The sequence below is a fragment of the Callionymus lyra genome, chromosome 18 (genome assembly GCF_982586985.1).
Source record: "Callionymus lyra chromosome 18, fCalLyr1.hap1.1, whole genome shotgun sequence".
Lineage (NCBI taxonomy): Eukaryota > Metazoa > Chordata > Actinopteri > Syngnathiformes > Callionymidae > Callionymus > Callionymus lyra.
The window spans coordinates 22761342-23049699 of record NC_141835.1 but is presented as its reverse complement, the minus strand read 5'-3'; the positions used below and the strand labels follow the sequence as shown (position 1 = coordinate 23049699).

Genomic DNA, 288358 nt, shown 5'->3' with positions numbered 1-288358 from the left:
TATAAGTGTTCAGACAGCGGGAAGTCTGGACCACTGACGGATGTTTTATCTATACATGTGAACAAAAATAAACTAATCATTAACACATTTTCTTTTTTTTATATCTCGATGATCTTCCAACTCAAGAAGACTGAAATTAAATTCACAGGAAAAACTCTTACAGTACAAGTAGAAACATGTCAAGTAGTTTTCAGGAAGCAAACGTTATCACTTCTTTTTAAGAAGGGATTTTCACAAGCTCTATTCCTTCAACACATGCTTACAATTAGAAAATTGACTTTGAAATGTAACCAGACCTTGGCACCTCATGTCGCAGAAACATTAAAACAGTTACCAAGTACTGTTTCTCCCATGACTCACTGCTGTGGACTGATTGTTTTACACTGTGTGCAAAGAATTGTATGCTTAACTGAGAAGGTAAGACCAGGTCCAAGTAATAGAAAATATGCCAAGCAGTGAAATAAAGTAGAGCATTATCTCTTCCTTTCTTTTCCATTACTGTCTCGAATGGGTGCCTATGGAGTCTTTAAATTGCCAAACGTAAACATGTAGGAATTCATCGCAAAAGCAGTCTTTGAACAAAGAAAGCAGCTCCCCTGGACTGTGCAGTCAGCCAAAACACTAGAAATCAATGTCTTGTGACTGCTGGACATGTGACCCTTGACACTGAACGGCTTGTTGTCCGCATTTGTACATTTTTGAGTTTGATAAATGTTGACGCCTCCAAGTGATGAAGATCACAGTAGAGTGACCAAAAATGAAAAGCAGTTGTAAGTGTCACTTTTAAAAAAAAGTGGATATATATAGTTTGAAGCTCAAGCTTAATGCTATGGAGTTTTCCTTCTTCCTTTTCAAGGATGAATTAGACCTTTTCCATGATTGAAAAATGGTCTCAGGATTGGAGATACTCATTTTGACTTCAATTCAGGAGTAAATCTAGTGAATAAATATTTGTGAACAGTGAGACAACTAAACATAAACATGTATTCTTTTGCTTTTAGAAGAATGTAAGATTTGTTATACATAAACTATGCATTTGTAAGTAAGAGGTCAGAAAAATGACTGACTTTAGTCTGTGTAGTCCAAACCTTTTATTCATTTTTTTTTTGTGGTCTTTACGTGTTAGTAGCTACGTTTCAGGTGAGATTCAGGTAAATTCTCTGGTTACAATCAGATTAAGAACAAACTACCACTTCACGTCATCAATATACATACTCACAGGCATTTGGTACAATAATTAAAAATGGCTGCCCAATTGGACTGAATGATTTAAATAAACTGAATGATTTATGGGAAACCATCCAGTTCCCTCTCCTGCCAAGTCCTAATGGCCTATGTTTCACTGCGCTGACGTCTGCCGGCATCACGACGAGCAGCCTCTCTCGTCTCGGCCCATGTCTGCGTTTAAAAGCTTGGCTCCATGAAGACTCATAAGGTAGAGTGGCAGGCTTGTGGCTTTGCGGGTTCAATCCCAGCTAAGGATATGATTGTGTCCATGAGCAGGAGTGCGTAACTGGGTAACTTGGTGGGATTGGAATGGAATGCAATTTAATCAGTAAAATATTAAATGTGATTTATTTTTTTTATTATTGAATGAAACATTGTTGAGACTTATAATCCATGTTACACCCTTGAGAGTTTGGGTCTTAAGATAACTGTTTTTATTTATAATGCTCTCATTGTTTTGTTTGTGACATATGCTGCCATTGCAGTAGGTTTATTCTTCATTAGTCTAGGTCTCAATGCATGAAGTGGACTTAATCATAGGGCAAAAGGTAACAAAGATCATCTACAGGTACTTAAATAGATGGATCTTTTGCTCTGATCATCATTTAACATAGTAGACATATTATTTACTCAGGCTTTATTACTTTAGACATGGCTTTGTCAACATGACTGAGGTCATTCTGTAAGTTCGGCATAAATATCTGGGGTCGTAAGAGGAAAGAACAATGAATGGTAGTAAATTAAGGAAACGATACAGATTGGATAGTGCAGGATTCATGTCTGTAGTTGATCTCAAGAGATGCACAAACTGCCAAAATGCAATACTAGGGATGAATATACAATCTGACATGATATATGATGGAATGATAATATAATTTTTAACCAGGTCTTGAGGACTTTTCAACTTGTATTTTCACATAAATCGTAACTGTATTGTTTGTTGTAAATTCAGATATGTTTTTTTTTTCTTCTACCCGTATATACGTATATTTATGTTGATGGCAGCCTACTATCCTTTGTTGAGCCCGGTCCAACAACAATGGAGGTAAATTAGGATATTAAAAACTTTTTTCTTTAAAGTTATTAATTACATTCTTATTGTCATACCCTATGAAGGTAAGTAAGTAATCTTTATTTTTACACAAACCATGTGTTTCCGCACATAAATAGGATTTCTAATTTAATAACCTAACCACGTAACATTTTGTATTTATGTCAGTAATTAAGTAAGTAATAGTTAGTTTTAAAGGGCGATTCTAGACCAGGGTCACAAAGCGCTTGTAAAAGCAACAAGTAATTTAAATTTACAATAATCTGAGGTGTGTGATAATTTCGCTGTGAGCCATCATAATTATTATTTGGTATTTTTTATATTTAGACACATAACAATTTAAAGACGGGGTGTTTTTCCAAATAAGGAGGAACACAGCGCCAAAGTATATATTTGCCCATTCTGCAAATATAAAGGACCAAGTCACATGGTTGACAACCATGTGCAGGGACATTCAGCAGTAAGGCACAATCCAGTGAACCACTTATGTTGGTATTGTTTTCAACTGCTGACAAGTAATTTTACTTTGAATAATTATAATCCTGTAATTATTTATTGGGAGCTCTGATATAGTTTATTTCAGGGATTTTCTCCCGGACAATCGGAATGGGAACAGAGACGTGTGAATAACAAACAGAGTCAGAATCCAGATTAACCACCAGCAAGGAGTGGAGGCGCTTCTCACGGCTCGTCCCAAACTACTGATGTACCTTGCTCCATGCTGGCTTTTTATTGCATAGCTCAGCTGATTCCAAACTTCAGACAGAAACAGTTTGTTCTTTTTGCTGCTGGACACAGCCAGCAAGAACCGATTTTCTGTATGAGTCAGTGAACGCAGTTATATCAGTTTGCATGGAGATAAGCTTCTTGTGAGCTGCAGTAGTCATAATTATATGTTTATTGTGAGAATATAAAAAGAAACATAAATGCTTTAACATTTTTAAAGTAATGTAATGTATTACACTCTTGGACATTTAACTTGAGCGGGTACTTAAATAAAAACTTTAGTAAAAGTTTAAAATAAATTCCAGGGTACATTGTTGTCATCAACAACCATTTCTTTACTTGCAGTATGACCTGTACCTTACATTGGAGGCAAGGTTAGACTTGGACGAAGTAAGTGTCTTGTGCATATTTTCTTTATATTTAAACATTCATTTCTTACGTGACTTAAATATCAAGGGGAATGTAACTATTTCATGGAATTAAACAAGCTCTGAAGAATTTCGGCTACTAGAAAGAAAGAGGCGACGGTAACAAAGCAAGAAAGTGTCAAAAGCAAGTTGAATGATCTGAAATCAAAGTTACACCCACATAAAACTTCTATAAATGTAGCACAGGAAGCAGAAGAGGGTCTTAGTAAAAAGGCATGGCAGTTGGAAGACGAAAATGGAACCAAAAAGCCGGTATGTAGTTTGGTCTGTAACAAACTGAAATGCTAAATGTGTACTTGTCGTTACTTATTTTACAACATAAAACTTGTGATGGATCTATTTTATTGATACAGTATTTTATTTAGGATGTCTTGTGGTATTCTGAACCGGTGTCATCATTGTCTAGGGTAGTTATAATTATTATATTTCTTTCTTCAAGTTCAAACATGTTCTTCCGAGGGATTTTGAGGAGGCAGTCACCTGGTGTAAGACCCAAACTTTTAAAAACAAAGCTTTTCATTTCCACTGTGTTTTGGATGGACGCCAAATACCTTGGACACCCTCAAGTCTGACGATTGTCAGGATGAGGACAGAACACATCAACTACATGAACCTTTCATGTTTTCATTTGAATCCAAGAGGGATTATGACATCTTCTGGGAAGAGATAATTGAAAAAAAGCAATGTTAAAGTCTTTGCTTCCTTTGAGCAAACCTTTCATTTTGTTGCTAATTAGTATTATATTTTGTCTGTTTTTATTTATTTATTTCGCTTGAATAGAATTTGATAATATTCTTTGTGTTTTGTTGAAAACACCAATTACATTACACAACTATCATTTGTATGTCTATTGTAACTGCATTATAGCGGGCTTCTTATGTAATAACCACCTGATTGGTGACAAACGAATTAAAGTTAATTTCAATATTCCTTCGAAAACTTTTTTTCTATACCTTCTTGTCTTTAAGCGCAGAGTTGTGGTCACGTGGTCATCGCACTTTAAAACCTCTAGAAGGTCGGGAAAGTACGCGGTACGGTTTCTACGTACTATATAGTTAGTTTTGTTGTTCATCTAGTTTTAAATAACATCTTTATTGAAACGTGATTATTGTTGTAATTGTGTTCCCCTTCTAGTTTACCCAGGGTATAGTTATTTTTAGCCTGGCAATTTGGTGGGACAAATTATTTTTTGTCAATGAGCTGTCTAATAATTGCGTTAAAATCATTACATGCTTTAAAATCACTAACTGTAGGCTATATAAGGCTACATAATGGCCACTTATCATGTCAACATGTCGAACTTGTAACGTGCAAACCTCGCTCCTGTATTCAAAAAAACAGAAACAAAAAAACAATAGCAAAAAAACAAACAACATAAAACACAGTTTAGCTGAAACATGAAACAGCTAGCTAACTATTTTAACTAGTGGATGATATGTATCTCAAGTCTAATCTTCATTGATGTATCGATGTATCCAGAAACTATTTTTATTCCATCTTCTTTTTCAGTACACATGTTGATATGAAAGAATATTATATCTGTTTCAGCAACATGGCAGTCTACACTCTGCGTGCAATAAGAGCCTCACCCGGGGCACAACTTTGATCTCCACCCCCTTATCTCTGCAGGCTGCTGCGGCTACATCATTACCAGCAACGGCAACAGTTTTAAACTCACTACATTACAAGAATTCGTTTTTAAACTCAATTCTGCACTTTGCCCTTTGGTGAGGTTCACATACACGTTTAAAGAGAGAGTAGGTGAGTCAATATATTGTCTCTCCACCTGAATGAATGTTGGGGCACAATGTTCCTAAAAATGGGAATAAAACAACAACATCTGGAACATCAGCAACATGTCAACTTTGATAACAACCACTAGTGATAAGCAGAGCATCAACACTGTTGGCAATGATAAGTTCCCTTGATCAGGCCAGAGACTCCTGCTGTGTGTCTTCGAATGTGTTGGTATGTTTGCTTAAATTGGCTCAACATGGTCATGAAGATTTTATCCCACACGTCACTGTTAATAACTCTACCTTATGTGAGTTTCTGCAGTGCTGCCACGTCATCTCAACTCACATCTTAAAGCTTGGGTTGACTGAACCTTTTATCAGATTGAACATTTACAGCACTAGACAATCTTATAAAGATGATAAAAACACATTCCCTAGATGCCCACTGATGTTTAAAAGGCTTGCTGAATTATAATTCCAAGGGCCACCTATTGATTATGATGAAAAAAACAATGAGTCTATCCAGAGACAAATACAATATACAAATACAAACTCCATCAATCAATCAATGGCAAACTTTAGTGTACTGCCTTGCTATCTCACCATTTAAATCTTATTTCAGGACTGACATTTGACAATTTTGCTAAGCTACACCATCAAGACATAGATCCGTTCTGTTACCACCTGATTCATGTAGATTAAATTAATTTCAGTAAAAAATAGACTTGAGTTTTCTAACCTTCAACTAATTCAACATTTTTCAAGCTACTTCAGGAGTGCTCCACAATTTCACTTTTGTTCCTCAAAAGACTGAACATATTATTTTAACGGCCAACATCATTAGCTTGATTCAGATGTTATTGACATGGAATGGCTGGTTTGAAAATGTGTTTTTTTTCATTAAAATCAAGGATGTTTATTGACTTGGACTTTTTTTATGCCATCATGAGTTGTAGAAAGAAAGTAGACTTACAGGGGTCGATATTCACTGCGACCTGAAGAGCATGACAAGAAATGTAATAAAATATAATTTCATGAAATCAAATAACGCACTTAGAGGGCTGTAATGAAACTCAAGACTCCTCTGAGCAGAGTGTACCGGTAATATGAAAAGTCAAAACAACTTATGTGATCACTGACCCAAATCAAAAGGTCAGATCTATCATAGATGCGTCCTCAAGTTATAAGTAAGTAAGTAAGTAAGTAAATTATATTTGTAGAGCGCTAAGGATGCGTTATAATGAAATAGCTGATCTTTTATAGTATAGACGTGTAGACCGTGTGTACTATTGAACAGCAACTCTAGACAATTGAATAGGAGGTGCCATCAGTTTTTAAAACGATGTTATGTTTTATTTAAAAAATTATTCAAAACAAAAGAAAAATTGTGCAGAGACCATCCTCTAGCGGGCTCTGAAAATAGTGACACTGCTTCATGAAGCTTGATCAGACGATCACCGTGAAAAGTTAAAAATAATACATCTTCCAGAGAGAATCTTTCCAATAGAGCTCATCACCAGACGAACGCACATCCATGAAGAGATTACCGGTCCAGAAGTACAGCTGAGCACATGAATTTAAGTAACAATTACTTAATTGTTGTTTTTTTAAGTGATTATTTAGAATGACTGCTTAATCCAGGTGTTTTATTACAGTTGAATTGTCTCTTAAATCTAAAGTCATCATTTGTTTAGAAGACAGTTCAATTTTAGTTAAAATAAATTTAAAAAAAAAAATCCCGATATTTTCTCCTCGAGTGCACTATTCATCACTTAATTTGACCTTATAATCATTATTTACCTCTGACATTTATTCAAATAAAAGTACATTTATGCAGATTTAAAGATATACATGTTGATTTAATGGCAAGAATGATGATTAGTAACAGACTCTAGTCTTTGATTTATGCAAACCATGTGCACGACAATGTGCAATACAATACAATTACAAATACACCAAATCAAATGATCGTATCATAAGACATCTAGAAATTCAAAAACATAAAATTCAGCAGTGAACGTGTCATACTTGATACCTTATATGTGATTGTTTAGGTTGTGTAAGCATTGTGGTCAGGTAGTATACACAATTGTGTTGTTATTTTATGTGTTCAAAAGGACAAAATAGGTGTCTAATAGTGTAAATATTCTTTCAGATATTTAATGGTTGATTCAAATGTAATATAATTTCTTGATACAAACAACCTTTATTGTCAAATATTTGTTCCAATTAACTCAACAGAAACTGTTTTGGAAATTCTTTAGGGGCCAATTGCAAATAATCCTCTTGAAATCGATACTTTGCATCTTTTTGATTGCTTATTGTAACAGATGATTCCTTTTATCACCAGAAACGTAAGTATTTATGAATGTTCAAATGTGTTTTCGGTTGAAGTAGATTTTTGTTTTGTATTGGATCATCAGTCTATTTAAATCTGAACCTGTTTAGTCACTTTACATCTTAATTATGTCCGATTTGTTTTCATTTAGTTTGCAATGACCAGAGATGGAAATGGTTGAAACAATGTTTAAAACTAGTTCTGTTTTATTCAAAACACAGTAAGGTTCCACTGTTGAATAGCTAAAGCAACATAAACATTGATTTTGAGCGTGGAGGGTAAATCAGACACACATTTTTACATTTTTATTTGAACAAAACAGCCTCAGTGTTTCCTGACATCAGTCGCAGCTCTCAGTTGGGGCTAAGTCTCGTAGATTCTGCTGCAGTGTGAACGAATGTAAATCAAATGTCTTGAGTGAGCCTCTTATAGTTATGACTCATGTGCTCGTGAGTTTCTCAACAACAGTCTTTCCAGCAACGCAAGGAAAAAGCATTAAAGAAATGAAAGTCTTACCCATTAAGATGAAGTGGCAAAGAAAAGTGTGTTTCTTTTTTAAAACATCCATCATGACTCTCCTCTGGCAGATCCACGAGTGGCTGGATTCTGGCTGCTGCTGCTCATTTAGAAGTCCATCTGACTGAAGCGTAGTTTGGGTCTATCCTCTGGATAGTTGTTTAACCAAGTTGCGCACTGTTACTCTTTCTACTGATGCTGATGCTGCTGCGGCTCTGACGACAGCATCCCTCCCTCCTCCTCTGTTACACTTCTTCCTCCTCCTCCTCCTCCTCCTCTTCCTCCTCTTACTCCACCCCTCCAGTTGATTAGTCCAGTCAGCAGTCGTGCAGGCGTTCTTTGAAAACAATGTTTTCTCAGGTTTCTCCCTGCGCTGGATTGAGCTTTTATTACTACACATACTGGCTAGAGGAGCTTCTGATTTTCAATAAGCAAACTGAGACATTAGGAGGAAAATGTTTTATATTTATATGATGTAATACAAAACATATGCTTGTGAAACATTTGAATGGTTAACGTGATTGAAATATACCTTTTTTTTTAATCACTCCAAAAAAGAAAAAAAGAAAACACAATTATGTTGGAAAAATTAACCACAAAAAGAACCATTCATTATGTTTTTTTTGTTTTTTAAAGACTCTTTTTTTTTTTTCTTATTCATTCACAAATTTCGATTCTTATTTTATGAAATTGTTTTATTTTACCTAAAAATTCTACAATTTATAAAAAAAATTGTGTATGATTCAAGGTGTTCAAATGTGTAATATCCTGGAAACCCATCGAAGGAAAAGATGAGACTAAAATGAGTTAATTTTAAATCGTTCAAAATTACAAAGTGTAACCTCAGTATGTTGACTTGTATCCTTGATCTTTTTTTAACGGCTCAGATCAAAGGCTATTGAGGCTGCAGTTAACAGTGTGCTAAAATGTAATCCCTGAAATAAACTTTTTTTTGTGAATGGACAGTTACCAAGATGGACTACTTCCTCTTATGTTGCATCATTATGTTCTGCTTAGTTAATAGTTTAATTAAGCCCAGAAGGAAGAACACCAGTGTAATCACAGCACATCTCATTTGTCCTGCTGCGTTTAATATCCAACTCGATAATCACTCTCAGAGCAACACCAGCCAGACTAGAGACTCTGTGGCTTTATTTAGGAAACATTTTCCAAAAAAGTTAGTACTGGTAGTTAAATATTGTCTGGGAGTTATTTTTGTATTGCCGCTGAGCTGAAAATATGCTATCAACTGACTTCACAAAGGGTTAACTTGTCTGATCTATCTGTAACTGTCTGTTCCAAATCAGCTTCTCCTCACTTCTGCTCTCTTCTGCTCCAGAGAAATAACTTCAGGCATCTTGCAACCATATTGGGAGTCAAAACAAAGCAGGAAACCCCTTCACAGTGATTATGGTTTACAAACAATACTACAAATTAACAAATGTCTCCTGATTACTAGTTTGTCATCCTTTTAGCTCATCTTCTTATCTCATATTGCAATCAAGTCATGATGATTTTCTTTAGGCAGTATTTTAGTCAGTGTCAGAGTAGTCACTTCCCCCACCATATCGCGGTACACCTTCTGCGACAACGAAGATGGTTTTACCATCTGAAGATTCTGGAATCATTAGAACTACATTTTTTACATCACAAAATCCTCTAAAACTCTTATAATAACTGACAAAAGTAATGTGTTCTGCTTGTTGCCTCTCTCTTTCTCAACCACACCGTCATTCCTTCTCAAGATATCCTAACCCAGATATTCCGGAAAGATCCAACCTCTAAAACATCTGAGCCATCCACATGTCAGCTTGACAGCATCTGGTGTGCCACTCTGAAACTGTGTAGAAGACAGAGGCAAAACAGAAAAAAAAAAAAAAAAAAAAACACAGAAAGGCCTACCCCTATAGAATTTACAATAACAACTAAATAGACCTAATACCTAGACCTAGAATACTTCCTGATGAGACTGAACATAGTTCTATACTCCCAAACCATAACATTCCTGATAATCAAAAGCCAAACCATAGATTTTTTTTTATGGTTAGTACCAAATCATTACTTTGCAAAACTGACCTCTTCCCTTTCACTATTGACACTTTCTTGCAGATGTCAGTAGGTGTGTATTTTTTTAAGCTGTAATGCTCAACAGGCGTAACGTTTAAATGTGTCTAGAGGTTGCCTTAAACGCTTTCATTTTGGACTACATTGCAGAAGTAGGTGAAGATGTAAAATGATTGTAACTGATCTTCCTGTCTCAAGCTTTTGCTAACACCTACTAACATACTCAATAAGCCTGATATGTTGAACCGAGAAATTGGCTGTTTGCCATACATGAGAGATTTAATGAAGTTGCATTGTAATGTTCCTTCTTTTTTTTTGACGTTACACGGCCTAATATTTTTGACTAGCTCAGCTAGCAAGTGAACAGTTTAAACCTTTTCACTTCAGTAAACACTCACATATCCACAACAGACACAAACAAACATTTATATTGTGTTTTAATAAAACTTGATGTCAATTTTAATTCACATTTTGCAGAAACAACAGGCAATTGAGCTGCAACTAATGCCTTGATAAAGACCCATGAACAAAGAATCAACTATCATTGAATCAATCATTGGCTCGATTGATACAAGGTTATTTACATCCATAGGATTGTCTCTGGCGTCCCTTCTTCTATGTCTGTTCGGACTGCTGTCTTGGTGTGTTCCCTCACACACACATCCCTTTTTGAAATGGTGCTGAGCAACGACCAATTGTGTTGGAGAAGGATGTGGACATTCCTGGAAGAACCTGCTGACCTTGGCACACACCGAGAATCTGTCTGAAGACTAAAGTGACATTTTGGAACTCAGAGTGAATTCTTGAGTGTTTACAAGGGACAACAACAGGCTTTATTTGGAATACATGTTCAACTAGAAAACATCGTAGACCAGATCCATGTACACCAGTGAATTCCTAATGGGTTAGTTCACCCAAAATTCAAACTCCACTAATTTTCTACTCACCCTCATCTTAACTAAAGGTTGTGATTATTTATTCCATTCCTTATTAGAGTCATAGGCAAAAATGTATGTTCATTTTAACATAGCGACTGGAGCAGGTGTCTTAGGCTTCATCTTCATCCAAAAATGTACTCATTGTACATACTTGTTTAAAGATTTTTATATTGAAGATTTACACAGTTTTTTACGTTTAAGCACTTTGTACTTAATTATTTTAAATGTATTACTGAAAAGACCCATAGAGCAGATGCTGAACTCCAAAACACATACAGTTGTCAATACACACTCATGAAGCCTGATTATAAAATACAGCAGAAGATATATTAATGGAGTAAGCTGACAATTTATAAATCTAGAGAGGAATTACTGGATAATCAAATTCCCAAAAGGCATGTAGTAGAGCCAAAAACATTGTGGGAACAAATCTTATCAGGCAAACATTGCTGGAGTTCGGGGAGCAGGTGGTGCACCACTGGTTATTGAATGAGTTCCAGCTGTGTACCATTACTTGTAAAGCTCAAAAAGATGTGCGTGGAATGGAAGGAAAAACACAATATTAAGTGGGTTTTTTTTATTATTAAAATGTCAGTCTTGTGGAATTCAGTTATTACAGTTGCATGGATCAATCTGCTCAATTCTATAAAAAGCAATGACGTTTGAAATGTATTTGGCATCAGTAGTTTGAGATAAACTGAGTCAGAATAATCCTCTGTCACTTCTTTATTCCGTATTCTATATAGTATATCAAGTAGGTGCCAATGCTAACAGAGTAATTACCTGGAATTTTCTCTGATTTAATCCATCCTCATCCTTTCAAGGGTGACATCCAACATAAACACCAGCACAGCTTCACACTCTTCACACGGAACATCTTGTCCCTTTTGGGTTGGAAATGATTTCCGTCAGAAAAAAACTGATGACTTCTTCAAAATCTTCCAGGAGGATCTCTGCGGCATCCAATATTATTTCAGATAAGTCAATGTTATTGGAGTAAACCTGGTTTTCTTTGCATGGTTTTTGCCTTAAAAAAGGGCAACATTTCTTCCCTGATCTGGAGCCCAGCTGACAAAAAATATACTTGTGTAGAACAAGTTCTAAAGTTCGGGCTGGCTCTTGGAACAAACCAATAAACACTGTGACCCTGGTCTCGAAAAGCGCTATATAAATAAATATTACTTACTTACTTACTTACTTACTTAACTTTGAATGTTAGAAGTAAATGTTGGAAGAGTGCATCAACAGGTACTTTTGTGAGTTTAGGTGTATCTTTTTATTTATTTTTATATATAGTATTTGGTGGTGAGAAAAGTGAGGTAACAAATTAATGAAATTGGACGTTAACTTTATGTAACCATTAGCTTTATTAGGATACAAATGAAATGTATTCTCCATTAGCAAAATAATTTGTCACCCAATGGGCAAGTTTCCATGTATTGGTAATGTTTGCTAGTGTGGAAAGGATGTGTTGTCAGATTTATCTGTAGGAAATGAGATAGGGAGTAGAAGAAGGGTTCGTCCAAGAGACAAAACTCCTTTGTCCAACATTCAATTCATTAACACGTTGAAGTTCCACATATCAGGCAGGGGGAAATTGAATCAGTAACTGACATCTTATTTTAAAGTGCTTCTATGTATTTCAACGGAGTCGCTAATACTTCAGGCTTCTTACTGCTTCATCTGATTTAGCTTTTTTCATTTAATTCCAACCTAGAACATACAAAAGAGTAAAACGTTACCAACACTGTATTCAAATTCAAAGTGATAGATAAATAAACAACTTCAAAACTAAAATAAGTATGTCTAGACAACATTGAACTAGTCAAACCCATAAAGTAAACTAAACAAAGGGGCATTTATGCCTTATTATTTGTGCAAGTTTTACAAATGGCAGTATATGGCCTTGTCTTCTGTATATTCATTTTAAATTGAAATGTTTGTCTGTGAGTTTTAAAATAGCATGCAACTTTATATTTTCTTGTAAAAAAAAAAAAGTTAAAGTTTCAAATGATGGTTCACACTAACGTCTTGTTAAGAGTAGTAATAACTTTTAAACATTATCATTATGAGGGACTAACTGCATCTGGGAGAGAAAGACTTCAACATTTGAATGAGTCGGGAAAGTTGTGTTTTATACATTATTTGCCTTTTAATAACATGTTGCTCCCAACACTGGTTTTGACATGAGTGGATATACCATCGTAAAACTGTGGGACACATTAAAAGGAATTCAAATAACAGAATAGTACGATTATCCTGAGAATCATGTTGTTCTCTGGAACTTAAACTGTATTAACCCAGATTATATGACTGCTACTACAACATAACAATATTATTCTATATTCCAACAATGCTGCCAAGTTTTGTCTTGATTATACTGTTTGAATTTCACACTAAATTATAATTAAAGTGATCTGAGTCTCACATATACATACACGTCTTCCACTTTATCACAGTGAATTCCTGCTCCAGCCTTAATATCACTTATCTCCCTATGCTCCATCTCGCTGGCCTCAGCCTAATGCTGCTGACGTTTTACATGCCTTTGTCTTTCACTGTCATCTTTCTGCGAGTTGTGCTGTTCTCCATCATTAGTTAAAAGTGAACATATTGCAGAAAACCAACCCTTGCTCTGAGGACTATGTGGTGGAAAATTGTGTTGTTTCCGTGGAGGTTGAATCCAAGAAACACAACGTCACTCTGGTCTGCATCTTTTCTCAATCAAATGTTTTCAACAACGCTCATCTGTAAACTGTGTCAGCTTTGATCCTCTGAGTAATATTTCTGTCCTCATCCTTTTCTCCTCAATCAAGACCATCTGAATGGGGTTGCATTTTAAAACAGGGTCCTCTGAAGTTCTGCATGTAACTAGTGATGTGCTGTTGAAGCTTCATGAAGCAGTGTCATGTTGAGAGGTCAGTAGGTGGCGCCATCAATTTCAAAATGATGTGATGTTTCATTAGAACAGTTGTTTTAAACAAAGGAAATAAATTCAAAGACCGCCATCTAGTGGACTCTGAAAATAATGACACTGTTTCATGAAGACCATCATGACATGTAACCCCTATTTTATGGACACTGTATTATCTGTCACTATTTCATAATCAAGTTACATTTGTGAGTATTTCAAGAGATAAACCCATTAAACTCTCAAGATTTAGAGTTATCATTGACGTGTGAATACATCTAAACCTGACCTGTAAATAAAACAGTATTTCGTATGAAAATCTAATTTACATACCTCATAAAGAGAAACAACTATTTTGTATAGCTCTGTGCATAGTAGAGTACCAAGTACTTGGACTTTCATCCTACGCTACACAATAAAGTACGTTAATGATGGCAAGAGAAGCTACATCACAAACATAAAGGTCACATTGCATCAGCGTTTGTCCGAATACAGTTTTTTTTACCCTTTTGTTATCTCAGGATCAAGGTGACTTAAAGGCCACAAATGCTTTGTGGTGTCTCTGGGTCAGGGTGACAGCCTCACTGTCTTCTATAATAAGATAGATAGATAGCTAGATAACTTTATGATATACATATGTAGTACTGCAGTTCTTAACAGCACATCCATAGTGGCGAATGTAAAAACTTTCAAAACCGACATACACTACTTTGCGGGGCTAAGACGCACTGTTGTAAACTGCCCTGTTACTTTAGTGTGCCCTGACCTCTGAACAGCATGGGTAATTTAATGGACAAAAGGCAAATAATCTTTTAACTAATAACTTAACCAAAGCCATTTTTAATCTGTGCACCTCCTCACTTGAACAATATCCTTCCTCATCATAAAAACAGTCCAGATATTGGCTTCAACTGATGAAGCGTGACAGAGCCTGAGGGCATTGAACATCTAAGCATGTCTCCTGACCTTTGTGAGAGGATGTATAGCAGTTCTCTGAATTATCTCAAATCAAATTATGTAATTCAATTAGATAGACCTTGTTACATTAAATCACTTGTAGAAGTGAGGCTTTGTCTCATTACATGACTTTTGTGCTCCCATGAGCCAGAATGTATTTTTGAGACCATGATGGTGACAACATGTGTAAACACAGATCAGGCAAAAATGACACAGTTTTCATGTGTTCCCGAGTTCCGCTCAACTGAAATTGATACTTTTAATATTTGAATAGACTCAAAATAATGAAATCCCAAGTATCAACTTCTCAGCACTGTCACGTCTCATCTTCTATCGCCTCATCCTTTCTTAATATTTATGGACATCAAAGGATACTTTAAGATAAACCATCAGCTCTGAAGAATCAACAGATCTTGTTCATTGTGAACTCAGCGTTTTGAGTTTACTTTGCGATCAAATTTTTTTTTAAGGTTCAAACAAGGTCCATTATTAGTGCATCAAGTTTTGCAACGGAAAAAAGAGCAATATAGAGTTGAAAGACAAAAGTATTGTTGACAACATGTTTTTAAATCATTCAGATCGTTTAAAGGGATTTTGGTGCCATTTCTTAAAGGGCAACTAACCTTTCGATTTAAGTGTCTCTTAAATTGGTTTAGGACCTCTATTGAACTCATCAGTATGTTTCTGTTCGTATAAAACTCTCTTTTCATTGGAATATTTACATTAGAAACTGTCCTTAAGACCCACCGTCCAAAAACAAACAGTTTTCTGGGGATAAACTCTTGTTTACCATAACCACACCCACTGTACTGTGATTGGTTGAGGTTTTCAACCGCACGTCATCAATCCCAGAAGTCACCACAAATCAAGGAGGGCTGCAGTTCTTCAGCTGTTGCATTAAATAAACCTTTTGTTCACTTAATTTAATCTTGTACAAAAATTAAAACATGTTCTGAATTAATTGTGATGTAAAAAAAAAATATATGTGGATTTGAAAATGAAACTTACAACAGGACGAATAGCTAACTTTAGTTAAGGTTTTTCAAGGATCATTTTTCATTTTGACCAGCTAAGTTTATAGACTGCAAAGCATTACTTCAAATACAAGGTCTACGGTGGGCCACATACATGGGAAAATGTTTCACCTCAGTACACTTTTGTGTTATACAGCTGTTTCTGGTTTAAATATTGACATATAACTTTGAAATATATGAAATATCTGTATGTAAACATTTTGTGACTATGTTTGGGTCCATGCCATTTACATTGTTTTCACTGACCATCCAGATCCTAAAGCCTTCATCAGGATGGAAGAATGTGAATAAAAACACAGCTTGACTGTCCAAAGTCATGCAGCTCTGTTGCACAAACTCAATTCAAAACAGAAATGTAGTTGACCTGCCATAAATCCTCTAAGCACTTCATCATAAAAGCTTCAGTGGAGCTCCACGTATCCTTACCAGGGACCCCTGCTTATTTATGAGTGACTATAATAACTTAAGACTCCCAGTATGGATGAATGAGTGAGAAGAAACATAGGTTAACCAACAGTATTACATTCAAGAGGAAGACTGATTTTGAAGCTCATCGTACACAGGATAATGGACACCAGGGCCGGGTCTAGGCAGGGGCAAGAGGGGGCCTGGCCCCCTCAAATAAATGTTGTGCCCCCTCAAACTTACATTTAAGTAAGTAAGTAACAGCACAATGGCCCCTCAAGATTTGTGGCTGCCCCCTCATACATGCCTGTCTAGACCCGGCCCTGATGGATACAGAGTCAAGTGGAAACAGAGTGTGTATTTTTGGGGGTTTACAAAGAGCCTCGCTCAGAATAATATTAAAACCGCTGCCATCAGGAAACCAATATGGGAACATTATAACTCATAAGACCAGAACTACTTCATGGGACACAGCTCTTTAAGGGATTTTAAATATGAAATATTAAAATAATTGATTAATGTCCTGTTCTTATATTTGGACAAATGATGAATAGTAATAACAAAATAGTCAAAGAATAACCAATGTGAAAACTAAACTCCTTTGACTTACTCAATTGTTCAAATGGTGAAGTCTTCCTCTCCAAGATGCAAGAAGTAAGTCCCTCACCATGACGATGTTTCGAAGTTATTACTTTATAAAGTTCTCCTCCATCTGAATCCCAGCAAACAAGAGGTTACAAGAGTGAAGCACATTATTACTTAATAACGGTCCTCACTCCTCCTCCAGCCAGCTGTAATCACAATCTGCTTTGTTTATACAACAAGTCACTTGGAGGAGGAGACTTCTGGGATTGATGATGCACAGTGACAAACCTCAATGGTATGGCTAATCACAGCAGAGTGGACGTGGTTATGGTAACAAAGACTTTTTTTTCAATGGGCGGGGCTTAAGCACATTTTCTAATGTAAATATTTCAATGTAAAGAGAGTTTTGTAGAAACAGACACATACTGATGAGTACAATAGAGGTCCAAGATCAACTTAAGAGATACTTTGATCAACACATGAGTTTCCCTTTAACTGCATTTTCTCCATAGTGTATAACATTAGCGTACATTACAGTACATCTTATTATGCCTGTCACAGTCAAACTTTTTTTTTTTAATTGTGATCACTCCTACCAACAGAAAAGAAAGTAAACTATGATTTCCTTTTAATGACAAATATTGAGATAACAAATGATGTGGAACAGCAAACAGAAATGAGAGTCAGGGTCCTTTATCATTTGTTGTTGATAAACTTATAAATCTAATCCAGTTCGTCATAAAATAGACATGGACAAAAAAGTGAAAGTTAACTTTAAAAAAAACAGTTTACACTTGTTTTGTTTTGATCCATACCAGTTGCTAATGCTTTAAGATGACCTGAAGAAAAATGTTTGTGGTACTCCTTATGTTGTTTATGGGTCAAGGTGAACAACCTTTTCCATGGCATAATAATAATAATAATAGCATATGTATTTCTGGATGCCAGGGAGGTCGTTCACCTTGACATAGAGATAACACCAGGTTAAAAACATCCAAATACCTCCATAGTGCTTGTCTGTAATGTCCATCTTGTATTGAAGCCTAAACATAAGGAATTGTTTTGAAATTATTTTAAAAGTCTATATTTTAAACAGTTTTTTTTATGAAGAAGCTGCTAGGTCATCAGCCTAAATCTTGCGCAATGTTTTTGGATGAGGAAAGACCTCAGGCAACAACTGATAGAACTTACTCTACAAACAAGCTTAAAATATAGACTAATATAAGTTTTTCCGGACAATTCCTGATGTTGAGGCTTCAACACGAGACAGACGTTACAGACGAGCACCATGGAGGTATTTAGATGTTATTAAGTGTGTCCTTAAGTGCGACGAGGATAAAGACGAAGACAACTGAGTGGCTACAAAAAAATGTATTTAAATGTTTGCATATAAATCTTAAAAAGGAACAGATTCTGAAAATAATCCCAAGTAGAAAACAAGTGAAGGTTGAATCACTATCACTTTAATTTTTGCTTCATTTTTAAACAATTTATACATCCAACATCTAGGCGGTTATTTTCATGTCAGTTAACGAACATCTGTAAAGGTCTTTTGTTGACAAAAACCTCTTTTCAGGAATTTGGTAAGTAAGGTAAGGTAAGCTTACTTTGTAAACATCTCATGTTAATATGCTCAATATTAATCAATATGTGAATATTTTATTAAAACAGATAAGGTCAAACATTTAAATGTGACTTAAGGGAAATATGCTTTATGGTTTTTAAACGTATGTTGATATATAGACATGGGTACATTTACAGAATATCAAAGAAAATCAGCAATCTTTAGAATCTAAATAGAAACTATGTTTCTAGAAGAAAAAAGCAGGGTGACTAATGAAGGTTTATTTTGATTTATTTGCACTGACTTGTGAGGACAGCACACATGCAGGTGTATCGCCATATTTTGCTCATGCCTGTCCTGGATCTTGATCTTGATCTGGACATGTAACCATTATTTCCTTTGTAGAAAATTGTATTGAGGCTCACTACAAGTCATGACTTTTTGACTCTGTTCACTGTTCAAAAGCTGTTTCTGCTAATCGTCAAACGATTTGTCACTAGATGTTAATTGAAGTCTTATTTGGTAAAAGTTTATTTATGACATTCACTCAAACAGAGGAAGAAGAGGATGTTGATTCTTGAGAGAAACAATACTCCACTGTCCAGGGAAATGAATGTTGAAACAATTCCCTTACCTGATCTGCCCAACACGTCACTCACCGTTGCATTTGCATGAGATACTTGTCCAGGTGGAAAAAATTGAATAAAATAAATATTCATATTCAACCGCTTAAAAACTGATCCTGATGAGGTTTTTTCCAAAAGATGAACATTAATGTTGATATAGAGATGCCAGTTTTTAAGATAAGGAACAAAGATGATGGACATCAACAAATATACAGAGACTTCCGATAACAGATAAAAAAAATATGAGAATGTTTTTGTGAAGAAGGACAAACACTAGTGATGGTCTGATGAAGCTAAAAAGAGAATATCACAATCAGACCCAAGCTTCATGTTAAATGTAATTTGGTGAATGTCCGGCCCTGGGCATTTAAAAAAAAAGAAAAGAAACTGTGGCCAACATTGATTGTGTTTGAAATCCCTTGTTTATGGTCACAGTTTAAGAGTGGTTATGGACTCAGAAAAACGGAAAAACACAACACAATAATGCCCCCTCATCGTATTCATCAGGTTTGTTGATCAATTCTAGTGTCCTTTACATCTATAAATACTTGGATAACAGCCCTTGAAGGAAACTCCAGTTTCATGTGAACATGAGAACATGTGAACATGTGAACATGAAACTGGTGAGGAAACCTTCATCAACAAGTTATGTTCGACACAGAAACATCTCAAAACATTTTTATTTGTGCAGGCTTTTCCTGGATTTTCTGGAACTCCTATGTTGTTCTCAGTGTTATCTTGACCTTTTTAAGTATATACTTATTACCTGATTTTTTAAGCGCTTTGTGACCCTAGTATGGAAAAGCGCTATATAAATATAAATGACTTACTTACTTACAGCAAAGGTCACATGTAGGTGCCGACCTACTTTGTGCAGACCTAGCAACAGAAAATGCCTCATATGAAGTCTCACTTGAGAAGCACATGTGGACACCTTCAGTTTTTACAATCCTCATGACTCAAGGCAAGAGCTGAAACCTAAGCTCACAATAGGTCTCATTATTGAAGCGTGAGCAGAATGAATGTGTGTGTTACATGGGCTGCAGGATATTTGAAGGATTTTGGCATTCGTCAATATTTTAGTGGCTCCGATCTTGCTGTAGCAACTCAGAACTCTACACCTGCCCAGGAGCATGTGAAGAGTTTGTGTCATTTCAAAAATTCACTAAAATAATGTTTGTCACTATTGGAAAAAAAAACATTTCAATTCATTTTGTGCTTTGTTATGTTATCAATATGATTGTGCCTTTGAAAAACATTATTTAAAGTAGAAATAAAATATATCACATTTAGTTAAATTAGTTGACATTAGCGACTCATTAGATACACATGTTTATAAAAGTAATAATAATACATACATAAGAATATAGGCTAACAATAGACTAAAATAACAAATATGAAAACAATGGTCAGGTATATTTCCTGACAGAGAGGTTTCCTTAATGTGAGCGATGTTCTCATCAGCAGGTGATATTTTTGACTGTGAGATCAACTCTTCCTGTCATCATTTACGTTTTACCTGTGATGCGTTGTCTGTTCTACAGAGGTGTCAAGTCAAGTTCTTTTATTGTCAAACATGCATGTATTAAGACGTACAGCATAAATTAAATTGTGGTCCTCTCAGACCCACAATGCCAAACATTAAAGACATTAAACACTTAAAACAAGACTTAAACAGACATTAATGAAGACATTCAAGAAAATAAATAAAAATAAATAACCAACAAAATGAAATAAATAATCACCAGACTTAATAATCAACTAAGACAGAATATAAACAAAAAAAAAAAAAGATTCATGCATTAATTTGAGATTGCATCACCTGCACGGCTGCTTCTAAAGAGTGAAGCTTGAGCTTGTGATCCTAAGACCTGCCGGTGTCAAAAGTAAAGAGAAGACGAAAAGTGGGGGAAGAAACTGAACAAAGCAAAAGCTACATTAAATATCACATGCTTGTTGTTCCAGAACCACCACCAAATTCCTTTTAGAATGGAGCTCAAACTATTTTTTTCAGTGCTGCAAGTTAGGACACCAACAAAGGTGATCTTGCCATGATCTCGTCTCATTTTCCATCACTTAAGCGGGGGAGCTTCTCACCCTAGCTCTAAGAGAGTGCCCAGCTTTGTTGACCAGGCTCTGTTCATACAGAGAACAGCACGTAACAGCGCATCCGATACCCTATATTCCCTGAGCACCCCACCCCAACGGTTGAACGCCTTCTCCTCAAAACACATGAAAGACGCATGGAAGTACAAACATCTTTTCTTCTTTAAATGTTGACTGGTGAAGGTGGTCATCATGGCACAGCAGCGAGGCTCGTAAAGCAGGGGTGTTGAATGAAATGTATGTTAAGCAAACAATCTATAACAGCAAAGTTGATTTCAACATTATTCTTGGATGCCTTGAGGTGCAAAGACAAGCTCAAAACACTGATTTGTGTCAATGGAGGGGATGAAAGCAGCTGAGATTGTCTTCACTGACTTTGAAAAGTTTCTCAGACACTTCATCACTTTCATAAGAAAAAGTGTCGCTGAGAGATTTCCTGCCCAACCTGCTGCGTCCCGCACATCTGGCTCGCTGCATGTGTTGGACTCAACAAGAACATTGAACCACATCCAGCTATTGTGCACATGTAGCTTTTTTTCACAAACAAAAACATATTTAATTGCCACCCCCCGCCCCTACACACACACACAATTCAGTCAATCACATTTTTAAATATTAGTAAGCCAGAGGGGCTGTTCAGAGCATGGCAGAAGATTTCCCATAGGACGATCTTTTTACGTATAAATAATGAAATAACAAATATTGGGTGATAATGGTGCAATAAGATTAGCGGATATGATAGTCATTAGTCCATGGATTCAGCTGCAGGGAACCATCTTGTGTGTGACATCCGCTTCTTAATCACTAAACATGACGGTGTTGCTTTAATTTGAGGATAAATGGTCCACCTGAAGAAACGTAGACATCCTTCCTCCAGGAAGTCATTACAGTAAATAACTTTTTGAGTTAAAAAGTTTATTAATTCACACGGTAAACAAGAAAGAAGGTATTTTTCCATCTGTATCTGATCTCTCTTCTTTCTACCCTAAAGTCTAAAAAGATTCCATCCTAATGCATGGAACAGACAGAAAAGCCATTACACTGTGCAATGAACCACAACAAAGTCAATTAATTCATTGACCTGGTTTGTTTTTATACTTAAAAGCCATTAAAGTGTCAATATTAAGCAAAGTGCTGGCTTAGAGTCATTGACGGAGTTAAACCCCCTAAAAAGAACAATCAATTTTGAAGTGAAAGGGTTTGTTGCAGCCATGTGTTTGTTAAGTGTTTAGAGAATAGTGACGGATCCGTTTATTCATCCACACTTGTAGCTTAGAAAATCTTCTAGCATTCAGGATTTCAAAAGGCTTGTTCAAAGGCTCCTTGAAATCTTACTCTCAGTTACGTATGATGTGTTATCTTCATTTACTCTCTCAGCTTCATCCGGTTGTTTGGCTACATCTGTCAGATGCTACAATTGGCTACCAGAGTCCGGTGGGTCATTTCCATGATACCCTTTTCCCTGTAGCAAATATAGTTTGGTGAATTTGATGTAGTATTTTTCTTCTTCTCTAGTACTATAAGTGCTTTTCTGAATTTGTGCGAGTCATATTTAACAACTCATCATATTATGTCTTCCCAACCCTGAGGTGAAACGATTCAGGTCGATGAACACATGAATGAACATTTATATATATATACAGTGCCTTGGGAAAGTATTCGGCCCCCTTGAACCTTTCAACATTTCGTCACATTTCAGGCTTCAAAAATAAAGATATAACATTTTAATTTTTTGTCATGAATCAACAACAAGTGGGACACAATCGTGAAGTGGAACGAAATTTATTGGATAATTTAAACTTTTTTAACAAATAAAAAACTGAAAAGTTGGGCGTGCAATATTATTCGGCCCCCTTGCGCTAATACTTTGTAGCGCCACCTTTTGCTGCAATTACAGCTGCAAGTCGCTTGGGGTATGTCTCTATCAGTTTTGCACATCGAGAGACTGGAATTCTTGCCCATTCTTCCTTGCAAAACAGCTCGAGCTCAGTGAGGTTGGATGGAGAGCGTTTGTGAACAGCAGTCTTCAGCTCTTTCCACAGATTCTCGATTGGATTCAGGTCTGGACTTTGACTTGGCCATTCTAACACCTGGATACGTCTATTTGTGAACCATTCCATTGTAGATTTGGCTTTATGTTTTGGATCATTGTCCTGTTGGAAGATAAATCTCCGTCCCAGTCTCAGGTCTTTTGCAGACTCCAACAGGTTTTCTTCCAGAATGGTCCTGTATTTGGCTCCATCCATCTTCCCATCAATTTTAGCCATCTTCCCTGTCCCTGCTGAAGAAAAGCAGACCCAAACCATGATGCTGCTACCACCATGTTTGACAGTGGGGATGGTGTGTTCAGGGTGATGAGCTGTGTTGCTTTTACGCCAAACATATCGTTTTGCATTATGGCCAAAAAGTTCGATTTTGGTTTCATCTGACCAGAGCACCTTCTTCCACATGTTTGGTGTGTCTCCCAGGTGGCTTGTGGCAAACTTTAAACAAGACTTTTTATGGATATCTTTGAGAAATGGCTTTCTTCTTGCCACTCTTCCATAAAGGCCAGATTTGTGCAGTGCACGACTGATTGTTGTCCTATGGACAGACTCTCCCACCTCAGCTGTAGTTATCTGCAGTTCATCCAGAGTGATCATGGGCCTCTTGGCTGCATCTCTGATCAGTCTTCTCCTTGTTTGAGATGAAAGTTTGGAGGGACGGCCGGGTCTTGGTAGATTTGCAGTGGTTTGATACTCCTTCCATTTCAATATAATTGCTTGCACAGTGCTCCTTGAGATGTTTAAAGCTTGGGAAATCTTTTTGTATCCAAATCTGGCTTTAAACTTCTCCACAACAGTATCTCGGACCTGCCTGGTGTGTTCCTTTGTCTTCATGGTTCTCTCTGCGCTTTAAACAGAACCCTGAGACTATCAAAGAGCAGGTGCATTTATACGGAGACTTGATTACACACAGGTGCATTCTATTTATCATCATCAGTCATTTAGGACAACATTGGATCATTCAAAGATCCTCACTGAACTTCTGGAGTGAGTTTGCTGCACTGAAAGTAAAGGGGCCGAATAATATTGCACGCCCAACTTTTCAGTTTTTTATTTGTTAAAAAAGTTTAAATTATCCAATAAATTTCGTTCCACTTCACGATTGTGTCCCACTTGTTGTTGATTCATGACAAAAAATATATATATAAAATGTTATATCTTTATGTTTGAAGCCTGAAATGTGGCGAAATGTTGAAAGGTTCAAGGGGGCCGAATACTTTCGCAAGGCACTGTAACACCATCCAGTCATTTTAACAGACCACTTCAAATGATTCGGTTTTTACAGTACAGTATGTTTCACGGGTGAATGTGATGTGTTGTTAAATGAATCGGCTCAAATCAATGAGTGAAGGAGAACTTTCAGTTCAGTGTATTTTGGTGAGTACTTTCTATTGATAATGATGTTTGCTGATGGTACAGTGGAATATGAAGGAGGTCAGGGACTCCACGGAGAGGATAAATGTTGCGCAAGAATGGTGAAGAAGGAAGTGGAGACAGTTGAGTAAGAATGTCTTAATGAAGATACTCATTTTTAACAGAATATTTGGACACACTGACTCTCCGTGTATCTCTGACTACACACAATGACACTAACCTTAGCCGTGACTCACACTACTGAGATTGTGAATGACACATCCATCTGAGGTGATAGTGAAGTTAAAAAGAAAATTGCAATAATCTCCTTCATTCATGACTCAACATGATTGAGTCATGTTGGAATGACTTCAGAACAATTTATTTTGTAATAAACTACAGGTCCCACTGGCAACAAAGCCCATCGAGAAGAAAAAGTTTCTCATTTTGATTTGATAGGTAGGGAATCATTTCCTACGAGTCTCAGAGGATTGAAAATGTTTAGTTTTTTTGGGAAAAACAGAAAAATTAATCAGTGACTTAGTTGGTATTTTATAACTACAGAGAACTTTCATTTTCTGCTAATTCTTCTTAGAGAACCAAGTACAATAGAGGTCCAATATTGATTTAAGTTCTTTAAATGATGAGCTACTTAATCTACTACAGATCCCTCTTTAGCCATTGAGACGAGTATTAAGCCAGGTCAAGTGAAAACGTAGTGCGAAAGCGAAAAAGACGAACCAACATGTACAACGAAATAAAGTGAGATGGAAACAAAGTGAGATCGGATTGTGCGACTGAAAAGGGGCGTCTAGTAGTGATGGTCTGATGAAGCTTCATGAAGCAGTGTCATGCTATTTAGAGGTCAGTAGGTGGCGCCATCATTTAAAAATTATGATGTTTCATTAGAACAAAATAGTGCAGAGACCGCCATCTAGTAGACTCTAAAACTATTGTTTCCTGAAACTTTATCAGACCATCACTAGCGTCTAGCTCTCATCAGTAATGTTCATATTGATAGCACACGTCATTTCGAGCCTGCAGAGAATTCCCGCATACATGTCCAACGATGGGCTCACGTCTGCTGCAACATTAAGCACTTTCGCACCCCATGTTGCATATGAAAGGGCTGAAGGGGTGAATCAGCTCTCATGGCAACAGATCTTTTTAAGTGAACGCCATCCCGGCGTCTCTGGGGGTGCGACCTTGGTTACTAGCTCGTTAATTTTCATTTCAGCCAAACTACAAAGAGGACGGAGCAGTGGCCAAGAAGGATAAAGCATTAGGACTCCAGAGGAAACACAGCAGCCTCTTCTTTTTATGTGCTTTGAACATATTTTCAGGGACGCAGCTGCAGGACAGTTGTGAAACCATGAATTGAAAATCTGTGGGTACATTGTTTTTAACTTTTATATGAATCCATTATTAAGGTTGAGTCAGTGAGTCAGAAACTTTTTGCGGATTTTTAAAATATATTTTTTGAATAAATATCATAGTGTGGTGCTGTCATCTAAAAGCATTTGGCTTTGAATAAACATTATAACAAAAGATACATTCCCTGTAAAAAAATATATATATTTCATCTCATGAGGAATAAATGGAATACATTTTTTTACTGTAATAGTAAGTAAGTAAGTAAGTAGTTTTTATTTGTAAAGCGCTTTTCCAGGCCAGGGTCACAAAGCGCTTAAACAATCAAAACAATATTCAATAAAGTATATATTTTAAAGATCAAGATAAAACTGATAACACAACAGGAGTTCCAGAAAATCAAGGAAAAGCCTGAACAAATAGAAACGTCTTAAGATGATTCTTTAAGGAGTCAGTAGATCCATCAAGCGCAAAGAGAGAGGAAGATCGTTCCAAAGCTTAGGAGCAACAGCCTGAAAAGATTTCTCTCCTCTGGTCCTGAACCGTGTGCGAGGAACCATAAGTAGATTCTGATCCACAGACCTCAGAGCCCGAGCTGGGGTGTAAGGCTGTATCAGATCACTGACGTAAGGAGGAGCCTGACCATGAATAGCTCTGAAAGTAAGAACCAGAATTTTAAAGTTGATCCTGAAAGAAATAATAATAATAATAGAAATCATCTTGATTTTCTATTATTTTTCTTTTACAGTTTTTGAGGAAATATGTTTCATAATTTAAACTTGATTACTAAATATTAAATGAATGTGATTTAATAAGAAGCTGTGGGAAAGAAAGACATGCGACCTTAAGGATCAAAAGAGGGGGGGGAATAATATTTTGTTGTTTTTTATTGAAACATTTTATATAGAAGAACTAAATACATTAATGTATTACAGGTTCAGTGTAACCTTGTGGGGCAGAAAAAAACCCACAGGCAACGGGAAAAACGTGGTCAAGTATTGCTTTTTTCTATGCTGAAAAAAGATTGTTTCCAGGTAAAGACAGATTTTATTCATCTTCAAAATAAAAATACTATCTAGTCGTCGAGATGTTTTGAAATTAGTCATGTTGAAAATGAGATATTTATTCAGCTTTCTTGGAAATGTTACTCTTGTCTTAAAAAATAAACGTCTGTCTGCCTGGCTCGTACTGAAGGAGGTCTTTGTAAGCAGGACATCGTGCAAGCATCATGTCCTTTTTTTTAATCCAATCAACTTTAGCAACAGAGTCTAACAACGTTAGAACCTGGTGACACTTGTTAAGGCCTCTTTAGCCAGTGTGTCCTCTCTGGGAGCCACCTGGAGAGCATTCCTCACTGGTGGAGAGAGAGAACTAAATTTGTAGTCTTGACCTGCATATAGATTCATTTATAGGCGACCAAAACAATAGTCATGCCAACTCTTAACCTTCACCACTAATGCACTTCTGTTCTCTCTTATTATTTAAAAAAAATCTCCAAAAAGCTCAAGGGTCAGACATTGAAGGCCCAAATATTAACATTGTTTATCAAGATAAAAACCACTCAGGAAATTCCAACGCTAAGCCGTCTTCAAAGATCTGTTATCTTGTCTCTGGGCTCTCATCACATCTGAAGCAATAATAATCCCTCTAATGTCTAACGAAAGCTTCCACACATCCTTCACGCTAGGCAATGATCCAAGTTGGAAAATTCCAAATGGTGACTCTTAGAAGTTAAAAATATTTCTCCTTCTGCCAAGAGGAAATTAACTTTTCCTCCCGACAGTCATACAGATTTAAAACTACTGTCAAAGATCGGGTCCATTCTTCACAGTACTGCTGGCAGAACCATCAGTGAACGGTCTGGTTTAATGAACAGAGCTCTGAACAGACCTACGACAATGTGATATAGACAGTAAAATATAATTTGTCCACTGTTCTCCTGCGCCTGTATTTTGGTCCTCGCTAGTCTGATCGGATCATCTTTTGACCACCATTGTCGTTATTAGAGGAAATAATTCTTGTCCTATATCTACTCAACAAGTCATTTGTTGACACAATTCTGCTAAAACATATAGTAGAGTAAACAGAAAAAGTATGCTTGTCATCCGGTCAGCTACCTGGAGAGCAAAGTGATCACTTTAGCAACCATTTCGTCTCGAACATGCTGACTGCCTGGCAACCGGATCTACCTCGTTTCACGAGAGGATATAAATAGAAATGGGTCCATCTCCGAAGTTAAAAAACGGTGAAAGCTCTAGTTGTGCGAGTAAACATAAAGAGAGTAGTGTGGCGGAGAGAGAAAGCCACTCAGTCAATTCATGCCGTGGAAATATTGGAATAATGGACTGTTGAGAAATATGGAACAGTTGATTAGAATTAGTAACACAAATGAATCTCAACAGTCGTGCTCTTCTTTTAAGCACAAGGCAAAGAAAACCGCTGACGTGTAAGGGTTCAAACTTTAGCTCTATAGATCAAATAACTACTCGACCAAGGAATCAGTCTTTCCCTCACACTTGAACAAATCCAGATACTTGTACGCCTCTACCTTGTCAATAATCTAAAATCTAAGATGATCTACATTTTCTCTTTCAAACATGTGAGTGGACTAACAGGCGGTCAACAAACATTTCACAAAGTAAAGGTACACTCAGGTAAGGTCACCAAGGCCAGGCTTGTGTTATGAATCGTTAGAACCACACGTAAGTTTTCGCTGCACTTAATACTTCATTAAACGTTCAAACCAGATAGAAACATTATCAGAGCGGCAGGAGTACATTTTGAACCCTTGCATCTGCAGCGTTATTCAACTCCTAATTTATCCAATAACAACACAGCTTGTCAGTGCACTAATGGAGACGGATGTGATGCTGAAACTGGTGGCAGCCTGTTGAGCTTACAGATAAATAATTGTATCTACTAAACCAAATGTTTACTGTACAACGGACTCTGATGTGAGCAATTATTTTAATTTGTGACAAAATTGAAGCAGTTGGAGCTTCATGTGGGAGGACAGTGAAGCACCTCAGTAATATTTCAAGCTTCCAGGAAGAGATAACAGATTGACTATCCTATCAGTGGGAGTAGCCTGAAACAAATGTCTTCTACCTTCTGTGGTCCTGCCTTAAGAGCCAAATGATTTGAGGAATGAATATGAATTGGGGGGTTTAAACGCAGTCAGTCAGTTTTAAAAAGCACAATTTCACTGGAAAACTTTTCTTAAAATCTCAAAGGTATGGTTACGGCAACAGTAGAATATATATATATATATATATATATATATATATTAGATATATCTTCAACTATTCTGGGAGAAGTCCGTTCCTGTGCAATAATTCTTAGCGTAATGCAATTTTTTACTGTTTCGTACCACTTTGATTATGGTGTTGTTGGTCGGTGTTTCAGTGATGCGTGTGGCTGATGTTTCTCTCATGTCTGTTTTCTTTGGTGTTCCATCTTTTGTCCCGGTTAAATGTTTTTGTTCTGCTGCACGTGTGAAATGTCCCCACTGTGGGATCAATAAAGTCTAAACTAATCTGATCTTTATATATAACTATATATATAAAATCAGATTAGATCAGATCAATTTATATATATATATATTAGATCAGATTAGTTTAGACTTTAATATATATATATATATATATATATATATATATACAGTGCCTTGCGAAAGTATTCGGCCCCCTTGAACCTTTCAACATTTCAGGCTTCAAACATAAAGATATAAAATTTTATTTTTTTGTCAAGAATCAACAACAAGTGGGACACAATCGTGAAGTGGAACGAAATTTATTGGATAATTTAAACTTTAACAAATAAAAAACTGAAAAGTGGGGCGTGCAATATTATTCGGCCCCCTTGCGCTAATACTTTGTAGCGCCACCTTTTGCTGCAATTACAGCTGCAAGTTGCTTGGGGTATGTCTCTATCAGTTTTGCACATAGAGAGACTGGAATTCTTGCCCATTCTTCCTTGCAAAACAGCTCGAGCTCAGTGAGGTTGGATGGAGAGCGTTTGTGAACAGCAGTCTTCAGCTCTTTCCACAGATTCTCGATTGGATTCAGGTCTGGACTTTGACTTGGCGATTCTAACACCTGGATACGTCTATTTGTGAACCATTCCATTGTAGATTTGGCTTTATGTTTTGGATCATTGTCCTGTTGGAAGATAAATCTCCGTCCCAGTCTCAGGTCTTTTGCAGACTCCAACAGGTTTTCTTCCAGAATGGTCCTGTATTTGGCTCCATCCATCTTCCCATCAATTTTAGCCATCTTCCCTGTCCCTGCTGAAGAAAAGCAGGCCCAAACCATGATGCTGCCACCACCATGTTTGACAGTGGGGATGGTGTGTTCAGGGTGATGAGCTGTGTTGCTTTTACGCCAAACATATCGTTTTGCATTGTGGCCAAAAAGTTCGATTTTGGTTTCATCTGACCGGAGCACCTTCTTCCACATGTTTGGTGTGTCTCCCAGGTGGCTTGTGGCAAACTTTAAACAAGACTTTTTATGGATATCTTTGAGAAATGGCTTTCTTCTTGCCACTCTTCCATAAAGGCCAGATTTGTGCAGTGCACGACTGATTGTTGTCCTATGGACAGACTCTCCCACCTCAGCTGTAGTTATCTGCAGTTCATCCAGAGTGATCATGGGCCTCTTGGCTGCATCTCTGATCAGTCTTCTCCTTGTTTGAGATGAAAGTTTGGAGGGACGGCCGGGTCTTGGTAGATTTGCAGTGGTCTGACACTCCTTCCATTTCAATATAATTGCTTGCACAGTGCTCCTTGAGATGTTTAAAGCTTGGGAAATCTTTTTGTATCCAAATCCGGCTTTAAACTTCTCCACAACAGTATCTCGGACCTGCCTGGTGTGTTCCTTTGTCTTCATGGTTCTCTCTGCGCTTTAAACAGAACCCTGAGACTATCAAAGAGCAGGTGCATTTATACGGAGACTTGATTACACACAGGTGCATTCTATTTATCATCATCAGTCATTTAGGACAACATTGGATCATTCAAAGATCCTCACTGAACTTCTGGAGTGAGTTTGCTGCACTGAAAGTAAAGGGGCCGAATAATATTGCACGCCCAACTTTTCGGGTTTTTTATTTGTTAAAAAAGTTTAAATTATCCAATAAATTTCGTTCCACTTCACGATTGTGTCCCACTTGTTGTTGATTCATGACAAAAAATGAAAATGTTATATCTTTATGTTTGAAGCCTGAAATGTGGCGAAATGTTGAAAGGTTCAAGGGGGCCGAATACTTTCGCAAGGCACTGTATATATAAAAACACTGACAACACTTAAATACAGGTTTATATTTCCCATCACTTGCTGTGTCCAAAATAATCATTTCAATTTTAAAGCCCAAACCACAGGCCCTGGGGCCAGACCCCTGCCAACTTTATGCAGTCCACCATAAGTTTTAATAGCACCAAAAACTGCTGATTTCTTGATCGACTAAGAGCAGTGTTGAAGCTTTGAAAAGCATGTCTTTTTTTTACTTTTATGTGCCAAGGTAAACTTCGTTGTCATAAGTGATCAGCACCATTGAAGTCACTGCTGCAGCTCTTTACAAATCACAGCCAAAAAATGTTAAGTGATGTGTATTTTTTTCAGTCGTCTATGTGATGCTGGTAAATGATTCTGTTCTCAGCTGTGGAGGAGACTTGTCCGTTGCTCTTGAACATTGTCGCAGAGGGAAAGTTTGTGACGTCCGAGACCATCATGTGGTATATTTTTTATTTTTTATTCAAACTATTGCAGGATTGTGTTGACTTTTTTTTTTCCACCCACCAAACAGAATCTTTGTTGTTTGGGCTTGAGAAGGTTTACTTAAAGAAGGATGTGATTTTACCATATTGACAAAAATTGATGATCGCCATTGACTTTTATGTGCCAAGCTTTCATCGCATGTACAGAAGCTGCTTGTGTTGACTGTAAAAAGCTGCTTCACATCATGATTTACAAGCTTTAAAAATATCACCATTGAACAAAGTGGTTATATTGAGAGGAGAATTTCTTTCATGTTCACAAACAAGATTTTGTCTTTTTACAACAAATATAGGCACTTGATTCATACGCCAGCAGACTTGACAGACACATGGAACCATGATGCTTTGTTGCCGTGCTGGACATTCAAACCATGATTCATCCTATTAAACAGAGATTTCTCAAACGGGGCGTGAGACCTGAAAGAATTTCTCAAAGAAATCCTTCTTGACCCCCATGGTGCTTTTCCCTTCTGTCCAATAATAGCATTTGGGTCAGCCACAGTTTTCTTCACCTATTTTCCTTCTCCTCTTTAACTGCCTGGCCTACGACGGTGTGCAGATGTTTGGCTCGAATAGGAGGCAACTGTCCGTACATATCAAATCCCAACTTCGACTTCTGCTGAGGCAGACGAAACAGCAGCAGGTGATTCTTTAGCACCTGAAGTAAAGACGAGAGATGAAATAAGTACATTTACAAAAACCAATAAGAATGAAAGTCGGTTTTTTTTTTTCCACTTGAAATTCTCAGATGTGGCTCTTTGGATCCATTAAATCATAAATCTGTAAAGCAGGGGTCTCCAAACTGGTCCTTAAAGGGCGGGGGGTGGTGCAGTTGCAGGAGAGAACTCCTTTTAACCCAATCAGGAGTCTTCAGAGTGTAATGAGCTGATTGACCGTCTGGTGTTGCTTGTTGTGTGAATGCTGGGAAGCATTCACACAATTGATTTCCTGTTTCTCTTTGTTCCTCTTACTTCTTCTGCCCAAATTTGTGCCACTTCTACTTCCACAAATTTAATCCGATTTGAACCGTTCAAACATTTATCAATTCAGCTCGTACCCGTCTTTCAGGCTATGTTCTACCTCTCTTTTATCTCTTCCCCTCTTTCTTTTATTCAACTTTTTCTACCCTTTTTTTCCCCCATTCAGGTTTACTTGTTGAACAAAGACCAAGATGACACGATTGATCAGGTGAAAGCAATCGTGGATAAATGAACACATGACTTCCTCAACCAGACCCTGCGATGGATCAAAAAACAGGAACCATTGCTTAATACTGTAAAGATATTTGAAAAAATAAATGTCATTTGTTTCATGGCTTGATGGTCTAGTGGTATGAACCTCACTCTTGATGACTTAGGTCCTGGGTTCAAAACCCAGAGGTGACATGAAATTTGAGTTTTTCTCTTTGTTTAGATATAGTTGGTGTGTAGTCTGTGGAAAAGTTCTCTTTTATCTCTTCCATTATTTATTTTATTCCTCTTTTTCTACCCTTTTCCCCTTTTCATTTCAATGGGGAAACTCTTCAACTCAACATTCAACTCCTTCCACTGTAACCTACTACTAATTCCACTACTACTACTTCGACTACTTCTACTTCAACTACTACTTCCACTACTAATTCCACTACTACTAATCCAACTACTTCTTCCACTACCAGTTCCACTTCTACTGATTCCACTACTACTACTTCCGGTACTACCAATTGTGTGAATGCTGCTCAGCATTCACACTGCATTTTCGTCCGGAGATGCACTCTTTTCTAGTTTAAGCTGAAACCTCGTTGGTTAAACTGTACATGCTGGATCGGTTGGAACAAAAACCTGCACCGCCCCAACCCTTTGAGGACCGGTTTGGAGACGCCTGCTGTAAATCATTAAAAAAAATTACCAATTGATCTTTATTAAATATAAATAAATGCAAACATCTACAGTATGTTGGTTACAAGAGTAAATACTTTAATTTAGTCCATTGTTACACTCAGTCAAGCTTTTTAAGGATCACTATTAATCATTTTCTTAAATGAATGTGATGCTTTGATCACTGCTAAAAACAGCTGAGAAAAGTTTTTACTTTAGTTTTTCATTTGAATTCATCATTGTGCAGATGAGAGGATACATAAACTAGTGTGTCAAGTGTTTACTGTTTTGAACAGACGCAGTTTGATTCGTGTACATTCTGCCCGTTATCAGCGGATTTGAAGAAGATACCAGGTGGAATGTTAAACAATTATGTAGCAGCAGCAGGTACAGAATGATCCATCAACGTCTTGCAGCATCTGTTATCGAATAATAGAGGGAAAGATTGAAGAGAAACAAAAGACGGTACCTCATCAGTCAGGTAGTAAATCTTGCGCAGTATACTGTGTCGAGCAGCTTGAACCTCCTGAAAGATAATGACAGGTTAAAAAAACCCCACCCTGGTCTGCTGGAGAGTTGATATCATCGCCCCCACTGACACTGTAATGAAGAGACCAAAGAAAAACGAGTATAAACTGTAATTTAAACTTTTTTTTTTAACTACAATTGAAAGGCTGAAAACTCAAAGTCAACTTGTTTTGTTCATTCTTTCCTGTAATGAATTTTTATGCAGCAGAACAACAGCTAAAACCTCAAAGACAGCCCCAACACCTCAGACAGTTTCCGACGAGCACACATGGGCTTAGATAACAGCATTAGGTCAATAATTGGATCATTCATGAATGTCTAGTGACTTCAGAAGAATTTCATTATTTGGACGGATAACTTAATCCTTTGTTGATTGTTTTCCAACAGCTTTGTCTGTGATTGCCGTTTATCTTGTGCATTAGAGCGTTTTTGGTTTGCTTTACTTCACAGTTAAGCGATTATTTTTAAAAAGATTTAATTTTCACTACAATGTTATTAGCTAGGGAAAACAGAGGGTAATCATACCTGCGCTGCAGCATCCTGCGAGAAGATGAAAGCGTTGACGTGACATACAGCCACAGCATACAAGACAGGACACCAACAAGCCTTCAGTGTTCCTGTCACCAGAGAGCGGAAGTAGAGGCGTAGCAGAGGGATGGAATCTTCTGAGGGAGAAGTGAACCTCTCCAGGGGGATGGAAAGCTTTGAATAAAAATGTCAGGTGAGTTGGGTTTTCACATTAGTTGCCCTTTTAATTGTGACAAATTGTTACCTGTTCCAAAGTAACTCCCAAAGACCTGAGCATCCCCACATGTTCTCCAAACGCTGCAATCCTCATGGTGGCGCTATACCGCCTCTGCAGTGGCAGGAGAACCCAGCAACCAAACAGGCGATCTCCAAAAGACACAGCCTCGTACTGAGTCAGTAGGGCACAGTACAAGTCTTCAAAGGAGGCCAAGCCTGATGGTGGTATGTTTAGGTCTAATGAGTCCAGCTGTGAACTTCTGCGCAGACAGTTGATGGACTCCAGTCAAACATGTTCCGCCTTGGCACATAGACATTTCAATCTTTTTTCACAAACCTGGTGAGCAGACGGAACAGACCCCAGGTCAGCATTTGAACTGGTCTTTCCAGAAACAAGTCACTGGAGCACAGAAAGATGCAGGACAAGTGGGCTAGCTTTGCAACTGGGAGGATCACCTGGAAAATGGCACTAATGTTAGCGTCGCAAAACATGTTAATTACTTAACAAGTCACAGGCCTTATATACGTCAAAGAATGTTAACATTTTTATTGAACTATGTGTGAGACGATGTGTACAAAAGACAACTAGAGCTTCTTTTAGTGTCTTTGCTGTGTGTGTAAATCAATGAAAACGAGGTTAAGCATTGGTGGTGCCCTTCATTAAAAATATGTATCTAATTATCAGCAGTTGTTTACTTCATCTTCATGTTTTGTTTACTTTTGATTGTGTCTCCCCCACATCACTAGTGTGTTTACATGCGGTCATGCTAAATGGATATTTGAATGGAGATACATTTGTTCTTTCTTCAGAGGAGCTAAATGAAGTGTACGCGAGTACCTTTAAAGCTTCTTTTCTCCAAACCTCCAGCATAAGTATCCACTGAAGACAGTGGGTAACCGTCTGTAAAGCCCCATGTGGTAGCTCCTCTACAGCAAGACCTCCCCCGTCAGACACCCCCATCTTCTCATACAGGCTAACAAGGGGGAAGAATGGCCAATCAGACGGCAGAGATGGACCGGTGAGCTCGGGGAGCAGATGAGAGTTGATCCAGGGGTTGCGACCCTGGATAGAATCTTTAGACAGTAGCACAGAAGGTTCCAGATGAGCCAGCTGAGTCAGGAAGCAGCCTCTGATGGACAGAAGTTGCTCGACCGCTTCCCTGAGCAACGAGCCGACTTTTTGCAGACTGGGCTGGTGGCAAGTCTCCTCTTTCAGCTTCAGCTCCCCAAGTTCCACCGCCTCAGGCCCACCGCTGTGACCCTCTCTGAATAGGTCACGGGGTGTTAGGAGGGAAAAACAGAACTCCATTATAAATCTTTGGCAAACATAAGTCATAAGGCGCCTTAATCGAATTTCTAACCGACTTTCGATTCTACTCTTATTAGATTTAAAACATGGTGCCAGTATTCATGTAATAGTCACATGACTACTTACAAAGACGCCTTTATCAACAAGTTTGATTTTTTTGTTTTTTTGTTTTTTTTAAAGTCATCGCACTGATGTTGAAGCTGATCATACTTACATCAGAAACTCCTTATTGAAGATGACTCTGGAGAGGAGCTCGTATGCCAGGTACTCGCTGCCCGGGAGCAGCCACGTTAACAGAACTAGCGCCATCTGGTGGTAGAGAGAAGCAAGCTTGGCCACCTCATGGTCAACAGGAACCTGAGACAAAAAGATAGAAGATAGAAAGAAATAAAAAAAATGAATCATCATGACTCAAATACATATTTGAAATGGAAGGAAAATAAATAGTGGCTCAAATCCTACAGTGGCTTCATGAGAATACATTTTTTGCAACACATCCTAGAAAAAGATTTATTATTTATTATCATACCACTTGATTAATTTGCGTTACATAACTATAGGAAATTTAAATAATGTTAGACGTCACAATGTGTTCTTGTGATAATATATTTTGACTTTATCATGTTGTAAATTTACTTAAATTATCAATCAAATCAAAAGATTTCTCATCCAAATTATGTTTGTCTTACATTGTTGTTGCTTTCCATATTGAATGCAGGAGTAAATGAAAGTTTGATACCAGTTTGTGTGCCATGCTCAGCAGCACGTAGATGAAGTGGTGTTCATGTCTTAGAAGCCAGGCTTTGGTGTGGGACAGTTTGGGCAAAGCCTGACTGCAACAATGCAGATAAGCAATCACTGGCTCTGCCACAAGGTAAGCAGCAAACTACACAAAAAAAGACATGTAAGGTAAAATATTTTTAGAAGGGCGGAATTGAACATCTATTATTTTACCTTGCAACTTAGACCTTTATGAACATTTGTGACGGTTTCCAGGAGGAGCCCAAGAGCAGTGAGGAGAGGGAAGGGAGAAGAAGGACTGAAAGGACCAGGACGATCCTTCCATCCTGGGCAGGCTAAACCAGGGAGATTGGAAAGTGTCTCTGGGTCCTGATGACTTGACTGGTCATTACAGATTATTGAAGATGACCTGGTGAAACAAAGATATGTAAACAAAGAGTTCTGATGTCATAAAATAGATTCAAAGTGAAAAATGAATTACTTCAGGTTTGTCATAAGGTCTTGGACCACATCATGGGAAATTAGGGGATGTAGAACATCCACTGTCAGTTGTTCCAGCTCCTGGAGAGTTTGCACAGGCTTGAAACAACTCTGTGGATGAAAAATGTTTAGAACAAGAATTTCTTTTTTAATCACTATGATACATTTGTGAAAATTATAACACTGACCTGTTTTGTTAACTGGCGGAAATATGCATCCAAGTAGAGCAGGTATGCTGGTATGAGAGTCAGGCTACTGAGTCTATGGGTTGGATCAGGTAGATTTTTTAGTAAACCTTTTAATTGCCCCAGTAGAGACGTCTGAAGCCCTGCTACATGAGTCCAGGTGACTGGTGGTGGAGGAGGACAGTCACCTCCCTGAGAGCTGAATGAAAGAAAACAAACACTGAGGAGAATGAACCGATCAATTGTTAGATTTACTAAGAAATGGGAGGCTAAATTATATACTGAAGCAATGGTAAACCAAAAGTCAGCACAAATGGAGTGAGTTTAAATAAGTGGGTGCCAGTAAATAACATCATACACAGAAACATTAAGTCCTTAAATAAGCACATCTAAGGGTCTTATCTTGCAATGAGATGAAATCAATAAAACATCTCTGTTTCTTTTTTGTGTAGAGATGCATTTAACTCTATAATTGAAAAATATTAAAATAATAAATTAGTCGTTTCTGCTCATGTACATGAACATAATTACCTCACCAAGTCCGCATGTAGCTCCTGATGGTTACCTCCAGTAAGCGTTACTTGCGTTATAAAAGACAGCAAAGCCAAGGTTTTCTGCGGATGGAGGGGCAGCAGAGGGTCCGAGGGGGGCAGTGTTTTGCAAGCTGACTGCAGCTGATTTACTATGGTTGGATACAAGTCTCTGGAAAGGAAAATATGTCTTTAAATAATAAATGATTATTTATTATAATAATGCTTACATACATGTAAATGTTACAGGCCTGCCCGTATCCAGCGGCAACAGCCAATAGCCTGAAAACCTCTGTGGTCATTTTTAGAGCTTCTTTTGGCTCCAGCAACAGCTCACAGGATTCAGCACTCAGCAGACAAGAGAGTCGCTCGCCAACACCATGACAGTTCAACTGAGGAGAGGATGCATTTATTTTAGGGTTGTTGTTTTTTCCTATATATAAAATTGTCAAGCAGATTTGAATAATTATATGTAAAGCAATAAATAGTAATAAAATAGGTAGAAAATAAAATGGTTTGTGGTCAGAAACCTTTCTACAATTTTATAGTTTCATCTTAACCTCACATGGTTTGCATAAATACAGTCAAAGGTCTTCATGTGGCCACCAGACTGCACTAGAACAAAATGAATTAAGTCTAGATGTGATTTTCATTCTCAGAACGTACCAGTCTGGCGCAGATGTGTCTTCCTGAAGTGGCCAGAACCCTCAAAAGCTTAACAGCGTTGGGAAGGGGGATTCCATAGACAGACTGCTGGCTAAAAACTGTCCAAGATGTTGGCACAAACTCACGAATCACTGCCTCCATCAGACGAGGACAGTCCAGGACCTAAGATAACGTTATCTGATGAATGGAATGCAACTCAAAAGATGTGCTGTCTGAGTTAATGTTGTCTTTACCTGAGCGGCAGATAAAGAGGAGTGGCGAGTGATACGAATAAGAACTTGTAGAATATCCTGGACGACTGGGGGCGACGGGCGTAGCACATCAAGAATGTAACAAAATCTAGGCAGCAGTTTCATCTTCAGCAAACCCTGAAAAAACAGCAGAAAATGGAATCCATCTACAGTTTTAAGAACTGAATACCCCTGTGTGGAAACCAATTGATTAATTTTGATCATTTTACCTTTACAACATCCTGTCTGGCTACATCATGGTCAGTCTTTCTCTCCTCTTTCTCCCTAGGCGTTTCCTTCAAACTTTCATCCAGACCTTCATCCTCCTCGTCTTCCTCTCCCTGTGCAGAGGGGAGCATGGGGAAGGTGGACAGCCCCCGAAACCATGAGAAAGTGGAGTCCAAACACTCCTGAAAAGCAAATAAATGCAGTCGTCATCATCAATAAATCTTTTGTAGCGTTAACGAAAAATACGAATAAAGGAATAGATAATATAGGATGTCTGCTTTTATTTGACTTACTTCATCTTCTTCGCAAACAAGCAGAGCTTTCAACGCACGCACAGATGCAGACATCACTCCCTCCACAGCATCGTCCAACCCAAACCTCAGCAGGAAGAGCAGACCAGCGTCAAGCAGAGAGGACGTCACGCTGCCTCTCAGAACTGCACGATATTCTCCAGCCCGGGCCTGCAGGAGGACGCATGTGTAACTACGTGACTCGATGGAAGCTTGTGTGACTGCGATGACAAAACCTTTGAGAGGATGTTAGCCAGTGTCATGAGAGCGAGACTCCGTTGTGAGATGACTTTACTGCGAGACAGCAAGAAGAGCTCCTGGAGAGAGTAACCTGCTCGCTGTAGACAGAAGCTCAAAGTGAGAGGAGAAAAACAAAGTTTAACAACTTCCTTACTTAACACCAGTGAAGAAATATTATTAGAACTTTCCAAAAATGTATCATGTTTTTATAAATCATCTTTGTGCAGGCTTTTCCCAAATTTATGGGACTCCTGTGTTTGTTTTATGTGTCTTGGCCTTTACAGTTTAAACTGTGTATTGTTTTTGATTGTTAAAAGCGCTTTGTGGTCTATAAAGGCGTTTTTTAAATAACCTTTACCGTATTTTCCGCACTATAAGCCTTTAATTTTCTCAAAAAAACGACAGTGCGCCTTGTAATCCGGAGCACCATATATATGAAAAATACCTGGTGGGTGACTTGTTAACAAACACTTTCATGACTCTGCGCCGACTGAGCCGACACGCCGTGGGCGGGATTATGTCATTGCATCATCACGGGGTGGGATTTATGACGCACGTCACATCATGGCGGACGGCTGTGGAGTCAAATTATTGCCACCTGCGCGCTCAACCAGTCATACACCTGCGTGCACCTAGCTGTCATACACATGCTCAACTTCACTGCTGCTCACTCAACATTTGTCTGCTTACACCAGTCTCGCGCGCTGCTGCTTGAAGCCTTTTAAACATCATTTGAACATCGTTACCATGGGAGTGAACGGAGTTGTCAGAACGCTTAATAAAGTTTGACTTTATCTGACTGTTTTGTTGACATTCCCTTTAGCACAGCTTTATCTAGTGGATGCATTACTCAACCCCAGTCAAACATTTGACTGTACCTTTTATTCTATGCGCCTTATAATCCGGTGCGCTCTATTTATAAAAACATAAAACAGGCCATTCATTAAAGGTACACCTTAGAATCCGGCGCGCCTAATAGTGCGGAAAATAGGGTACTTACTTACTTATTATGTGTTTTAAATTAGAACTATGAAAGATATGAAAGAAAAACATTTACTACTCGATAATTTATATAGAACATCATATTTGTTGCAGAACACATCGAATGTATAGATAATAATATACTCGTGTTTGAGGCATTTTTTTTACATCAATAAACTGTTATTGTAATGGAATACAAATATAACAAGCTTTAATACAGAACTCACCTCAGGCTCCTCGCCATGATGATGCAGACCCAGATGGGTGGGTAAGTCCTCAGTCGGAGGTATTAAAGTTCCTTTAAAATCAAAACGAGCTTGCATGGCCTAAAGACACAAACCATTTTTCTTTTTCCAAAAATGTAATATTACATTTAAAAAAACAAATGTTACCTTTTGAGTTCCTTTCTTCCTCGGTGGAGGCAAGTCTCTCATCCATTCCAGCTTCTCTGGCTCCATTTTATTCATGTGGACCCACTCCTTCCTGGGTTTTACTGGCAAATCCTCCTCTGGAGTTTACCAAAAAATTCATATTTAGACGATACAAGGGTCCCATCTGAATAAACTTAAAATTACACAATCTCTCTGTTCATTTAGGACATTTTTAAAGGCAATTCAACCAAAAATCACTGTTATTTGTCTGACAGACATTAACATTGAATGTGATTTGAGCAAATGGGAAAGTCATTCTTTCCATGAAATATTCCATTAAAATGTTTTTTTAAATACATAATTAATGAATAGTGACAATTGAAATGAATAGTAAAACTATAATATTTGAGAGTGCTGGTGAGGTGAATACAAAGTCCTGCACAGTCATTGAAGTACAGAGCGAGGTTGCTTGATGCGTCTAGCTTTCCTGCTGATGTCAAACAACGATGCCAACTATTAGCTTTATATTTGGAGCTTAGCCATGCAGCAAAGCACTGGTTATGTAATCCAAGAATGGATGCCTAAGCAAATGAGGAGTCGAAGGACACTCGAACGCAGATGAACTGAAGAAAAGCAGTTGAGGTTTTATGACATTTTCAGGTCATGGTGAGCAATGCTGAGTGTTGTTTATGCTGCAAACCAACAGCAGAGCAGATAAAAAACGAGAGCTACCCATCATGACTGGTGCAGGTGATGTTTCCCTTTCTTCGTCCTCTCCCTTCATTTCTATTTCCTTAGAATCCTCCAACAGAGCACCAGTGTCCGTGTTGACGACGCTGCTTTGAACCTTCAGCTGACTAGATGCTGAGGCAGTGGACGGGACCATCTTGCAAGATCTCATAAACTCTACAAGTTGGGGGTCTGAAGAAAGAGAAAACGAGAGTGAACAATATAATTATAGTTTTCAATGATACAACCAGTTATACAACATGACATCATATACAGTATATTGGCATATTTGCCTACCTAGCTGAGTCAAAAGCTTCCTCTGCTCCTCCAGAATCTGAACTGGAGACATCGCCTGCAGTTTGGCCTGGTTCTCCTGATGGATCCTCGAGATCTCTCCGGAGCCATCCACACCTAGAAGACCCTGAGCTGACACCAGCACTGGTTGTAAGTCTAAACGGGAACAAGAAAAACGAGTTGGCAATTTGTGACTAACCTACTTTAAATGTATCAACGCTGAATAACACCAAGAAAATCATTTTTACATTATTGAACAACTCCCCGAAGGAGATCTCCAGAGGGACCAATAAAGTTTATCTATCTATCCATCTCTCTATTATTTCATACATTTCACTATATTTAGACGTCTTATGTACAGAACAACTCTCCTTAATTAACCGACAAAGATAAGGTTTAAACTGTATTGTTGTTCTGCTACTGATGAGTATTGAAATACATATTAAAAAGAACATTTCCATAAAGTAGTTTTATAAACATGTTTTGTGTTTATAAACCATACCAAGAATCAACGATACACTGATCTGTGAGCATACTTTTCTCGGAATAGAAGTTGTGTCCTTGAAGTATCACCGGCGTGGCATCTCGGCAGGTTAACGGTTGTTTCGCAGTCATTCTTTGAGCTTCCATCTGACGTGCAAAGAGGCTTTTCTTCCCACCAGCTGAAGGTCCTGACACCTGAATGGGTGTCATTTATCATGTTATGTTTGCGGCTCTAGGCAAATGATATTAGGTACCATCTTGTAAATAGGGGTAAAACAAAGTTCACATCACTTGTGATAAATCTCTTGTACCAGTGGATACACCGCACACAATAAAGGGTCATACATGAGTTAACCAATCAGGTGTCGACTTAAACAAGCAACACCTGATTGACAATTAATTGATTACTGTCTTCAGACGCCTGATTGGTTCAACTGTATATGCTTGACTGGTTGGAACAAAAACCTACACCACCCTGGCCCTTTTCTGGACCAGTTTGACACCCCTGGTTTAGAAGATGCCGTCCCTCACCTACTGCATCGGACCTACCCCTTCCTGGATAAAGGAATTGGCTGAGTGAGGATCCTGTTCCTGGACTTTTCTAGTTCCTTTAACATGATCCAGCCCACTCTGCTCCAGAACAAACTGACACAGATGCATGTGGACCTTGGCCTGGTCTCCTGGATCTCAGACTATCTCACTGATCGGCCACAGTACGTCAGGCATAAGGACATCACGTCTGACTCTGTGGTCTGCAGTACAGAAGCACCTCAGGGGACAGTACTGGCCCCTCTCCTCTTCACCATCGACACTTCCAACTTCTGCTACAACTCAGAGCTTCATCAGAAGTATTTTGACGACACTGCCATTGTTGAATGCATCAGGGACAACAGCGGGGACGAGTACAGGAGCCTGATACGTGACTTTGTGAACTGGAGTGAGAGGAACCACTTGCAGCTGAACAACAAGGAGCTGGTCTTGGACTTAGGGAGGTCCAGGACAAAGCTACGTCCAGTGTCCATCAGAGGTGACGAGGTGGAGATAGTTATATACAACTATAAGTACCTCCATGCGTGGCTGGACAATAAACTGGACTGGTCCTGCAACACAGACCATGTGTATAACAAAGTTCAGAGTAGACTGTACTTTCTGAGGAGGCTCAGCAGGAAACACCTCTGCATGTTCTACCAGTCTGTAGTGGCCAGTGTCCAGTTTTATGCTGTTGTGTGTTGGGGTGGGAATGTGTCCAAGGGGTGTCAACAGGTTGGACATGAAGCTGGACTCATTGGTGACAGTTGCAGAGAGGAGATCACTGGACAAACTACTGTCCATCATAGATGATGACAGTTATCCTCTGAACACTGTCATCAGTGAGCAGAGAAGCAGATGGAGCACGAATGCTACCCCCCTGATGCAAAACTAATAGACTTGGATTCATTCCTCGTGCTATTAGATTGAATATTTCTAAGTTTGGGGGCAGGAGTGGAGTTAATTTTTTGTATCCTTTTTTTTTGTTTATTTTCTTTGATCTATTTTCTTTATACTTAGATTTTGTCAGAGAGATTTCCAGAGGGATTAATAAAGTTTATCTATCTATCTATCTATCGAGTTGTGACAGGAAATTCAAAGTGTAGGTATGTGACAAACGTTGTTAGTCATGATACATAACCATCATATCAGACGATAAATATATAGCTGTTCTCATCAGATAAATAACAGACAAAGCGTTGTAGAAAAGAAAAAGGCTTTTGGAGGTTGAAAATAATAAATATCAAACTAACTTAACCTGTTATTCTTGCCTCTGTAGAAAAAGGACATATGAAAGGTGAAACAACAATGGTTAGACATAAACCTGGTAAGAAACATTTCAGCCACAGGAGGATTGATCTCACAGTCCAAAATATAATTGTTATTTTAGTCTTTTATTAGCCTTATGTTTAGTATTATTATATTCATAAACATTCATCATATAGATAGAATGTGTAGTCTATTGAGTTGATTGATATTTCACAATAATTAACATACTCTGGATTTTTAAAACTGCTCATTTTCCACTAATTTAAAAATGTGTTAGATTTTATTTTTGTTATGTTTAAAATCACGTTTTTCAATTGCATCAGCGTATTGTTAAAATAAAAAAATTCGTTCTGCTTCATGAATGAGACCCAAAGTGTGTAAGATGTTCCATTAAAATAAAAGAAAATTATCTATAAAAGGAACGCGAGTTAATTTTTCCTACAGAGCTCTCCTCTGGATTCTGACAACAGTTACCCTTTAAGCACTTTTATATCTTGTAATTTTTATCACATAAAAATCCCTAGGACAAGGCCCGAGTACTTCAGCTTGGAGTTTGATAATCATACTCTACCTGAACGTTGGCTTCAGATCGATGAAACACTTTGGGAAAGGCAATGTTCGTGAATGCTGGAAAAGACACTGGAGCTGAACTTGTATCTCTCTCCTTCAAAAAGAGTAAGACAATTGTTCAGCTTTAGAAAAACATTAGAGTCAGGGATACATCTAGCTGTGCTTACAATAATTCTGGAGAGTACACCAGTGATGTGAGTGTCAAGTCTGTCGAGTGTCTCCTCTGCATCCTCATCCTCATCCTGAAAGGTGACTCGGCTGCCTTTAAAACGGGACTTCTTAGCCGGTGCTGGTGTTAGAGATGGGAGATCATCTGGAAGATCTTCAGTACAAATTAAAAAAAAAGGTTGAATGCACACAAACCTACATTTAAAAGAGAATAAATATATAAGAACCTTCTATCGTAACCACATCTCTCTGATTAGATTCAGTTTCCACATCAAGCTCTTGCGCCTGGTGACCTCCTCCCTGTCCTCGTCTCTTGTCGGGACGACGGACCACACTTGCAGCACATGGAGCTCCAGATTTAAGGAAACTGTCCTGTTCTCTCAAGAGATCTTGCTCTGAATCTGTTGGCGTTGGGCGTCTCAACATTCTACAAATAAGAAAATAAATTGCTTTGTTGTGGAACGCCATGGTACATCAATACAAAAACATTGTAACCATTTCAATTCAGAAGCTGGAGTAAGATGTGATCTTTCAGAAAGTAAGTAAGTAAGTAATTTTTATTTGTATAGCGCTTTTCCAGACCAGGGTCACAAAGCGCTTAAACAATCAAAACAATATTCAATAAAGTATATACTTTAAAGGGAAAGATAAAACTGATAACACAACAGGAGTTCCAGAAAATCAAGGAAAAGCCTGAACAAATAAAAACGTCTTAAGATGTTTCTTAAAGGAGTCAGTAGACTCCATCAAGCGCAAAGAGAGAGGAAGATCGTTCCAAAGCTTAGGAGCAACAGCCTGAAAAGATTTCTCTCCTCTGGTCCTGAACCATCAGTAGATTCTGATCCACAGACCTCAGAGCCCGAGCTGGGGTGTAAGGCTGGATCAGATCAGTGATGTAAGGAGGAGCCTGACCATGAATAGCTCTTTAAAGTAAGAACCAGAATTTCAAAGATGATCCTGAAAGAAACTGGAAGCCAGTGAAGAGTTTTAAGGATCGGAGAAATGTGAGTTCTTCTACTTGAGCGGGTTAGAATTCTGGCTGCAGAGTTTTGTATTAACTGCAGGCGAGACAGCTCCTTCTTGTTTAGACATGAAAACAAACTGTTACAATAGTCCAGACGAGAAGAAACAAACGCATGGATTACAAGCTCCAGATCATTATTTATTGTGGTCTTAGTTTTCGAGACAATTCTTAAAATCCTGCCACTAAGTCGTCTATAAAGCTGAAGTTATCAGCTTTGATTTGTGTATTGATTTGTACTTTTTGACGAGCCAGTAAAAATATGGGCCGACTATGTGGTTGAAGTTTATTTTTTAATAATATATTATTAGCTTACAACACACAGGATGAGATATGATGCGCAGGAAACAGTGAGTATATACGCCATACAGTGTATTTTAAGTAGCAACAGTATAACACTGAAATAAACAAACAGCACAGTAAAATAGGATTAGATAAAAGGCAAAAACATAAGTATTCGCCTTCAAATTTGAGTTACCGACGTATTGTTCCAACACATGTAGAAAACAAACATGAATAACCATCAAACGTGTTTAAATACAGTGTCAACTAAAGCAGGACAAATTTATAGATGTTTTAAATACAATATAGTAGATGCTAACCTGCAATGTAGCCGCGCGTGCCTCTGACGTGACTTCAGAGCGGAGCGGAAGTAAACACGGTCGACATTCCATGTGACACAAACGCCTTTTTTTCAAATTAAGAGTTCCTCATCGTTAAAAAACAGCGCTACTGGATTTGCTTTTGTTTGGTTTATTTTAGACGTTGTGCACCACGCTTTTTGTTTTCGTATTTTAAGACGTTTTTCTTTATTTAATGTTTTTGTTTTATTTTGGTGACCAGATCCGCCCTGGAGGAGGTGGTGCAGCGGCGGGGTTTGTGTGATGAATGTCCGCCGCTCATCTGACTCTCCCGTCGGCTTCTGAGAGGGGCGATCGCTGACTGCATCATGGTGAACCTCTGCTGCCTCTGCTGCGGTGAAATCCCTGGACCCCGCCCCCCGCAGTCCGGGCAGCCGGCACCACCACGGGAGCCCCTCTCCGTGCAGCAGCAGCAGCCTGGTGGAGGCGAGCATCTCAGACCCCAGCAGGGAGGAGAGGAACCCCGGACGCTGAAGAAGTGACGGTGCACTTGCTGTGTGCCATGCTAGAGGCGCAGGATGGTGTCCTCGGATGTGGAGTCAACAGAAGACCCAGGGGCCAGTGGTCCGTGTGAGGAGGAGGTGGAGGTGGAGGTGGAGGACTCCCCAGCCGAAAGTGAGGACAACGAGGTGGGTATGGGTGTCATTCCGAAAACACTGCTACTAGTAAAGAAAAAATATTTGATTATATTTTAAGGAGTCCCCAAAAAGGGCCACTTAATATTTTATTTATTATTGTTGCAACTGGTTTATACTGTTAGTGAAAACAGATACAAGCAGTAACTGGTAAATAATATTGGAGCTAATGGTAATGTAAAGGTAAGGTAAGAGTCTAAATTAAATAGTGTATTGAACGTGTGTGTGTGTGTGTGTCTCGGGGTACTTTTATTGTGATCCCATCTGGTGAATTGGCCCTGGTCAGTGGAGTGGAAATGATTATAAAAGCCCATCAATATTGATTTGAAACTGAGGGGGGTCTCGTTTTCAGTCAATGTTTGGGTCAAAAAGTTAATTTGTTAAATCTTAAATCGACAACAGTTCTCACGTAAATAACCACTTAGGACTGTCCTGGAGATAATTTGAAGCTTAGTTAGGGCCACAACCAGATAACAACAAATGTTTGTTAAATAAATAAAATGACTTTACACTGAAATTTTAAAAAAAAAGTATGTTGAGAAAAAATGTAAAGTACTTTAAACTGAATTATACAAGCGCGGGTCAAGACCTCTGATCTACTTGTAATGCTTATTTTGTGGATCTATTTTAAAATGTGTTGTTGTTATATGTCATTTCTGGATTGTATAGATACAGTAAATGTTTAAACTCCAGTATTATGACTGCACCTCAAATCACATGGCAAGATCAATGACTCTGTAATTTCAGTTATTCAGCTAATTATTTCAGTTTTGAAAAAAAAACGATTGTGTGCTCTTTACTCCATACGGAACTGTGAGCAGTGAGGTTACTTCTACGCCTTTGCCAGCACAGAGATAGATGATGCCTTGTTGGTTTGAATTTGTTCACTCCATGAGACATAATCCAATGTTCAAACTAGGTTTGGTGGAGAACTAATAATCAATAATAAAGTGAAATGTAAAATGTTTTGCTCTATAAGCAATGTGAGTATCAAATTAATTCAATTTGAACTACATGTCTAATAAATATGGTTATTATTTCAATGGATTATTTTTCTAGGACTTAGTAGTCTAGCACACCAGTAGGGCAACGTAATTTGGACTCTATGTGCTCAATTTCAATTTATCTAGTTTATAAGAGTGTAGAGGTGAATATTTGTATCAAAATTCAAATAATTAAAAAGTTATTGAGAACACAAGATTGAGAAAGAAAATAATTCTAATTGAAAATGAAAAAAATATATATACGTTGTTTTCTTGTGAGAAACACAAATAATGTTGCTGCTATCTTGAAATTCCCTCACTTCATGGAACATAATACTTCGATATGCTGCTGACATTAAAACTGCACTATTGTATTATACATGTTACTGTTCATTCTCTGTACACCATATGATTATGATGATTGATACATGAAATATTCAGTCCCTCAGGGTCACTGACACATGGCATCGTGTTTGAAAGCTTAATACAGAAATTGTTTGTTGTATGTTGTGAAGCGTATTCTAAGCGTCTCCTCATCCTCTCTCCTCTGCAGCAGTGTCCAGTGCAACAGTCTCTGAGTGCTTGCGTTTGCCGGGAGTCTCACTGGCGTTGTCTGCTGCTGTCACTGCTCATGTACAGCTGCCTGGCCACCGTCACGTGGTGCCAACTGACCCGGGTGACTAAGATCCGCTTCAACTCCGCCCTGACCTCCACCTTCGCAGCCTCCTTCACCTCCTCTATCCAGGGGAACTCAGGGACGGGAGGTCACTCCATGATCTACCACGACAGCCCCTGCTCCGACGGTCTTGTCTACATTCCTCTGGCCTTCCTCTTCATCCTCTACGTGCTCTACATGGTGGAGTGTTGGCACTGCCAAGTCCGCACGGAGCTGCAGCACAAGTCGGACATAGACGGCGTGTACGAGCGAGTGCTCCGGATGCAGCAGGCCGAACCCAGCATCTGGTGGAAGGCCATCAGCTACCACTTTGTCCGACGCACGCGCCAGGTCACGCGCTACCGCAACGGCGACGCTTACACCACCACGCAAGTCTACCACGAGAGGGTGAACACTCATATCGCAGAGGGAGAGTTCGACTACAGCCTTTGCGGCATGAAGGATGTTTCTCGTGACCTCAGAGGCCTGGGAGCGCATCCGGCGACTCGCCTGCGCTTCACCAAATGTTTCAGCTTCACTGAGGCGGGACCCGAGAACAATTACCTCAACCAGCGCGCGAGATTCTTTTCTGAGATAGAGGGCTTGGACGATTACATGGAGGCCAGGGAGGGAATGCAGCTGAAGAACGTGGACTTCAGAGAGAACCTCATAGCGTACACCAACCCGGAGAGGATGCCGTGGTACAATTCCCAGCTGGCCTTCTGGCTGGCCGCTCTGTTCATGCTGTCCTGGCCTCTCAGGGTGCTGATCGAGTATCGCACTGCGTACATGCATTACCGTGTGGAGAAGCTGTTCGGGCTGGAGTACAGCCCCTCCCGTGCAGGAGACAACGTCGCTGCTGGAAGCACCAGAGGTTGCAACATTCCACGGGTGGACACACTTGACAGCACAGAGATTGAGTGGCACATTCGCTGCAACCACCAAGTGATTCCAAGTTACTCAGAAGCCATGTTGTATAACGGAAACACCCCGGAGTCCAACTCCTTACTGGACACTGACAACTCCACCCGAGACTCTCATCTGATAGACAGCAACCCCACCACCACGCAGAGTTACGGGGCTCTTCGTAGTCAGGACGAACAACAGGATGAGTCCAACGGGCCGGACCGCTTGTTGGATCGGAGGAGGACCATCACCAGCTCCAGCTGTTCCTCCATCTTCTCCTGCCGTGGAGCTCTGTTCCACTCCCGCCTCTCCTCAGACGCTTCTCGCTTCTCTCTTTGTCGTATTTACGGCTCCCACCGCACCATGGCTCTGTGGAGGAGCCGCAGCAGCAACTTGACGGAGCCTTGCTACTGCTCGGACTCCAGCCAGCTCGCCCTCAGCGATAGTCCGCCCACTTACAGGGACGCTCGTTTCTTCCCGGTGCTCATAGTGCACCGGCCTGAAGGCTGCAGCCCGGAGAGCGGGAGGGGTGGTGGTCCTTACCTCATACGACGAGAGTCCTCCTGTGCGGAAACAGCTCTATGAGGGAATATTGCTGAGACATCGATCATCATAATGGATTAACTCACTATCAGGAGAAAATACATTTTGTACATTTTTTGCACACAATGCTTGTTACTGACTAACCCTTGACCCGATTAGATAACACCCTAACACACAACCTGCACGATCGCAACTTCCTCGACTAATGTTTACTTGGTTTTAATATGAAATCAATCTCTTAAATAAAAAATTTGGTGAACTAAAAGTAGTAAAATTCTAACAGTAAAATGCACGATGTCTGCAAAATGACACACAATTCAATTTGTGAGAGAATTCAGGTTGACTTTGTATATGTAGGTTGTTAAAGGTCACCAATATGTGCACTAACCTTTACATTTCAGGTTGAAAATAAAGCTTGGGTACATCTGAGTCTGATCTTTGTAAACAATGTCCATGTTTCTATTTTTTTTTAACTCCATTGAAGGAGAATGTTGAGGAGAGGAAGTGAAACAATTGCACACCAGTTCACGTCATCACTTAGATTCAAGGCGACATTGTCAGAAACTTTCCAATCTCTGCAGTCTCTTCCATGGACGTTATGTTGAAGACAATGACAAGCAAAATCAAGTCAGTTCTGGATTGAATTTACAGTAAGACCAAAGATAAATTATTTCCACTTCCAAGCCCCTGCATACATTTTATGATATTCTTTGAATGTTTAAAAAAAAAAGAAGTCAAGAAACACACTCTTAATTAAAAGCTAAAAAGATATTTATCATAGAAAATAATTGCTGTAATCTTTTCTCTGCATTTCTCAAACCTTATATACTAAGTAAATACACAGCTTTTTTATTAAGGATTCTTTCAAATGGTTGTTTTACAGATAAATAATGTATATCTTCATACATGAAAAAAAATCAGTTGGAACCTTTAGTTCAAACACTAATAAAGTACAATTTTTATAATTTACTATACATTGATGCACACATAGTCATCTGTTCTATATACAAATGGTTTCAACACAAACTAGTTCACGTCATCAGTTTTTCGTTCTGCTATGCTATGTTATGCACACTAGATGTCGCCAGTCATGGTTTCATAATTCAAAATAATTATGTTCGAGAATTTATATATAATGAAAAGAAACGTGTTTATCGCCTAATTGTGCATAAGAGTAATTTGTTTTGATATGTCAATAGAACATTTACATTGATGGTTCACATGCATTGTTACATGATTAAATGTTAATTAAAAACAAAAAGTGGAATGTAAATACAGATAGCAGTGCATTCAATAACAAAACTGACGTAACATTGACCTAAATATCTTAATATTTGAAAATTTAAAAAAATGCCAAACTACAACAAGGGACTGTAAGGAGCGCGGGAATGGAGCTGGGCGCCAAAATGACGTCATTTCCCATTTCTATCTCGGCGCTAGTGGCTGCTAACCTAAAGTCCTCCTCACGCCTAAGCGGTCGTTGGACATTTTAAACTTTTCTGAATCGACTAAGGCAACTGTTACGATCCTCTGGAACTCTCGGGTGTCCGTGTCGGACACACAGTCACCCGCGTCGTCTCGGAAAAAGGTGGTTGTTTACATCCAGGGCGGATGTGGCTCTAGCACTGCTGTCTTATCAGGATCCTGCTTCGATCTCCAGGGTCTCAGGTGTTTTGGCCATGAAGCTGCAGTGTGACGTGGAGGTGGTCAATCGGATGCTGCCCACGTTCGGGATCAAGAGTCGAGGAAAAGGAGCTAGAGCTATACTTTCGATAGGAAAACACATGGACAAGAAGAGCGAAAAGAGCAACGTTTACATGCTGATCTGCACCGCCAAGGACCGAGCTGGCTCCAAATACAAGGTCTGTTTGGGTTGGAAGTGAAGCCACGTGTCCTAGATGGTGATAAGAATAAAATCTAGATGATGATGGTCACTGACGCACCCTGCACATCATCATCACATAGGAACTTTTAGACTGAACTATAACCAAATGATATTTTGTCTTTCACTTACAGCTCAGAGACAATATCGAAAAGTTCTTCACTTGGTTTGTGGATGAAGGGAAAGCTACTGTGAGGTTAAAGGAACCTGCTATTGACGTGTGTTTGAGCAAGGTAAGATGTCTTCATCTTTGCATGCACAGTTTTTACAATCACACAATTATCATGTTAGTATTGAGCTAGTACTTTATTGGGAAAGTCAAAAAAGGATAATATTAAGTTAGAGTAATAAGACCACATTCCTCTCGGAGGATACTATTGGAGAATACAGGAATATAACTTTCTATTTATCAATTGGTGACCATTGAGTGACTCAGACTATAGATTTAAGTAAGATATATTAAGAAAATACTTATTTATGAGCATTAAAAGTCATGGGGTTCAACCAATCACTCATTAAAGACAAAATGAAGTGTTCTGTCCACGACTGGGGGTTGGTGCTGAGCCCTGTCATCTGGTCGATGCACCAACAATGGGAATGTAGCATCAGACCTGAATGGCGCAGCGATGGAGGTAGGTTATGTGCTGTGGTGACTTTCCTCTACATGGGGTGGATGAGTGGTTTTGTGTGCTTACCTAAGAGAGTTGATAGAGTAAAGATGTATTCTTTGTGGCGGGAATCCTGTTTTTCCTTGGTTTTCTTCTTTAGGAAAGACTGAAACCAAGATTGTTCGGAGACCCCCTCAGATCCAGGTGCTGCGTTAGGTCAAATCCAGGTTGTCACATCACGTATCTGTTGCTATCTTTACGACATTATTTAAAAGTTTAGATTACAAAACGGTGAATGGAAAATTTTCCAGTGCAATGATTTATACCTCTGTTTTAACTCCATATTTAGTCGTTTCTACTTCCACAAAATGAAAAAGAAACATGAGGATTTTGTTTCTCTCCCACAAATATTGTTGTTTTTTCCAGACAGTGTCTGTAAGCATGAAAGGGATAAGCCTCAAACTGTTGACTCACTAAATTGCCTAGCAGACAGTCAGACATGTTTTTTTGTGACTGCACAGACAGCAGAGCAGCCTCATTGTTCATGTTGGCCATCGAAGGGGGGGTGCATTTATCAAGACCCTGAAAGTACATGAATTCTTTCAATTTTACGCTCATGAAAGCATGTTTTTCTATTTCTATTTAAGCAAAAATCTCTATTTTTAGGCAGATGTGAACAGCTTGAAGAACTTCCTCTCGGCCGCCCGTTTAGCAGACAGAGGAAGTGACACAAGCAGCCTTCCACTTTCCACGCTCACTCCTGTTCGGGCCAAAGAGGTGGAGCAACCCAAGAAAAAACTGACCATCGTTTCTAAGAAGGATTATCCCCTCACCTCTAATTTTCCATACTCCCTGGAGCAGCTTCAGGTGTCCTACTGTAAACTCTTCCGAGTGGACATGCGAATGTTGTCGCTCAAAGGTAACCTGACTTGATGTTAGAAGGACTAGATATTTTTTTTATATGTGTAAGAAGCATCTTAACAGAAAAATATTCATCCAAACATTCACATTACGATAAAGTAGCAAAACAATCGTGTGTATCAATTAATGCTTGGCTGCTAAACAAAGTTAAGTTTTTTTGTGTCTTTGGATTTTTTTCCTCTGAACTTGTTGCTTCCAACTTGTCTTTGCTCTGTACCCCCTCAGAAGAAAGGGGTATGGTGATACTATAGTCTATGAAAAATGAAATCATGACTTTGACATAAAAACGACGGGGATTAATGAAATTCTTTGGTAAAAACTGTAACCGCACATGAAGGAAACGTCACGTTGACAAAAGTATTAAGTGATATTTTTTTCTTCTGCGTTGTATTTTTGAAATACCCTTTTTACAGTTTGACAGCTTGATAGAAATGTTTCCATATTCAACATTATATAAACTTTCCAGCAGCCCTGGACCCAGAGGCCTCAAGTAGTATGTGTTGTGTTAAGGTCTGAATCAGCGGATCTGTTGTGCGGAGTCCCTCAAGGTCCTGTTTTGAGTCCTTTATTATTTTTGCTGTACTTGATTTCCTTGGGTAATTTTTTGCTGATGAAATCCAGCTTTACTGCTCGTTTAATCCAACCGGGCACCAGAGGCTGAACAGCTTAGTTATTTTTGCTAGAGATCAAACAATGGCCACTTTGCAGCTAAATGTGGAAAAAACTAAAACTCTGGTTATTGCACCTGATGGCAAAATTCCATGGTTGAGTCAGTACTTGGCTGACTTTCGGTCAAACTGAGCCTGAGAAACCTGCGTGTTGTATTTGACAAAGACAGGCCTCTTATACAACACTGCAAAAAAAACATTTCCTTCAATTCCTAGAAAATCTCTAAACTTTTAAACATTTAGATTTTTTTTCATAGAACTGAGTGAGGTTTAGTGTTGTTGTTTTTAATTTCCTCTGACTAACACTATTTTCACACTCCATCTATAAGATTAACATGTAGAGGAATATTATATAAATATATTCTGGTAACAAAAATGTAATACAAGTAAGTCGGAGTCGGATATTTGTCTGATCAGAGTAAATTAGCTTACAGCTGTCAATTCGAATATCTCAATGAACTTCAGTGTGATTATTTAAGCAGAGATCTTATTAGGGATGATAGCGGAAGTAACGTCTCTGTCACACGTACAACAACAACATGCAATATTGTCATGGCCTTTTAAAGTATGTTTTTTAACTGTGTCTTGTTTTGATGTTTAAGTGCTTTGTGACCCTGGTTTGAGAAAGAGGCTTTACAAATAATAATGACTTACTTACTTGGGTTGCAGCTTTGCGGAAGTTGGACCTCAGTAACAACCACATCAAGAAGCTTCCCGCGACCATCGGCGATCTAGGCTGCCTGTCCGAGCTCATCCTCCACAACAACCACCTGGAAACCTTCAGTGAGGCCCTCTGCCTATCCACCCTGCAAAAGACCCTCCAGATGCTGGACCTCAGCCAGAACCGATTGCGGTACCTCCCGGCTCAGTTGTGCCAGCTTAAAGGACTAATCAACCTAAAGCTGGACGACAACCAACTCGCTTGTTTGCCTTTCCACATCGGTCGGCTCTCGAAATTAAGGTTCCTGTCCGCGGCGCACAACCAACTGGCTGTGCTGCCCGGGGACTTCCGTAAGCTCACGTTGGAGAATTTGGACTTGTTTGGGAACCCGTTTGTCCAACCCAATCCTTTGGATCACACCATGCAGCTCACCTTTCCACTGCCATTACAGGAGATGGCTTCCAGAGCCGTCGCAAACCTAAGGTTAGGATTGAAACCGATCATCATCATGAGTTATTTAAACCATTTTAAACCCGTTTCTTTCTCTTACTGCAGAATACCCTACGGTCCTGACCTCATTCCTGCACAGCTGTGTCGGGACCTTGAGGTGGCAAAGGTGTGTGACTGTACCAAGGTGTGCATCAGCTTTTACATCAAGATGGCGATGAGCATGAACCTGCACCAGGTGTCGAACACGGTGGTGCTGGTGGACGACATGGGTGGCACACATGCTCCTGTGCAGCACTACTTCTGCTCTCTCTCGTGTTACTCTGAGTTTTTGGACCTCTTCATCCAAAGAGGAGGAAGATGAGAGCTACAAAGACACATCTCTGCTAGCCTTAACTTGTTGCTTTTATAAATATGAAACCTCTGGGTCCAATGGTGGATGTTTTTGTTTATGGTGGTTTTTATTGTTAACAAGCTACATTTAAAAATATATTTGAAAAATAATTAAGCCTTGTTAATTAAAATAAAAGTATGTATATTCTTGTTTCTTGTATTTTAATGATAATAAAAAGGCTTTAGCACTGATTTCGGTGAACTGTTGGAAAAATTGATGATTCAGCCAACTCGGTACATTATGGGTTAGTTTCACCATTTGCGTGGGAAAAAAAAAGCAATGCTTAAAGTTTTCACATCATGCAAGATGCATGTGACCTTCGGAAATGTTTAGGTTATCCTTTTAATTGTCTTTTTTTTTTTCAGATCAGATCAATTATTTTTTAATAACACGAAATAGAACTAATTTTTAAGACAAAGAATATTTTTTGAAAACATTTAAAAAAAATTATACAGTTCTTATAATGGCTTTGGTGGTTATTTGGTTAAACAAAATATTAAGATAAAAACAATTAAAGAAGTTTTCAGACTGACAGCTAGCATGGCTAATCACTAAGCTAGCAAGTATAGCATCTGGTTTTCTTCACTTTACATAACAGCTTAAAAAAACTTTAAATGCTTTTAAATGCCAAGGTTGCTTATCATACTCTAACTAATAAAAATAACACATCCATAATTTAAAATAGTGTGGGAACTAATTACTGGCTCCAGTATAGTGGGTTTTTATTTTCAAAGAAATACCTTATTTAAAAAAAATAAAGAATTTGTCCATGTATTTGATAGATTTGATAGATTGATTAGAGAACAAGATATAGATATCTTTTAAATGTTGTAATTCACAACTGGTAAATTAAAAGTGAATCAATTTCAGTAATTACTTAAACTAGCAACTGGATTTGATTTATGTTTGTTTTTTGTTGTTTTTTTTAAATAAAAAAGGCCCCTAAATAAATGCACCTTGATTAACTAGGCCACAAGATCACCTGGACTGAACTCTGTCAAATTCATGAAGCAGTGTCATGTTGTTTAGAGGTCAGTAGGTGGTGCCATCAGTTTAAAAATGCTGTTATGTTTCATTAAAACACTTGTTCAAAACAGTTTCAAATTCATGAAGCAGTTTCATGTTGTTTAGAGGTCAGTAGGTGGCGCCATCAGTTTAAAAATGCTGTTATGTTTCATTAAAACACTTGTTCAAAACAGTTTCAAATTCATGAAGCAGTTTCATGTTGTTTAGAGGTCAGTAGGTGGCGCCATCAGTTTAAAAATCCTGTTATGTTTCATTAAAACACTTGTTCAAAACAAAGGGAAATAGTGCTGCGACCACCATCTAGTGGACTCTGAAAATAATGACACAGTTTCATGAAGCTCCATCAGACCATCATTAATTATGTCCTTCAATGCCCTGTTAATTTCGGGAAATTTTTAATATCGGTGAGTGGCATCATCCAACCAGGAAAACATTGCCTTCATCAGAGCAGGGGAGAAACCTCAACCCCCCAAGACCCAGGGGGGGTGCTCACAAAAGCAAGGGATTTGCATCTCCTTGTTGACCTCGGGAGGCAGTTGCGATGGGATGTCCAGACATCTTCACAGCTTCGACACTATAGCCAGACATGGTATTGAAAAATGGCATAAATTGTGAGATTCAGAAATGTACTGTACTGTGGCACATAATATAGATGATCATCATTTCCCATCCTTGAAATATTTAGCTGGATGGAATCGCAGCGAAAATGAATGGAAGATACTTAGGAATGAACTGCTACTTTCCTCAATAATCTATGTTACATTTCACTTCAATGTTAAACACGAATGAAAAATAATAATTTTAGGTAATATTTGGCATAATAAGTTGCTCATCTATCTATCATATACATGTTTAAAAGCTTGAAAGCTGGGCAGGAAAAAGTGTAGTAAAGAATGAGGTTGATGTAAAAAACAGTTATTTTATTTGCATGCTCTGAAAACCCAAATTCATTTCAAAGCTTTTTCAAAAATTAGTCAACAAAACTTGAACTTTTTCAAGGCTAAGTAAAATTCTGATTCTTCTCAGCCATCTATACTGTTGATCGTAGTTTATTTTCTGCCCAGAATCTCTACTGACCGGCTTACCGCTTGTCAATCAAGCTCATACAGCAGCGAGTTCTGGAAAGTAAACCCAGCAGATGTGGAGTGATCGGAGATGATGGTTTCCTTCCCATCCTTGCCGATCTCACGCAATATGGCAGAAGGTGGTTTTGGAACAAATTCTGGAGTTTGGATGATCTGTTCTGTCGGGAGGTCATCTTCATCCACAACATCATCTTCCACAGAGCTGCACCTGTGTGGAACATTTCTGTCTGCAGATCCCTCCACCGCTTGAGGGACTCTGCAGATCGTTTCAACTGCCTCGATCGGACTAGAGTGCTCCGTGGTTGCCTGCAAATAAAAACAATCATCAATAGTTGACACACTTTGGTCCAAAACTTGACTGTCGGGTTTCAGCTCTCACCTGATTGGTCTTTTTTGAGTGTTCCATGTGAGGCTCCTGGTGTCCCTCTTCATCGTCTGACCTGAGAAGTTGTTGGATTACCATTTTCTCCTCCGCCCCAAAATCATTTCCTTCCTCTGTTGACGGCTCACACCTAACTTCCATCAGTCCATGCTCTTCTTCACCGCTCTCTTTATGTTTTTGCTTAAATACTTTGCTCTTTTGGACCTCCGCACTTTCAATTTCCTCAGCAGCTGGCAGACAGATCTCACTCTGTGTCTGAACCTTCTCATTCACATATGTGTTCATCTCAATGCTCTGTAGCTCTTCCAGGCTTCCATGCATCTTCTCTTCCAGCTTCTTTCTTTTCTCAAAATTTTTATTTTCTAGTGCCTGCCTTTGTGTCAAAGCACTTTTCAAGTTCTCTGTTAAAGCTTTATTTTGGCTCGGCTCTTCTCTTTCTTCAACCCCTTCTGAGATCCTCTCTTTCCTGCTGTCCAGTTTCTGCAGAGTTTCTCCAATGTCCACCTCCTCTACTTCCACATCCTGCTCTTCTACTATCTTCCATATGTTCATGACTTCTATTTTCTCATTTTCTTTTAATGTTTCTTCTTCTACAGTGTTAAACCTCTCCTTCGTTGTGTTCACTTCCATGTTCTCCTTCATTGTGTTCACTTCCATGTTCTCCTTCATTGTGTTCACTTCCATGTTCTCCTTTATTGTTTTCACTTCCATGTTCTTCTTTATTGTGTTCACTTCCATGTTCTCCTTTATTGTTTTCACTTCCACGTTCTCCTTTATTTTGTTTACTTCCATATTCTCCTTCATTGTTTTCACTTCCATGTTCTCCTTTATTGTTTTTACTTCCATGTTCTCCTTCATTGTTTTCACTTCCATGTTCTCCTTTATTGTTTTTACTTCCATGTTCTCCTTCATTGTTTTCACTTCCATGTTCTCCTTTATTGTTTTCACTTCCATGTTCTCCTTTATTGTTTTCACTTCCATGTTCTCCTTTATTGTTTTCACTTCCATGTTCTCCTTCATTGTTTTCACTTCCATGTTCTCCTTTATTGTTTTTACTTCCATGTTCTCCTTCATTGTTTTTACTTCCATGTTCTCCTTCATTGTTTTCACTTCCATGTTCTCCTTTATTGTGTTCACTTCCATGTTCTCCTTCATTGTTTTCACTTCCATGTTCTCCTTTATTGTTTTCACTTCCATGTTCTCCTTCATTGTTTTCACTTCCATGTTCTCCTTCATTGTTTTCACTTCCATGTTCTCCTTTATTGTGTTCACTTCCATGTTCTCCTTTATTGTTTTCACTTCCATGTTCTCCTTCATTGTTTTCACTTCCATGTTCTCCTTCATTGTTTTCACTTCCATGTTCTCCTTTATTGTGTTCACTTCCATGTTCTCCTTCATTGTTTTCACTTCCATGTTCTCCTTTATTGTGTTCACTTCCATGTTCTCCTTCATTGTTTTCACTTCCATGTTCTCCTTCATTGTTTTCACTTCCATGTTCTCCTTTATTGTGTTCACTTCCATGTTCTCCTTTATTGTTTTCACTTCCATGTTCTCCTTCATTGTTTTCACTTCCATGTTCTCCTTCATTGTTTTCACTTCCATGTTCTCCTTTATTGTTTTTACTTCCATGTTCTCCTTCATTGTTTTCACTTCCACGTTCTCCTTCATTGTTTTCACTTCCATGTTCTCCTTTATTGTGTTTATTTTAATCTTCTCCTTCAATGTGTGTACTTCCTTGTTCTCCTTCATTGTCTTTACTTCTATGTTTTCCTTTGTTAAGTTAACATCTACATTCTCCTTCGTAGAGTTAACTTCCATGTTGTCCAACATTGTGTTAACATTTATTGGGTCGACTATGTCCTTCTTCTTTGTGTCCATCTCAGAGTCTTGCTGGCGGTCTACCTTCTCCTTCTTTCTAGAGTCTTTTGTTTCAGTCTCATTGCCTGCTATAACTTCTCTTTCATGTTTCGTCCTGTAGTCCAGTTCATCGTTCTCCTTCCTTTTGTCCTCCTCAGGGCTCAGGACATTTTTTGGAGAAGGTAAAACGGGCAATGTCACCGTTAGCTGTCCCTTATGTCGGTTAAACTTCGCTTCTCCCTTTTCTCCGTCCACTGGGTAAGACAAAGGCAGCTCCAGTCTGTATGATGGTTTCTCACACTCTAGCAGCATCATCTTCTCCTTTATGTCCAGGTGTGTGTCCGCCACAGTCTTCAGCAGAGGCACATCTATTGTGACAACTATTTCTTTGGGTCTGATGTTCTTGGTGGAATCCATATAACACGTAGCATAGTCCTGCATATCAATATATGATCGATATTTGATGTCGTAGCGTGGCTTGGTGGGTTCTTTGGTGGTCTGAGGTTTGACTTCGAACATTTGGGGCACGGTAGGTTTGAGTTTTTGCTCTGGATATGGAAAGGAAAATGTTTCATTTTGTGATTCCTTAGCGTTATATCCGGGGATTGGTTTACGAATTATACACGGCTGAGGTGTTCCTTTGTACTTGACCTTCAATTCTTTGACATTTTTAGAATCCAGTGTTACTTTAAACGCATCCTGTACCCCCTGGAGGGCTGTACTCTTCACCATGTCCATAAACCTGCTGTTCTTTCCTGCCATGTGCAGAGTATCCGGGTTGAAAACCACATCATACACCATGTGTTTCACTCCCTTTCTGTCACTATGTTGTCTTCCGGGATGCAGACTGTGAGGCAGTGACCACTTCTGACCCCGGCGTGCGTCCTCGGATCGCCCTGGAGAGCATTCAGGTTTGGCCACTTGTTCATTGGAGCAGATGTTGATGAAACACTTCTTCTTGCCGTCCACACTGGTCCGATAAGCTCTAAAGGGTTCTGGGTGGATAAACACAACGTGGTTCCCTCTCTCTTGCTCCAAAATCGTCATCTCTTCCTCGTATTTCTTTTTGTTTTCGGGATCTGAGATTTCCTCCGCGTACTCTAGCAACATTTGACGGAATGTTTCGTCCTTGAAAGCTTTTGTGAATCGGTTGACTTCTTCTGAAGTAATGTCAAGTTCTCTGAGTTTTTCACCGATGTCCATGATGAGATGACTAGAAGATATAAACTTGAATATTCAGGTTAATCTTATTAAATGTTAGTTGTTTTTTTTTAAAATTCTCGTCTATTCAACTATTTGGCTTCTTGTTTACGCTATGAAAAGATTCGACTTACCCTTTGATTTAATGTATGACTGTCTTTGTTCCTCTGGTCTACTAAGACTGTTACATCCAATGTTTCAGTTTGCATCTGACGAACAGACGCAACACTTTGTTGTCGTAACCACAGCAACACATGATACGGTGCAACCATTAATAACGTCCGAAAGAAACACCATGTTAGAAAAACAATTTTGGAAAAAGAAAAAATATGTGTTTTTATATCCTTGTTTAAATTATTGTTAAAGTTAGAGTTAAAACGATTTAGATGTGTAATGTGCATAAGCGCAATACATGTTAAGTTCTTTTTAGGCACAATTATTTTTTTTCTGGTCCTTCTGGAACCTCAATTTCAAATATCATCACAATATATATTAATATTATATATTGAATACGTTTCTTTGATATATTACATTTTCTTGACTAGCATTTGTGTGGGAGCCTAAACTGATTCTCACCAGCAGATGTCCTCGTTGACCAAATATCTAGAGCTGCTATGCGCGACACTATGTCGGTCAGTAAGGCGAGAGGGGCGGGTACACGATGCTCGGATGTGATTGGTCGCGCCCCCAACACTTTACATTTCCTTCTTTGTGATTGGAGAGTTGTGCTGTTACTAGGTGTGGGACTACTGCTGTTGTGTTCATAAATGTGTGTGATAGTCAAACGCTGTGTAGATTATGTGACTTCATGTCATTCCCCAAACGAATAAAGCATACTAATAAGTAAATTGAAAGCGAATTTGACTTGTTTTTCATTGTAAGACTATGAATATGCACTATGAAATACTGGCCAATGGCAGATTTAGGCTGAGAGATCAGCTTTCAATTGGTAAGTGAACTCAGTGTCCCCACATGATCTCCCTAAACCAGCTTTTACAACCTCAGATTTTCGTGCAGCCGGCAGGAAACTAGCCACAGGCCAGTCAGCACATTTGGAATCACTTAAATCCGATTCAGCTGTATATAAGAGAACCGCAGCGGGGAGTTCGTCATGACACACACACAGGAAGTGGGCGGCTCAGAGCGTTTTATGGCAACAGATTGCTGACTCTATTAGGATCCTGCCTGAGATAACCTTAGGCTTGTCCAGAACTAAGAAAGACTATAGTTGATTTTCATATTGAACCTGAAGAAAGAGACGAAGTGAAGCACATTGATGAGTTTTAATTACAAATATGTATTAAATAATATGAAAGATCAGTTCATATAATCAAAGTATAATTGCAATATTGATGATTAATATTCATATAAACATTTTTATATTTCCTCAAATAGGACAAATAAATGTGTTTCATAATACAACAATACATTCACAAAAGTGTCATCACAATAAAGATATTAGAGAAAAAAGATACTGATGAAATGTGAAAGACATATTTCATACAAAGGCTTTGGCAAGTAAATATTACCCATGGAAGTAAACAAAGAGTCCAGTTGTACAAATGAGCAGTATCGAGAAAAAAAGGTCCAGTGCATGTAATCTTTCATTCCCGTAAGTAGAACCAGAGCAGCCTCATGTGCGCGGATGCTCTTGTATCCCTGTGCAATGTCAGGTGCAGGTGCCGGCGTGGTCGCCTAATGTGAGCCGGCAGGTACCAGCATGCTCAAGGTGGCCAGTCCCTGCTTCGGGGGGATCGTTTGGGCAACACTTGCTTTGTTTAAACTCTGAATGTCAGCTTGCCAGGATGGAGTTTTTTTGGTGGACATATGGCGCCGGGCGTGTTTCGTCAGGTGGTCGCTGCGCATGAATCGCCTGTCGCACACGGAACACACAAACTTCTTCTCGCCGGTGTGTGTTCGTCGGTGGCGGGAAAGTTCGTCGGATCGGGCGAACCTCTTGTCGCAGCCGTCCCAGCTGCAGCTGAAAGGCTTTTCACCTGAGGGTAGAGGAATCATCAGGTTAGTCACTGGAGAGTCATGCACCTTTAACAAAGAGATCACTCTTTTCACACGAAACTGGATGATACTCTAAAGAAGCTTACCTGTGTGTGTCCTGAGGTGGGCTTTGAGGTGTGAGCTCTTAAAGTATGTCTTCCTGCAGCCTGGGAAGTTGCACACGTAGTTTCTTCTTCGCAAAAAGTCCATCTTTGTGTTTGCGTTGCTCCCGGTAGGCCCGGTCGGGACATACAGGGGAGCAGGAGCGAGAGGTAACAGCTTGGTGTTGCCCAATGTCATGACGGTCGGGGGTCCGTGCGAGACTTGAGGCACGGAGGACTGAGGGAGCACCAGCATCACTGTTCCCTGAGGCACGGCTGAGCCCACAATTAGCGGCTGCTGGACCGAACCGGCATTAGATGAGGTCGGCTGGGGGAGAATGGGTGTGGTGGTAGTCCGAATTCCAGTGCTGGACGTTTGCACCGAACTGGGAATGAAGGCTGAAATTATACCTGATTGGCTGGTGACTGGGAACATCTGGCAGATGATTTGAGGGCTTGTTACTGGAGGTGTGGAATGACTTGAGGGAGCAGGCGGAGAAGAAAGACTGTCCTGTGATTGGGTGCTGGCAGGAGTGGGTGCGGAGATGAACCACGGTTGTGTCGGAGTGCACTGCTGCTCTGTTCTTGAGGTGGTTGGTATGACTAGACCAGTGGCTGATTGTGTCATTATCTTCTGTGGAGGTGTTTTTGCGATGCATTGCTGTTGGCAGACCTTTAGTGTCGCAGTGTCTACGGGTTTATCCAGACCGGGGGGGACCGAGATGTGGCAGGCGGTGGTGTCTGCAGTGTGGCGGATCACGCTGGTCACCATCGCTCTGCAAGGCTGGGATGGAGGCGGGAGGCATGGACTTTTCTTGGAAACCGGGGCCATCTCAGGCTGTCCACATGCAGCAGCGGTGGAAGTCTCAACAAAGCTGGGGCTCTGAGGGGGAGTCATGCACTAGAGAGAGGAGGGGTGGGGGAATTAGCTCCATTGTAATAACAGAAAAAACATGTCTGCAGGCTCCCTGTTTTACAATAGCTGTGAACACAGATCAGTGCGAACTGATTGCTCTTAAATTATTCTTATGAGAGGAGTTACACTCTGATCAACAGATTCGTAGCTGCTTCTCCTGCTCTCTGACCTCATCATCATTAGCGGATCACAAAACATGAAATCTCAGGAATGTGTATGCCGAACAAACACCAGGTAACACTTACCAGGGATGACAGAGACACAAAGTCTTTAGAGGGCTCAGGGATCTCCGGGGGGAAGAGGGAGTCGCAGGAGTCTGACGCAGGGGTGAGGGGTCTGGGCTTGCAAGGGTTCAGCTTATTGCTGCCGAGAAAGTTACCCTGACCCCATGAGCTCATGCACACTAGAGCTTCTGCTGCTTCCAGGTCTGTGTACTCCAGAGCAGGAGAACAGCTGCTGCCGGACTGGTTGATGTCATGCTTCCTTCTTTTGGGGCAGGGACCGCACTGACCTACATACTCCACCTGAAAAGAAGTACATATATGTTCACTATATTGTCTTTTTATAAGCCATGTTAGCAAGCAAACATCTGTAGTGCTGGTGACTCCATTGAAACTCTTAAGTCACTAGTTCAGCATCTTTACTTCCTGGGTCAGAGGGAGGGGGTCATGGAGGCCAATGGGCATGAAGCCAGACCACCTCCCATGGCCAAATATAGACCACATAGCGATGTGAGCCATGTGAAATCCCCACAAAGCGGGTTTGCATCAGGAAGTTGAACATAGGACTGAAACTTTTAACGCCATAACGGACAGTAAACAAGATTAACTGTTTCTTTCTAGCACTTTAAATGTATCACATTAATAAACTACTGGACAAATATCACTGCTATTTAAAATGCTTTTCAATTGAATATGTTTGTTCACACGCAAAAAATATATATAATCACATGATGTAATATAATAAAATATCTAAAAATAAAATGTAACCACTACTGTTCATATTTATCTTTTTAATTATTAAAATTTATTCTGTGACAGTTGAAAAAAAATCGCAGGAAAGGAGGGAAAGTGAAATACAAAAGATCCGCTCACCTCGAATGACTCCATTTCTGTATATTTTCGCGATGCCATTGGAAAAGATCGCTTGTCAATAAGAGTCCAAAACAAAGAGACTGCAGTCGCTGACGCTGCTGCTCGTCCTCTGGCTGGATTGAAGTGTTTTTTTTGTCTTAGACTGGCTCCCTTTTCTCTCAGCTGTGTGTGTAAACCACGGGGAGGAGGAGGGGAAAAAAAAGAAAAACAAAACTCGCAACACGTACCGGCGGGTGGCAACACTCGGCCAATCAGAATCGAGTGTGTGCTGACGCTCGGCCAATGGGAGAGCACAGCGCGCGTGAACACTGCATGCACAATGGGCGGTTGGAGGAAATAGGGTGCGTGGCCGTTGGTGGGCGTGGCTAAGAGAGTCAGCCGTGTCAGGGTAAACCCGATGAACTGCCATCCGTTAAACTAGGCAAAAGGTTATCCAGTGTATGCTGCCTTTACGGACTGTAGGAATTTATGAGCTCGCAATGTTCTCAGCTTAGTGACGCATTTTCGCGGAAACTAGCTTCATATTTGTATTAAATAACACCAAAGATTTGCACATGTATTATTTTTTTTTTATCATGTAGTGCACCCTTTACGCAACACTATTTGTAAGCAATCATTCTTTACCACAACAACTATAAACAGAATGTAGTATCAAACGCCAGAGATCTGTGACAAACCTAAAGAATTTCACTTTCGCTCTTATCAGGAAATGTATACTTAATATTCTTTCTGTGGATCAAATAAAGAAATGTTCATCTGGTCTATTTGTTATATAAGTTCTAATTTGTGTGGCTTTTGATCGGTCCATTTTCAACGCACAAAATAAGCAGTTGAGAATTTTGAGAAAACAACTATAATTGATGTACCTTCATTATTATTTGACAAAACAACCTTGTACTATTATTATGAACAGGCTAAACACTATTACAGAGTAAATGGAAAGCTTTACATTTCCAACGACACGTGAACGCGTCGTCTGCGCCGCTAAAGCGCGGGGTGTTGTCTTGTTATTTTTGAAAATGTTTGTGTTGTTTTGTCGCTGAGAAAGTGGACAAACAAAAATGTAAGAGAAACATCCACATAACTATTTGTATGAACAAAAGGTGGATAAGACTTTATTGTAAATATGTTGTTTTCTGGTTGATATTAATAATGAACATTTTTAATGGATTATTAAAACTAACTTGATTTTGGAGACATTTATTAAACATGGAATAACAAGATGTGAGTCATGAGCTTCCACCTGTTTTGTCTGTGGGTGTGGTACATTTCTTTAAGCAGTGGATTTCCCCATTTGAACTCATCACATGGACAGCTATTTACGTCCTGGTATAGCCTTCCTTAGAGTTCTTTGTTGCATATTAAAATAAGTTAACAATATGTATTTATTTATATATTTGTTTGAAAAAGGCTTTACAACGGCCTGATGATTCAGTCCATTCGAAGGTAAGAAAAACCTAGAAACCGAAGTCAGTCTTGACCTACTTATGAAGTTATATCAGCAGTTTGGTTGGACAAAAAGAAAAATGTGTCATGACCTGAAACACAGCTCTAGTCGCCTGCGATGAAAAGTCATCGAGTTAACATGGATTTATTTTAACTTCACCTTATATGACCACATGTGCGTTAGCTCTCCTGGTGTTGTCAGGCCAGAGATGTCACGTAAGCGTGACCTCAGGGATCAGGCAGAATCTACAGGCGGTAGGTAGGAAGCCCTGCAGAGACGTGCACGTCTAGCAGGAAGGTTGCACGTCCTGGCGCCCGGCTAAAGTAGGCCAGTCCACTTCAACTTAGGATCTGGAGGAAAGGTTATGCTGGCCCTATTTGGGCCTCCACAAGCAACTCCCCCATCCCTAGAACACCAGGAGCCAAGTCAAAAAGTGTGTGGGGGGGGAGTTGCCCCAACAGGGTTAAATATACCACCCAGGGTCTATATTTCACAAGAAGCCCCTGAACTCTGACAGACTGGAAGACAAAAGTGGAACTTCCACCTATTTCCAAGAATTCTCGATCCAACACTGCAACTGCTGCATTTCGAATAGATCATCTTCCATTTTTAATAACTGTTAAATAACTTCACTACTATCACTAATAAATCACTAGTGTCATTTAATGGTATTTTGAGCAACACACACACACACAACTCTGCTAACACTGTCGTACCGGTTACGTTCACAAAAAGCATTCTGCTTCAAAGTTGAAGAGCACACAGACGCTTCTTTCAACCGCCACCTCAATGCCGTCATCTCGGTGAGAGGACACAGTCGAACCAGATTCCTAGTCTGCATGAACCCCTTAACCTCCTCCTCCCCTTTATTTCATGCAACGTGTTCCTGCTGCCCGTATGCTTCAGCCTATGTACTTTCTATACGTCGTGTACGCATTGAGCTAACACAGAGTTCTACTATATATATATATAAGTTCAATACTTTAAATCAAGTCAAGTTTTAGCTTAAGAATACAATTAGATCTACTGATTTGCATATTTCTCCACAGTGTGAATTCTTCTTGAATGAACGTCCAATCGAGGTAGAGTATCTTTCTCTGTCCCGACTCCCACATCCTAAAAAAAAAAAAAAAGTTCACTTGTGTGGCAACATTTTCTGTGGGTGTGAGTTTTTCTTACCTTTCGAATGAACTGGTGACCTTTCCAGGATGTCCCCCCGAGGCTCATTCAGGTAAAGACTTCAGCATTCCTCGACCACTGGACACATAAAGACAACCATGTATACAAATACACACATTGAGAAAATGATCATTACTATCACTTCATCAACTTTTTTCTTCATGTGCAATACACACGAAAATCATTATATATTATTATTAAAATATTTAAAAATAACCACGAAACCTTTTTAACGTTTTAATATAATAATTTGTTCGCATTGAGCCTTGTAAAATACACAGAAAAACGTAATGTGATGGTAGTTTATTGTACATGTCTTAATAATAGAATAAACATTCACTATTATAATGATGATTTAAGTAAGTAAGTAAGTAATTTTTATTTATATAGCACTTTTCCAGACCAGGGTCACAAAGCGCTTAAACAATCAAAACAATATTCAATAGTAAAGTATATATTTTAAAGGGCAAGATAAAACTGATAACACAACAGGAGTTCCAGAAAATCAAGGAAAAGCCTGAACAAATAAAAACGAAAAAGGCAAAATTTTAGTGAGGATTTTAGTGTGTAATTTGCTTTGATTTAGACGAAAATGATATGTAAATGTGCCAAATCAGCAAATTCTACAAAAGTGTTGAACTTCTAAAGATGTTCAACAATGAGAGCGACTTGTTGTTTTGACTCTGTAATTACACAGGCGCTCGATGGTGGTTTCAATAACAAGCGACAGCTTACTTTTCCACGAGCTCAGGATGCTCTGTGCACCAGAGCCCCCCTCCCCCCCCCTCCACACTCACCCCTCCAGCAACAACACAGATTCCTCCACAAGAGCCGCGTTCTGATTGGACACCATCGGACTCGGAAACCAATCTGCTGCTAGGAGACTGGGACTTGTGTTCTGTCTGTTGTCCTGGCAACATGAGGAACGGGAGGCAGGTTTTAAGGGCTCCCTGGAGGAGCTCCCCTGGAGACTGTTTTGGACTCTAATGAGGATGCTCAAGACAAACAAATCTGTGATATTGTTCAATAATTTAACCTTCTTGATGCATGTGTAGATGTTGATCCAATTTCATAGCGTTAAGAAGACCTATTGTCACTGCTGCGTTCATCAGTGGAAGGATGACGGATCGCACAGGCTTTTCATTTATTGCATCACTTGGGCTTTTTTTAGAGGAAACGCTGTACGTTGAGGCGTACAGTCATGATGCAAAGGGAAGAAATTGATCATCAAGTCTGACTTCATATACATGTTTTATTGTTTCTGAAATCCAACCTTGATTTTGAACTGTAAGTAAGTAAGTAATTTTTATTTGTATAGCGCTTTTCCAATTCCAGGGTCACAAAGCGCTTAAACAATCAAAACAATATTCAATAAAATATATACTTTAAAGGTCAAGATAAAACTGATAACACAACAGGAGTTCCAGAAAATCAAGGAAAAGCCTGAACAAAAAAAAACATCTCTATTCATCTGATTTTAAGCTTAAACTCTTTAGAATCTCTAGTGGTCTTCAGATGTGTAGCGCTGGTGTGAGGGTCTCATGAGGACACCGAGAACTTTGAAGGCCAGGAGGGCAGACATGTGTGTCATAAGAGCGAACACTTTCAAGTGGGCAGGAGTCGAAACTGACGCAAGATTGACTGACAAAAAGCGAGCGAGGTGTAAACAAGCTGTAAAAATATGACTCATACTCGCATGACTCGTTGAACAAAAGGAGTCCGTAAAAAAAAAAAAAAGTACTGCAGACATACAGTCTTTTTTTTTTTTCAACAACACACAAAGGGAAAATTCCACCATATGCCACCAGAGCTGCGTGTCAGAGCCGCTCTGAGGCGAGTCGCTCATGCAGAAGTATGAGCGCTGCATCTTGGCAGCGAGCGCGGGGTGAACTGAGGACATTTATTGGATTTGGAGTGAGGATGGTGAAGAGGCACAGGGAAATACAGAGCAGATGGCGCTGCAGAGACAGCATGGACCTGTTGGGTTGGTCATGCTAGTTAAAATGTAACTACTCTTCATGTACTGCTTCACACATGAAAGTCACTCTATTCCACTCTCAACGGACCCAACAGGATTAACATTTATTGAATATTCTTATCCTCTAATTGTGTTTTAAGAGCATTACATTCGCAGTGCATCATGGGGATTGGACTACTGGGAGTCCTTTTACTGATAAGTGACTACAAAAATAGTTGTTTATGTATTTACACGATGCTGTAGTGATGGGCTGATGAAGCTTCATGAAGCTTATGGTTGTTTAAAGGTCAGTAGGTGGCGCCGTCATTTTAAAAATAATGTCGTGTTTTATTAGAACCGTCTTCAAAACAAAGGAAAATAGTGCAGAGACCGCCATCTAGTGGACTCTAAAAATAATGACACTGTTTCATGAAGCTTCATCAAACCATCACTACTATGCAGCTTTATCTCAGCTCACATACTTCAGTTGACATAACAAGCACAGATGAAAAAATCCCTGTCATTTTCATACCTTCGATTTTTCTTTGGTAGAATCTAAATCATCCTTGAAATATTTAATTCTTTTTTTTTTTTACTTTTCCAAAAAATATTCTTTGGAAAAAATGTAGTAACAAAACTGCTCAAAACAAATAGCAAACATTCAACACTACAAATAATTATATAGCTATATCATTAATTCATATATATATACTGTATATATATATATATATATATATATATATATATATATATATATATATATATATATACAGCTGTATATATATATATATTAGAGTAATTATGGTAAAAATTATTCCACAGAAACTTTGTCCGTGTAAAGTTAGAGAATCTTATCTGGCTCTCCTTGATAGACCTGAAGAGAATGTTTTGTGAACTCGTTTGAACTGCTGATAACAGACCTTTTCTAGCTCAGAATTTATTACAAATTCGTGTTTAAGAAGACACAGACGTAATGAAAGGCGGCTATCTGGCTAAGCTAAATAAAGTTCTGCCTACATACCTAAATAAAAGCTAGTTCAATGACAAAAAGAGCTGCTAAAAAAGTCAAGAAAGAAGATTTAAATATGGATTACACTTCGATGGACGATTCATTTGTTCTCCAGTCCTTACCACCAAAAAGGTCCAACTTGAACAAATATATGTACCGAGAAAGTGAGTTTTGGGAAAGTCAATGGGGAGATCAAATTTATTTGAGTCATGGATCACACTACTCGGCAGGTGTTGCTATTTTGTTAAATAAATTTAAAGGAAATATTATGTATGTGAATACTACCAAAGAAGGAAGATGTATTTTTTTAGTTTTAAAGGTAAAAAACCTGTTGGTTTGTTATGTTTATGGCCACAACAATTTATCTTTGGCAAAAGCAACGTCCCCCCTGATAATCAGCAAACTTATTAAGATTCAACAAAAGTTTAATAACTTAAAGTACATATTTGGTGGTGATTATTATAGTGTAGCAGGTGCAATGGACAGATTCCTTCCTGCATTCGCAAGATAAAAGTGAATGTTACCGATGTATGGCGGTTTTTATATCCTGACTTAAAAGAATAAACTTGGAGTAATGCAAGTGGTTCATTTAAATCCCTATTAGACCTGTGGTTGATATCCCCTGACCTTATACAATATGTATTGAATGTTTCACACAGTTATGCTCCATTCTCAGAGCATCAAATGATAATTATCAATTTTAACAATCCTCTAACTCTGAAGAAAGGGATAAAAGGCTAATGGAAAATTAAATTGTATTAGCAATTAATTTAGCAACGCGACCCTCACTCATATACAAAAATGGGAATATATTTTAAATTTAAAGTAAGGGTATCAAGCACATTCACAAGGAATTATAATCGAAATAATATCAGCTCACTCAAAATGGAGGATAATGTTATTTCAGACCCCTCTGATGTTTCCAATTATGTTTATAAATTCTATTCAAAGTTTTGTTCTTCTTAGTTTAATGCCATTGGATGTGAACCGTTCATTCAATAAATAAAGAATAGTGTCCCACAGATTTCACAACAATTTAAAACAAATTGTGATGAATCAATATCCAAAAGAGAAATTCTGGAAGCAGCCATTAAAATGAAGAACAAGTCTCCAGGTACAGATGGTCTTCCTACTGGATTTTATTCATGCTTTTGGGCATGAATGCTGTTGTATGTTTCAAGAATGTATAGACAGAAAGGAACTGTCAACTTCAATGAAACAATGTTTAATCACTTTGATTCCTAAACCAGGGAAGGTTCTCTTGATTTTTATAAAGCGTTTGATACAGTCGAACCTGATCTTGTTTTTCAAGCCCTTCATACTTTTTGTTTAATTCCATGCATTAGAATGCTGTATTCTAACTTATTCTAACTCCCAAATACTACCAAAGCTTTCCAATTCTTAGATCTTTTCATCAGGGTTGCCCAGGTTCTCCTTTTGTATTTCTTAAAAATAAACAATTCAATGTAATGCATATTTTCCAGAGAGCAATTAAGATAACACAATTCGCTGACGACACTTTATTATTCTTAGGAAATAAGTCTGAAATAGAAAAAGCAATTAATAGTTGGTACCTGAAATTTGAATGATGCATAATTATACTGAACCAGCAATATGCAACATCCCTATAAAAAAAAAAAATAGCATAACATATCATAGCATTAATATTATTAAAGATATAAAAGAACCCCAAAGATCTAATTTCCAACCAACAATTTAAAAAAAGAAATCAATTCTAAATATCTTACTGCAAAGAGATCTTTCTATTTTAGGTAGAGTTATTTAAGTTAAGCGGAAGCATATCACGCTTTGTTTATCCTGCCCTTTCCCTGAATGTTCGTGATTCTACAAATAAAGACATTAAGAAAATTTTGGTTTGGAAATATAAACATCATCACCTTAGAAAATACATTTGAGCATCTCTGGATAAAATAATTTGTGAAAGAACCAGACTCCATATAAACCTTATTCCTCAAAATCTTTTTCAAATAAAATGGGGGGGCCTACAATTCATATTGTCATGCATCTATGATGTTGAGAAACTTCCTGAAAAGATATCAGACTTACCATTAACAAGTACTATTGGCCGCTAAAATGTATTTTGTACACAACTTCTCTCCACATAGAACAATTAAATGGAATAAGGAATACATTACTTGGAAAAAAATCTTTATTTAAATTTTTTTTGAATAAACCAAAATATTATTTTCCTGGCTGACTTACAAAATGTACATTCAAATGTTATGAATACTATAATATACTCTGAATTACTTATGAATAAACTATTTACGATAGAGAATAAAGACATTTTTACAACTTCTCAAGTGTTGTTATGATCGTCCAAATAACATAGACAGATAGATATAGACATCTTAAAAACAATCACTTCAGAGGAGAAAACAGATTTTATTGTGCACTTTTGTGCATTTTGTCCATTACAAAACTCAAGAAAGTAACAGCAACTCCAAACTAGCTTGCCGCTTGATGTGATAATCAGATCTTACAAAAGGAAAAAACATTATATTATTAGAATATCTGAATATATAGTGTAAAAAACAATACCCACATCCGTTCTTAATAAATATATACACAATAAGTACTCAGATACAAAAAAGGACACAACAATGTCCTTTTCTCAAAATTTTCGTTCAATATTTACATGAATTGTCGCTAAAGTAGCTTCTTTTTTTTTTTAAATCTATTTTCTCTTTCACTAAAAACTGAATTATGGCAACATATGGCTTTCTTTTTCACAGAGCGCTGTCAAAACACACAGAAAAAAAGTGTTGTTTTACATTCAGAATCTACTCTTGCAGGTGTCCTTTAGTAAATTCCATAATACTTACAAAGCGGCCATCATTGGAATGACTCGCAGGAAAAACAAATGCATTTAAGCATTCACACAACACGTGTGTTGTTATAATACGAGAAACATCCACACAATGTTACGGTAATTTCATGATGGCATGAAGACTAAATACTGCCATGTCACATTAATACACTAAACCTGTTTAACTCCTATCAGGCGGCAATCAGTGCTATGGCTTTAGTCAAACTGCTGCTAACAAAGCATGAGGTACAGTAGCAACACAAAAGTAGGCTCGATCCTCCGAGGTTCATCATGCTGAACCTTTGACTATCAAAACTGGACCTGATTGTATTGAGCGCTCGGGCGGGTTTTTTTAAATACCGTTTCTTTGACTGTTATTTACAACATGATCCATGAATCATGACTTGACACGTAAACCACCGTCTGTCTTATTCCACCATCTGTGATGTTACCCCTCTCTGGTCCAATCAGATCTCAGTGAGGGTGAGTTTGTACATGCCGCCGAGCTCCTCCAGGGAAATTTGGAAAGTGTCCTCGTTGGAGTAGTGCCTGATGATGTTGTCGTCCATGTGGACTAGAATTCTGGAATCAAAGAAAGAGAAAAAGGTGAGAAAAAAAATGTTGGTTTTCAGGAAATATTGTATTAAATTTAAACTACAAAAATAGTTTGCACAACTATATAAAATCATCTCCATTTATTTTGTCTGCCTGGTTCAAATAAAGATGCATTGTTTTGACTGACAAATTAAACTATAAACTATGTATATTGTTATTCAAAGATAACCGCGGTCGTGGTTCCCTCTAGGAGGCGACGCATCAGTAATTAATAGGGATGGGCTGCTTCCTGAAGCAGTGTCATTTTATTCAGAGGTCAGTAGGTGGCGCTAACAGTTTAAAAATGATGTGATGTGATTAAAACTGTTCAAAAAAAAGGAAAATAGTTCAGAGACCGCCATCTAGTGGGCTTTGAAAATAACGACACTGCTTCATGAAGCTTCATCAGACCATTACTTGTAATTAATAGTTAGACAGTTAGTGAACTTACCCTTTCTTGCACTTCTTATAGACCTTGCCAACTTTCTCCAAAGGTAACTCGTATTTTTCTGAAATCTGGAAAAGCAAATACAAATATTTAATCTTCAATTAAGTATAGTTATAATACTGCCCGTTCTATATCATGCAGCAGTTTTGGACATTTTTAGAAGTTCAAAATCACGATTCTTCATACAAGAGGCTACAACTCACCGCCTCCACCAGGCCCTTGAGTGTGGGATTCTTCAGCATGACGGCGTCAAACACCTCCTCCGTCTCCTTCCTCACATACAGCAGCACTGTGAGGACAAACAAGAGCGTCAGCATCAACATTCACGAGCAGAAAGCAGGAGATGGATAACCAAATTAAATATTTTGTCCTGGCTTACAACCTCCTATTTTAATGTAAAAGATCACGATCACTCTTCTGTGTTAAAACAGGCTACAAATGGACTGGAATAGAGAGGATTCTGCCACATCAGTGTTATTGTATTAGTATTGTATTAAAGAGTCCAGCATTGTTTAGGCAAAACATATTTTACATTAGTTTGCCACACAATTAAATAATATATTTTTTTATGGCTCAGCACAAATAGGTATATATATATATTTTCCTTTATTAGTCCCAGAAGGGGACATTTTAATAAAATACTTAAATAAGAATAAAGAATACAAATAGAATTCTAAATTTGAAAAACTTGTTATTCTACAAATATACAGTATATACAAACATTTACAATGTTAACAAAAGTCTGTGTAAGTTATTATCTGGTGCAGTTTAATGTTAATAGAGTATGTAAGGCAAAGGGCCCATGTGCTCTGTTTTGTTGTGGTGGTTTGTTGGCGGAGGCCACTATGCTGAGGCCTCGAGTGTGTTTGTGAGTGCATGTGTGCTCAAGAGGGGTTGAACCCGAAACCATGTACATGAATGGTGCACGTGAACTCTCTCACAAACACACACACCTACCCACCCCCCTTTTGATCAGCATGTGAACGCCAATCACGCACCTTTCTTTGGTTCGTCAACTCTGGCCATCTTGTTCGGCGGCGAACCAAACTCATCGTCACTGAAGGGTAATCTCTTCATGCCAGAGCTGCAAATACAGAAACACAAATCATTAGCTAGAGCCCTCCATGACCCCGGACACACCATAAAAAACCCCACATGCATGCACAAGCCTGCTGCAGCTTCCGAGAAGTGAACATATCATTCTCTCCCTCTGCTAGTTACTAGAAAGTGTCAAAGGTTGCCTCTTGCCTACAGCTGAGAAAGGATGTTGGAATGAAACGGCGTGAAATTTTCTTACCCGTCTTCTCCTTCTTCTCCTGCAAAAGGCTGCAAGAAAAACAGAAGGTAGACATTAGGATACAAATCAGGCGGCAGACAATCTAGTGAACAAATAGATTAAAAGTATTATCATTAGATGGCATTCTTTAATTAAATGTATAAATTATTGCACCCTTTAAAACAAAAATTTCAAGTCAACAATATCTACAATAATGTGTGATAACCTTCCAATATTGTGTTCAATAATTATAGAAAACAATATCTATAATCCCTAACACTGCATAACAAGTTCTACTAAAATGAATGAGATTTGGAATAATACTGCGTTAAATATAGCTGCACGAGCTGACTTGTTATTCTGAACTTAAAATGTTTCGTTGAAACAAACAAAATAGCTTTGTTTTTATGTAACCCTGCCAATTAATCCAGAGTTCATATTGATCTCAGTGCTTGCTGATAGGTGAGTTCTATTCCGGGCAGGAGCCTGGTAAATTCAGTTTATCAGAAAGCTCGAGGACAAAGAGTTCAGTTAGGTTCAGGGTCACAGGTGAAAATAATCTTTCCATCTCCTTTTCAGCTGGTGCTGAAGTCCACAAAAGATTTTTTTTTTCCCAGAGGTGACTTCACCAAATCAGCAATAGTGCTCCATACAGTATATTTGGATTGATCTGTGACTGCTTGTAAACATTAATTTGGGGGATTTTTCACCAACATGAACACACAGTGGTCATGTATCACGTGTAACCGCGGGTCAGAGTCCAGTCGGCTTTAGGTTAACTCTGATAAAAAAAAACTCTGCGACCTGTGCTGCACATTTCAGCAAAAAAAATGTGGTCCAGGTTTCTCTTGACAAACACGTGGACACATGGCAGCAAGTTTTATTGCAGGAGTTATTATGCAGGAGTTATTATTTGAAACTCCAATCAGACCTCCCTGACCCTGACACAGGTCGCGTTGACCCTTCCAGTCAATACATGCCATAAACTTAAGTGTTTTATCTTCGCCCTGTAGATGCTGCGTGTCAGGATGATTGCATGTTTATGTGTTCTTAGGAAGACAAAATAAGTCAATAAATCTATTCTTTCTCATTTAAATCAAATGTTAGCAGTAACCATTTTGAAAAACATTGTGCAGTTACAAGATGTAATGTTACAAATTGTCAAAGCAGCTAAATATGTATTCAAAATATCTTGTTCAAAATAATTAAAATTGAATGATATGATTGAGTAATTAAAAACCAAACGGAAGTTGTTAGATAATAACAATGTAAAACACATTTTAAAGATAGTTTAGTCAGATGAGGAAACTTTTGTCGTCGTAAGTTTCTTTCCTCATCATGAAATTAATATTAAGGGCTGAATAACTCACTGCTTGTTGCATTTACGCGAAATTATTTGCATAAAAGCATTTTCACAAAATGTATAGAATGATGAAAACCGTTAATGTTAAACTATTTATTATAAAAAACCCACACAATAGTGGGGAGCTGCATTCTAAAGTGAAGAAGAAGAGCAATTTTTTTTTTTTTAAACCTACATGTCGCTGAAACGTGGAAAAGTGAACATCTGGGATGAAGAGCACAGGCTGCGTCTCCATGTCCGTCATCATCTTGAAGATGGTCACGTCGTTGCGTTTCTGTAGGATGGGGACTTTGACGTCCTGGTCTGTGGGACGAGAAATCAAAGAAACTGGATTTCATTATTGTGTCAATTAGAAATGTCAATTAGAAAGGGGGGGTATATAAAACATTGTATTATTGCATTGTCTTCACCATTAGAACCACACATTCCACTATAAAGAAACGATGCATCATGGGGCGTCTGCAGGACTTTCATGAAGTGTATGACCATGTAAGGAGATCTGTTCAGAACTCAGGACTGCATGTAAAATCTCTTGTTCTCCATAAAGGGTACTGTCCAGGGGGGTGTAAGACACTAAAGAAGCCCTATATGTTCTGCTTTTCTTTTTTTGTGATCTTCACTTCATTAAAACAAGGCCAAGCAGTTAAGTAAACAAAAGAATGACTCACAAAGACTGGGGTTGATGTCTGTAACCTTCCCTTTCCGGCGGGACTGTTTCCTCTCCTCATCCCGGATCTTCCTCTCTGCCCCCTTGTCACAGAACACCTTGATCTGGCAGTAGGCTCGGTGGATGGGTTTGTTGCTGCGGTTATTGTAGCTGTAGGTGTCGATCTGCAGGTTGAGAGGAAGACCTTTGACGCCCTTCTGGGAGGAGAAGTCTGTACTCAGGCAGTTGACTGAAATAAAGATCTGCGGAGAAGAGGAGAGGAGACTTAACCAATGATAATAACAATAATATTATCACTTTCGTCGGCGCTCTTATTGTCCTCTGCCGCCCTCTACCGGCGAGTTCAGATTAAGGCGTGTACCTTTGTGGAAACTCGTGTTTTGATGTACTACAAAAATGACCGGGAAATACAAGCACTCTCCTTTGGAAAAGCGGGATGATATTCTTAAACAGTACTTAAAGAATTTGGTAAAAATGTGAACCCTGTAGTACAGTGGCGGGCCGTGCATTTCAAACATTGGCCTTCAGTGGCGCACTTTGAATAAATCCATCTCTCAATAACTACTTTAAGGTTCTTTACACCACAGGGATCCGACCGTGTACCGTTATAGGTCAATAAGACGTTTAGATCATCATCAAATGAACACAACATCAGAGCATTATATCAATATCACTCCCACTACAGTCTGTGTGGTTTCCATGGCCACGACAAACACGCTCTAATACATATTTATGAAAAATAAACAGTAACATTTTATTTTTTTTGTATTAAAAAATTGAATTGATTTTCTGATTATGTTTAGGCCAGCAGAGAAGGCCTTGCTGGCCCTGACGACCCGTCACTGCTGTAGTAATAGCGTAACAGTAATTGTGTGTTTTGTGTTGACATTTGTTGAATATCAACTTTAAGGCATACATGCTACACTTGTCGGTGGGTGAAAGCTTTAAAATGCATTTAAAAACACTTAGTTCAAATTACATTTGAAGTTGTTTTTATTTAAAATATGTAGCATGTATGTATTGTAATTGCACATATCATACATAATTTGTATAAGAAAAAACACCTAGCATTAATGTTTAATAAAAGAAACCATTTTTTTCTTTTTTAAACCAAATAATTTTGCTGGATAAAGGGAGAGGCTGATAAAATAAATATGCCGCAGGGTTAAAACATCCGGGGGCACACAAACATTCATACTAATGAGAGAATCAAACAAGCCGGCAGGGGAGGTGCTTACAAAGTCACACACAAGGATGAACATCCTATGGACACAGGCCTCCAGTCATGCAACAGTTAGACCCACATCCGGGTTCACGTGCTTATGAGAGAGAAAAATGACGCAGGGCGCCATGTTGTCCCTTCATTTGTTTGTACATGCATCTTCCATCTCGCAACGACAGACAGTCACTAAAAAAAGAACTGATGAAGACGGACGACTCCCCCTCGAGTTACTTCCTCAGACCTGTTGAACTACTGTTCACACCCGAGTTTCTGCTACCCGTCATTCCGAGCAAAAACATACACTCGAGACACACGAACAAGTTAGACCAGTTGCCACTTTGAAACTTTTTGTTTCTACTTGAAGACCCAAAATGACTTAGCTTCCGCAGGACCATAATAAAAAAAGTTCAATTTTGATTTAACTGGTTAAAGGAATCCTGTTTAGCTGGAAAGTTTCTTGTGGAAACTGTTGGAGAAAATATGGCAATGTTGAAAATGTATTTTTCACAAAGCAAAGCAAAAGTACAACTAGACAATTGAAATGTAAAAAAAAAAAAAAGTTTCTCCTTTTAGTTTTTCTTTGGTCATTTTTTGTAGTTGAACTTACTTTAGCTTCCTCGTTGGTGTCCCATGTGAAGGAAATAGCATTATAGGAAATCTCCTCGATGTTGCCGATGGTGTTGAAGCTCTCCTTGTAATCAGCTGTAGAAGATTTTTTTTAAATAACAAAATATTACCATGGGGATTTACAGACATGTTAGGATGAAAAAGTTACAATTTCTGACCTCTTACAGGGAACAAAATATTCAAATATAAAATACATCTAAAAAGTCTTCAAAAAAGGATTTACATTTTTAAATATATTGATTTATATTTAAAGAATACAAACAAATGTCAATAATGACAGGGCTTCAGAAACATATTTAATGGATAAAGATTCTCACCGATATCGAGGCATCTCTGCTTGGCTGTGTGCTGCCTGGAGTGCCAGTATTTCCAGTGCTTGAGTTGATCGTCTCTGCATTTCTCCTCACCAAACACCACCATCACCACACTCTGTCACATGAAATGAAAGAAGAAGTCAAGTTGAGAAGGGTTTTTTTTTTTTGCAAGCTCGTCGTTGTCGGTTCTTACCCGAACTTTGGTGATCGGTTGCTGAATTCCCTTGTTGTCGACCTCTCGGAGGGTGATGGGATAAAACTGACCCTTGTTGAGATAAGTCATCGTCCCGTCACCAGTCTTCTGACGCAGAGACTTGGACGCCTCCAGAGAGTACTCGAAATTATTCCTGGGGGGAAATAAGTCGGTGAACATCTGAAGGGTAAAACTACATCCCTATAACTGATTGGTTAATTTGGCAGGTGTTGAAATAATGATCCAAGATCATGGCTGTTGTTGGAAAGAGCTGTGGGTTGTGTGTCTGTGTGTGCAGTGTGTGTGTGTGTGTGTGTGTGTGTGTGTGTGTGTGTGTGTGTGTGCAGTGTGTCTGTGCAGTGTGTCTGTGCAGTGTGTCTGTGCAGTGTGTGTGCGCAGTGTGTGTGCAATGTGTGCGTGTGTGTGTGTGTGTGTGTGTCTGTGTGCAGTGTGTGTGCAGTGTGTGTGCAGTGTGTGTGCAGTGTGTGTGCAGTGTGTGTGTCTGTGTGCAGTGTGTGCAGTGTTTGCAGTGTGTGTGTCTGTGTGCGGTGTGTGTGTGTCTGTGTGCGGTGTGTGTCTGTGTGCAGTGTGTGTCTGTGTGCAGTGTGTGTCTGTGTGCAGTGTGTGCAGTGTGTCTGTGTGCAGTGTGTCTGTGTGCAGTGTGTCTGTGTGCAGTGTGTCAAGAAAGAAAGTCCATCCCCAGGATTGTGTTAAACTGAATGGTAGTGTGGCTGTTGGTCGACAGCAGCAAGACTCACCCCAGCGCAGTGTCAAAGCCATTGTAGTCCTCAGGCGTCATAGAAGCCATTCGTAACTGGAGATCACCAGGGAAGGTGAAAACCTGCATGACAGAGAGACCAGGCTTAACTTAATATTGATGAATCTGCATCATGATCGTCAAAGATAAATGCTAATTTTTTGTAAGAGCATATGAAGCAATAGAGAAAAATAATGTTAAGAATTGCATAGGTAAAAAAAAGGAATCTATTTATTTTTGGGTAAAGCCAAAGGGAAAACAATGCAATTTTAAAAAATGACAAAATACTACAGAAATAAAATAGATTAGGAAGGACATGATAATATATTTAACAAGCATATGCATTCTATATATTAGAATATTCCTTGACATGTATAGTTACAGTCAAAAATGCTTTTTCATTTTAACGTAGGGACTGGAGCTCTGTTGTCTTCGTCTTCATCCAAGAATACTCTTGAAAAACATCGTAAACACTGGGTAAATATCGCGAGAGCTTCCAATCTAGAATCTACACCGGGAGCATTTTCTTGTCTATGCAGCATGTTACCTTTTAAGCTTCTGCTACAACAAGCTTAAAATATTGTTTTATTTTTTCAAACAATTTCTCTCGTCTAGGCTTCAATAGAAGAGGGACGTTACAGACGAGCACCATGGAGGTATTTGGGTGTTTTTAGGTGTCGAAGATGACACCTGTACTTCAGTTGCTACATTAAAACGAACATACAGTTTTGCCTATGACTTTTAAAAGAGACGGATTACTATGAAAATAATGCCAACCCTTAGTCGACATGAGGGTGAGTAGAAAATGAGTGAAACTTGAATTTTGACCATCACAGTAAGATTGCTGTAGACATGGAAATCACAGCCTATGCAAAGTAAGTAAAATAAGTAAGATTTCTTATATATAAGAATATCTTATGTGTGTATATATATATATATATATATATATATATATAGTATACATCTCCATTTTTACATTCATGTTCAGCGTGACTTTTATTTGAACATTTATTAACACTATAGCACCAATTGTACCTTTTATTTGACGAAGCTTTCCTCAACAGTATAATTAAGTCACTTATTTTATTATAGGGAGAGGGGTTTGTTGCACTAAATCCCCCGCAGGTTAGAAAGAGCCGAGGCTTTTGTTGGAGAACGGTACAGAACCTTATTGTGTTAGTGAGACAAAAGCATAATAACACACTGGTAGCTATTTTGGCATGTTCAAATAAAACCAGGGAAGGCTGAGCCCACCGCTGGGATCAGGTGAATATCCTATTGTCTGTCGGGAGGGCGAGAGAGAAGACAGTGGTGATGTGGTGGGGGGAAGGGGCGGGGTATCGGGCAGAGGACTTAGCATGTGGGGGTGTTTGCGACCCGTGTGTTTTGGACGGAAACACTCACCTCCTGGGAACTGTCCTTGAAACCCTCTGAAAAGGTGGAGTCGGGTGGCGTCCGGGACTGGGTGTTGGGGCTGTACTGGACTGAGCTGTGGGGGAGCTGGCGGTCGAACACGCTGACATGGCCGTCGGTCTCGGCGCAGTTGTTGGGCACGGTCACCGTGAAACCGTGAGAGGGGACCTCCGTCTTCACGGGCGCATACGTCGGCAGAGCGGCGATGGAAACGGTGACGGTGGTGTCTGCGCCAGAAGAACGAGGGATGAGTTAAATAGTTGCCTTTTTATTTCCAAGTGGATGGTGGACACACCTGGTGGGGGGAACTGGGCTCTCTTGTCCTGGGAAAGCTGCAGGATGTTGAACCCCTTCAGGACCTGGATTCTGCTCTCCATACCTCCTTCTTGAAGGGGAGTAATGGGGTGAGCTACCTGGAGGTGATGCCTGGAAACGCAGAATATGGTCAAAAATATAAATAAAACTTATAGCATGATATTTTCTGGTTAAACTGCAGCCCCCCTGCTGTGTATATGAATATTATTTAATTTTAATCAACATGATGATAACAACGATGACGTTGACGTTTATTGATGTCACACAACTTATTTTTCAAATAAATGTGTAAGAAATTCTTCTAATGTGAAAAGTTGTGCGGGTTTAAAGGCAACAGGTTGGTTTAAGGGCAGGACTGTCACAAACCTTTTGTTTTGATCCACATCAGAGACGAGAACATCTGGCTTCTGTGGTATTGTTCTCTTCTCTCTGGGCACCTGGGATGGGAGTGTAAACAAAGCCACTCAACAACCAAAGTCATCCTGCTGTCCCTCACTAGATCAGTGGGATCAGGTCCACAATACAGATCCACGAACCACTCAGCAGGGTCTGCCAGCATTACCTTGTAGTAGTCGTAGAGAAGTCCGAGGGCGGCGGCGCTGTCCTCGTCCCCGTTGATGCTCATCATGGCTTTGGTGGCGGCGGTCAGAGGGTTCTCCAGGAAGGACTTCCACGCCTCATCTTCTGTGGTGAAGGAGCGACGCTGGCCACCGTATCCCGGGTCGTTCTGCAGAACCAGGACCGCACGCTTGCTGAAATGGAGAGTGCAGAATATTACAAAGGAGAAACTTACATGGATATTTCTGTTAATATTATTATTATTATTATTTTTTTTTATATATAAATATTGTTGTTTTTTTTTTGTTTTTTTTATTTTAATTGTTTTTCATATGTGTACTGTATGTCTTAATGTATTTTTTTTGTATGCCTGAATGGCTTTGACTAGCTAAATTACCCCAATGTGGAATGAAAAAAGCTGTAAACAGATCAATTGTTCGGTAGTGGTGCAGATGAAAGTCAGATTAAGAGCAATGTTTCAACCTGAGGTAAACATGTTTTGGGTTAAGCAATGTTACAACAATTGTCTGTAGGACTTGAGTCGGCTTAACATTTAAAAAGTGAAGGTACAAATTGTAAAAATACATGTTGATGCTGTGTGTATATTGTGAGAATGTTGGATGAAAACTATTTTTAACAATACAATAAACTAAAATTATACTGATTAAACAGAAAGGTCCAAGTCATACTTTTTACATTGAAATTATCTACCAACAACATTTTCATGATCTATTTTGTGCCTTGGGAAATGTTTAAATCATCATTTATTATCAGTCTTAATTGTTTAATTTAGGCAATTTTGATTGAAATACTTATGATTTATATTTTTGTCAACTATTATTTGTAGTTATTAAGAACATGCAATAAATGTTATATTTGTAACCATTAATATTATATTTGTTAATGTCTTTTTTCCAAGATCTAAAGTTTGACCTTTCCTACTTGAATTCAACATCACAGTCTCACCACTGAAACAACCTCCATGTGGTTCAATAAATGTGTAGTTGGATGCACAAGTGTTCTCTGGATGCCAACAATCTCACTGGAGACTTTATCAAGAATGAGCTTCACGTGTAAGACATCTGGTTGTATTGTTGATTGACAAAAAGTCATTTGATGCATGTTTTTGTTTTTTAACAATATTTAATCCACTGTGTTGGTTGTTAGAGGATGTATAAAAAGTGATCTGGGGAACTCAAACACCTTCTCAGGAACTACAATCACAGCTTTTGTAAGAACAGACAAACGGGTTTATAAGAAACAGATCGACAGTGTACTTCATCGGTAGGACCTGTTGTTCAAGCTTTTCAAAGATTGTGCAATGAATCTCAGACATGGGATGGTCGAGGTTCTTGAGAAAAAGATGCTCTACAGGCTGGTCCGGTGCGACGGCTCATTGGGACAAACCTCATTGGTCGGGAGTTGACTGCAAATGACACACCTGACTCGGCCACATTCCTGCGTTTTTTTTTTTTCCGAAGTCTGACGTGTCCGTCCCGAAACATCTTCGAAAACATATCCTTTATGCTATACGGTCTCATCGTTAACTCATGGAGTTTTTCAGAATATTAAAAAAAAATAACAAAACGACTTTCCACCTGCCACGCCTTCCCAGATACAGTGAGAGCTTAAAAGAAAAATTAACATATTTGTCATCGTTTGTATAGCTCTTGTTAACAGAGATGTGTTAAGTCTAATCACAAGACCTAAAGTCCTCTTAATGAGCTGCATCAAGACAAACCAAGAGGTAAACCTCCACACCCTTCAAAGTCTCCTAACTCCAGCTCCTACTAATACTTTGCCACAACATGGCTTTCATGACGACCTGACAAGCTAAGTTTACATGCCGAGTATCTACAACAAAAACACCTCCATAGTCTGCAACTGTGATGACCAGACTTATTTTATAGGCTTTAACCCAATTAAAATATATATATATGAATGTATATAATGTAAGCAAGAATTGTGCTATATGAGGAATGAAGTATTTGACTATTTTACACAAACGTGTTGAAAAATATATATATATTCATACATACAGATTTTTTTTGTGTAAAATAGGATGTACTTCATTCCTCATATAGCACCATTCTTGCTTACATTGTCAGTAGACCGGCCAACGCCTAGCAGGTGTAATATTTCGTGACGCTCAAAAGCATTCTTGTCATTGCCCTTAAAAAACATGTCACACATGCAAAGCATCGCACATATTTGTATAAAAACACATATACATGAAGCCCCACCGCTGAAGCGCTCCAGGTGTAAAAAAAAAAAAAAAGTCAAAAGGTAAATAGACCAAACGAAAGAGACAGTTTTTGCCGTTTCTCCAAAACAAACATCGTTATGACTATGCATATAACTGTTAGGCTCAGAGCGAAATCAAACACTAAACCGCCCATAGAGATCACGGGACACTTTTTTATTCTAACAGCCGCTTCCACTCGCACGACAGGTGAGATACACCTGTGCAGGCCTGGACACGACAGGTGAACGTGGGAAAGTAGTAACGTGTGACAAGCACTGAAATAATCCTGGGAAAAAAACTTTTTTTTTTAAATGTTTTATTATTATTATTTGTATTAACCTTTTTAAAAGCAGTTAAAATAGATCAGCCTAAAAATCGATCCCGTACTTGTACTTTGCCACTTCCTGTGTTCCCCCAATAACAGCAATAAATATGAGTAAAAAAAAGTTGGAAGCTTAAAGTGTCAGCTTGTTTAAGGTTCTGGTTCGCCAGGACAACTTACTTGTCATGCTCCTGTGACATCTCGGTCGAACTGGACTTTCTAGTTGGGACTGAAAATCCGATCCGTCTTCTTTGCTGTTGAAAAAGTCCGCCGCCAACACTGGATGAGGGCTGCGGCAACAAACAACGTGTCCCCTCTACTGAGCGAACGGGTTTTGTCGGCTTTTCTCGCTTTTTTGGGGCAACTCTTGCTAATCGAGGAAGGTTTTACCCGCGACCGGGCTCCGGATTGGATTACAGGTGGACAGGTGGGCGGGGCCACGATGTCAATTATCCAGCCTCGCGCGACGATTGGCTGAGCAAGTAGGCCTACCTGATCCGTGGAGGGACCCAACCAGTGGAACCAGAACAGCTGTGATTTTGATAAACTGGACTGTTGTCAACGAACGGTGTTTGACATGTCGTAAATAAACATCAAGAGAAAAAAAATATATGTACTGTATATATATATAAAAAAAAAAGTTTTATTTGGCTCTTCGTCCTGACTTTATATTATGATGCTTCCCCTTACAAACCAAATTGAAATAATTTCTTCAACAGTTATTCAAAATTTAATTTGGTGTTTATATAAATAGCCAACCCCTCCATTTGACACATTAATAAGAAATTTGATCATCACTGGTCCGTTATTTAGAAGCTCGGTCTAGTTCAGGGGCGGGCAATTATAATTCTTCAAGGGCCACATTAAATTCTGTGAATGTTGTTAGGGGCCGTCAAGCAAAAAGAAAGATGAGAAAATCCCTAAAAAAGGAAATTCGTCAATAGGCCGTGACATTTATTAAGCTAAATAAGCTGCAATTTTAGTCTTGTTTATAAGAGTTTTTTTTAACATTTCTTCAACTAACTTTAAAAAATATATTTTGATGGATTAATATAATAAAAAAAATACACACAAAAAGGAGGGGAAAAGTAAATGAGTGTTATCTGAAAATGTAAATGAATAAATACTTTTTAACCATTTATACATGATCATACTTTGACATTATGAGGGCCGCAAAAATACAGTCAAAGGGCCGCATGTGGCCCCCGGGCCGCACTTTGCCCAGGTCTGGTCTAGTTTCTCTCTCAACACTGATTGTTTTTCTCACTCCAATTGAAGGGCGAACTAGAGGTTTCTCTCACTCCGATTGAAGGGCAAACAAGAGGTTTCTCTCCTCCTGGTATTCAACAGGTAATTAAGGGTGAAACAAAAAGCCCAACCTTTGATTCAGAAGTCAATATCTCATCTAAATCAACCCACAAACCCTACAAAGTTAAGGTTTATAAGTAGGTTTGGTGAAATATATTCATTAAAGTACATTAAAGTGTTTATTTTTCTACATTTTCTTGTGAATTATTATTTATTTCCATTGCTAGTTAGAAGACAATACCTATTAAGGAACCATTTTTATTTAGTTTATATTTGGTATTTTTGAGCATCAACGGAGTGATATTTCACAACCAGGACTTATAGAAGGTACCGGTCAACTTTCGTCTAGTTTGTAAAGTGTCTTGTTGGTTTAATACAAATGAACTAATAACAATTTTTGAGAGGTTCTAGGATCACCATTTATGAGACAATAACAGAAATAAAGCGAGCTATTCTAACTCTAACAAAAGAAAAGCAGTGATGTATATACAGTATATAATATGCAAATTCGCTAGGTTGCTTAAAAGATACCAAGGATGAAAGGCAAATATTATGTCTTTCATAATATTTTCAATTTTAATGAAACAAATTTTATCACCAAAAAACTTCAAGATCTTCTTATTTTATTCATAAAATGTAGTGGACTTGGGTTGGGAAGTGAAGGGATCGCTGTTATCATTATCTACAGTTAACTCTTGATCTATTTTTGACAAACATCTCCCTCAGAAGAATTAGTTTAAACTCAAGACAAAGATAAAGAAAAAAAACCTGGAGCAAAAACAAACAGCTATAAAGGACCGAGAGAGATTAAACGATGTTATCTGTTATATTCAAAGTTTTTCTCGACTCACAGAGAAACACACACAACAGACTACGACTGTTGACCAACCCCCCACGGTTCCCCCGTCTCTTTTTTTTCAGTCACACACAAACACACTCACACACACACACACACACAAGATCTCCTGGACCTGATCCTGGTGTAATGTTTGTTGATCCCAATGGAGGGACACCTGCCTCTCCTGCAGCTTGTTTGTGTTTGCACTGAGGACATGGGATAATACAGTAAGGGAAGGATACAAGGATGTCTTTGTGTGTGTGTGTGTGTGTGCATGTGTGTGTGTGTGTCGGTGCATGTGTGCATGTGTGTGGTAGGTGCTGATGGTGGGTGAGTAGATGCTGACTTGTCAGAGAGGAAAACTAAACCGTTGGTTGGCAAAAACTTGTCAAAAACAAGTCTATAAAGACTAAAAAAAAAATTATATTTCTTATTTTGTGTGTCATCTTATTTCATTCATGTATTCTGTACCGACACCATTAACAATTCCTATGTTGCGTTTACAACAATGGTAATACACGTTTTTTATTCTGATCCTAAAAATAGATGCTTCTTTGTAAAGATAGATGAAATCAAAATGTCGTTTTTTTCCCAAGCGTGCCCCAGGGTACAGAAAAGGGTTGGGGCCATTAAGATCAGCCCATTTAATAAACATTGATTGTAACTGCTAACTAATACTACCGGTGTCAGTTACAAACACCAACAGCTTTAAACAGTTGCTCTCAACTGGTCTGGCTTTGAAAGAGCATTACCTCTAAAAAAGCCATGCCAGAAATGTATTGACTTTCTGAAGACCAAAGCAGCACTTATAAGCCACATTAAGGTTGCTATTCAAACGTTATTTTCAATCTCAGAACACATGTTTCAGTGAAAGTACCAAACATGTCACCTCCACTGAAGATACCGAAAGAAAAGAAACAGTCCAACCACATTTAGAACGAAACCAGTTTATTTGTTGTACAACGAAGCCTGTAGACTCTAGTTTCTTAAAAATTAGCCGTAACAAAAATAATAGTAACGAGCCAACCGTCAATGTTCATTTTAACAAAACGGTTATTATAGCTATTATGTATTTTTGAATCCCACATGCTCAGAGAAATTACATTATGCTCCGTTTATTTAAAGATATGAAGACATATTTACACACATCCGTCACAATAGGTTCCGCTTCCTACAAGTCAGAGATTATTTTTACCCACATTATGGACTGAGATCCAACCACTTTTATTGTTGTTTACATCATTGATTTAATGATGTATATTTTTCAGTAGAGTTAGTTACTGATGAAACAAAGTTTGCTTTTAATACTGTGATCTGTAATCTATAAATGATGACTATTTTACATCAAATATCAAGTCATTTATAACCAAATATTTGCGAGTTTAGTCTGACTACATATACAAGGAAAGTTAGTAACCTTTGAATGCTTTTGAAAATATGGCTGAAAGTTTTTATTTGCCCTTTAATCGCAGATGTTTTTGAAATGTCACATGTATCAGAAATGCAAGGACACTGTTGTTCAATCATTTTACTGCCTAGTTTGTGACATGTCTCCCTGGATTATGTGTGAAAAGTTTTCTCTCTCTTTACCACAATTAGTCAGAGCGATAATGATGATGAGTCTCCTTTTGAACAGAGAGGAACACAAACCCAGGCTTGCTGGTGTTTGATAGCTTGAGGCCATGAGATCATCTCATGACTGCTTGACGAAGGAAGTAGAACAAACAAACAAATTGGAAAAAATATAAGCTGAAACAAAATAACAACGACTAACCATCATGTTATCATTTCATGTGACACTTGCAGAGCTTCTCCGTTCAAATGGTACCTGTTTTGACCACACCCTCGTTTTTAATTACCCTCCATTCTAACGCCAGTCCCTCCTTGTCTTGAACCAGTATCTCCAGGCTTGTAACTGGGATGTAAATAAGATGCAAATTATTTCCCCCACTCAGCTGCATGTTGGTGCTTGTTTGAGCAGAGTAACTGTTCTGAGGTCTGTTAAAATGAAGGATGCGGGTGCAGGATGGAAGTTGGAGAGCTGAGGTCAAACGTTGTTGTGTCAACACCGCCGGAGTCAATACGAACACTGACACAGAATTTGTTTTTGTAGATGTTTATCATGTTGGTGGTTGTTTTCTCTTTGTAAACATGCACACAAAGAATGTTTAATAAAAGTGAAACATTTTCAAACCCTTTTTAAAAGTATTTTTTCTTTAAAAATAACATTTTGTTAAACCCATCATTTTCTAAATTCATGATCTTGTAACTTTAATTCTATCTAATCGAATCGAATCTCATTAAAATACATTCTGTCATTACATACATTCATAAACCATATGTTTTCAAGATTACAATTTTTGATCATCTAACGCTGGTTGTTTCTGAAAGGTCCAGTTCCTTCGTTATAAATGTGTCAAATAGAGGGCTATTTATATAAACCCCAAATTAAATTTAAATTACATAACTGTTAAAGAATAACAGCTGAAGAACTGAATTCAATTTGGTTGGTAATAGAAAGCATCATAATATAATGTCAGGACAAAGAGCCCCAAAAAATGTATATATAATATAATTTATATATAATATGTTCAAGCATGGATTGGATCACTATTATGCCACAAAACCCGACAGCAAATGCTTTACCTGATGTTTGAGTGTGGGAGGGGGCTTAGTTTCCTCCATGTCCAATGGTTTTTTTGCTGAGGCCATGCTCAGATGCTATCACACTGATGACAGTCAACAAAGTCAGAGACTCACAAGGCACGGTAGACCAGCATGCTAGTGTGCAATTAACACTTTCGCTGATGTGTGCACTTTACCACACACACACTCAGAGAAAAGGAGAGGGAGGTCATTTTTTCAGTTTGTTACGGGATCCTGAGATTCTTGATGGTGTTTTGCTTCAAAACAACTGCTGGTGTTTTAGCCCTGAGCTGTGAAGTTTGCTGGTTATTGAAAACAAGTGAGCACACCATTATTTGTCACAACACTGGTTCACAATTTTTTTTTCTTTTTATTATCTTGTGTACACTTAATAAAACTACGTCAACAAACATAAGATAAGCTTCTCATGCTTTGGATTTATGTCCCTCTGAGCCCTCAAGCATACCGAGGAAGGTTTTTGAAGGATTGTAAAGTTCCAATAGCTAATGCAAATATATGCATGATCACAAACTATATATATTTATTTTTGTAGTTTTAGGCAAAAGCAAACACAGAAGAAATTGATACATAGCCCTTCAATTCTACTCAATATACAGAATTGAGAAAATGTCTCAGCATTTGGTAAAAAAAAAATCTTCTTTGCTTTTGGTTGTACTCTGTTCAAGCCAATATATATTTACATTTAACCATAAAAAAATGTACATTATATTATCATTCTTGATTACACTTTTTTTTAAATTATTTTAGCCATCCTCTTGACACTTTCAGGGGTTGAGTAAAAAAACAAAGTATCTAACAATTGGCACTCGCATTCGACATTTTGGAAGTAAACTATAATGTCCATTCCTGAAAGCAGGAAAATAGAAATAATAAAGCGACTTTAAGCTAAAAATAGTAACTTAAAAAAATGAATGAGCACACTTGTCCATGAAATGTCTTCTTGTAAATATACTGAGTAGACTGACAAAAGCTGAATTATGTCAACTAACATTGGATAGGCTTTTTATGCTTAGGATTCATTTCTGTTTAGCTAATCTAAATACATGCACCAACAAATGTTGTCCTTGTAGCCAGAAGAAGAAGAAGAAAAAGATCAACAGCAAAACAAAAAAATGTGTTACATTCAAATTAATCTTATTGCAATCAGAACTGGTAATTTTACTTTATTTAAAGTGTTATATCCTTAAAAAAGCTATCTCAAGACAGTTTAAGTAAGACCATATGGGAGACAATATAAACAGGTCTCAGCAAATCAACCATGAATCTGGCTTGTGCCTTGGCTTATTCTCTGGAATATTTTAAATGTATTTTATTGTGTAATTTGAATGTTTTTATTGTGCTGCTTTTATCCGTTGTAATGTGTCCTTGGGTGTCTTGAAAGGCGCCATGAAATAAAATAAATGATTATAATTGTTATTAATGCAGGAAAGAAGTGTAGTTCTACATCTATAGCAGGCTTAAAAAAAGGGTTGGTTCAGGCAGAGTCAGGTGTTTTATATACTCATAACTTTAACATGTTAAAAAACTTTCTTTAAATTAATCAAGGTAGAAATATTAAATAAATATTTGTTTACTTCCTTATTCTTTTCCACTTTGTCCTATGCCAGAACGTTTGCTCAATGGCTCAGTATAGAAAGCCATTACGAACTATGATAGTTAACTTTTAAAGAGCTGCTGTACCATTGACTACAGGTGTGTGGACTGTCAGAGGAATGCAGGCAAACAGATCACACAACATTCCAGCATCATCATGTGCTATTTTACGAGTCATGGGATCCAACATTTAACTCAAATGTCGGCCTACTAATTCGAACTATAACATTAGACGTTAAGCGATCTCACAGAGTTAGTACTGATGACATGTGTTCAGACTTATTGGAATTGTGTGTATTAGATGTAACGCATACATTTGTACAACAGTTTTAAGACAATGGATCAACAGAGCAGTCTTGTGACAAACGTTCACCGTCAGCCAACAACACCTATAATTGGCAGTGTAGCGTGGAAGCTGAACAAAGTGGTGGTAGTTGAGAACAAGTGTTGTTAGAAACGCTGTGAGAAAGTGATAAATGAGCTTTTCCTCCTGTCAGGTGACACTGCCTCTTTCAGTTCGGTCATGGAGTATGAAAACCACCTCTGAGCAGATTAAAACGGCAACACCCTTTAGTAGTGGTGAAGGACTTTAGTCGTGTCATTGTTGTGCATAAGAATAAATGATAATAAGGTGAGTTTTAGGTAGAAAGACAAGGTAATATTTGTATTAAACATGGAATTCATGGCCCATAACAATTGAACAGCACAGCACCTGTGTTAGAGTTCTAGTTGTCAGTCACAAGCAGGTATTATAACTAACAATGCTTTAATAGATGTTTAAAAGTGAAGTATTAACTAGTTATTTGAATGTGACAGGCTGATATTCATTGTCAAACAAAAGCGATATGTTGGTAAAGTAGTATGCGATCCAAGCCACCAAGTCATTGCTGGCCAGCCACCAAGTCGCTCCCACTCGAGTTGATTCACCGCTGAGCCAGCGTGGAACATCTTTTATGACACGAACAAACTTGCACGGTACAGTTGAAATATAAATCTGCCTGTCTTATGCGACAAGACATTTATTAGACATACTGTCCATCTTGCTCGTCATGACCTTTATTTACTTGTTGAGTGGAACAAAGGATCTAAATCCAGGTATTTTTTTATCAGGTAGTCTAGTATCGGGTCCCTCGCCAAACCTGTCTTGTGTCCCCACTGAGTGGAATACCCATGTAGGGGGTCGGAGATTTGTGAATGACAACGGTTATAAGGTGTGTAAGGACTATGTTCTTCTTCAACAATAGTCATCAGCAAGGTAATGAAGTACTGCTCAGGCTGTGACTATTTGTTACAAAAATCTGACACAAACTCATCCATCTCTGGTCCCATTTTGCTGATGGTTGATTAGATTTTTTTTGTTTTTTCCTCTCACTTCCACTGACCACCTTGTCAAGGAAACCAAGAAATTCTACAATTAAGTTGGTCCTTTCAATCCCTAAAGGATAAAATAAATGGTTTAAATGTTTTAAGAAAAGATGAAAAATTTGAATATGCTTATTTTAACGTCCTTATAAATAAAATGATTTTACCTTTTAATGCGAAATGGAAACGGCGGTGGTTTCTTACAACCCACATGCCTCTTATATTTAAGCAGACTTAAGCACACACAAACTCAAAAGGCAAATCACTCAGGCGAGACGAAACTTTCCTGAACAGATTTGTTGTCAAACCTGATTGCAAGGAGGCAGGAAACAAAACGCACCAGGAAATGTGCTTTGGTTAAGAACAAGGTGCTGAACAACATCGTCTTTAAGCGTGTTTATCTCTCCAAGGAGACACAAACATGCAAATGATTGAATACTTTATTTCTAAATAAGCAGTTTCATCCAGAACATTTGATGAGTGTGTTTGTTTGTTTAACATGTTTTTGCTTTCTTCAAAGAAAAACTGTTTATATAAGAAGTGTTTCTGGGATGCAATGTTAGGAATAAAGTGGGGTTTCACTGAGGTGTTATCATCTTAACACAACACTATCCCGACATGAGCCCGTGTACACACAACGTTTATTTCATCAGGATCTCGAAGGGCAAGTCGTGGCTTGTAAGAGTTTCTGTTGTATCGAGGCCAGCCGTTGCTGCTCGGAGATTAATGTGATCATCCCATTGTCAACCGTTAACACGCCTCCTCCTCACCGGCGCCACCTCAGGTGGACCCTGAAGCTCACAGGGTCTCATTCTCAGAAGAAGTTTAGATTTATGCCGAAATTCTTGTCGATTAAAACCCCGAAAACATGCGTGACTAGCATCAAGTTAGAGAATGAGCGACACTGGATGAGTTTCACTTGAAGCGAAGCCAAGTCTCTGAGTGTGAGGGGAGAGCAAGAGTGAAGAGTGTGATGATCGTCAACTTGACAATGACTCAAGCTTTTGGCAGTTGGTGGATCAAACCCAGCCTCCCTGGTTATTTTTGTTTTATAGTAATTACTATAACATCATTATCAACAGTGATTTGATTATTAAATATTGTAATATATATAATAATAATGTATATAATAATGTATGTACTCACACTCGGATATAATCAATTAAAAGGGTATTCTTATTCATTCTTATTTGCACTACTGTGTTTAGGCAAAAATATATAAACATTAAATTATAAAAAATATATATTATTATTTATTAACATTTATCTATCTATCTATCTATCTATCTATCTATCTATCTATCTATCTATCTATCTATCTATCTATCTATCTATCTATCTATCTATCTATCTATCTATCTATCTATCTATCTATCTATCTATCTATTTCCTTTCTTTTGTAGGTGTTTATAATAAGAATAAAAGAAATTGACATAATTTCAGATGTTCATATCGGATTGACTACAAGATCAGAAAAAATATAGTTTATTCTAACATTTTCAAGTTAAAGAGGGCCCATGTTAATAAAGTTATCAGCAAATTTGTCATTCCCATTTGATACATCATGGAATAAAACATCTTTATTTAGGAAACCATAAATAAAATATGATAAAACTACTTTAAAAGTTAAAGATAAAACATATTGGCTGATAAAAATAATCATTTTTAATTACGCTTAATCTCTGCCATCAGTTTGGTCAGTGTACAATACTGTATGTCTGTATTTGTTTTTTATTGAGTATTGTTTTGATTGTTTAAGCGCTTTGTGACCCTGGTCTGGAAAAGCGCTATACAAATATTACTTACTTTCTTACCTACCATCCGCTCACACTGTCATGCTGTCTCCAGCAGGGGGCACTGTGACATCACTCTGGTCGGACAATAGCTCTACACAACATTTTTCTGTGATTACATAGCAAAACAATTACTCTGGTTTCAGGTAAGAAATCTATCTTATTAAATGCTACACATAATATACAGGCACAGTGTGGCTGTTGTTTTTTCAAGCAAACATGAGTTTTTTAATGAGGCTCACCTCTCCTTTTTTTCATGAATATTTCACTGAAAATTGATTCCCCCGGTGAGCCAACGGCTGTGGGGGGTTTGAGGGGGATATTGATCTGTTTGTGTTTGAGTATCACAGAATACAGCCTGAGACACAGAGGTTGAAGGAGCCTCAAGTAATGAATATGTAGTTAAACTGTGATCAGTGTTCAAGTGTGCATTCATCAACTTTTCATGGTGCATTGAACAACTTTTCATGGTGCATAAAGCCAATTTCACTGTGCATGAAACAACATTTTAATGATAAGTAAAGCAACTTTTAACCATGCATACATCATCTTTTCATGGTGCATAAAGTAACTGTTCATGTTGCATAGGGCAATGTTTCATTGTGCATACAACAACTTTTTTAATGATGAGTAAAGCAACTTTTAATCATGCATACAGCAGCTTTTCATGCTGCATTCAGCAACTTCTCATGTTCAATATAGCAACCATTCATCAGTAAATAGTAGTATGCATATTTACTATTTTCATTTTTGATTGTTAAAGCGCTTTGTGACCCTGGTCTAGAAAGGCTCTTTACAAATAACCTTTACTTACTTACTTACTTACTTACTTACTTAGCAAGTAGAAATACTGTAAGTAATAATAGTACAAATTATAATTATTTCATGAAATTGTAATCTGTAAATCTTGATCTATATTATTTTACTTTATACACATTTTATTTCAATACAAACCATTAAGAAACATTGAAATAAACATGCAAATGAATGCAAAATTAGCTACGTTTTTTTTTAATTCAATGTATTTCAAGGGGAATGAATAAAAAAAGTTATAAATAAACAATAAAAAATAATCTCTTTTCGATCATTATTGCATTTTCGTGACCTGAATAGGGCCTTGTATATACAGTAACAATGATTTATTGTTTAAATTATTTGAATGTAATACTAGCTGTAAAGCAAGCTTATCATAATATCCACTAATGAAAATGATTGATTATTAGATGGTGTAAAAAAACAGTTTTTGTTTCACATGAAAAAGGGAAAGGAAAGAGAATGTAAAAACAGGAAGTAAAGCAGCAACATCCGACCTCTCATCCTTACAATACTCCCCCACACCAGTTCACAGATGTATGTACATCCGCCCCCCTCTCCCTCGAATCATCGTGTTTAAAGCTGACTGGAGTTCGGTAACCATGGCAACAGCTGCATGCTGACTGCTCTAGATGTATATACAGAGCTGAAGCTGTAGAATGTGACCTTCTAGCCTTTCTCGGAGGTCCCCGCTGTCATCATGACCCGCTTTTAGCTTAATTGCAATGATTTTTAAATCATTTTTTAGTTATGTGTGTATTCTCTTATTCCATAATGTTTAAAATGATCATCAGAACATGAAGATACTGCATCAATACCATGGGTCAATGATGATGATGGAGAAATAATAAAATAAGTATGCTGACATGATCCTGCAGACCACGTAAGTGATTGTTATGAATTATTTATATGAGCGGCCAAGATTATGTAATATCACATTTCTTTACAACACGCACACACACACACACACACACACACACACACACACACACACACACACACAAACACAGCTCTTCTCTGCTCGTGTAAGTGTGTGGTTAACTCACACAGCTTGCATTAAAGAAAAATGAACAAATCTAATGTACTGTCAACAGAAGCTTGAACGATGGATCGTCTTTTCTGGCAGTGTTCAACAACTGACGACTGGCCAATTGATGGTGACACAGACTGGAGACATTCTTCTGTCAGTCTATTGTCTAGCTGTCTTCCTCCTTCTGTTTTTCCTTCAAGATGACCTCACTACCCTAAAATCACACAGCGATTCAAGTGAGCATGTCAATCCTTTTTTTTGTAACCACTTTTGGTTTCCATGGAAACAGTCAGATAGAGGGAGATACCGAAAGAGACGGTTGTGTGCAAATGAATTGTGTCAGGATACAGAAAGAATTTGTCCGATAATATGTGGAGATACCGAAGAAGGAAATCATGAAATTAGACTAAACCTAATCAATTGTCATGGTTTTAATGGATTTCATGGTCATAAAAAGGCATCTAGTCCTCGCTCTGGACATCAGAATTAATGGTGTCATAGTGGCTCAAAAGAAGAGGAGACTGTGGACGGATGAAGGCTCAATGATGCTGCATCATTCAGAGTGGGTCACCTTGGAAGAAGAGAGAAGAGAGGAGCAAAAAGAAGAAGAGAGTAGAGCAAAGGAATAAATAGAAACAAGGGCAGAGCGCCTGTCATCAGAGCAGACCATGACCTGAGGCCCTGCATACATCCAAGGCGCTCTTTCTTTCCTTTACCGCCATCTAAGCGGCTTCTCGCCCTCTAAGCCACGCTCGTACTGAGAAACAAAGCCTTTGTGTTATCACTACTGTGCCTGTGTTACAGACTTGATGCATTTCTAGTCACACCGTATTGTGTTAGGAACTGAAAAAAGGGTTGCTCTTATTACCCACGTTGTTCCATGTGTCCATGGAAACGTGTTTAATATTGTCTCTGCCTTGCCAATTAATAGCACTAAATAAATATACTCTGTTGTCATTTTCTGGTAAGATCTGTTTGCCTGAAAATGATTGGAATGCTAGAGTCAAATAGTTTTTGAAAGACAACATATTCAGACAAGTAGTCTGACTAGTTGTCCAAAACATTTTCATATTTCTGACTAAACTTTACTACCTCATGAAAACAGTCAAATTTTTCAAATGTCAATAAAGTTGTCATCTACTTAATACCATTTACCGTTTGTTTTAAATTTTAGTTATATTTATTACCTAAACTAGAGGCTCAAAATGTGTTATAATAGTACAGCTGTAACATATAACCAATAGAGCAAAACAAAGGTGATCTTTTCATTTTATTTCATATACTTCCCTTTAAAGGATTCTCTAACATCAGGGATTTCCTCTGTGGCTATTTTTGACACAAACAGGATAGTGTGCTGAATGTGTTTCAAGCCCCCACTTCAGTTTGTCTACACCAATGCATAGTCCTAATAAAAACAGCAGGAACAATATAGCTGGATGTGAGGAAACAAAGCACAACATAAAGTGTTGACGCAAAATAGTTTAACCTTTGTAGCCTTAACACTTAAATGAAAGCTTTGAAGTCCTTGTGTGTGATTAAAGCCACGCAAACATATTGGATCACAGAGGCACTAGAACAAAACCAGATATCTGGAGGGACTACTATTCAGGAGGTGTGCAATGAATGGAGGATGAGAATTGCTAAAACGTAAACGTGGGTGAGTGTGTTAACTTATCCAGCAAAGATCTCACCTCGGACCTGGGTCGGAATCTTTCTATACCCCATTATGAAATGGACAGCGTTTCACATCAACTCCGCAAAATGAAACCACAGAAAGTTCAAATCACGTCGGATAATATCCTGCCCAATCTCTACAAATTCTTCGACACTTTCTCGGAGGTGCAGTGGACTCTCTTGGCTGCTGGGATTCCTGACAACGCAACAATGACCACCTTGTTAGATTTGTGTAATGAGGTGGTACAGGTGCTCTCTGCTGGTATCATTCGCTTCTTGGCCATGCACGTGCTGAAAAGTCAAATGGAAAATAATATTTCGCAAACAATCAACATCTGCCTGGGGGACTCCTTGAACCAGAGTTTTGCTGTTGCTCTTGGAGTCACACCATTGGACTGTGTGACTGTCAACAGACTATCTGCTCGGTTTGAAAAAGAAATATCCAACAAGGTCAACTCAAACCTGACTTTGCTTCTGGGGACAAAATGGACCCCGGAATCTACGCTTTACGTCTCTGGCTCCCTGGCTGACTTTGCTTCTCTTCGTCACATGGTATATTTGACTCGCAAGAGTCTCCAGTTTTATTTAGAACATCTTCAGACCAAGTGTTTGGGGCCATGTTGGTGGACTAAAGACACAAACCTTGAACTTGATGAAGTTCTACTCATTACAAAGCCACAAAGTTACGAACTGGGTCCTAGTGCAAAAACCCAAATAGTCGATTTTACATCCGTCGCTTTGAGTAAAATTCTCGTTAAAGAATTTGATGAACTAAACCGAGTCCTAGATCCTGCACTGGCTATGCTCATATCAGATGCTCATGAGACGGCATGTGAGATCATCAACACGATCATGGAGGATTTGCATTACATAAGCAGTAAATCTGTTGGAAGTGGGAGTCAGAAAGGCATCTCATCCAGGCCTCATTTTGATCTCTCTTTAATCTTAAACAATGTGAGGGATTTCTTAAGAGCCCACTCCAGCGGTATGGAGGTGAACAAGAACTTCAGTGAGATGTTTCAGAGGAAAAGTATTGGTGAACTTCTGATGATTGAACTTCAAGCATTACTTATTGAGCTGGCAGGCATGTTTCAGTGTGAGGATTCAGCCTTCCTTGTGAGCCTATGGGCAGATGTGGATAAAATATCCCAACAGAGCCACTACAGGGATGAAAAACTAATATTTCCAGGTTGTATACCAGAAAGCCCACAACAGAGGGCCAAACCTGCTCCTGAAAAAGTGTCTCTGATCGCTGTGAAAAAGCAAACATCTTCAAATGTCGCTTTCGCCACCATAAAGAATGACATTGGTCTGTTGTTTGATGAACTAAATGGGATGCAGCTGTCCTCGCCGTTGTCAACAAAAGAACTGAAGAATATCATGTCCAACATGATGATTGAGAAGTTTGTAAGAAAGCTGGCTGACCAGATATTTGATCATCTTATGACTGGACCCACATATCAAATACCACTGGTACCGATTGGAAAAAGTTTGTCCGATTCTATCCTCTCATCAAGGAGGCGTCAATCAAGTGAAACTTCCTTCCACTTTTCTCCTGAAGTCTTGTACGCAATGACCGAGGACAGAGTAAAAAGGTTTTTACAACAGATGTTGCTCCTGGTGAAACCATTAAACAATGTAAGTTATGTGGAGGAATTGCGGTTTGTGTTGTCCAGCATCAGTCATTTGTTCAACGTAATCCTTAGCACACCATCTGGTGAACACGACAGCAGTACACAACCGACTTCTTCTAGGAATCTGAATGTCCGTGAAAGTCTTTTCTGCTGTGATTCAAACCACTCGACCAGGTTGCAAACCCAAGAAAATGACAAAAGTATGATCTTGTCAGGTGGCCATGTGGATGAAGAGTTTACTCGTAACACTTGCATTTTGGAAACTGTATCGACTACACAAAGACTTGACAAATGGAACTCAAACGATTCTTTGACGAGGACATCTTTGAAGAAAAGTGAAGTGCAAGAGTTAATTCTGAAACACATACTCATGTGGACACTGACACATATTGCTTTTGAGAGCAAAACCGTGATGCAGCTGGACAATGAATTCATAATTGATCGCCTTCTAAACAAAGGGCAGGACCAGATCATCGTCCCAGAAGGGGCAGTCAGAAAAATCTGCAGTCGTGGGGAAAAACTTGGCAGAGCCATTGTTAAAGATCTTATCAAACAAAATGGTTCTCTTGAGCAGCAAATAGAGACCGCCATGTCATCGGATCCTTCAACTTTTGATGTTGCCATTTTAAGTCTATTGAAGGTTCACCTCAGTGAGTTCATTGTCATGCCAAAGCAGTCAAAGTATTCTCGTTTCTTTTCAGTTATGGGCAGAACTCTCACCAGGCCTTTCAGAAAATGTGGAGACATCAAACAGGACACAATCATAGACAACTCTCACGACGAAGTTAGCGTTTCTATTTTACATTAAAATTGTGTTTTTATTGCTTTTACACCTTGACATATAAAATAAGTCAGCTTATAAATGTGTACCTAACTAACTTGTGAGTGTCATGTAATGACAAGAATATGTTTGGTATAATAAATAGTGAGTACAACTGTCGACCAGTTTAATGTTCGAATTTGTTATGAACGCCTTTTAGGTCAATTAAAAACATTTGTGATAAAAAATGATTAAGGTGTTTTTTTCTTGGTTACAATGATTATCTAAGAACCTGGTAATTACATTTTTCTGTCTAGCGGGAAGAACCCAGCGAAAAGTGATTAAAAATGTTTTTGTGATTTAAGGTAAACTCTTTTATGATGAACAAATTTGAAACCGTCTGCAATTTGTGGTTGCCTTTACCAAATTCTAGCATACGTTGCTAAGTTCCTCAAAGTACATCAGGATACAAGTGTATTGCTCCCTGAAGCTGTAAAATTCAAACTTATCTGTCAATATTGATCAATTATTGCTCATGCTTTTGTGTGCGGGTTTTTTTGTATTTTAACATCATACTTCGGAATATAATAGTAAATGTGACAGTTTCACTTTGATAAGAAGCAGCTGTTAAATCTAGATCAGCAGTCAAGAGACTTTTCAACCTACTTACCGAAGGTAATTATAGTCTCACTATACTCTTTGGACACATTTTTTCATGCAATACAGCTCATTTTTCTTATATAATAATGTATACGAATATAATATGACTGGGTCCTTATACAAAGAGCAGAATCACCCTACAAACATTTATTGAAAATACATTGAAAACTCATTAAATAAATTGAGTTCATATTTCAAACCTACAGAGCAGATGATAGGTGGGAAAACATATTACTCAAAAGTTTGATGATGTATTTTCTTTTTTATAACACTTTCACAACCTAAATCAAATAGAGTAGGTAAGTAAGTAAGTAAGTAATTTTTATTTGTATAGCGCTTTTCCAGACCAGGGTCACAAAGCGCTTAAACAATCAAAACAATATTCAATAAAGTATATATTTTAAAGATCAAGATCAAACTGATAACACAACAGGAGTTCCAGAAAATCAAGGACAAGCCTGAACAAATAGAAACGTCTTAAGATGTTTCTTGAAGGAGTCAGTAGATCCATCAAGCACAAAGAGAGAGGAAGATCGTTCCAAAGCTTAGTTAATGCTATGTTGAAGATGATAGTATTTTAATGATCGTTCATAAACCGTGAGCAGCAGCTGCAGACAGATGAAATATATAAAATACATAATCGTTAGCCACTATTGACACTAGACAATGATTAATGCATCGAGCTTTTATTCTTATGTATTCGCTGAAGCTCGTCGTATCTATTTGATTCATTATTTATTTATGTTTCTGTAGCTGCATGTGCAGTATGACTTCATTAACCGTTTCGTCTGCATGACTTACCTTTTTTTTTTTTAATGGATGAACATTGCCATGGCAACGGGGATGACGTCTTCTCCCTTGCTCTAATTGGAGGAGACCCCGTGGCCCCAGCCGCTGCAGTGTTCCGGTCGACCAAACTATCTCCGAGGATAACCCCTCCCCTTTTCCCCCCTCGCTGAGCAGACATTGGTCAAAATGGCACGTCAATCATTGTACACCCACCCCTGAGTAAAGCGCTCTCCCTGGCCAAAGTAGCTGCCCTTTCCGCCAGCACGTTTAGCTGATTCTCCTCCTCTTCTTATTCTGACCAGTCCTTTTGGATCGGACCGACGACTGCTCTGTAAGTACGACCTATGCTCGAATTTAACGTTTATATATTGCGTTAGATTCCGCGCATTGATAGTGCTATCATAAAAGATGCGTTAGCTTTCGGTAAAAAGGGTTTAAATGTCGCTTTATGGGATGGAATGGCGCTGCGAGCTAACACTAGTTAGCCGCAGACAGCTTTTGTGGCGGTGAAAGCCAGTGAGCCACCACCCTGATCCGAACCTCCCGCTCCCCGCTGCGATACACCACTTACTCGCTATATTATGGAATTAAATACAACATATGATGTAGAGTCGTTTTAGAAAGTGAAATTCGTCAAATATTCACAACTTTATGGTCCTTCATCGTTTTCGCATTCTTTCCTCCTCACCGCAGGTCGAAGGAGGAACATCGACGTCCACTACCTTTGACTCACGGTTTCCTTTTTTCGGGGATTTTTGTTGGACAAGTGGCCCATAAACAATGGAGAAGGAGGATCTGATCCAGAAGGCCAAGCTGGCCGAGCAGGCTGAGCGCTACGACGACATGGCGGCGTGCATGAAGCAGGTGACGGAGAAGGGAGGCGAGCTGACCAACGAGGAGAGGAACCTGCTGTCCGTCGCCTACAAGAACGTGGTCGGGGCGAGGCGGTCTGCCTGGAGGGTGCTGGCCAGCATCGGCCAGAAGAGCGAGGACAAGAAGAAGCAGGGCTTGGTCAAGGACTACCGGAAGGTGGTGGAGGACGAGCTGCACGACATCTGCCAAACGGTTCTGGTACGCGTTCTCCATTCTTTTGCCAGAAAGATGCTCGTATTTTAACATGGGTAAAATAAAATAAAAAGTACAGGTTTGAGTACAGATTTAGTGGTTAAGATCACATGAACTACTGTTAATTGAGCATTGATCAATGCTTTGTACGTTTATTCACCAAAACGTATTGTGAGTGGAATTGTTTCTGAAGAGAAACCATTAAATAGAAACTGGACAAGCCAGCCATAATGAGTGGCAGGTGATCCCACTATCAGGGGTTAAGTACCATAACATTTTATCTATCTATTGGAAACTATATAACAAGTGCTGTTTTCGAAAGGATCACATTTTTTATGATGACTTAAGCCTATAGTAAGTAAGTAAGTAATTTTTATTTGTATAGCGCTTTTCCAGACCAGGGTCAAAAAGCGCTTAAACAATCAAAACAATATTCAATAAAGTATATATTTTAAAGATCAAGATAAAACTGGTAACACAACAGGAGTTACAGAAAATCAAGGAAAAGCCTGAACAACTATAGGAGCAACAGCCTGAAAAGATTTCTCTTCTCTATAGGTAAAAATCCTATTGTTTATACATTGAGTTTAAATATATGTGCACAATGAAATGTTCAGGATGTGATATTTTGGAAAAAAGGGCAACTTTAGAAGTAATTGGAGGAAACATGATTTATCAACGTGACATCCGACAAACTTGCACCTACTCTGTTGCTACCTCTATGTGGGTGTCAACTTTCCTTCTTTAAAAACAAACAAACCAAAGGACATATTCCCAAAAACAGAATCTATATTGATGGATGACAAGATAAGTGGCTATTTTGGTGCCTCTATTTCCATGGATGGAAGAGAAATCGGCACAATAGACTGTCAAAATGTAATGTCAAATGTTAAGACTCAAATGGAGAGTTTTCTAGGATGGAACTGCGTATTAAGTTGGTTAAATGGTTAGGCTTAAACTTGCCTGTTATTTGCGGCTTTGGGGTAAATATTTTTCACCTTGTGCCTACTGCAGCAAAATGATATGCCTATATGTTGTAGCAAATGGAAGGGAGGAAGTTTGGTGTAAAGTAAGGCTGCAAATGTTATATATTTTCAAGCACAGGGGTCTTGAAACAAGCTGTAAAGCTCTGGGAAATTCTCACTTTCATTAAGCGACTTGTGTGTTTCTGGGCGTGTCAGTCTGTGTGGTTGTGACTCAGCCCTGAGGCACTGTCATGCCTGAACTCTGAAAGATGAGAAAGCAGTACAGAAGCCAAAAAATGAATGCTAGCTATTATTTTCCCCATTTGAAAAAAGTTCTAAGCAAAAACTTGTTGGGGGGGCAACTTGTATTTATTTTATTTATTTTTTTATTCCCGAGCTGTTACCCTGAACCATCTACTCACCCTTTTGTTTCGTGGTCCCTGCTACATCTTTGTATACATTGGCGTTCTGAATAGCAACCAATTGAAATGGAGCTACTTGATATGAGAGTCATATCTAATACAGGGGTCACCAACGTTGTGCCTGCGTGCACCAGGTAGCCTGTAGAGACCAAGGCAGTTGACCATGGGCCTGTTTTCATGGATAACCCTCTACTTTTTACTTATTTCTATTTATGGTTCCTCTCCGGCTACAATACTGATAACTGTGATGACTCAAAAATGTTATTGGTGTATTATAGGGCTTCACGATATGGGAAATTAGTGCCATATTTGACATTGGTGTCTAGAATTGCAATATCGTTATTAATGCGATATTTTCTCCTTGTGGTGGTTCCTAAGATGGCTGTGTTGCTATGTTTTTGGGATTTGTCGTCTGTATTGAAACCAAAATAATTCCAATTCCCTGAGGTACCGTGCCTTCTTGGTATAAGTTGCTTGCCGCTTTCATCTGCCTTTCCCTTCTCGTCTTCCACCATCCCTGGTACCACACACACTACACTCTTTGCTAAGAGTGAGCGTGTGCTGGTTCTGGCCAATGGTGAAGCGCCATCTAGGGACCACGCGCATTTAAGGGCGCGCCAGATTGGTCGAAGTGCACATTTAAGTCCAATCCAGTCATTTCTTTCTGCACGTCATTGTAAAACCACACTTTGGTGAAGAGAAAGGATGCACTTTCCTTCCTTACAGTCGGCTATCGTCAGATTCTCAGTCTCTTTTCTTACCATTTTTTTGTACAATTGTCTCCATTGAATGCTTTGATTTGAAAATGGATTGTGTTTCTTAAAAGTATTCTTGTATTCCATGGACACTAGTACATATATACATGCCTGGCCCAATACATTTCAAAGTGAAGAAAAACACATTTTTACCACATATTTCCTACATTATCCATGTCAATGTCGGCCAATTCATTGAGTTTATAAAGAGGGGCCATCTATTAATAATATTGTTGCACATACTTTTAAAAATACCGAAACCTCAGGGTTAGAAGTGTTATAGTGGTTACATTTATTTTAAACACATTTTTAAAGATGTAAAATGCTGTATCGTTTGTCAAATAAATGTATACCGTGTGCATTTTGACTATGGATTGACCTGATCACTTTCCTTTACAGACACTTCTGGATACATATTTAATCAAAAAAGCTGTTGAAGAACAAAAGGCGGAGAGCGAAGTCTTTTACCTCAAGATGAAGGGAGACTACTATAGATACCTTGCTGAAGTTGCCTCTGAAGATCTAAAAGACGGTGAGCCTTTCCATCTGCTCTCTGATTTCTTGTGAGTTGGTACCATGATTGTCTTAATATGGTGTCTTGGCCGTTTATCTCCATAGTTGCACAGTGCAAACTTGGAATCTGGGCCACATCACACCCCAGTTATTAAATGTGCCAGTTATTGCGCTCTCTCCGGGCTGTAAATTATGTCATTGGTCGGTGCGTCACGGTCATGTGACGAGTCAGCAACGAGGGTAGGAGGTGGTGGAAAGTAATATTACCAGTGCCAAAGGAGCCAATATTGTTGAGGCTGTTATCACCATAGTACTTCTGTTACATCTCAGTTTTCATTACACTTCAATTTTAATTTTATAATTTGGGATTTGACAGTTGTTTAAAATGTAAAACTATAACTTGTTTCTGTGGTTGGTCTTCTGTAGGCATCATTAAAGATTCACAGGAAGCATACAAGGAGGCAATGGACATAAGCATGAAGAAAATGACGGCCACACACCCCATCCGCCTGGGACTGGCACTGAACTTCTCCGTCTTCTACTACGAGATCCTCAACTCTCCAGAAAAAGCTTGCCACCTTGCCAAACAGGTATTTACATCCTCCTCGCATCAATATTTGTGTCATAGAGCAGTCCTCAAAAGAATTTTCTTTGTTTCCAGGCATTTGACGAGGCCATTGCATTGCTGGACCAGCTAAGCGAAGACTCCTACAAAGACAGCACTCTTATCATGCAGCTCCTCAGAGACAACTTAACAGTGAGTACCTTTAAAAAAACAAACAAAAAAAACCCCACTTATTTTAATATTATTCAAGAACTCCAATAAGCATTTTTATGATTTTGTTGATTTTTATCTTTCCTTCACTAAATCTGTACAGATCTGACTGACATGTAAATGATTTTGCTTGTTGCTCCTCAGTTATGGACGTCCGACAACGCTCCCGATGATGGCGAGGCCGGTGAAGGCGGAGATGCTGGCGAGACGGAGAACTAAACAATACAAGCCCTCTGTGTCTGCAAAAATGAGAAACTTTTTACACATCCTTCATTCCTTATTTTTTCCACTTAAAACATTCTACCAATGATCAAGTTGATGAAATGAGTTAAAATATTGTGATTTTTAAAGAACAATTTCACATGTTTGGTTAACAGAGCTGGCCCAAAAAAAACTCCTTTACCATTTTTAATGGTTGTCCTCCCATTTCAGTCATGTAGTTGAACATTTCAAAGATTGAAATGGCCATTAAACAAATGTTCTGATTTGGATATTTGCTAGAGTTTCTATGGTTTTCAACGTGGTGGATTTCTACAACAACAAAAATAGAAGTTCTTATCCATGAAAACCTTTTATTCAGCTCAGTAATAACCATTGGATATATCCACAAGATTAGACTGCAATCACCAAATCTTTTTTTCATATTTAAGACCAGTCGTTAGCCCAATCATGGGGATCTCTTTGCTTTAATAGGAATGAAACGACTATGTCATTGCATGTGTCTTTGCGATGTTACACTGGAATGAAAGAAAATGCTGTAACACAAATATTCACAAGTCCAATTTTCCAAGCAGGTTTGTCTTGGTCCTAAAGAAGGGTGATTCCTTAAGTCTGTCCGGTGATTGTCATTAGAAATTTGGACCACTATTGTGGTTCGTCTACGCTTTGTGGAACCATTTAAATCCCTATGTATCGGCTATGTTAACATGAAATAAATCATTTTATAAACAAAGTTTTGTGTCTCATTTATTTTGTCCGTGCAGGAGTGGCTGATCCTGGCCTCAAGGGCCGCAGTGGTGCAGGTTTTTCTTTCAGCATGCACAGTTTAACAATTATGGATTTTAGCTGGAACTGGCATTCAACTGATTGCACACCTGATGCGAGAAAAAAAACGGTTTTACCAGCACTAAAATATTACTCTTAACAGTGCAGTGCATTGGTTGAAGTAGTTAAAAGCGTTTATTCCCAAATCTGTTGCAGAAGATGTAAAAACATGTCATGTCTTGTTTCACTTTGGAATGTTCTTAAAAGAATCAGAAACTCTTCTTACCAGGGTTGCCAACCAATGTTTTTGTTTTTAAATTACAAAATAAAAAGGAAGTGCATTAAATAATATTCATGATCAGGACAGCTGACTGGCAGAATGTTTTTTGAATCATGATCTAGTCCATATCAAACTCACCTGACGAGAGCTGTTGGAACAATGGCTGTCCAGATCAGATAATCCATTGCAGTCTGTTCTTGTCAGTAGCTGTTGCAGCAGAGTACCACACAGTGATGAAGGATTCCACAATGGCCGTGTCTCACTGCCTCGCCCATCTGATGCTGGTAGTACATCCGCTTCTGACATAACATAAGGAGGCTCTTGGCATTTATCTTCCGTTAAAGCACCACCACACACAACACAGAGACTTCAAGTCAACCTAACCCACCACTATTTTAACACAACTTTGTCTAGAAAAGCGCTATACAAATATTACTTACTTACAAACAGCTCCGACATAGTACTGTGGTCAAGCGAGCCGTAGTTCAGGTTTCTCCAGCCATGAGCCGCACTTTAACGAATCAGCTGCATCTTACTTTTAATCATTTGTGATTCCGTCATTATCACAGCCATACTCGGAACTGTTTAAGATTGTTATTTATTTTAATTTTATCACAGTTAATAGGTTTTGGATCATTTGAAAGGTAAAGTTTAACCCCTGTGTTATCTCAGGGTTATGGTGACCGTGAGGCCCCAAAACAAATGTGTTTAAGGTATCTGTTGTGGTGCCTCTGGGTCAAGGTGAATGATCTCCACCATTGCATATGTATTTCTGAAAGCCAGGGATGTCGTTCAACACATTTGTTTTCGAGCCTTTGGGTCACCTTGACCCTTAGATAACACAAGGGTTTAGGTGCGAAATGATAACATATAACGTTTGAATGAACATCAGAGGATCGTGTATTCGGATTATAGGGAATATTGTATGTCATTATTGTATGGATTATATTTAAAGAAAATTACTTGAGCGTGTCACCTAAAACACGTTATACTTTTCAAATTAGTTCAAAGGACTAAAAGCACTTCACTTTATTTAAGTAGAACAGGTAACATTGTAAGCCTTACAATAGTTGGTACGTTTCCGTAGGAAGTTTTTTTTAATAATAATAAATAACTTTTAAATAAATTCATAAAGTTAACAGTACATTTTTCGATTATTAATCGAGCATTTCTTGTTGACGGTGGACGGGCGAGAATAGCGGACGCGCCCACCTCCTCAACTTCCGGCTAGCTGAGCTAGCTCCTGTGACAAGCTAGCAACAGTTATTATGTCAACGTAGCGTAAATAACAAGTAAAACATGAAAATCCTGTTAATGATTCTCCTTCTCGCTCCACGCTGGGCGAAAGCAGCACGTCCACCGAAGCCCTCCAAGGTCGGTGACAACGAAAAAAGCTCAGAGTTTGGTGAGTATTAGCATGCTAGTGTTAGCTAACGGCGCTTCACGGTTGGCTACTGTGAGGGAAAATTCCTTGCGGTTATTTTGCATTTTCATTCAAATTCAAAATATACTGCTATGCGATTGTATAGCGAAACCATGCAGTAATGGCTGCCATAAAAAATAATGTTTAATGACATTGTTTTAGGGCTGACAAGTCATTCGAGTGTGAGAGTGAGATTTGAGGAAGGGCGGTGATATTACTATACATTTTTACAAAAGTCTACATTTAATTGTTATATGTTTGGGTTAAAAGTCTACATTTTCTAGAAGAGATCTAAGGCAGTCAATGATTCAAACTTGGGATAATTGTTGTTTTGTAGCATCACAAATAAATTCAATTCAATTTTATTTAAAGTGTCTTATCATAACACAGTTATCTCAAGACACTATACAGTTGAAATAAACCTGTCATCTGCCTAAATATTTGAAGGGTAATATTTCCTCCTTCTTAATGCCGTTTTTAACCACACAGTTAAGCGATAACTTTCCAAATGAAAGTATGGCTCATGACGGGAAAAACCCCAACAACTGATAGATTGTCAACATGTTGTTGTATTATGATGTTGTTAAGTTACGATGACTTGACCATGGCTGTTGTTTCTATCTGTGTGAGTAGAGATGTTGAACTGTAAGATGGACCCGCCTTATGCTTGCTTCTGATTTGGAAATATTGTGTTTTGGCTTCAACGATTGGCTAGATTTAATGACCAAAGTTTATCATCATTAAAAATTTCTGGAAGGTGGTATTTTGGCCCATTCCTCCGTACAAAACGCTTCCAGTTCAGACATGTTTCTTGGCTTCTGTGCACAGACAGCCTGCTTCAAATTAATCCAGTCTGGCGACTGGGATGGCCATTCCAGAAGATTGTACTTGTGCTTAGGATCGGGAAAAATCCAACCCCGGTGTAGCTTCAGCTTTGTGACCGATTCTTGAACATTCTTGGGGAGATTGTGCTGATACTGAGAGGAATTCATGTGGCCCTCAACTTTAACTGTCCCTGTGCTAGCCACACAGCCCAATAACATGATGGACCCTCCAACACATTTCACTGTAGGCAACAAGTTCTTCTCATGGAATTCAGTGTTTTTTTACATTATGCATACCCCTCTTGTTTTGAGCAAATCACCTGACCACAGTATTTTTTTCCAAAATGCTATAGGCTTGTCCAGATGTACTTTTGCATTCCTCATGTAACTATTCTTGTGACGAACACTCAAGAAAGACTTTTGCGCATTATCCGTCTAATGAACTTTTCCTGGTACGCTGGACTGTAGAACGACGAACAACTACAACATCAGTAGCCAGATGTTCTTGCAGTTCTCTGGAGTTGGTCTGTGGCTTGTCTGTGACCATTCTAACCATCCTTCTCTGCTTTTCTTGTAATATTTTTGGCCTACCACGTCTTCTCCTGGCCTTCCATTTCTGCACTATATTTCTGCGTGTGGAGACAGTCCAAACCTTCTTGATGATTTCTTGTTACTAATTCATGATAATGAATTAACCTAGTTTTTAGGTCAGTGGAGTGTTGTTTAGATGTTGTTGCCACTTTCTAAAAAAGAACCTAGGACAAGCACAGTTAGCAATTTGCTCTGTTAAACAGCCTTTTTTTCCATGATTGGTTCCACCCATCTTTGTAATTGAAGGTCTCAAAAGTTATTTAAAGCAATTTTGTGCTGAAACCTGTCAGCTATAAATCCCCACAGGTCATGAAATGAATGTGATTAAAAGGGTGCCCAAACCTTTGCACATACCATTTATTACATGCCAACTATAATATAATAAAACTATGTAATGCTACTCTAAGAATTTTGGTCTGGAAAACAATCAAAATCTACATCCCTGTAGAAAATACAATGTTGTTGCTGTGATCTTCTCTTATAAAGTTAGAGCAAATTATCATGAAATCTTAGAGGGTGCCTAAACTATTGCATACCACTGTATTAAATGGGTAAAAATAAGCGTGAGAAATGTCAAGTGTGGTGTGAGAATGGGTCAAATCGTTGCGACGGTCACACTCAAAGCTTGAGACTTTGCAGGCCTGTTGTTTAGTGACAATGACGACTCTTAACTGCCTGTGTTTTTTAGGTGAACTGAGCAACGTTCTGTCAGATTATGAAGTCCTGCCATTGTCTCGGGTACAGCAACACTCTGTGAGGAAAAGGGACGTCGACACCCAGTCCCATCTTGAACGATTGGTGAGCTTCAAGGCTCTGAACAGGCAAGTGATCATATTGTGTCTCCCAATGTTAGATTAAATGTAAATAAATAACAAAAAGAGTGATTTGTTATTAAACACGTCCGCTTTCTGTTGAAGTAGTTCAACTGTTCGTTGTTTCAGCTGTATTTAACAATGTTAGGATCCTTGTAGCAACATGATGTAAACCGCCGATATAAGGGCTAGATAATTAGAACCTACCAGGGCTCCAGACTTTCTTTTTGACCTCCCTTTACTCGATATTTCATTTAGAATGAACATAAGTAAGCCACCCACTCTAATAACATCTAATATATTTTCCCTTATCTACTTGTTTCTACCTCAGAAACTTTAAGCTTTACTTGACCACCAACACACACCTTTTCACTGAAAACTTCAAAGCTGTGTTCCTGGATAAACTTGGACGGGAGGAAAAATATGAGGTTCCCCTGCAAAACTTTTTCACTGGACATCTTGTTGGTAAGATGAAGTCACTGTGTATGATTCTTTTTTTATTTTGGATACATTTCTTCAGTGGATGTCATAGCTTTTTCTATCTTGTACATTCTCTAGTCAAAGTTGGCAACTATTGGCACTTTCTTATAATATGCAGACAAAGTATCCAAACATTTATTTTTGCTTTATTTCCTTATGTTTAATAATAAAAAAAGAAACTTTCATCACAGATAAATGTGTATACGTTTTCAGGGGAAGAGCATTCACGTGTCCAGGCGCACATTGATGGCGATGAGTTTTCTGCTCATATTTTGACAGATGAAGCAGAATACAACATTGAGGTAAAAACCAAAAAACTTTATGTATTTGTGTCTCTTCGACCTGCGTTCTTGTCCAACTAAGAAGATAATTTTAAATATGACCATAAACAAAGGCATTAATAATTGTTCTCAAAAATATTATCGTATATAGTAATGTATCAGTAAATCCACAAATCAGTCCAATTTTTAAACAAAAAAAGGTAAAACATTCACTTATAAACCCTAGATAAACTGAAATTGTATCTAGAAAATTTTAAATTTGACAATTTAAGTAAAAATTCTCGTTTTGTTCAACACAAGGAAAACATTAAAAAAACGGTAATCATGTCTGACTCTTCACTGTGTAATCTGTTAATAAATAAAAACACAAACTCTGGAACCTTCATGTTAAACCTTTAGTGAAGGAGCCCACATCCATCTGTTCAATATTGTTCTCCTCCAGCCATTGTGGCGATTCACTGATTCACCCTTTGATGGGCGGCTGCTGGTGTATCGCTCTGAAGACATCAAAAATCTGAGTCGTATTGGCTCTCCCAAAGTGTGCGGATACATCCATGCAGAGCCCATGGAACTGCTACCCAGGATGACGAGGAACAACCAGAACATCCTGAATGAGTCTCACTTACTACCAGGTAACATTTCCTGCTAAAAGTCTTCTGTATTGATGTGTAATCGCTATAAAGTTGGGGAAAGATAAATGTGCATAATTGTATAAAATGGTTGGTTGAACTGCTTTCTCCACTCCTACTCACGTTCCATAATGCACTGCAAAGGTTGAAGCTCTTGTAATAGAGAATGTTAATAGAGTTCAAATTTTCAAAGAAAGTGCCTGGATGACATGGTTAAAAGTAAGCCTATTTGGCCCATGATCTAGACATCTTTGTTTTGGCTCAATCTGTGACAGATGAGTCACAAAAAGGACACTAAAAGTTTATTGTATTTTCTGCACAATGGAAAACGATAAAGTTTATTATAAAAAACATGGTGATTCTTAAGTGTATGAGTCTTGATTAATCACAAATGGCTTTTCTGTTTCATTTTAAATATGTAGGTGAGGAATATGCACTGACGTTATTTAGTGTAGGCTCAGCAGTGTGTTCCCTGATGGTGAAGATTAAAAAAATGGTGTGGGACGATAACAAATGTTTAAAGTGCAGAGTAAAGGAGGAGGCTGTAGTAGAGAGACAACACAGGTAGGCGTTAGATTCTGTATCGCTCAGTTTAATAAAAAGCCTTTATTCACATACACACTACGTACAAGAGAATTATGTAATAATAATTTCCTTTTATCAGTATCTGCTGCTCAGGAGTCTTAAAGCTTGGTACGTTGGCAGCATGCCAGAGCAGATTTTGTAAACACGAGCTGAAAGCACTCGTAAGGATGAGCGATGGGGTGAAAGTTCCTCTGGAGGAGGCATAAAATTCATGGAGGCTGTTGTCCAATGAGAAGACTTGAGGTGTCACTGTTCTCCCACTGCCTGTGTGGAAGCTCGAGGAGCACTCACCCACGCTGCTCAACATTCCACTGCCAAGTGTAATGCAAAATACTCAAAAGAATCATCTCTGTCATCTTGTATTGTTTGAATATTTCCTTCTAAAGCAATTAACTAGGTATAGATTTAATAGGTGCATAACACACACAATGATTAATGAGGATTCAACTGATGCTGCGTGAAGGTAGTATTGGTATCAAATATGTCGCTACGTCGTTTCTCGGCTACAGATTAAATTATTGCCTTATTAATAACCATGAAACGACCCAGAAAGTTCACCTGACAAAAGTGGCTAACAACATGTGAAGTTCGGACTGGTTTTCAACATTGATAAAAATGACAGTGACGGATATGACAAGGAAACAAAGCTGATGAGTTCTCAAAGAAAAATAAACCATTCAACACGTGTTGTAATACTGAAAATGTGTTCAAATTTTTATAGAGCACCAAAGAGAAAAGAGGCATGTCCATGACCACAAGAAAAACACCTGCACTTTGCTACTGGTTGCTGACCACCGCTTCTTTAAACACATGGGCCGAGGACAGGAGAGCGTCACTCTTAACTACCTGGTATGACTAGACACAACAGTCTTGCTTGTATCCTGTGTAACATTAATCAAGCTTATGCACAAATTAATTTGTAACTTTTTGTCTTTACAAAATATTTTTTTGTTTTGAAAAGACTGGAACAGATGCAGTTCTAGTCATTTACATTCTGCTGATTTTGAATATTGCCTAGAACCTTAAGTTTCCACCACAAGGGCTAAACAATACTATGTATTTTCTCTAAATCATTTAAAAAAAATGAAACATCAGGTGCAGTATTCTTGAAGAATATTGGTGTAAGATAAAAGAAAAGATCAAAACTAGTTAACAATTCTAGCTTTTAGGAGAGCTCCTGCAATCTGTCAAGAGCAGGATTTTTAAACGTTTTATGTCCTTTGTTTGTGGTTGATTATATCTAAGCTGAGCTTTGGAAGGATCTGCGATTGATGGAGTCTACTGACTCCTTTAAGACCTTTTTATTTGCGCAGACTTTTTCTTAATTTTCTTGGGGCTGCTATATTTGTCACTGTACCTGTTATGTATTTTTGTTTAAGCGCTTCATGGCCCATGTTACATATTTTTTCAAGTATAGCTGACTATTCATATCAGATATTTTTTTTGTGCAATATTATTTACAAGTAAACAGTCTTCATTAGATTAGATTAGAAATGTATTTTTGTATCTAGCTTTTAGAATTAAGCTAAATATTAAAATGATAACCTAGCAATGGGGTCAACAACACCTTGCAAACACAAACAGTAAAATTAGCCATTTAAAATAAGATTAACACTTTTAAAAAGACTGCTGTCAATTAATCCAATGTATCCCTTGTTAAATGTGTTTGTGTGGCTTTAATTTCCAGATTGAGCTGATCGATCGGGTTGATGACATCTTTAGAAACACAACCTGGGGTGATGACTTCAAAGGCTATGGAGTCCAGATACACCAAGTATGTATTTGAAGTTGATCACAAACTTGATTGGCAAGAGGCATCAACGTCCTTGATAGTTTAGAGACGCATCTTTACAACGCCTCTGAGCGCGTCACATGGAGCTGGACGATTTGTTCCGCATTGCTTGAAGAATGAATAGAGTTTTGTCCAGAGAATGTTTTCTCACTGAGGAAATATGTGTGTTCTCATGCTTGTTCCGTGATTAAATATAAAGAGTTGGTGTGTATTGGAAAGAATCTGGCGATACGTCGCGTGTCACAATGCATGTGTGACAATACGTTATATTGCGATACTGTAGGAACAACAATATATTTCTTTAAAATAAAACAACACTTTTTCTTGCTTTTACAACAAAGAAAGCAAATACTTTCTCTAATCCAATGTAAAAGTGCATGTAGGAAAGTGAGGAAAGGCAGATTCCAATAATGAAGTCAAGATTACCACGGCGAACAAGAATGTATGTAATTGACTTTCATGCGGTCGAATTTCTCTTGTTGCTACATAAAAGCGAAGTGAAATGCTTTGTTTTGTTCCGTCTTTCTTGTTTCTTCGATCTGCTCATATTCTTTGTCTTGATGTGTCTTTAGATGTTGATTCTTGTAGCGTGATTTATCCTCCACACCTCCGCTCACATCTTCACCGCCGCACAGCCGCTACTGTGAGCCGGTGCTTCTCCAGCGTGTGACTTCAGTGCAAATAGTTTATTTATTTTTTAACTTTTTTTAAATATCGATAAAGAATCATGAATACAAATATTGCGATATATCGATATTTACTTGCACCCCTAATAAAAAGGTCTTGCTATTGACGATCGCTGCTGAAATGTGAAGAACTCCTTTTTGTGTTAGTTACTACTTTAAGAGTTTGTCAGCTCGTAGAGGAGCTTTCAAATTCTTTGATTATTTTCCTGTTCTATCCTGCCTTGTATCATAATTGTTTACTTTCTGAAAAGTAATCTGTGAACTGACCATTTTTGAATGAATTAATTTTACAGTTTGCTGTTAATTCTAGTCTTTTGGCTGTAAATGAATCTAATTTTTGTGTAGATCATCGTCAACAAGGAGCCTACCAAGCCTCCACCAGGACGCACCCGTAGCGGCTGGGCCCATTACAACATGGAGAACAGTCCTGTTAAAGGAAAGGATGTCTGGGATGTGAAAGTGCTTCTAGAGGTAATGCAAGCATCAATATATAACATTCTGTGATGTATTATTTGTTCTACTGGTTTTATTTTCAACATTCATCACTGTTATCAATGTTTTTAAACAAATACACATGTTGTTTGTGGCAACAGCGGTACCATAACATTTTAGTTGAATCTTAATCATCATGCTTGATCAGGAGGGCTGGCTCACTGGACAAACTACTGTCCATCCTGGATGATGACAGTCATCCTCTGAACACCGTCATCAGTGAGCAGAGAAGCAGATGGATGAATGCTCCTTTCCAGATGCAAAACTAATAGACTCAGGGACTGATTCAATCCTCGGGCTATTAGATTGTACAATTCTGAGTTTGGGGGCAGGAGTGGAGAGAAAGTATCTTGACATTCTATTCTATGTTAATCTTTGTATCCTTTGTTATTTGTCTTTGATCTATGTTCTTTATCTTTAGACTTAGATTGTGTCATATTGTTCTTTCTTTTTATTTATCTTTGTTCTTGTTCTTATTTTTATGAATACTCATCTGTATTGCTGTGTCTAATTGGAAAAACAATTTCCTAAAGGAGACCTCCTGAGGGATCAAAAAAGTTCTACCTAACCTAATCTTTCTTAGTTACACTGTTCTGTCACTGAGCAAATTACAAACAATGATTTCAGTCTCGCACGTTTCAGCTTTAACATGTTGATATTTATCATATCGTTCATTTATATTTGAATAAAATGAATTTTCAGATAATTGGAATCATTGTTTTACGGTGCCCATTTTTGTTGCCCCCAGCAATTCAGTTCAGACATAGCTTCCAACTCCTCATCCGTGTGCCTGGCTCACCTGTTCACCTACCAGGATTTTGATCAGGGAACTTTGGGGCTTGCTTATGTCGCCCCACCTAGGGCTAATGCCCTGGGTGGCCTCTGTCCTCAACGTGAGTACATAGACTTTTAAACCTTTGTTTGAGGCAAAAGCATATCTTAACTGTTTTTGTTGTAATAGCATTCCAGTCATCTTCAAGCAGGAAGCCCATTTACCTGAATACAGCTTTGACAACCACTGTGAATTATGGGAAAACCATCCTCACAAAGGTCTCAGATTTTCCCTCCGTCTATCATTTGTTGTCCCATTTAGATTAAAATTAAATATTTAACATTGTGGTGTAATTCCTTATTCCTGTATCGATAAATTGACTTTTCCTCGTCTATCAGGAAGCTGATCTAGTGACCACTCATGAGCTGGGTCATAACTTTGGAGCCGAACACGATCCAGACAACATCCCCTACTGTGCTCCCAGTGATGATCAGGGTGGGAAGTTCCTCATGTATCCCATTGCTGTGAGTGGAGACCACGTGAACAATAAGGTAACAAACACACTTGTCTTTAACAACCACACAAGTAATGTTCATCGTAGTTATATTTATTTTGTAAGATTTTGACTCGATGTTCGTTGTTATTGGTTTGTTGGATTCTTCAAGGACTGCTGGTTGATTTTTCTTTCAGCGTTTCTCCAATTGCAGCAAGATCTCAGTAGGAAAGGCGTTGAGGGTTAAAGCTCCTCTCTGCTTCAAACCGAAGAATAGCAAAGTCTGTGGCAATTCAAGAGTAGAAGCGGGAGAAGAGTGTGACCCAGGGCTGCTCAACCTCAACGATGACGTCTGCTGCACATCTACTTGCATGTTCAAATCTGGCGCTCAGTGCAGGTTTTACACAAGAAAAACACACTTTCAACTGTTCCTCATCAACATCCTCCAACAGCCATATTTGTTTTCCTCCTCAGTGACAGAAACAGCCCTTGTTGCAAGAAATGCAGGTTCAAGAAAGAAGGAGTTAGATGCCAGGAAGCCATCAGTGCCACTTGTAAAGGCACATCCCACTGCCCAGGTGAGCGCCCTCTACTGGATATATTCGATCATAACAAAATTAAGTGGATATGCTTTGTTAATTAATGTAATGTACGGAATTTGTGGTCTTGCTCCTTTTTAAAAAATATATATAATAAGCCTTTAAATCCATATGAATTTTTGAGTAGGCAAACTCCATATACCTGTTCAATGTCTTTATCCGGGGCCATATTGGAGCTACATGCTGCTTTTGTCATTAAATGTGTCGTTTGTGGCTCACCGGAAATGATAAAAATTAAATTTCTCAAATGGTAACTTGAATAAAAAAAAGTGCCTCAGAGCTTATTGATAAGATCCACTGAAATACATCAAAGTTGGTTCTAATTTCTCAGTTTGGGAAACGGCTAGTCATTATGAGGTAACTGATAGGGCAGTTAAGTGAGTGACGCACACCTCCTTGTCACAGACTCGAATGCTTCCAGCCTGTCAACCATCACAGATCAAGCTTTCTTACTGATCATGCTCAGCCAGTTCATCACCTACTATGACTACTAGAAGATCTCCAGCATCACAGAAGGATTTTAAGCTTCTACACGAAGTAGTCAGCTCAGCTCTTTCTCGTACACAGTGTTAGATCTGTTGTCCAACAACCAGGTTTTTATAGTCCAGGACCTCCTTGGTCAACCACACTACACAAGTAAATGTTCAGAAATTGAAACCAAGACATTTGTAGCAGCTCTTTGATTGGCATCACAGGCAACAGCAGTGAGTGTCCACCACCAGCAAACGCAGTGGACGACACAGTTTGCGTCGACAATGGCCGTTGCCACAACGGAGAGTGTAACCCTTTCTGTGAAGCCATGCAGAACCTCAAGTCCTGTGCCTGCAGCGGTGAATTGAAAATGTATACTGTGCTTAAACATGATCTAATCTATCTCAAATGTTTTCTTCCCACTGCAGAAACTGAGGATTCTTGTAAGGTCTGCTGCAGGAGCAACAGTAGCACCTGCACTCCGTTCATCCAGCCCGATGGAAATTTCCTTTTCCTTCGTAAAGGAAAACCATGCACAGTCGGCTTTTGCGACGGCAATGTAAGTTGGTTTATATGCCTATTCTGGAAATGCTAAGAAAATTGGTAGATGGATAGATACACTTTTAGGAGAAAGTATTGTACAACATGAGAGAGAATTTTGTACAACATGTTTCTGAACCCACTCATCAAAAAGGCCACACTTTAGACTTAGTTTTTACTCTGGGCCTGGACATTTATAATGTATCTGTACATGATGTCCATCTTAGTGATCATTCATTCATCATTCTACTGCTCTTTTGATCCAACTGTGCCCCGGAGGCTGAACAGCTTAGTAAATTGTTTGCTAGAAATCAAACAGTGGCTGAGTGAAAACACTTTGCAGCTGAATGTGGACAAAACTGTAACTCTGGTTATTGCTCCTGATGATAAGGTTCCAGGGTTGAGTCAGTACTTAGGTGACTTAGGTCAGTCTGTCAAAGTGAGCCTGAAAAACCTAGGTGTTGTATTGGACAAAGACATGTCTCTAGTTCAACACTGCAGAATACTGACCAGAAACTGAACAGAAAAATCTCAAAACTTAGGTAAATATTGTCACAACATGATCTGGAGCTTGTAATCCATGCGTTTCTGTCTTCTCACCTGGACTATTGTAACAGTCTGTTTTCATGTCTTAACAAGAAGGAGTTGTCTCGCCTGCAGTTAATGCAAAACTCTGCAGCAAGAATTCTGACCTGCATAAGTAGAAGAACTCACATTTCTCCGATCCTTAAAACTCTTCACTGGCTTCCAGTTTCTTTCAGGATCAACTTTAAAATTCTGGTTCTTACTTTCAGAGCTATTCATGGTCAGGCTCCTCCTTACATCACTGATCTGATCCAGCCTTACACCCCAGCTCGGGCTCTGAGGTCTGTGGATCAGAATCTACTGATGGTTCCTCGCACACGGTCCAGGACCAGAGGAGAGAAATCCTTCCAGGCTGTTGCTCCTAAGAATGATCTTCCTCTCTCTTTGCGCTTAATGGAGTCTACTGACTCCTTTAAGAAACATCTTAGGAATTTCTTATTTGTGCAGGCTTTTACCTGATTTTCTGGGACTCCTGTGTTTTTCTTGGTGTTATCTTGACCCTTTTAGTATATATTTTTTGAGTATTTTTTTTTATTGTTTAAGCGCTTTGTGACCCTGGTCTAGAAAAGCCCTCTATAAATATAAATGACTTACTTACTTTATTGATCCCTCTGGAGGTCTCCTTCGGGAAATAGTTTTTCCAGCATACAGCAACACGGAAGATAGATTTTTGAAACAAGAACAAAGTGCAAAAAATGAAAATGCAAGATGACACAATCTAAATCTAAAGATAAAGAACATAGATCAAAGAAACAAAATAAAGACAAAGGATTCAAAGATTAAAATAGAATAGAATGTCAAGATACTTTCACTCCACTCCTGCCCCCAAAACTCAGAATTAAACAGCCTAATAGCACGAGGAATTAATCAGTCCCTGAGTCTATTAGTGTTGGGAATGAGCATTCGTGCACTCCATCTGCTTCTCTGCTCACTGATGACAGTGTTCAGAGGATGAATGTCATCATCCATGATGGACAGTAGTTTGTCCAGTGATCTCTTCTCTGCAACTGTTACCAGTGAGTCCAGCTTCACAAAATACACTTCACTTCAAGTATAAAGACACTTTTCAGGGCCAAAGTTTACTTTGCATCTTTTTTTCTTTACTAAATTCATTTATTTATTTAGCTAATTTCTACCTAAAACTTTTATTTTTTTTAACAGGGAAAGTGCATGAAGCAGGTTCAGGACGTGATCGAGCGACTGTGGGATTTTATTGACAAACTCGACATCAACACGTTTGGTAAGTATTTATCAGGATTCGTTGGAGCAAAGGCTGTGAATGTCCATATAAGTTAAACCCATTTTTACCCAGGCAAGTTCCTGGCCGACAACATTGTGGGCTCAGTGGTGGTGTTTTCTCTGGTCTTCTGGATTCCTCTCAGCATCCTGGTCCATTGTGTGGTGAGTATCATCCTCAAAAACTCCATCATTGATACTTTTACTGCCAAAAATGTACTCTGAGATTACAAGCACTTCACTCCTCTTCTTGTGTAGGACAAGCGCCTGGACCAGCAGTATGAAGAGAACACGAAGTCTCTGTACCACCCACTGAGTGTAAGTTTACTTTCCTCCACATCTTGTTCATTGACACTAACGGGCTAAGATGGTAACATACTGCATGTGAACCCATAAATATGAGATAATTTAGCCTTTTTTTTGTTGAAAGTCATCGCCACAAAAGATTAACATCAATACTGCGCACTTTAACCCTGGACTTGCACCAAAAGTGGCAGCAGTGTGTGGCATGATGTGCACCACTCCTCACATTGAACAGAAAATTACTTTTGGTGTGAGTCACTGTACATGTCATGAAAGGTGCTTATAAATTAATTAAAAAAAAAAACATTATTATTATTATCGGTTCACTCAATCATATTATTCTTTATTCAAAATTTGGTCATTTTGTCCATGGTGCTTTGACAATGTTACTACATTTAAAACTTTATTGACTCTTCACTGTCACAGAAGGGGTGTTTGTGAATTTCCAGCCTATTGGAGCAGCCCAAAAATTGGCCCAGTGGGTCCAGCCATTGAGTTCAGGTGTCAATTAAAACAGCTGAGTTGGTGTTTGGAAGATGGCAGGATTAACATGTATTGCATGTTGTAGAAAAGTGAAGTAAAACGGTCATCTGGGAGTATTGTACTGATGCACAGCAACATTTATGAAGTAATGTTATCGATTAAACATGATTTGGTGTCTGCAAATATTTTTCTTGGAAAAATTCACGGGAAGCATTTTTTTTAATTGCCAAAGAAGGGTGTGTCTCCAGTGTTTTTGTAGGATCTCTTCATCAACAGCCTGCTGACCTGTTCACTGCCAGAGATCCAGTTCACTGATGTTGTTTAGCCTGTGTATCCCTAGGATTCATCTGAGATAAGTTTAGTTGTAGTTAAGAAGTGTCCTAGGTGTCAGCTGTGTCCAAAGTGTCCATTGGATGCTATTCCTCTTCCGGGCTGTCAATGTCTTCATGTCCCAAACTATTGCCAACTTGATAAACAATTATAGTTCTATCTATCTATCTATAAGGAAGGGTGACAATGGACATCCTTGTATCACCTTTGTTGTCACTTTGGTGAGCTGCTGGCCATGAATTATTCTGAATTCCCATATATTAGTTCCTGGCAATGTTACTCTGGTGGTGTGATTATACTCACTGTCTTGTCTAGTCTTTAAAATTGACAGAGGCCAGTAAACCTATAAGGACTAACCTCCCGTTTTGGAGGACGTATTCAATATCTTGCCAGGGGTTGGCAGCAGTGTATCCCCCAGTAGTTGGAGCAGAAACTAACGTCACCCATAAGCAGGGTTGTCGCTAGCAGCTTCCTTAACCCTCTCCAGCTGCGAGTCCATCCTCCCCCAGCTCCTTAGTTACTCTTGTGTTTCTTTGAATAATGTGTGTGAGGTTTTATGTCTTTGGTGGTTGCTTGATTTTCCGAGAGGCCGTTAAATGTTCTGCAGTCGGCATTGAGGGGTTTTAAAACAATACTATAAAACATGCTTTTTTATCACTAAAGTGGTGTATTTATTGATGTAGTAATAATAATAATAATATATATTTTTTTATTGATATAGTGCCTTTCAGTCATAAAACAATGTATTATAAGGAATAACAATCAACGTGTCTAGATATCTGCTCTTAAATTACTCTCACGAGCCATTTTTCTTCTTATATTTGATTTTGTTATACCTCACATTCAAATCAACAAGAAATTGAATAAAGTGAGCTGCTATAACCTTTTTAACATGACTTTTAAAAAACATTTTAAAACATTTAATAAATTCTCCAGATTATTATTATATATATATTATATTTATTAACGAATAGCCTCTTTAATCATGTCAAACGAGCTGCTCGCATCGAAAGCTTATAGAAATGGCGCCATCTATCGGTCAGGTTGTGCTCACCAATCCTGCTTCAAGCACTCTGATGTTTGCCCTAACTGTTTGACCTGTTGGGCCTCTCCACTCTTGACAAAACTGCAGCAGATGGTGGAAGTTCGTAAGAGAGCTCCCGCCGTAGGTGAGTGCATGTGCCATGACTTGTTGTTGTAATGCAGTGGAAGTCCACGATGGTGCATGAGGAGCGAGCTGTGTTTGACCTACTCCGCTAGTCTTTCCTTCCCTCCATCTCTGCAGCACAGCTGAGAACTGTGTGTTGAGAAGAAAAGATTCCATCAGTGGAGTAGTTATCAAACCGAGAAAAGCAAATAAATATGTGTGTCAGCATTTTTCTTTTCGATGTGGCAAGGCCCCTGGTGTAACTTGGATTTTTTTTTTCTGCTTGACTTTATTTTTGATTTGCCGTCTGCCATGTTGCCTCACAAACATGCAGATGGACAATTTGTTGGGATGACTTCAGCCGGTTCTGAAGTCCAAACCTAGTTTGTGTTGATGGTTCTACACAAAGTTGACCTCGATTATCCCTAAACGTGACCTTCAGAGATCTTGAAAATACTCTTCTTGTCGAAGGTTTTGACCTTTTGGAAATCCAAAATTTGAGGTTCTGAAGCATTTGACCACCATGTGTGTCTCTCATTCTATAATGCTGTTATGATTTCAGTCACACACGCCATATGTGACGTTGTCGTCTCGATACTCAGAGGTTCAGGTACCCAAGCTCACAGTTTCTGTTTTCTGTCTCAGAATCGAGAAATCCGCAACGAGTCTGTGCGCATCGTCAGGCCTCCACAGCAACCCTCCTCCTTCTCCGCCGCCCAGACCGCGCCGTACTCCCTGCAGTCTCCGCATCAAGGCACGGTCGAAATCGAGGCTTCGCTCCTGGGCAGCAGCAGCATCCAGGGCTCCGCTCAGAGCTACGTGCCCACCCCAGACAGCACCGGGGGGCCCTGGATGGACACGATCCAGGAGGACCCAAGCAGCGACTTTCACCTGGACGAGGGGGTGGAAGATTCAACAACCGCAGGAGCCTCCTCATCGGCTATGAAAAGCTCCTTCGAGGGTCCGATAGAGCTGAGTCAGGCCGCCCGGGACCGGCGGCGGCTCCAGAGGCAGGAGTGCATTGACTCCACTAAAGAGACTGAATGTTAGGTCTGTGCTTGAGTCGCTGCACTCACTAGAAACATAGAATTCTTAAGTTTGGTCAAACAAGAAGTCAATCCAGCCATTGTTTTCGATAAGGTCAGCATTATTAAATGCTTTCTTTGGACCACTGTTGTAAAAGACTATGTAAACATTTAAAGTGAGTCTCTGAAAACTGTAAAACATTTGACTGCAGCTGCATATATTCTTAATGTTTAAAATGTGGATCATTTATGTTTGTGTCAAATATAAACTGCTGAATTGTTTAATTTAATATACACTGCTGTGATGAGTTCCTCTGAATTTCTTTCTATATGTAAAATTGTTTCTCTCTGGAGGCTTCAGTTAACTTGCACCAACTTGAAGATTGAATCGATTTGTGTCAATCGGAAACGCCAACTCACCATTTTGCCTGAGTCCTCATCTAGATGTGAATGAGAGCTGTTACAATCAATCATGTGATCAACTTGTTTTATTGCATTTATGTTTGTTTGTTTTTTTTAAATAAAAACTTTTGTTGCATTTTTTTATGGAAGTGTCCTTTCAGTCATTGCTCTGGATCATATGTTTCTTTGACCAAATAGTAGTGATTGGTTGATGAGGCCTCATGATATGTTGTGATTATTTTAAATGACCACTAGATGTTATTTTCCTGGAGTTCATGTATTTGATGCAATAAATGCATTTTTCTTCCATCACATGAAGTTTCACATCACATTATCATTGGAAAAAGTTAGAGAATCAAAGGGACTTCATTACAATTGGGTTAAAGTGCAACATTCTTGGAATAGGTTTATTTTGCTTAAAGCAATTATTATTTTTAAATACTTTGCTCATAAATATGTTATGCATGTTAACTATACTGGTGTACACTGGTTAGTAGAACTAGAATAAATCACCTGAAATATAGAAGAAAAACTTTATTTAAAAATAAACATGACAGATGCTTAGGTGCTCATGAAAAAAGATGTATTGTTTAAGTCTTCACCACCAGAAAGCTGTCCAGATTATAACCTCTTAGTGGTGGTTGATACAGCTCTAGGGGGAAAGTAAACTGCTGTCCGGGCTCTTGGGGTCAACGTCTCCCCAGTAAGGCAGGATGAAAGGCAGATCCTCCACACGCTTGTGCAGCAGCTCCCACAGGTGCTGGCTCACAAACTGGTTGCCTTTCTCCGACAGGTGGAGTCCATCAGAGAGGTAGACCGAGAAGTCCTGCTGGGAACATGAACATAGAAGTTTTCAACGTAGCGCTGACATAGGTCATCGAGGTCGCTTTAGTACTGACCTGTCCTTCTTGCATCAGCGTCCAGAGGTCAAGGACGTCTGCGCCACACTGACCTGCAGCCTGGACACACGCCCGAGCGTACTGACCCGCCACCGCATTGTGGCGATTCAGTGGAGAACCTTTCAAAATACACTCCTTCTCCCAAGCTGGCTCGTGAAGAGGAGGAGGGGTGATGAAGATGACCTTGTCTGAGGTCACTCCTGCAGCAGCCAGAAGACTGCAGATCTCCTTCAGGTTCTCCGAGTACTCCTGGAGTGGAACGTGCTGCTGAGGGTTTTTATCTGGAACCAGAAGAGGAGGAATATTCACGGGAGGAAGTCGAGGGGATTATCTGTGACTTTACCTTCCAATGCGCAGTCATTCGCCCCAAAGAAGACCGTCACGGCAGCGATGTTGTCATCTGGTGGGTTGTGACAGTCCAGGAGGCGTGGAAGAATGATCTTCGCCCATCGAGAGTTGTAGCCAGAGAAGCCTCTATTTACCACGTCACACTTTCTACGTGGGAGAAACGACACGTTGGAAATTCAATTCAATTCAATTTTATTTAAAGTGTCTTATCATAACAAATGTATCTCAAGAAACTATACAGTTGAAGTAAGACTATAGTTGATTAAGGAAAAATAGATCCAAGCAATTCAACAAAGAACAAGAAAGAAATGAGCTAATAGGCGATGTAAGCAAGTAAGTAAGTAAGTAATTCTTATTTGTATAGCGCTTTTCTATACCAGGGTCACAAAGCGCTTAAACAATCAAAACAATATTCAATAAAGTATATATTTTAAAGATCAAGATAATACTGATAACACAACAGTAGTTCCAGAAAATCAAGGAAATTCCTGAACAAATAGAAACGTCTTAAGATGTTTCTTAAAGGAGTCAGTAGACTCCATCAAGCAATGTACCTTCCTCAAATAAAAACGACAAATAAAACGATATTGAACCAAAATAAAATTATATTAAACTCGTCAGAAATAATGCAGAACACAGACCGGGACAGTTTGTGGGCCAGTTCTGCTCCCCAGCCATTCACCTGGAAGGAAAACTGTTGGAAAATAGAATGCTCAGCCAAGTAGCATCATACAACTATGAGGAGGTAAAGGCGCGACTAACCTGAGTAATAGAATCACCGAAAAGTATCACTTTGGGCCAAATTACGGTTTTTAATTTGGACATTTTGTTGACATAGCCAACTTCCTCTAAGTCATTTCCGCTCTGGATTTTCGCAATAAAAGCATTGTCGAGGGTAATTACACTAGACCAAAGAAACGAGTGTCTTTTAAAGAACCATTTAAGTGAAATATGGAAATAAATATATACCCAATCAGTTGTGCTATATTCTAGTTTTTCTTGGCTTGTAACTGAAAATGAGCGGAATGTTATCCCACTAGATGTCAGTGTCGCGACTAGTTGTGCGTCACCGAAGAAGAAGAGTAAACAAACATGGCGGAGCTCAGTTCCAGTTACAGCAGAGGAGCCAAGGCGGCGAATCGACTGTTGAACTACCATCTAGAAGGGAGCTGGGAGAATCGAGCTTCGCATATCAGAGCAGCTCTATCCGCTTGGACCCTGGCCTTGAATGTTGGAAGCGAACAGGGTTCTGCCCACGTGACCTCTACAGGCTCCAGGAGGTCTTGTAAACACAGACCAGGTAACAGGTGTTTACGCTCAGGACAGTTTTCTTCTCCATCTCTAATATTCAGCCGTGCCTACAGTGGTAACGGGACCCGGGAGGTGCCTCTCTACAGGAGCAAAACCGCCTATTATGAGATCCTGCAGGTGTCCTCAACCTCCTCCCAAGCCCAGATCAAGACCGCCTACTACAGACAGTCCTTCATCTACCACCCAGACAGGAACGCAGGAAGTGACGAGGCCACGGCACACTTCTCTGAAATAAGCGAAGCCTACTCGGTCCTTGGCAATAAAGGGCTTCGAAAGAAGTATGACCGTGGCCTCCTGAGCCAGATGGACCTCACCTCTGCAACCAGACCCTCAACCAAAGAAACGAGTTCGACCAAATCTCAGACGGGCAGCCGACAGTCGGTGATGGGGAGAGAGACGGCACACGGCGTCTACGATTTCGACAAGTTCTACAAGTCCCACTATGGTGAACAGTTGAAGAGAGAAAAGGATCTTAAGTTTCTAAGAGAGGAGCTGGAGAAAAGGAAGCGTGGGACCATGGGGGAGTCGAATCTGGACAATGTGTACGGAGCAGCTTTCGTGTCGCTGATGATTACTATATTTCTACTCTTTGGGTTGAAATAGAACCTCAGTGAAATCCCATCGGTAGCAACTATTAGTGAATCTTTTGTGAATTTTGAGTGTGTCTTCTCCTCAACACAATCTGCTGAGACACCCGTTGAAGACCTTCCTCTACTCATGAAGACGAGAAGTTTCAGTTGTGGCGTGCACTGGTGCTTTCTACTAAAAGACCTCTCTGATTATTCACACAATATGTTTATCTAGAATTTAATTCAGAAATCACGTTTGTCCAAATATTTTTAAGCTGCTATTAAAAAATGTGTCATTCATGCAATATATGCTCTATTCAAAAACCAATACCTGTGTAACTATGTAAAGCAGTTAAGAAAAGTCAAGACAAACAGAAATAAAGTAAAATTAAGTTGACCACATTTGATTTTAACTAATTCTTTAACGAGTTTCATCTGCAAGTGTTTTGAAAGTAGTTTTGGATTCTCTTCTTTCTGGTCTCATCTAATCATTGTTTTTTTTAGCCTTTTCTAAATCTATAGATTTAGGAAATGTGTTTTTAGGAATGTTGGACTGTTGATTTAAAACATTTTTGTCGACTGAAAGCTGTATTGTTATTTATTTAAAAAGTCATTTTAATGCAGATTACTGTAAAAATGGTTGACTTTTCAGGTGAAAATACTTAGGAGCTTCTTATTTATTTGAGATTATATTGGGAGAAAATGTTTAGAAATAAAGAATGTGCCTCTATTTATTTTCAAACCCATGAGAAAATGTTCGAAATAAAGTTGCCATCTACGACGTCTGCTGGCTATTAGCCTTTGTTTTGCTGTTAAATTCTCCCTTAAGTGTGAAGTATTTTATAAAACCGCTTTTTTGTGTCTGTTGGCAATGGACGGAAGTACAGGGACGTCATCTGTCGGTGTCGCATTAAAAATGCGTCGATGGAAAGCAAACGTGCAACGGAACTATATAGGTTGGATACTTTGTATTAATAAAATTTAGAAAAAAATAATCGTTAGCGTCAAAGATAGAGCTCTAATACTGCGCGTAACCTTGGTGTTTTTAAAATGTTTTTTGAATTTAGAGAGTCGCCCTGCTTTTCGTGGCGAGGTCGCTTTAAGTAACGGTGGGTGGAGACAAAAGTGCAAGTGAAGCAACAACAACATCCGTCCTTTAAGTGTTCTCCGTGCATGGTACGAAAAGGTATGAAAGGTGTTTAACTCTTTTTAACGTCGCTCAAGTTTGTCAAGTTAATCGTGAGCATTTGGTGTGCGTTGTGTCGTGTTCACTGTTGGACGGATGTTAATAATTGATAAGAGTCTCATTTCTCTCCAGCAACTCCACTCTTCGTTGTTTCCTTAAACTCACGTTTTCCTACATTTTACTCTTTAGACGTATATAATACGTTTTATAAAAACGATATTTAAGTTGTAATTTTCATCACAATCAAGATAGACAACTATGTAATGACAAAAGCATTGCAAACATGTTATAATAAAATACTCTCTTACATAGATATTAAAGCAACACACGGAAAAAACGGGTGTTTCTCGCGCATATCCTTATATTTGCTATTGTATTTAAGTTTTCCCTGTGTTAGAGCAAATGAGCCAGTTACTATCAAGCTGGGTTTCAAACCTGCAACCCTACTTCCATTAGGCCATCGCAAGAACCAAGAAGTCTCTGATGTTGAGCAAAAAATATTGATCTGAATGATGTTTACTTTTTTTAATTTTACTTGTTTAACACATAAATACATTCATTTGCATGACCATAAGTGGAAGTAGATGATAACACTGAGTGTGATCGGCCGCAGCAGCATAGGAGGATTTGTCGCAGCTACTAAGGATGTGGTGAAGTATGTTCCGTAAAGTGAAGAAGCGTCACAGCAGCAGCAGTTCTCAGAGCAGTGAGATCAGCACAAAAAGCAAGGTACAGCCGTCGACCACAATCGCAGTGATCAGACACACACATATATATTTGTTCTATCTAGTCGGTGGACTCAAGTGTGGGAGGATTGTCCAGGTCCAGCACAGTCGCCAGCCTTGACACCGACTCAACTAAGAGTGCAGGTATGTCTCCTGCTTGTGTTGATGCTGTCTGAGTGGATGACTGTCTGTGGTTTTGCTCCAGCAGGGAACAACACGTCAGAGACATGTACAGAGTTTCGAGTCCGGTATGTCGGCGCCATTGAGAAGCTGCACTTTGAAATGAGCAAGAATCTTCAGAAACCGTTGGACCTTATCAGTTACATAGATGCTGCTCAGGTGAGCGTTCAGGTTTTAGAAATGAAGCTGTTGGAAAAGTCTTCTTTTTTTTCCGGCCATACAGCAAGATGGAAAGCTGCCTTTTGTCCCTGGAGACGAGGAATTGGTGCTCATTGTTTCCAAATTTGGTGTAAAAGTGGCCTCCCTGGACCAGTGTGTGAGTATAAACTTTATTTATAAAGAACATTTAATTTTTTGATCTGATCCACACATCCGATCCCAGCAGTTTAATAACTATATTTGCGCTGACGTCACGCACTATCCTCTGTGAAGCGGCTGCTCATAACAGCGGCTCTGTTGCAGTGAGGATGTGAGTTTGGAGGAGAAATCACTATAGAAGACTCGACAAAACCAACTTTATTAAGATGTAAAGTATCAAGAAAGAAAGAATGTAGTTTACTTTGCTGTTCTGTCGAGGCGAGAGAAACTTCCAGGCGACCGCACGAAAGTCAACAATTGACAAACGTTCTTGTTAGTCGTGTTAATGTTGACTTCATCATTGGAATCTGCCTCGAACCAATACATAGAGAGTTTGTATTTAATAGTGGTTGAATAAAGGCTGATGGCGCAGAGTTCCGGGTGTGTGACGTCAGCAGACGCTTCGCAAGATTTAAACGTCACGAACTTTAGGACCATCGATGATGACAGAAATATACATTTAAATAATAATATAAATGAAATAATTTCAGATTCGCTTGTGCTCTTTGTGAATGAGATTCAGACTAGTCTATTGGATTTGTTCACTTCAGGTTGTTCTTTATATGATTATATTGAGTTTTCTCTTTTTTTTACATTTATTCGCAAAACCTAATTAATTGTGAAGCAGGGAAGACTCTAAAAGTCTACTTTTATTTGACTTGTTTACTCTATAAAAGTGTTATTAGCAATTATTACTTAGTCCCAGACTTTTTGTGTTCACTTGCATTTTGTTCCAAATTTTCACTCTTAGTTTTTTGTTTAACCCATAACACATTTCCTTCAGGTTATAGGCAAATAACAAAGTTTATAGTTTTATTTGACGATGGGGAAGAAAGAGAATATTTTAAAACTGGTGTCGGATCGGTCATCAGCCGTTACTCAAAACCCAGATATCGGTATCGGAAGCATAAAAGTTGCATTGGTGCACCCCTAGTTAACACTGTCAATGAATAATTATTTGACTGGTCTCAACATTCATTCCTCCAGGATGTTATACATCGTCACCCTTTGTACCTGATCGTGAGAATGCTGGGCTACGACGACGGGCTCGGCGCAGGCAAAAACCTGCTGGCTCTTAAAACCACTGACACTGAGCAGCAGGAGTGCAATATCTGGGTGTATCAGTGCAGCAGCACAGTGAGCACATCGTTTTATTATTTATTGTTTGTGTCTCTGCTGCAGCTTCAGCTTCTCTCTCGGTGTCCACAGGATCAAGCTCAGTCCATCTGCAAGGTTCTGTCCGCCTCCTTCCACTGTGCGCTGAGTGCTGATAAGTCCTGAGACGGTTCAACTTTTATTCTTTTGTCATTATTTATCTTCTTTGCTCTCTGTTTGTCATCTCATGCTTGTTTGATCAGCGACAGCTTGTGACCGCTGTAGGAGGAACTGTAAATAAAAAAGGGTACTTCCTCTAAAGTTACATTTATCATGTTTAACTGAATTTTTCATCAGCATGTTTTCTGTGTTTATTGATCAACTATTGTTTTACAATCATTGTTAATACGTTGATCAGCATTTAGTTTGTTCTTTTGTTAATTTATTCCTTAACTTGAGGGAAGGATTCGGTACAATAAAAATGTTTTTGTGATGACCTAAATATAGTCTTGTTTTTTTATCTTGATTGAAGTAGAAAAGAACAATAATTTGAAGGCGTGTTCAGACTCATTCATCCAGATAAATAAGGACTATTAATAACTCCCCAAAAAATCTATGGATTAAAAAAATTATCTATCTCTCAATGCTTATAAATTCTTTTTTACTTGACTTTTCTTCCATAGCAATAAACAAAAAACAGCAATTTCGCAAAATGTAAAGTATTGCACAATATAGCTAAACGTTTAGCAACAATAAACATTATATCAAGTGGTCTATAAGAGGGCTATTTCTGTTTCAAGTTTTTATAACTACTGTACATTTTTATTTATTTATTGCATCGATATGTAGTTATTTAAAAAAAAAAAGAAGCCCAGTAAAACTTCACTCAACCTAAAGTATACACAACAACCTTAATATTTATTAATTCATTCTTCAGTTTCTAAGGGACAAACCAAATTCCAGGTGGATTGTTTAATTTTTCCGCGCAGGGATGTGTTTTAAACTTCAGGCCTTCCACTTCGCTGTAGCTTTGCTTGTTGGCTTTAAAAATAATTTGAAGCGCTCTTGAAAATGAACTACAGTTGAATTGACTACGCACCGCCACTAGAGGGCAGTGTTTTCATCATTCTTTGTCTCTGCACTCTTCCTGAGTTTTCTCCCTTTCCCTTAGTTTTGACCCTAATTTATCATACATACTAAAACAACAGTCAGAAATGGACATTAAATAAAACCTTCCGGATCCAAGAACCTTCTGAATGATTCGTCATTTTCAGGACTGGGACATCAGAATAAATTGCCTAAAAACACCCATAATATTATAAAACATACATTAAACTAAATAGAACACCTTCCATGTGCCAATATGTGATTGTTGGTTTGATGTAAGAATGGCAGAATGCTGCAACGGACCAACATGCTCGTCTAGGGTGAGCTTGAATGTAGGACATTTATCTCACATAATGTATGCCCTGACACATGTGTCTTTGTGGAGAGGAATTCAAGTTGAATTATGCTCCACATTTAAGTTATTTGTGGAAGTGAGCCATGAGCTTGTTCCACCTGTAAAATAATCATGATGTCATTTACTGCTTCATGGAAAACATTATTCTGTCGCTCTGCCTTTTATGACTGGAAGATGCTTCAGAAATGGGAGTGGAAAGTGAGAGGAGGCGTTTAGATAGATGGATAGATAGATGAATAGATGGATAAAACTTTATTGATGAAAATGATGAAATTGTTTTTCAAGGCATCAGACTCAATATGAATATAAATCAAACATTCAGTTCTGACCTTCACCAATACGAACAGAGGTTTTGTTGTCCAACATTTTGCACTTTTTTAATTCGTCGTTATGGGAGATGAAAGTGTGCGCTTCAGTCAAAGTGTAGGGCCCTTCATTCAGCAGCACGCCAGGAGACGCTGCAGAGCCCCAAGAATGTGAGAACCCTGGCATGTTCGTGATTTAACTTTGACTCGAGTCTCCATTTAGTTGTTTTTGTGTCCACCTTATCTGTTTACGTTAAAGTTATATAATGTAGACAAATCCTCAATTTGAATAAACTAAAGCTTAATATAAGTCAATATTATTTTGAAAGTTAAATCTTACATGTTACAGTAAAAGAACAACACCTTTTTCACTCATAAAGATTTTAACACATAGTACGCCTGAAGTCTTAAAATACCGTGACCACGACGGCTTATTTAAAGATTAAACGGTATAATCTATGATCTATATCTTGTTTATCACGAACTTTTTATTTATGACTCCATATTGTTTACTTTTCCGTTCTTAAGAACTTGAACGCCCCATTCAAACTAGTATTAGAGGCATGGCACGAAGTTTACGTAGGTTACTTTAATGCAACATAAAACCACGCCTGCACCGCTCGCTGATTGGCTCGCGAATACAAGCCGCGCTTCCTAATTGGCTCCCTGCCCTTCTATTGAATCGCCTCCTACACCTTTGTTAATTTCTTGGCCGCAGACGGAACGAGCGGCGACTGATTCCCGGTGAATTGATCCAAGAACCCGGAGGTTTTTAGAAGTGAAGCAGGAGACTCCAAGCTTCGACTTGACTTCCGCGTGGACCCGCATGGATAAGGAATCATTTGGAGACAGAAGCCATCACCTCCCAGCAGCGACTCTCCAGATCCTCGACCGAGCGTGTGACACCGCAGCGCGGATCCGAACAGGAGGGAATGACGTATAAACAGTCATGGTCTACTCTCTGCTGGAGCTCCTGAAGTCACTTTAACAGCAAACACTCCTTGAAGTTAACGGACCAGGCTGGTGTTGCGACTCTTGTGTTTGGTTGGGAAAAAAGCGTTTTGATGATGCCGGACCAGATCACGATCTCAGAGTTTGTGGTGGAGACCAATGAAGACTACAAGTCTCCCACCGCCTCCAACTTCACCACCAGGATGTCCCACTGCAGGAACACTGTGGCTGCTCTGGAGGAGGTGAGGAACATCTGGGTTTTTTTTTTTAAACACGGTGAAGGTGGATGAAAGGATGTCTTAGATCACAACATGGAAAGTTCATTTGAGTAACAATGATGCAATGTTCTAGACATGTGGTTTGATCTGTCCAAGGAGCAGATGTTCATGAATACATTCAGAATGTAAAAACTGGTTATAGATTGTTCTCTGCTATTTTGTTCTGAAATTCTACAAAACTACTACTTCTACAATACTGATAGAAGTGAAATCCACAACATAAATGTATTGATGCACACATAAGAAGGTTAATATTTTGCCAATTTGTGTGTTAAACCCGTTATTCTGGATGTGTTGTTTATTCAGTAAAGTTTGTTTGGTGGTAAAAAAAATGTGTCTCTGAACAAGCATGTCAAGATGTTCTAAAACACATGTAATTCAAATATTTCTATTGTGATCTAGATGTAAGGATACTTCCGGTGACTTTGCTGGAGCTCTTGGTTTTCTCCCTTTTATTTGCAGGCTGTCAGGAAGAAGGAAACATCCGCATTGTTCAGCAGCAGCTTTTCCTCTGTCTTCCCTCCCGAGTTGTAGTTTCCCTACTTTGTGTGCACCAGAGCCTCGCCCTGCCTGGTGTATAAATAGAATTTCTCACATGAACACGGCAGTTAAAATGTGTTAGTGTGTCTCCCCTCTTTGAGTGAGAAATAAAAAAAATGTGGAACAGGATTAAGGGCTGCTGGTGTTTTGGTCAGACCTCTGAGTAGCCCACATTGTTCGTATCTCAGTGTGCATGTCGGACACCTGCTCCGTCTGGCAGGTGCCTGGCTTCTCCTGAAAAAAACCCTTTCTCTACATTGAATGTAAACATGTTGGTATGTTTTCTGCAAACCTCATTGGAAGGTCAAAAAAAAGTGGATACGCCAGCATGTTTTTAGTTGTGTTGCCGTCAAAGCTGCTGAACTATAGTTGAAAATATGTGAAGTTGGTTGTTGTTTCATTTTGACCTTCCCATGCTCTGACTACTGGAACAAAATGTTCCATTGTTCACACAAGAAGACGACATCGCTCACTTTGTTTTCAAGTGTTGCGACTGTGACTCTTACGAGCCTACTGTCCGCAACCAGCATTTCTTTAGGAATGTGCATAGTTGGCCTGGACCTCAACGAGTGGTGGTCGGATGTTTTAATTTCCTCTTTTTAATTTGTTGTTAGTGTTTACACCGGAGCTAGCTGTAACCCATCTTGACCGCTGTAGTAGCCTTCAAAAGGTCCAGCTGTACTCCGCTGTCACTGCCTCAGTGATGTCATCAGCGCTTCATATCGGCCTGTTAAATGCTCGCTCCATTGCAAATAAATCCTTTTCTCTGAATGATCTCTTCACAAGAGAAAAGTTTGATTTTATTGTGTCTTGCAGAGAGAGGAAGAGTTTATTAATCTTAATGAACACTGTCCTGCTGCCTGTGCTGTCGTAGGGAAGCCCAGCCCTGTCGTCGTGAGGGTGGTTTGGCTGTTGTTTATAATAATAATAATAATAATAATAATAATCTCTATTTATATAGCGCCTTTCTAGACCAGGGTCACAAAGCGCTTTGACAGCCATTCACACATACTGATGGGAGTAGGCTGCACCACATGGCGCCGAATCTGCCATCACATAGTTTTTCATGCAAAAATGATTCAGACGCAGGAATTTACTTCTTTTGAGTACCAGATGACTTTCTATTTTGTTTCAGTCTACCATCCACCTGGTCCAGCGGCGGTGTTCTTGAAAGACTTTAGTGACTTTTTTTCTTCCATTATTCAAATGGAATCTGTTCTTACTTGTTCTAATCTTGCTCTGCTTAAGAACTTCTAACTTTGACTGAAGCTTGTAAGTTTGAGCAACATTACACCTCAGCTCGGGCTCTTAGGTCTGTGGATCAGAATCTACTGATGGTTCCTCGCACACGTCCGGACCAGAGGAGAGAAATCCTTCCAGGCTGTTGCTCCTAAGCTTTGGAACGATCTTCCTCTCTCTGTGTTTGATGATCTACTGACTCCTTCAAGAAACATCTCAAGACATTTTTATTTGTGCAGGCTTTTCCTTGATTTTCTGGGACTCCTGTGTCTGTCTTATGTGTCTTGGCTTTTTATAATATATAGTTTTAACTGTGTATTGTTTTTGATTGTTAGAGTGCTTTGTGACCCTGGTCTAGAAAGACGCTTTAGAAATAACCTTTACTTAAACCAACACTTTCTAGTCGGAATCATCTCTTTTCATAATACATTTCATTTTGTAGTACAGATATCACCTTGTTAAATATTGCACACCTCAGACATAGACTTATAAAAAAACATTTTGTGTGCCAGAAATCCAAGCAAATCCCATTATATTGCTGTCGACAAAAAAACGTTACCCAATTTGTATACATTATTGGATGGTAACGTTAGGATTGCAGACTACCAAAAAGCAAATTAATCGTATGACGTGACTACTTGAGACCTTTGCCCCTGCAAGGGTTTTACCTACATTATTTTCTGTCTGAAACATGGCCCCTGTAACAGGCAGAACGTGTTATTGTGTAGTGGCTGGTCTCATAGTTTAATATCAAGTGCATAATAAAGTTTTATCCATCTAATTAATTTGTATGACTTTAATTGAGGTTTCGTAAAAAAACAAGATTTAATTTACGATGATGACACAACTATACCTCAATGTACAGCTCACTGTACAGTGTTTCGCTTCTTGCTCTTTGTTGAATTGCTGGGATCTATTTTTCCTTAATCAACTATAATCTTATTTCAACTGTATTGTGTCTTGAGATAACTTTCTTATGATAATACACTTTAAATAAAATTGAATTGAATTGAACTATCTTATGACATCCTAAAGACTACTCGTACATTGTGTCTCCTGGGTGAAATTGTCATAAACCAGTTAATCCTAGTAAATCCTTAGATTAATCACTCTACAATTACACTCATGTTATTCACAGAATGTTGTGGTTCATTTGCGAAGCTGCTGTATTGGTGGGTAGTGAAATGTGAATGTTGCGTCACACAGAATGGACGTCTCTGAATGAGTACGTATATCGTCTTAATTCAGACTGAGTTGTATGAGCTCCATTGGATTCATACCACAGAGAGATTTGTGTCCATTATTGAATCAACTCCTTCTTTGTGAAATCAATATCAGGAGTAAATGTTGAAAAGAGTTGATCCCAGGCTCTGCAGAAGGACTCTGACATCGTAATAGTGGTCAAGTGTTGGATAATTTTGCCCACCCTTAACGGCCACAATCTTAATTAGGTGAGTAGTCTTAAACGCTGGCTATTAAGAGGCAATTCAAAGGGCTTAAGTGTGTGTGATGCTGTGTTTGTTGGGGCTGGTAAAACCACAGCAATAAAAACCTGTTTATCCAGTAAGAGGATGTTGAGCTTTGTGCCTTACCCCCTCCACCTCACCCCTCCTTGTGTAACACTAAGCTCATTTTCTTGCACACTCATGTTGACTTTCCTCTGGCAAGACCTAGAGCGCTTGACAAGAAAACGGCAATCTAACTTACGATAAGCTTTAATATTCCCTCATACAGCTTCATCAATGTTACGTGTTTCATTGCAAAATTAGAACGGGATGTGTGTGAAATTGTAAAATAAATATTTTTTAAATTCAATGAACAGTGAAACTTTGACAAATTAAAACGATTTTTTTATACGAGTATCATCTTCTTCATAGACTGGCTTCTCCAGGTTGTTCCTAACTTGAATAAATGTATGTTTTGAGCAACAACCAAATCATCAAAATGTATATATTTCAAATGAATCCATATGGTATTGAATGGAACTAACAGACTAATAGTTTTAATGTTGTAGCTGGTGCTTTTCTAATTAATTTTAGACTGGTGATAATCTTCTCACTGTATTTAAATATACTAAAGGTTCCCCACCTAGCCATACTGTTTTATCCTTTAACATCTAATAAATAAAATGATATGAAAAAACTAAATTATGGGGGAACACATTTGCTAGCCCTGCTTACTTAATGCAGCTCTCAAAAAAACGTTTTAATACCCTCCTGTTATACCAATTTAATTGCAAACTTGTTCAAGATTTGGGGGGTATGAACTGAACATGGAGAGATGAGCTTCTAGCTTATGATTCAGGTGTTAAATGTAAATGTATTGTACTAGCTTATGAACCATATAGGCTGCAGAATAATATATAATATAAATATTATCTGAGAACATACGTCTATAAATGGTGAACCCAGATATGGCAAGGATTTGCTATATATATATATATATATATATATATATATATATATATATATATATATATATACACACACACAGAATTACCTTTTTCCCAATTCGAAGGCAATTTCTACTGAATTATTTGAAGTTACACAGAGATTGGTACATGTAAACGTGGAGGATAGTCTTGTTCGAAAAGTCAAAACCATTGTTTCACAAGTCAATCCTTTAAAAAAAAAAAATAAGTACAAGCTCAACGGACCTGTTAAGACTAGTCCCTGCTGTGAGCTTTTTTAAGTCTTTTGGCTTAATGTACTCCATTAGCTTAATCTGTGTAGTTAGTTTTGGCTACATGTTAACCTTTTTGTTAACATAATACACCTTCTTGTGTGTTTGCTGTGATTATCTTTTGTTTTACTCTGATTTAAAAAAAAAAAAAAAAAAGAAAAAAAAAAGCCTTCAATTATTGTTGATTTGTGGACAATATGTCAGAAGAAGAAGATTGTAGTAGTGATTGTTTTTGTGGCTCCAGCCCTCCCTCAATTCCAGACATGGTTGGCTGGAATTGTTGTGGCCCAACAACAGCTGCTCGCTGAAACAGGTGGTTGGAGGAAAGTTTGAACTTCATGTAGGACTTTTGAAAGGGAAGACTGGCCATCATTAACATGCATAGATGGACATTTAAGGTCTAGAACATCACGTCGCTCGGCCAGGAAAGTATTGACTCTGCCAAAAGAGCTTAACGGGATTTATCATTTGAAAGTGTCGGGCAGGGATGACCGCTTCAGCTACATGCTAAATCCACTGACCTGACTCCAAAATGTTGACAATATATGAGAGATAACATTGACCAACGGAGGTATGTTAGAGAATTCAGTGTGTTTTGGTTACATTTATCCCTTTTATTTCTGAGAAGGAATGTCTTAAGTGGGTAAACCGTCTCCCTCGAGAGACGTGAGGCTCGAGGTTAAAGGGACACATGAATCCTTGCACATCCATCAGAGTCCCAGCCCTGATTCTTGAAGACGGCTCCAGTTGATGTCCATTGTTCACAGACAGAAAGGGGCGTCTTCAATAATGAAGTCCACCTTTGATCTGTAGTCCTCACTTTTGTTTAGGGTCGAGCAAATCCTTAGTAACACGCATAACGAATGTGTCTCAACATTATTCGCCTCACTGCTTCATGATTCAACCTCAAGTTTGCTTTGAATTGACTTTACTTTGATTTCTTGTCTAATTTCCATCAATGCTGTCTGTTCCTGTTTTCTGAGTTAGCTCTTTATTTGTGTTTTACTCCATGACTTGACAGCTTCTGGACCTCCCTAACATTTCATAGTGTCTTCTTACATCTCTCTTCTCACTCATGGACAGCCACAGTGTTCCGTTGTAAACACACTTTCTCCTTTCCTGACCCAGAAACCTTAGATTATCATGGCAGCACATAACACAGGTTGACCTAGTTTTGTGTATGTTAACTAGGTTTATTTCAAGGATCTGTATTTCTTTTTCAGTAAGATAGTTTTTGTTTTAGGTCATCTTATTTACAGTATGTCATTCCCCTTTTTGCTTAAATTAGTTTGAGCTCCTTTGTCTCATTTGAACCGTAGACCTGCTGATTAACATTTATATTCAGTCCTTATTTGATTACTCTTTAGTAACTTTTTTAACTTTTATTAAACAAAGATATTTTATGATTTATAGTAAAATAAACTGCATTTAAATTAAAAAAGACATCCTATACAATGGTTCATAATTTTAGTTTACTTTGAAATATCATGGCATAATAAGTGATATCCTTACAGCATATGCACTTTCTTTTTTCACATTATGCTGATTCGAGTTATGAATTTTCCCCTCAAGAGGTCTTGCTTTGGTGCTAGAGGGATATGATCCACATTAATGATGCGTGTTTGAATAAAATGGACTTGAGGTCTGCGTTCTCTTCACCGTCTGTGGGGTTATACCCACCCTCTAAGGTAAACTTTATTTTTGACATGTTTCTCAGACAAGTCTCAGTTTTTCCTTCAATTTGGAAAGGAACTTTCCTGTGTTTACTTTGACGGCCACATGTGGAGCTGTGGACGACCACTCTGTGTGGCCTCCAGTTTGAAAATGTACTGAATCATTGTGTTTAAAGACGACCCAGAAGCTGACGCGTTTATCTATTGAGCCTCAGGCTTGACCTGTATTAACCCTCTTTACACTTTGAAGACTTTGCATGAGAGCTACTGTCTGTGAAGTCTGTAGGAAGTCTGAACAGCTTGAGACACTTTTGAAAAAAAAATGAAAGATTTACCAAACTTTCTGTGACAGGATTTCCATCTTAATCCATCCTTTTCTTCTCAACGTCAGATCTACTCTTATTTGAAGTCTCTATTATTTCTTGACATTGATAATTTTGTTATCCTGAACACTGTAGGATACCATCATCATTCATCTTGTTTGATTTGACCATCTGTTGGGCCTCATAAAAAAAGAGCCTTGGCTCCTTGAGAGCCTTGAATTTGACACATGATTAATTACATTTCTTGAGTAAAACGTGCATTTTTAGGGTGAAGCTGGTCAACATCTGGCATTTCGGTGAAACACACACTACTATCGCCACCTACACATGATCCACACACACACACCAATTAAACTTGTGTGCAGACGGCTGTTGTCTGATCTTTAAGTGAGCCAGGCTGCTCTCCTCACATGACTCTGGTCGGATGGGGGCTTGTTGGGTTAAAAAAGGGTATTACAGGAGTCGGAAAGTTACATGTAAATAGAACAACACGTTCACATTTCATGCGAGTTGAGGGTCTCATGAAAAAAAAAAAAAAGGACAACCTCTTGAGACATGCTGTCATACGCAGGAACTCTGATTGAAACGATCACTCCTGTCTGCAAGAATCCAGGAATGTGTTTTGTTCGCCTGCTGACAAAGGGGAAGCGGCACAGTTCAAAAAGACCGGCCTGTAATTGATTTTGTGGCCGCCAGTGGCACTGAAGTTGAAGTTGAGCTGAACAATGCAACATGCATGTTATTTAAAACTTATTTAGACACTGGACGGACAGGTTTTCTTTCAGTTTTATCAACCTCTCCACCCATCGGTACAAGCAGGTCCATGTACTTTTTATTCCACATTACGTTTGTGTTGTTGTGGTAATTAAATGTTGAGTTCCTGTAGTTTGTTGGTCTGAAACATGAGATAAAAGTGACAACAAATTGTCTCTCACATGTTTTCTGTGAGTTCCATTTAATGCTTTAATTGATTTATTATTTGTACATCCATATTTATGAACAAGAATAGGTGTGTTTAAGAACACCTTTGATGTAAAAGGTTTGGCCAAAGTTAATGAAAGCAGACCTGTGCTGTGTCTCAAATCGCATACTACTCTTAGTATACTAGAAGTTAGTATGCATCAGTTTAGTGTACGTACTAACTAGTATGCAAATTCTGAAACGGATAGTATGTCTCAAATCAAACACTGCTGCTACACACTAACCGGAAATCACATGACAGCTTCTTCTTCTACTACTATTTAAAGATGGTTTCAACCAGCTGTTTGAACGCTATCGCCTACACCTGCTGGCAGCACGTTTTGCAAGTTTGGAAAAATAAATAAAGAAAAAATATGAGAATCCAAATATTCGCGAGATATTTAAGCTGTTATCAGCACCGAAGACGTGTCATCCTCATACTGCTGCTGAAAATGCACCTGTAAGTATATGAATATATACTGTATATATATATATGACGTAACTTCCGTTTAAAACGTCATTAAGATGGCGGCTGTTTAGGGTGGTTAGTGTCCATCGAACCATGCTCAGTTTTGTGGGCGTGTTAGTACGCCAATTTAGTGTGCATGGCGCACTAAATTTCGCATACTAAGAATTGAGACGCACTAACGCACTAAAAATACTAACTCTGAGCACGCTAGTATGCGATTTGAGACACAGCACTGGTTTCTCTTTTCCTCCTGAATAGTTACAAGTTTCATTGCCCCTGCCAAGGAAATCTTTTTCCTGACATTGTGTATTGTCACACATTGTTTAAAATCATCAAGAAGAACGTCAAAAAGCTTTGTCAGTTTAATTTGCTCATTTCAAACCATTAAACCTAATGCTTCTACTCGCCAGAGTCGGATTTCGTCGCAGTAATTTGATTGACGGCGTCTTCCGTGGCCTCCTCTCTCTCCGATGCACATTAGATACTCTCAAGTGAGCAGGAGCTCTCGCACGTCAGTAACTCGACACATTCATCCGAAAGTGGAAAAACGAAGTCGGTAGGTGAATGGATCGCCGTGGCAACGGCACTCAGTCGTGGTGTGGTGGTCCGAGCAGATTAGCTTTCAGCAGACGGTGCCCGGGTGTGATCGCAACGATGTTGATGATGTCATGCATTAAGATTAGGATTTCCTGCTTTAACGGGCAGACGGATGAACGTTTACTTTGTTGGTTCAAACACAAGTGCTGACAAGGCAATGTTGCGGTTCACTTGTAAACGTCTTTACATCCCTTTATTGTGTCGGGATTCCAGAATGGTCCGTTGTTTTGAAGGCTGGATTCCTCGCTTGTAGCTTATAGTTTCTTAAGTAAAAACACTTGCTCTGTTCTCTCCTGGAGATGCCTGGTGAATCTCTTCTTATTTACCAGTGAAACCAAGAGTAAGTTAGTCCACACAGTGACTTGCATTGAACCTGCATTTATCATCCCACTGCTCTTTTTCCACATATGGACCCCTCTTTGTGCATGAATAGGGGTGCTAGAGCGTGATCGTGCCAGATTATGTTGGGGTTCTGTGCACATCACGTTTCAGTATAGGTTGTTGTTGTTCAGTCTAATCAACTGACTTTGATGATGATTCATTTCCTGAGGTTATATTTGATACTGCGTTAAGTTCCCCTTTAATAGTTGGTGAATCTATTCTGATATTTAGCATCAACTGTTGGCGTGTCCTTCATTCATTATAACGCATTAATGTTGCGTCAATGTGCATTTGATTGAACTATAGTTGATATTAAATGTAAGGTAATTTTGCAACTTTCTGGTTATACCTACTGTGTCATTACATTTTTGTTGTCTATATTCGGTATACATATATATTTGTCTTTAAACAAATGGCTATAAGGGTAATATGCAGATTCTTGTTGTATTAAAGTCAAGGCAGTGCTAAAATTAGGGTTGTCACGTTACCAACATTTTTATTAGTCGATACTAATACGGATACGAATACCTTTTTGATTTTATAAAATATAAAAAGGGCTGTTTTTTCAACTACACAACTTTATTTAATAACAAAACTAACAAGCAATCATTTTACATCTATTATAAGAGCTTTCTTATATGCAAAAAAAACTACAAAACCAACAAATATATAAATTCAGTGAGTAGAGCAACTTCAAGTATCTTTACAAACGGAAACACATGTACTATCTCTTTACCATCCTTCTGTGTTGGATACTATCCGTTGTAATTCATTTGAAATGAAATGTAGGGCAGTGCACAAGGTCCTATGTTGCACTTCCGCACATTTTCAGATTTCAGTTGAGAGAGTTGAGATCATCCATCCACCGTTGACAGATTTAAAAGTTTTTGTCATTTTTGGGTGACACAGTTGATGAGTGTTTTCAGTGCTGGAATGTTCTTTACTGCTGAATAGAGGTCTTTGTGACTTTCTGTTTGCAGAAATTTTGGACTGTCGGATATATGTCCGATGGAAAGCAAAGTCAGGGGAAAAAGAGGCGCCAGTTTGAGCCCAGACTGGTGGACAAAGTTAACAACATCCCCAAGCAGTATTTTGCTCAAATCCCCCTCTTCCTGAGAGACCCCTCACTCGACACTGCTACAGTGGCACATTGTGTCAGCTGGACGTGAACTGTTCCTCCTGGCTATTCTGAACCCGCTGTACTGAACTGTGTTTTTGATGACAATTTGAAAGATTCTTAAAATAAAAATCCAGTATATGGATCAGCCTGGTCTGTGGCTAAATCCTGCTTCTTTGTATCGATGCATGCAGTTAATGAATGACTTCATAAATGTTGTTTCTGCCAGTTACCAGGGGGTCGATTCTATTCTTAGTCATCCCTTGAATAATGCATGAGTTCCACAATCATGAGCTGGATTTGCTCCAATGAAATTGATTTGATGGCTGTGATGATTAAAATTAACCACTTTATGTGTTCCAGGCTCTGGATGTGGACCGCAGTGTTCTTTACAAGATGAAAAAATCGGTGAAGTCCATCTACACGTCTGGTCTGGGTGAGTGTCTCACCGTTGATTGACGTTTTTCATTTGGGTTTCCATTTATCACCCTCCGTACGTCTCTCCCCTTTAGTTTTTCCTCCTTTTTGGCTGATGTGTTTTTACGGTGACCGGCAGTGCCAGGGTTGGGTGTTTCCAGTGTCTTTTGTTAAGGCTGACTGAACCCCTGCTGAGGGAGAGAGACCTCTAAACAATGTGCTGAGCCCGGCGTTTTCTCAACACTATGAGCTCTGTGCCGAGCAGAGGGGCAGCTGTCTGATCCAGTCCCTCAAAGGAACAGCTGGGAGAGACGCACACACACTCACACACAGCGTTCACACATTCAAGGGTTTCCCCTCAATTTCACTACTTGACATGCATTTTCAAATTGACTCTTATTTGCTGCCTGACTGCACAGCGTCCTATTTAGTGTACGCCGAAGCTGCCGAGACTGTGACCCCATGTTTCCTTAGCCCCCGACTGCCTTGCTCTGCTGTATTTTAATGGATGAACAAATTATACCTTTTTTCCTCCTTTAGTTTAAGCCTTTTTCAAGCCATAAAGAACGCCATATAATATTTGTTTTATCTTTTTAAATTACATTCTAGCCACTTCTTAAAGTAAAAAAAACAGGAAGTCTAAATCAATGATAATAACAATAATAACGACACATTTTTATTATTTATACTCTGTACAAGACGGATTTTAAAGCCACAGTAAAATCCCAGGGTTGGTTTGGCTTAAATGTGTAACTGTGTGTCGTCTGCAAACCAATGGAAGAGAGAAGGTGTATGCAAAAGAGAGCAGTACCGAGGATAGAACCTTGTGGAACACTGGCAGACATTGGAAATGGCTCAGAGGTAAATGTTTTTACCCGAATGAATTGGGAATTGTGGAGTGAACTAGTCAAGTGGGGTGTCTAGTAGGAATCAATAATGACTTGGTGCAAGTAACATTATTCTTTATTTATTGTTATGTTTTTCTCATCAGACATTACTTAAAAAAAAGTAGAGTTCCCCCCAAAAACTATTTTTATACTGGTTTTATCGTTTTTCTTAATAAGATTTTGACACTAGACAAATAAAAGCCACAACTAATAAACTACTTAATAACATGGATTATAGTTTTCCTTATCAAATAATACCAATGGTGATTAAAAACGCATTTTGGGACTGATGCCAAAAATAACTGCAACTGGGAAGCCCAAGAATCCACTTTTAGGTTTAGAAATTGTATGGGTTTGGGTTTTATTATTCCTAATTAAATTGCTAGAAGTTCTGTCGATTGCACTTAAAAGCATTTGACTACGTCAGAGGAACTGCCTGGAAAATCTTTGCGATATTTTAATTTTACGGCCAATTATTCTTTAAGGTAATGATTTCCAGCTATCAACTTTTAACTTGGATGATAATAACTTGAAGGCCTAATTTTAAATGAATATATTCAAAACAAAGCATAGTCATGGTGATGGACCTCCTGCATCTAATAGAGACTTAAACATTAGAAACATGAGTAAGTCGGGAAAGGTGGGTCATTATTTGTCTTTTAAACGCATTTTAGATCTTTTAAACCCAATAGTTAAAAGTAGGGCTGGTTATCAGTTGAAGTCTTTCGATATCACTACTGATACCGATACCCTTGGTTCGATACTGGTTAATTTGTTAGATACCAATTTTATAGTTTTTTAGTTATAGTTTTTTAGTTAAGTTAAGTAGCCTGTTGAACTGTTAATGTATTGAATTGCTCTTTCTGATTGCATTTTTTAAATCTGCCAGGATAAAGTGTACGTGCCTTCTATCCTTGTTCGTTATAACTTTGTGTCAACCATAAAATGCTTTTTGCTATGTTTTAGCTGACCTTTTATTGTATTAAGTTCTTAAAAGGAGCAAGGCTATTTCTTCGTCATGTCTAACCATTTCATTTGCTTCTTTAGAGTTGTTATTTATCTTGTGTAACTTAAAATGCGTCCTCTGATATAGACGTTGAACACATCCCATCTTTCACTGGCATTTGTTTTACCTGCGTTTACTTAATCATTTGAATAAATAAGCACCTGGCCTACATGTTTAAGGTTTAAGGTTTAAATAATGAGAATTACAAGAACATGATAATAAATGACTGGATTATATGTAAAAGTTAAATGAGTAATGAGATTTGGTTAATCAGTCATTCTATCAATATTATCGTTTTCATTAGCCGCTTGTATTGTACAATGGTTACAAAAGGTATACAAATTCATGTATGTTACACACTTGGTCACTGAGCTTGAATCAAAATAAACACACACATAAACAACAGGAACTGGCTAGTTTCGAGGGCAAACGAACCACTAAATACTTTAAGCACAGCTTTTTAAAAATGGTAAATAACGGTGAAATCAGGACGATTTTATTATGTTCATTCAACTAAAGAATTACGCTACCAGCATTTATTAACAAATTAAAAGCCAACGGCGGTCACGGCAAGTTGTTGCCGTAAACACGGGTACATTTTTCAGTGCATTGCGGCAAGTGTGAAGGGCAGTCACAGCAAGTTACGTGGTTGACGCGGTTAAATTCAAACCCTGAGTATCGTTTTTTTTCGTCAGGACTTTGTTACTTTCAATCTTCAACCAGACTTCACCTGTTGAGTGATCAGTTGTTTGGTATAAATACAATTAAAGTCTTCCCCCTATGTAATTCAAAGAAGTTTAGGAAAAGAATCTTCAAAGAATTTAAGATTGTCCATGTAAGCATGTTAACTCAAATTTAAGAGAGAAAATGCTGCCTTAGACAGTTGCATAGCTACTAGCTTGACCTTGATTCTTTTGGGGGGGAAGTTGAAACGGTATTTCTTTGTGGATCAAAATGACAACACCTCTGGCCCAATTGTTATATGATGCATGGATCACCTGGCCAGGCCATCCTTTTTAACTGATTTTATATCTGATGCTGTCAGCTTTGATTCATGGAGAAATATATATATTTTTTTAAATAAATATATTTAATCCTGCTAATGACTTGTTTAAATTAGCTTAATTGTCTTAATCCTTTCAGCTAGTTATGTTTTACAAATATATCAACTTCTATGAATAAATAAAAGAAAGGGCCCATCTTACACACATCATTGTCTGGTGTAGTAACATGACAAATAAAAACCTCCAAATAAAACAAATAAAAACATGAAATGAACACCTACAGACCCCCCCTTACTCAAAACTGAGAACTGTGAGGCTGATGCTGACCCCAGCAGCCTGAACTATGGTGGTCCTAATCCCAAAGAAGTCGGCACTAGCGTCTGTCAACCATGCACTTGAATCTAACTTCAAATTTTCACCCTTTTAAATGAAATAATGAATATCCATCAATTAGTCTTATCTTATTAAAGAACGGTTAAATCAAGATTGTGCTTTTGTTCCGTGGCACAACACTCAGTAGCTATCCTGAATCACAGCTCCCAACAAGTTGAGTCTGAATTGAAACGTTAACTTAAAATTTACTCAAATACTTGACTTTTAAACAGACATATGGGGTAGGGGGGTAGTCTTCATAAAGAATGTTTGTATATGATGTAGTGACATGTAGTTAGGATACAGGCACAGGGCCCATACCTGAGCTGGAGAGAAGAGGATTAAGTTGTTAGAAGCAAGAGAAGACTTTCCATAAGAAGATTGAATTTGCTTGTAAAAGGAGATTCTTAAAATGAGGGCGGTGAGGAAGAGCATGCAGGCAGGGTGGAAGAGGTGGCCCAGTGATCGTAGGAAGAGTAGCAGTTGGTGTGAAAGAGTATGAGAGGGGAAAATGATTTAGATTATGCAAAGGAGACCGTTTTATTTTATAACCCCTGTACCCCAAATACTGAATCAACATAGTTGGTCTGTGGAAATACTGTTTATCCATCCATCCATTTCCTTCCTTTCTTCCTTCCCCTCCTTTTCATTGATGAAATGTATGAAAAATGTACTGCTTGAACTCACACCTTTGAAGTGTATATCTGAGCTGTAACTTCATCAGTGTAGAAATGGAGAACTGCTGCAACCTCCAGATGACGGAAAAGGGTCTAGTAGTGAGAGTAACAGTTATTTGTTCATTTTACGCAATTCAGAAAAACTATATAGAATTATAAGCTTTTTAAAAAACATAAAATATCGAACAAAATAATGCGCCTTTGATGACTTCAGGTCTTCTCTACGAGAGTCACAGAAACATCATGTCAGTTCCATCAAAGTCAAGCTGCAGGTTCCAATGAAAGCGCAACAAATGCTGGTTTTCCTTTTGTGATCGGTTCCTTAAAGCACACTTGTATTAATACACCATCACATGATGAATATTTGTAAATTACCTTTATCTCACGAATATAATAAGAATAGGCTGAAAACACGTTAAACATTTGTGTGCAGGTGAGCCACAAATTCTAAGGACGCTCAAGAGACGATCAAACAAAGCGATGATGATGTGAAGTTAATGATGAACAGTTTTATTCTTTTTAAACTTCATCTGAAGATGTTTTAAAATTTAAATAGTCCACTGGTCGCCTCTGTAAATGCAGTATTCTTGTTAATAACCATGTGTGTAAAATCTAAACATTTACACCGGAGCACATCTGAACTCATTTAAAATAGTGAGATTCATGTCAGACATGTTTAAAACTAATAAATATAAACTGTTAGTTGGAATTCATGTTTTCATTTGTTTTAGTTTTTTCATGATCACAGAAAGGAGAAATGTAAGTCTTGTGCTTAATTTAATATGATCGACATATTGAAATGGAGGCATGGAAAGGGATGAACCCGTCTGAAGTCTTTGTTGATTTTGATGAACATAGAAAAGGGCTTTAATTCGTGTCACGCACAGATTCTTACATCTGGATATTTTTTGTGCACCATTTGGGTTCGAAGGAATGTTTTTTAGTTGGAAATCAATTCAATTCCTAGTACATATGGGTTCTGAACTTGTCTGCAGTGGAGGATGAGATTTAAAACAGGCTGACACTTAAGACCAGGTCTCTGGACAATTTTGAAGTTACTCTCAGAGGAAAAGTATCTTCTTATGAGGAAATATGCTTCTTACTGACTGACTCTAGTTATTCATGTAAGTCAGCATTTCTATGAAGATGATTAAATCCACACATCCTTCCATCATGACTGATTATCAGTCCATTCACTTCATTCAGTGCTAGTCTTCTGAGTAAAGTATGTACTTATGTTGAGCAAATTTGATGAAGGTAGATCTTTTGAACTTGACAATTGTAAAAGTAGCTCGCAAACTGAAAAAGTGTGAACACCCCTGGTCTAGACCAATGTCACAAAGGGCTTGAACAACTAAAAGCAATGCAAAGTTAAAAATACCTACAGCAATGGAAGGAAATGTTGAAGGAGAGGGCACAGCAGGAAGCTTCAGCACAGACTGTGATACGACACTCTGTCAAGATCAGAAGCCTGCAAATATGTTTTTGTATGAGCCACGAGGAGCACTGGTGATAATAAAGAAGCAACAATATAATACGCACAGGAACACAGCCATACAACATATTAAGGCAAAACAAAGGACATTAGGCCATCACTGAGGTTATGGAGGAGCACAAACTGAGAGCTTTGATGAATAACCCAGCAGCAGCAGCATCTGAAACTAACTTGGTAGAGCTGAGGATGACAGACCCGTAGTACTGTATGTGCAGATGCACTGGGGTGGACCCAAAACTTGACTAAATAATGCAGCAACTTCCAGTGTATATTTTCCTTTCAAAAGAAAATAAGCTAGTCTTGTTAAACAACTAAATCAATTCCTACTGTCTGAATATTATTCATTATTTATTATATCCCAAATTAATTAAATAATAATGTCTATGCTCAGTATGAACAAAAAGTCCAAGGGTTTTCCAACCCATTCAATCGGTTTGATTAGTGTAAAAATAAAATAATAATTTGAAGGGAATGCCAGACTTGTTTTGTTTCATTAGCCATACGATCACCTCCAGTGTTGTTGGTCTTAGTCCTGTCTTACATTCAGACCTTAAAGACTAGTTATTTTCTGTTTTGTTTTTTCCATGTCACACTGTATTGGGGTAGCCCTTTTTGGAATATTTTCATTGTACTTGTCCAACCAAAATAAAATTGTTCTGCAGTGCATGTTAGTATCGATAAACATATTGATTAAAACAATGCTTTAATGTTCTGTCTGGGTCACTGTGATTGTCAATTTATATGCCTAATGCTTTTTTAAATAAACCATATTTAAAAATGATAAGTAACGTATATATAAAACTACACATTTGTATATATATATATAACTTACATTTTTCTAAAAAATGAGTCGTATGGACATATGGTAGTTTTCGTACTCCTCTACATCATGCAATAATTTTTCCATTCTAACACTTGTATTCATTTTGTGTAAATCGGTGGTTGACTAATCCAAGTGGAAAAGGTTCTCTCACAGTAACGTGCTCTGACTAAGGAATTTCACAAGTGTGTTAAATATTTTTTTGGGGAATTCTCTTTTGCAATTCTGCTGTAATCGCCTGCCGTATGAATCTCACTCTTAGAAAGTTAATTTTACATGTAATTATCATCCACCTCAGTACTGACTTGAGTCTTGAAGAACAAAACAATGGTTATTTTTTGTCAATGTTGTTTTTCCCGAAGGACCCAAACTCCATTTAGAGTCTCTGGATATGCTGGAGAATTTTTGGAGTAACTTGGAGATACATGATGGAACATAATTCATAAGTAATAACATAATTATTTGGTCACCCGTTGGTCTTCGTTACTTGTACAATGTAGGCATTAACCTTCATATATTGATGAAGTATTTTCAAGGTATCCTGAAGCCCGCAAACAAACGTGTTTGAGGTTTCCCTCAACACAAGGGTCAAGCAACTTTTGAAATATTTCCAGCCTTCATTTACTTTAAACGCTCCCTCAGGTTATTCATTGACACAACTGCATTCTGACAAAATGGACAATGAGTCGTCTCTGAACAGTCAGACTGTAATTGAATGTCCTCACAGTCAGCAAAGAGGATACTAAAGAGGACATCATGCATTTTTAATAATCATTGATTTATGATCTGTTCATATCAGAGTATGAGACCTTGGTTGAATTCCCAGACTGATTCAATTGACCTTGTTTTTTTTTGTTTTTTTTTCAGCCCATGTTGAAAATGAAGAGCAGTACACGCAGGCTTTGGAGAAGTTTGGGGAAAACTGCGTCTATAGAGATGATCCTGATTTGGGGTCGGCTTTTCTGAAGTTTTCTGTCTTCACCAAGGAGCTCACAGCGCTTTTCAAGAACCTGGTGAGTTTTAAAAGATTCTGTGGTTTTCCAGAGTTTTCAAAATAGCGTGAGTGTCATGTCAATAGAGTGTCATGTCAATGAGCACCTCACTGGTTTGCAGCAGTGGGTCTGAGACATTGTTTTTATATTAAGTACTGAGAGACCTTTTTTCACTTATCGGAACATAAAACCAGTCTTTTTCTTGTTTTGTGTACGTTTGATGTATGGCCGTAAAGGTCACATGCCATTATAGTTACAGTGTTCTGCCAAAAACAATGTGTAAATCAATTAATATCACTAAATAAAGCAAGGTAGTTCAATCAATCTCAATTTTCTCTAATCATATTAATATTTTTTTTTAATTTCACACACAAATCAAAGGTAAAAAAATATTACACAATGTTATTTTATTTGAAATAAATCAAATTAACTACCCTAGTATCCAGACTATAGAGCGCAACACCAACTAAATAAAAGAACATTTTGTTTCAAAAATATGAATGAATATATGAAATGAATGTTTTTTTTTGTTGTTTTTTTTAGTGTTAAACGGCACACAATGTGAGGTCTTGAGTTCTGTCATCAGCTGTAGACTAAGTTTGCACTAGATCCTGGAGCCTGAAATGTTATCATAGTCTTATCTCAACGCCATCTTATGAAAGAACAGCAGTCGACTGTCTGCACTGGATATTGGTGTGTAATCTAATCTTAAACTTTGTGGATTCAGTGGTACGAAGAATCCTAACGGTGTTTAATGAAAATATATGCAGTACAAGTTATGAAAAGATATGCCGGTTAATTGTCACTAAATTCAATTGACCTTGAAAATCCACAATAGAGTGAGAGACATTATTCCCACCGGCAGACATGTTCATTACAGGGCAGTGTTGGATGCCTCACAGGTTCAGGGGTTCAACCGGTTTGATGTCAGGGTTCATTGATTCTCCCATTTTTCTCTGTCTCCAGTTTCAAAACATGAACAACATCATCACGTTCCCTCTGGACAGCCTGCTGAAGGGCGACTTGAGAGGAATTAAAGGGGTGAGTCGACACAGCCGTACGTTTACCTCACCCACCAATGCAAATGAAAAACACTTCTGAAACCAGAAAGTCCAGTTTTTGGTTTCAAGTTTTGACAGAAAACCAGGGGCCTCATGACTTATGACAAGTATGTGCACACCTTCTTTGTGAGCACATACTTTTCCATGGCAAAAGTTAATATGTATCGACAATACTGGGCGTAAAATAGTAATGTTTCTACAGTTACAAGTTACCTACAGTTACAGTTCCTATATGTTACTTTCAAAGTAACTAGTTACTAGTGAAAGTAACTTTTTGTTAGAGGGGGATAAAGGCAAGTGTACGACCCAGTACAATTTTGGATGCTGTAGAATTCAGAAAAAGTATCAGAAATCTATTGAATGACAACAATAAAAACTGAACAACACACTCAAAGTCCTTATAAAAAATAAGTAAATTGAAAACTAAAATAAGTAATTGCAGACAACTGTAAGGGATCCTAGATTTCCGCTGGTTAAAGGAAAAACAGTATAAGCAACAATTTGCTCATTGGAAGATTAATGACTTTGGGATGGGAAAAAAAACTGAATTTGTCACCCCCCTGCTCTTCTTACAGTGATTTAAAATTCCTCTATTTACATTTTACATAACTGGGATACCTGAACAGTGAACTAATCAAACCCACAATATAAACTTTTTTTTTGCATTATTGGCTGACATGAAATATTCTGGTGTAAAGTAACGAGTCTGTTAAAATCGCAATAATATTTTTTTAATTTTTTTTTTTTTCAAATAATTTAGTTACAGCACTTGTTACCGAAATAAAATATTATTATTAAGTAACACATTACTTAATTAATAATATGTATTAATAGCATGTTAACCCCAATGCTGTGTATCAAGACTGGAAAACTGATCTACTTCCCTGACCTTAGGAACTCACTAGTCATGTTAAGAAGTTTACATTGGAGACTCATTAACAATCAACATCTATCAAAAACTGAAACACACATGTATTGTGGGGATATTTAAAAGCTTGTGATGCAAATATTTCCACTGTATGTATGTTGCGCATCTTTAAATCGCCATCAATATTGTTACCTTTTAAATGACTGATTTGCAGTAATTGTTAACTTCATCTAAAGCTGTTTCCTACTAACCTATTTAATTGGAGACGTGGAAAGGAATGTACACATCTGCAACTTCCAACTTGAATAGGATGTGCAAAAGGATTGTGCTTTGATTCATGCGCATGCAAAGTTTAAGTTTAGAGGATTTTGTATACGTTCGTTTTTTGTAGAAAATCTACACAATTCTTAGTACATGAGGGCCCAAGCATTAAAATCAGTAGTAGATTGTTTTGCTACAAAGCAAATATTGAGGTGCATTCCTCCTTGAGAAGAATGCAATGAAGGCATATTAATACCAAAAAAACCCCTCTAAATATTGATTATTACTTTTTACTCAGCTGTTGTTTTCTCTTTTAAAAAGCTATACATCTGTGTATACATGTGATTTTTGTGTGTCCTTCATTTGCTCTGGATCCTCATAGTACTGTGAGAGTCTGCAATTTATCTGTGGTTTTGACAGTTATGGTTCAATTAGCCCAGCACTCAGTCTGGTTACCATAGAAACGCCACTTATCCTTTGACCCGCTGCACCGCGTCTCTCAGTTGACCTGTGAACTGGTCGTCCTTCACCGTTTCCCGCTTTTGTTTTCGTCCATACCAGGCTGATCTCTCTCTCTGATCCTCTCATGCCCAGCTCTGACTCTTATAGTGAGCTGTTCTTACCCTCTGGTGCTCCTTAGTATTTCAATAACATGGAGCTAATGAGCTTGTAATGGAAACAAACCATAACAATGAATGGTGGCATCATTTCAGCCTCTAATTCAAGCGTGTTGGCACTAAAGGAGTCTCAAGCCAGTCTCTCAGATGAGTGTAAAATGCATGGCAATTCAGTGGCACTCGATTGAATGAATCCACCTCTCTGGACTATAAGGTTCTTTATAGACCATGTAGAATCAACTGTGTACAGCATTATCAAATGAGCACATCACTGAGATATCACTACGAGTCTGTGGTTTCCATGGCAACAGCACACACTTCCTGCATCGAAAGTCGGTAAAGACGACATGATAAAATTCCATGGAGGAACAACCAAAGCCAATTGGCAGCCAGGCAACATTAAGAGTCGCAATTATATCAATGACGGACACACAATAATGCAGCCTGGACCACCAGCCCGAAGCGTCAGCAGCCTCTTCGACTCCACGTGGTTCTGATTTCAGAGTTGCATATTGACGATTTAAAGAAAACACTATGCAGAAATGCAGCTGCTGCATCACAGACAGAAAACTCGCGTGGCCAGAATAATTGCCCTTAGTGGGCCCATTAAAATTCATTGAAAATTTAATAATACTTATACAAGTAACTAAGCTTTGGAACGATCTTCCTCTCTCTTTGCGCTTGATGGATCTACTGACTCCTTTAAGAAACATCTTAAGACGTTTTTATTTGTTCAGGCTTTTCCTTGATTTTCTGGAACTCCTGTTGTGTTATCAGTTTTATCTTGATCTTTAAAATATATACTTTATTGAATATTGTTTTGATTGTTTAAGCGCTTTGTGACCCTGGTCTGGAAAAGCTATATATATATGAAGCGCTATACAAATAAAAATTACTTACTTACTTACTTAGAAATATTATAATTAAAATAACTCTAACTAATAATTAGATATTTCTTGGACCTTTTCAGGCCCTCATGGACCACTACTGGTTAAATAATATGTCAATCAAAAACCCTGCAGACAATCTGGTTAAAACCCAAGTAAGTAAGTAAGTAAACGTTATTTGTAAAGCACCTTTCTAGACCAGGTTCAAAAAGCGCTTTAACAAAGTTAAAGAAGAAGTATATGGACAACAACTACAAACAAGTGATGGACATGTAATACATTAAACTGACCAAATCTGTGTAGCTACAAAATAAACACTATTTATCTAGTCAAGAGAACTGAACAAAGAGGCTTCAATTTTGATGATTTGGTAGACGATCCTGAAAAGATTCAATCCCTGCACCTTAATTGAGTCTTTCTTGTCAGTTTACAAGGTGTCAAAAATGCTTTATTCCTAAATGACTCATTTCATTTTCTTCCGCTTATCCGCCATTCGGGTCGCCTGGGCAGCAGCTGGAGCAGGGAGGCCATTATTTTCCTCAGCCCAGCTACATCCTGGGGATCCCCCGATGATGTGTCCCCAGACAGCGTGACCTGGTTCTTACCCTGTGGTCTCCCATGAGTTGGACATGCCTCGAACACATTAGCAGCGAAGCATCCTGATCACGAATGAAAAACTCTCTGGTTCTTTCGGTCACTACGCCCCATGTATTAGAAAAATCCTCTCTCCTCTTTCATTATCCTTTTATCCTACTTCCATTCCAAAGAAAAGGACCTGAAGGGGAAGCAGGATGGGTCCGGACATGAATGGTGGGCAGTTTCTGGTGGATCAGGGAGATGTTTTAGTATTTAAGTGTCAATTTACAGACTTCTTCTTTTTAATTTTTCAATGTAGAGAAGGGCCATGATGGTTATTTTTTTTATTCTATTGTTCTTCTTTAAGAGAAACCTCCTGTTAAATGTGCTGAGTATCCATCATGGCTGCGTTAACGCGGGGGGGTTTCAGAGCAGACTGGATGATGATGTCATGCCTGCGGCAGACCGTGTCATCTGCCACTTATTGACCAGCCGGCTGATTCCATAAACCACTGTCGAGTCCTGATGGGTGCATGCTGACGGTGTATAGGCCAGTGTGTTTGCTCAAGTACGACAAGGGGCGCCCGGGCTGTATAGAGTTGTGTTACTGCGGTTCAGTGGGCCGCAAAACGCACGGAATGTTGACCGTGAGAGATGGTCAATAAGAGCTGATGCAGATTCAATCAGCTGGATGACTAGTTTTTGTTGGTTGAATATGACGCAGACTTATCTGTCCACCTCTCCATGAGTAAATGAAAAAGGCAGTGGAGCAGATCATTGGTCAGCACAGCAGCAGGAACAATCCAGACTGATATTGCTGGACTTGTGTAGCTTTTTTATAAAGTGGACACAAGTTTGTGAGTGAAGGTCATTATTGGGGGCATGAGATTCCTGCAGCACTGATAGGAAAAAAGGATTCTTAGTGCTTCTCTTCCTCTGGGAGTGTCTTGCCCAAGTCATGACCTACTCTACACTGGGGTCTGATATTTTTAGCGGGTGTTGCATTTTTATCCGTTTCCTGTGATCCAAACATTTCCTTCCATTTTGCCATCTTTAAGAATTGTTTGATCTTTTAGTGATTTTAGCAATGTTACTTTTTTTTTTTTTACTCTACTTATTTAAAACTATTGAAGTCGGACTGAAAAGTTGCACATTCTCTTTTTGATGGATATTTATTTTTTACCCACTCTGGTGGTTTGGGCTCTTAGCCTGTACATCAGCGCTGTAGATCAAGTACATTTGACTTTAATCTGCCTCAAGTATCTCTTTGTGTTTAATTTTTAAATTCTAATCGATATGGATTATTGTCATCATCTCGAGTCAACATGCAAGGTTTCTATTTGTGCTGTGGCCGCTCTATGAGCCTGAAATGGGGGGGAGAAAACTGTAGTACGGCTTTAAAATGGTGTATATGGACTCTTGTGTGGTTTTATTTACACTGAACAACTCGATAACAGTGTTTCTGTCCTTCTACTTCTCTGCTTGCTTGGAGCACCAGAAACACACCAACTAATGCATTATTCAGCTGGACATTTAAAAAAAAGCTAAAAATAAATATTTTTAAATGCCAAACATGAATGCCTCACTATGAAGGTAGTTATATCTCTTCATTATTAGATCATACAAATATTTAATAATTAAATTCCATTTGTTTTAGAGTCTCTATTTTTGTGAAAGTGAAAAAGGGTTTGAAGTTTTGCTTTTAAATGCGTTCAATAGTAACGTATGTTCTTACAGGATCTGAAGAAGCCCTTCGATAAAGGCTGGAAGGACTACGAAACAAAAGTGTAAGATTCTGATTTTTTCATTCAAACTTCATTGTTTTTCTATTGTGGACAGACTGGTCTTGTCGTGACTCGGTTCACGTCCTGATCGTCACACTTGCTTCTGTCATTTTGAGTGGATCATCTGCAGTGGCCACTGTGGGCTGCTGCCAGAATGTCTGTCTAACATGTGCTTCAGTGTTAGTCACAGCTCCGGTGCTGTAATCTCAACTAAATATGTGCTGAGTAAGCAAGACGAGCACATGTAAGCGTGTTCACACTGACATTATCATATAATCTCTTCAAACAACTGGCATCTTTAGCCTTTAATTGTGGTAGGATGAGCGCATTTTCTTCCAGAAATAATAAATAAAGAATTATTCATAAGTACTCTTTTGCATTTTATTCTGATGTCTGAACTATAACGCTCTACTTCAACTTCTTTTCAACTTGCATGGTAAAGACAGAGTTTCGTTATTTAGAGAAGGAAAACTACACACGACCCCATCACAAAGGTCAAAGAGAACAATGTCAGTAAATAAAACCAGGTGAACGTAAAGTGACCTTCATTTGCTGATTGCATATGTTGTAGAATGTTGCTTGTGTTTTCCCTTTTAAACTGGCACTGATTACTTTATGCTTTTTGTATCGTTTTAATCATCATTACATCAAAGTGTTTAGCAGTAGTTCAACAATCGTTGTTGCATAAAACGGTGTTTTTGTAATCAGTGCAGCCACGCTTGTTTCCTGATCGAAATAATGCGTAGTGCTTGGCTCCAGATGTTTCTTTGAATCTGCCACGATCCCAGTGTTGAGATCGCTGCTCTTCTCCACAGAACCAAGATTGAGAAGGAGAAGAAGGAGCATGCGAGGCAACACGGGATGATCCGGACGGAGATCAGCGGAGCGGAAATCGCAGAAGAGATGGAGAAGGAGAGAAGGTTCTTCCAGCTGCAGATGTGCGAGGTCAGTGTTGTGCACTTAAGTTTGCTTTTTACGGGATGTAGGGATTGATGTTTTTTCTACATCCTGCACCATAATCTTGATGGTTTGCCTGCAGTTTATACATAGTATTTTCTATATAACCATTAAGATGTAGTAAGGTTTAAAGGCAACACCAGCCACCTCTCTCACTTTCTTGCCACTTGTTGTCTAGTTTAGCTCAAAGTCATAACAATTTCAAATGCTTAAAAAGGTATCAAATTATATAAATAAATAAATGTGTTCATTTCTTACATTTTCATCATTTTTTACAATTTAGAATATAGCTAATGTAATTGTGTTTTCCTTCAGTATCTCTTGAAAGTCAACGAGATTAAAATCAAAAAGGGAGTGGACCTTTTGCAGAACCTCATCAAGTACTTCCACGCACAGTGCAAGTAAGTCACAAAGTTTAAAAGTAGCCCATTTAAAAAAAGAAGAGATCTAAAAGTTTGATGTTTCTTTACAGCTTCTTTCAAGACGGTCTGAAAGCAGTGGACAACCTTAAACCGTCTATTGAGAAACTGGCCACGGATCTGCACACGGTGAGTTTAGGAAAGCAAACACATCTGCTTCAGTAGAGTTGTTAACATTCATTCGTCCCTGACCACAGATAAAGCAGGTGCAGGACGAGGAGCGCAAGCAGCTGACTCAGCTCAGAGACGTGCTCAAGTCTGGACTACAGGTGGAACCGAAGGAGGTGAGACGCAGATGAGTGAAGAAGGTTTTGTGACTTTATAATCTGCACTGGGATGTGCTGGACCATCGGCCCAGTGACCTGTTCAATGACCTACAAACTTCTGACTGAAGATTGTTTTTCTTCCTCCCTCAACGGCACCTCTGTTGTGAAACAAGTCCAGGAGAGTAAGTGTATTTTAGGACGAGCATAAAAACATGTCCGTTGATGTTGCTAAGGTTCATTTACATTATTTTGTTATTTAAACAAACAAAAATGCTGCTTCTGTCACTGTTGTGAGGTTCCTGTGTTGTTGTGTTTCCACGTGCATGTGTTTCACCGCTTGAGCTCCAACATAAGCTTCATCTCAGTGGTTGTAAATCGTCACGATCTGCAGGATCAAAGCTTTGTTTTTTTTCTTTGATAAGGAATCCCAGATTCGACCAAACACCACGTACAGCCTCCACCAGCCGCAGGGCAACAAGGAGCATGGCACCGAGCGCAGTAGCTTCCTTTACAAAAAGAGTGATGGGTGAGCTTTATTATTAATAATCAATGTAAGGTTTTAGGTTAAAAAGTATGCTCATGATTTATACTTTAGAACAAGAGAAAATTGACTTGGCTTGACTGTTTTGAGTTGTTACGTTTAGATCAGGGGTGGGCAATTAAAATTCTTCAAGGGCCACATTAAATTCTGTGAATGATGTTAGGGGCCGTCGAGCAAAAAGAGCTAAATAAGCTGCAATTTTATTCTTGTATATACGAGTTTTTTTCATAACATTTCTTCAACTAACTTAAAAAAAATATTCTAGAGATGAATATATACAAAAAAAATGACACACAAAAGGAAATAAAGGGGAGGGAAAAGGAAAATAAGTGTTATGTGAAAATGTAAATGAATAATAAATACAAGACACACTTTTTAATGCATTAGAACCATTTATACATGATCATACTTTGACATTACAAGGGCCGCATAAATGCAGTAAAAGGGCCGCATGTGGCCCCCGAGCTGTACTTTGCCCAGGGCTGGTTTAGATGAATGAAGTGATAACAAAACTTGTGTATTTTTTTTTTCTTCTTTTTTAATCATATATATTATAGATAAACTTAAAAAATAAATCCATAATAGATTTTGGTAATGCCATCCCATATTTGATCATTTTTTCAGAATTATGATTATTATATAAATCTCAAATGGAAACAAAATGAGTAAATACATTTTTTAAATTAGTTTTGAGACACAAATGAGGCTTTCAAAGAACAAATAAATAAGAAAAAATAGTGGAATAATTAAATGATGCATAATTTAGATGATGAAAAGTTGCGTCAATAGATATAACTTTATTAATCCCATAGGAACATTCCTTTCATGATCAGTATTATAGTTTTACAGGTTTATAGATCTGACCTGCATGCCTCTTTGTGTAACAGCCTAAGGAGAGTGTGGCAAAAGAGGAAATGTACTGCAAGGAACGGCTACCTCACCATCTCCCACGGCACTGTAAGTTCACATCGATAAGTTGCTTTTGCCTCACGGGTCAGTGTTTCGACTCCCATGTTTGATCGTCTCGTCCTTCTCCAGGCCAACAGACCGCCAGCCAAACTGAACCTGCTCACATGTCAAGTCAAACACAACCCAGATGAAAAGAGGAGCTTCGACCTTATTTCTCGTACGTGTATTAGAACCGTTAAATTATAAACTTTGAAGGAATAATTTGACCTTTTTTTAATTTCCAAAGACGACAGAACGTATCATTTTCAGGCAGAGGATGAACAGGACTGTCAGATGTAAGTCACACATTTATTCATGGTCATCATATGCTGTGGATAACGATTTTTTTTTCGCAGCTGGATCTCGGTGCTGCAGAACAGTAAAGAGGAAGCGCTGAACCAGGCTTTTAAAGGAGACCATCACGTCGGGGAGAACAATATTGTCCAGGAGCTGACCAAGGCTATCCTGGGAGAAGTGAAGAGGATGACGGGGAACAACGTTTGCTGCGATTGCGGAGCTCCCAGTAAGTAATCTAGACTAGATCAGGAGTCTCTCGCCACACATTGTGGCCCCTGCAGTGTAGAAATGGTAAGCTTAATTTATAATAAAGTCATAAATAATACTCTGTAATAACAAAAGATCAACTCAAGCTTCATTTAAATGGATCCAATCAAATTTAGAGTTTAAAATATACCAGTCTACTGTTTATATTAATCGATTTACTGGAAATATAAAACTATTTTTCTCATTTAAACCGTCGTTATTGTCAATTCATTGTCAAATCATTTTCGGGTCATCCTAAATTAACCGGAGTTAGGAGTGAGTTTTAATTTGGAGAGAGATTTTTCTGGCTGTTTATATGATAAATGATCACATTACAGATCATAGAAAGTTTGTAAATTAAACTTTCACAGGGGTTTTGTGAAGCACTATCTAGATATCAAGCAATCTTAGTGGCGCGCAGATCACATTGACCCAGAGACGACACATGGGATAACGCGACACAGGGTCACCTTGACCCAGAAGCCAATGGTTGACATCTATTTAAAAACGTACTCTCTCTCCTTAGCTAACTCGCATGTTTAAAGGTAACATTAAAGGAATGAATGAAATTTCTCTCCTCATAGTTTTTTCCTTGCTCTTTTAGACCCGACTTGGTTGTCGACCAACTTGGGTATCCTGACCTGCATTGAATGTTCGGGAATTCATCGGGAGTTGGGAGTCCACTACTCAAGAATCCAGTCGCTCACGCTGGACGTGCTGAGCACCTCAGAGCTCTTGGTAAACACCTGCTATTTCTTCCTGAGATTAAAAGAAGCTTCATCTGCCTTTTTTTTTTTTTTTGTTCAATCAATATTGTATTTGACATAATTATATAAAGTCTCTTACACATATAAGTAAGTAAGTAAGTCATTTTTATTTGTATAGTGCTTTTCCAGACCAGGGTCACAAAGCGCTTAAACAATCAGTATTTGTGTTATAGTCACAGTTTAAAAAAAAAGGCTTACATTTTGGCATTTTAAGGTTTGGTAGGATATTTTATGTTTCTTGAAATTCTGGCCGTTAATTAAGGACAAAAATGAAACATTGTAGTCACCTCTGGAACCTACTGTACTGAAGAGACGCATAACAAGACAAAGGCTCTTATCGTGTTCGACTGAGTCACGACTGCTCAACATTAAACCAGCATTTAAGAACAAATAATAAGGTCAAAATGTAACGTAGTGCTGCTTTAAGGATGACACAGAAAACAAGATTAATTCACGTGTAATTAGAGCAGCCAGCTTTTTTTTTTTTCCTTCTTGACTTAAGACATCTAAAGTCATGGTCTTTAGGAAAGATTAAGAGATTTACTGCCTGTAGGACATTTTAGATTAAGTGTGTTCACTGGTGACGGCTTTAAGGCACTCAAGTGTTGTTCAGATCATCCACACAGACGCGTTTCTTGTGTGACTTTATTTCAACAAACAAAACATTTAATTTCCATTTAAGAAAGAAGTTTTTTAATGGTCGCAGAAGTTGATTCATAACTTTTGTGTGTGTGTGTAAAGCTATGTGTGTGTATCCACAGCTGGCCAAGAATGTGGGGAATGCAGGCTTCAATGAAATCATGGAGGCTGGTTTAACGGCTGAAAACGTTGTCAAGCCAAATCCTGCGAGTAACATGTAAGTGTTTAAACTTCCTCGTTTGGACCTTCTGTACCCAAACCTACATCCTTGACCTTGACCTCCATCAGGCAGGTGAGGAAGGACTTCATCACGGCCAAGTACACCGAGAAGCGGTTCGCGAGGAAAAAGAGTCTGGACGCGACGTCACGACTGCACACGCTCTGCGACGCCGTTAAAGCTCGAGACATCTTCTCGCTCATCCAGGTTTATGCTGAAGGGGTCGAACTCATGGAGCCCATCCCTCTGGCCAACGGACATGTCAGTTCACTCGCCTCCACGTCACGTTTGAGCTGTCGATTGATCATTTTTTCACACAAACCAGGAACACGGCGAGACGGCTCTGCATCTGGCGGTAAGACTCGTGGACAGGACGTCTCTTCACATCGTGGACTTTCTGACTCAGAACAGGTACAAACAGACTGAAAGACTTTCCTCCTTAAACCCTGTGTTTGACTTCTTCCTCTTTTTCTTGCTGCCAGTTTGAATCTGGACAAGCAGACGTCTAAAGGCAGCTCGGCCTTGCACTACTGCTGCCTGACCGACAACAGCGAGTGTCTGAAGCTGCTGCTGCGAGGAAAAGCTTCCATCGACATAAGTGAGCAATAACATGATCAAAATTCAATATGTAGATTTTAGGTTAATTAAAACGTATTACTACTTCGCTTTGGTAGAATTTGAGCAACATTATTGTATCGTATTGTATTATGTGGAAGTATCATGATTTAAATGCTTGAACACATACATGAAGAATGTAAATTCACTCAGGGACATACAGTGCTGTAAACTAGTGACGCAGCAGTGTCATGTTAAGAGGTGAGTAGGTGGTGCCATCACTTTAAAAATGATGTGAAGTTTCAGTAGAACTATACTGAAGAGACCGCCATCTAGTGGACTCTGAAAATAATGACACTGCTACATGAAGCTTCATCAGACCATCACTGCAGTGAACATGCTGGCATGTCCATTGACCTGTTCAAAATGCAGCTGCTTACAACAGTATCAAGAAAACCTACACCTTTTTATTCATGAACACTCAAAAGTTTCAGGGTAAAAGTGCATTTTCGGATGATCTTAAAAAATTAGGTTTCGATTTAAGAGATCAAAACTTTGAGGCAAGGTCAGATAAGTAAGATATCAGGATGAAATTAAATAGAAAAATATAAACTGATAATTAACCAATTTAACATTCCCTTTCTTATCAGAAATGCATTTTATTCAACATTAACTTTTAATAAGTTTTTTTATTAAACCCAGTGAAATGTTCTCAACTTATTGTTCATTACATCTGTACTTCAGCTCTCAGTACCTCTTAGGTACACACGTCTACACACATAAACACCCCTTTACAAACACACCCCATAGGGATGGTTAAGCTTCAATTTCCAAAGTATTGAATACATTTTCTTTTTTTTCCTTGACGACACCTGAATTTAATACATTTCGGGGACATTCATTGATAAAGGGAATGGGGGGTCACACTCACTCTAAATCCCCCCAAAAAGTTCCTTTTGTCTGTGATTTTTAGATCGAAATTCTCTATAATACAAGCCTCTACAATACATTTATACTGCTAACAAACTGGGACACAAAATTCTGTCCCCAACGCATGCACAAACACACACAAACAATAAAAACACTACACTACCAACAAAACATGCTGATAATTCAAAAAGTGCAGAGTTTAGTTGGGAAATGCTCTAATTACACATTAGGACCGAGATTATATGTTGACCATTGTTTACCTTCAAGCTAATGAAGCCGGAGAGACGCCGCTGGACATCGCACGCAGGCTGAAGCACCTCCAGTGTGAGGAGCTGGTGAGCTGGGTCACTGTGTCACCTTTGCTGCCCTATATATATATATGTTTCACACTGTGTTGATTCGTTTGGGTGTTTAGTTGAATCAAGCCCTCGCCGGGAAGTTCAACGCTCACGTTCACGTGGAGTACGAGTGGTACCTGCAGCCCGAGGACATGGATGAGAGTGACGAGGATCTCGATGAGAAGGTTGACGCTCCTTTTTAGACTTTTCACGCCCAATCATTTGCACCCAGTCACACCCTACATCTGCCCTCAGCCGAGTCCGCACCGCAGAGACGAGCGGCCGGTCAGCTGTTACGCCCCGAGCACCAACTCCCACCACCAGCCCGGCGCCGGTCCTGCAGGCCGTGACGCAGCAGGCCAGAACATGGAGAAACAGCGAGCTTATCTGCCCAACCTGGTCAACAACGAGACGTACGGCACCATCCTCAACTCCAACGCACCCCAGTCGGGCCTGTCCAACTCCACGACTGCTCCTCCACTCCCACCACGGAACCTCAGTAAGAATGCTAATGCTATTATATACTTTATTGAATATTACTTACTTACTTACTAACTTACTTAGACATTAGCACCAGCACACTTTCTTATTAATTAAAAAATATTTTCTTATTCACTCATACCTCCAGAACCTTCACTGGCCTTATGCCCCGATGAAAATCCAGTTTATTTCCTAAGCCGAATCAATTAATCAACAGAGTCCACCCTTGAGTTTTTTCTCTCCAGAATCCATTTGACCCACGGTTGAACATTTAGACAAATATTATGGCGTAAAACAGCCATTACATCACATTTCTCCGATCCTTAAAACTCTTCACTGGCTTCCAGTTTCTTTCAGGATCTGAAACTTTAAAATTCTGGTTCTTACTTTCAGATCTATTCATGGTCAGGCTCCTCCTTACATCACTGATCTGATCCAGCCTTACACCCCAGCTCGGGCTCTGAGGTCTGTGGATCAGAATCTACTTATGGTTCCTCGCACACGGTTCAGGACCAGAGGAGAGAAATCCTTCCAGGCTGTTGCTCCTAAGCCTTGGAACGATCTTCCTCTCTCTTTGCGCTTGATGGAGTCTACTGACTCCTTTAAGAAACATCTTAAGACGTTTCTATTTGTTCAGGCTTTTCCTTGACATTCTGGAACTCCTGTTGTGTATATACTTTATTGAATATTGTTTAAGCGCTTTGTGACCCTGGTCTGGAAAAGCGCTATATAAATAAAAATTACTTACTTACTTACTTATTAACAAAATCATTGACTCAGGTTTTTAGCTGTTCCTTAATTTCATTGTTGTTCTCCACGGCAGTCTAGCTTCGGAGCGTTACCTTTGCAGGTCCGGGTATCCATTAGGCTCGCTCCAGTTGCTATAAATACATTTAAAATGTATAAGACACCTAGTATACCAGTACAACTCTTGTTGGCCATGTAAAAGTCTATGGCTCCCCATATTTGGAATGGATTTCTTGACCTACAAACTAGTTTTGTGAACTAAGAATTCTTAGTTGGGAATATTGAGGCAAATTACTCTAGTAATGATGGTTTGATCTGCCTCATGATACTGCATTGGTTTTTTAATGATACAGTAGCTTAATTTTAAAAGGCCACTAGATGGCACTCTGTGCTTTTATAATCTTTGTCTCTGATCTACTAATTCCATTAACCTGGCATCATTTTCACTGAGGGTGCCATCTAGTGGCCTTTCAAACTGTATCGTGATACAGCACAGCTGCCTCACGAGGCCTCATCAACCGATCACTAAATTTAAGTAACAGTCTTCGCTTTCTTCTCAACAAAAAATGTTGTTTTTCAGTTATTTGTTTATGTTTGAGTGCTTTTTCTGCTGTGTGATGCTCTCACACAGTTTCAATAACATGAGTGGACCTCTGGAGCGTTGCCAAAGTGCATAAGGAGAATCAACCACCTGTATGACCCGCATATAATGATTCCTCTAACATTCAACATGATCCTTCTGTCTGGAGTTTATTAGAAGCTTCTGTTTCGCCTCACAGTCCAACCGACCGGTCCCGGAGGTTCAGCGAGCAGCAACTGGAAGCTCTCTTCTTCAGACATGATGGGTCGCCAGCGCTCGTCCTCGGACCCCCACAACATGCACCCTCCCCTGCCCCCTGTGAGGTTCACCTCAGCTGGAGGTACGGATACACAGCTTTTTAATAATGGTTTAACTAATAATACTGCGTTTGATGGATGGTTGTGACCCACATCCGTCAACACGGTGGTGCTCTTGTGAAATGAGAATACTACTTCATTCTTGTTCTAGTCTGTGATGTTCAGCTTCAAGGAAGCCCAATCGTTTATTTTATGAATTTTATTTAAATGTCAAGAAACAAAAGCAGGATATGAGGTGAAGACTGGTCGCCTCATGAGCAGAAATATAACCTGTTTGTGTGTGTGTGTGTGTGTGTGTGTGTGTGTGTCAGGTGTGGCAAATATGGAGTCTTTAACTTTACATTCGAAGTCGGGACATCAAGGATCCAGAGCAACTCCACTTAAATCACCTGCTGGGTAAGAATAGAGCTGCTTCACTTGTATTCATTCAGAAATGTTTTTATCAGCCAGAACATTCTTCTTTACCGCAGGGTTGTTTGTCTTGTTGTCGTGCTGCCAGAGTTGCATTGTTTTAGTGTTCTCCCGAGGGACAACACGGCTGCTTAGCTGCTTCATTAGCTTCCATTTTAAAGCTCAACAAGAGCTATAACTTTCCTCCACTTGGGCTCTTGTGTTTGTTTTGATCCCAAGTGGCTGCCGCTAATCAGAGCTTTTATTCTCTGCTCCTGTTCTCTATCCAGGAACGATAAGAACTTCAGCCAGAGGCCTCTCAATCGCTCAGAATCTGTTGAGCGAAGAGGTCAGAAAAAAAGTCCCCATTCTTCTTTGGAAGTGTGGAATGTTTGTTGTGAGGATGATGTCATTTTCTCCTCCTGTTCCAGCGAAGGAAGTGCCAGGATGCCCCCACAACTCTACAGGTCAGGGTCTGCCTGCAGCACACATGATGAGGAAGACCTGTTCAGTAAGTCCTGCATTGTTTTCTCTGCTATCATCTGTTTGATCACACCTGTCAAACTGTCTTTTAACATTGTTTTATTATTTGAAGTATAAGTATAAAGATTTCCCTGACGCCCGATTGATCCATAAGAAGGATGTTAAGAGTGGGTCAGATTGATCTTACATTTCCTTTTTAGTGAAGGATCTTCTTGAGCTAAGATTGATTTTGGAGCGATTGTTTGGATAGATGGTTAGATAAATAAACGTTATTAATCCCTCTGGAGATCTCCTTTGAGAAATTGTTTTCCAGCTCACAGCAACACAGAAGATGGATTCATAAAAACAAGAACAAAGTGCAATAAAAACAACAAAGAGACAAATAACAAAAATCGAGTTTAGGTTAGGTTAGGTAGAACTTTATTGATCCCTCAGGAGGTCTCCTTTGGGATTTTTTTTTTTTTCCAAATTATCCACAGCAAATACAGAACACAAACACAAAATAAAATAAGAACATCTAGTAAAAGAACATGGATCAAATACAAATAAAACAAAGGAAAAAGGATACGAAGATTAACATAGAATAAATTATCTTTTTAATCCACTCCTGCCCCCAAACTCAGAATTAGAGTCCCTGAGTCTATTAGTTTTGCATCTGGGGAGGAGCATTCGTGCTCCATCTGCTTCTCTGCTCACTGATGACAGTGTTCAGAGGATGACTGTCATCATCCATGATGGACAGTAGTTTGTTCAATGATCTCCTCTCAGCAACTGTCACCAGTGAGTCCAGCTTCATGCCAACCACAGAACCAGCCTTTCTGATCAACCTGTCCAACCTGTTGACACTCCTCTTGGACACATTCCCACTTCAACACACCACAGCATAGAACAGGAAACTGGCCACCACAGACTGGTAGAACGTGCAGAGGAGTTTCCTGCAGATGTTTAATGATCGGAGCCTCCTCAGAAAGCACAGTCTGCTCTGAACTTTCTTATATACATGATGTGATTTGTTGCAGGACCAGTCCAGTTTACTGTCCAGTCACACACCGAGGTACTTATAGTTGCAACTATCTCCACCTCCTCACCTCTAGTGGACACTGGATGTTGCTTTCTCCTGGACCTCCCAAAGTCCAAGACCAGCTTCTTGGTCTTTGAGGCGTTCAGCTGCAAGTGGTTCCTCTCACTCCAGTCCACAAAGTCAAGTATCAGACTCCTGTACTCGTCTTCGCTGTTGTCCCTGATGCATCCAACAATGGCAGTGTCGTCCAAATACTTCTGGACGAGACTCAGCTCTGAGTTGTAGCAGAAGTCGGAAGTGTAGATGGTGAAGAGGAGAGGTACTGTCCCCTGAGGTGCTCCTGTACTGCACACCACAGTGTCAGACGTGATGTCCTTCAGCCTGCCGTACTGTGGTCCATTAGTGAGGTAGTTTGAGATCCAGGAGACCAGACCAGGGTCCACATGCATCTTTCTCAGTTTGTCCTGCAGCAAAGTGAGCTGGATGGTGTTGAAGGCACTTGACAAATCCAGTAACAGGATCCTCACTGAGCCGCTTCCTTTATCCAGGTGGGAGTAGGTAGGCAAACTGCAGGGGGTCTTGAGCATGCTGAACTTTTGATATTTGAAGACCAGCCGCTCCAGTGGCTTCATCCACTGTAAAGTCAGTTCCACAGGTCTGTAATGTTCAGCTTGCTGGGTCGGATCTTTTCAGGACTGGAACAAATACAGGAAGTCTTCCACAGGGTTGGTACTTTCCCAAGCTGTAGACTGAGGTTGAAGACATGCTGGAGCTGATCGGCTAGTTCAGCAGGGCAGGTCTTTAGCAGTCGAAGGACATTGCGGACCTGGAGTGAGGTGAAGCTGGGAAGCAGTCGTGTGGAGCTGAGGGGGGCACAAGAAGGTGGGGCAGTGAGGGTGAGGTGGCCTGTTCAAATCTGTTGAAAAACTTTTCCCTGTCCACTGCAGTCAGAGAGGACTCAGTGCCCAGTGAGTTAACACCACCCCAGACCTCTCTTATTTGTTCCCTGTTCAGCTTCTCCTCTTGTAGGTGTATTTTGCCTTAAGCATCACTTTACTTCCTGGTATGCTGACCTCATGGTGTCTCTGTCCCTGCTCCTGAAAGATACCTCCTTCCTGTTGAGGACAAACGTCTAAGCAGGAGGTTAAGATGGACAAAAACAAAAATAATTAATATACTGTAGACTAAGCCGTCCAGAATGAGAAAGTTTGGCCTGCATCTTAGAGTGCTAAAAGATTTGTGCCCCTTGTGTGGCTGAGTTTGAGACCCCTGTGTTAGACTTACCTGCTGCTTCCTTATGTTTGATGGAAACGCATTGTGAAAGTTGTCTCTTGTCCCTTCAGAAACAGAGGCCGAAGCGAGTGAAAGCCATCTACAACTGCATCGCTGATAACCCCGACGAGCTGACCTTCACAGAGGGCGAGGTGATCATGGTGGAGGGTGAAGAGGACCAAGAGTGGTGGGTCAGTATCTCAAAATTCTCTTTGAGCAGAACCTCTGAAGCAGAACCGACACTTTTTAGTCCTCACACACTTTCCTTCCGTTCGTCTTACACTTAGCCCTCATCCCATGTGGTGTCACATTGTCGAAGGTCACAGCAAGGTCACATTTCCTCACTCAGAACACCACTTTCCTGAGGGCACTAGTGTCCCATCCCTCTACACTGATTTGTAGCTCATTGTATCTCTGTGGGTCATTAAAACACCACACAGAAATACTCACTAACACTTGCCCAAAGACTTGTTTGATCAGGAACACTTGCATACACACACATGTATTTTTCTGGACACAAACCTAAACAAGTAACATCCTAAACACTGGCTCTTCTTAAAGCATGTTTAAACTTTGTAATCACCAGGTGTAAACGCCATTAAATATTGGACATAAACATGAAGGTAAATTAATTTAGGATTGAATATTCTAGTGTAGAGTCTCAATTAGTCCAGTCTCCAGTAGATCCCAGCATTCACTACTTTAAATCAAAATATGTTATTTTGATTTAACTCCTCATAAGCAGGTAGAGAAGGATCTATTTGAATGCTAGTGCACAAAAAGTACCACCCAAACCATTCAAGTAGAAGAGGAAGTAGATGTTTGTTTCGTACAGCTGATGGTCTGAGAGGGTTGTGCACAGTTCTGATATTTCTGCATAGCTGTGGTGAATTTAAAATTCTGACCCGCAGGGAGGAACTTGACATTCACTTGAGTGTCGCTGAAAATACCTGTGATGCCTTTTTCCCCCCCTCTCTCACTTCTCCTCTGTGCCCCTCTCCTCAGCTGGGCCACATCGAAGGAGATGCCATGAGACGAGGAGCGTTCCCTGTTACATTTGTTCAGTTCTTGGCCGACTGAAAGGTCACGGCGGGACGTCCATATGCGGTGGAAATGAGCGAGACGCCCTTGTGCCAGCAGTGCAAGTTCTGCTCTCCTTACGGGAGGATTTTTGTGTGTTTGCGAAGGTCAAGACGATGATTGTAGTCAACCGCCGTTTCATTAATGCACTTTTCGAATCTCTTTGATTGTAGCGGACATCACCAAAGTGTCGTGTGATTCATCAGTCTTCAGTTTAGCTGGACCTCACAGCATTGCATGAGCATTTTAAAAATGTCTTCCTGTGCTTCTCCCCTTAATTTAACTGTGAAAGGAGCACCGAGGTGCTAAAGTAGACTTTCCTTCCTAAAACTCCCAGTAGAAGCGTTAGACGAGCAGCGGAACATGTCGACCAAACTGCTAAACGAGAAGTCCATGTGTAAGAATGTGACAGCGACTCACTGACTATTTAATTGAAACGTTGTGCTCTGACTGCATGCGTCGGGCTGGATGTGTACAAAGTGTATAGAATGTATCTTAAACTTCAGATGTATTTAACATCGTTCTGTTTGTTGCAGAGCAACGTTTTCTGTGTGTAGATATTCAGGCATTTAACCCAAGAACTTTCTTTTGATATTCGTTGTGAATTCGGTGGAAGTAGAAGGAATGAATGATCTATGTGTGTATATAGTTTTGTAATTTAAATCTAAGATTAGAGTGTTGAGACACACAGGAGGAAGGAGCTGAACATCCAGTGTGTGTGTGTGTAGATGTGTGTGTGTGAACATGTGCTTCTAAGAAATGATTCATCAATTGTCTTAATCTCTGCATTGGCTTTACTCTGTGTTGATAACAAATGGAACTGAAATAAAAATATGAAACGCTTTAATGACATGATTTCATCTTTGTTACTGTTAACTATGAAACTTTTATTGCCAGTGTTGTAAACACAACATAGGATTTTTGTGGTATATAAAAAATAAAATAAAAATCTGAAAATGTACACCGTTCAAAAATTTGGGGTCACCCATAGAATTTTGTGTTTTCCCATTAACACTCACACTTTAATTCATCAAAAAGAATAGAAGTTGGATTGACTTAATGTGCACTTCTCCAGCACCAAAGCATCCCCAGACCATCACATGACCTCCACCATGCTTGATAGATGATGTTGGGCACTGTTCCAACATCTTTTCACCTGGTCTGCATCTTACAAATGTTCTCCTGGTTGATCCTCAAACTTTGATTCATCTGTCCATAACATTTTTTCCCCCCATCTTCTCTCCTATGTTTGTGGTCTTTTGCAGATATTAAATATTTTTTTCTTTTATTGGCCAGTCTCAGATATGGCTTTTTCTTTGCCACTCTGCCTAGAAGGCCAGCTTCTGGAGTCGCCTCTTCACTGTTGATGTTGACGTTTTGCAGGTACCATTGAATGAAGCTGCCAATGGAGAGCCTGTGAGGCGCCAATTTCTCAAACTAGAGACTCTAATGAACTTGTCTTCTTTCTCAGTTGTGCACCAGGGCCTCCCACTTCTTTTTCTACTCTGGTTAGAGCCTGTTTGAGCTGCTCTCTGATGGGACTCGTTCACTTTGTTGTAGGAAATCTTAAGTTTCTTTGCTATTTGTGGAATAGCATTAATTTCTAAGAACATGAATATACTGATGAGTTGGCCAATTTGAGGGAACAATTGAACCCACAACACAAGATGCTCCACATACTCAACTAGCTCAAAGAAAGAGCAGTTGTTTAGCTTCTCTAACCAGCAAACTGTTGCCAGCTGTGCTAAGATAACAGCACAAGTGATGTCTAATCATTCATCATCTTTCGCTCTTAGCAAACACAATGTACCATTAGAACACTGGAGTGATAATGGCTGGAAATGGACCTTTTATACACCTATGTATTTATTATATTAAAACACAGACATTTGCAGCTAGAATATTCATTTACCACATTAACAGTGTATAGTTTTTTTTTTAAAATAATTTAATGTTTTCTTCATTATAAAATAAATGTGCTTTTCCTTCAAAAATCAGATTTCTGAGTGACCCCAAACTTTTGAGCAGTGGTGTATGGTTTGTATTATTTTTAAATGTGTATAACTGTTACACAATATAAATTAATTGATATTGAAGATTCACAATTATGAAACTTCATTTTTTGTTGTTTTGCTATCAGTAAATCTGAGTTTGCTCTGTTTGAAGGGGTTCATCGGGTCATCCACTAGGGGGCGTATTTGCGCTGATTATGTTTAAAGACTAGGTTTTGATCTGTTGTATTATCGGCAATTCCATCGTTTTTTTTACTGTTGATGTAAAATTAAATTCAAATAGAAAAAATATAGCAGATTTAATTTGTATTATAGTGTCACATATAAATCAAGGACTATTTGTTGAAATCACAATTATTTACCTTTAATGTTGCAGAGGTTTTTACTTTGTTTCGTATAAGAAAAATTAGTAAAATATCAGTAAACGATGAATACATTTAATAATAAAATACTGTCCACCTCTACCACATAGAAGAAGTGACGCGTGAAAACACCAGATGGACCCTTTATTTATATGAAATGCAAAAGAACGCGTGGATGACGAGCTGTGACGTCACGTTCCTTGACCTCCGTCATTCCACAATGTAATGAACATCTGTCATTACATATTAACATTTAGAAAACACACAAAAAATGAATAGGATCATATTGAAGACATTATTTTCATATGCAGTCTCATGAACGATGCAAGAATACAGATGTGTCTCTGCTCCATCGTTCATTCCAGATGTTTTGTAACGTTTTAACTCGACTGTTCACCATCATCATCCTCACACATGGATCCAGGAGAACCACTGACGTCACGCTCGTCTCCTTCATTTTTGGTGCGCGTGCACACCGTGGGCGGGCGGACGATCCCACCCAGCCATGTGCACGCGAGATTCAATTTGCCGTGGAGACTGTAAATCAAGAGCCTCGTCACTTTCCCTGGAGCCTGATTGGCTGCCGAGATTTCCAGCTGAGCGGTCCCTCGCCCCGCCCCCCCCCCCTCCTCCAGCGCCGTGACACGGCGATCCAAGAGGACGAGGAAATGCAAGATGCTTCTCAGAACCACCGAGAAGACGCTGGTACTCATCAACCACTGGATATTATTACCCCCCCTAACATATGTAGGGTTTTTTTTACACGAAAAAAAACAACTTGCTTTTATTCGTCATATTGACGTCATATATACGTCATATAAAACAACTGAAACATGCATAAATGTGGAAATATTAATTTTAACTAATATATGTTTTTCTTTTTATAAAAAAAAAAATCGAAATTGAAATGATTTAACGCATTGTAAATACAACCTTTAAATACACTCACTAGTGCATGGATAATTAAATAACTCCGGATCCCATGGGTGTCGCGAACCCACGCATGCGCAGACAACACGTGTGCAGAGGTTTGTTCTCATCCCCACACTGTCGTTGACGTGAACCTCTTTTTTCTTTATTCATTCATTTCAATCTTTTTCCCCACTGCAGCCTCGTCCAAACATGGAATAGACACGTTTAAAACGTGTGGGGGGAGCGTTTTTTGCGGAGCGATCTGCCGTGCAGGCGAAACCAACGTGTGCTCGGGGAGTGTCCATCTTGCATAAAGCTTGTTGCTCTTTGGTGGCGGAGCGCCGCGGATGACAAGCGTCCAGCAGCAGCAGCAGCAGCAGCAGCTCGTCGCAACAACAGCATCGGTGAGCACCAGCGGCTGAAGGCGGCGGATCGACCATCGCAGCTGCCGCGGGGAGTGAAGCGAAACGGTGGGGGGGAAGAAAAAAAAAAAAAAGGAGAGAAAAGGATATATATCTCCGACTCCAAGCATGGCTACCCAAAGCACCGCATCATGCACTGGATCCACGCTGTTGCAGCCAATAAGCGAGATCATCAACCTCCCAGTCGACCAGGTGAGGTCCTGCGGCTCTGAGCCTCCATCACAGGGACTATCGATCCTCTCTGGGGGTCTGGATTTTTGGGGGGGATTTTCGGGGGGTGGTTTGCTAGCATTGCAGGACGAGCCAGCGGCTGCAGATGCGCACTAGCTAAGATTAATGCTGGATTTATTTGACGACATCTCTGGTGTGTCACTGCCTCCATCTATAGCTACTGCTAACAGGTTCTGCTCAGACCAGGGAGGTTTCATGGAGAGGGTCCCTCGATTTTTTTTCCCCCATCCGCTGGCTCCTTAGAAATCAGTGTTTCCAGTGAAGCTAAAGCTGCCATCATCACACTGGGCCTCGTTCTGAAGCTCGTTTTTCCATCTATTTCTTTGTTAAATCTCATGGAATATTAATGCAGTTTAGATGGAAGGATGTGTGTCAAATCTTCACGTTTTGCTTGACGACTACAAACATGTCGTCCATACTGTGTTTCTGTTTGGAGACTCGTTCGATCGCCACGTTCGTTCTTCTCGTTCTTATTGAAGCTATCGTGGAAGTAAGCTAATGGAATGAATGTGAGGGAAAACAGTGGATGAATCACTGCATCAAAACATTTACTTCATATATTCATCTCAAATGAAAGCTTAAAAAAAAAATCTTAGTTTTGAATTGAACCTCAAGCCAATATTTATTTGAATGGTGAGACTCACAGCCATTATTTATTTGTATGGTGAGACTCACAGCCATTACACGTCTTTAAAGACGGTCAACATTTTTTTCTTCGTATTATCATTTTTAAATCATTTTCCGGGTAATAATGCTGACCTGCTATTATCAATGTAGTACAAATACATTTATAGTTCTTTGTTATGTGTCTTAGACGACATTTATGTTTTGCATAACTATACTATATACTTTCTATAATGTATATAATCCTTTAAAAATATTATTAAAAAATAAATGGTCAAATGTTAGTAAGTAAGTAAGTCATTTTTATTTGTATACCCCTTTTCGAAGACCAGGGTCACAAAGCGCTTAAACAATCAAAACAATATTCAATAAAGTATATATATTAAAGATCAAGATAAAACTGACAACACAACAGGAGTTCCAGAAATATAAGCCAACCTTTCTAGTAATGTTTTTATTTAGTATATATGTTGTTTTTTTTAACCTGTTGTCTGTATTGTTAATATTCACTTTAGCTCCATTAAGTAGGAAAGGATGTATTTTCGTTTCGTGGGATCATCCGTAATATATTTCTTTTGTTCACTAACTGATGCTTCCCCCATGTGTGTGTGTCATCAGAACAGACAGATTATTTTTGGATGCCTCTCAACAAACGCGTAACTCATTGTGTTCATTTTGGAGGTACTTCAGCCAGTACATATGCATGTAGTACTGCAACAAGTTGATTTAATATTGTGTTCTATTAACGTAAATAAAATTATATAACTTCAGTGAATGAAATCTAATAAAAATGCAAAGTATTAATGTCAGGATATGCTGACTAGGATGCATGCAGGAACAAAAATATGAAATAATTAACATCTCCATTAACCAACTGTTTTGGCTGTTATTAAGGTTGGGTTGGCTTTAAATAAAAATGAGTAATTTTACCACAAAAAAAATTGCATGTTGGCCATTTCTGTTACTGCTACTTACAGCTTTCATTTATGCCCCAAACTATCACCAGCTGGCACCTTGTCGTACGACAGCAGGACCTTCATCCCCTCCTTGTAAATCCTAGATAAAACTGAAACTACACAAACGTATAGTACTGAGCGAGGCTATAGAATTCATGTTTTAGAGCAGATCGCTGATTGACTCTACTTCCTGTCTGTATGAGCGAAGGCCAGATGACTTCTTTACAGTTATTTTAAAGACCACCTTGTTCTCTGTAAGTTGCCAGTCTTGTGTTTTACGGTGTAAACAAAGGCTGCCATTGCAAGAAGTAAAATGCCAAGAAAGTTGTCATGTTCATATTGACTATCGTAAGTGAAGGTCAACAGAGCGACTGGTCTGTATTTAGCAGGACTCGACTTTTATTTTCTCTTCGTTTATCAACACAATTAAAGTTCATTCAAACTACTCTTGTTTACAGAAACATATTGTGTTGTACATAATAAATGAACGGTGATGTATTTTAAAACTACTACCTACCTATGCATAATATTAACAAAAATTCTAACAGAGAATGAATAAAGACATTTTATTGGTCCATCCAAACAGCTAGCATGGTCCACATGGACCAGTGCTGTGTCTCAAATCGCATACTACTCTTAGTATACTAAAAGTTAGTATGCATCAGTTTAGTGTACGTACTAACTAGTACTCAAATTCTCCACGGATAGTAAGTCTCAAATCAAACACTGCTGCTACACAATAACAGGAAATCACATGACAGCTTCTTCTTCTACTACTATTTAAAGATGGTTTCAACCAGCTGTTTGAACGCTATCGCCGACACCTGCTGGCAGCACGTTTTGAAACTTTGTGAGAAAAAGAAGTAAAGAAAAATATGAATAATGAAATATTTGAGAGATATTTAAGCCGCTATCAGCAGCGAAGACGTCTAATCCTTCTACTGCTGCTGAAAATGCACCTGTAAGTATATGCATATATATGCATTTATAATTCCATTAGAAAAAAAAATGCGTACCTGATAGAAGGCTATGTTTCCTAGATGTATACGATTTTGCTCTAAAATAAGTTTTAATCAATGATTTAATCAAACTTTAACACTATTCTTACATTTGCCGTCACTGATGCAGCTTGTGTTAAAGGTACCGTTTTTCTGTGTTGGCTAGAGAGCAACATGGTAGATAATGTCGAAACATTCCACAGCCTGTAGTAAATGTGCTTGTATTTGACTAGGTCAACTGTGTTGACGGTGTGGTGCAAAGCATGCTTCTGACGCGAGGAACTGTATGCAAACCATCAAAACCTTTCGAGATCTTTCTCAGAGGAAGTTGACACCCTTGTAGCAGTTGTTGCTCTCAGCAGGTAACGACGACACAAATCAATATCTGCCACGATCCTCGTGGCCTGCAGCGGCTCATAATATTTATGAAGTAATCGTAATCGGAGTCTTACACGGAGTTGCGGGAAGAGTCCCACAGGCGCGGCTAGCTCTGTGACACAAGTGTGAAATTTGAACTGACAGTACGCTTTATTGTCTCAGTCGGCCGGCCTCTTGCTGCCCGGCCCCTCTTCAAGCATCATGACGATGGTGGACTAAATCCTACTGCTTTTATTTCTGGTCACTTCGCTGCTGCTCTCGTTTCACAGGTATTGACTCGACAGAAAGCATCTTGATCTCCAGCTGTACCCAGATTTAATCCTCTGTCATCTGTTAGTCACATGTGGACGCTCGTTGAAACCCTTGTTATTGCTTTTATCACTAGCCTGTAGCCTGCACATTTATGTCTGACTCTTTCAAGTTCACTCAACCGCACTTAGTCCAGGCCCTGGTACCAATTTTTCCAGGTCCTTAGTGGACACACAAGTTCTTAGAAGTTTACAAGCGGCCATAATTCCTCATTAGTTATTTCCTCTTCCACTAGTGGTCAGGGGGAAAAAGAGGCCTTTTGCCTTTTGGCTCAGCTTTTCCACATTCATTCGCATTTAAAACGTATTCTCCTGCCTGCATTTTCCAGATTTTTGTAGATGTAGATGTATATAGCAGAGAATGTATTGTCTCTTTGAGTATCAAAACGCCAATTTCATTAAAAAAAAATATTTATTTAATTTATGAAGTATAGAGAGGAAAACATAATGGAGTACTTGTGTACAATTAGTTAAAACGTGACAATAATATACCCTGTGAAAAACTGGGAGCTTCCAAGAAGAACCACTGTTTTGCAGGATAATGTAAGAACTACATTTTATGACGATGATTGACGCAAAAACTGTGGAGCTCATGTATAAAAATATATCCTTGTGCATGCGTTCGCGGATCACGCAGATTTCCCGGGTGGTTCTACTGACCCCTCCCAACCAATATATTCACAGACCGACCCTTGGATATGAAACTAAAATATAAAGTTGATTAAAAATAAATCTCAAATAATGCTATATAAGCAGGAGCCCCAGTCTGGTTTCTCCGCAACAAGATGATCCATATAGAGTTTGTATTTTATTTTTGCTCACTATGCATTTCTCTTGAGATAACGAGCTAATATGACTTTGGATCATTTTTTCCCCTAAAATAAAACGTCTTTCAGAGAGTATTAATCGACAGAAATTGAACTACAGATTTTACCCTTTTGTACGGCCCAATGGTTGGGGACCAAAAGGAGTGGAAAATAGTCCATTTTGCTTCAAGACCCCTATTTTGGCTTGAGACCAAGAGGACACCAGACCAAGCCAGGGCCAAGACGCCCCTTGAATATTGTTTTGATTGTTTAAGCACTTTGTGACCCTGGTCTGGAAAAGCGCTATACAAATAAAAATTACTTACTTGCATGCTTGCACGCCCACAGCCAAAAGGCCATGAATATTTGGTCATCACTGAAAATCTTGATGCAGGAGACCCGGGTCTTTACTAAGAAAAGTTGATGAAGACTGAGCAAGGGTTAAAAAGTTCTCCACAACTCCCAGAGTCATGCTTTGTACTGATCATCCTTAAGAGACCCTGCCCGGCTTTTCCCTCGGCCCCTAATTCCGTCAGAGTTTCAGCACCTCCCTCTTGTCTTTAATTGCCTTTTCTCTCGGGAGTCGTATCCGTCCAATTGATTTCTCTTTCCTGCTCCCTCTCTCTCTAATGGAGTGCCGCGAGCTGCTGCCATCATTACGCTGCACAATCAACACGAGTGTCCACGATTCCTCCCAGAAAACATGTAAACCCATGGCTGTGGTTGTTCCTGGGCGGGTCGACGGCAAACTAACAAACAAGCTTCACAAAGCAGGTTCCGTAGTCAGGTGTTCAATGAGGCCTAGTAGCTTGAAAGTGTAAAGTGTAACGAAGAACTGGCCAAGAGGGGCCACGTCGATATGGTCAGGAACAAGGCTGCCAATACATTAACCTTGTGTTGTGACAGATGATGGACGGCCCACATCCATCTGATGGGCCGTCATGACCTCAAATCCAAATAAATCCTTTGTACCCTCTTAATTAAATACACTCGGGTTAGTTTATTTCTGCTGTGTAAGCAGAAATATTAAGGCTTATGTTCACAGTTCTGTTGAAAAAAACTGATTTGAAGTTATCACCTGGTTGTGGATTTCCTCCAAAATAACCTCAACAATCATAATTCAAATCTAACTTTGTTATATGAGGATACACTTGGAAATACACTCATTATTTGTAGAAATGGACCCCATACCTCTTTCACCAAATGCAGTCAATCCGTACAACGTTCGCCTGTTTGACTGTTCTACCATAGTTTGTATTGGAACTATGTATGAATCAATAAAGTAATCAAAATAAGACCTTTTTTGTTCTTTAGATAAACCTTATTATTCACTTTAAATGCATGTCATTTTAATACGAGAGGCTGGTCCCCGGTCGGGCTCTTGCCCTAACAGCCAGTACATGCTTTACCCCCTGGAACACCAATAAGAGAAACTCTGTAGAAGATGAATAAATGGAAGCGCTACATTTAATCCATGTATTATGTCACCCGAAAACAAATGCGCTTGTGGTGTTATTTTGGCCTTCGGGTCACCTTGACCCTGAGGTAACACAAGGGTTACACTCAAGAAATGTAGTTAAAAAGGAAAAATCTGGGCTGTAAACATGAGTTTTACTTTGACCTGAATACCCAAGGTAACTAAAATATTTTAAAATGTATACAGTATATATTTTTTAAATCAGTTTTTCTTTCTGAATTCGCTCGTTACAAAAAAGGAAATCACCAAATTACTTTAGCTGAATGACGAGATAAAAGTTAGTTATAATAGTAACAACTGGATTCAATAGATATGCTTTAATGTGCATTTTTTCATGTCTCTTATTTTGAACTGGCTACGTTTTTCAAATTAAAATCCAACCACAACATCAGATGTGAGTGCATTGCCTTCTGTATATGGTTTTCTTATCCAGTTGTGGATCCAAAATATGCCGTACAACCAGCTTGGGACTCGTTCCAATGATATCTGTTAAAATTCAGCAAACCATGTCAAAGATTGTCTGGTCCAACACTGTCTAGACTCCTCACTGACTCTTATTCTACGTCAGCTCACAAGAGGTGCTGATAGAGATGCCTCAGACTAGAACGTTGTGAATATTTATGAGTGACTTGTTACTCTGCAGAGGTCCTGTGAGGTCGTCGAGCTGATTGGCTCCTAACGGTGGAAAAGAAAACATGTTGAAGGTTTGGCTTTCACAGAGACACTGTTGTGGACTAAACATCCTTCTTGGAAGGTTCGTCTGTTGGTGACATTTCAATGTCGAGCCAAATTTCATCTGCCTCGCAATACATCCTTTTGAAAAGTTAATCGGAATTTGTAGATAACAGTTGAGTTTCTAATACAGCTCCCGGGTGTTGACTGACCAACGGTCATCTTGTTAATGGACGGACAAGAATTGGTTCCATTAGTGCGAGCGACACGCTACCATGGACATTGATCTGACGCTCATGCTGAGTCGGCACTATTTGCTACGTTGGCTTCGGTGTTTTGGGAGTGTTAAGCCTGTCCAAATAAACCAACCGACTCACTGTAAAAAAAGGCTGTGGAAATTCAATTTGTTCGTCTGTTTATTCAGTATCAAGTTGTGACGGTGAATTCAGCAAACAAGTCGTCGCACGCCTTTCTATGTTAACCCTTGAGTGACTCATGACTGCACGTCTGACCCTTCAGATACTGACTCGATAACTATTTATGTTCGGCACTATTGCCCTTTACTTCCTCTGATAACTTAACAATTCAAGGCTCGTGGTGGTTACCAAGTTTTGATTCAAAATGGCAAAAATAAAAGTGTACTAGGAAAACAGACGTTAAGTGTGTGAATGTCACCGTAACGCTGAGTCAGCGGAAAACCTTGGTTTGCTCTCTCCAACAACTTATAAAGATTGTTGTTGTGTTACTCCTCTTTTTTGTCATTGTTTGTATTTTTATCTGTATTTAAATCCAAACAACCACCATACCGTAATAACGATCCGTTAAAACTATTTTTTGTGTGACATTTCAAATGTGTTTTCGTCTACCATGCACACTTGTTTTCCTTTATGTTATTGTTGACGCGGACAAAAAGATTCATCGTCAGTATGTTCCCATCTATTTGTGGCTTGTGTTGCAGCGGTGTCATTAGTGTAAACAAACTACACAGCAAATATGAAAAAGCTGTTTAACAGTCATGAATCTGATCTGTGTACTAAACATCTAACGGTCTGATCCATTGTACCAGATTATTACATCTCCACCTATTCCCAGTCCAAAAAAAACTCTCGGGGCCCAATCCCATTTATCTACTAACCCCATGATCTCAGTCCCAACAGTTGAGGATTGAGAAGAAAGTTCCATTGTTAGATTTTGAAGGACCTCCCTTGGCTGTAGTTGGTATCCCAGGATGCCTTGTGCGTTAAGACTGGAAAAAATGGCGGGGAAAACTGAAAAAAGACTGAGCTACAAATGTAAGTATTTTCTTTGTCAATAGAGATGTAAAAATTATAAAAATGTTTGTCTTAGTTTAATTTTGTTCGATCGATAACATATCTTTTTGTAGCGTTGCGTTGAATATGTCCTTAGTTGCGGTAATTTGGTTGAATATCTGCTTGTAATGAACTGAACTAATGTGTAAATGAATAACTGACCGGTAGCCTACGGGCAAGTTCCAAAAAACACTGGCATTTGAGTAATTATTGGCTTGTAAACTGTTAATATTCAGAAGGAACTTCTGCCCTAGTGACGATACATTCTGCTCTGTGACAGCACATATTTGTTTACCTTTAACCTTTCAGTTATTTCTTGTTATTATACAGAGAATTCTTCATACACCAGGCTGGCAAAAGAAAAATCCTAAAACGAGGTAATATGAAAGTCACACATTCTATCCTTAGAAATTACTTTTTGTTAGTATTTTTAATATGAGACGATATTGACAATGTGTTTCTTTATTCTTTCTACAACAAACCTTTTTTTCCTTCTTTTGTTAACCTTGACTCCGCTTCCCATTAATTTCTCTTCTCATTCTTTCTCATCTCCTCTCAATCTTCTACTGTCTTCATGTCTTTATCTTAAGGTCTTTTCCTAAAACTTCTCTCTTATTTTCCTTTCTCTCATCTCTTATTTCCCTCTTGTCTATTTTTTCATTTCCTCTCTTCTCCTCTATGTCTACATGCCATTCATTCATCCTCTCTTTTTGTGTGTTGCAGGAACTGACTGTGTCGACGGACGCATGAGGACTGTTCTAAAGCATCTTGTTTGTTTCTTGTCTTGCATTAGTCGCCAAACTGATGAATTTGTTGTATTTTAAATTACTCTAAAACACCTATTGTTTGTCATTGCATGTTTCCCATGTTACACAACAACTGACTCTGTTAATGTATGATTCGACAAGAATCAAATGAGTAAACTTTCACAAACCACTGTGTAAAACATTTTTTTTGCATATCTTTAACCTGATATCAAAGCCAAATCTTTACAGTTGTAAAATATATCCAAGCCACTCATAACATATTGCAAACTATATACAGACCTCATTTGTTTGGGACATTGTGGTTACTGTCAGTTCTACACATGGACTTTAATTTGAGAACCACGGCCATGGCCCTGGTCCCTCAGCAGTAGGGTTTGCTGACCCTACATGGTGGAAGTCCAGTTGCATTGAACTACATTTTGAATGTCCAAATGACCTGTATATTGATGACCTATCTGGAAGGATCACATGAAACATTTGACTAGACAATTATTCACAAAAAATGAAACCACAACTTCATCTTTTCATCACGCACCTACCAAGGACAGTAATGGTTGACACAAGGCATGTAACATTAAATCTGGTCAAACAAAATAAAACGAGTAAATGTTAGCTTAGTTATAATTGATAAAGAATTCGGCACTGATGGATTGATATGATATTGATGTTTAAATGTACTAACAGCAATGTGAACGTTACTTTAGCATGTGGTCGGCTCGGCAAGCCAGGCTACAGCAATACGTGTCTGCAATATACTCTACATACCTGCCTTTGAATCAAAAGTATAGCCGCGTGTGAAAAGGCTATTCCTGGACGAACGTAATTGTGATAATCTTAAATGCAGGCCCGGAGCCAACGCTAATGAAATCAACACAGTTGCCATTACAAACAACTGGGATGATGTATATGCTTTACTTTTTCAATACCTTTTTTTTTAGTTCTAAATGATTAAGGATTGGCCTTGAAGGTGAAGAAGGCAAATGGGATTGGTCCTTAATTCTAGTTATGTGTGTTTGTATGAATGGTGTCCTCTTCCTCTCGCTCCAACTAGCTGGGATACACTGCAGTTCTATGGAGAAGAGGGATCGGAATAATGCTTTCTAAGAAGGTTCTACTTTTCCTCAAGGTTCACAAGTGCAGGATTACTAGTTCCCTGCTCACAGTGACATTTTGGGCCTGGTTCTTGCCCGTGATGCTGCCTTGTGAGGAACAGCTGATTGTTTAGCTATTAATAGCTGGCCTGACCAGAGAGCCTGACTAGGAACTGTTGTTCAGCTCACACAGGAGAGCTTCACTCCGCTCTCCTGAAGCTCAGTCTTATTTTTAAACACACTCTTTATCATACCAGTTTTCATGTCACACACATTCTTGCTTCATTACACATCATCGTTCTTTCTTAGGCTTGTGCTGCACTTTCTCACCACCTTTGTCTATTCTGTGATTTCGTGTGCGTGTGCGTGTGCGTGTGTGCGTGTGTGTGTGTGGGTCTCTTCACAAGTCTGTGTCTCATCATTTCCATGTATGGCAACTCCACAGCAACTTTTCATTTGCCAGAAAGTGCTGCTCAGTGGTTACTCTCACCGCAATTCTTACTCACGCTGTTCTCCGGTACCAGGACTTTGGTTCGAAAATCCTATTTTGGAAAACCTTGCGCAACAATATAAATAGTTAGTCAGTGTGTCGGCCTTTGTTCTATTGGCTTTTAAGACGTACAGATTCAAACTTCGCATGATGGGGTGACGTGGTTTGAGAATTTTATGTAAAAGTTATAATTACACATTTTGTTTGGCCCGAGAGTTCAACATACATGCTCACAGTGGTCCATCCATTGGCTTAAATTTACAGCATTGTATTTTATTTTCGGCCATTCAGCTACATCCTCCACTCATGACAAAACTTGAGATGCTTCTCTTTAAACAGTGTAAAATGACATCGGTACCCTTAGAACATCCTTGGACTACCTTCTATATTTGAGTTGAATACAACAGAAAATTGGGCCAAATAAACATTACATTCAAGGGGAAATGCCAAAGGAATGTGCAATTATTTTCTATTTTTTTCCACCTGAAAATACTGAAAACCATTTGACTATTATCCACCTATATTATCTTCAACTCGCTAACCTCGTGTGATTTGGATCCTTGTATCTTTGTAGCTGCTGGTGCTGTCTGTGAAAATGTCCCTGTCGCTGCCAGACTTCTTCCCTGCAGCCAAACAATGTTTTAATGTCAAAGAGGATGCCCACATTAATGCTCTCTGACTGCAGTCCTGCCTACTCTCTGATTCGCTCACAAGAAGCCTGCCTGAATATATTCCCTCTGATTCCTCTGTCTATCATATATTTTTTTTTTTTTAAAGGTTTGTCATCAAGACTTAATTCCAAGTGTAGCATCAATTATCTTGCAAGTGAAATGATACTTTTCATGTTTAGAAAAGGTTTAAATCCACACCCGTGAAAAGGGAAACGGAGACTAGACTTGTGTGTTTGTGCGGCCGAGGCCTGGTGCAGGGTGGTAAAGAACCGCCTATTTTAGTCAGCGCATGCTAAACATGCCGGGCAGGGAGGGACGATGACTATTTATGAAGGCGCATGTGTGTGTGTCCGTTAGCGGAGAAGACATGAAAGACCTTGCCTCGAGTGGAAAGCTGCTCTCTGAGAAAGAAGGTGTCCTCGGCCCAAAGAGTTGGCGAGTCATAGAACTGTTCTCTGACTCAATGGGCCATCAATCTCCAGTCAATGGGTGCACACGCACCTATGATACTATGCTAGCTATGTAAAAGGAAAAGCATCATTACTGGTAGAATACATAGGGGAAAAAAAGCAGTTTAGGATGAGAAAGTTTTTGATGATTTTATAGTGACTCAAATCACAAAATGGAATTAAAAAACCGTTTCAATGCTGAGGTTATGCTACCAGCTCATCTTGGATGAGAGCCTGGTCGCACACAAAGTCCACAATTTATATTAGATTTGTTTCTTATTCTTTTTATCTTATTCATCTATGTCAAACTCGAGAACGGGGTGTTAAATCCGGCACTCTAGGCCATTTCTGTGGCACTTCAAATTACTAGTTACTGGGACCACAGATTTGTGTGCTAAGATCAAAGATGGTCTCTATGCTGTAGTTAACCTTCTTTGTGCATCCCCTTGTAATTTCACCTTCATACCCTCTTTAACCATGTCAACCATCTTCCTCTCCTTTTTTTTTACCTGGTTTATCAACTGTCTTCTTAACCTTGGTTTCCAAACATGAGTTGTCCCTGATCTTGTCCTTTTGAAACACTACCATGTATTTTTGTTGTTTACTGTCTTTATAAGAGTTGTACATAAATAACTGTTTTTCTTGTTAAATTGCTGTGGGTGAGACAAACGACATGTTTTTTTGCAAATACAGTTTACTGACTAAAACATGCATCAGTTCCTAATAGCAAGTAAGTTATTTCTAAAGCACCTTTCTTGACCAGGGTCCTTAATTGCTTTAACAATCAAAAACAATACACAGTTAAAATATATACTTTAAAAGGCCAAGACACGTACGACAAACACAGGAGTTCCAGAAAATCAAGGAAAAGCCTGCACAAATAAAAATGTCTTAAGATGTTTCTTGAAGGAGTCAGTAGATCCGTCAAAACCTCTCGGATGATCAACATTCTGGAAGTTGAATGCAGTGAAACTTTATGTGAGGCTTTTCTTTCTGTCCTTCTCCTCACTCACCCACACTCTCCCTCAATAATGATCTTCAGGAAGTTTCCTAATCTCTGTCACACAACAACTTCCTCCCTCATGGTTAACCATCATACCAAACTGGACTTTATGTTATGACTTTTCAACTGTGTCTTGTGTTTCTAATAGTTGACAATATGAGTAAAATTTTGTTCTCCTGTCGGAACCAGTGATGTGTTGATGAAGCTTCATGAAGCCCTATATTCATATCCGTAGCCCTCCAGCTAGATGTGACTCTCTTCTCTATAACTGCTTCATGTAGCTTCAGGTCCGCATCACTAATAAAAAGATCTACTTCACTTCTGAAACTGTAAGACTTTCTGAAGTCTTATCTACAGCTTTAATAAAAGTAAGTAGAACTAAGTAGAATGGTGCAGAGTAGGGGTCTCCAAACCAGTCCTTAAAGGGCAGAGACTTGCCAGTGTCATTTTTACACTTGCCAGTGTAAAAATATTTTAAAATACAGTATCTGGGTCAATAGCAGAAGTATTGCCATCACTGATATTGATCACATTGTTGACATCATTACAACTTGTAATACTGGCCTTAGATTAAAAGTTATGATGAAACTTTAGTTTATTTTAACATATTAATGCTTTAAATTGTCGTGTGAATCATGTCGAATGTAGTTGTTCTTGTTTCACGGTAGCCTTTTTAAATGTCAACTCGGTTATTTCCCACAGTCACTCATGCACACACCAACACGTATTTCCTGAAAGTTCTGTTTAATTACCTTTTCTAAATAATAATGTAGGACCATAATATATTGGGTGAAAATCACACTGTTGTGAAGGTGAGCTGCTTGGCGCAGGTCTACATTCACTCTGTGGTTTTTCAGTTGAATATTTGCAAACTGTATTTTAAGATTTTTGCACATGTTGAAAAAATGACACGAAAAGGAAAACAACTGTCAATATAAAATAAGCACATCTGTCCTGTGGAGTATGTCAGCAAAAAAAACGGCGTGTGCATTATGCATGCTGAGCTGAGAACAAAAACGGCTTTACTGGACTTGTTTGTTTATGGCAGACGCTTGCAAAGTTCAGTACTCCGCAGCAGAGCAGAGATTTAAATAAAGCTCAGTTTAACATTTCAGTGGGACACTTGTATCTATTCCTCGACAGTTTAGGTCCTTGTAATCTGGGTAAAAAAAATAAGGGAAGAACACTTTTTTGATCTTGGATGTTACACATTATTTCTTTCAGGTCCTGATTGGCATGTAAGAACTAGATTAAAATAAATGAACATTAAGCTTGGAGCCACAAAAGATTGAACTAATTGATAATCAATTCAATTTTTTAGATTAAATAAGACGTTTCCATGATGAATGATTTACTTGAAGTGTGTCTTAAATCATCAGTATGTGTCTGTTTGCACACTCCACTCCAAGGTGTCAGGAGAGTTGAGTTTTCACATAAGTTGCCCCTTAAACCCTCAAATTCTAATATTTATGAATCACCATTGCCATTATGTATTCCAGATAAGTGTTGTTTTCCTTTTCACGTAAAGACCACATTTCTCTCTGTTCATTTTTTTTTTCAATTGGAAACGTATTAGGATTGTTTTGTCAAAAGGCAGATGAAAAACTCTGTTTGCTTTTGACTTTTTCCCTCCTACGCCCGAACGATAATGGCCTCAGTCATACCCTCCCTGCTCGCCAGAACAAATTCCATTCTTCTATAGCGATATCATGTGCAGGGAGTGGTTATGATATCACAGCGACATAAAGTTCCACACTCAACCAACCAGTCTCAACTTTGCTCTTGATGTTTTACGTTCCTATGATTACATAAGAATCCAATCTTTTATCTGATTAAATTACCAGAACAACCTGCTTGCCATTTTTCCGAAGCCTTCTTTTCACAAGTTGATTCTATTAAAATGGTAAATAGTAGTTTGATTACAGTATTCTGTATATGTGTAATTCTCATATGATACATATTGATTATTATATTGATTGATTATATAATACTGAAGGAAGGGAACAGTGCATTAATTATACATACATTTGTTGATTTCTGTATTTATACACTTATTACATTAATTCTTTAACTACTCTGAGCATGTTGTTTACTAGTGTTTGCTCATATTTGATGTTAACATACTTTTGCGTTTATAATTTTCAGGTGGGATTTTATTTTCCTCCAATCCAGTGTGTGTCTGCTTAGTCAGCTTTCTTTTTTTCTTAAGTCTTAGCCAGCCGGCGATGACTCCTTCAAAAGAGGAGCTTGAAGCAATCAAAGCGTGAAATGACTTCTGAAGCTCTTCAGGCAACATAAGACGAGGCCGTGTCTGATCTGACATTGTGGGGAATTTAGAATTTTCACTGTGATCAATCATCTAGAAGATTAAGCAGATGTAACAAATAATCACTTGATTCACATTTTGTTTCATATTAAAGTGATTCGTATATACTTGCGATTATTCTTATTTTTCATTTAAATGGCACTCCTAAGATTCTGACGTGCTTGAGGTCAAGTAGCGAAAACGTATCTCGTCTTTCAAGGTTAATTCTAGCAGACTTGTTGATGCTGTCTGTGATTTTTCTTACCATGTTATGTTAAAAAGAAAACATGAATTTAAACTGGATGAACAGTTTATATTCATTTTTTTTTTTAAACATTTCTGACATGGATCACATACTTAAATTTAAATAGGTGCTTCACATGAATGTGTGGCACAGCTGCACAACATGCGCAAATTCTTCTTTATTTATAAAATAAAAGCGTTTTGTTTACAAATTACATGTGTTTTTGAAGGAGATCCAATCACGTGATCACATAAGGGAAACTTTAGCTGCTTTCATTCTGCAGCTTCACTTTGATCAATCTGACATGATTTTGTTTCACAAGAATGTCTGACTCTTTTAGAGAAAGACCTGAGTCGATCAGAAACTGATCATTTTGTTCCATATATCATAAAAACAAGCTCATAATTCCTTTACATTTTTTCTGAATAGCGTGAAATGGCTGGATTCAAATATTCAGTATAAAATGATGATAAATAATCTTAATAAATAAAGATAATCAGTTTGGTGAATGAGAAATGTATCTATAAGTTTGAATAATTTAATATCCACTTGTGTAACTACAAACACTTGTAGTGTGTGTTACTTTTTTATCAATATTGATTGTTAATGAACATCTTACAGTGACTAGTGAGGATGATATGCATCTGAGCAGCTGATCCGTACCAACCTACAAACGTGTTGGGAATTAGGAATTCTGACCCTTTTTAACACCCTTTTTCTTATTGATACATAAGTAAGTAAGTAAGTAAGCAATATTTATTTATATAGCGCTTTTCGAGACCAGGGTCACAAAGCGCTTTAACAATCAAAACAATACTCAAAACAGTACATACTTCAAAGATCAAGACAACACCGAGAACAACACAGGAGTTCGAGAAATTCAAGGAAAAGCCTGAACAAATAGAAACGTCTTAAGATGTTTCTTAAAGGAGTCAGTAGACTCCATCAAGCGCAAAGAGAGAGGAAGATTGTTCCAAAGCTTAGGAGCAACAGCCTGAAAAGATTTCTCTCCTCTGGTCCTGAGCCGTGTGCGCGGAACCATAAGTAGATTCTGATCCACAGACCTCAGAGACCGAGCTGGGGTGTAAGGCTGGATCAGATCAGTGATGTAAGGAGGAGCCTGACCATGAATAGCTCTGAAAGTAAGAACCAGAATTTTAAAGTTGATCCTGAAAGAAACTGGAAGCAGTGGACTTTGACATGGAAAAGTAGATCTGTGCGTTTTTTGTACGTACGACCCTTTAGTACATAAAGGCCCAAGTATTTTGTTCCATGTTCCACAACTGTGAAGTGACACGGCCATCTTAAGAATCAATTTTTCAGCAGATGTTGTCTAATAATACAAACTGGGGACTGTTGGTTTAAAAGAACAACTTGACGACATCATTAGATGTAATGAGACCGTCGCACATATGTTTAGCTGTTCGAAGTTCAATGGTCCGTTCTAATATTCACTTTGATTTTTCCAGTTCACTTTGAGTTTGCAGTTCTTAATAATTAGCTCTGGTACATTTGATTTGTATTGTAATTACACACAGCTTGGTCCCACTTGGGTTCCTTCCCTGAACAAAAGATGTGTGACAAAGAGAGAACAAAAGAGGACTTGCTTCTGATCAGGGAGCTCGTGCTGTCAAGTGTGTCTGTTGTGAAGAGGAAAACAAAAAAAACCCTTGTGTTACCGTTCACGAAATTTGCCGAAAGGAGGTGCAACTTAAGTTAAATTTCTCCATTAACGATGTAGGCTGCATTGATAATGGATGCTGTCTGATGCCTTTCACTGCCGACCGACCAGACAGATCTGCTCACATGACCTATATTCACCCGCTCACCATTACCCAGCTGTAGACGCCCCACTGAACATGACAATTGTGGGTCAATATTTAGTTTGAAACTAATCACCAACATGATGTGACGATTTTGTACGAGTGTTGGATTCTTCACACTGATAAACTGTAATTGCATTGATGCGCTCACGTTCCGTTTATAATCTTGGTTTGTCTCGTCTATCTCGGGTCACTTGTTTGTGGAGCCCATCGTTGCGTCAAGGTTCTGTAACTCGTGGCAAATGTAACTGACACCGTCTTAGGCGCCCTGCATGCCAAAATGACCCATTAGCCATTGGAAATGTAGCCGGGTCCAACTGTTCAATGATCAGTCCAGGTACAGACCATATGATAGCAGCTTGTGCGAGCAACGAGACGACAATTTCGGACCCAGTCCAAAACTGAAGGAGGAATGTTTCAGCCGATGCAGAACTGCTGCTTCATCTGGCATTGTTGCTCGGCTTTAGGGGAAGTATATAAGTCCACGACCCACCATCAGAAGGCCATGTTGCTCTTAAATGAAGCGGCGTGCTTTTCAGTGCTGCTGTGAATGACGGTTTAAGCCAGCTCCTTCTGGTCTATTTGAATCTTTTTCCACCCCCGTCAGCCTGATGGTTGTACAGTGCGGTCTTTACATGTTTAATAACCTCTCCACCGAGGTGGCGAAGTCCAGGATGAACTGAGCCCTGTTGTCTTGGCTTGGCCTATAGTTGTGGCAAAGATTTTCTACTTGTTGAGGTCTTGGACACTGGAGAAGTGGTTAAGATGACTGTAGCGTCGGCACCTTTGTCGGTGGCAAGGGAGGTAAAGCCACAATTTCATTGCTTTTAATTGTTCAAACGCGTCATCGGAAGCATGCTGGGGGCCACTAGTCCTAATGCCAACTGAGAAGAAGAGGCGAGTTGAAAAGCCGTTTCCACGGATTAGTATGGAAAATGCGCAGTCCCTCGGTATGAGAATGGGCATTAGCCTAGCATCAATTGCCCTGGTTAAATCCATGGCATACATAAACATCTCAAAGGAGTTAAACCAGAGGGCAGCCATGGGAACGGCGGGTCACGCGAGATCGGTAATCCCATCCCCGTCGCCAGTGTTGTGTTTACAAATGACTCCCGGACAATGGTAGCGTACAGTCATTCCTTTGTTTATTTTACTGACCCTTAACCACAACCACAACACTTCTGGTATCTACGCCACACTGTCTTGTTAAGCCAGTACTACATTTGCTTGGTAACTCACACAGTATTTGAGTTTTGGGGACACTTAGTTCGCCATGCTTGAGCAAACCTCAATCTCTGCATTTTCATTTTACAAGTTTTCTTTTTCTTTTTTTTTTTTGCGGTCATATTGCACGTTTGTGATGCGTGAGTAGAAAGTGTCTCTGATGTCCTGGTTCAGAGAGCTGGTTGTTATTAGTCTTACTTTTGTTTTTTAATATTTTGTTTTATTATCTATGATTATGTCATAGTATAATTAAAATGTTTTTTCACTTTCTGAACGGGGAGATTAATAAACATGCTTTGTTATTCATCATTAGCCGTTTATAGTTTTGATTTCTACATGAAGTTAACATTTTTCTAAGTTTCGAGCACTAGTTTCACGTGTTTTTTCTATAAAGATGTATATACTGGCCCCACATAGAATACGATTCACCAGCCGTCACTGGTGTGACCTCTAGATCAGGATGAACAGAAGTGCCTTGATCCTCTTTTTTACATCCATTAGGAAATGAAGCTCTCTTTCATCAGCTTTAATACTCTCGATGACGGGGGTCGCCAACCCGCGGCTCTTTCCGCCCCCTGTGGCGTCTCACTGAGGGTTTGAAAATGAATGTTGGTGTAAATGTGGGAATATAATTCAAACGTTTGGTGCCGTTTTTCCAGTGATGCCAAACTGTTAATGTAGAAGGTAACTGCATGAAATCCCCCCCCCCCCCCCCTAAAGAAACGGTAACACAAAAAGTGGATAACTTAACAGTACTTTACTTTAGTTGGTTAAAAAAAATGTCATTTCAAATTTGAACAACAAAATCAAGACTTTCAACTTTATGATTTTTCAGACTGTTGAAATTATTATTTTTCAGCAGGTCACTCAGTTAAAAACCTGTACAACATATGTTTTGAATTGGCTTTTATTTTGTATTCTGCATTGTTAAAATGATATGAAATTTTAATAATAATGATGATTTTGTTGCCTGATGAATTAATAACTGCTATAATTTAAATGCTTCCATTCTTCTCACACAGGTTAACTTCGTGGCCTGTCAACTGTTCGCTCTGCTGATGGCTTTATGGTTCCGGATCTACCTCCATCCCAGCAAAACCAGTCCCTTTGTTCGACATGTAGTAGCCACTCTCCTGGGCTTCTACTTGGCACTCTTCTGCTTCGGCTGGTACGTTCCACCGCTCCCTGCCTTGAAAAACTCTTCCCTCGGTTTTCATTGAAATCTTAAGATATTGCTTTTTTAATTCATGATCTTTGCAACAACAACCGCAACAACACAGATGTCCTGAAATATCTTCAAGGCTGATAAAGTTCTGATGCAGCAGGATCATTTGATCAGTCTTTGGATGTAGGGTCTCCCATGAGCCATGTCAGACCACTGTAGGAGTTGAAATTGGGCGACTGGAAAACTATTGGTCCCTATATAATTCAATTGGTATGATATGCTTTATGATTATCAGTTGAACATGTGATATCTAGTCCAGAGAGGGAGTAGTTTGAGGTTTTATGTTGCTGATCAGCTTTTTTAATGATATTGATTCTGACAAATGGCAACCGTGTGATTCTGTCGGTTTATTGAGGGTCAAACTTAAGGGTGTCTTAGATGCTGGCAGGCTAAGCCAGTCTAAAAACTGTGACGGAATGTGGACCGAACCGGTTCTCATCAACCATCTTGAACCTGCTCTATCAATACCTCAAAACAAAAAACAAATGTGTCAAAACAAAATATAAATGTTGCTCGACCTACAGACTGGCCATTAAAAAAAAAGTTCTGTCCCCTAATGTGATTGAGTTTGAGACCCCCTGCTGTAGAAGCTGTTATTGTCAATTTCAAACACTCTCACTCCTGATTATGTTTTATGTGCATTTATCGAGTCTTCTCCTCTTGCGTCTGTAATTTAATTTTTGATATCACGTTACTCATGTGAAACACTACTAGCGTCTTCAATCCCCTACTTTTCCTCCCTCCTCGCTCCCCTCCGATGTCACTTCATCCCTGCCGAACACACTGGTCGATCACATGGTAACTGATATCTAATAAAGAAGCCATCTCTCTCTAATGGATGACTCGCAGAGAGTGCTGTTTGTTTGGATAAAAGTTGTTAGATAATGTGTTTGTATGTCCGTTAAAAAAAAAAACCCAAAACATTCATAATAAATAACTTATTTTAGTGTGGAATTTAAACAGTTAGTGAAAAGAGGCAAATATGATTTAATGATTTATGATTTATCGTAGGAAATGCTGAAATGCAAAAGTGAAAACCTTTTTACAATCAATTTAATATTTAATGTACTAATAATCGTTCTCAAAAAATGATATGTGCTTTGTCTCATCTTGGGTGTGCCTCGTGGAATGGACTGCATTTTCATTTTACTTGTTAAAAACACCATTAGTCTTGTCAATTTCATAAAGACATGACGGCCTGTTTCACTTAAATGGGTCAGATAATCGATGTACTTGTCTGTGAAAGCCTCTCAGACCATTTCAACTGCATCCGCGGTCCATCAGCTGCCGCAAACAACCTGTGGAAACAACGGAGAGGACATTGTTAGACTTTGAAACCTTTTATGTGTCCAGCAATTATATGAAGACATTTTTATGAATTAGTTTTCAAAAATGTTACTGTCCTCTATTCTCCTCAAGCTGCTACCTTATTTTCCTTCTTTTGTTTCCTTCCTGTCAAATTTCAATCCTATTCTTTTTTTTTCTTTATTGACAGGATGCTGTCAGTTTCCTCCCTTTGTTGCCAGTTGAAAAAAAAGTGAAGCAGTAACTCTCATTTTGTTTGAATAACTTTGCTTACATTGATTCTTGATGAGTGAGAGAAGATGACGCAAATACTTCAAGACCAGTAGAAGAAAACACCTTAGAATACTCATGTCACTATTGCACATGGTAATCGATTGTAACTACATAGACATAAAAACCTTTGAGTACAATAAACAAAGTGACATCATTTTTAGAAAAAAGGGGAAATAAAAAAACAAGGGCCTGAAATGATAGTTTTTTCTCCTATACATATCTGTGCTAATTGTTTTGCGACTCATCACCTTAGATTAAGGATTACCATATACAGTATAAGTATATAAATCTTAAATGTATTTAATTTCTTAATCACAACAGTAACATTACAAAAATATGTACTTGCAAAATTAGAGAAAATATTTTTTAAAGTTAATGAAGGCCTTAATATCATTTATTTTGCCTTTTAGCCCCTGGAGATGTTTATTTTTTCCTTAACCATTTCACATTTATATGGTGTTCATTGGAATATTCAAGTAAATTTAGATCCTCCTGTACCTTGTAGGAGTTAAGATAGTAACCCAAACCATAAACCCAAATGTTTTTTGCTTTTTTTCCGCCCTGACATTAACATTATATGTTGTGTAATGAGAGTGATTATACATTTGTTCAGTCCCTGTTCATTCCTTCCCCTATTCTACCACTGCTATCAGCATTGCCAAATATGAGAAGCATTTTCGAGAACAAAGTATGGTATCTAATCTTATATCGAACTTTATCTGTGCAAGCTAAGTTTCAGCTGTACAGCACAAATACCCACAGTCCTCCACAATCCTGAAATGAATACATGTTAAACATCACAGTGAACCAAATTAAAGTTAATAAAAATGAAATTCAAAAATCTATTGAAAAGTCAATTCCTGTTCAATATGGGGGTGAGCTCAACAAAATAATTCTACTACAGGAAGTTAAGGATACTAGTGAACTTTTTTTTTTTTTACATCGGAATACTAGGAAAAGGAAAGGAGAGAGTCTCTTGGGTTTTTTTCATTATATTAAATGTTATTCATGTTGGAAATCTATATACGCATTGTCATTTAAAGGGCAACGAGTGTGAAAACCCAACTCTCCTGACTTACTCACATTCATTTCAAATTCCCTCATCATGATGAAGTAATTATTTTATAAAGTTGTTCCCTGTCTGAAATCTCGGTGAACGAGACTTAATAATGGTTTCACTTCACCTCCAACCGGCTGTCATCGCGCCTGCTTTGTTTATACAACGAGTACCTTTGAGGTGGAGACACACTGTGATAAACCTTAAATCTTCCGATTAATGAAGTGTTTTAAGTTAGTAAGTAATTTGTATGTATATAGCGCTTTTCCAGACCAGGGTCACAAAGCGCTTAAACAATCAAAACAATACTCAATAAAATATGTACTTTAAAGGTCAAGATAACACCGAGACAAACACAGGAGTTCCAGAAAATCATTTATTACATTATGAATAAAAGTCATTTTGAGAGGAGGTGAAACTTGTGAGGATACTACTACTTTTAACTAGAATAATAAGATACAAAGGGAGGAGATATACACAGAATGTTGCTCCACATTGAGCTTGAGGCAACTGACGACTGTAACCCGTCTAGCTACTCCACCGTCCTGCCTTGACTTTTCAAGTCTGTGGCTGTTCGATGTGAAACTCATTAACATAATGGTGTGATGTGATCATGACACATTTCTACTTCATTGCCCGAGACTGTTTGATAATGTATTTTCGTAAAGCTGTCATTACTCTGATGGCCATGGGAAGCAGAAGTGGTTTATGGAGGACGATAAATTCATTTAAATGTTTTGACATCTCTGCAGGTATTCCCTCCATTTCTTGGTGCAGAGTGGACTCTCCTACAGTGTCATTGTCTTTGCGGGCCTGGAGCACATGCACAAGTAAGTCCTACCAAATGTCAGTTCGTCCATCCATCATCCATCTTCATCTGCTTGTCCAAGGCCAGGTCGTGGGGACAGCAGCCAGAGCCAAGGGACTATGACTGTCCCAGGCCAAGCAAGAGATGTAGTCTCTCCAAATTGTGCTGGCTCTGTCTCTTCCCAGGTGGATATTCCCTGAACACCACCAGTCCATGAGTCATCTAAAAAAGGTCCACCTCAACTGACTCCTCTTGATTCAATGACACAGTGGATTTTACTTTGAGAAAATCTGAGCTTATAAGACCTGCCATCTTTTACAGTTGTTCCCTGAATTCTCTCAGTTTGTACTGGGAACACCTCTGTCTCTAGAAGGAGAAAATCGTAAGCCCCTTTGCTTGGACTGCCACTCCTTTGATGTGACCTAAAAAAATAAATAGATGGATGGACTTTCATTTATAAGGGACATTAAAGGGACACACACTTTATCTTAATCACTTGTCTACAGTTAAATGGAAACTAAAACGAAACTAAAAAAGGACAAAGCTGTGTTTATTTGAATAATATATGTTAAATGACTGAAACATCTTTAGAAAGTAAGTAATGGTTATTTCTAGAGCTTCTTTCTAGACCAGAATCCCAAAGCGCTTTAACAATCACAAACGATACACGGTTAAAAAATAAACTTAAAAGATCAAGACGTATAAGAAAAACACAGGAGTTCCAGAAAATCAGGAAAAAGCCTGCACAAATAAAAATGTCTTCTTGTTGGAGTCGGTAGATCCATCAAACACAGAGAGAGAGGAAGATCTTTCCAAAGCTTAGGAGCAACAGCCTGGAAGGATTTCTCTCCTCTGGTCCTGAACCGTTTGCGCGAAACCATCAGTAGATTCTGATCCACAGACCTCAGAGCACGAGTGGGGTGTAAGTCTGGATCAGATCAGTGATGTAAGGAGGAGCCTGACCGTGAATAGATCTGAAAGTAAAAAACAGAATCTTAAAGTTGATCCTGAAAGAAACTGGCAGCCAGTAAAGAGTTTTAAAGATCGAAGAAATGTGAGTTCTTCTACTGGAGTGGGTCAGAATTCTGGCTGCAGAGTTTTGTATTAACTGCAGGCGAGACAGCTCCTTATTGTTTAGACATAAAAAATAAACTGTTTCAATAGTTTAAACGACACAAACGCATTTTCCTAAATTTAGAGATTTTTCTCAGTTGAAGGAAACAGTTTCTGGTCAGTTTTTTGCAATGTTGAACTAGAGACATGTCTTTGTCAAATACAACACCCAGGTGTCTCAGGCTCAGTTTGACAGACTGACCTAAGTCACCCAAGTACTGACTCAACCCTGGATCCTTATCATCAGGAGCAATAAGTTTCAGTTTTGTCCACATTTAGCGTTTTCAAGTGTTTTCACTCAGCCATTGTTTGATTTCTAGCAAATATATTATATTTATATATATATATATATATATATATATATATATATTTCATCCCCATTTTCATATTGAAAGCGTGAACTTTCAATGTCATGAGCAGTTGACTTGTGAGGTAGACACGCCCACATTAGAATGATAATGTTTGTTTTCCAGCAGGGCTCTTGTGCACCTTCTATTTAAACATCAGTGAGAACTGAGGATGTACCGTAGAAATGTTTGTAGCCTTTGCATGATTAGCTTGCATGATTTGAATTTAGAAGTCGGCAAGTCAATAAGTCTGAAAATGGTGGCCATCATTTTACACAATACATTTGTTGAGTGGCTTTTATTTGATTCTGTGATCGGCCTGGCCTCACAGCCTTTCAGTACTAAAAAGCGCTTTAACAATCACAAACCATACAAAGTTAAAATATGTACTTTAAAAGATCAAGACACCTACGACAAACACAGGAGTCCCAGACTTACTTACTTCTTTGATGTTATTTTTATCAGAATCCCAGGTTATAAGTGCAGGTGCAAGCAGAACATAGAATCATAAATCAGCAGAGGGAATGCTGCTGGTGAGGATTTTAATGTTATTTCAAAAAGTTTGCATAGAAGTAATTTGACCAGTGGTTAAGGGAGTGTCTAACTAAGACAAAGGACATGCGAGTCAGAGTTAAAACCTCAAAGAACTTTGCATAACAAATCTGTAGGTATCGTAGTGAACATGTTTCCCTGGTCTCAGCGATTTCTAGGTTATCCGCCATTTTTGCCTAGAAGCAATAATGCTAATGGTGTAGAAGCTATGCATTAAATGTATCAATTATAAAACATTCTTTTATTTGATATAAACTTTAAATCTACATTTACGAACATGTGGAAATGCATATCCTAAGTTTAATTACACATATATATTATTTGAAGTGTTTAATAATTACATATTTATTGTTGCATACAACAATAAAAGAATGTTAGTAGTGGCATTAATATTAAAGAATGTCACTATTAAAGGTTTTAAAAAAGAAAAAACTATAAATAAATTAAAATTAAACATGAGTTTAAAAACTGTTTTAAATTGAATGCATCAAAGCATGAGGACTGCACTTGTACAGGCAAACTGTCACAAAACATCCCTGGACTCCTATTCACCCACGTCTGGTGTAAGATCAGATTTGTTCGAATATAAAATCCAACATACTAATATTAGCTAATACTTTAAAATCAGTGAAATTGTTGACATCTCGTACTTCCGTTTGACATTTGAATACATTCCTCAGAACGTATTTGTGCACACAGAGCTTCTTCAGTGCAGGCTCAACAATATTCTTCCAGAAAGTCATATTTTTTTCTATGTCAGGCAAGTGAAAGGTCACAGTCTCTAATCCTGGATCTGTTGTCTGGAAGAGTCCCACTCATGCACTGTCCCTCTGAGAGAGCAGCGTGAGTGCTGTGTGGACTATTGAGCTGCTTTTTGCTGGGCTGTGGGAGTGGCTCTGGTCGTGAAGTTGGCACGGCAAGGCTCGGCAGTCTCAAATCTCTTTGTTTAGAGGAAGCCGGCATCGTATTTCATTGCTCTCAGACATGCACAGGATCTCCCGGTCTGTGCCACTCCCTTGCTCTGCGGGCCAGTTTACCTGTCAGGAGAAAGTTCTGGAACTTTCACTTCACCCACAAGTGAGAAAACACTGCTACCTGCTGGCAAATGGATCAGATGTTCATATGCAATGTCACATTTTTTAAACTGGAATCTTGTTTACTTTAACTTTTAGAAAAGTTCAAAATTATGTTCAGAAAATGGTTTAAGTATTCAACATTAGGGTGATGGTGTCATTGGGAATTATATATTAGTTTATTATATATGAGTTAAAAAAAATACAAACTGAATATAATATACAATGAAATGGCTACTTTAGCTTAGTTGTATAACAACTTTTTATAACGGTTTTCTCACTCTTGTAAGTTTTTTTAAAAATTTAACCTAAGTTTAACCATTCTTGGGGTTTTTAAGAATCTTCCACAGCTGTGGCCTTGATGGCAGAACATTCTCCTGCTCCTCCTCCTCCTACTGTTACCAGCAGCTGAAGGCACATCAGCAAGCTACGACTTTGTCCTACTGCCTTTTGATAAATGCATGTGTTGTCATCCGTCTTCATCCGATGACAGTGACACATTGTTTGGACCCCGGCTGTAGCTATTGTTCATTGTTTGACTTCCTCTGCAGCTCAGTCCCGTTGCAAAGGCTGCTGCCTTTTTTTGGAACAAGCGCACATTCTTGAGCTGCTGAAACGACTCCACAAGAAGAGGGAAAGAAATCATGTCATTTCCAGTTTTATTCTGTGTATGTCGTAGCAAACCTGAATGAGGGACATGACAGACTGAGTGTCACTTTAAGCAAGCCAGCTCTATATGGACTTAGTTTTTTATTTTTAGTTTTTTCCTCCCATTTATCGTTCTCAATTTTGCTTTAATATTAACATTTCAATGAATCAAGACCTCTGTATTATCAGTGGGTTTTAAGTTCATAAACAATTGATCATCTTCAATTTAATTCATGTAAATAACATTTTTTTTATTCTTTTTTTTCTTTCCAGGTACTGCTTCATTGTGACTCTTGGCTACCTGATCGTGTGTCAGATAACTCGAGTCTACGTCTTCGACTATGGGATGTACTCGGCGGATTTCACAGGGTAAGCATCGGAATCTTCTGCAAATAGATGAAATAATGTGAAGCGGCAACAGAGCGGCGAGGAATCTCTCAGGATCCTTGTTACAGATGGACATTGATCCGGTCTGTAGCTGCTACTTCTCACTCCTCCATACTGTCTGACGATTCACACCGGCAGGCTGCGCTCGCAGCAGGGTGGGAGTCGCTTGTTGCTTAGCAACCCCACACAAACCCATATTGCCTCAGTGAGGACTGAGCTTTGGCGCCTCATCTCCTATCTTTTGTTTTTCCTGAGAAAATGCTAATTCAGCTGCTTTTTTAAAATATGTATGTGACCCAATTTGACAAATTGTTTATCAGAGCAAAAAAAAAGGAAAAGGAAAAATTTAACCAGGAACAGATATTTGTGTCTGAATAATCGGTGCACGTAACTTTCAAAAGTAAAAGTAAAACAGGCATTTGTTTATGTAGAAGTTAATTCTAGGGATTCTTTTTTTTAAATATAATTGGAATGTTTCATTGGCAAAAACTTCTTAATGTTTAAAACTATTCAATAGTTTGATGAAATCCATCTGTCTTACTTACAGGCCGATGATGGTTATCACACAGAAGATCACCAGTTTGGCGTTTGAAATACATGATGGTAAGATGAGTATCCTTATGTTTTGTAACAATATGTGTGTCCTAACCTTGACCTTTGCACAGCTGTGAAACTGCAGAGAACTAATGTTTTCACACGGGTTCATCTTTCAGGAAGGATCAAATATATCAACGTTAAACCCTCCTTTCTCTGGTGGTCAATAAATGAAAACATATTAATTTTGGACCCCAAAAAATATAGTAATAGTCTTGACCAGGTGTGGGCAATAATAATTCTTCATGGGCCACATTAAATTCTAAGAACGCGACAAGCAAAAGAAAAACGCTCTAAAAAAAGGACATTTGTCATAAGGCCGTGACATTTATTAATCTAAATAAGCTGAAATTTTATTCTTGTATATATGAGGGTTTTTTTCAAAACATTTATTCAACTAACTACCTTAAAAAAAAGTTTTGAGGGATTAATATATACTCGAAAAATTACACACAAGAAAGGAGGGAAAAAGTAAATAAGTGTAAATAAATGTAAATGAATAATAAATAGAAAATACATTTGTTAATGCATTAGAACAATTTATACATGATCGTACTTTGACATTACGAGGGCCGCATAAATACAGTCAAAGGGCAGCATTTGGCCACCGGGCCGCACTTTGCCCAGGTCTGGTCTTGACACTCCCATGTAAAGTGGTCGTCACTCAGTTGTCCAGAACCGACCCATGTCACATCCAGAGCATCAACAAAGCTCACAATTGTCTTCAACAGTCACTTATGGTGCAGAACCACGAGCCTAGCATGTCGGATGTATGATAGCTGTGCACAGATTTTTTTTAATTTAATCATAATTCCCTTTTAAAATTAGATAGTGTTTTTATCTACATAAGGTCATATAGGTATTTTAAGAAGAAAACTTTCCAAGGGACTCTCCTGTATGTTTTTATTATTAAATGGCGTAGCAGGAAATGTGTCATGGGATAGCACCAGTTGTTTGGGTTTCCTGAAAGTGTCAAATACAACCACAGCCGTGATTATGAAACCCATGATGCAGGATGTGCCGATTTGAATGAGTAAACATGCAGACGTTCAAATAAACGAGTGACTTTGCTTGGAGTCTGAGGATGATGAGTCACTGGTGGCTTTTTTTATGTTCCTCTCCAAGTCTCTAGTCTGGAACGCAGTAAGCAGTAGAATAACTGCTTCGCTGTGACTGGGCCGAGGAGGTCGCGGGTTTAGAATTCTGTTCACGCAACCGACTCTCCCAACATTCTGTGTAATGAGACAGTAAGACGTTAATCTTTTGTCAGGACGCATCATCATCATCATCAACAAGCTATTGGTGATGATGCACAAATGAGGTTTCATGAAGCAGTTGTTGATGCTTCATGAAGCCGCTGATGAGGCTTTATGAAGCAGCTTAGATGTTTTGACCTACCTACCAGATAGACCTACCTACCAGATAGACATACCTACCAGATAGGTTGGGTACTGTGTGTAGAAATGATCTTTTCGATATGCGTCGCTCAGAATCTTGATATTATCTTGGCAGAACTCCTTTTTCAAAGAAAGTCTCAAACATGTACCTATGACCTCTGCAGCTTATTCTAACCTCATACAATCTCAAAGAGACCGTCTATGAAAATATACCCAGTAGCTTCTGTTATTGAGGATTTTTACCAACATCAGAAGTGTGTTCTGTGTGTTTTCAGGGTTGACAAAGCGAGATGGACAATTGACTTCAAATCAGAAATACCTTGCTATCAGGTATGTGACTCAGGTATGTTTTTTGTGCCTTAGATGAATATATTTTCTTTTATCAGAAATTCTCTTTTGTGCTGACGGATGATGACAGTTTGTTACCTGCTTGTACTAACACATGTACTAAAGATATTCCATGAAGTTTCTTCTTTTTTCTCCTCACATTGCCAAAAAAACACTTCTTAGAATGATAGACATGATTGTAATTACACGTATATTGTCTATATTATAACAAATTATATATAAATTTAATTTAAAAAAATATTTTATAGTATTATAACTACTTATAAGGACTTTTAATGTCATCTCGTATCAAACATAAAACACTGAAATTTGCAGAAAAATACTCAGAGGACCGACTGTTATATAATTTCCCTACATTTGTTTTACCCTTTAAAAACCTTTTTTTTTTTAAATTTCTTAACAATGAACTAAAACTGAAAAGTAATTATTGAATGTCTGATTTAAAAGCTTACTTTTCATCTTCTCTTGGAGTATTTTAGCTTCTAGATCAAACTAGTTGTTTTTCAACACCCTGCAGGCGGATGCCCAGCTTACTGGAGTACTTCAGCTATAACTGTAACTTCATGGGTATCCTGGCCGGACCCACCTGCTCCTACAACGACTACATGGCCTTTATCGAAGGAACCTGCTACCAGCCACGCCACCAGGAGAACTCCAACGGCAAGGAAAACGGAAAACACAAGCAGACGGAGCCTTCGCCCAAGGTAGGACACGTCGCTAGAAGATGATAGCAATTGATGGATCATTTTAAATGAGCTTGTTAGATTAATCAATAACAAAAATGCATTCATTAAAAACTGTCTCGTATACATATAATATATAAAGTCAAGCAAATGTAATGTTGTTTGTTTACACGCTACAGTCATGGTCGTAAACAAGTTTTTGTTTGGCTGTGTGTTGAAGTAACTCTTTCTCCATTTGCCCGTCCAGAATGATGTCATCTCCAAACTGTGCACATGTGCCATCTCGCTCGGCATCTACCTGTCGCTGTGTAAGCTGATTCCAGTGGAACGCACCATAGACGAGGACTTTGTCAATTCCACACCATTCTACTTACAAGTCATATACCTGTACCTCTCTATGCTTGCTCTGCGGCCAAAGTATTACTTCGTCTGGACGCTCGGTGAGTGTGGAGTCGATGGCCGTCATCCTTCAGCCAAAACTTCTCTTACTTCTCCCTTTACTTTGATTGGTTGTCACGAGTCAACAGGGGTCAATATCTATCAGAACGATGTCCAAAATGAACAAAAACGCAACACAAAAACTTCATCTTGGCTGTGAATACTTAAACAATTGGAGCCTTTTGTGTTTTGGAAAGCACGTGATGTGAGAAGGTTGCTGTGTTTCTTACCCTGGTCTAGAAAGATGCTTTAGAAATAACCATTACTTACTTACTTAATTACTTACTTAAGTATTGTGTGACTGACTTTGAGTCCAGTCAGTTGTTGCTACTTATAAGAGGTACAACCTCAATTGAAAAAAGTATCAGAAAATTAAAACAATATATCATTATATGAACCACAACGGGTTCCCAACATATACATGTCAATATTCCTCCGGTGATTTTGTTATCAAAAACAACCTTTATGTAATTTTTGCTATTTAAAAATTTGTATTGAAAAAAAAAAAAAATCTTAATTATGAATTTATTATTTGATCTGTTTTCTATATATTTTAGGCTGATTTTAAATTTAATTTTCTCATCAGAACAGGTCATTTCCTGTAAATATATCTTTCATGACCAAACAGCTCCATCTAGTGTTGACTCAAGAACCATACCCTACTTTTGTTTTAAATCACCAAAGCACCTCTAACCTTTATACCTAATTTTAGTGGCACTCAAAAGATCAACTTTCCTCTGCAGCTGATGCCATCAACAACGCAGCAGGGTTCGGCTTCAATGGCTACAACAAAGATGGCACACCAAGATGGGACCTCATATCTAATCTCAGAATTCTGGACATTGAGGTAACAAGACTCTCCGATTCTAGGGAGGATAAAATATTAAGTCAAATATTTGCTTTCTTTCAGTTCGCAACCAGTTTCAAACTTTTCCTCGATAACTGGAACATCCAGACAGCTCAGTGGCTCAAAAGGTACATTTGTAGATTAAACTGATACACACTTGTTCACACTTTTTTTTTGTATACTTTTTGGATCATTTATTCATATTAATATTTAATATAATTTTTGGTGTTTTTAATGAAATGTAATTTATATTTAAATTGCTGTGAAAAGATCAGCCGCCCCTCTGGTCTGACAAAATGGTTGTGGTTTTATATATAAGGTCAATAGGTAAAGTTGCAAGGGCCATCATTGACTTGCATTGTAAAAATAAGTGAAAATACAACAAATTACTGTTAGTGTGAATCTGGTTGAATTTTAACTTGAGTTGAGGATGAAACAAAGGGGATGTTGATCGGAGAGATCTGCAGCTCAACTGAAATGAACCCTGTATAAATGAGAATCGGATGCAGAAATTTATGAATACATCATCAAAACTAGTTTTTTAATCGTCATACTTTTTTTTTCATACAACGGAGGAAGGTTTAGTGTTGTAATTATTTATTTACAAAACTATTTTCACCCTTAATGTACTGTATATGATTGACATGTAGAGGAATATTCTATAAATATATTCTGGTAATAAAAATGTACTACAAAGAGTCAGAGATTTGTCTGATCAGAGTAAATTAACAATATCTCGAGATATGAGAGCAAATGAATTGACCAAATGTCTCAATGAATTCAGGGTGAAGATTTAAGCAGATTTAGTGGAGATGATAGCGGAAGTAACGGCTCTGTCACACGTACAACAACAAGCAATATTGTATAAATATATATGTATTTTACCTGTGTATTGTTTTTTAATGTTTAAGCTTAGTGACCCTGGTCTGAGAAAGGCACTTTAATAATTACTTACTTGCCGCAGATAAGATATGAACTAATGATCTAGAATCAAACAGCAGTCTTGGACTTCAAATATAGGCTGTCACATTAATGGGTGCATCCCTGAAGTATTTCCCAATGTTCATATTTTGTGTTATCCAGTGTAAGAATGAACAACCAGCTCCCCTGTTTCTGTTGGAGATTAAAGTTATCCTTGTTTGTTGGTTTTTAACCCCGGGAGTGCTGGTATTTATGGATATTGACCACTTCAGTGTTCCATTCAGAGAACTTGACTCTTCAGTTGAAGTAAGCTGATAACAGTTGCATAAAAGGCTTTCCTGTGGAAATGTATTGAGTGTGGTGCTTAAGGAAGCACTTACGGACACTTTTTGTTGGACTGGAAATGTGTCCTTAATGCTGTTTGTTGATCTCTCTCTTGTCCGGAGCTCTGAATTGCTGCTGTTGAGCTTTAGACTAGAACCATCTACCGAGGTCCTGCACATTGTATGGGTTTACGCTTGATGAATTAAGTTTTACTTGCGGCTGAAATGACTCCAGACTACTTTTTTAGCTTGCTTAGCAGACGATCAACGAGTGAGCAGCAGTTAAGCTTGATAGATCGAGGTCACTTTAATGAGAGCTAACAAGGAGATGGACTTTTAAGGATAATTTTAGAAGCTAGTAGAGTCGTTGGCTTTCACGTCCGGTGACTTGAGGATTGCTGCAATCTTGCTCTTTGTTAACTGGCGGGGTTCAATACTGTAGCTTGCATAGTGGCTGTGTACAGATATGGGTGGTGAAGATCATATTGACCCAACATTTGAGCCTCAGGGGGTTAAAGGTGCTCCAGCAAGACAGGGTATTTAAATTCCTCTGTCAGTTTCAATTCATTGGCTTCTTTCTCCTGTGGGACATGTGTGTTTCATTAGCTTTTGGCGTTAGTGTTGCCTTTTCTTTGACTGAATACATTTTCTGTCAATCAATTTCAACAGCCTTTTTTTATATCCTTTGCTGTCGTGGACTCAACCAGATCATTTAATTGGACATTCAGGAGTCCAATGATCACTGTGTGGTTGAGTACCTGCCTAGATTGGTGACCGTAACATTAAAATATACCAATTACAGGGTGACGGGTAAAATATTAATTTATTAACTCTAAATTCAAACCAGCAGTGACTGATCATACATTTGATAAATGGAGAGGGAAAGGAATAACATCAACATGTAAACATGTAGAGGTGAATACATATAAACCATTTTAGAAGATTAAAAAATTATTCTAACCGGAAAAAGATAGATTGTTTTTTAGGTATCTTCAAGTCATTTTTTTCATATTAAGCAGGGTCTTTCTCCAGAAAGCAAGAGTATGATTTAATTGTGAATGCAGATCGATTTTTATTAACAATTACGCTTATGTAAATAATGTTACTCTGCGGTAAAGTGCGGTATCTGCACCTAGAGAAATTCTCAACGACAGTCCTTGACAGAACCTCCTGCTATGACTTCCAATTTTGATGGTTTAAACCATCTCTATCAACAAATCACACATTCTATTAACATCATTTGTATCAGTGACTGTGTCATTACCCTTATGACATTAATCCGATGTCAGATCCAGCAGTGTGAAGTCATGATCCAGCTGAACTTGTGTATTCTTCGTTTTAAGAACATCCAAACAGTGATTTTTCTGTTCATGTTGTAAAGATCCACGGCCACACACCCACAAGACATTTTGTCAAAGTTGATTATTTTTTAGTAGCATGTCAGCTCGAAAAGGAGTGCAGTAACGGCTCTGCATGGATAATATTTTCACACATTTGTGTAACTTCTGCTGGCATTCCAGATTGAGCTAAAGCCTGAGAGGCAGTGCTAAGAGCAAAGTAAAATCAGTGGTTTATAAATGATTGCCTAATATTGAGGATGATTGCAAATAAAAGAAAAACACTACCCAGGTGGAAATATTTTTTTGGTTTAAAGCCAGTCACACTGAAACTCACTGGTTCACTCTGATCAAATGTTATGTCGTCCCTTCTTAGGGTGTGTTATGAGCGCTGTCCCATCAATCCAACCGCTGCCACTTTTCTGCTGTCGGCGATGTGGCACGGCGTGTATCCAGGGTACTACCTAACCTTTCTCACAGGCATCGCCATGACGATGGCTGCACGTGCAGTAAGTACAACGCTCCATCAGATATGGCCCGTTTTAATCCAATTCCATCGACTGATGGGATCATCGTATATTGTGCATATCAATGTGATTTTGACATTATTATTATTATTACTTTTACTATTATATGATGGGCTTAAACTCGCATAAAGAACATAAATAAAATGATATTCTCTTTGCATTTCTTCTTCCTTTCAGGTCAGACACAACATCAGACCACATTTTCTCACCTCTGACTCGCACAAGGCGGTCTATGACGTCATCACGTGGGCGTCGACTCAGGTCGCCATCAGTTACACAGTAGTGCCGTTTGTGCTGCTGACGGTCGGGCCCTCGTTCAAATTCTACAGGTATGTGTGTGTTTGTCTACCTTCCCACACCATCATAATAGAAAGTCATGTAGATTGATTTCTGAGCTCCTAATAATGGAGAACACAATGCAGGTCAACACTGCAGCGCCAACATTTACCAACCGTCTTCCATCGCTAACCCGTTTTCCTGCGTCTAGATCTTGGCACTTCTGCCTACATCTGCTCTGCATTCTGGTGGTCCTGGCTCTGCCGGTGAAGTCGAGGGGCAGGCGGGCCAAAGAGCAGCTGGAGGGTGTGCAGAAGGACGACTCGCAGGACCAGCAGTCGGGTCACAGCGTCACACAGAACAACTGCAGCCAGAGGAAGAAGGCCACATGAGGCCCTGCAACACAACGCTCCGTCCCTCCATTAGCAGACGCACTGAGACAAACTATACATCAACTGAAGTGTGGCGTTTCGGTTGGACGTGCTCAGAACCAGACAGGAAAAAATCTGTCCAAACTTTCAGTAGCAAGGATGTCAGCGTGGAAGGATCTGACGGAGGTCGAGTGTAAACTATTTAGCAATGGTTGAGAGCAAAGACTTCCGAGCTGCCTTAAACCCTCTATGTACTTTGCAGGATACTTGCACCGGTATGTGGAGGGTTTTTGTCGTTGTCTGGATACAAACCTGCAAAAGGTGGAAAAAAAAAAAGAGTGTGTTGTTATAACAGAAACATAACCCTCATCATCAGCTGCCATTTTGAATTTCAGGCCTTCAAGTCCACGTTGATTTGGTGTCGTTTGTCTCTTCAAGAGATGTTCACATAATCCTCCTTTGTTTAAAACTAATCCAACACTGATCCCAAATTCTTTCACTTTGTTGGATCTCGATGCTTTCAAGAGGGATTTGGATACATTTTTGATTCATATCGTCGGCCGTTTCTGACAACAGTTTAGATCAAATCAAAGGTATGATAATTACCTTTGTTTGTGTGCTTCTTCCTTGACAAACGGGTTTAACATGTTCTCATTCTCTTAAGTTATTTAAGGTATAATTGGGGAGAAAGTGGAATCACTTTTGAGCAAATCAAATATAGCTTTTATTATTTCTTGTGATATTGAATGTAAAATAAACAAAATGAGGCACAAAAGCACAAATTGTATTCAGGCTATAAAATATTGAAATGTGCAATTCAACCTCTTTCGGTGCAGAAAATCAGATGGTTTATTTAAATTGTTTAGACGTATATTCTGCACTGAGCTAAGGTGTTTATTTCGTTATTTGTTGTTTTGGTCCAAAGCTAATATTGAAAGGAGTAATAAACACATGATGTTGCCTGTCACATATCTGATTGAAAATTGAATTATGAGGTGAATGTGCTTCGGAAAGGTTAGTTTTTGAGCATTTATGATTTACCACTAAAGATTTTCTAACTTCTGCATATTCCTGCCATAATATTTGTGTGTGTGTGTGTGTGTGTGTGTGTGTCAACCAGTGTTCATGTGATTTGTACATGTCAACGTGATCTCAAGTCAACTATATTTGTAGCTCCGGGTCGTTGTTTAGACGGTGCGACCCACCTAAGGTAAAGGGATGTCATGCTACAAACATCGACGTGATTGCACTGCATGGCCACCAAAACCAGCAGATCAATGCAAAACTGCTCCATATGTCCAAAGTGCCAAATGGTGAATGGTGCATTCTGTTTTGTGTGTGTATGTGTGCGCCTTTTGTGCGTGTGCGTGGGCGTCCGTGTGGTAACACAATGGTTATTTTTCTGTCAGAGGGAGATTTATGGAAAGATTTGTATAACAGTACATTCAAACTCCAATTTATGTGGCAAAATAAAGAGAGATTATTTTTAAACACTAATGCTGATGTTTGAAAATAAATGTCTTTTTGTCCATAAATGGCTTTATTTCTTCTGGGGTGTTGGTGTGAAAGCTGAGAGTCAACCATCAGGATGAAAAGTAAAACCCGTACAGAGCAGTGGACCTCAACCACTACATCATCAGCATGATTTGGACGTTGCCATTTCTTTAATAAAGTTTTATATAAATGACAATTTAAGTTGCTGGTATTTATTGTTTGTTTCAAAGAACAAGTAGACAAGTAAGTATGTAAGTAATAGTTATTTGTAAAGCGCTTTTTTTGACCAGCCTTTATAGACCAGGGTCACAAAGCGTCTGAACAATCAAAAGCAATACACATTTGAAAATGCCTACAAACTCTAAAAGGCCAAGACACATAAGGCAAACACAGAAGTCCCAGAAAATTATGGAAAGGCCTAAATAATTAAAAAGGTCTTGAGATGTTTCTTGAAGGAGTCAGTAGATCCATCAAACGCAGAAACGGAGGAAGATCGTTCCAAAGCTTATGAGCAACCGTCTGGAAGGATTTCTCTCCTCTGGTCCAGAAGCATGTACACAGAACCATCACTAGATTCTGATCCACATATCTCAGAGCCCGAGATGGGGTGTAAGGCCTGATCAGATCACTGATGTAAGGAGGAGCCTGGCCATGAATGACTCTGAAAGTAAGAACCAGAATTTAAAAATTTATCCTGAAAGAAACTGGCAGCCAATGAAGAGATTTAAGGATCTGAGAAATGTGAGTTCTTCTACTAGAGCAGGTCAGAATTCTTGCTGCAGAGTTTTATATTCACTGCAAGCGAGACAGCTCTTTCTGGTCTAGACACGAAAATAAACTATTACAATAGTCCAAACGAGAAGACACACGCATGGATTATAAGCTCCAGAGAAAACACATTTGCCCTGTGTTTTTATATTATGCTTATTATACTTTAACTAAAACAATTTTAACAAGTTATTTATGCATTTTTAAAGAATTATATGAGACTGTTTTTGTGCCCTTTGGGCATATTTTATGCTTTTATTTTTACGATTTAAAATATTATCAGCCATTGATTATCCCCAAGTGCATGTTTGTATTGTGTTAAATCGTAAGACTGTACATTTACCTTCGTAGCATTTAAAAAATCAGGCTTCTTTGGACGCTGCTGAGAAGCTCATCCTGGACTACTATAAGTCTCTTCTGTCAGGATGCTCAAAAAAGTATTTTCTAATCCTTTACTTTATTCAGAACTCTGGAGGTTGTGTTCTAACTAAGACTAAGAAACATGATCACATTTGTCTGATACCGGCATTCATCACAGATTGATCCAAACATATCGACCTTCTGGAATGTAATGTTCCTTAAAGGGCAACTAATGTGTTGAGTGTCTTTCAAATTCATCTTGGACCTCTATTGTACTCAGCGGACACAATTACAGCTGGCTGGAGGAGTGAAGACCATTATTGCAGCTTAATGGACTTCCCGCTAGTAACCTCTTGTTCGCCGAGATTTCTGATGGGCAGAACTTTCCAAAGTAATAACCTCAAAAATTTGTCATGATGAGGGTCTTAATGCATCTTAGAGAGGACGATTTCAACTTTTGAAACATGTGTGTAAGTCAGGAAAGTTTGTTTTTTTAATATAAGTTGCCCTTTAATACTCCATACTTGCTAATCACTGAGAAAGAACAATGCACTATGGCAGGCTCCCTTTAACTATAAAAGGAAAGCCCTCAGAAATGACTTAGCCATGCTTGTTTTTACTTTTTCAAAGCAAGGGCGGCAGCATGTCAGCTCTAAATGCACTCCCTTTTTCCTAATCTGTACCTCAAGAAGTGTATTGGTATTGGTTGCCTGAGCCCTTCAAGAAACACACCCTGACTTTTGTTGTTGTGCCTGTGACGCATGAAGGTGAAAGTTCCAGAGTTGGGTGAGGAAGTGTGCTAAATCTCAGGCAAACACCGCATCGTGGTGAAGCGAAGTCCGGGTTCTCTGACAATATGAAAGAGACGGAGAAAAAAAGACAACATTTTCATGTCCTGTCTCTGAGATCCTGCTTTTCCTGCAGGGGTTATTGGATAAGGGTTCAGTAACTGGCACTGCGTCTACACTGGCTGTGTTTGCTTCAGCCATGATGACAGTAGGACTTGATGCAGTTGGAAATTTTTCGACCAGGAGTCACCCTTTGACCAGACCTAATTGTTGGTTCTCTGTCTCATGCAGTTTTTGATACACTGACTGGCAGAACCTCATCTACAACAGAGTGAGGTGGGATGGTTTCCTTTTCTTGGGTAGGGAGTGAGCCCTTACAAACCAGCAGCGAAGCTCGCTATAGGGCCAAGCATTTACGTAATAGAAATATAATTTACCTGGATGTGCCTCCAGTTCTATTTGTTCATGCAGAGTTTTCCAACTGTTTGCCCAGCTGGTTCTTCTTCAGTCAATGAGTTTCAAAAGGAAGACGAGTGGCTAGAGTCTTTCCCTCAATTGTACGCAGAGTAGATTGCATTTATTCCGGTGCAGAGGTGGAAGCATTAAGGGAATTGTTTAATCAAGCATCCAAATTTACGCTGGACCATGTACTTGGCAAATTTGCCTTTCTTCCTCTCTTGCAAAATGTTACTTTACCTAGTAACTACTTACCTTAACGCTTACTGTACTTGTTACAGTTCACAGTTACTGGGTTACTTTTGAAAAGCAGTAAATGTAACTTAGTTAATATTTAAAAGTGACTTGCCCAACACTTCCAACCAGTGACTGAAAATAATTACAACCAGATTACATATCCACCCATGCTTTTAACTATAAAACAGACAGAAATATCAAACTATTACCTGTAAAAAAAAAAAAAAAAATGGGCTTCTCCCAGACAGCTTCTTGAAGAATCAATCATTTTGGCCTAGACCCCCCTACTCTGGTCCAACCAAACATATTTGTATGTTTTTTAACCTAAACAAATAATAATAATAACATGGCCACCCTTCTGTTCTTAACCTTAAAAAAATGGCCATACACCACGTTTTACGCACACATTCAACCTATTGCGTGTCATCCTCATAAAAGTCATGTTTTGAGGTGTTGATGATGAAAAATAAAACATGAAAAAGAATAAAGTGTCGATCTTTAACGTGTTTCATCAAAGTGGCACACCTTTAAACATGGATGTGACTAGAATAAAACCGTCCACACACAGGTGACTGCAGTGTCTCCTTGACAACAGCAGGTGGAGTAGTTGAGCTCCGTGTTAGCAGAGCAGCAGCTGCTCACCGTCGCTCACAAAATCATAAATACGTCCAGAAATGACTGAGAAAGATCTCTCACTGACCGCTTACGTCACTTCGGGATAAAAACCTTAATATTTCTGGGACCAACCTTAAATTTGGTAAGAACTATAATGTTGTTTTTTTTCCGCCAGTACTTGTTGAAGCGTCAGTTGCTCCGGGCTAACGTTAGCTTAGCCGTTTCGCTTCCAGCAAACGGGAAGTTATTTTAACCGTAAATGTTGACGCAAAATACGTAGGTTTAAATATCGTTTTATTGAATTCAAAAACCTTTATACGATGTTATTTACCATGTTCACTCCTTCTGCTCGACCAAACGCGTAATCCAGATGTGCAGCTCGTTTACACAATCGCAGGAGATTGTTGACTATATCTATTTTAGTGTTGTTTTTTGTATAGTTTTTGTGTTTTCCACGAAAGTATTTAATGCTTTCTGGTGTTTTTGATACCACTGACACGTCATTTAATACTTACTAAACATGTTTCCCCAACGAGAAAGACGAGTTTAAGCCAAATCTAAACAAAGAAACTGAAACTGCATCAAAAAAACAGTGTTGTTTTCTTCATACATGTGAGAGGAAACTAAATCCTCAGCAGTTTCACAATCACATGACCCCAGAGCTGACTGGCTTATTTTAGAGATCCTATCCAGTGCTCATGTTCTCTGTGTACATGCATGAGTCCAGATAACAGAGGAGCTGACATGGTGTTTATTAACCTAAATGAAGGATTTCATAAATCATGTAATTTCTCATTAATATTTGTTTTTCCAGTTATGGCATTCAGAATCAGAAACCTTTACTGCCAGTGTTCTGTACTGTGGTGTCAGTACAGAATAAAAGAATGAAATAAGATAACACCTAATATAAGCAATAGAAAGTAAGGAAGCCATTTTGCAGCACCTATTCATGTTGTTAAAGCAAAACTTTTTGTGATTATTGTTTGTTTGTTTGTATTTCAGGTTCATTTTAACTTGATGTCTAATTTATTCTGTTAATTCATACAGCTCTTCATTTACCTATATTTAACTATATCAACAGGAATAATTTTCAATTAAAGTGATGCACTGGTTTGCTTGACTTTTTATTGTGTAATTCCATCGACAGCTTTATTTACACAAGACCCTGGTTCCAAAGGACATGACCAGCCCCATTTCTTGTTTTTCAATTTGGTAAAATACTTTAGTCTTGTTAGTGATTAGAAGATAAGTTTGCTAAAGCTACTCTAGATATAAGTGTATATGTTACTCTGGATTGTATATCACTAAAAGCCATAGTTTACTGTCTTGGATGCATTATTTAAATGAATTAAACTAAATCAGAACATCAGTACTGGGGTCTCGAATGTGTTCCTGTAATTGTAATAAAATTATATAATATAATATAATATAAAACAATTAACTATTAATTAATAAGAATCAAATTATAATTAAAAGAGCTTTTTTTATTTTTTATTGTCACTGATCATCATAATAATGAACGAGTATGAACATCTTAATTATTAATGGTCAGTGTGAGCGTCCATGTAGTAAATGTGTGAGCGTGTCTATTGTGTGGGCGAACAGGGCGTAGGCCGGCCTCCTCATCTAATATTCAGCCTGTAGTAAAGGAGGGGGATGTGAAGCCTGGCAGTGCTTGTTGATTGTGGGTAGATGTAAGCAAACCACACATTTTTTGATAAACCGAACCTTACACAAGGTGAGTAGATTTGTATTTATTTTACATGATCTATTGACACATGCTTTAAAATTAAATGATAGATAGTGAATGCTAGAATTTCGATTTTGTAACATTGTGTTATGGGTGTGTTGTCATCGTAATATGTATGTGTTCATATGGTCAAAGATAGTGGTCGACGTGTAACCAAATCATTCTGCCGTTGTGCCGTTCAGTGATAAGCAGATGAGGGCGTGTCAACAATCTCTCATTGTTTTCACTGTCAACAAAGGATTTCATTTTCCATTTATGCACTGTTGAATATAACCCTCTATTACAAATCAGTGAGTATAAATTAGAAAGAAAAGCCAAGGCTTAAAGCTTAGATTTGTACCGGCAGCAAAGCTCTGAATCTGAATTGAGTGGACCTTTTGTACTGTTGTTGGCCCAGCAGCATGTGACATTTGATTCTTTATTAGCAAAGCCAGAACTGTGTTTTTTGTAGATACTGCTAAAATAAAGATAATATCATATCCAAACCTGCTTGTGTTAGCAAAACTGCTTCATTTCCCTCTTTTAGGGTTATAACCACGAGGAAGATTGGCTTGATGAATCATTTATGAGATTCTTTATTGATTTGTTGAATGTCTGTGAGCACACACAGATGGTAGCACTTATATTGGTTATTGTTTAGAAATATTGCGATCGTATCTCGTCTATAAAATAATAGTTGCACAATAAAAACGGAATTAAAGACGAAGCAAGTCATGTCCAATTAAGACGATGATTCTGAAGGAGAAGAGGTTAATTATGAATAATAGCCCTGAGTGTATGAGGCACTTTCTGTAAAATTGTGCAGAATGAGGAGCGTGTCTCTTCTTCTACAGTCCAATTTAAAGAAGCAGCAACTGTGTAATTGAGGTTTTCTCTTGATATAATTAGAGCACACAGTCGAGTGCACCAATTGTCTGAAATCATCATTACATGGAGCGATGAAGGGCTCTCATTTGTCTGCAGTGGTTTTGATGACTTTAAGCAGTTCCTCAGTCAAGCATTGCCATTCCACTTGAGCAGGCAAGCTTACTGGAAGTCGGCTATCTTTAACATTTGTGTGTAAGAAGCGGAAAAATCAAAAGGTAAAGGAGCAGTGTTTCTTGGAACTTGCGTAACTTTTTAAATTTTATATCTGGGATACATGTCGGTAATGTATTTTTACACCAAAGCGTACTAGATTTTTTTTTTGCTACGTTGCTTCATCTAATATTACTAAATATTTCTGACAAAGCAAACTAATGGCAGCAGTGGTCAGGGGAAGGCTGTTTTCTGATGACTAAGTAAGCCCTGTGTCTTGGAAGATCAGATAAAATCTTCGTTTGGTTTGTTGTGATAATTGCATCCTTAAGCTTTTAACAAATAAAATAAATGTTATTGTCTTCTAACTGAAAAAAAAATGGCGTTAAATAAAGATTTAGACAAATGCATTGGTTCAATCCTATACTGGTAATACTTTAATAACTAATAATTTATTTTTTGTAAATATTGCTATTTGGCCCTTTTATTTATTTAATTCATTGCTTAATCCCTGATTTTCATTACAAAACTACTTTACTTCAAATTTTTTCTGGTAACCATTGTGTCAGAAAAAAACAAACATTTTAGGTTCAACTAACAAACTTGTTCAAAGAACGTAAATAAATAGCATGACAAGGATTTGAAGATTAATTATATATATAAAAAAAAGAAAAACAATATGCAATCCATTCATTTGACTTTCTCCTTAAAACTTAAAACTTTTCTTTACGGCTGAGTTTAATGCGACACAGGAATGCACTTACTGTTTTATTTTCACACGCAGTCCTGCGGGTCAGATTAAAATCATTCTTGTGCTTACTCTGAATGCTAATCCGCTCTCGTGTCTTTGCCCAGTGGTGTGTAGGTGTTTAAATTTCAACCATGGACACAACCACCTCCATAAGGATGACCTCTCTGACCGTCCAGAGTCTCTTTGGCTACGTCGAAGAGGAGAACCTGGTGGCCATGAAGACACTTTTGGACAAATTTAGAGATGTGGACAGCAGGAGTGATGTAAGTCTTAACTATTCTTGTTTCAGCATGAAGCAGTGACGGATTGTGTGCATTCTCTTGATCTTTGTCATTTCATTTTAAATGTTTCAGGTCTTAGAAACGGTTGTTGCGGTTTCTTTAGAAATGTAATTAATGCTTTTCAGATCATTATTATTGAAGTTACTTTAGTTGTCTTTACCTTTTTTCAGTTATTCATTGCATTTCTAAAATGTATGAGTTCAATTATTTATGGTTTTATAATCTAATCGATCGTTTTGCCTCCGCTCTTGTTGAGCAAATATTTTATTCTTAATCCATTCATTCTTCCAAAAGTTTTTATTTATTTATTCAAGCACATGTTATTTCTGTTTTTACAAAAAAAATAATACATTGGTAAGGAACATAAAGGTACATAGAATTTTGAAAACTTCAAGCTAGTTTCGGGTCCAGTAATCCTGAGCAGCTCCAGAGAGAAGATGAAGAAGAATAAGGTGATCAATGTTATTAAAATGGAAGATCGATCTAACTTTCAAACTCGTATTTGTGTTTATAGTGGATACATTTTCCATCTATCCAAAAACAATAATTTAAGCAGAAGATAATGCTGGCGTAGCTGGTGTATAAACTTGATGATTAGTTCAATTATATCAGGTTCACATCTACCTTTTTTTTAATTTTCCAGAATGGACAGACTCCTCTCATGGTCGCAGCCGAGCAGGGCAATCTGGAGATTGTGCAAGAACTCATTCGGAGAGGAGCCAACGTCAACCTGGATGATGTTGTAAGCCTAACAGTCTTCCTCACGTGCACGGATCCAGGGTTGCAGCACAGGTTGATGCATAGCTCACGTAGTTTCTTAATCTCAAGATGACGCAGCTGAAGTCGCCGCCTTGATGTTCCATATTGCTGAACTCACCACAGGCTTCACCCACAGCCATTATGAGTCATAATGACAACTTGGTACAACTTGGTTTACCTTCACTCTCTGGCCCAAATCACAGGATCTGTGCACTGGTCTACGCCCTTTGCTTTCTGATTTCACCCTCTGAACACACATATGCACGCACGCACACACACACTCACACAGTCACCCTTTTCTGCCCATGCGCAGCAACAGAAGTTCACCTGCAGACCTCTCATTAACCTTAACTCACGTACAAGTAACCTGCTATCACACACACTCGGTGTCGCAGAGGAAGCGTTACAAGGCGTCACTTACTCTCCCATTTTTATCATAAACGTTCCCATGAGCACCTGGTATGACCAGCTGGTAGGTTCTTTGCTTCGACCGTGTAAGAGTAACCAGGACTAAAGACTCTGGCCTCTGGCTTAAGTTAGATGGAATTTCCCAGGATAATAAGCCGCTCTGCCGTTCAGGACTGCTGGACAGCCTTGATCTCCGCATCCAAGGAAGGACACATCGAGGTGGTGAGGGAGCTGCTGGAGAACAATGCTCACCTTGAACACAGAGATATGGTAAGACTTGTTTAATTTTTCGAAGTGAAGTAAGAAAAACTATTATGGTAGTAATGGTAGCCAGAGAGCGCAAGACTGAATCTGAACTAATCCATGGCAACTGTTGCCAAGAGAGTAACTTGAATTTAAATTATTTGCTGGAGGCTTTCAATGCTTCATGGAACAGGCCACTAAAAAATGAATACAAAAATCAACTTTACAGATAAAATTTAGGACTGAGTTCATGTTCTTGTGAATCCTCATGATCAATCTTACTGAAAATGTAGCTTATTAGCTTGTTTAATTTCACCCCAAAAACTTGAATTTAAATACATCAACCTTTCTATGTCTCAATCTGGTTTCTATGAATATGTAACTAAATGAAGCATCTTCAATGTTACAATCAATACAACACATTTCAAACTATACATAATATATACAATGGAAATAGATGTATAAAAGCTTAACTTAGTTTTTCTGAACAGGTAACTAATGCCCCACAGACCGATAATGGCCTGTGTTTTCAGTGGGCGTAGCTAATAGCCTTTTTGCTAATGTAAATATATCAATGAAAATAGATGTTTGTACTGACACATACTGATGTGGAGAATAATGCCTGAAATTCAAATCACTACATTCGTTGCCATTTAAAAATGTGTGTCTGCAGAGGCCCTCTGTTACTAGATACAAGTTAGATATAAGAGTTACAAATCAAGCTCCATGTTAAGAAACGTTTTGCTATTTGTTATGGATCAGCCTCGGAAAGCCTCTTAAAGCATATTACTGGTGCAGAGATGGATATGCTCTTCCAGTAATCCAATCTACTGTTATTTAATGTTCTCCGTATGGGGCTGAGAATTGATTTCCAGGACGGTGGCAGTTGGGTCAGAGACGAATAGTCTTCTGTGAACGTGCTTCAGCTCTGGATGAGATTATACATTTACAATCATTGGCCGAGTGTGAGGGTGATTTATTACAAGGCCCCTTTTTAGGCCAACATTCAACTGCCGTCTTAAAGAGACTAAGGAAGAGCTCCGAGTCAGCTCTTCACCTGAGTCATAGCTGTTCCCGTTTTATCTGAGATCAGGGGCCCTCGCCACAGTGAGATTTAAAAGAATCCAGACAAAGGTGCTTCTCAGTAGGCAGTGTGTCACACCTGCTCTAAATAGCACATTTTCCCAGCCCCAATTCACACAAGTCATGATGGAACATTTGTCTTTGATTCAGGAGATGATACTACGCTTTGTTTGCAAATATTTCTTACCGTATAGGCCTTTTTAAATAATTGTTCAGTCCTTGATTTAATTTGAATATATATAACGTTTTTGTTGTGGCTCTCAGGGTGGTTGGACTGCCCTCATGTGGGCATCCTACAAGGGCTGCACGGAGGTGGCCAGGCTGTTGTTGGAGAAGGGTGCAAACGCGAACATCACTGGACAGGTATCGAAAACTACTTAACTTTCCGCCAAAAATATCTTCATATGTTTGCTCGTAGTGCGAAATAAAGAGATTGTGAACAAAAGAGGACACCTTCGTTATTAGTTGGGTCAATGTGAATCACATACCTGACACTGATCTACGTGACTTCACCATTCTCCTATTTCCTTAAAGTACAGCGTCTACCCCATCATCTGGGCGGCTGGTCGAGGCCACGCTGAGATCGTCCACCTCCTGTTGCAACATGGAGCCAAAGTCAACTGCTCAGACAAGGTGCTGGATTATTTCTGGTTGTAATCGCACACACGTAGCATATTGTGGATTAAAACGTGACAGATCAATCGGTCTGACTTGATCACACATGCATTTAATTTTCCTTATTTATCCAACCTATGCATTAATTATAGTATGGGACGACTCCACTGATCTGGGCTGCCAGGAAGGGTCACTACCAGAGTGTCATGCACCTTCTTGCCGATGGAGCTGATGTTGACCATGAGGGAGCAGTAAGTAATAATGAATGGATTTGTGATGATGTTTTATAGATATTTATAATGGATTTAAAACAGGATTACAATAAAAGCTGCAAAGAATTGATTTGTGTTATTATTCTTGTCTTAGAGATATATTTTTTCAAAAGCCTTGTAAGACCAATGTTCCAATCTATAAAATAAAAAAATTCAGTTGACATCCCTTATTTAAAAAAATTGCAGCTTTGACGCAGCACATGTATGCTCCTATTATCAACCTGAATTTTTACAGATGACATTGATGAAACGGTTAATGTTAAAGAACAATTCATGATTGTGTGATATTTTATGAAAGATATGAATTTTCTCTTGGCACTTGTTGATCTGTATTCAGATCACACAGATAAAAAGAGAGAATGTGGGAGGAGAACCTTGTATATTCTGTTTTCCTAAATTGTCAACACAAATTCTCTCTTTTTTGTTTTAGAACTCAATGACGGCTCTGATTGTGGGAGTTAAGGGGGGATACACAGAGGTTGTCAAAGAACTGCTGAAGAGAAACCCGAATGTCAACATGACTGACAAGGATGGAAACACGGCGCTGGCTATAGCTGCCAAGGAGGGCCACATAGAGATCGTGCAGGACCTCCTGGATGCTGGCACATATGTCAACGTCCCAGACCGCGTATGAAATATTGTTTTTAAAGGATCAATAACAGACTTTTATCTCAGACTATGTTATTTTGTTGCTTTAGACCGGAGAGACCATGCTGATTGGAGCTGTGAGAGGAGGTCACGTTGAAATTGTCAGAGCCCTGCTGAACAAATACGCTGATATTGATGTCCGTGGAATGGTAAGTACACTTTTTTAATATAAATTATGCTTATAAATCAACTAGAGTTTAAGGCTAACATATTCAAACTGTTTAAGTATTCAATATTCTCTTTATAAATACTGCTTGTTTCTGTCTCTGTCTACGCAAATTAGGATGGTAAGACTGCCCTCTACTGGGCAGTGGAGAAAGGCAATTCTACCATGGTGAGGGACATCCTGCAGTGTAACCCTGACACTGAAAGCTGCACCAAGGTATGATATTAGATTAAAAAAACAAATGTATTTATATGAAAACAATTAATATATAAATATTGTTTCATTTTTAAATGAATGATTTATTATTTTTCTTGGGGTAATATTGTCTTCTCTGTTGTAAGGATGGGGAGACGCCTCTCATCAAAGCAACCAAAATGAGGAACCTTGAGGTTGTGGAGCTGCTGCTGGACAAAGGGGCCAAAGTGTCAGCTATAGATAAGGTGACCCATCACAACAATTCACAATTATACTAAATTACTAATTTGAACTGTGACTCATTGTTTTTTTTGTGTGGTAAATCTATTTTGTTATTGCCCACATAGAAAGGGGACACACCTCTCCATATTGCCATCAGAGGGAGAAGCCGTAAATTAGCAGAGCTGCTGCTTAGGAACCCAAAAGATGGTCGCCTGCTTTACCGCCCAAACAAAGCTGGGGAGACGCCTTACAACATAGACTGCACCCATCAGAAAAGCATCCTCACTCAAATCTTTGGAGCCAGTACGATTAAATCAACCCTGACAAATCTTTACCTTGTCACACTTGTGAGGATCACACATGACATGTTCTCTTTTACAGAGCACCTCTCCCCATCTGAATCTGACGGAGACATGCTGGGTTACGATTTGTACAGCAGCGCTCTGGCTGACATCCTCAGTGAACCCACCATGCAGCCCCCTATCTGTGTTGGTCTGTACGCCCAGTGGGGTAGCGGCAAGTCTTTTCTTCTCAAGAAGCTTGAAGGTAGACCGTATTGCATCAGTGTATGACTTGGTGCTAAAATAAAAACGTATCTGTTTTATCTACAACCTTTCTCCACTATTTCTTTACCAGATGAGATGAAAACCTTCGCAGGACAGCAGATAGAGCCTTTGTTCCAGTTTTCTTGGCTGGTGGTTTTCCTCACTCTACTGCTGTGTGGCTCTCTGGCTGTCGTCCTCGGCTTCACTGTGGATCCCAAGCTAGCCATTGCAGTTTCTCTCAGCCTTCTTGCTCTACTCTACATTTTCTTTGGTGAGTCGAAGATGAAATCATTTAAGTTAAATAGTTAAAGGGATAATTCATTCAAAATTCTAATTTTAATAATCTTCTACTCACCCTCATGTCGGGTTGGGATTATTTTAGAGTAAGCTGTTCCTTTTAAGAATTAAAGGCAAACATTTATTTCCATTTTAATTTAGCTACTGGAGGTCGGTTATCTTCATCCATCTTCATCCAAAAAGACACACTTAAGAACATCTATTACCTCCATTGTGCTCGTCTGTTACAATTATCCTGTTGTGGCAACACGAAAATGTGCTTCCGTCTACTTTTTACACTTAGAGCTCTCGTGATAATTACCTGTAGTGTTTCTTGTCTTAGTAGAATGTAAGCTGTAGAGCAGTAACAGGAAAGAAAGAACATGGTACTTGGAAAAAAACGGAAACGAAAACATGGAGGTCAAAACACTCGCTAGAAACAATCAATAACTTAAATTCTAAGGCACTAAAGCAAGAAGGCAAAATTACTTAAACCTACAAAAACACCGATCAATCAGAAAAAACACAGCTAATTACCATACACAAGAAACTCTTATCTGGCACACTGGTCTGGACATAGACATATATACATAGACGCCGCATCGACTGTAGACGGATGTGTTTAAAGAACTGCTTGGTACAGTGTCATCAGAGGCAGTGGTGCATTAACAAATACAGGGAGAGAGATACTTCTCAATCTTAAAATACAATTATTTTCTGAATTTTGGACCTTATTTTCAAACGGTTTGGTCCCTTCAAATCGTCATACAAGTAGCTATGATGCTGGGTGCTTGGATAATGATAATAATTATAATACAAAAAAAGATTCCTTCTGATAATTTAGTAACTATGGCTATGTTCCTAGCCATAGAAGCTCCTGAAATTAATGTTCTGAAAAACAAGCCACCACAAAGTTGTTGACAAATAAGAACTTCTGTAATAGGAGGAATATACTCAAATGAAATAGAACTTCAAGCAATAAAGACCTGAATGTTTTCTGGGTTATTTTCATTTTATTTGTGTCTGTCTGTCTATCTAGCAAGTGACCCAGTGAAAACAGCTTGACAAATGAGCGATTAGTGATAGTGTAAACACAGCATTCCTCTATAGACCTAATGCATTGTAGGAGCAAGTGGCACTGTACCAAGATGGCCGCCCTGTATACACACCGCTCTGGTGGGCGGCAGCAGTCGATGCGGCGTCTATGTATATATGTCTATGGTTCTGGATGCCAAGGGTTCTTATGCTGCAGGTGATTGCTGCCATTAGGTAGGTTCGTGTGGGAGAAAAGGGAGAAAACAGGAAGTAACAATCCAAAATAAAACCACAATACAAGAGAAGAATGACAGCTGCATTAAAATAGAAATACATTTTTGCCTATAACTGAAAATAATGCCAACCCTTAGTCCGAATTAGCTTAAGTAGAAAATGAGTGAAATTGGAATTTTGGGTGATCTACTGTATGACTTTAAATACTAAATCACTTTTCCTCAATAGGTGGTGCTGTTGTACAACTAAAGCTGCTTAATTGTTCCTTTGCTATGAACTTTTTCAAAATAATCTTTGCCATTGAAAACATTCCGATTGTATACACATAACACTTTTAATAGTGATCAGATGTGTTAGCATATTGCTTGTCATCTGGATTTTGACTCTTCCCTACTCCGCTTTTTTACAACAGTGTTGGTGTATTTTGGAAGCCGCCGCGAGAGGGAAAGCTGGAACTGGGCTTGGGTCATTAGCACACGGCTGGCTCGCCAAATTGGCTACTTAGAACTGTTGCTAAAACTGATGTTTGTCATCTCACCTGAACTCCCAGAGCAAACAACACGTGCACTTCCTGTCAGGTAATGAAAACATTTATCTTGATACTCGGTCCTGTTGCTTACGTCAAATACTGACGCCTAGAGTTGTAATAACGCTCCCTGTGATGTCACACAGGTTTTTATTTACGGACTACAACCGTCTGTCGAGTGTCGGTGGAGAAACATCCATGGCTGAGATGGTCGCGACGCTCTCGGATGCTTGTGAACGGGAGTTCGGCTTCATGGCCACTCGTCTGTTCCGGGTTTTCAAAAATGATGAAGTACAAGGTGACTATATTATTTCCATGTTTGAGCCACAATTTCACCAAAAATATTTGTCACATTTTGGTGGACATTAGAGTGCATAACCAAGTCAACCTATTATTGGTTCAAGAAAGTATTGTATTACGTTGTGGTTGTTTTTTATTTAAATATAATGTTTTGTAAATTTTGGTGAATTTTTAAACACTACTTTTCATACCTAGATCCCATTTGTTCTGACTTGTTTTTGAGGACTACTTTTGTAATAATCAGAAATGACAGTTATGGAATACTAAATACACACTAAGGAGGTGAAGACGCATCTAGATCTGTTTTCGTTAAACAGAGAGTGAAGTCCAATATTCAGTCTTTATTGTCATTATAAAGCACTTAAAAATGCATTACAATTAAATAAATGAATCAAACGGTACACAAAATACAAAGAAATGAGTATACAGTGAAATTATTTATTAAAATGTGAACGCTGACTGCCAAAGGAAGGAGTTTGATTGTAAGTTGGAGAAAATGTCCCTGAGTCTGGTATTGTTTGATGTTTCTGTAACGCTTTCCTTATGGCAGCGTTTCAAACAGTCCATCATCAATATCCAGACCCATTGTGCAGCCTACAATCCCTTGCCACCTCCGTCAACTCCTTTCTATCCTGTTCCTCAAGCTACCATACCTTAATGTTAAACTTGGGCGGAGAATGCTCTCTATAGCTAACCTGTTAAAGTTTGTGAGCAACAGAGGAAGAAGAGTCGTCGTTGTGTCTTCTTCACCAGGTATTGAGCGACCAGGAGAGGTCAGAGGAGATGTTGATGTCCAGTAACTTAATTTTGTCCACCCTCACTCTGTATATTCAGAGAAGTGTGCTAAGTCTTCATTCACCTCCTATAGTTAACTGTAACCACCTTGGTATTGCTGCTGTATTTTGTTTTTTATTTGAATCAGGAGTCTGGAATGTATTTTGTCCTACACTGTAAAAATAAGTCTCTCAAATGACAACAGTTAACTGTCTTTACAGCTTAAATAGTATATCACAGTAATAAACACATTACATAACTTTAATTTCAAAGTCTCTATCGGAATAAAATATTTTTTGTGAAAACCAAAAAATGGCCAAATTCTTGGAAAAATACCATAAAGTACAAAAGATAAATTATTGTAAAAAGAGCGGCATTGATCTGCCCAAATGAATTTTTTTAAATTACACTGGGGATTTGTTAAACAATCTGCAAAACCTAGTTCTAAAGAGTGGACAAACAAACAAAACAATATTCCAAAGGAGACCTCCAGAGGGATCAATAAAGTTTATATATCTATGTAGGAACATGTTAAAAATAAGTTCCAGAGGTCAATAAATAATAATGTATATGTACAGACAATGATCCTGACAACAATTGAACTTCTAATCCGGATGATTAAATTATATTTAAAAATTATATACATTTGATATTTGTATTTGATTTCTAATTTTTCTTCCTGAAATTTAGGTTTAATTGGCGTTAATCAATCCATAAAAGAATATTTCACCATTAAATCAACAGCATCAATATATTTTTTAGCATCAAGTAAGGAAAAAGTTTGTTAAAATGTAATGGTACAATGGTAAAATGGTACATTTTACTGTTAAAAACAAAGAAACAACTTTTTTATTATTATTATTTTTATTTTTATGGTGATATTTTGAATTAACACTTTTTTAAAACCGTCAACAACTTGTCATGTAATTTTTTTTTAAGGTAAATGTTTTTTGAAAATATAAAATTGTACTTTTTATGGTAAAATGTTGAATTAAACACATTTTGTGACTGTAAAATCGTCAATACACTTTTTTAACCGTAGACAAAAAACTTAATTAAAAGGTAAACATCGGTAAACACAACTGCCAATATTCAACTGTAAACACTACGGCATTATTATTATTACTGTATAAGGCTTTTAAGTTCTGCACTAAGTTTGAATAAGACAGCAACAGCTGTTTTGAACCAAAATTATAGTAAGTTTTTGTATGAAAAGTTTTCTTTTCTATTTCTTGATCTAATCCCTCTATTATTTAATTTTTAAGGCAAAAAGTGGAAGAAGACATGTTGCGTTCCCTCCTTTGTGCTGTTTGCTTTGACTCTGGGCTGCCTGATCACTGGAATGGGTCTGGTGGCAATTTTCAAGGTGGGTTAAATTAATTAACTCCTAGGATTTCTTATGTTTGTAACTGTTAGACAGATTGTTTATTTTTATTAATGGGCCGAAAGCAGCTAAATACAAGAATGAAATGATCATTTTCTGGCTCCCTCCAGTGTCACAAAGGTGTAACTGCAATGTAATGGAATATATTCAAAGGCTCTATATTTGTCATTTTCTGGTTTAATTTTCCACTGAGAAAAAAAAGCCTCTCAAAACAAACACAAGGTTCTGTAGTAAAAAACATTGTTAAAGTCATAATTCAGCAGTCACACAAAGTCAAATGTAAGGTTTTGCTGCTTCAAATCTTCAATTTAAATCTTCAAGTTGAGTCAGCAGCATATGTGTTGCCTTAGAAGACTAAACCAACAGTTAACTTCTTGCTAAATGAAATGCAGTCATCATCTGTTCTGCGTTAATTGCCAGGTGAACAGTGAAAACCTGACGGTGAATGCCGTGATGATAGCGATGGCGAGCATTGTGGGTCTGGCTCTGCTGCTCAACTGTCGGACCTGGTGGCAGATGGCAGACTCTGTCCTCAACTCTCAGAGGAAGCGCCTGCACAGCGCTGCCAACAACCTGCATAAACTCAAGAGTGAAGGATTTATGAAGGTAAATAGGTCAACAGGGAACAGTTGGTTGATTTCAATACATTTAGACTGCTTGATACGTCAAATGTTATATATACAATTTAAAATGTGGCCTTTTTTTCCACCACAGGTTTTAAAGCATGAGGTTGAGCTGATGTCAAAGATGGCAAAGTCCATTGATGGATTCACTCAGAACCAGACTCGTATGGCCGTCATCATCGATGGTCTGGATGCTTGTGAACAGGACAAAGTGCTGCAGATGCTTGACACGGTTTGTTTGTGTGTGTGTGTGTGTGTGTGTGTGTACAGCTTTCTCTTGTCTGATGAGTGGATAATTTCAAATTAATTGAATTTACCAACATCTGTCACTTCAAGCAGATTTATAACCATGAGACAAACTGTTGTAGAGCAGCTGCCGTGTGGCTTTGACTTTCAGCTCTTCTCTTACCTATGCGTGCAGAGCGCACACATCTCTCGTGGCAGAACCCTGGAGTTCCCAGCTGTCCGAGCTGGCCTCAAACTTGAGATTCCTTCAGCCAGCTGCTGTAATGGAATTTCCTTTAGCCAAATGTTATTATTTCCAGAAGTGATCACAAAGTAGATGGCAACCTCCTGCGCACTAATGTAATGTACTCATCTCTTCGAATCACTCTCAAGTCATCTTTTGTTGAAGAGACTTTAAACGGCTCTGACTCTGAAGTAGCTCAGAAGAACGAGCAAATTACATCTTTGGCTTTCTATCAGTCCAAGACTCATTGCTCATGTGCTCTCGGTCGACCTTCAGGACAGCTGTTTCGTGGCCTGAAGGTTCATTGGCCTGAGGCTTCGAACAAGCACCAAACAAGCCATGTATACATGCGCCCCAAATTAGTATCCTGTGACACTTTTACAACATCCCCCAGTGAACAAAGTGGAAATTCCCAACATTTTCAGCCTCAAGCATTCCGCTGTAACTCAATTCTCTAGCTGCAATGTAAATTCAACTAATGGGAAAGCAGATTTATGTTGGTTACATTTCTGTTTTAAGTTGTTTATTAAATCCAGATTTCAACATGATAGAAGAAGACCAGAGCCTTCTGGTGATTTTAGCGACATTAATAATAAAAAGGCATGAATTTCATTGCTGTCAAAATGATTTATTTTTACAAAGTTTCTTACTCAAGATGACGGATTTAAGCATTTTTTGCACACATACAACAAATGATGTGCATTTTGAAAGTTTGACTTTAATCAGAATTCTTCATGGATTAGAAGTGCATTAGACATATAATTCTGTAATCTAGCAATTAAGGATTTGGAGGAGGATTTTAGAATGTTGAAACAAATGTCCCAATTAAATCAGTCCCTCCAGACTTTCTGGCAATCCTGTGATTGTTAGGGCTTAAGTGGCTCAGTTAGGAGAAGCCTTTATAAAAAAAACAAAAAAACAACAAAAGTGATTTTAATTTGCATGACAAGTGAAACAAATGGTGAAAAAACATGTTGGCACATTTTTGGTTGTTTCTACAGTTCTTTGCTGGAATTCTGGTTCATACATATGGCTTTCTACGATATAATCTTTACTTATTAATCATATAAAATTACAATATATTACAGATTTTTCACCATATTTGTAATGTCTTATCCAATAATATCCTGTTTTCGCTTGCTAATCATGATCCAAACTATTTCCATCTGCTTGTGCGGGTCATCAAAACCTCTTTCCTGGCTTTTAATTCAAAAATACAATGATTCATATGTCTGACAGCCTGTATACCAATATTTGATATTACATTATGTTTATACTTTCAGGTTGATTTACATTTCATTCTACTTTTAAATTTACAATACCCTGTAGATATTTGTGTTAACCCTACTTATGGTCATAAAGTTTTGTGTACTTGAGACGACACCTTTGTAGCACAAAACCTTTTTTTAATGAATGAAGCACTAGAGACCCAAGTTCAAACAATTGATTAAAAATCAAGAATCATTTTAATGAGAGTGGATTTCGATGATGTCATTATTTTGAGCAAGTCATAATTTACATGATTCTTTCTTCTGCCAGGTGCGAGTGCTCTTCTCAAAGGGGCCTTTTATCTCCATCTTTGCAAGTGACCCTCATATCATTATCAAAGCCATCAACCAGAACCTCAACAGTGTGTTGAGAGACTCCAACATTAACGGCCACGACTACATGAGGAACATCGTCCACCTGCCGGTCTTCCTCAACAGCAGAGGACTCAGCACAGCCAAGAAGCTTTGCATGGCCGCCCCCTCTAATGGTGAAGCATTGGCCGCTGAAGGTAAAGGGCTCCCTGATTTTAGTGCATTTCAGTAAAGGATTTGATGATATGAATTAATTCCTTTTTTTTGTGCAGGATGGCATGAAGAAGTAGATCGTAAGGTTTCTCAGGGTAGTTTGGGCCCTGAACCTGCCAAGTTTGGCAGCAAGAGTGCTCTCAATCGAAGGGTAGGTTTGTTTGAAGCCATTCATTTTTTGGGATAAATGGTTAAAAGCATTTGTAAATTAAGATTTTAAACTCAAAATACTTATTCAGTCCATTTTGAGAAATATCGTTTTAAGTCCAAATAAAAAGGCGTTGCTGCACCTATAAACATGGATGTTGACTAGTGCTGTGGGTCCCCAACCTTTTCTACATTGGTTGAATGCTGGCGTTAATTTTCATGGATCGGCACTTAAAACGTGGAGGAAAACCAGAAAAATGAATTGAACGTGAGCTGATCCAAAATACATCTCAACAAAACTCTAAATCAGAGGAAGCAACATTATGATGTAGAGTTTGTGTTTGCTTGATGGTTTACGTTTATGAGTGGAAGTGGCCAAAATAAGCATCCTGACAAGAGTCAAAGCCTTATGTTACCTCTTTAAAAACGGCAATAATCACTACTAAATAAATACATGTGATATTTTAATTTTTTTGTAGCCTGGTGACGAATGTGTGCTATAGTGAACCCCAGTATTGGAGAATTTTGAGAATAATTCTGAATGAAGAGAAGATAGTGATTTCCTCATTTGACTTCTGTAGCTGTAAAACAAATATATAAAAAATGACTACTTTGTACAGAAATTCCAGATAAAGTCTCAGATTTTGTCTCCACTAATGCGAGCATAGAAACAACAAAAGAAAAATTTTCTTGCCAGAAAATAACCGTATTTGAATGTGAAAGAAACTTCTGCGGTATTCACAACAGCAGAACAAAGTCTTGAGCCGCTGCTTTCCCCATTGCTCTCGCTTCCTGGAGGGGTGTTCAGCTGAAGAGTCAGTGCTGGCAGGCGGTACAGAGGCCAGAGGACAGAAGGAGATTGAAGGAGCCAAAGTTCCTGGAGTAATTGATGTAATAGCTGTTTATCCTTCCCGCTGTGTCGCCATAGCCTAATGACAAGCCTGAGCAGCAGTGGGTCTACGGGACAAAACGCTGGCACAAGATCTGCCGGTTGGAGGCTTAGTGATTTTGCTGTTGCTGACGCCTTCGTTCCTCCTATGAGACCTCACCTCTGACCGCCCACTGCGTCCTTGTGTGTTCGTAGTGATGTTTACTACCTTGAACGTCCAATAAAGTAACAACAAACTACGAGATAATAATGACCATGATGTGCGTGTAGTTTATGCATACTTATTAAGTTATTACTTAATATTACAGAGCAAGAAAAAAAAAGTTAAACTTAACAACTATATCCTTCTCGACCTTGCAACCACGCTGAGAGGCTGGCCCTCCGTTTCATCTCTGCGATAAAGAGGTCATGAGACTGGCATTATAACTTCAAAGACTACCAAAAAGCTTTTCCTTGGCTCATGACCAGGGCAGCTGTCTGATATCATCACAGATGGTTGCTGGTAGATTTGTGTCAATTGGGTACTTTTACCTCGGTAATACAGAATCCTTCTTTCTTCATGAAGTGACAAATATTTTCTGCTTCATCCTTTGCTTTCATAGGATACATACCGCCGGCGCCAAATGCAGAAAACCATCACCAGACAGATGTCATTTGACCTGACAAAACTGCTTGTAACAGAAGACTGGTTCAGTGACATCAGCCCACAAACCATGAGGAGGCTGCTCAATATAGTTTCCATCACTGGTAAGAAAACCTGTTGTAGCTCTAACCATTAAATAATAGTCGAATCTACCTTTGAATGAAAATGTTCATTGTGCAGCTATATTTATTTGAACATTAAAAAAGAAAAGGTTATCTAAATAAATTAGAAAAAATGGGATATAATATATGTGTGTAGACCCTGAAGTTGTCTGTCGGTCTCTCTGTTTATCTATCTGTCGGTCTATTTTTAGAGGTATAGAATAGTTCTTTGCTGCGAAACGAAAATCAACAATAAAACATTACTACAGTTATTAAAAAAACTAAGGAACTCCGAAGAAAGGGATGTGGATAATATTGTATTGTTCTGACAGGTCGTCTGCTGCGCGCCAATCAGATCGTCTTTAACTGGGATCGTCTGGCTTCGTGGATCAATCTGACAGAAGAATGGCCCTACAGGACGTCATGGATCATTCTTTTCTTGGAAGAGAGCGACGGCGTTTCTGACCATCTTGCTCTGAAAACAATTTACGAGAGGTACACATGCACACACCTGTGGGATAAATAATCCTTACTTCTATAGGTGACACAATTTGTGACCATTGATGATTTGAAGCTACTGAGTTCTGCGATCGTAAAGTGGTGCCCAAAGAGAAATCTTTGAAGATAAAAGATTATACAGAGCTGGAACTTTCTGTTCCTCTGACTTTCTCTCCACTTTCTCTCTTCTATCCTATAGCTTTACTAGTTTGAATTTCTCTTTATTTTTTATAAATTTAAAAGCATCAGATAGTATTAAGGGGGTTACCATTATTGTGTGTAAAAAGACTTGTAATAAGCAACAATGCAATTCTGTTCTAACTATGTTTTTGATTATATTTTTGTTTAGACTTTAGTCTAGATACTTTTTCGGCAATAAAAACCCTTAGACAAACACACGGAGAGATATAAATTTAAAACTATTCTGACCTGTTCAGTCACAAAAACGTTTTGCCAGCAGGTGGCAGTAGAACATCTAGATTAAATTTCGTATCCATTAAACATCTGTAACACTGTTGCTGAATTTAAAAGACGGGAAGTAAGCGCATAGTTCAACTGCAGCCATCCATCATGTACATGTATATGTGCATGTATGTGGGTAGTTCATTTTAGGATCTCCTGTGACGATCTGTCGAGGGTGTGAATCAACTCTTTTAAGATGGAACCTGGAAATGAAATGAATGAACATATATGCTAATTTAAAATTCTTCCTCGTGGATTGATCAAGAGGATCTCTTCTTGAGCATGCTTGTGGTCGGAGGTTTCAAGATGGACACAGGCTTGTGGCAAGGCTTGTCCACTGCTGTGCATCATACGCTGGCCTTTAAAGGTTGCACTCTGTCACAATACACTAGTTCCTGTGACTCCTGCGGCAGGAAAGTGTCACAAAGTGTTACTGTCAGCCATTCAGCCGGCGAGATTCACGCCTCCCCCCAAATTCACAGAAGTAAAACCTCATTAGAGCCTTTTGTTTTTCACAGAACAATAAAACCATGTCAAGGTTGCAGTAAGAAGAGGAGAATAAGAGGTTAATCAACCGCTTGTTTTCAGGATATAATAGTTCATTTTTTTATTCTGGAGAAAGATTCACTGTTGCGTCACTTGCGTCATTTGAACAGAGTTAACTGCAACAGATAATTGATGCATCAGATGCAATTCTAGATCAACCGCCCTGATTTAGAAACGTCATATTTTTGACCAACAGTCTTGTCTTTATGAGTTTCTCACTGCGTGTCTTTCCAAATGGCTGCTCAGTTTTTCTGTGATCGTAGCAGAAGCAGAATTAATGATGATGACAGGAAGCCCTAAACAGGCTTAACAAGACTCCTTGCCTTGGGCTTTATCTCCTGCACAAATCTTCCCCTGATAAGATTCGGGTCACAGTCTTGGTCTGTGTACCCTTTACTCTCGCCTCTTCTCTCTATTTACTCATGCTCTAGAGCACTTAAAGTCCCTTTGTTGTTTGCCGTAATTTATTCTGTCTCTTTCTTTTGAGAAGGATGGTCACTTGAACCTCTGTTTTATGTAAAATTTTTCAGGTCCTACTTTCTATTTTAATAGCAGCTCAAATAAGGTTTTGCTTCAGTGTGAGTGCTTATTTATCACGCTCAGCCATTTTTGCACAGCACAACTATGCTTCCCCTGAGCGTAACTAAGTGAATATATTAGTGCTGAAGTGAACATGGGGGTGAGTCAGCCCCTTATAGGTCAACTGTCGCCCTGCATCTCAGTCACAAGGCCTGCATGCTCTCATCCTTTATCAGTTTGCCAGGACTAGAACAGCCACTGTACACAGTGTGGAGGTAGATTTGAACTATGAAAGCCCAAAAAAACTGGAGTTTGTCTGTATTTAAAGTAAAGTCTGTTAAATCCAAATAGAATCGTGACAAAGTTGCCTGACAACAGAACTCTTAAGGGAAAGTTTAATTCTTAGGATCTGAGGATTAATCCAGAAAAGCCATAATCTGATGGAGAATGTCTAATCGGTTAATATCCTCAACAATTTTCATTGTTCTGTGTCCATATGAACTCTTCGACAACGTTAAGTGTGAACTAGCTTTGTCAAACATTTTAAATGTAACTTTTGGCATAATTTAAATGTATAGGATCGAGTTTGTCTATTTCTTTTTTATTTTCTATTGGTACACTTAAATTTGTTCTAGACTCTGAGTGTCTAATCTAATCTAATCTAACCCCTTCTTTTGAATAGAAAATATGAGTCCAACTTGTGGGCTGGGGCCAAATCTGGCCTGCCAAGTCTTCATTATATGTGGCCTGCTCAATAGGTGACAAATATTTTTGCCTCTTTGACACCCTTGGGATAGATGTATAGAATAAGGTGCTGATATATTCACTTTAAATTTGTTCATATTGTATGTGAAGATTATTAACAAACAAAGTTCCAATTGCTTCCGTAAGCACCAGATCACTTGCAGTGCTTTAGGTGGCAGATGTTGATAACTTGAATAACAAAAAACACTTAAGGTTGCTGATTTTTCATTGCTTTCATTTATGTTAAAGGGAAACTAATTTGATAACCCAACTCGCATGTTTCAAATGTTTAAGGCTTCCTCTCTAAGAAGCAGTAAGATTCGCTGTAACCTACGTGACCTCTGGAGTAGCCTTTGAAAGGTCCAGCTGTGCTCTGCTGTCACTGCCTCAGTGACGTCATTAGCGCTTCACATCGGCCTGTTAAATGCTTGCTCCATTGCAAATAAATCCTTTTCTCTGAATGATCTCTTCACAAGAGAAAAGTTGGATTTATTTTGTCTTTCAGAGACATGACAGAGAGAGGAGGAGTTTATTCATCTTAATGAATGCTCCTGCTAGCTGCCCTGTCGTCGTGGGGGTGGTTTGGCTGCAGTTTATAGAAAGTATATAGATAGTTTTTCATGCAAGTGATTCAGACGCAGGAATTCTCTTCTTTTGAGTCGCAAATGACCTTGGTTGGTTCTACAAGAACTTTCTATTGTGTTTCAGTCTAGCATCCAGTGACTTTTTATATTCCATTATTCAAATCGATTCGAATTCGAATCTGTTCTTATTTTCGGAGACTTTAATCTTCATATTGATGATGTCACATCTTGCTCTGCTAAAGAACTTTTAACTTTAACTGAACCCTTAAATTTTGAGCAACATCTTTCTGAACCCGCTCACTAAAAGGGACATTTTAGACTTAGTTTTTAGTCTTGGCCTGGACATTTCTAATGTGTCTGCACATGATGTCCATCATTCTCTTGTTTTGTTTAACCTGGTCTTTGTCCCTGAACCTATAAGTAAGGTTTCAGAGGCGTGTTATCTCAGCTGATACATCAGACAGTTTTTCTGCTATGTTTGATCCTCTTTTCTTCAATGATTGCCATAACGTGGACAGTTTGATTCACTTGTTTCACTAATCATTTTGTTGAAATACTAAATCAAGTGGCACCTGTTAAATCAAACTTGACTATTCAGAAAAAATTTGGCCTCCCCTTTAGTGTGGAACCTCTGCTGTCACTGAGCCTGTCTCCAGTCTGTGGTCCGCATTTAACAATGTGACTGTGATCAATATTTCGGCACTGGTGAGCAAGATGAAACCATCCTTTGCTTGTCCGACGTCCTTCGTGTAGGCTCTTTATTAAAGTATTAGATGTAATTCACCCCTGGGTTACCAAAATGGTAAACCTCTCCCTTTTCACAGGGTTTTTTCCAAATGCATTTAAGCATGCCATTGTGGAGCCTTAACTCAAAAAGCCTGGCTTAGACCTGACTAACCTCAGTAATTCCAGGCCTATTTCTAAGCTTTTCTAAGCTATTTCTTCTTTTCAAAGATCCTAGAGAAGGTGGTGTCTGAGCAGCTACCATTGTTCCTGGATCAGAGCGACATCTTTGAGAAGTTTTAGTCTGGCTTCTGCAAAGTCCAGTGACATCATGATGTTGGCTGACTCGGGTAAATTCACTGTTCTGGTTCTCTTGGGTCTGTCCTCAGCCTTTGACACAGTTGATCACCAGATCCTGCTGAGAAGACTGAGGGATGAAGTGGGACTGTTTGTTCGAGTTGTTCTCGTTATACCTTTCTGGGGGCAGTTTCAGTGTATCTGCCAATCAAATAAGGTCTGAATCAGGGTCTGTTGTGTGGAGACCCTCAAGGTTCTGTTTCAGGTCCTTTATTATTGTCGCTGTACTTGATTCCCCTGGGTAAAATCCTTCAGAGATTTCCTGATGGTTCTTATCACATTTTTGCTGATGACATCCAGCTCTACTGCTCTTTTGATCCAACTGAGTCCCAGATGCTGAACAGCTTAGTCACTCGTTTGGTAGAAATCAAACATTGGCTGAGTGAAAACACTTTGCAGCTAACTGAGGACAAAAGCTATTGTGCCTGATGATAAGGTTCAGGGTTGAGTCAGTACTTAGGTGACTTGGGCCAATCTGTCAAACGGAGCCTGAGAAACCTGGGTGTAGTATTTGACAAAGACATGTCTCTAGTACAACACTGCAGAAAACTGATCAGAAACTGTTTATTTCAACTGAAAACTCCAGGCTGTTGCTCCTAAGCTTTGGAACAATCTTTTTTCCCCTCTGGGTTTGATGCAGTCTACTGACTTCTTCAAGAAACATCTTATTTACATACTTTTTTATTTGTTCAGGCTTTTCCTTGATTTTCTGGGACTCCTGTTTTTGTCTTATGTGTCTTGGCCTTTTAAAGTACATATTTTAAGTGTGTATTGTTTTTGATTGTTAAAGCGCTTTGTGACCCTGGTCTAGAAAAGCGATTTACAAATAACCATTACTTACTTACTATTTTTCTTAGGCACATTATCACTACCATTCATTAAGTGTATATGATCTTTTTGTATGCACAAAGCTGGTTTCCGTTCAGTTGATCACAAGCTCATAGCAAACACCGTTTAAATGAGGCCGTCAGTAGCTTAATGAAAATAGCATCTTTATTACAGTTACGCTTAAACTACTGTTTTCCATTAGTCTGTCTGTTATTCTCTTGCTTCAGAGCAATTTCATTGCGCTCGGCCATTTAGCTGAGATACTTATCTTAAGACTTTTACGAACGCCTCACACTGTTATGTTCTGTTCCTATATATCACGTGTTATACCCGCTGTCAGCTTTTAATTATTCTGAGATGTTCTATGATGCATATCTTTGACAGATTGGTTTATATTTTGGATTATGTTGCACAGAGTTTATTCTTGGATGCCTGTGTTCTGTGTTCAGCGACAGGAATTTTGAAAAAAAAAAAAGTGTCACTGGTCCACAAACCAGATTTCTGCTCTGACATCTGGTGCCCTGTGTCTGCCAGGACGCCCCCGCTGTACTTAAAGTGTGTTTCTGGTGCTACACCTGAGTCACACACACACATGCACGCACGCACATGCACGCACGCACATGCACGCACGCACATGCACGCACGCATGCCGTCATACAGCATTATTGCATGCCATGTGCTAACAGCCATACACACACTTTGCTCTCACACACCAGTACAAGAGCATATGTCACCCCAAATCCTAAGAGGATGAGTGTAATTAATCAGACCCTGAGATGCACAGTGCGTTCAGAAAACAAGCATATGCACACACAGGGCGTGCTCACACAGTGAGGAAGCACATCGCAACAGACAAAATTGTCTCAGGTACAACAGAAAGTAGAAACTGTCAGACATCCTTCACCAGACTCTAAGCTTTGAACTGCCTTGAGAACAATTGAATCAAGTGTTCTCCTTTATAGCAAATTGATGGCGTGATCTTAATACTGATGCTATAGAGTAACACCCCCCCCTCCAAAATATAACTCTCATCTCTCGCAACCAAACACTAACAAGAAGTGTCCAATGTCATTTAGTTCCATATATGTGAGATAAGAGCTCACATACAATCTATTGAAAGTTTTTTTTTTCAATTCAATTCAATTCAATTTTATTTAAAGTGTCTTATCATAACAAAGTTATCTCAAGACACTATACAGTTGAAATAAGACTACAGTTGATTAAGGAAAAATAGATCCCAGCAATTCAACAAAGAGCAAGAAACAAAACACTGTACAGTGAGCTGTACAGTGAGCAATGGCGAGGAAAAACTTCCTTTTAGAAGGCAGAAACCTCGAGCGGAACCAGACTCATTGTTGACGGCCTGCCGCTTTGACCGGCTGGGAGGAAGGATGGGGGGGTAGACAGATGGATAAGGAGAGGAGTGAGGGAGGATATAGTGAGAGAAAAGAGGAGAGTGTAAGAGGGTCCATGGGGGTGCTGGAGATAACTCGGGATCTGATGACGTGGTGAAGATCCTGGATCAGCAGAAGCTCTGGAGGTGGATCCCTGGATCAGCAGCAGCTCTGGAGGTGGATCCCTGGGGCTCCGGGAGAGAAATAAAAAGGTGTGGGTTTGGGACAAATGTATACAATACACAGGTATACAGACTCTGGTGACGGGTGAAGATATATAGAGGGGAGGGGGGGGGGGGGAGGTTGAAATAGCCAGGCCAGAGAGCACATACCTTTTTGGATTCCTTACAAACTTTTTATGACCTTGATGAAGTCCATAACATAAGACCTATTGTTTGAGTGATTTCCTTTGAAAATATGAGAATAATAATGATGGCAAAAGCTTTAAAAGTGTTCTCTCATACTCTCTGAGGGAGCCCATTGTCCCACCGTTTAATCCTCCTAGGAGGTTTTTCAATAATGGACGGTGTAAAAAAGGTAATTCAATTGCTTGTTGAGCTGCCAATAAGCACCAAAATGTGTGTGCATTTGGGGAAGAGTCTGCAAATGCCTCCTGTGCCTCACTGTTATTTTGGCTTGCTCACAGATTTTTACTCACCACAGCAGAGAGATGCTGTTACCAAGACCGTTCATGAGATAAACCCAAAAGGAAAGTAAAAAAAGAAATGGAATGGTTCGACTAAGATAAAGCCGGCAAGAGTACAGTGATAAGACGGAGAGCATCGGGTCTCTGGAGGTTGTGGAGTAAGTGCATGAACGCCTATTTAAGATCCAACCACTGGCACGTTTGTGGTAGAGGCAAATTGTATTTGGTCTGTTTGGGTCTCAGGTGGTTCCAGCCTCAGGTGATGCTGCTGCTCTTGGTGAGATAGTCCAGGTGGTGGACACACACAGATTTGCGTGGATGTCCCCTGAGGTCTTCGCCTGGCTTTTGATACAGTGAAACTGCTCCTTTGCTGATTGCACATGAGAGAGTGTTTGTTTTGGTCAAACCTGTACCTTCTCTCTTCGGTTAGTGTTTTGGCAATGTCCGCTAACGTGGGGATTCAGCAACCGCCAACCCTCAAAGAGCGGCAAGCATCATTCAACAAATGAAATCAAACACTAGAGAAGGATGTGAAACTACTCCAGTAATATAGTTACTCGGTTCAATAACACACATTAATACAAATGACATTACTCTACTCATGAAGCAGGCAGAAGCTTACACAGAAACAAAATTAAACACTTTTTTAAAACAAAACTTGCATGAAAACTTTAAACATAGATACACAATATGGTTAAATAACAATTTCTCTTCAGTAATAAAGTTTAAGATCCTCTTCAACATTGCAGAAACTGTCAAAAACCAAGTGACAGTTGCTGCTTACTCATGTACTGTGTGCTTATCGATTTAACGATCTTTAAAAATGACATTGAATTACAGTCCTATAAAAGAAATAAACATCCTTTATGTAACTATTGTGTTAAGCCTTATCCACTCACTGTTTTCATCTGAGCTACAACCGCTGGAAGGTTGTGTATAAATAGCTGCACATGATTCTTGAGAAGGCCAGTGCTGACCTTTAAGTGGACAACAAGATCTGCCACAGCAGGAGCCACAGGCACACATGATTGCTGCTCACAGATATGTTGTTGTGTGCACATGGACACACACTGTTGTGTTGTACTGTTAACTGATGTTCACATATCAGCCCTTTATATGTCGACGAGGTCATCCTCTCTCAGGATCATCTTTCTTCTGTAAAGAACGCTGAACCCATTTAAAGAGATCTTTATTTATTGTTTTTGGAACTTACTGACATACATTTCATACATTGTTGCACACTAGCCTGGTGTTTTGTAAAGTTCGACATATACAGTATACATATATTACATTTGTTATTTCTAAAAAATATATTGGACACATTGGCACAGATAACGGAATAAGTCTCATTGAGGGCATCAATCGTGGTTTCAAATTGTGAGTACATACATATGTTCAATTAAAAGATTTCTGGCTCATGAACCCGTCTGGTTAACTTGTTATTCTTCTCCACCACAAGATAAAGCTTTAGTTCGTTCGTTTGATCTGACTTTCAGGTCAGCCAAATGTTACTTACAATTCCGTCTTTCTCACGTCGATAAGTCATCTGGGCCAAACCTTCAGGGCAAGTTATGAAGTGACGTCTCTTGCCGGACATACCATCTATTGCAGAAAAAGGGTCTCCACTTAAGCGGCTCGCTCTGCGTTAAAGAGACTCCCTACATTCCATTCAGTTATCAAACAACCGCATGTGCTTTTTCCTGACCTGTGGTGAAATTAGTGTCACATATAAAGCTGCCCCTGTATGTGCCAAGCTCTCGTCTCCAGTATAAATCACTGAGCTGAGGTTTTCTTGTTTTACTATGTCAGAGAGGAGGGTTCATTGAGGGTTTTTGGGGTCTGTAAGGATCAATTCGAGCCCTGCACATGAGTTTAATCAACAGTTCAGGAGGCTGACGCTTGTGCCAAACCTGCTTGGTTTTTATCAACGTGGTATGTTTTCTATTAGGCTGCTTGTCTTTGTGGTGAGATACTCTGGCTCGTACAAGAGAGCTTTAGGTATTGGGCAGACATACTCTGAGATACTGGTCGGTCAGGGTTAGACGGTAAAAGAGCATGTGTTTTGATTTCAAGCTCAGAAAAAGGGGAAAAAGAAGGTATGATTATTGCCATTATGAATCATACTATTTTTTTGGTGATTTAGCTCCATCATCCAGTGAAAGCTGTTTGCCTCAGAGTGTGAGGATTAAGTTCTCTACATCTGTCTCCTCAGTCTTCAGTTTCTCATTGTCCGGTAGCAGCTTTCCTGTGGTACACACACATGTCTTGCTGTGCCCTTGTGTGTTCAGCAGGGTCCTTGTTTTGAGTGTGTAAGTCGGTGTCGTAGTCAAGTAAAGTGGCACATACATTATTCCAGCTTCCAGCATGAGGGGACATGGGTTCTAGTCAATCTTTGCGGAGTGTGGGAGGTTAAAAGGTGCAGAAAAGCTCTAGCCCAGTAAACTTTGGGACCTATTAGCATTTGGATAAGCCCAAAAATCTCCTAGTGGCCACGCAACACAAAGCAGTGGAGCCTACTGCAGCAGCTTTAAGCCGTGTCCCGTAAATGGACTCTTTGTCCGGGCACAGCGGCAAGATGCCTAATGGCCTTTATCTCACATGTCCTTGGACTGCTTGAAAGTAACAAGCTGGCTTCCTTGGCACTTACGAGCTCAAGCATCCATCTTGTTATTTGGCAAATGATTGCTGATAAGAATAGCTTTGTTCATTTTGTCTGCCTCGTCTGTTCACTGTGAAGATGACTAAGTCTGATGCGTGTCGACCTCATCACAAGTCCACTTCAAAAGATCCCACTTCAAGTGCCAAAACCAACTAAATCTATCGTCATCCAAATGAATCTGCAATGTTTGAGATATATGAAATTTGAGAAATATTTTGGGGCTTACAAATGTATTTTGATAACCTCCATGTTTGTTCTACTATAGCAACCAATTTGCTCAATCAAGTTGTCATTCATTACTTTCTCTCTTATGTAAAATCTCAAACATGCATCGTAAACACATTCTTACACAAAATGTTTTAAATGATTTCAGGAGATTATGTTTCGCTCTTACATCTTCTGAAGTCGATTAAGAGCTCAAACTTGGCTCATCTTTGAGCTTACCTCAAAAACAAGGGCAAATATAACCTAATTGCCAAGTGTTTTTTGCTCATGACTTTGGTCCTTTATCTGATTTTTCTAGAAGAGACACCCACCATCTCTCACAGTAATCCAATTCCATCTGATCTTCCCCGTTCTATTTATTCTCAGTGTAAATTTCTCTATGTACGGATGTGTCTGTTGTAGTGCAAGGCCATCATCTCCACAGATGGACATGCATTCATTCCTTTCATGTTTGAGCTCTACATGGTGTATTTAACTTTATCTACATTTTATGAATATAATGATTCTACAATAAAAGTTGAAAATTATGGACTGGGGTCAGAGTTCAATGAAGCAAATTGAAATAGACTAGTGGAGAGCAAACTTCGCCTTCTCTCCATCTGTACGTTTTAATTCGGTCATCTTTGACCTTGACATTGTTTGTAAAGTAGCTTGGAGAAGTCCTCAAAAGCGTTCTTGTCTGACTTGATTATAGCATGTAAGGCAAACACAGGTGTGTGTGTTGTTGCGGAAAACTTTTCAACATCTAGAAGAGTGGATAAACCATCAAATTATGTTCTATAAAAAGACGGTATGTTATTTTTAGTGCGAGGAAAGAGATCTTTGTATGTTACAAGGATGTGGTGTGTGTGTGTCACTGGCTCCTGTTTGTCTGTCCCACACACACCCCCTCAAATAAACGCACCCACAAATAAACATCACTAAAACAGCTGGAACTGAGAAAACTGCTGATTTCTCCATCTGTATATGAGTTCATGAGAAAGGGCTGCTTCATGTCACGGAAACAACACACTTGTCTGAAGTATTTTTCTTACTTAGTCTCAATTTTCCGGTCCACTAGATGTGTTGCTACAAGCCACAATAGTCTTTCACTAAAATGTGGCTGCAGGTGTGTGTTCTTAACCACAGTTTCACTGACCTTATCACCACCTTTTGTTGAGTTGTTTGCTAGGCTTCACACAGGAACATCAACTTATAAAAAACATGAATTTACCTAAACAAGGCTTTTAAATTACAAACTAGATTTTTTCAATGAAGATGAAAATTTCTTTCGTATACGTGTCAACGTCTTGCATGTGGTTAGAGACATCCTGCAACCACAAGGTCACAGGTTTGAGACCTGCAACAGCAGTTGCGTCCATCATCAGCCATCTGTCCTGTCTTAATGTCCTTGAGCCAACACCTGGACCTTTAACAGCAAAAGTGTAATTGAAATAACCTCTGAGTTCAATGCACCTTAAAAAAAACCTCCACATTTGGTTTTGGAAAGTTGTCATTTGGGACTAATTGCATGCGGTGAGAGAGGGTGAGAGAGGGTGAGAGCTTTGATTGTTTGCTAGCAGTGGGTTACTACCTTCAGTACTGGCCAAATGCTTACCTCACTCTGACTGTACCAGCGTGTTGCAGCAGTCGCAACAATCCTCAAAGCAAGTCACAGTTGGGCAACACTGTGTCTGCGATGGAAAGCTTGTCACACTCGTGCAAATGGTGCCCCCATATCACAATACTTAGGACACACACTACAGCAACATCTTATTAAGATATTTTGTGGGTGAACCATCGATTGTTTTTTTGTTGTTGTTTTTTCCCCTTTCAAGACTTTAAAACTTGATCTAAACTGCTGTTTTAAAATGATGTTGTTATATATATATATACATCTGCAAAGATTGCATACATTTAATTGTACATTTATTAAGACAAAAGATAGCCACATTATATCCTGAATTTTTTAAATTAATTTTAATGAGTTACAAAGCGTATATTTTAAGGAACAAAAAGATAAAGGCTTAAGCTATAGTTAAAAAAATAATTAAATCTAACTATCAATTGCTGAAGTAAAGCTTGAAGAGAGATCTCAACTCATGCGAGCCAGACTGGGCTGCACATTGCTCATATCTGTAAACAGAAACCAGTAAATAAATGACTCCCTGTGGATAGAATTTAATTAAAAAAGTTGTAGTTTTACCGGCACACATATGTAATGTTCTACTTCTGTATTTCTAAGCAAAAATGGGAAGGAAAGGTCTTCACCCACAGTCTGAAAACTCACATCTTCAAAATGCTGTTTACTTGAGGCCTGTGATAACAAACATCACATTGACTGTAGCTCCGCTCTTCCGTTGCTGCTTGCTAAATTACACTGATTGTCATCTTCTCAGGTTTCCTCCTCTGCTGAGAAAAGATAACATCCCTCACTCTATCTGTCCTCAAACATCCCCCTTATTCGCTATCTCTCTATTCTCTAAATCTGGTTATCTCGCTCCTTCATGATGATGATGGCCGTTGCATATCGCTTTAATCTTAACAGCGCTGCATGCTATTTCCTCTTTCTTTTTATCATCGAAATGTGATGTTGTGTTTTTTAACCAGGCATCCGTCACACAGAACTAACCTTGTTGGAGGACTCTTCATTATGTTTCATGTACCATGTTTTAAATAATCTCACTCAAAACCCCCTCTCGCTCTGTTCCTGAAGAATTTCCAAGAACATTCCCACCACCAAGGACGTGGAGCCACTGCTTGAGATTGATGGAGATGTACGCAGTTTCGAGGTGTTCCTCTCCTCCAGAACCCCAGTGCTTACTGCGAGAGATGTCGAGATGTTCCTGCCCTGCACCGTCAACCTTGACCCAAAACTAAGGGAAATAATTGCAGGTACTGACTCCTTCAAGAAACATCTTAAGACATTTTAATTGTGCATTATACTTCATGAAAAAACATAAAATGGTGGAATTTAAACACCATTAAATGAAACAGCTCATAGGGGTTTTTCTAATAAATAAATGAATCTTGTAGCAACTTCTGTGAAGGAAAACATTTTTCAAACATTTTTTAAGTGCCACTGTTCTTTTTGGATCATACTTTATCATAAAATAAGAGTGTCTTGATGTAAAAATTTAGACCAGGAACGCCACACACAATCCAACCAATCCTAGTTATAAGCCAACTTTGAGTCAGTAACGCAGCTGACCACGCTTAAGACTTTTCTGAGTATTTCACCAAGCTTGTTTTATATCACTTCTTCGCGAGGGGGACCAAAGCTCTCACCACCTTATCCTGTTCCCTCTCTTTCTTCCTTGAGCAGTTTCTACTCGCTGCCCTGTGTCCTGTGTCCAGCCAGTGGGCAGTGCTGTCAGCGATACCCTCCCATGAGCCTGCGTCACATCATAAGGCTGTCATTGTTTTCACAGCCTGGATTGGGTCTCACTCAGTGTGTCACTGAGCAGCCACTTGTATAACTTGGAGACATTCTGGTGCCTTCTGTTTCTTTCCAGCCACACAGAACCACTCTGTTCTGTCTTTGGGGTCATTTAGCTTTAATTTGGGATGTTGTGCACCAGCTCACCTTCTCCTTGAATTCAAGTACAAGTGGATACTAAAGAGATTGTAACACATGAAGAAATGCTGGCAAATATTCACCGCCTTGCCAACCAACCTTGCACCAGATAGTCACGTCACACGTTAGACATCTACTATTGCCAAGTGGAAGCCAAAAGACAAAAACATTTAATGAAATGAATAAAATATTAGTCTGCCTCACTTTAACAGTGGACCAAAAGCACGTTTTAATTATGCTGGTACTGTAATGTATAGAAATCTAACTTCAAACGGCTCGTTCCGGTGCTCGAACTACACTTTGTCATCAACGTAAACATCTGACAAAAATAGTTGTGCACATTATTGTAAAGTTTATCCATTTTCATTATCCAAGAGCAGATTCTAAATAAAATAAGTGTCAAGTGAGTAAATATTGTCAATGCGCCCTGCAGACTGCTCTATTTGCCCTTTAGAGAGTCACAAATCTTCAAATAAGAAATGGCAAAAAGGAACAACTCCAAAATATAATCTTAAATTCCAAGTCCCATCAATGAAAACCTCATGAAAACTGCTATCTACAGCCGTTTTGCTAACCAAAACAAAAAGCAGGCTGAGAGATAAGTGGCATCGTTTATATTTTGTTGCTGCTTTATGTTATCAAATCACATTAGGAATGTACTTGATTGTCGATGGTAATTACATTCAAAACATCGATGTATACCTGGTAGCATATCTGTAATGAAAGAAACTTTCCAAGATAAAAAAGAAAAAGCTCCATCATTGATGTGCCGGTGGATCTAAAGAATCTTTGCAGTCCTCGCTTTGAAGCCTTCCTTGTCTTCAGTATTCCCTCTTGATTGTCTTCTGATTCCTTAGATGTGCGTGCAGCCAGAGAGATGAACATGGGGGGGGTCAACTATCCCACGATGACGATGCAAGAGGCAGCAAGCCGCCCACAGTCAGGATACGGGCAGCCATCCACAGCCTGCTCTCCAGCTGGTTCCTACACTGGATCCATGCCTCCTCAGCCACACAGCTCATACTTCAGCGGGATGACTGGTCCTCAACATCCCTTTTACAACAGGGTAAGATAAGATGAGTTCATTTAATGGTCTTACGTTCAGTCATTGGCACCATAACCACACACTTACCACGATAGGTTAGGAATGCTTGGTAAGTTAGCTCAAGCATCTCCACTTGGAATGTCACGTCTATGGGAGCAGATACAGGTTCACCTGCAGTTTAGTTCTTGTTAATTATATATTCATCCATGAAATGATGTTTTGTTTGCAGGAATAAGACAAAGAAAACCTCCTCACAATTATACTTTTATTGAGTTGCATCTCTCTTCTTGATCAGTTCATTTTATGTGTGAGTGGCTGAACTCCCTCATGAATGTTGTTGTTTACGCCCTCTCCTCCCCTTCTCATAGCCGTATTTCCCCCAACATGTCTATGACCCGCCAAGGCATTACTCCCACCATGTCCCCTCATCCATGCGCACCTTCATTAAACCGCCCAGTCAACCAAAGGAAAACACCAATGGACTTGTAAGTAAAGCCCGCGCTGGAAGCTCCTGAGTTTAATCTCCTCACTCTCGGAAAACCTGTGTGGAGCACTTTTCTAATCACTTAACAGTGCTAACGATCCACCCTTGGTGGACCTTTTCCACCTTTTCACGCTCCTGACTCCTTTCTTGCTCACTAACTCGATCACTTTCTCCTCATACGTTTCTCACTATAGCCTAAGTTGCGCTCCTAGACGAAGCTCATTCTTCATTCCTTGCCTTTTTTCTTCTGTACTCGTGTCTGTATCTTGTGTCCACGTCAGGATGTTATTGTGGAGGACGCCAGAGAAGGCCTCTCCTCCTTTCCCTCTGACCCTGCCATGGTAACCTGATTAACAGATGCTGTAGTTCAAACACTGCATGGATTACCTTGCTACCACAGCGGCTTAGCAAGTAGTGGCACGAAGATGCGCAGTGTTTTAATAATGTTAAACAGTGTTATGATCTATTGCTCGCACTTGAATAACAGACTAGTGACTGGGGATTACCTGTACTAACTTAGGCTTTATTTCATAGCCAGCATCATTATTAGTTAAGGCATCCTTGTGTGGATTCATGAAGAGAATGTGTAACATAATAACTTCTGATCTTGAGGTAGTAAAATGCAGATACATCACAACCTGTGTATTAATCCAGTATAACCAGTTGATCTCTGATTTTACATACAATCATCATGGTCTTCCCCACTCTTGACTGAACCAGGACATGCTCAACAGAAGTTTGAGTTTGGATTAAAGACGGCAACAACCCCACTACCAACACAAACTATGTTCTGATGTTAAGAAAAGGATCACTCCTCACCCGAAGCTTTTTGGTTGCAAGATTTGAAGACCAGCTCAGTACAAATGTGTATAAAGACAGAGAAGGTAGCTGTTTGTTTTTTTCTGTAATGTAACATTACAACAGAATTAAACATAAGTCAAAGGTGAGAAAAACAAATCTGAAACGGTTAATTGCCAAACAAGATAATTTCCACATATGGAAAACAGTTTTTGCACCACTGGCCAGTTTAGTGCAGGCATTGTTGTCATGCAGCAGCCTCAAAGTGCAGCAGATAAAAATACTTATCTGAATCCTCACCTGGCTCGCTCTTTCCAATAATATTTTGCCAGGCTTTTTTTATATGTAATGTATTACATGAGCAAGATGAGCGCCAAGGCATGTTGAGGGGTACAATGTCTTGTGCCTGTTTTTAGGCGTCTCATTATGATAGTGTGTTCTTTTAGTCGTTTGCCTGCAGTTTGTTAAAAAACAAAAAAACTAACGATTTAATTAGATTATAATAATCACAGTCACAGAAAAATGCAGGACTTTGCCACAACAACGACCAAAATTCACTAAGACGTACTCCAGAAGTGGAAGCTTGAAGCTTTTTATAAAGATTTTTAACCCATTTTCCATTTTTTTGAAGGCAGCTTCAATTAGAGGAATTTGATGATAACAATTCTTCTGCTTCACAAAGCCACTTATCAGGCGACTGCCAGTGGGCATTTAGAAGAGCTGTGTGAAAGATTTAAATATAGATCAGTCTTAATCCTGGTTCTGCCATCTCCCTCTGTCCGTCTGAATCTTTTTTTTCTGTCTCTCTTTCCAGTCGTCGTATCTCTTTTGTCTTCATTTGCTCAGTTTCATCACAGTCTGGCCTTGCTGTGTACATCAGACCCACTCTGTCCCTCTCTCCACATCTGTGTGTGCATGTGTGTGTGTATGTCGACATGCTCATTTGTTTCTCTTTGGATATGTAAGCAGTCAGAGCTCAGTGTAATTACCTAGCAGATATATGAGTGTGTGTGGATTCCACTGGCTGCTGGGATTATCATCTGAGCAACTGTTGGGGCTGGAGACGCATAAGCGTATGGGCGCACACAAATACACGCGCACACACACACACACAGACAAAGAGCTGGTAGAGCTTATCTCCTTACCAAGACGCTTCCTCCCTCACAGAGCTCGGTTTCCTCTTCCCCATCCTTCTGCCCAGCCCAGAGCTCAGCCCAGCTGTAATTACAGTCTTATCACTCTCACTAGGAGGCTTCACATAAACACACACAGGGACACACCCACTGATATATTTTTTTTCACCAACATTTGTAGAAACCACATTCACAGTTTGAATGCATCGAAGGCTTTTTCCAGAAACTTGCCGTTGTGTCTCTTCTACAATCAGTCCTGTGTGCAGAGATTATGGCTCTAAAAGCTTCCTGTCTCCTCGTGTAATGATTCTGCGTCCTATAGCTTTCTCTATCTCTGCCGGGGCGCGGCTGCTGGTGGGATCCCCACAAACCAGACAGTTAATGTCTGCTTCCATGGTTGTCAATGTGTCTGCTCTCCCCGGCTTCTAGTCTTTGTCTTATTATTTGCCTCACTACCCCCACTCTACCTTTTTCCTTACAGGTACACTACTGGCTCTTTGTCTCTCGCAGTGTCTATTTTGTTGTGATTTATTTGTCCGTCTGCTCTTCTTGTCTCCTTGTCAAGCATTTGAAGGCGCTATCTTTCAAATATAAGAAGGTATTCTCCAGGTTTTGGTGGTTTCTGCTTGCAATACCCCCTGTTTTTATTCCAATCCTCTCACTAACACACTAGTTCATCACATTGCATGCTGTAGTGTCAGATCTTAGACTGTAGGTAGCTCCGTAGTGCACTAATGTAGTTTAGTCTAGCAGCTAGCATTCGACAAAGCATTGAACCCAGAGCTGCACGAAATGAAACCAGAAATAATGAAATGTATTTATTCTATTACTATTTCAAGTAGTACCAGAACACAGTGTAATATGTTTCTCTAAACAATTATTTATTACATTTTGGCTGGATTTAAAGAAACACAAACTTTCGAAACTTTTTTTTTTACTTTACTTTAACAATAGAAAAAGCCTTATTATTTGTGTTAAAATAAAAAACGTGACAGAATATGAAAAAATAAACGTATTAAAAAATAGTGTCATCTGTCAAATAAATTATTTTATAGAACAATATGTTCTATTTGTCTTCTTTCATGATAGTCCTGAATTAATAAGAATACAAATAGCTTAAAAAAAACGTTCAGGTTTCTAAATTGCCTGAACTTAAATTTTCAGATATAACTCTCTAAAGGAACAGAGTTACTTTAACAACATATTGTGCAGCACATGTGGTAATCTCTTCTTAAAATGTTTATGGTTTTGTCTAAGCTGCTTATTTCAGTGCAGCTGAAAAATGCAGCAAAGACGTTTAAGTGGTAGAACAGCGAGTGTGAGGTCACTACAAAGGGATAAGAAGTGAGGAATGTGGAAGGAAGGGAGTAACGGAAGGAAAGAAAAACGTATCAAAGAAGACTGGGGGGTAAAGAAGTGAGAAGTGTGAGTGGATCAGATATTAGGCAAAACTTAGTGAGTGACATGAAGGCTTGTAGCTTTCGGCTCAGTATCATCTAGAGAGTTTCTTGCATATAAAGGAAGACACTATTGCTTGTTTGGCAGCTTGTTGAACCTTCTAACGGTGTGTGCTAACATTCTTGAACGCTAGGTTTAAGATGTGGAGCTCAAGTTCTGACTGTGCTTCTAGGCATTTGGCGCTCCTTTGCTCAGCTCCATGACCACGGACACCGTGTGCGAACGTCTCAAACAGATGGATGGAATTGACCACAACATGCTGCCTCAGTACACCGCCACCATCAAGAAGGTTGGACTGTCAATCAAACTGGATGAAATCATTTGTTCAGTCAATTTCCACTGCAAATAACACTCTACTCCAACGTAGGCAAACATTAACGGTAGAGTGCTGTCTCAGTGCAACCTGGACGAGCTGAAGAAAGAGATGGAGATGAACTTTGGAGACTGGCAGCTCTTCAGGGGGATGGTGAGGCTACAAATGAATCTGTTTAGTCTCGACAAAAAAAACAACAATGTATCATTGATTTTCTCCAACCAATATCGAAAGTTTTGTTCAAAGATTGATGTCCCTGATGTGTTTGTTAGTATTTTAAAACTCCCAGTTTGACTGTTTATGGTTTAGCTCTACACTGTAAGCAGTCATTTGATTTCAAAGAATTCATCTTTATTCCCTTAATTTAGACCACACTGTGAAACAAAAAAGTGTCTAAAAGTGTAACTTAAAGTGTTACATCTTATGTTATATTGCATTACATCTCAGGTTCCAACACCTCATTTTCTCCTTTTCTGTTACCAGTGTTCACCCAGTAAAACTGATGACGTCACGCATCAGGATTGAGCTGTTCTTATTCCGTTATTTTGTCGACACTTAAGCTAAAAGCCTGTTAATTCACTCCAGATTGTGCAGCTATGAATGACTTGAGCGCAACAGTTCTTCAATGGTCGTGATAAGAGTCAAAACAGAAGGTGTTTACATACAGCTGTGTGTCAAATTTCATCATGTGCGTTTGGACGTGGATGATCAAGGATAGAGGCTGGAAATGTACGGCTCTGATTCACCGCAGACTTTGGGCTCTGCTGGCAGCCTCGGTGGGTTCATGTCAGCTCCTCTTCATCCCCCTCTCTGGAAAAAAAGATACATAACAGTATCTTGTAATTTCACATCTTGTGCTGTGCAGGGATATCGGGAAAGAGTTATTATAATCTGAATTATGAGAAATGTGTGAGCGAGTCAGCCAGAAGTCCAGTCAACTGGGTCGGCCCAAAATCACAACCAGATGTAGCCAACAGTCTCCGGCTCTCCATACTGAACTTAAAAAGGGAGATTGATGTTGTAGTCGATGATTTCTGAGAGGGAAGCCTGTTTTCAACAGTGGGAAAGCTGTAGTGTTGTGGTGATAACTGGACACAGGTTGCAGGATTACAAATTGTCCTTATCATTGTAACATGGATGCGATTTGAATCATCGCTGCTGCGATTTATTTATTAGGATCTGTGGCCATTTTCCGAATCGACATGCGTTTCCTTCACAGGTTGTGGAGCAGAGACTCGTGGAGAGCCAAGCTCTGCTTCAGGATGAATCCAGAGCTCCTAGCGAGCAGGGGAGCAGCGTCCAGCAAGTGGAGACCAGGAGGCGCTCTGGAGTACCGCAGCACGATTCCTTTGGCCTCAATCTGAGTTTTGAGGAGCTGAGCGGTGTCGGACTGGAGGAGCCGCCAAGGCCCAGCAACAGCTCCCACTGGCCGGTCAGTGCATTCACAGTGTGTGTGTGTGTGCGTGTGTGTGTGTCACTCATTTAACGTAAAGTTGCCAAAGCGTAGTTTGACACCAAGTGTGCTCACGTCTTCGAGAACTGTCATGTAACCACATGTCCTGTGCAGTGAGCACATGTTCAGCCAATGTGCTGGTGAGCTCAGCGTTATCGCATTCATGTGGTTTTTTTTCGCGTCGAGAAAAAACAGGACACAGCAGAGGAAGCCTGAGTTGAAACCTGCTGCAGCTCATCTGAAGGTGTCGGTGGGCCCCCTGTTTGTTATCTTCACTTCCTCACCATTCCCAATTTGCAAAATCTCTCAGACATGAGAAGACGCTCACACATCGACAGCTGGCGCCATTTCAACTTCACATTATCTGACTTTGTGATCTGTTACGAAATTCAAGTACGTCACCGCACCGAAAATATACCATCTTGCCTCTGCCAGAAACATTCATCCCAACCCTTTTTTACAATAGTGTCTTTATTCTTCAAATCCCAGAGATATTTGTTCTTGTGCATCATTTGCTCTGTTTAAACGTCACTTCTGTCCTGTCAGGTGGCGAATCTCCGCACCTCCAGCATGTCCAGCCTCAACTCCCAGGAATCCTCCAACGACATCTGCAAGCTGACGGACAAGCAGCAGACGGAGTACCGCGACGCCTACAAGGAGTACATCTCTCAGATGGCCCAGTTGGACATGTCCGGCGGCGGAGGGGACCGGCCCGTTCAGCCCAACCCGGGACAGTTCCTTCAGGCCGCCGGCTTGGATGACAAAGGGGTGGGTGGACGATCACAAGTACACTGCTGACACAGCATAATATTCTGAGGAAAATCCTCCTCCGCAATGTATCACACGTGTTATTTATGTTTTTATTGTTAATGTTTGGTGTCGTTGTTGCTTGACTCTTGACTTATAATGCAGTATAAAACATCTTGAACCATCTAAAATGGAGTTCAAATAGTTTTTACCATGCAATGACAGTTAAAATAAAATAAAGAATTATTGCAATTTTATTACATTGAAACAACTAAATTAAAATAATATTCCTCATTTATTCCTGACTTCTTCTTATTCAGCCTTTCTGTCTGTCCTGACTTTAATCAGGAGCGGAAGCTAATATTGGGTTACAAATGTATCAAACTAATGTGCTGCAGTCACCGAAGTTTTATTTTTTAAAGTTTCTTTATGTATCGTTTTTCAGTGTTAAAATAAGTTCAAGCTAGAAATGAAAACTTAGTGAGCAGAAAACAGAAGAAGAAAAAGTAATGTTGTATCTAGTAAACTTTCTCTTTGTTACTCTTTGTTCTTGTTTTTATTTTATTTTAATAATTTTTATAGAAAGATTGCTGTATTTTCTGTGGCTATTGGAAAAAAAAAAATTTCCCAAAGGAGACCTCCTGAGGGATCAATAAAGTTTTACCTTACCTTTACTAGTTACAACATTACTTTACTAAGTAAAGTTATTAATTAATGTTGATCTGTTGGAGAAAAAACTTGCGCAGACATTGTAGACTTGAGTTTCTTCATGTAAAGAGACACATTCTGTGCTGGAGGAGTTAATTGGTTCCTTATTCATCTCTGGCTCCTACTCTTTGTTTCTCTTGGCTCCGTGCACAGAGGCAGCAGCCCCCCTTCAGGGGCCTCTGGGCCAAAAGTAGACGATGCTGTATATTTGACTGCTCCCCTCACTGAATCCTTTCCCATCCTGCAGGCCAAGGAGGGAGCTGACCAAGATGGCCGCAAGTCTTTCACCAAGAGAGGGTCCAAGAGCAATGATGCCACAGATTTCCCCTCGGGGAGCGACGCCCAGCTCCTCGACCCCATCAGTGAGGAGGATGAGAAGCTGGACCACAGCACATCCTCCAGGATTCTGGGCTCCAGGAAAAATGGAGTCTGCTACCAGAAGCTGCCCAACGACGATGACTCGAGTCCAGAAGAAGCTGACAACACCACGCCTCTCCTCCAGAAAGAGGACCGAGCCCAGTCCTCCTGCAAGAGCGAGACTCAAGATCAGAAGGACTCTTCAGACTCGGGGATGCGCTCCAGCGACAGCGCCTCCGAGCGCTCATTGGAGGAGGCCGAAGGAGAGTCCAACGAAGCGCAGAAGCCCACTTTCATTGAGCTGGAGCTGGAAAGCCTGGTGAAGAAGAGGGGCCTCCTCCCCACCAGCCTGAGCAGCCTCCAGGACATGACGGTGGCTCGCATGTCAATCTGCTCCGAAGCCCCCTCTGAAGCCAGCCTGATGGCCAGCAGCCCAGACGAAGCCTGGCCGTCCAGCAACCTGAACCGCGGCGGCGGCACCAACATCTTCAACAACAATGCTGAGGATGCCGGCACCAACTCCAACACCAACAACAGCCACCAGCAGCAGGAGTCCAGCGTCCCCCCTGCGCTCATCATCAGCCCTGGAACCAGCACCACCGCCGCCACCGTGCACCACAACCAGAACCTGCGCACCATCAGCCTGGGTGACGAGCGAGAGAGCGTCCTCTGAAGACGCTCACATTCTTCACGAAGGGTCTTGTTGTTGTTGTTGTAGTTGTCTAACCCTAGACCCATTCTCCACCATATCACATGCTAAACTCTAAACCCAACAGTTGATTTAATTGAATATAAACCTTCCAAAGTTCATATTCCTAATGTGTGACAAACGGTCCGCTTTAATTCAGGCGAAATAGGAAACGACATTCTCTGAACTGTGACACTGACACAGCTGTTAAATAGACATTTTCTCACTCATTATGGAAGAAAAACAATTACGTTAGTCTTCAATTCGTGTCTTGACAAGGATAATGGAGCCAGGGTTAGCAGCAACTACTGTTTTAATGGATGGATCTGAAACATGCATGATTTTGTTTAGTGAACTGGATGTATTACAGGTAGATTAGTCACACGAGGTTGATGGTTAAAAAATGTAAAGATAATGAGGAACCCTCACGAAGATACTCTTAATGAAATCTGCTGGTGTTTGTGACGTAATCGTGATGTTGTGTACTAGTGAAGTTTGATTGTTTCTGGTCGTTGAGTCACCAATATCAGGGTTTTGAAACTTCTTTGGCTTCCGAAGGACAATATTAAATATAAATATACACTTTGCAACAAATCTTATAGGCATTAAAACTCAAATTACCGTGACCATTTAAAGCCTACATTACGATTTCTCAGTTTAAAATGTTTGATATGTGAACTTAATCAGGTGATGTGTTGTGAAAAAAAAATCTTTACACTTAACATTGCTATTGTTAAAAATTCTGTGACACAATTTTGGGCAAATGTCGAAAGAGAAACGACAGAAAAAGGTTGTATTTTGTTTGTGTGAATATTCAAAGTGCTGTTACAAAGGTACTGTGTTTAGCGAGGAGATGTTTGTTAAAAATTGGATGTTATATATGAAAAAAGTGTTTCTCGTGTCGTGGACATAGTGGCAGTTGATGCACGCTTATCTTCTGCCAGATGTGTTTGAGGAAATAAATATTGACCTGTGTTGACCCTTCAAGTAACTTTTCTCTCGTTTTGTTCTCAGTTGACATGGGTTCTCCGACTTGACGAACACTGCTGATGGTGAGCAGCTGTGGCCGATAGATGGCGCACGTTCCACAGACTAAAATTACGGGAAAGTTGAGCCCAGCAGTCAAACTTTAGTTCAGCGACGGTGCGTCAGGGCTGGAGCTCGTGGAATTTAAATGTTTATGCATTTTCTAATAAATCACAATTATCTCAAATAACTATCGTAGTTGTTACTTATGAGGGTCAGTAGACGAAGTAATATATATTTTCATCATGTTTCCATGCTTTCATTTGGACAACAAAGCTGACATTTCTAGCACCCGAGTTCAAATTAAACGTGTTATTAAATGTATATAAACAAGACGAGGAAGTGTCGGGCTCTGCTGGATAATCTTATTTACAAACGCAAGCAAGGAAGTTAAACAGCGTCTTAAACTTATGCAACTCTGTCCTCCGGTTATTTTAGTGTACAACGATCTTTGAGACATCTTAAGGAAACCTACAAGAACTTTGTTAGATCTTCTCACCTAAGTACTTAAATGACGGAAGAGTGAATGTCATCGTTTGACACCCTTAAGTTAGAGTTAAAAGGCCAAAGTACTTCCTTTTATACGTATGTTGAGCCTCCGTTTAAAGTGGAACTAGGCGATCGTCACACTTTAAACCCTTTAAAAGGTCTATTATAAACACATAACAAGAATATTATCGTCAGCCTAGAAACCGTTAACTGAAAGAATAGTTTCACAACACAGGGTTTTACATGTTATTGTCGAAGTACAGTCAGTGTAGTGTGTCGTGCAGCAACATCATTACCATGATAACAGCAAAAAAACAAGCTTCCTCACACAAATACAAGATTCATTTTTTCCCCATTTATTTTTGTATAAAAAAAAAGAAAAGAAAAAGGTACGATTTACATTACTTTTATAAAAAGTTTCAGCATAATTAAGTACAACATTAGACTTTTGCAGAAGTGTCAAATTCCTGCAACTATACAAGATAAACTCCGGTCAAAGAGTTCACAATATTCCATTCTTTTTCACTTCTTGTTCAAAACAGCGTCCAGTCCTTCATGTGCCAACACTTCTGACAAAGACAAGACTTAAACCCTTTTTTTTTTTTTAAATGTATGTACAGCAACTAACCAAGTTCTATTCGCCTCCGCAAAAAAAGCGAAGACTTTCAACAAGGAGATGGACAACAACAGGGCTGGTAAATAATCCTTGGGACAACAATCTCGTTTTTCCTCCCACTGTTTGGGAATATAAACGTGCCTTCCATTTCCAGAAAGGACTCAAATAAAAAAAATAAAAAGTTAAGTTAAATAATAAAGTCCAAACACATAAGATTGTCCCAAAATAAAGCTCTTGACTTCAGCTTCGGATGGAGGAGGAGGAGGAGGAGGAGGAGAAAAAAAAAGATCTCAAAAAGAATCCAGGCTTGGTGTGGGACAGAGGGTCGGAGAGGGTTGTAAAGTCCTCTGGTCCAGCGTCAATCGGTGTGTGTGTGAGCGCGTGTGCGTGTGTGTGTGTTTGACCAAACACCTGCAAAAGATTGAGAGAAGAGAGAGAGGCGTGTTTAGAAAATGCAAACTGGGGCAGAGATCCGGACACACTGGCGCCAGAGAGGAAGCCGCAGTTTTTTAACATTTAACCAAAACACTCCCAATAATGAGCGAACCCTGCGCTCCAGATGTACACACCCACAGTCACACACACACACACACACACACACACACACACTCGCACAAGTTGAGGCTACAATCTGGGGAAGAATCAGCGTAATTGCCGCTCAGCTGGCGCCTTCCCACTTCTTGTACCAATTATGCGCAGACATGGTGGTAGCAGTGACCATACAACCATTATTTCCTGCTGCAGACGCCATTCATTACACACACCAGAGGCTCTACTATCGCACTCGTGCACACGCGTTTTCTGCGCGACTTCCAATCGAATCAGTCTGTTATTTTCAAAACAATCCGTGACGCGCGCGCGAGAGAGAGAGTCCCCTTCAATAAAAAAAAAGGAACATATTGCGCCCGTTTAGAAAAAGGACGCACGTTTGTTGTGGACGCGCGCGCGGATGAGGATCTGGCCCCAGCAGACTGGGGAACAGGATGGCTGGAACAGACTGCAGCAGCAGGACTTACTCACCGCTTTTAGCGACGCGGAGTCCGGCTGTCATCTGTCAGCAGCTCTGCTGGCAACTCGGGAGACTGAAAACAAACAAATAAAAAAAAAACGTTAACATCGATCTTCTTAACCTCCGCCATCCTCTAAGTTTGGAACAATAGAGGAGGTTTTTTTTTTCTCCAAGAACAATGGCGGCCGTTACCTGTAATGACAGGATGCTGATGTCTGTGTTGAGGGTGGTCAGCGGGGTCCGGGAGGGGGTCTGGGGGTGATGATGCAGGCTGCTCAGCGACACGCTGGAGTCCAGGGCGATCTGCAGGTCCAGGATGTAGTCGATGACATGCTGCAGGATCTCCATCTTGCTGACGTTCTTGTTCTGCGGGATGCTGGGCACGAGCTCCTTCAGCTTGGAGTAGCAGTCGTTCATGTTGTACAGCAGGCTGAGCGTGTCGTCCACCGGGCTCTTACTCCGCGAGATCCCCAGGCTCTGCTCCGATAGATTCGCGTTGCTTTTCCGCAGAGACCGAACGGGGCTTATTGCTTTCATTTTTCTCCTGCTTAAGTTTCTCCTTTCCTCTGTCAATGTGGATTCGCGAGGCGATCTGCGGTCAGACTGGATTACGGAGCTGTCACTGCGGCTTTTATAAGCAGCGGACTGGCGAGAACACGTGGGCGGGACAAAGGCGTTGATTAGCCGAGCGCCCCGTGTCGCTCAACTAGATCCCGCGCTGCCATTGGCTGCTCCGCACTCGGCCCTCCCCTTTCTCCTCCGCGTTGCCAGTAGCAACGTCCCGAGAAGGCGGAACCCAGAGTGTGCGCTTCAGCAGCTCCGGTGGGCAATTTGGAAAATTAAGCCCCTTACCTGTTTGTGATCAAGAAAATTAATGGATCGCACGGCTGTCAGTTTACGGCGAGCACGTGAGTCCGAGCAACACATCGTCTCAATTATCCACGAAGCTTTCAAACGAGACTCGATGGTTTGTTTTGACTTATAAAGAAGCGTGGAAATACAGAAAGTTTGTGGACCTTATCTTGAAGAACATCACCATGATGTGTCTCCTGGGCTCACTTGTCATCCATTAGAAACTGATGCGCAAAAACACTTATGACTGCAGGAGATTAAATCTTTAATTTCTTATAATAATATTTGTTTTAAAAGACACATATTTATACTTCTTTTAGTGAGTTTTTACTGGTGACAAGATGGTCTATTGAGTTCTGATAACACGTGATCTATAAAGCACTCTAGCATGTGTGGTGTGTCCGCAGAAGAACGAGACGAAGTTGGTCCTCAGGATGAACAATATTGTCAGAGTAAGCGAGACGCTCCTGCTGTTTTCTGCGCACATCTGGAGAGTTTGCTGTTCATTTTCTCATCCCTTCCCTCTTCTTCTTCTTCTTCTTCCCCTGTTTCCCACGGCTGTGTATATTATAAACAAAGCATGTCAGGTAGGTGATAGATCGGCGCAGGAGCGCGTCGGTGTTCTCTCCTCCTCTGCCCCGCTCTCTCTCTCTCTCTCTCTCTCTCTCTCGCAGACTCTCCGGCGCCGACGTGCTGACGTCACACGGTTCACAGCAGCCCTCGAGCTAGCCCTCCAGGCGCCGCTGTTTTAGTTTCCATGGAGATGGGAATTTCGGGGCTGTCAGTCATCAGAGGCCCCCCCCCCTCAGCTGATCGAACCTACCTGGTGCTGCAGGTGTCGTTCAGGTGCCATTGGACCTTTGTGGCCCTTGGTAAGTGAGTCTGGCGAGGACTTCACTGAAGCACAGGATCCGCCCCAGTAGCTGTGGAATGTGGCTGAGTAAATAAGTTCAACAAGTGAGTTTAGAATGAACTATAACCTCTTTTGGTTAAGAAAAGTAAGCAATTTAAGGTTATTATATATACTGTATATATAGATATCTATATCTATATCTCTATTTATAAATATAATATTATATATTGTAATTTCTATTATATATTATTTAGACTATTATTTAGTTTCCTTAGTCGAACAACACCAAGAAGTTCAATAAATATATATTTGCTTTTTTAATGATCTCATAGATTTGAACACAAAAAAAACAAACAAAAAAAATGAACCAGATGCTTAATATTTAGTTTAATAAACCAGTTGGTGGATATTTAATTAAAACCGGTTATCTGACTAGAACAAACAAGGCAGCTTTATTTCATTAACAATATGTTTTAAATGTTGAATAAAGTTGAGTTGAAAAAAATCACAATAATGCTTCATATGTAGAGTCTGAGATGTTTAGTTAAAATAAGTTAATAAGGTAAAAAACAAAATAAAATGCATGGCTGTGACACTGAAGTTGAACGAAACTGAAGCTTAAAATAATAATGCTATGCTGGCGAGCTTTGATGCGTTGAGGGTTGTTGTAATACTGATTTAACATTCAAGTTCTATATAGAGCTAACTGAGTAATGTGTACTACAATGATGAAGTATTTGTCATCTGGCCAAACAAGAAAAAAAAAAACAGCTGTACTTGAGAAGTGCTCTGGTGTTTGCTAGCTTGAGAAGTACTTCGATAGTGATAACTTGCACTTTTGTACTTGTACTTTGCTAAAAATAATTTACACCGACTTAAATGTATACATACATATATACTACTGCTTAATAGTCTAAATGACATGATTGTTGCTTCATTTCTAGCTCTTACTAAACATCATTGATTTTCTCAGGCGACTTCTTTGGAGCTTTGTGTCAACAGGTTCATTCGTGAGTTTGGTCAGGTTTACTCATCCCAAAGTCCACACATGTACTAGACGACAAAGTTCATGTTTACCCCTTTTAGTTTTTTTTTACAAAACATATTTTTCTAACTCCTTCTTTACACCATTATATAGAGAGGAAATGAATACATTTTCCAACAGAATGAAGGATGTTTACGTCGCAGGCATGAATATTAGATCAACCAGGTCTCGACTAGAAAGACCTGAAGAGAGATTATGATCGTATGACATTATGATATTTACCTACTTAAACAGGTAGTTTTTGATGGGACATTTTATTTACATTTTTAAAATCATCATTTACCTGATTATATCCTGGAATTCTATCTAATGTATTATAAGAATTGATAATATTGGACTTAAACATGTCTGCCAGAGCAGATGCCAATCTGTATCTAAAATGTAGAGGTTTCTTTCTAGAATATTCGTTGACACATTATTTTGGAGATTTAATAGAAAAGTGTCGACACATTATTTGTTCAGGAGGAATAACGGCTTAATTACCGCTTAATGTTTCAATGACAGCTAACTACAAACAAACATGAATAATATCTAAATGTAGTTCACCTTTGTGGGAAAAAAAAAGATGTTTAAAACAATTTAAGCCAATCGGTTCCACCTCAGTGAGACTTCCTCTTAATTCTGTATGGCGTCGAAGCACTCGGATGGTTCGGCGACGGGAACAGTTGGCAGCGTGGAAAAGTTGGCTGCAGTTTAACTTTTGGGCAATATTGCCTATTGGCATCCCATCACACATCCACGTTGCTGTGTCGCCCACCTATCACTCCGACACAGCTGTCACTGCAGCGAGCCGGGGCCACCTTCATCAGATGTCTGCCTATCGCCGCCATCGCACACAGAGCTTAACACTGCGGCTGGACTTTAACCTTCTGTTTTAGGAGGGAAAAGTTGTCGCTCAAAAATGAGGAATCGGCTTCTTAAGTCATCGCTTGTTTCAATCCCAGAGTGTGTGTTGTCAGCTTCCTCTAATCCAAGAGGAATTGAAAACATGTCCGTGAGTCAAAACAGGGTAATGATACTTTTGGGTTCATCAAACATCGGCGAGTGAAGAAACTGTGCTACAAGTAATTCATTATAAACCGTTATTAATAATTGATGAAGTTAGATTTTGTTTATTGTATCAATCTGGAAATGCATTTGTAATGACACATGTTATTACACTGGTTAAACACAGTCTATGTAGTTGTAACTATGTATTGTTTGTTGCTTAAGCGCTTTGTGACCCTGATCTGTGAAAGCTTTACGAATAAAACTTATTGCTACACTAGAAAAATGCTACTCTGAAAATAAATACAAATTAAATAACACCACCTCCTGGAACAAGTGAAAATAATTAATACAGTGTAGCAATACTTATATTTGTTACATTATTAGTTATTGTTATCTATAATAGTTTGCCTTTTGAAAGCAATATTTATGTTATATTTCTATCAGTGAATAGTTCTGTTCCTTTTGTGTAATCTATCTCCAGATTGGACTTTACTGTGTCCTCAATATACTGCAGTTTGTGTCTATTGACTGGATTAACCAGATTTTATTTTTTTTATTTTTTTTTAACTTTCTTTTCAAATACATTAATTGAAGTCAATATAGAGGTTGAAAGAACGTTTGCAGATTCTTGGTACAATCCTACTCCATTTGTTTAATAAAGCATATGTTACAGTTAGCATAAATTAAACAAGTCTACATAATCCACACTAAAATAACTTCAAATATGTATTAAAAGAAACATCAAAATAACATTATCTGTGAAACCCACGTATATTTAAAAGCCAGCAAAAATGAATTCTACAAAATATCACAGCTAGTTGAAGATGTTTACATAAAAAGGTAGAACTAAAGTAAAAAATGTCAAGTTTTCAAGAGGATTGTGTTTGTTGAAAAGAAAAAAAAGTAGCAACATTTATAACCCGTTTACTTGAACATGCTAAGGGTTCACTGTCCCCCATTCCCAGGTCACCGTGGTCTGCCTGTCCAGAACTTGTGAGCCTCAACTGAGGATTATACATACTGTATTTCACACATGCAAAGAACATGTATGGTACGTGTTTGTTAAATGTTTTAGGCCGGATACGTAACAGGTGCTTGCCAATGCAGAGCTGTATCAGTTTGACTTAACCATGAACAAAACTGAGTGTTGCAGATGGATTCCTGAACTTCACATGATCATCAGACGGACCTTTGGGGGGACGGAGTCATCTCGATGTCCGACGTGGACCAGATCAGGAAGTGAAAACAAGAGAGAGCCGTGTCTGTTTCCTTCTGCTGCATGTCTTTGTCACAGCCCACTTCCTTATTACTCCAAACTCTTCGACCGCAGTCTTCTCACTCTTACTCAATCTTCAGCTATTTATAACATAGTGGGAAGAGAGAGCTAATGAAGGCAGGACGTTCTAGTCAGAACCATTTTTTTAATATTAAACTGCTGGAAGTTTGAAGTTTTGCTAATAACCGTGCTACAGTGGTATTTGTCTTTTATCAGAGTCGCCCTCTTGCCAGAAGATTTACACCCTTGCCTGCCAAACGGCTTTTCCACTGTCTGAGAAGTGTTGAGTGTGAAATATGATGCTCACCACAAGTCGGAATTGTAAAAAGTGGATCGAGTTCTGTGTCGGAAACAATTAGCTCGCTCTCTTGTTTAGTGTGACTGATGCATGAACTGTGTTGGCTGCTGTCTGGACGGGGCTGGTCAACAGAGCGGCACCTGTTGGAGGGGATTCTCCTCAGAGGTGTTGTCTGTCAGGAAAACTTGTGCTTTTGATTGGATGAAATCAAATGTAATCCTGGAGTCAGTATTACAAAGTAATTTGGGACTCTGTGTAAAGAGCATATTCATTTGACTCTGCACTGAGCCATGGTAGAAGGTTCATGACATTTATTTTGGCTTTCTTTGGTCATAAAGGCAGATTCAGGGCCAACTTAAGAAGGCCCTTGGCTCCTCTGTCTACTCATGGACACTTGTCATGTACAGCAGTGGTACCCAACCCCTAGTGTCGGGACCGGAAACTGTCCATTTGTTATCAGGCTGCACAGAAAAAAGAATAAGAAAATAGACCATATGTAATTTATTTTTTATTTATTAGTACTGTCTGTATTTAAATTCAGGATGCTGATTTCCAACAAGTTTAGTAAATCAATAATTCTGTAAAATAGTGAGAATTAGTGGAACATAAACTCTATTTGGAAACATATTTCTGTCTTGCGCTAGTGCTGATTCAGCGTCTCGGTGAGATGCCTTTGATGTTGTAATGATATTTTATTGTAACCATTTTTGATCTAAAGTAAGTAAGTAAGTAAGTCATTTTTATTTATATAGCGCTTTTCCAGACCAGGGTCACCAAGCGCTTAAACAATCAAAACAATACTCAATAAAGTATATACTTTAAAGGTCAAGATAAAACTGATAACACAACAGGAGTTCCAGAAAATCAAGGAAAAGCCTGAACAAATAAAAATGTCTTAAAATGTTTCTTAAACGAGTCAGTAGACTCCATCAAGCGCAAAGAGAGAGGAAGATCGTTCCAAAGCTTAGGAGCAACAGCCTGAAAAGATTTCTCTCCTCTGGTCCAGAACCGTGTGCGAGGAACCATAAGTAGATTCTGATCCACAGACCTCAGAGCCCGAGCTGGGGTGTAAGGCTGGATCAGATCAGTGATGTAAGGAGGAGTCTGACCATGAATAGCTCTGAAAGTAAGAACCAGAATTTTAAAGTTGATCCTGAAAGAAACTGGAAGCCAGTGAAGAGTTTTAAGGATCAGAGAAATGTGAGTTCTTCTACTTGAGCAGGTTAGAATTCTCGCTGCAGAGTTCTGAATCAACTGCAGATCCTTCTTGTTAAGACATGAAAACAAATTGTTACAATAGTCCAGACGAGAAGAAACAAACGCATGGATTACAAGCTCCAGATCATGTTTCGACAACATTTTCCTAATTGTAACCACTTTTAATCTGAAGGCCAGACTGTGGAAATGATCCCAGCTATCCGTAGTGCTAAAAAAGGTTAGGGACCACTGATGTGGAGTCCCATGTGGGAACAAAGACCTCAACAGAAGAGAGCTGACAGTCAGCTTACTTATTAAAGTTTGCGACAGGAATCTCCCACATTCCCTACATTCCAGGACATCAACTCATGTGTTCAACCTAATCATTAACCAATTTGTGTCGCCACATTTCACCCCTCAATCACTTATTCCTGTGGGATATTCATGCTGTGTATCCAATAACTCTGGATCCAATCCCAGTCTCAACCTCCTTTTCGATAGAAGCAAAAATAGAATAAACTAAATGATTTTCAGGCAAAACGACATGTTCCCGACTCCTGTCACACTCGTGAAAATGACGCAGCAAGAATCTTGATGATGTCCATGTGAGGAAGCCGGTTGTGCAGAGCTGCCACAGTCAGCATGTTACTTGGTCAGGTGGATGGTGGCGAGCCAGTGCTTTTAACTGATCACAACAACAAAGGTTCTCACGGCCCTAATCCTCTTTAGCTCTTATCTCTCATCCCTCCTCACCCATCTCATCGGCTCATGCGGGATCAGACTGTCCAGCGCACACTTTCATATGCCTTTCTCTTTCTGTGCGCTCCTAATATTTCTATCACTTTCTTGTCGTCTTAGCACTCCCATTATCTGCGCTGCATGACATCAGTCTTTCTTGTCGTTCAAAGACCTTGTTTTCCCTCCTAATCATATTTTGTTTCCTCACAATAAAAACATCTTCAAGAAACTAGGGAACAAAAAAGCCAGGGGCCTTAGTGTTACCTTAGTGTTTTTTTACGCTGCCGTCTCTACTGTGTGAATAATGCAGAAATTGACCCTTTAAAACCAAATCAAACCATCTTATTCCTCTTTTAATGATTGAATGGAGGTCAGGACGGTCATTTCAGTAAAGTTAAATAGATTAATAATTATTTAAACTTGTGAAAATTAGTGAAACACAAACTGCATGGAAACATATTTTTTGCAGGAAAAACATACTTGAGCTCCTGCTGATTCAACGTTTTGGTGAGTTTCAATCACCTTTAATTTAAAAGCTACATCATATGCATTTCCCTCATGAAGGTGAGCAAATAATGCAGAAATTGACTTGTAAAAAAAAATTAACCCATCATCATCTTCTTTTTCTTAATATCTACAGAGCATTATGGCCATTAATTGTTCAGTAAACTATCGTCCTTCCTCTGCCTATTGTTTTTTCCCACCTTTCTCGCTCCATTGCTTCCTGCTAGAGCGCCTCCAAGAGGCTGTTTACGACGTCGTTGTGATTAAAGTTACGGTAAAATGCACAAGAGGAATGACTGAAATAGTGTATAGCAGTCATCGCCCACCCCCCGTCAATAACACATTTGTAACCTGGCCGCATAGAAAGAAAGAAAGAAAAGTTGTGTTTATGACGGCCTCAAAGGTTTTTCATTTAGAAAAAGAAAACTTTTTCTCTGAAACAAAATTAGCTTGTGGCTCTTAATTAGTGAAAATTATATAAATATAAATAATGCTTGAACACAAACATGCTCACACATTGCCACAAAGTTCTAAAAGCTAATTTTTTTTGTTCATGGTCTTATCACTAATTTTACAAATAATATTTTTACTTTCTTCTATCTTAACATCGGTCTGTGAGAGACATGGAAAAGACCCTTTTATCCAATTAAACAGCAAACGCTGCCTCACTTACTTCACTTAAGCAGACCCAGTAAGAGAGAATTACAAGAGACTATTTGGTATCAAAGTGAGTGAGTGAATATCCATTCATTTGCTTCACAAATCGCTGTAATGTAATTACATTAAATCCATAAAATGTTCTCATTTTGCCACTAGTTGCTAATTTCTTGGCAGAGAAATCTTCTGCAGACTTCCAGCCAACTTGCCTCCATGTCAGCTGAATGAATCAACCTTTAAAGTCCATTAGCATTATTAAATATGCCCCAAAGGGAGCAGCAAGGTTCCAGTACCTCCAGCGACCGTGTATGTATGGCAGTTAGCGGAGCATTATTGGGAGTTATTGGAGTAACAGTCTAATGGAATTGAGGTGTTGGATTTCATGCCCCGTTGCCAAGAATGCGCATTAAAAGAATGTGTGCCTGAATCAATGGCACTTTAAGTAGATGAGATTCAGACACGGGAGAGATTGCCTTGTCACAGCAGCATTGTTTGTTTGGCTTCCACACCAGCGAAACTGTCAAGAGTGCTTCTAGCCATGCATGGATGGATGGAGGATTCTGTTTCAAGAGCATTTGCTAAAGTTGACAAACTGTTGGTGTATTTCTATCAAGCTTGGAAATGACGCGAGAACAGCTTGAAGCTCACCTACAGACATCAACGGCGTCTTGAAGTTGCTCTGCAGGATCTATATTTGTCAGCTAATTATGAACATGAAAAGTGGAATCAACAGAAATCCAAATATTAACCGAAATAGACTCGTGTTTTGTTTCCTTCCTCTGCCAGCCGTGCCAGAACAGAGTCCTCTCCATTACAGATAATTCATCTGATGTTTGTGTTTGTTAGTGGATTAGCTGGGAGGCGTTGCTGTTGGCCCGGGCTGTAAAACACTCTCATCTGTATTTTAATGGAGTAAGAAGCAGTGGGAGGATGTGGCGTTGTGCCACAATTTCACAGTGAAAGAGTGGATCGTATGTAGCAGGTAATCTATTTGTGAAAGGGTTTTATCCATGTAAATGGAATTAGACGACATATTAAAACAACATAAAGTGTTGGTTAATCTCAGTGCTGAAGGATCCACGTTTGAATAAGTGGGAATGAGTGGCCAGCGAATGTACAAACGTGTCACTTCTTTTGGTTTCTCTATGGATTATTTAACATCTTTAACCAAGAAGACAAGTTGCAAGCATCAACACACACCCACAGACGAACACACAACTACAGATGGTAGGATCTTTGCACTCTTCTTCAGTGTGAGGAAGTACTTTATAAAGATCTGGGCACGGCTGTGTTGACATTGGGATGGCACCTAATTAGGTTAGATCCTGCAGAGCATGCATGGCTAACTAGGCTGGCCTTGGCCTCAGGCTCGGCGAATCCCAAGGAGCCAAACCGTGGTTGGGAGACGACACCTTGGACTGTTAAAGAGGATTCATCAACTGTAATCCTTTAGTGTTTTCACGATAAACACTGTCACACATACAAATCATTTGAGAAAAAGACACTTTTTGTTATCAATCCACCGACTCTTAACAGGTTCCTTGTGCAACTTTTCATCCCCTTCTTTTTTCAACAACCTCTTGAGAGTTATTTCAGAATTCCCCTTTATAATATATTTTTTACAACAATGAATTTCTCTGCCATCAAGAACTGTTACGCAAAAATCTGCAAAAAAAATGTTGGCATAAGGAAATGATGATAAATAACATATTGGCAACATTCTTAAGTTGAATTTGTGTTCAGGAAGGTTTTGAAATATATCCTCCTTCACTTATATGGCTTTTAACATCTGCTGCTCGATCTCCCTGCCAATAAAAATGAGCAGAACTTTTCATTCATTCATTTTCTTTACTGCTTAATCCCTTACTGGGTTCGCGGTGGGGCTGAAGTCTATCCCATTTTCATCGGGGTAGAGGAGGGGGACACCCTGGACAGGACGCTAGGTTGTCCCAGGGCACACGAAGACAGACAACCATTCACACACACACACTCATACCTAAGGACAATTTCACAAGTTCCCAATCAACCTCTGTATTTTTTCAGACGGTGGGAGGAAACCGGAGTGCCCGGAGTAAACCCACACAAGATACAGAGGGGAAGATACAAACTCCAGACAGAAAGGTAACAAGTTGGCTCCCTTCCAGCCTGGAGGTGATGGACAACTCTTTTCTCTGAGGCCACCGTGCTAACCACTGCTCTGCCGCCGCAGAATTGTTGTGATAATTAATTGAATCACTTAAATTAAATCAACTTTTCATCTTCAAAATGTTTTTCTGCCCAGAGCCAAAACAATTCCTGAAAAAAACGGCAGTTGTTTTATTGAATTGATTGATTGATTTCAGTGCTTTTCTAGTTACTATCTGCTCTACCACCAACGGCAGAATGGATTGTCCCAACGTTCGTTTTTTTCCACTCTTGAGAGGCGTAAGTTAGTAAAAGTACAAGAGACTGAGAGTGAAACAGAAGGTTTTATTTATGTGACAAATAAATGTGTTTAGTGATCGAAAATGAGAAACTTCCATCTCAAATGGAAATCCTCTGATTCTCTCTGCCATGTTCTCTCTAGTCAAGTTCCAGTAGATATTCAGAATCACAGTAACTTAACACTCTATTACGCTGCCTTTGTCCACCATTTACAGGCCAAAGTGGGACAGCAGGGAGTCGACTGAAGTTGTGTTTGGGTTCACTTTCACAGTCCTCTTACTTCCCCCAAGAGGCTGTGCTTTGTTGCACGATAAACAGTTTCCTTGTTTGGAACCCCCTCCTCTGATTCTTATTTCTGCTTTAGTGCCAGTTAGGCCTCATGGAAGTGTGATGGTCAAGCTGGAAAGAGGATGTGAGCTGAAGAAAAGAGGATGTGTGACCAGAGAACTCAATCCCAGAGCAGATAGGTGACAAAAGGTGCCTATTAATGTGAAGAAGGGTTTGGGTTGTCGCTGAAAAACGAGAGAAGGAGAAAGTGGTCAAGACGAACAAGAGAACAGAGGGAAGGAAGATGACTGGGCTGGGGGGCTGGGAGGGGGGGGGGACACGTTCAAGGACTAACTTCTGTCTAAGGAAGAGGAGAAGACCCACAGAAGAAAAGGGGAAAACAACCCGACTTCATTACCATGTCAATCTGAGGAGAGGGAGATGGAGAGGGAGAAACAGGCCGGCCAGGGCCCAGCAGTGGGGCCGGATCCATATGGTGCTGCCGGCTCTGGAATGAATAGTGAATGGAGCGGCTGGGCGCTGGGCTGCTGGAATCTGCCTCCAAGCCTTTGTGAGCAGGATGACCAAAGACAAGAGGGAGCTCTGCAGATGGCCCGGGCTATAAATAGGTAGCTAGTCTATCTCGGTGCCGTCACTCTTCTTGTCTATCTGCCTCCAAGCTTCCCCTCGACCCGAGCCAGCCTCGCCAGACCCGCCACGCTTCCAGGCCCCTGGACATCGCTAAACCCAGAATATAAAAACTTGCTCTCTCTGTTGCATACCATGATATTGCCGCTGGGCCGAGACGAGTCGTCCTCTCATTTTTCAACCCACCCTGGTGTCCGAAATTCATCATTTATTTGTTACAGATGCAGATTGGAGGTGGAGGTCTTGGTGTGTGTGTGTCTGTGTGTGTGTGTGTGTGTGTGGGTAGGGGTTGGGGTTGGGGGGTGCGTTTTGGGAAGCGTTCTGCCGAGCAAGAGCTTAAGTGCGCAGTGAGCAATCTTTTCGCTGGTAGAAACCAAGAGAGGGAGATTTAGTCCTGGGTTAATGTGTTCGAGATGAGCATCCTTTCATTATTGAGCCTCATCCCTGCGGCCAATCATCGGATCTTTGTGTACATCTTTGCGTACACAAACAGCAGGCTAGCACAAAATGCTAAACACGGAAAGTTCCCAGATTAATGATGGCAACTGACCAATAGACCTTTCAAATATATTCAATGAAAAGTGAAGCCTAGTGCCCCGGCTTATTTACTGGGAGTCAACAAATACTGTTAATAGACGAGTGGAGACATCTAAGTAGATTCGTTGTATCTCTTGCCAAATGAATATTCTAGTAGCTCTGATCTTGTGTTAGATACTCACAAAATCTACATCCCGAGTAGTTTTTAATAGTGATGAAGCTTCATGAAGCAGTGTCATGTTGTTTAGAGGTCAGTAGGTGGCGCCATCAGTTGTTGGCAAATAGCTGGTTTAAAATAGATAGATCCCCCGAAGAAGAAATTGTGTTGTCCAGCAGCAATAACACATCCATCCATACAAACAGCCATAAATACATGTTAAACAATCAAATAAATACACAAATGCAATAAATACATTCGTACATAAATTAAAAAGTTGCCATCAAAGTTCCAAAGTAGAAGTGCATGTTGAGAAAGAGAGAAAAAGGTTATGATTGCAAAAATTAAATTTAAATCGACTCAAAATACAGGATCATCTACACCTCCTTATATGGTGACAGTTGTCAATTCATTGTTGGGGATTAATGGTTATTACTAATTAACAATCATACCACGTTTTAATCATAATTACCACATGTTTTTACAATCAGATCTGAGTTTTCCTAGTGGTTATTAAATCCGGAGCAGGTTTTTATAAGCATAGGCCTTTACGTGCAAATCTGTGAATTTACTCACTTTTCATGGTTGCATTAAAAGTATCAAAATGATGCCAGGTTCCATTAAATAAGAACTTTAGAGCTAAAGCTGAGAGTGCAATCTCCTGGCACTTCAAAATAAATACACGGAATCATGATAGTGTCTTCACGAAAAAGCTGTATTATTAGGCCTCATCCACTCATCACTATTAAATGGGATTCCTCTGTTTTTTTTCACTTTTATGACATTTTTACATAAAAATAAAAACCACCATAACACTGAGTAAAAATAAACTAGTCAAATGTTCAAATAGTGATCCTACAACTTCAAGATCAGGCTTCTCTGTGTATATTTAAGTAATAGTTACTTGTAAAGCGCCTTTCTACATCAGGGTCACAAAGTGCTTGAACCATCAAAAGAAATATACATTTAAAAATACCTAAACATTTAAAAACTATAAGGCCAAAACATAAGACGGAAGATTACGAAGATTAGGAAAAAGTCTGCACAAATAAAAATGTCTTAAGATGTTTCTTAAAGGAGTCAGTAGACTCCATCAAATGCAGAGGGAGAGGAAGATCGTTCCAAAGCTTAGGAGCAACAGCCTGGAAGGATTTCTCTCCTCTGGTCTGGAAGCTTGTGCGCAGAACCATCAGCAGATTCTGATCCACAGACCTAAGAGACCGAGCTGGGATGTAAGTCTGGATCAGATCACTGATGTAAGGAGGAGCCTGACCATGAATAGATTTGAGAGCAAGGATCAGAATTTTAAAATGGATCCTGAAAGAAACTGGCAGCCAGTGAAGGGTTTTAAAGATCGGAGAAATGTGAGTTCTTCTACTAGAGCAGGTCAGAATTGACCCTGCGGAGTTCTTTATCAACTGCAGACAGCTCCTTCTTGTTTAGACACGAAAATAAAATGTTACAATAGTCTGAACGAGAAGACACAAACGCATGGATTAGAAGCTCCAGATCGTATTGTGACATCACGTTCCTAAGTTTAGAGATTTTTTCTCAATTGAAGGAAACAGTTTCTGGTCAGTTTTATTGCAGTGTTAAACTAGAGACATGTTTAGTTTGTATATTCTCTCTGTGAATGTGTAACTTTTTACCAACTTTGTGGAAAGCCTAACCTTGTTGTCCAAATGTTTCATGAGTGACTTTTGGAAAGTGAATGTCCTTAAGCTGTCCTTTATAAGGTAATGCCGTGTTAACCCAGTAGTGTTTTCATGCTTGTCCACCCCACTAATGTTTTTTCTCACCAGCTGCCCCCTTCTCAGGTATTTTTCGACTGGCCCACTCTACATGTTCTCTCTTTCACGGCGCCATCAACACACACTCTACCTCTCAGTTATTGTAAACAAAACTTTAAGTTTAAGAATCTCTGCAGCAGTGTGTGTGTGTGTGTGTGAGAAGCACGCCTCCAGTAAACACAGTGTAGCAAGCGGTCTGGATGACTTGCGTCTGGACCACACAGACTAACAAGCGTCAGTCAGGCCTGAGAGTGCTGGCTTCAAAGTGGCATGAGAGAGACTGAGTAAAGCGACAGAGCTGGTTCTTGTGCTCAGATGTTCCAAATGTTGTTGTTTTGTTCAGCTGCTGGCTCTTCAGACAAGGGTAGCCAGGTTTCTGACATGTTTGCTTTCCATACACTGAGAGTAGCCAGGTGATCTCCACAGACGACCTTCTTGGTGTAGACAACACTAACTGTATGTTTGGGGGTATATTGTTCGATATTCTGAGAGGCGTCCGTCCTTTTTAGCTTTCAGTAGACAATAAACAAACAATAAACTTCCATATACATACAGTCAGATTATAACCACTGCTACAGCTAACTGATAGTGATGGTCTGATGAGTGTCATTTTTTTCAGAACCACAACATCACATAATTTTTAAACTAACGGTGTCACCTACTGACCTCTAAACAACGTAACACTGCTTCATGAAGCTTCGTCCCCCCCGCGTCACTTGTAAATAATACTAGTGATGGTGATGAAGCTTCATGAAGCACTGTCTTTATTTTCAGAGCCACTAGATGGGGGTCTCTGCACTATTTTCCATTGTTTTGAAAGACTGTTCTAATGAAATATCACACGGATGGCGCCACCTACTGACCTCTAATCAACATGACACTGCTTCATGAAGCTTCTTCAGCCCATCAATAACTAATACCATTTAGAATTAGAAATGCTTGCTTCATTTTGAGAATTTATATAGATTTTTTTTTCCTTAACTGTTTTAGTGCTCAATATTTGCTGCAGAAGTACAGTAATAACCTCTTGCTCTCTACTATATTTTGATTTATTTTAAATAAAAAAAGAAAATTCTTATCCTGACAGATATCACAAGTGATTAAACAAATGCTTAAACTAAAAGGTTATACACAATTTGGCAATTGTCATCACTTTTTCAGATGTAAACAGTATATATATATTCCTGCAATTTTCGTTTTAATATAATTTTGTATCCTTCTTTCGATGCTGTTTTTTTAAGTGAAAGACTTTAAATAATTTCAAGGCTTTTGACGTCAAAACTAGGACTGTAGCTATAGACTGATCTCACAATTAGTAACAATACAGGGTATATTCAGCTCACAATACATTTCTTAAACATATTTCGCTACACTTAATTTTACACTATAATTTTGGAGATTATTTTAGGAGAATCTGATTTTTTTTGACATTTATCGATTGTTTTCAGTTCAGTTCTAAAAATGAAACCAAAAGAGAAGCTTTAAAAGCAGTCCTCAGTCATCAGCAGGATCTTGCAGGATTTTGTTGTTCCTTCAGCTGTGACTTCTGCCATCTAGTGCTTGGAAGTTTAATTGGAATTCCAAAAAGGACAAACGCTGTGAATATGTGCATGTTAATTGTCAATAAAAAAAAAATTAAGTATAATTATATTTTACACACACTTTATTGAATTCAAACCAACCAACATGTCTATGATAAAGATAAATTACTTGTAAGTGAAAACACAAAAAAACAAATTGTACTTTTGAAAAATATATCTGGCTGTATTGATTTTATTCTCACTCCTCTAGTCCCAACTATGCTATCAAAGCCATCATATTAAACCACTGAATTTAAACCAACATTGTCAAAATATGTATTGTCTATGTCTTATGTTCTTGTTATCGCTCTAATGACACACACTTTAGCCATGATTCTGTGCCCCATCTGCCTGTTGTGTGAAGGAACCCATAGTTTTACTCAAACCCATCCTTGATTCTGTCTGGGATCCGATCCAGAGAATAAATGCTTGTCTTTGGCTTTTCAGCCCACAGAGCAGAGCTGGATTTACATTGGTCAACAAGCCAGCCAGTTAAAAAACGATTATTCATCATCTGGAATTGTGTTCTCGAGTATGGGAACAGTTGGACTCCATCGCAGGAGTTTTTTGTGGCCCTGTTCATCTTTGAGAATGAGTAATCACTTGCTCTGATTTTGGACTTAAATATATCAGATCCGTGGCGCCATGACTTCACTTACTATCCTTTCCAAGGTCATGTAATTACAAAATACTCTATTATTAGAATGGCGACGCATTGTTATATCAAACACGTCGTTAAAAACGATGGGAAACACATTTCGCTGTTGCTGGATGTTGTTTTTCATTCCCTTGGTCCACTGAAAGCTTTGGCTCCCAGCTGGTGTGGCTCCGTCCACCTCTTTGCTGCTCTGGCTTTGGGACAGTGAGGGACTTAGTAGACCATCGTGAACACAGGACCACCATATAGGGAGGGAGTTGAGAGAAGTGGGACAGATGGAGCAGGGATCAAGTACCTCTCTTTGACTCATCTTCTCTTTTAGGTCCATCCATTTCAGCCGGTGTGTTGCACCAAATGGTCGTCACGCGTTGTTACCGCTTTTGAATTGCGTCAGGATTAAGAAAAATCTGATTAAAGGTCAAATTAACAAAGTCTTGTCATCTGTTTTATAATCAAGCTAATAGGTAGCAGGTTCATCTTTTTTTTTCTTCTTCTCTTTCATCAAGCCGGATTTCGTAAAACAATTAATTTGTGTCATTTTTTGAACTTTGATTCACTTTTAAAAGTTGATCTCTCAACTGTCCATTACTTACATTTACATTATCATTATTTAAATTGACTTGATGTATAAGAAAGTTGTATTTCTTAATTAAATCATTAAATCATTGCATTCTTCCACTATCTAGAATCTCTGAGTTTGTCCTCCTTTCACTTTCTCTTACGTGACTCTCTTTTTGACACAGAAAAACATTTGAACTTCACAGTCAAATGTCCGACTTTCCACATCCATTTTTTAGTTCATTGTAAAACCTGAGATCTTTGAAGATGTGTTTTATCTGTGTTGACTTCAGTTTATAGTCTTGCCCTCCCCTTAAATAAGGAGCCTGGACTTTTCAGTTTCTTCCTCCTTATGTCTTTTAATATATATACGATTTTAAAAAGGGCGACTAATGTGAAAACCCAACCCTCCTGAATTACTCACGTTTCAAATGTAAGTCCTCCTCTCCAAGAGGTTGTAAGTCCATTATGAAGTAATAATGGCTTCACTTCTTCTCCAGTCACCTGTAATCACCCCTGCTTTGTTTGTACAACAAGTCCCTTGGAGACTTCCGAGATCGGTTGTTTGACCAATTGCAGTAGAGTGGATGTGAATATGGCAAAATAGATTTAATGTCATGTTTTTAGTGTTCGGGGATTAAGCGCATTTTCTAATGTAAATATTTATATTAAAAGATAGTTTTGAACAAACAGACACAGACTTATGAGTACAATAGACATCCAAGATTTATTTAAGACTTGCCTGAAAATCACTTGAAAGAAATACGTGCACCGTCGGTGGAACTGTACCACATAAAACTGTACTCCTACTGCTGCAAATACTATAATGTTTAACATTATGTTGACTTTTCTACTTTTGGCAATTCATCCAGCCAAGCTTAATCTGGCAATCTGCCTTTCCCATGATCGCCCCTCCCTCCGACACTCTCTCCACCAGCAGTGACACAAGTAGCAGAAAATGACAGACAGTGAGACAGAAGTTGTTTTTGTCTTATCCTCTTTCTTCCCCCTTCCCTGGCTTCCACATATGGTCATCCGTTCTGCCGTCCTGTCTGTCTGTCTGTCGTTACAGTAAATCAGAGGTCTCTTCGGCTTTATCTGAGCTTCCTTCTGGCTGGGACGGCTGGAGCAGATGTTGGAGCCTGGGACAAAATGGATTTCCCCCTGCAGAGAGCAGCTTTTCTTGCCCTCCTTAATGGAGGCTCCTTGAAATGCTAATGCCCTGCTATTAGTATAGTGGTGGACTAGCATAGTGATGGTGGGAAAAAAAAGACAGTCTGCGATTCCTGGCTGCAAAAAGGCTTTTGTCGTAGAACAACCCCTGGAAATGGTACCTAGAAGAACAGAGACATTGGTTCAGGCACATGGTTCTGTTTGTGATGGAATCTGCTACACCTCACCACAGGGAGTCTTCTTTGGTGTTATTTATTTATTTGAGCCTTTGGTCCTTTCTTATTACACAGTATCAACATGGAATTGCTAATATGTTGTATAGCGTCTTCGATGACGGTGTTATAGAGCAGTGATCACCAACCACTGAGGCAGAAACTGTATCGATCTGTGAGGAACTTCAGAGGATCAAAAAAGTTTATCAATAAAGTTTATCTCATAATCTATAATAATGTCTATTATTGTCATATTTTTATTGGACCACATTTTCTCTGAAGTGACATCAAGCCTGTGTCTTTCTTTTTATTTTTATCAAAATGCTTGTTTCTGTTCTTTCACTTTCTTTCACTGGTAAAGCCTTCTCTTGTCCCTCACATTTTAAAGTGGATATATTAATGCTTTACACACGCTTTGTGCCTGGACTTCCCACCTCTGATACCAATTGTGAGGGGAGTGAAGAATGATTTTAAAATTGAAAGAATGAACTTTGTGAGAAACAAGACAACAGAGCACAGATAGTATGCTTGGACATATTGTTGATGTTGAAGCGTGTCCAAGCAAAATGCAAGTTATATTGTTGCGGGAAGAACCTCAGAGAAGCTCTTTGCTCTTTTGCCATCCATCTTTCATTCTTGCACTCACACACATGCATACAGATTTATCACTCTGGACACTCTTGTCCCTGTCAGCAGCTGGTGGGTTGATTCCTGTTTGAGCTTGTGTGTGTGCATATGTGTGTTTATGTGTGTGTAGAGGCCCAGTAAAGCCTGCTGCTCTGCTCTGCTGTGCTGGCCAGGCCATGTGGCCACTTTAAAGCTCCTTTCTGAGAGGGCTGTGTAGTTGTTAAGGAGCTCCACTACACTGGCAGTTGGCTCTGGGAATCCCTCTGCCAGCTGTAGCCAACACGCACACACACACACACACACGAACACACACTCTCCTTGCTTCACTTCTCCCTCTCAGTCTCCCAGGGCCCCAAACTTCCATTGCTTCGTTCCTCTGTTACTGCGCCCATCTCTATCCCATCATTCTGTCTGCATTTGTTTGTCACCTGCTCTCCATTCACCACCTCCATCTTTCTGCCCCCCCCACCTCCCTCCCTTCCTCTCTGTTCCTAGTTCTGACCACGGTATCTGCATAATCTATGTAGTGAAACATCATTGCAGACCTTCTGTCTTTCCTGGCAACCATCCGGCTGCACATGTTTTCTCCTGTATACCTGCTCAGATCACTGGAAATGCACTTTGGCAACCATCGCTGAGCCACGTGTGGCAATGATGGCTATTTAGAAGAGAAAGAGTAGGGCCATAGAAAAAGATTTTGATGAAATATAGCCGCTGTGCGACCAAGACCACTTGCTCCAGTAGATCATCTTGACCTGTTTGATGGGAGGAACAGAAACCCGCATCTTAAGCGCCGTCAAAATAGATCCCCAATTAAGTTGATCATAAATGTCTTGGCTGACGAGAGACAGGCCACGGATGAAGAGATTTAAAGTTGATTGGTACATTAGCTCTCTCTTCTCCTCTCGTCCTCCGCTTCCATCCTCTCCCACCACCCTCTCCCATCTCCAGAGACGGCCTTTGCAAGCTGGCGTCCTTTCACTCCACAGATGTCTCTGTTCCTATAGGGCTCTTGCTGCGAGGAGATGTGTTGGCAATCCTGTGAAACACACCTAACGCACGTGCCCAGCCGACGCACACTCCAGCACACCACGCGCACACTTGCCGAAAACACCCCGAAACCTGCGGTGTGATGCCGCTGTTGTCGCTGCTGGAGTCGGTGTCTGTAAAGACTGTTTCTTCTCTGGTTGCTCTCTCATGTTCAGGATGAAGCAGACTGTGTGTGAAGGTGCAGCAGATGATGAAGCGACACCCGGCGCCGCCTATATCTGCCGCACCTCTCAAGTTCGGTGTGAGTGTCAGCGCATACCTGAAGCTGGCTGGATTAACACCTGTTCGGCGAGTCAGGGTGTTGTTTCTTGTTGTGACTTTTACTACTTTTTTGGGGGTGTCAATCATGCTTATTTTTCCAGATATGTCAACTTTGTTCCGCCCCAAGATTTGATCCCCAACGTTTTTGTGTTCAGCAGTCGTGCTCTGATATGTTCCCCTGCCTGGCCGTATGTGTGCGAGGGATACATTTTGAGTGTATCCACAGCATGGCGGTCCATCTGTCTTCAGGAGAGCAGCTTCCTGTTCGCTGCCTCTCATCTCTGCCACTGCAGGAACACACAACCTGGTCTGACATCCGCTCACAGACGCACAAGCTCAAACTATACCGTCTGTCGGTCTGTTTGCCCACACGCATTTGTCCGTCCGTCTTTCTGCACACATCTCTATAAAGCTCATCAAAGCCAGTCATCTGCCTTCCGTCTGTCTCTCTTTCTGCCTGTGTGTCTGCCCATCTATTTGTCTGTCATCCAAACGGTCACAAATTACGGGGTGGGGTGTGTTGCGGCGAGGGGGTTCACACGCGCCATTTGGCATCTCCAGCTGAAGCTCAATAGAGTGCTAAGTCGCACTGAAATACAAAATGGCTGCAACATAGTAGCTCTTTTCAAAATGGTCGATAGATGGGCGGTGAGTCAAAGGTTTAGGGTATTCTTTAGCTCCTGGAAGAAAGTGAGAGATTTCAAGAGTCCAAGTTCAACAAGGTTACGGCAGCCATGTTTGCTCCCAGCAGGAGAGGAATCTCATCGATCAATCACAGCTGGCCAAGGCGGCTTACAATCACCGTCCCACTGATCCTGGTCTGCCGGTGCCGGGAGTGTGTGCGAGCGCATCAGTTGGTGTGTCCGAGAGGGACATTGATTGGAGCTATTTCTGCTTTGCCACATGACAGATGCAGCCTGTTCACAGCAGAAACGTCAATGCCCGCACCTGCTTGGGTGGTGAATGTGAGGCATCGCTGACGATTGCCAATGTGGAGCCGCCTGAGAGGCAGACAAAATACAAGAACATCCTCCACTTCAGCTCTACCGTTGGAGCCGCAATTCAGCCGGGAAGGATCCTTGGTCCACTTCTTTGAATCAACATGACTTGAATGCCTCAGGCCCAAGAAGTTAGCTCGCGACAAAACTGACTATGATACTGATACCTTAGGCAAAGGAGGGAAAGAAAACAACATTTGAACTAATCATCACGTTGTCTTAATTGATTAAATGATCATGACACCTAAAAAAACATCATATCATGTACGAAAATGTGTGAAATTGTGTGATGCCTTGTGTTGCATTTGAGTCTGGTTTCCACCGAAAATGGATGCGAAGTCTTTGCTTTGTGATTTGTTAGCAATGCGTTTATGTTGCATGTCAATCAATATGCACCACCCGCATCTGTCACTGGGTTTAAATACACATTTGATCAGCATCATAATGTGAATAGAAAAAGCTCAAAAGTTGAGATTGATGAATTACACGCAACACCAACTGAAACAAGAAGAATAATTATTGCCTTGTAAGACAAAAATGTTTTTAAAGCTCCTCAAAGAAAACACTTTCATCTGGAACCCATTCCAAGTGTGATGATACTTTATTTATTGGTAACATTTGGCTTCTGTTATGTGCTGGTTTAAACTGGTTTACTGAATGCTCTCAGTGGGCAACCCAAATTCTGTCCAATCACAAGACAACTGGCACTGTACATATAACATGTTTTTATTTATTTATGGAGACTTAACTGAAGTCGGATGAGGGATGCATGTGATCAAATGTATGTGCTTTGTGACCCTGGTCTCGAAAAGCGCTATATAAATAAATATTACTTACTTACTTACTTACTATATACTTTATGTGTATGTAATTAAAAAGGGGGTTACTTAAACTTTGGTTTCGTTGCACACAATGTAACATGACTCTTTTAGAGCAATCAGTAATATTAATACAAATCTAAATCTGACTATAAAAACAAATAACTGATACCTGACTTTTTCTGCACCTGCTTGTTTAGATCTTCAACCTGCAAACAGCTTATCAGTTAAATCAGATTCTAGAAGATTCAGAAGCTCACATATTATATCGATAAGCTTCGACATTATGACAATTATTAGGTTCTCAATTAGGTTTTCCCAACTGGCACTTTTTTGGACAAAACGTAAGACCCTGCCAGATGTTTTGTGTGTAGTCGTCACAGACACGATGCTCAAATTGCTAAGAAATCCATCAGCATTCCTGTTCGAAAGGTGTCAGATGAAACCTGTCGGGGTCACCATGCTGACTACCGTCCACTGCTAAAGCATTAGCAACAAACCTTCTCTTGGATGACAAAGTAACAACTCAGATGTGATGTGAGATTTTTGGAATTACAATAACAATCTATTGTCTTAACGTAAGATGAAGCCAAAATAGATTTTCTCTGAATGTTAGTGTTATTTTCTTTTCCTCTGGCACGAGAAAGTGTTTTTAAAGAAAGATCCACCATAAGTGTTGGGGTATGTTTGACGAAGGTAGGATTATAGGCCCTAATAAGTTATAAATGATAGTAATGGCCATCTGTTCGTCTATAGGGAGCTCTTAGCCAGTTCTTATTTGGCACAGTGAGCTGCGGCACGACAGACACTCCTTTGAGCATTGGGCGTTTAGAACACAGCCACCTCGTTCCTGGGCATTTGCTAATTTCAGACGTGTCGCCCTGACAGCAGATGCTCAAAGCTAAACTTTCCTAAGAAGGATAAGTGTTTTTTTTCTTCACTCATCACCAGAAGCACATGAACACTTGTGAGGGATCTGTCATCTTTAGCACTCAATTCAATTGATATGTGTGCTTCACTTAGCAGCGGTGATGACACACAAACATAGAACACAAGAGGATGTTTATTATCCCTGCTGACATAGGACATAAGACATATTTGGTTATTACTTTAACTTTTGAACGTAATTACAGAACATTGAGAAAGAAAACTCCCATTGAAAGCAAACATCCCCAAAAGAAACACTTAACTTTTACATAAACAGATTTACATAGAGATTCTGATGCCTTAAAGTCCATGTTGTGGCTCCTCTGATACAAGCGTCTTCTTTTGAGATACTCCAAATATTTCTCTTATCACTCAGTGTGTATCAAAAATAAACACTTCCAAGATGATTGCAATGCACATAAGAAAACCGTTGCAACTCCAGTATATCTTCTAACATTGTTTTACAGAAAACGAAAAATCATGTATAACCTGCTACAAAGCAGCAGCAGCCACAGTGTTACCAGGAATCCTAAGGTTTCAATGGCCATTTTAGGGAAATCCTACAAGTCGAGGCACTACATTCATTGCAATCCCCCCCAAAAAATCTAAGTCTTAAATAATTATTCTGTAGTTAAATTGATTTAATTCAGCATTCATACTAGCGTACTGCTTTGGGTTCACAAACACATGTTTTGCTGTACTTAGATCGGTCGAATATTCTTGCTAATGGCATGTGAAAAAAACTTTGCCGACAATGGTCATCTCATAACTTTGTACTTGAAGATCTATTTCTATTGGGATAATATTGTCTTCTCTGTTGTTGCGACCAGAAAGAAGTGAAAGTGTGGAGACAGCAAAGTAGCGTCTCAGCAAGGAAATAGAATCGACATTTTGTGAGCTGTAGTTTGCAAAGAAAACGACAAGTCAACATCAATATTCTCTGCGGGAGATTTATATATAGAAGAATATAAACAGGTTAAATATTTTGGATTATCAATAGTGAGAGTGATGACAAGATAGTTAAGTGTGACACAATTAGTACGCTACTGTTTTATGGTTGACAAATACACACTTGTGCAGTGCCAACATCAACAGAAAGTTGAGATTTAAGTCGTCAGAGCAGTGCATGTGTATATGTGTATGTGTATATGCACATCAGGGCTTTGGTCTTAACCCTGTGGCAGGTGTCTCATCCAAGCAGAGTGTTTGCAGTCTGGCCTCTAAGCACAGTAACCCGTCTCAGGCAGATTACACACACACTTACACAGACTCACACACACATGTACACGCACACTTACACACACACACACACAGCAGATGGATGCAGCCTGCACACACACTCTCAAGTCCAGACAGGTCATATGAACAACTGATATTGTGGTTATTTCTCCACGTGTCACACGTTTGAGTGAGTAGTATTTATAACACATGAAGAAAAGCATTTATTTATTCTGTGTTTTTCGCGGCAGCGCGTCTAAAGACATTAGAGGGTAAACATTCTAATCCTGCTGCCCAGAGAAGCAGTTTGAAGTCCCTCAGCTATCTCCCTCACACGTCTACGAGGGGCCAACAGAACTGCCACGGTGCTCATCCTCAGCAGGTTCACTCAGTATTAAAGTGGGAATTACAAGCATGACTGGCTAAGATGCTACACTAATGTACCACATGTCTGTTTCTTATCAGAGCTTGGGTGGCTGGGATAAAACGCTACACCATGCTAAATGTCAAAGTGCCCGAAGCGAGAATCACACAAAAGCTTGCTGACACAAGAACATGAGAGGAAATGCTCTTATGATGCGTGCGTGGCATCTTACGGGTCATTTCTCCCCAGATTCGCACACTTTGACTTTTAAAGCGGTAACTAATATTAATGCTTGACTTTAAAAACAAATAACTTGTCCTTCAAAGACACCTGACTTTTTCTGCACCTGCTTGTTTAGATTTTCAACCTGCACACAGTTGGTTGGGCTTCTTAACCCTTGACCCTTGACCCGGTGGCCTGGCTTCCAGGAATACTTATGAAGTGGTGGGGGTTTTTCACCTTGATCCAGAGGCCACACAAAGTATACCTCGAACACATTTGTTTTCAGGGTCTCCGGGTCACCTTGACCCTGAGATAACACACTGGATAAATCAGATTCTTGAGGGTTTTGAAGAATCAACTGAAACTGTCTTACATCCTGCCTCGTTGCAGGGTCTCACTATTATATGTTATAGTTTCAGTTTGTGTTCACATCATCCAAACAGGAAGTGTTGTGAATATAGAAAAGCTCCGCTAAAATCTGCCTTCTAAATTGGAATTTGGACATTTGTGCGGTGCACATCTGCCAACTTGCTGGATCTCTATGGATATGTCATCTCTGAGTGTTAGCAAGGAGCTGAAAAGACAGACTTCGACACACACACACCAAGCTGCCATCTATACGTCACAGCAGCAGCACCCTGTGTGGATGCTCAATCAAGAGCATCCTTTTTCCTGCGTGCCTGCCTGCTGTTTGCATCTGTTGGCACATATGCACACAAACACACACGTATAGAAATACACAATCACTCTGGTAATGAGTAATTAACCAACCAAACAAGTTTCCGCCTGAGATAATGGGCTGAGAGGGAAAAGTGTGAAGATTGGGGGACGAAACTTTTTGAATTTGACCTCGACAAAACAAATACGGGAACAATTGAGGATGTAACTCGCAATACAATTCCTGTGTGTGTGCGTGTGTGTGTGATGTGGATGAAGATGATAACTCTTGAAATTTGTCCCAAATGAATTGAAACATCTGGTTGAATCATTAAATATTTTAATGGCTCATGGAGACAAAAGTCATCTGGTTTTATTGCGTGACTATTTTATTTTATTGTCTGATTCTGTTAACACAATCACACATTTATATCAGAGGAATTTACCTGACGTCCTTCTGAGCGAGTTACAGCCCATTATAGACGAAACTTCACCCTAAATAACACAGAATAATCCATTAGAGCATTATTTGGTACAAACAATATTCAACAAATGATGTTTATTTTGGGAACTCTTTATGTACAGCCAAGCTAATGGACAATTTAAATAAGGTTTTGGGGGCCAAACCAGATGTATACAGTAATTACCAAACTGTCTATGACAGAAAGTATTAATCTGATTGTAAATGTAACATTAAAGGAGGTTTGATCTTGTATTATCATTCCTTCCTTCACACCCATTAAATGAATTTCTTTAGCTTCAGTGTTATGAGAAGTCTCTGTATAATCTCTTTCTTATCTTGTCTTAAACATTGCCATCTATGTAGGTCAGGATATCAACATGATCATTAATCTACTTTGATTGACAGCCAACCTCTTGCCACACAAAATCACAATCAATCGCCTTGAGTTTGACATGTGTAGTCCAAGTATTCTTTCAGTTCAATCCCCCTCTGCTCGTTGTGACAATGAGAGAAAACATTAATGTGTCGGCACACAAGTTTTTTTTTCTTGCGTTTGCGTATGCTGGGAAATATTCAGCTCGCACGCTTTTGTGTGTACAATAATTGGAAAGGTGTCATAGTCGCTCAAGTCTGTGGCTTAATATGCTCCCTGTTGGTGTGTGTCTGTGTGTGTTTCTGGACATCAGCCAAGCATTTACTGGATCTTATTAGATCTGTCCACCCCAGAATAAAACACGTCACATATGTCTGAGATCATATAAAGCAGAAGGAAATAGCTGATAATTATTGTGCAGAAACCAAGATCCTCTTTGTATGAAATATTGAAGGTTTAAGGAAATAACCATAAATTAATTTTAAACACGCTTTTCTAGACTAATATTGATTATTTGATGAGAAGACACAACATCACAAACTAATCAAATCTCTGTTACATGAATATGTATTTATATAGCTAAGAACAATTACACAACAGTCAATGATAGCACAAATGCTTTTTTAAAATTAATGCAGATAAAGGCACAAGAAGGACCAGAGAATATTCATATATTAGGACCCAGAACAGAAAGTCTGCAGTCCTGACACCACCCCCTATAACTAAAACAGATTATAGTTAGTTAGATGAGCGCCGTAATCCTGAAATAAAAATAAAGTATAAAAAAAGTATATGATTAAAAACATCAAAACTACTACCTTCGGGTGGTTCCTGAAATAGGCTATCATAGCATACTGTAGATACACTTCACTGTAGGTTTACACAAAAAAAAACTGTTTTACTTCTAGAAGTTACTAAGAGTCTTCTTATAGTTCCATTGACCTCCCAGTCTGGACATCATCTATCATCTTTGAATTGTACTCTCTAAAAATGCTAACCCGAGCTTCACTGAAGAATCCTACACTTAGTTGATGATGGTTTTAAAGACAATCTGGCCTGAAACAGCTGTCCAAGTTTCCATGTGCTCACTGCGAAACACAGCAGTTGATATACATCATCTGGTTTGATGCGAGGTTTCAAGGACACCATTCACTAAAAATCATCCACGCTATTAATGTTGATTTCTCTCCGAGTGTCTGCATAGCCGTCATTTTTGTGGCACAATTAAAGTGAAAAGTTTAATTGATTTATCTGCGAAATTGGCCGTAATTACCGTCGTGGCCAGCTGTGAAAGCAATCACACAGCACTTCAGATCAGAGTCTCAATTAGTGTTCTTTTTTTTTTTCTTCCAAATGTTGTGTTTTGTTGTTCACCCATTAATTTTGTTTCTGGTAAACCACCCCAAACTCTATAGTTTCCATGTCACTATTTAGCCTGGAATGCTTTTCTCACCATTCACACTGTTATCCCTGATTTTGCGATACATTTAAACCCTCCCCTTGGGGAGAACAGAAGCCGGCCTATATGGAACCAATTGTTTTGTTCGGTTCATCTTTCCAAAACCAAACCCTGGCAAAAGAACTCTTGTAGGAACC

General features: G+C 39.1%; 16 protein-coding genes across 28 annotated transcripts; 10 read left to right on the top strand and 6 right to left on the bottom strand.

Annotated features, from left to right (window-relative positions):
* Positions 1-31708: 31708 nt before the first annotated feature.
* On the bottom strand, positions 31709-46830 carry rpap1 (RNA polymerase II associated protein 1). Of its 2 annotated transcripts, XM_087779485.1 has the most exons (27): positions 46798-46830; positions 45402-45601; positions 45174-45328; positions 45008-45100; positions 42693-42834; positions 42160-42312; positions 41866-42054; positions 41155-41270; positions 40990-41088; positions 39778-39879; positions 39545-39712; positions 39254-39433; positions 39027-39161; positions 38794-38955; positions 38362-38519; positions 38129-38299; positions 37601-37796; positions 37414-37523; positions 37146-37341; positions 36931-37077; positions 36406-36548; positions 35721-36147; positions 35220-35338; positions 34911-35142; positions 34664-34840; positions 34080-34136; positions 31709-32412 (listed from the first exon to the last, which is right to left on the bottom strand). In XM_087779485.1, exons 2-27 carry the CDS (start codon positions 45598-45600, stop codon positions 32263-32265), a joined length of 4176 nt encoding a protein of 1391 aa, XP_087635611.1. In that variant the 5' UTR covers position 45601; positions 46798-46830; the 3' UTR covers positions 31709-32262. The 2 variants fall into 2 exon arrangements, with proteins under 2 accessions (XP_087635611.1, XP_087635612.1); XM_087779486.1 differs by lacking the exon at positions 31709-32412 and having other exon boundaries at positions 34086-34210.
* Positions 46831-47044: 214 nt separating this feature from the next.
* Positions 47045-50894, top strand: LOC148060974 (transmembrane protein 151B). Its single transcript, XM_087779487.1, has 2 exons — positions 47045-47465; positions 49008-50894. Exons 1-2 carry the CDS (start codon positions 47355-47357, stop codon positions 50598-50600), a joined length of 1704 nt encoding a protein of 567 aa, XP_087635613.1. The 5' UTR covers positions 47045-47354; the 3' UTR covers positions 50601-50894.
* Positions 50895-51993: 1099 nt separating this feature from the next.
* On the top strand, positions 51994-56288 carry lrr1 (leucine rich repeat protein 1). The gene is made up of 6 exons (XM_087780308.1): positions 51994-52146; positions 52219-52420; positions 52575-52673; positions 53715-53967; positions 55307-55781; positions 55854-56288. The coding sequence occupies exons 2-6, from the start codon at positions 52238-52240 to the stop codon at positions 56107-56109; spliced, it is 1266 nt and encodes a 421-aa protein (XP_087636434.1). The 5' UTR covers positions 51994-52146; positions 52219-52237; the 3' UTR covers positions 56110-56288.
* Positions 56289-57670: 1382 nt separating this feature from the next.
* Positions 57671-62238, bottom strand: dnaaf2 (dynein axonemal assembly factor 2). The gene is made up of 4 exons (XM_087780352.1): positions 61824-62238; positions 58630-61702; positions 58251-58556; positions 57671-57739 (listed from the first exon to the last, which is right to left on the bottom strand). Exons 2-3 carry the CDS (start codon positions 61690-61692, stop codon positions 58257-58259), a joined length of 3363 nt encoding a protein of 1120 aa, XP_087636478.1. The 5' UTR covers positions 61693-61702; positions 61824-62238; the 3' UTR covers positions 57671-57739; positions 58251-58256.
* Positions 62239-62958: 720 nt separating this feature from the next.
* Positions 62959-66144, bottom strand: LOC148060971 (Krueppel-like factor 11). The gene is made up of 4 exons (XM_087780123.1): positions 65796-66144; positions 64947-65225; positions 63792-64686; positions 62959-63686 (listed from the first exon to the last, which is right to left on the bottom strand). Exons 1-4 carry the CDS (start codon positions 65832-65834, stop codon positions 63385-63387), a joined length of 1515 nt encoding a protein of 504 aa, XP_087636249.1. The 5' UTR covers positions 65835-66144; the 3' UTR covers positions 62959-63384.
* Positions 66145-73543: 7399 nt separating this feature from the next.
* grhl1 (grainyhead-like transcription factor 1) lies at positions 73544-86958 on the bottom strand. Its single transcript, XM_087779607.1, has 16 exons — positions 86712-86958; positions 83969-84158; positions 83773-83843; positions 83387-83517; positions 83083-83318; positions 81680-81762; positions 80922-81075; positions 80732-80843; positions 80395-80489; positions 78567-78807; positions 78074-78201; positions 76557-76585; positions 76258-76343; positions 75463-75548; positions 75263-75327; positions 73544-74799 (listed from the first exon to the last, which is right to left on the bottom strand). Exons 1-16 carry the CDS (start codon positions 86729-86731, stop codon positions 74685-74687), a joined length of 1842 nt encoding a protein of 613 aa, XP_087635733.1. The 5' UTR covers positions 86732-86958; the 3' UTR covers positions 73544-74684.
* Positions 86959-99581: 12623 nt separating this feature from the next.
* LOC148060969 (uncharacterized) lies at positions 99582-102180 on the top strand. The gene has a single exon (XM_087779277.1). The coding sequence runs from the start codon at positions 99667-99669 to the stop codon at positions 102049-102051; it is 2385 nt and encodes a 794-aa protein (XP_087635403.1). The 5' UTR covers positions 99582-99666; the 3' UTR covers positions 102052-102180.
* A 1504-nt stretch (positions 102181-103684) lies between these two features.
* Positions 103685-108899, top strand: LOC148060968 (14-3-3 protein beta/alpha-1-like). The gene is made up of 6 exons (XM_087779278.1): positions 103685-103783; positions 104146-104523; positions 107059-107191; positions 107599-107762; positions 107834-107929; positions 108092-108899. Exons 2-6 carry the CDS (start codon positions 104233-104235, stop codon positions 108164-108166), a joined length of 759 nt encoding a protein of 252 aa, XP_087635404.1. The 5' UTR covers positions 103685-103783; positions 104146-104232; the 3' UTR covers positions 108167-108899.
* Positions 108900-110373: 1474 nt separating this feature from the next.
* On the top strand, positions 110374-126334 carry adam17a (ADAM metallopeptidase domain 17a). Of its 2 annotated transcripts, XM_087779743.1 has the most exons (20): positions 110374-110616; positions 112738-112870; positions 113193-113326; positions 113555-113643; positions 114065-114254; positions 115558-115685; positions 116524-116610; positions 117660-117785; positions 118555-118699; positions 118768-118856; positions 118977-119129; positions 119269-119468; positions 119546-119649; positions 120366-120500; positions 120570-120700; positions 122428-122506; positions 122579-122667; positions 122761-122820; positions 124751-124787; positions 125411-126334. In XM_087779743.1, the coding sequence occupies exons 1-20, from the start codon at positions 110511-110513 to the stop codon at positions 125788-125790; spliced, it is 2595 nt and encodes an 864-aa protein (XP_087635869.1). In that variant the 5' UTR covers positions 110374-110510; the 3' UTR covers positions 125791-126334. The 2 variants fall into 2 exon arrangements, with proteins under 2 accessions (XP_087635869.1, XP_087635870.1); XM_087779744.1 differs by lacking the exon at positions 124751-124787 and having other exon boundaries at positions 110395-110616.
* Positions 126335-126711: 377 nt separating this feature from the next.
* iah1 (isoamyl acetate hydrolyzing esterase 1 (putative)) lies at positions 126712-128290 on the bottom strand. Of its 2 annotated transcripts, none has more exons than XM_087779895.1 (5): positions 128202-128290; positions 128081-128133; positions 127435-127586; positions 127092-127372; positions 126712-127021 (listed from the first exon to the last, which is right to left on the bottom strand). In XM_087779895.1, exons 1-5 carry the CDS (start codon positions 128262-128264, stop codon positions 126845-126847), a joined length of 726 nt encoding a protein of 241 aa, XP_087636021.1. In that variant the 5' UTR covers positions 128265-128290; the 3' UTR covers positions 126712-126844. The 2 variants fall into 2 exon arrangements, with proteins under 2 accessions (XP_087636021.1, XP_087636022.1); XM_087779896.1 differs by having other exon boundaries at positions 126712-127018.
* A 241-nt stretch (positions 128291-128531) lies between these two features.
* Positions 128532-130083, top strand: LOC148060965 (dnaJ homolog subfamily C member 30, mitochondrial-like). The gene has a single exon (XM_087779906.1). The coding sequence runs from the start codon at positions 128532-128534 to the stop codon at positions 129351-129353; it is 822 nt and encodes a 273-aa protein (XP_087636032.1). The 3' UTR covers positions 129354-130083.
* A 285-nt stretch (positions 130084-130368) lies between these two features.
* itgb1bp1 (integrin beta 1 binding protein 1) lies at positions 130369-133364 on the top strand. Of its 6 annotated transcripts, none has more exons than XM_087780546.1 (7): positions 130369-130505; positions 131119-131234; positions 131296-131374; positions 131436-131569; positions 131634-131726; positions 132755-132904; positions 132977-133364. In XM_087780546.1, the coding sequence occupies exons 2-7, from the start codon at positions 131163-131165 to the stop codon at positions 133046-133048; spliced, it is 600 nt and encodes a 199-aa protein (XP_087636672.1). In that variant the 5' UTR covers positions 130369-130505; positions 131119-131162; the 3' UTR covers positions 133049-133364. The 6 variants fall into 6 exon arrangements, with proteins under 6 accessions (XP_087636672.1, XP_087636677.1, XP_087636673.1 ...); XM_087780551.1 differs by having other exon boundaries at positions 130370-130505; positions 131439-131569; XM_087780547.1 differs by having other exon boundaries at positions 130427-130505; positions 131122-131234.
* A 1986-nt stretch (positions 133365-135350) lies between these two features.
* On the top strand, positions 135351-173900 carry asap2a (ArfGAP with SH3 domain, ankyrin repeat and PH domain 2a). Of its 2 annotated transcripts, none has more exons than XM_087780545.1 (28): positions 135351-135822; positions 146203-146275; positions 153385-153530; positions 154476-154550; positions 159517-159566; positions 160379-160508; positions 160836-160921; positions 160993-161068; positions 161137-161223; positions 161628-161731; positions 162634-162703; positions 162785-162872; positions 162942-162990; positions 163051-163217; positions 163842-163975; positions 164766-164860; positions 164932-165121; positions 165186-165271; positions 165343-165458; positions 166613-166680; positions 166761-166868; positions 166939-167182; positions 168690-168830; positions 169119-169203; positions 169488-169546; positions 169629-169708; positions 172045-172164; positions 172979-173900. In XM_087780545.1, the coding sequence occupies exons 1-28, from the start codon at positions 135694-135696 to the stop codon at positions 173051-173053; spliced, it is 2931 nt and encodes a 976-aa protein (XP_087636671.1). In that variant the 5' UTR covers positions 135351-135693; the 3' UTR covers positions 173054-173900. The 2 variants fall into 2 exon arrangements, with proteins under 2 accessions (XP_087636671.1, XP_087636670.1); XM_087780544.1 differs by having other exon boundaries at positions 168690-168832; positions 169112-169203.
* A 2752-nt stretch (positions 173901-176652) lies between these two features.
* Positions 176653-212973, top strand: mboat2a (membrane bound O-acyltransferase domain containing 2a). The gene is made up of 13 exons (XM_087780105.1): positions 176653-176953; positions 195611-195756; positions 199201-199278; positions 203263-203358; positions 203924-203979; positions 205643-205697; positions 206233-206419; positions 206646-206838; positions 207580-207683; positions 207747-207811; positions 210641-210773; positions 210969-211120; positions 211279-212973. The coding sequence occupies exons 1-13, from the start codon at positions 176870-176872 to the stop codon at positions 211457-211459; spliced, it is 1530 nt and encodes a 509-aa protein (XP_087636231.1). The 5' UTR covers positions 176653-176869; the 3' UTR covers positions 211460-212973.
* A 3186-nt stretch (positions 212974-216159) lies between these two features.
* kidins220a (kinase D-interacting substrate 220a) lies at positions 216160-258217 on the top strand. 4 transcript variants are annotated; one of them, XM_087780101.1, is made up of 32 exons: positions 216160-216298; positions 219779-219937; positions 220599-220697; positions 221294-221392; positions 222713-222811; positions 222983-223081; positions 223216-223314; positions 223766-223963; positions 224034-224132; positions 224267-224365; positions 224491-224589; positions 224692-224869; positions 224948-225112; positions 225203-225382; positions 227069-227234; positions 227329-227480; positions 229522-229622; positions 230061-230246; positions 230355-230495; positions 232272-232509; positions 232585-232676; positions 234164-234308; positions 234638-234800; positions 247186-247364; positions 248904-249112; positions 249460-249576; positions 252072-252104; positions 253137-253253; positions 253332-253430; positions 254497-254709; positions 255277-255498; positions 256433-258217. In XM_087780101.1, exons 2-32 carry the CDS (start codon positions 219806-219808, stop codon positions 257213-257215), a joined length of 5001 nt encoding a protein of 1666 aa, XP_087636227.1. In that variant the 5' UTR covers positions 216160-216298; positions 219779-219805; the 3' UTR covers positions 257216-258217. The 4 variants fall into 4 exon arrangements, with proteins under 4 accessions (XP_087636227.1, XP_087636229.1, XP_087636230.1 ...); XM_087780102.1 differs by lacking the exon at positions 216160-216298 and adding an exon at positions 217863-217894; XM_087780103.1 differs by lacking the exon at positions 252072-252104.
* A 911-nt stretch (positions 258218-259128) lies between these two features.
* id2a (inhibitor of DNA binding 2a) lies at positions 259129-260974 on the bottom strand. The gene is made up of 3 exons (XM_087780106.1): positions 260563-260974; positions 260382-260443; positions 259129-259772 (listed from the first exon to the last, which is right to left on the bottom strand). The coding sequence occupies exons 1-2, from the start codon at positions 260905-260907 to the stop codon at positions 260387-260389; spliced, it is 402 nt and encodes a 133-aa protein (XP_087636232.1). The 5' UTR covers positions 260908-260974; the 3' UTR covers positions 259129-259772; positions 260382-260386.
* Positions 260975-288358: the final 27384 nt, after the last annotated feature.

Bases quoted from the DNA above. Each gene is read 5' to 3' on its own strand.
- rpap1 (XM_087779485.1), bottom strand. From the start codon at position 45,600: ATGTTGAGACGCCCAACGCCAACAGATTCAGAGCAAGATCTCTTGAGA. The intron at 42,313-42,692 runs GTATGCTCACAG...GTTCCCGTTTAG, and splicing joins CAACTTCTATTCCGAGAAAA to ACTTACAACCAGTGCTGGTG. The intron at 38,956-39,026 runs GTAAAGACAACA...ACGTTATCTTAG, and splicing joins CCTCTTTATCTGCCGCTCAG to GTCCTGGACTGTCCTCGTCT.
- LOC148060974 (XM_087779487.1), top strand. From the start codon at position 47,355: ATGGTGTCCTCGGATGTGGAGTCAACAGAAGACCCAGGGGCCAGTGGT. The intron at 47,466-49,007 runs GTGGGTATGGGT...TCTCCTCTGCAG, and splicing joins CCGAAAGTGAGGACAACGAG to CAGTGTCCAGTGCAACAGTC.
- lrr1 (XM_087780308.1), top strand. From the start codon at position 52,238: ATGAAGCTGCAGTGTGACGTGGAGGTGGTCAATCGGATGCTGCCCACG. The intron at 52,674-53,714 runs GTAAGATGTCTT...CTCTATTTTTAG, and splicing joins TTGACGTGTGTTTGAGCAAG to GCAGATGTGAACAGCTTGAA. The intron at 53,968-55,306 runs GTAACCTGACTT...CTTGGGTTGCAG, and splicing joins GCGAATGTTGTCGCTCAAAG to CTTTGCGGAAGTTGGACCTC.
- dnaaf2 (XM_087780352.1), bottom strand. From the start codon at position 61,692: ATGGACATCGGTGAAAAACTCAGAGAACTTGACATTACTTCAGAAGAA. The intron at 58,557-58,629 runs GTGAGAGCTGAA...TTTTATTTGCAG, and splicing joins ACTCAAAAAAGACCAATCAG to GCAACCACGGAGCACTCTAG.
- LOC148060971 (XM_087780123.1), bottom strand. From the start codon at position 65,834: ATGGCATCGCGAAAATATACAGAAATGGAGTCATTCGAG. The intron at 64,687-64,946 runs GTAAGTGTTACC...TCCTCTCTCTAG, and splicing joins TTGTGTCTCTGTCATCCCTG to TGCATGACTCCCCCTCAGAG. The intron at 63,687-63,791 runs GTAAGCTTCTTT...CTCTACCCTCAG, and splicing joins CCACCTCAGGACACACACAG to GTGAAAAGCCTTTCAGCTGC.
- grhl1 (XM_087779607.1), bottom strand. From the start codon at position 86,731: ATGTCACAGGAGCATGACAA. The intron at 78,202-78,566 runs GTGAGTCATTCT...CTCGTCCCACAG, and splicing joins AGACATCAACCCCAGTCTTT to ACCAGGACGTCAAAGTCCCC. The intron at 75,549-76,257 runs GTGCGTGATTGG...TTGTCCTCACAG, and splicing joins AGTTGACGAACCAAAGAAAG to TGCTGCTGTATGTGAGGAAG.
- LOC148060969 (XM_087779277.1), top strand. From the start codon at position 99,667: ATGGACAGCGTTTCACATCAACTCCGCAAAATGAAACCACAGAAAGTT.
- LOC148060968 (XM_087779278.1), top strand. From the start codon at position 104,233: ATGGAGAAGGAGGATCTGATCCAGAAGGCCAAGCTGGCCGAGCAGGCT. The intron at 107,763-107,833 runs GTATTTACATCC...CTTTGTTTCCAG, and splicing joins CTTGCCACCTTGCCAAACAG to GCATTTGACGAGGCCATTGC. The intron at 107,930-108,091 runs GTGAGTACCTTT...GTTGCTCCTCAG, and splicing joins TCCTCAGAGACAACTTAACA to TTATGGACGTCCGACAACGC.
- adam17a (XM_087779743.1), top strand. From the start codon at position 110,511: ATGAAAATCCTGTTAATGATTCTCCTTCTCGCTCCACGCTGGGCGAAA. The intron at 120,501-120,569 runs GTGAATTGAAAA...TTCCCACTGCAG, and splicing joins CAAGTCCTGTGCCTGCAGCG to AAACTGAGGATTCTTGTAAG. The intron at 122,668-122,760 runs GTGAGTATCATC...CTTCTTGTGTAG, and splicing joins GCATCCTGGTCCATTGTGTG to GACAAGCGCCTGGACCAGCA.
- iah1 (XM_087779895.1), bottom strand. From the start codon at position 128,264: ATGTCCAAATTAAAAACCGTAATTTGGCCCAAAGTGATACTTTTCGGT. The intron at 127,587-128,080 runs GTCTGTGTTCTG...TCTCCCACGTAG, and splicing joins CTGGCCCACAAACTGTCCCG to AAAGTGTGACGTGGTAAATA. The intron at 127,022-127,091 runs GTCAGTACTAAA...TCATGTTCCCAG, and splicing joins CGCTGATGCAAGAAGGACAG to CAGGACTTCTCGGTCTACCT.
- LOC148060965 (XM_087779906.1), top strand. From the start codon at position 128,532: ATGGCGGAGCTCAGTTCCAGTTACAGCAGAGGAGCCAAGGCGGCGAAT.
- itgb1bp1 (XM_087780546.1), top strand. From the start codon at position 131,163: ATGTTCCGTAAAGTGAAGAAGCGTCACAGCAGCAGCAGTTCTCAGAGC. The intron at 131,235-131,295 runs GTACAGCCGTCG...TGTTCTATCTAG, and splicing joins AGATCAGCACAAAAAGCAAG to TCGGTGGACTCAAGTGTGGG. The intron at 132,905-132,976 runs GTGAGCACATCG...CGGTGTCCACAG, and splicing joins TGTATCAGTGCAGCAGCACA to GATCAAGCTCAGTCCATCTG.
- asap2a (XM_087780544.1), top strand. From the start codon at position 135,694: ATGATGCCGGACCAGATCACGATCTCAGAGTTTGTGGTGGAGACCAAT. The intron at 167,183-168,689 runs GTAAGAATGCTA...TTCGCCTCACAG, and splicing joins ACTCCCACCACGGAACCTCA to TCCAACCGACCGGTCCCGGA. The intron at 172,165-172,978 runs GTCAGTATCTCA...CCCTCTCCTCAG, and splicing joins AAGAGGACCAAGAGTGGTGG to CTGGGCCACATCGAAGGAGA.
- mboat2a (XM_087780105.1), top strand. From the start codon at position 176,870: ATGGCTACCCAAAGCACCGCATCATGCACTGGATCCACGCTGTTGCAG. The intron at 205,698-206,232 runs GTATGTGACTCA...AACACCCTGCAG, and splicing joins CAGAAATACCTTGCTATCAG to GCGGATGCCCAGCTTACTGG. The intron at 206,420-206,645 runs GTAGGACACGTC...TTGCCCGTCCAG, and splicing joins AGACGGAGCCTTCGCCCAAG to AATGATGTCATCTCCAAACT.
- kidins220a (XM_087780101.1), top strand. From the start codon at position 219,806: ATGGACACAACCACCTCCATAAGGATGACCTCTCTGACCGTCCAGAGT. The intron at 220,698-221,293 runs GTAAGCCTAACA...TCTGCCGTTCAG, and splicing joins ACGTCAACCTGGATGATGTT to GACTGCTGGACAGCCTTGAT. The intron at 234,801-247,185 runs GTACACATGCAC...CTGTTCCTGAAG, and splicing joins CTGAAAACAATTTACGAGAG to AATTTCCAAGAACATTCCCA.
- id2a (XM_087780106.1), bottom strand. From the start codon at position 260,907: ATGAAAGCAATAAGCCCCGTTCGGTCTCTGCGGAAAAGCAACGCGAAT. The intron at 260,444-260,562 runs GTAACGGCCGCC...GTTTGTTTTCAG, and splicing joins TCAGCATCCTGTCATTACAG to TCTCCCGAGTTGCCAGCAGA.